General features: G+C 36.2%; 6 protein-coding genes and 1 long non-coding RNA gene across 10 annotated transcripts; 2 read left to right on the top strand and 5 right to left on the bottom strand.

Annotated features, from left to right (window-relative positions):
• Positions 1–25,267: 25,267 nt before the first annotated feature.
• On the bottom strand, positions 25,268–26,644 carry LOC149840949 (uncharacterized). Its single transcript, XR_016431616.1, has 3 exons — positions 26,248–26,644; positions 25,989–26,136; positions 25,268–25,633 (listed from the first exon to the last, which is right to left on the bottom strand). It is a non-coding gene; the product is annotated as an uncharacterized LOC149840949 (long non-coding RNA).
• Positions 26,645–47,349: 20,705 nt separating this feature from the next.
• On the bottom strand, positions 47,350–49,813 carry LOC149840948 (peroxiredoxin-2B-like). The gene is made up of 3 exons (XM_090004595.1): positions 49,572–49,813; positions 48,671–48,750; positions 47,350–47,877 (listed from the first exon to the last, which is right to left on the bottom strand). The coding sequence occupies exons 1-3, from the start codon at positions 49,724–49,726 to the stop codon at positions 47,624–47,626; spliced, it is 489 nt and encodes a 162-aa protein (XP_089860721.1). The 5' UTR covers positions 49,727–49,813; the 3' UTR covers positions 47,350–47,623.
• A 24,546-nt stretch (positions 49,814–74,359) lies between these two features.
• On the bottom strand, positions 74,360–75,197 carry LOC149840947 (protein TIC 20-II, chloroplastic-like). The gene has a single exon (XM_090004594.1). It carries the CDS (start codon positions 75,073–75,075, stop codon positions 74,467–74,469), a length of 609 nt encoding a protein of 202 aa, XP_089860720.1. The 5' UTR covers positions 75,076–75,197; the 3' UTR covers positions 74,360–74,466.
• A 36,402-nt stretch (positions 75,198–111,599) lies between these two features.
• On the top strand, positions 111,600–114,752 carry LOC149840946 (Cytochrome b561/ferric reductase transmembrane with DOMON related domain-containing protein). Its single transcript, XM_090005165.1, has 4 exons — positions 111,600–111,761; positions 112,038–112,431; positions 113,621–113,904; positions 114,522–114,752. The coding sequence occupies exons 1-4, from the start codon at positions 111,600–111,602 to the stop codon at positions 114,750–114,752; spliced, it is 1,071 nt and encodes a 356-aa protein (XP_089861291.1).
• A 44,983-nt stretch (positions 114,753–159,735) lies between these two features.
• On the bottom strand, positions 159,736–229,839 carry LOC149840945 (U1 snRNP-associated protein usp106-like). 4 transcript variants are annotated; one of them, XR_016431414.1, is made up of 15 exons: positions 229,513–229,838; positions 218,989–219,041; positions 216,993–217,161; positions 216,850–216,913; positions 214,845–214,924; positions 214,599–214,752; positions 180,370–180,431; positions 178,000–178,068; positions 171,890–171,948; positions 171,487–171,568; positions 170,423–170,472; positions 170,071–170,340; positions 168,564–168,617; positions 161,734–161,905; positions 159,736–160,632 (listed from the first exon to the last, which is right to left on the bottom strand). XR_016431414.1 is itself a non-coding variant. In XM_090003493.1 (15 exons), the coding sequence occupies exons 3-14, from the start codon at positions 219,036–219,038 to the stop codon at positions 168,599–168,601; spliced, it is 1,128 nt and encodes a 375-aa protein (XP_089859619.1). In that variant the 5' UTR covers positions 219,039–219,041; positions 228,897–229,129; positions 229,513–229,837; the 3' UTR covers positions 161,555–161,905; positions 168,564–168,598. The 4 variants fall into 4 exon arrangements, 3 of the variants coding, with proteins under 3 accessions (XP_089859619.1, XP_089859618.1, XP_089859620.1); XM_090003493.1 differs by lacking the exon at positions 159,736–160,632 and adding an exon at positions 228,897–229,129 and having other exon boundaries at positions 161,555–161,905; positions 229,513–229,837; XM_090003492.1 differs by lacking the exon at positions 159,736–160,632 and having other exon boundaries at positions 161,555–161,905; positions 229,513–229,839.
• A 36,073-nt stretch (positions 229,840–265,912) lies between these two features.
• LOC149840944 (RHOMBOID-like protein 13) lies at positions 265,913–267,410 on the top strand. The gene is made up of 2 exons (XM_090004593.1): positions 265,913–266,046; positions 266,211–267,410. Exon 2 carries the CDS (start codon positions 266,217–266,219, stop codon positions 267,030–267,032), a length of 816 nt encoding a protein of 271 aa, XP_089860719.1. The 5' UTR covers positions 265,913–266,046; positions 266,211–266,216; the 3' UTR covers positions 267,033–267,410.
• Positions 267,411–270,749: 3,339 nt separating this feature from the next.
• LOC149840943 (protein ENHANCED DISEASE RESISTANCE 2-like) lies at positions 270,750–287,613 on the bottom strand. The gene is made up of 3 exons (XM_090004592.1): positions 287,457–287,613; positions 272,462–273,443; positions 270,750–271,141 (listed from the first exon to the last, which is right to left on the bottom strand). Coding segments are annotated over exons 2-3 (978 nt in total). The 5' UTR covers positions 273,439–273,443; positions 287,457–287,613; the 3' UTR covers positions 270,750–271,140.
• Positions 287,614–288,358: the final 745 nt, after the last annotated feature.

The raw sequence follows: 288,358 nt of genomic DNA, 5'->3' as shown, positions 1-288,358 counted from the left end.
TCATACCTTGTGATTCAGATTTTCACATGACCTTGTTGAACACGACACCAAGTATACATCAACATATATATCTATTTCAAGGATAGTTTTGTCTTCCTAGCCCTCCACTTTATAGTCGTGGTATTTATATCTTTCTGCGGACCGTTTACTCATAAAAGTTATTATAAAAGTACTTGTTGTAGTCGAAAGTCTCACTCAATTCGCACTAACAGATTAAAGTATGTTCAAAACCCACATGGGTCACATAATTATTAAAGACATTTGCATTTCATCTTATCGTAAACTGCATTATTAATGCACGTTATTCTTTTTTCATACAGGGATAGGATTGTCATTTAACTCAAAAGTCATGTAGCACTCACATTTCTCTCATTTCATTTATTTAATCTCTAACAAAATCCACAGACAATGTACTTCTTGCTCCACAATATAGAATATCATCAACATTTTCACACTTGTTCTTGTTGACCACAACAACATGCATATATCGACATAGATATCTCTTCCAGGGGTAGTTTTGTCATTTTACCCCTACCATCATGTAGTGCTCGTTAGAGATGAGAGACAGACTAAATTCGTTAATGAAAATTAAAGCTTGGTGAAAATCCACAAACATATTATATAGTTAGAGTTTAAAAGATAATAAATAACTTATCGTATCTTGTCACTCACACTTTCATATTTCATCTTGTTGGTTCAAAGATGGCATTATGAAAGTGTTTTTTCAAACAGAACGATCGGTTAGTCAATTTACCTTGCCATCGTGTAGCTCTCCTATTTTTCTTATTTCATATGATCAACCTCTTACTGAAGTTATCACGAGAGTACTAGTCATTCAACATCATACCTTGTGATTCACACTTAGACATGATCATGTTGAACACGACTCCAATGAATATAGCAACATACATATCTAATTTCAATGGTAGTTTTGTCTTCTTATCCCACCACTCTGTACTCATGGTATTTATATCTTTTTGCAAACCCTTCTCTCATGCAACTTATTATAAAAGTACTTGTTCGAGTCGAAAGTCCCACGCAATTGGCACCACCAAATTAAAGTATGTTAAAAACCCACATGCGTTAGGTAATTTGAGTTTCACATATTATAATTAATAGAACATTGTGTCTTCTCATACACAATTTCAAATTCCGCCAATAGAACATCATGTCTTTTAATAGACAATTTCACATTTTGTCTTGTGGAAGATGATACCATGAATACCCTATCATTGTTTTCTCACATAAGGTTAGGTTTGTCTTTCTACCAAGTATTAGTGTAGCCACCGTATTTCTCTCATTTCGCCCGGTCAATCACTAACATCAACAAAATACTTGTTCTCGGACATCATCTCCTATCATTCACACGTTTATGCTTTATCTTGTTGAACATGGCGTCATGTAAACATCAGCATCGTTTTACAGTTCGGGGGTAGTTTTGTATTTTTACCCCACTGGTGTATAGACTTGTTGTTTATCACTTCTTGTATGTTTTTTCGCATACTAATCATCAATAAGAGTACTCGCTGTAAACGATCGCATCAAAATTAAGGTATGGTGAATACCCACATGCATTATATTGTTAAAGTTTCAAGTTATAACTTAACATGGTACCTTGTCAATGACACTTTCATATTTCATCTTGTGGTACATGGCATTATGAATGCTTTATTGTTTTGTCATACAAGAATGGGTTTATGTTTTTACCCTGCCACCGTTTACCTTTCTAATTTCCTTCAATTCATTTGGTTAATCTCTAACAATATCCATCACAAACGTAAGTGTTGGTTAACATCATATCGTGCAATCTACATTTTCAAACTTGTTCTTGTTGACCACAATGCCTTTTATACCTCGACATAGATATCTACTTCAAGGGTAGTTTTCATTTTTTACCCCCACCATCGTGAAGTCCTTGTTGGAGACAATAGACCCGCTTAGTTCGCTAATGATAATTAAAGTTTGGTGAAAACCCAAAAACATCGTATAGTTAGAGTTACAACGACAATAAGTAACTGAACATCGTATCTTGTCACTCACACTTTCATATTCCAGCTAGTTGAAGATGGCATTATAAATGGATTTATGTTGATTTCTCATATAAGGATAGATTCGTCTTTTTACACTACCAACATAAGGTTGGGTTTGTCGATGTCTTGTTGCTTAAATCATATTGTGTCATCAACATTTTCACAATTGTGCTTGTTGACGACAATTTCGGTGTACGTGAAATTGACATCATGAATACCTTATCAATGTTTTCTCACACAGGGGTACGTTTGTCTTTCTATCCTGCCTCACTGTAGCCAACATATTTTTCTTATTTCACCTAGTCAATCACTAACTAGAGCGATCACCAAAAGATTTGTTCTCGAACATCAACCCCTATCATGTAGGTTTCTGATTTCCCGTACTGAACATTGTCACTCAAAGTTTCATATTTCATCTTGTTGAACACGGCATTATGAATGTCTTGCCGTTTTCTCACATAAGGGTAGGTTTGTCATTCAACCCTGCCATCATTTAGCTCACCTTTTTTTATTTCATAAGGCCAAGCTCTTATTGTAGCCATGACCAGAGTACCAGTCATTGAACATCTTATCTTGTGATTTACACTTCTACACGATCTTGCTGAACACGAAAACATGTATGCATCAACATACATATCTATTCCAAGGGTAGTCTTATCTTCTTATACCTCCACTCTGTAGTCGTGGTATTTATATCTTTTCGCAGACCCTTTTCTCTTCAAATTATTATAAGAGAACTTGTTGGAGTAAAAAGTAACACTCAATTCGCATTACCAAATTAAAGTATGCTCAAAACCCACATGGTTTATGTTGTTAGAGCTTCATTGATTAAAACTAACAGAACATTATATCTTGTCACAAAATTTCAGATTTTGTCAACAGAATAGTGTGCCTTGTCACACAATTTCACATTCCGTCTTGTTGAAAATGACATCATGAATACCCTATTATTGTTTTCTCACACATGGATACCTTTGTTTTTCTATCACGCCTTCGAGTATCCACCTTATTTCTCTCGTTTCGCCTGATCAATCACTAACAGCAGCCATCACCATAATACTTGTTTTCGAACACCATCTCTTATTATTCACACTTTTACGCTTTATCTTGTTGAAAATGATGACACGCAATACATGTTGCGTTGTTATTGTGTTGTCATATCGGGATATGTTTGTCTTCTTACCAAACCAACATGTAGTTGTCCAATTTCTCTAATTTCATCGGGTAAATCTCTAACAATATCAAACAACCACGTAATTGTTGTTTAACATTATATCGTGTCATCAACATTTTCAAACAGGTTCTTACTGACCACAACACCATGTATACGTCAAAATAGAAATCTACTTTTGGGGTAGTTTTGTCTTTTTCCCAAACAATCGTGTAGTCTTTGTTACAGACGACAGACCCTGGAGGTTCGCAAATGATAATTAAAGTTTGGTGAAAACCCACAAACATTATATAGTTAATGTTTTAAGGATAACAACTAATTGAACATCCTATTTTGAGAGTCACAGCTTCATATTCTATCTTGTTGAAGATAGAACTATGAATGTTTTATTGTTGTTTTCTCATGTAAGGGTAGGTTTGTTTTTATACCCCACCATCGTGTAGATCTCTTATTTCTCTTATTTCATATGGTCATCATTTCAGTGTGGTCCTCATGAGAGTACTAGTTATTGAACATCATACCTTGTGATTCAGATTTTCACATGATCTTGTTGAACATGACACCATGTATACATCAACATATATATTTATTTCAAGGGTAGTTTTGTCTTCCGACCCCTCCACTTTATAGTCGTGGTATTTATATCTTTCTGCGGACCGTCTACTCATAAAACTTATTATAAAAGTGCTTGTTGTAGTCGATAGTCTCACTCAATTCGCACTAGAAGATTAAAGTATGTTCAAAACGCACATGGGTTATGTCGTTAGAGTTTTTTTTTATTATAACTAACAGAACATTGTTTTGTGTCACACAATTTCACATTCGTCAATAGAACATCGTGTCTTGTCGCACACAATTTCATATTTTGTCTTGTTGAGGATCATATCATCAATACCCCATCATTGTTTTCTCATATAAGGGTACATTTGTCTTTCTACACCGCATTCGTGTAGCCACCTTATTTCTCTCATTTCGCCTGGTCAATCGCTAACAGCAGCCATCACCAAAATACTTGTTCTCGAACTTCATCTCCAATCATTTACACTTTTATGCTTTATTTTGTTGAACATGGCATCATATAAACATCAACATCCTTTTTGAATTTGGCTGTATTGTATTTTTACCCCACGAGTTTATAGACTTGCTATTTATCACTTTTTGCATACTAGCCATCAATAAAAGTACTCGTTGGAAATTATCGCATCAAAATTAAAGTATCGTGAATACCCACATGCATTATATTGTTAAAGTGTCAAGTTATAGGTAACTGAACATCGTACCTTGTCAATGACACTTCCACATTTCACCTTGTTGTACATGGGATTATGAATGCCTTCCTTAATGTTTTGTCAAACACGGATAGGTTTGTCTTTTTACCCTGCCATCATGTACTTTTCCAATTTCTCTGATTTCATGTGATCAAGCTCTAACAATATTCATCACCAACATGTACTTGAAGGATAGATTGGTCTTTTTACACTCACTATCGTGAAGTCCTTGTTGGAGACGATAGAAACGCCTAGTTCGCTAATGATAATTAAAGTTTAGTGAAAACCCACAAACATTATATAGTTAAAGAATTAAGGACAATAACTAAATGAACATCGTATCTTGTCAAACAGGGACAGGTTTGTGTTTTTATCCTGGCACCATGTACCATTCTAATTTCGCTCAATTGATTTGGTCAAACTCTAACAATATCCATCACCAACGTATGTGTTGGTCAACATCATATCGTGCCATCCATATTTTCAAACTTTTTCTTGTTGACCACAACGCCTTGTACACCCCGACATAGATATCTACTTCAAGGGAAATTTTCGGTTTTTTCCCCCACCATCGTGAAGTCCTTGTTCAAGACAATAGACCTGCTTAGTTCGCTAATGATAATTAATGTTGGTGAAAACCCACAAACATCGTATAGTTAGAGTTAGAACGACAATAAGTAATTGAACATCGTATCTTGTCACTCACACTTTCATATTCCATCTGGTTGAAGATGGCGCTATGAATAGCTTTATGTTGATTTCTAATATAAGAATAGGTTCGTCTTATCACACTACCACCATAAGGTTAGGTTTGTCAATGCCTTGTTGCTTAAAATCATATTGTGTCATCAACATTTTCACAATTGTTCTTGTTGCCGACAATTTTGGTTGTGGTGAAGATGACATCATAAATACCCTATCACAGTTTTCTCACAAAGGGGTACGTTTGTATTTCTATCCCGCCTTCGTGTAGCCAACTTATTTCTCTTATTTCGCCTAGTCAATCACTAACTACAACGATTACCAAAAGATTTGTTCTCGAACATCATCCCCTATCATGTAGGTTTCCAATTTCTCTTACTGAATATTGTCACTCACAGTTTCATATTTCATCCTGTTGAAGATGGCATTATGAATGTCTTATTGCTTTCTCACATAAGGGTAGGTTTGTTATTCTACCCTGCCATTGAGTAGCTCTCCTACTTTTTTTATTTGATATGGTCAAGCGCTTGTTGTAGCCATCACCAGAGTACTAGCCGTTGAACATATTTTCTTGAGATACACACTTCCAATGAACATCTTATCTTGTGATTCACACTTCCACACGATCTTGTTGAACACGACACCAAGTATGCATCAACATACAAATTTATTTCAGGGGCAGTTTTGTCTTCCTATACCTCCACTCTGTAATCGTGGTATTTATATATTTTCGCAGACCCTTTTCTTGTGCAACTTATTATAAAAGTACTTGTAATAATCGAATGTCACACACAATTCACATTACCAAATTAATGTATCCTCAAAACCCACATGGTTTATGTTGTTAGAGTTTCATTGATTATAACTAACAGAACATTGTGTCTTGTCACACAATTTCAGATTTCATCCATAGAACACCATGTCTTGTCAGTTGTCACACACAATTTCACATTCTGTCTTGTTGAAGATGACATCATGAATGCCCTATTATTGTTTTTCCATGTAGGGGTACGTTTGTCTTTCTAGCCTACCTTCATGTAGCTACCTTATTTCTCTCGCTTCGCCAGGTTAATCACTAACAGCAGCCATCACCAAAATACTTGTTTTTGAACATCATATCCTATCATTCACACTTTTACGCTTTATCTTGTTGAACATGACGTCAACCAAAAATTGTTGCCTTGTTATTGTGTTGTCATACCAGGATAGCTTTGTCTTCTTACCCTGCTAACATGTAGCTTTCAAATTTCTCTAATTTCATCGGGTCAATCTATAACAATATCCAACAACCACGTAATTGTTGTTTAACATTATATCGTGTCATCCACATTTTCAAACTGGTTCTTACTGACCACAACACCATGTATACATCAAAATAGAAATCTACTTTTAGGGTAGTTTTGTCTTTTTGCCCAAACCATCATGTAGTCTTTATTAGAGACGAGAGACCCTGGAGGTTCGCTAATGATAATTAAAGTTTGGTGAAAACCCACAAACATTAAGGATAATAACTAATTGAGCATCCTATCTTGAGACTCACATCTTTATTTTCCATCTTCTTGAAGATATAATTATGAATGTTTTTTTGTTCTTTTCTCATGTAAGGGTAGGTTTGTTTTTATACCCCACCATCGTGTAGATCTCTTATTTTTCTTATTTCATATGGCCAGCATCTTATTGTAGTCCTCATGAGAGTACTAGTTGTTAAACATCATACCTTGTGATTTAGATTTTCACATGATCTTGTTGAACACGACACCATGTATACATCAACATATATATCCATTTCAAGCGTAGTTTTGTCTTCCTACCCCTCCACTTTATAGTCATGGTATTTATATCTTTCTACGGACCGTTTACTCATAAAACTTATTATAAAAGTACTTGTTGTAGTCAAAAGTCTCACTCAATTCACACTACCAGATTAAAGTAAGTTCAAAACCCACATAGTTTATGTTGTAAGAGTTTCATTGATTATAACTAACAGAACATTGTTTCGTGTCACATACAATTTCATATTCCGTCAATAGAACATCGTGTCTTGTCACACACAATTTCACACTTTGTCTTATTGAACATGATATCATCAATACACTATCATTGTTTTCTCATATAAGAGTATGTTTGTCTTTCTACATCGCATTCGTGTTGCCACCTTATTTCTCTCATTTCGCCCAATTAATCACTAACAGCAGCCATCACCATAATACTTTTTCTTGAACATCATCTCCTACCATTCATACTTTTACGCTTTATCTTGTTGAACATGGCGTCATATAAACATGAGCATCATTTTTCAGCTCGAGGCAGTTTTGTATTTTTACCCCACCGGTGTGTAGACTTGCTATTTATCACTTTTTGCATACTAGCCATCAATAAAAGTACTCGTTGGAAATCATAGCATCAAAATTAAAGTATCGTGAATACCCACATGCGTTATATTGCTAAAGTTTCAAGTTATAGGTAATTGAACATCGTACCTTGTCAACGACACTTCCAAATTTCATCTTGTTGTACATAAGATTATGAATGCCTACCTTAATGTTTTGTCATACAAGGATAGGTTTGTCTTTTTACCCTGCCATCATGTACTTTTTCAATTTCTCTTATTTCATGTGATCAATCTCTAACAATATTCATCACCAACGTACGCGTTGCATAACATCATATCGTGTAATCCACATTTTCAAACTTGTTCTTGTTGACAACAATGCCTTGTATACATCGAAATAGATATCTACTTGAGGGATAGTTTTGTCTTTTTAAACTCACTATCGTGAAGTCCTTGTTGAAGACGATAGAAACGCCTAGTTCGCTAATGATAATTAAAATTTGGTGAAAACCCAAAAATATCGTTTAGTTAAAGTCACTAGGATAAAAAGTAATTGATCATCGTATCTTGTCACACAGTTTCAAATTTCATCTTGTTGAAGAAGGTATTATGGATGTCTTGTTGTTTTCTCACGTAAGGGTAGGTTCGTCTTTCTACCCCGCCATCGTGTTGCTCTCCTATTTTACTTATTTCATATGCACAAATCATACCTTGTGATTCATATTTTAACATGATCTTGTTGAACACGACACCAAGTATACATCAACATATATATCTATTTCAAGGGTAGTTTTGTCATCCTACCCCTTCGCTTTATAGTCATGGTATTTATATCTTTCTGCGGACCGTTTACTCATAAAACTTATTATAAAAGTACTTGTTGTAGTCGAAAGTCTCACTCAATTCGCACTGCCAAATTAATGTATGTTCAAAACCCACATGGGTTATGTTGTTAGAGTTTTTTTTTATTATAACTCACATAACAATTGCATAATTTGTCTTGTTGAAGATCATATCATCAATACCCGATCATTGTTTTCTCATATAAGGGTATGTTTGTCTTTCTACACCGCATTCGTGTAGCCACCTTATTTCTCTCATTTCACCTGGTCAGTCGCTAACAGCAGCCATCACCAAACTACTTGTTCTCGAACTTGATCTCCAATCATTTACACTTTTACGCTTTATCTTGTTGAACATGGCATCATATAAACATCAACATCGTTTTTGAATTTGGGTGTATTCTATTTTTACCCCACCAGTTTATAGACTTGCTATTTATCACTTTTTGCATACTAGCCATCAATAAAAGTACTCGTTGGAAATGATCGCATCAAAATTAAAGTATCGTGAATACCCACATGCATTATAGGTAACTGAACATCATACCTTGTCAATGACAGTTCCACATTTCATCTTGTTGTACATGGGATTATGAATGCCTTCCTTAATGTTTTGTCATACATAGATAGGTTTGTCTTTTTACCCTTACATCATGTACTTTTCCAATTTCTCTGATTTCATGTGATCAATCTCTAACAATATTCATCACCAACATACGTGTTGCATAACATCATATCGTGTAATCCACATTTTCAAACTTGTTCTTGTTGACAACAATGCCTTGTATACTTCGAAATAGATATCCACTTGAGGGATAGATTGGTCTTTTTACACTCACTATCGTGAAGTTCTTGTTGAAGACGATAGAAACACCTAGTTCGCTAATGATAATTAAAATTTGGTGAAAACCCACAAAGATCGTTTAGTTAAAGTCACTAGGATAATAAGTAATCGATCATCGTATCTTGTCACACATTTTCATATTCCATCTAGTTGTAGAGCACTACGAATGACTCGTTATTTTTTCATGTAACGATAGGTTTGTCTTTTTACACCACCACCATAAGGGTAGGTTTGTCTTCCTACACCACCAATGATCTTGTTGGTTAATATCATATTGTGTCATCCACATTTTCAAACTTGTTCTTGTTGATCACAACACCGTGTATACATCGACACAGAAATCAAATTCAGGTGTAGTTTTATCTTTTTACCCTGACCAGCGTATAGCCCTTGTTGGAGACGAGAGACCCGCTAGGTTCGCTAATGATAATTAAAGTTTAGTGAAAACCCACAAACATTATATAGTTAAAGAATTAAGGACAATAACTAAATGAACATCATATCTTGTCACTCAGAGTTTCATATTCCATCTTATTGAACATGGCATTATGAATGTCTTGTTTTCTCAAGTTAGGGTAGCTTTGTCTTTCTACGCCGTCATCGTGTTGCTCTCCTATTTTTCTTATTTCATATGGACAAGCTCTTATTTTAGCCATCACGAGAGTACTAATTGTTGAACATCTTATCTTTTCATTCACACTTCCACACCATTGTGTTCAACACGACACCATCTATGCATCAAAACAAATATTTATTTCACGGGTAGTTTTGTCTTCCTACCCCCAAAACACTGCATACGTGGTATTTATATCTTTACGCAGACCCTTTTCTCAGGCAACTTATAATAAAAGTACTTGTTGGAGTCTCAAGTCCCACTCAATTCGGATTACCAAATTAAAATATGGTCAAAACCCACAAGTGTTATGTAGTTAGAGTTTCATTAATTACAACTAACAGAACAATGTGTCTTGTCACACACAATCTCACATTTTGACAACAGAACATCGTATCTTGTCATATACAATTTCACATTACGTTTTTTTCAAGATCACATCATGAATACCCTATCATTGTTTTCTCACAAAGGGGTACGTTTGTCTGTCTACCCCGCCTTCGTGCAACCACCATATTTTTCTCATTTCACCTGGTCAATCACCAACATCACCAAAATACTTGTTCACGAACATCATCACCAATCATTCACAATTTTACGCCTTATATTGTTGAACATGGCATCATGTAAACATCAACATCCTTTTTCAGTTCGGGGCTGGTTCTGTGTTTCTACCCCACCGATGCGTAGGCTTGTTATTTATTACTTTTCGCATGTTTTTTCGCAGATTAGTCATAAATAAAAGTACTCGTTGAAAACGATCGCAACAAAATTAAAGTATGGAGAATACCCAAACGCATTATATTATTCGAGTTTCAAGTTATAGTAACTGAACATCGTACCTTGTCAATGACACTTTCACATTTCATCTTGTTGTACATGGGATTATGAATGCCCTTCTTATTGTTTTGTCATAGAGGGATCGATTTGTCTTTTTACCCTCCCACCGTGTACTTTTCTAATTTCTCTCATTTCATCTCTACCAATATTCATCACCAACGTACGTGTTGTTGAACAACATATCGTGTCATGGACATTTTCAAACTTTTTGTTGTTAAAGTTTCAATGATTATAACTATCAGAACACTGTCGTGTCATACACAATTTCATATTCTGTCAACAAAACATTGTCTTATCACACACAATTTCACATTTCGTCTTCTTGAAAATGACATCATGAATGCCCTACCATTGTTTTCTAACACAGGGCTACGGTTGTCTTTCTACCCCGCCTTTCAGATAGATACCTTGTTTCTCTCGTTTCGGTTGGTCAATCACTAACAACACCCATCACCAAAATACTTGTTCTCGAACATCCACTCATATCATTTACACTTTTACGCTTTATCTTGTTGAACATGGCGTCACCCAATAATTGTTAACTAGTTATTGTCTTGTCATACCGGGATAGGTTTGTCTTTTTACCCTACCATAGTATAGCTTTTCAATTTCTCTCATTTCATCTGGTCGATATCTAACAATATCCATCAACCACAAAATTGTTGCTTATCATTATATCGTGTCATCCACATTCTCAAACTTGTTCTTATTGACCACAACAATACGTATACATCGAAATAGAAATCTACTTCAGGGATAGTTTTGTCATTTTACCCCAACTATTGTTTAGTCCATGTTTGAGACGAGACCCTCGAGGTTTCACTAATAATAATTAAAGTTTGGTGAAAACCCACAAACATTATGTAGTTAAAGTGTTAAGGACAATAGCTAATTGAACATCCTATCTTGACACTCAGAGTTTCATATTCCATCTTGTTGAAGATTAGAATTAGGAATGTCTTGTTGTTTTCTCACATAGTCGTAAATTTGTCTTTCTACTCTGCCATCGTGTAGCTCTCTTATTTTTTTTTATTTCATATGGTCAAGATCTTATTGTAGACAAGACCAGAGAAATAATCATTGAACATCCTATCGAGTGATTCACACTTTCTCACAATTTTGTTCAATACGACACCAAGTATACATCAACACACATGTATTTCACGGGTTGTTTTGTCTTCCCACCCCTCCACTATGTAGTCGTGGTATTTATATCTTTTCGCAGACCCTTTTCTCGTGCAACTTATTATAAAAGTACTTTCAAAGTCGAAAGCCGCACTCAATTCGCACTACAAGATTAAAGAATACTCAAAACCCACATGGGTTATGTTGTTAGAGTTTCATTGATTATAACTAACAGGACATCGTGCCTTGTCATACACATTTTCAAATTCCGTCATCAGAACATCCTGAGTTATCACACACAATTTTATATTCCGTCATGTTGAAGATGACATCATGAACACCCTATCATTGTTTTCTCACAAAGGGGTATGTTTGTGTTTCTACTCCCCCTTACTGTAGCCACCTTATTTCTCTCTTTTCGGCCGGTCAACCAACAACAACAACCATCAAACATCATCTCCTAATCCATTCACACTTGTGCGTTTTATCTAGTTGAATATGGCGTCAAATAAACAACAACATCCTTTTTCAGTTCGGGGGTAGTATTGTGTTTCTACCCCACCGATGTGTAGACTTGCTATTTATTATTTTTCGCATACTAGCCATCAATAAAAGTACCGGTTGGAAACTATCACATCAAAATTAAAGTGTGGTGAATACCCACATGGGTTGTGTTGTTAAAGTTTAATTTATTATAACTAACAGAACATTGTGTCTTGCTGAAGATGATATCATGAATAGCCTATCATTGCTTTCTCACATAAGGGCATGTTTGTCTTTTTGCCCCAACTTCGTGTAGCCACCCTATTTGTCTCATTTCGCCGAATCAATCACCAACAACAGCCATCACCAAAATACATGTTCTCGAACATCATCTGCCATCACCACTTTATATTGTAAGAGTTTCAAGTTATAAGTAACTTAATATCGTACCTTGTCAATGATACTTCCACATTTCATCTTGTCATAAATGGCATTATGAATGCCTTTCTTATTGTTTTGTCATGCGAGGATAGGTTTGTCTTTTTACCCTGCCACCATGTACCTTTCCAATTTCTCTCATTTCATCCGGTCAATCTCTAACAATATCCATCACCAAACGTACGTCTTGCTTAACATCATGTCGTGTTATACACATTTTCAAACTTGTTCTTGGTGACCACAATACCTTGTATACATCGACATAGATATCTACTTCAGGGGTGGTATTTTCTTTTAAACCCCACCATCGTGAAGTCCTTAATGGAGAAGATAGACCTGCTTAGTTCGCTAATAATAATTAAAGTTCGGTAAAAACACCCAAACATTATATAGTTAGAGTAATAAGTAACTAAACATCGTATCTTGCACTCACACTTTCATATTTCATCTGATTGAAGATGGCAATATGAATGGCTTCCTGTTTTCTCATGTAAGGATAGGTTTGTCTTTTACAACACCACCATCAGGGTAGTTTGTCAATGTTCTTGTTGCTTCATATCATATTGTGTTATCAATATTCTCACACTTGTTCTTGTTGACCACAACGTGTATACATCGACATAGATATCTACTTCAAAGGTATTTTGTTTTTTAAACCCTAACATCTTGTAGTCTTTATTGGACACGAGAGACCCGCTAAGTTTGCTAATGATGTGAAAACTCACAAACATCATATAGATAGAGTTTCAAGTATAATAAGAAACTTAACATCATATCTTATCATTCACACTTTTATATTTCATATTGTTGAAGATGGCATTATGAGTAGCTTGTTGTTTTCTTACGTAAGGGTAGGTTTGTCATTTTACCCCACCACCCTATAGTTTTCCTATTTTTCTTATTTTATATGGTCACATAGTTATCAAAGACATTTGTATTTCATCTTATCGTAAATTGCATTATTAATGCACATTATTGTTTTTTTATACAGGGATAGGATTGTCATTTTACCCAGATGTCGTGTAGCACTCGCATTTCTCTCATTTCAGTTATTTAATCTCTAACAAAATCCACAACCAATGTACTTCTGGCTCAACAATATATAGTATCATCCACATTTTCACACTTGTTCTTGTTGACCACAACAACATGCATATATCGACATAGATATCTCTTCTAAGGGTAGTTTTACCATTTTACCCCTACCATCATGTAGTGCTCGTTGGAGATGAGAGACAGACTAAATTCATTAATGAAAATTAAAGCTTGGTGAAAATCCCCAAACATATTATATAGTTAGAGTTTAAAAGATAATAAATAACTTATCGTATCTTGTCACTCACACTTTCATATTTCATCTTGTTGGTTCAAAGATGGCATTATGAATGTGTTGTTTTCAAACATAATGATTGGTTAGTCATTTAACCCCGCCATCGCGTAGCTCTCCTATTTTTCTTATTTCATATGATCAACCTCTTATTGTAGTTATCACGAGAGTACTAGTCGTTGAACATCATACCATGTGATTCACACTTCCACATGATCATGTTGAACACGACTCCAATGAATATAGCAACATACATATCTAATTTCAAGGGGAGTTTTGTCTTCCAATCCCACCACTCTATACTCATGGTATTTATATATTTTTGCAAACCCTTCTCTCATGCAACTTATTATAAAAGTACTTGTTCGAGTCGAAAGTCCCACGAAATTGGCACCACCAAATTAAAGTATGTTAAAAACCCACATGCGGAAGGTAATTTGAGTTTCACTGATTATAATTAACAGAACATTGTGTCTTGTCATACACAATTTCAAATTCCGTCAATAGAACATCGTGTCTTTTAACAGACAATTTCACATTCTGTCTTGTTGAAGTTGATATCATGAATACCCTTTCATTGTTTTCTCACATAAGGTTAGGTTTGTCATTCTACCAAGCATTAGTGTAGCCACCTTATTTCTCTCATTTCGCTAGGTCAATCACTAACACCCACCATCAACAAAATACTTGTTCTCGGACATCATCTCCTATCATTCACACTTTTATGCTTTATCTTGTTGAACATGGCATCATGTAAACATCAACATCGTTTTACAGTTCGGGGGTAGTTTTGTATTTTTACCCCACTGGTGTATAGACTTGTTTATCACTTTTTGCATGTTTTTTTGCATACTAGTCATCAATAAGAGTACTCGTTGGAAACAATCGCATCAAAATTAAGGTATGGTGAATACCCACGCGTTATATTGTTAAACTTTCAGGTTATAACTTAACATGGTTTCTTGTCAATGACACTTCCATATTTCATCTTGTGGTACATGGCATTATAAATGCCTTATTGTTTTGTCATACAAGAATGGGTTTGTGTTTTTACCCTGCCACCGTTTACCTTTCTAATTTCCCTCAATTCATTTGGTTAATCTCTAACAATATCCATCACAAACGTAAGTGTTGGTTAACATCATATCGTGCAATCTACATTTTCAAACTTGTTCTTGTTGACCACAATGCCTTTTATACCTCGACATAGATATCTACTTCAAGGGTAGTTTTCGCTTTTTACCCCCACCATCGTGAAGTCCTTGTTATTAGAGACAATAGACCTGCTTAGTTCGCTAATGATAATTAAAGTTTGGTGAAAACCCACAAACATCGTATAGTTAGAGTTACAACGATCATAAGTAACTGAACATTGTATCTTGTCACTCACACTTTCATATTCCACCTGGTTGAAGATGGCATTATAAATGGATTTATGTTGATTTCTTATATAAGGATAGATTCGTCTTTTTACACTACCAACATAAGGTTGGGTTTGTCGATGTCTAGTTGCTTAAATCATATTGTGTCATCAACATTTTCACAATTGTTCTTGTTGACGACAATTTCGGTGTTCGTGAAATTGACATCATGAATACCTTATCAATGTTTTCTCGCACAGGGGTACGTTTGTCTTTCTACCCTGCCTCGGTGTAGCCAACTTATTTTTCTTATTTACCTAGTCAGTCACTCACAGTTTCATATTTCATCTTTTTGAAGATGGCAATATGAATGTCTAGTCGTTTTCTCACATAAGGATAGGTTTGCCATTCTACCCTGCCATCGTTTAGCTCACCTATTTTTTTTATTTCATAAGGCCAAGCTCTTATTGTAGCCATGACCAGAGTACTAGCCGTTGACCATCTTATCTTGTGATTCACACTTCTACACGATCTTGCCGAACACGAAAACATCTATGCATCAACAGACATATCTATTTCAGGGGAAGTTTTATCTTCTTATACCTCCACTCTGTAGTCGTGGTATTTATATCTTTTCGCAGACCCTTTTCGCTTGCAACTTATTATAAGAGTACTTGTTGGAGTCAAAAGTCACACTCAATTCGCATTACCAAATTAAAGTATGCTCAAAACCCACATCGTTTATGTTGTTAGAGTTTCATTAATTAAAACTAACAGAACATTGTGTTTTGTCACAAACTTTTAGATTTTGTCAACAGAATATCGTGTCTTGTCACACAATTTCACATTCTGTCTTGTTGAAGATGACATCATGAATACCCTATTATTGTGTTCTCACACATGGATACCTTTGTTTTTCTATCACGCCTTCGAGTATCCACCTTATTTCTCTAGTTTCGCCTGATCAATCACTAACAGCAGCCATCACCATAATACTTGTTTTCGAACACCATCTCTTATCGCTCACACCTTTACGCTTTATCTTGTTGAAAATGATGACACACAATACATGTTGCCTTGTTATTGTGTTGTCACATCGGGATATGTTTGTCTTCTTACCAAACCAACATGTAGCTTTCCAATTTCTCTAATTTCATCGGGTCAATCTCTAACAATATCCAACAACCACGTAATTGTTGTTTAACATTATATTGTGTCATCAACATTTTCAAACGGGTTCTTACTAACCACAACACCATGTATACGTCAAAATAGAGATCTACTTTTGGGGTAGTTTTGTCTTTTTACGCAGACCATCGTGTAGTCCTTGTTGGAGACGAGAGACCCTAGAGGTTCGCTAACGATAATTAAAATTCTGTGAAAACCCACAAACATTATATAGTTAATGTGTGTGGCAATAATAACTAATTGAACATCCTATCTTGACACTCACAACTTCATATTTCATCATGTTAAGATAGAATTATGAAAGTATTATTGTTGTTTTCTCATGTAAGGGTAGGTTTGTCTTTATACCCCGCCATCGTGTCGATCTTTTATTTTTCTTATTTTATATGGTCATCCTCTTATTGTAGTCATCACGAGAGTACTAAATGTTGAACATCATACCTTGTGATTCATACTTCAATATGATATTGTTGAATACAACACCATGTATACATCAGCATAGATATCTATTTTAAGGGTAGCTTTGTCTTCCTACCCCTCCACTTTGTAGTCGTGGTATTTATATCTTTCTGCAGACCCTTTTGTCTTGAAACGTATTACAAAAGTACTTGTTGAAGTCGAAAGTCCAACTCAATTCGCACTACCAGATTAAAGTATGGTCAAAACCCATATGGGTTATTTTGATAGAGTTGCATTGATTATAACAAACAGAACATTGTTTCTTGTTACACACAATTTCATGTTCCATTAACAGAACATCGTGTCTAGTCACACACAATTTAATATTTTGTCTTGTTAAAGATAACATCATGAATACCCTATCATTGTTTTCTCACCTAAGAGTCGGTTTGTCTTTCAACCTCGCCTTCATGTAGCCACCTTATTTCTCTCATTTCGCCCGATTAATCACTAACAACAGCCATCACCATAATACGTGTTCTTGAACATCATCTCCTACCATTCACACTTTTACGCTTTATCTTGTTAAACATGGCGCCATATAAACATGAGCATCCTTTTTCAGTTCGGGGTAGTTTTATGTTTTTACCCCACCGGTGAGTAGACTTGCTATTTATCACTTTTTGCATACTAGCCATCAATAAAAGTACTCATAAAAAATGATCGCATCAAAATTAAAGTATAGTGAATACCCACATGGGTTATATTGCTAAAGTTTCAAGTAATAGGTAATCATACCTTGTCAATGACACTTCTATATTTCATATTGCTTTACATGGGATTATGAATGTCTTTCTTATTGTTTTGTCATATAGGGATAGGTTTGTCTTTTTACCCTACCACCAGGTACTTTTCCAATTTCTCTCATTTCATCTTATAAATTTATAACAATATTCATCACCAACGTACATGTTGCTTAACATCATATCGTGTCACCCAAATTTTAAAACTTGTTCTTATTGACCACAATGCCTTGTATACATCGAAATAGATATCTACTTGAGGGGTAGTTTTGTCCTTTTTACCCTCACTATTGTGAAGTCCTTGTTGGAGACGATAGACCCGCTTAGTTCGCTAATGATAATTAAAATTTGGTAAAAACCCACAAACAAGGTTTAGTTAGAGTTAGAAGGATAATAAGTAGTTGAACATCGTATCTTATCACACAATTTCATATTCCATCTGGGTAAAGATGGCACTATGAATGACTTGTTATTTTTTCAAGTGGTGATAGGTTTGTATGTTACACCACCACCATAAGGTTAGGATTGTCTTTCTATACCACCAATGTTCTTGTTGGTTAATATTATATTGTGTCATCAACATTTTCAAACTTGTTCTTGTCATCACGAAAATACTTGTTCTCGAACATTATCTCCTATCATTCACACTTTTACGCTTTATCTTGTTAAACATGGCGTCATATAAACATCAACATCCTTTTTGAGTTTGGGTGTAGTTTTGTGTTTTTACCCCACCGGTGTGTACACTTGCTATATATCACTTTTGCACACTAACCATCAATAAAAGTACTCCGTGGAAACGATCACATCAAAATTAAAGTATGGTGAATACCCACATGCGTTATATTGTTAAAGTTTCAAGTTATAGGAAACTGAACGTCGTACCTTGTCAATGACACTTCCACCTTTCATCTTGTTGTTCATGAGATTATTAATGTCTTATTGTTTTGTCATACATGGAGAGGTTTGCCTTTTTACCCTGCCAACGTGTACTTTTCCAATTTCTCTCATTTCATCTGGTCAATCTCTAACAATGTTCATCACCAACGTATGTGTTGCTTAACATCATATCGTGTCATCCACATTTTCAAACATCTTGCTGACTGCAATGCCTGGTATACATCAAAATAAATATCTACTTGAGGGGTAGTTTTGTCTTTTTACCCTCACTATTATGAAGTCCTTTTTGGAGACAATAGACTCGCTTAGTTCCCTAATGATAATTAAAATTTGGAGAAAACCCACAAACATCGTTTAGTTAGATTTATAAGGATAATAAGTAATTGAACATCGTATCTTGTCACACATTTTCATATTTCATCTGGTTGAAGATGGCACTATGAATAACTTGTTATCTTTTCAAGTGATGATAGGTTTGTCTTTTACACCACCACCATAAGGGTACGATTGTCTTTCTACACGACCAATGTTCTTGTTGGTTAATATTATATTGTGTCATCAACATTTTCAAACTTGTTCTTGTTGACCATAATAGCATTGACACATCGTCATAGAAATCATATTCAGGGGTAGTTTTGTCTTTTTACCCAGACCATCGTATAGTCCTTGTCGAAGACGAGACATCAACTAGGTTCGCTAATGATAATTAAAGTTTAGTTAAAACTTACAAACATTATATCGTTAAAGTTTCAAGGACAATACCTAAATGAACATCGTATCTTGTCACTCACAGTTTGATAATCCATCTTGTTGAAGATGGCATTATGAATATCTTGTTGTTTTCTCATGTAAGGGTTACGCTTGTCTTTCTACCCCGGCATCATGTAGCCACCTTATTTCTCTCATTCTGCCTGATCAATCACCATCAGCAGCCATCACCGAAATGCTTATTCTCGAATATCATCTTCTATCATTCACACTTTTAAGCTTTACCTTGTTGAACATGGCGTCATGTAAACCAGCATCATTTTTCTGTTCTGGGTTAGTTTTCTATTTTAATCACACTGATGTGTGGACTTGCCATCTATTACTTTTTGCATGTTTTTCACATACTAGACATCAATAAAAGTACTCGTTGGAAACAATCGCATCAAAATTAAAGTATGGTGAATACCCACATGGGTTATCTTGTTAGCATTTCATTGATTATAACTAAAAAAACATTGTGTCTCGTCACACAATTTCACATTCAATCAACATAACAGTGTGTCTTATCACACACTCTTTCACATTCCGCCTTGCTGAAATGACATCAAGAATACCCTACAATTGTTTTCTCACATAGGGGTATGTTTGTCTTTCTACCCCGTCTTCGTGTAGCCACCTTATTTTTCTCATTACAACTGGTCAATCACCAACAGCAGCAATCACCAAAATACTTGTTCTCAAACATCATCTCCTATCATTCACACTTTTACGCTTTATATTGTTGAACATGGGGTCATGTAAACATCAATATCCTTTTTAGGTTCGAGGGTGGTTTTGGGTTTTTACCTCACCGATATGTAGACTTATTACTTTTCGCATATTTTTTCGCAAACTAACCATCAACAAAAGTACTGGTTAGAAACGATCGCAACAAAATTAAAGTATGGTGAATTCCCACATGTGTTATATTGTTAGAGTTTCAAGTTATTGGTAACTGAACATCGTACCTGGTCAATGACACTTCCACATTTCATCTTGTTGTACATGGAATTATGAATAACTTTCTTATTGTTATGTCATACAGGGATAGGTTTGTCTTTTTACCCTGCCACCGTATGCTTTTTCAAATTCTCTCATTTCATCTAAACAATCTCTAACAATATTCATCACCAACATACGCCTTGCTTAACATCACATCGTGTCATCCACATTTTCAAACTTGTTCTTGTTGATCATAATGCGTTATATACATCGAAATAGATATCTACTTGAGGGGTACTTTTGTCTTTTTACCTTCACTATCGTGAAGTCCTTGTTGGAGACAATAGACCCGCTTAGTTCTCTAATGATAATTAAAATTTGGTGAAAACCCACAAACATCGTTTAGTTGGAGTTTCAAGGATAATAAGTAATTGAACATCGTATCTTGCCACATATTTTCATATTTGATCTCGTTGAAGACGGCACTAAGAAGAACTTGTTATTTTTTCATGTAACGATGGGTTAGTCTTTTTACACCATGACCATAAGGGTAGGTTTGTCTTTCTACACCACCAATGTTCTTGTTGGTTAATATCATATTGTGTCATCCACATTTTCAAACATGTTCTTGTTGACCACAACACCATGTATACATCGACATAGAAATCAAATTCAGGGGTAGTGTTGTCTTTTTACCCCGACCATCGTATAGTCCTTGTTGGAGACGAGAGACCCACTAGGTTCGCTAATAATAATTAAAGTTTAATGAAAATCTACAAATATTATATAGTTAAAGTTTTCAGGACAATAACTAAATGAATATCGTAGCTAATCACTCAATTTCATATTTCATCTTGTTGAAGATGGCAATAAGAATGTCTTGTTGTTTTCTCACGAAAGGGTATGTTTGTCTTTCTACCTAGCCATCGTGTAGCTATCCTATTTTTCTTATTTCATACGTACAAGTTGTTATTGTAGCTATCACGAGAGTACTAGCTGTTAAACATCTTATCTTGTGATTTACACTTCCACACCATCTTTTTGAACCCGGCAGCATCTATGCATCAAAATACATATTTATTTCACGGGTAGTTTTGTCTTCCTACCCCAAAACTTTGTAGTCATTGTATTTATATCTTTTGGCAGACCCTTTTCTCATGCAACTTATAATAAAAGTATTTGTTGGAGTCGAAAATCAAAACTCAATTTGCATTACCAAATTAAAATATCCTCAAAACCCACGTATTATGTTGTTAGAGTTTCATTGATTATAACTACCAAAACATTGTCTTGTCATACACAATTTCACATTCCGTCAACAGAACATTGTGTCTTGTCCAGGGTTACCGGAAGCGCCTGCTAAAAGGGGAAGCGCGCTTCCCCGAAGCGCGCTTCGGAAGCGCGAAACGTCGCGCTTCCGAAGCGTGGGGGGAAGCGTCCCCCTTTTTTGGGAAGCGCACTTCCCTTTAATGGGGGACGTGTTTCCCTTTAATGGGGGACACGCTTCCCTTTAATAGGAAGCATGCTTCCCATCACGCTTCCCCCACACTTCCCCTCGCTTCCTCCATTTTTTTTTCAATTTTTTTGTATTTTTTATTTTTATTTTTTTTTGCTTCCCCCTCGCTTCCGAGACTCTTCCTAGGTCGCTTCCGAGACGCTTCCTAGGTCGCTTCCGAGATGCTTCCTAGGTCGCTTCCGAGACGCTTCCTAGGTCGCTTCCGAGACGCTTTCCGAATCGGTCCTAAGTGGTCCCACGCTTCCCCGCTTCCTAAAATTTTGAAAGTGCCTCGCTTCCCGCTCCCGCTTCCTCAACTGGCAACCATGGTCTTGTCACACAATTTCACATTTTGTCTTGTTGAAGATGACATCATGAATACCCTATCATTGTTTTCTGACACAGGGCTACGTTTGTCTTACTACCCCGCCTTCATGTAGATACCTTATTTCTCTCGTTTCGCGCAGTCAATCACGAACAACAGCCATCAGCAAAATATTTGTTCTCAAACATCAATTCTCATCATTCACACTTTTACGCTTAATCTTGTTGAACATGGCGTCACCCAATAATTGTTGCCTTGTTAAAAGTACTTGTCATACCGGGATAGGTTTGTCTTCTTACCCTGCCGTGTAGCTTTCTAATTTCTCTCATTTCATAATGTCGAACTCTAACAATATCCATCAACCACGGAATTGTAGCATAACATTATATCATGTCATCCACATTTCAAACTTGTTCTTATTGACCACAACACCATGTATACATCAACATATAAATCAAATTCAGTAGTAGTTTTGTCGTATAGTGCTTGTGTACAAGAGACCCGCTAAGTTCGCTAATGATAATTAAAGTTTAGTGAAAACCCACAAACATTATATAGATAAAGTGTTAAAGACAATAACTACTTGAGCATCAAATAAACATCAGCATCATTTTTCAGTTCGGGGGTAGTTTTGTGTTTTTACCACATAGATGTGTAGACTTGCTATTTATTACTTTTCGCATGTTTTTTCGCATACTAGCCATCAATAAGAGTACTCGTTGAAAATGATCGCATCAAAATTAAGGTATGGTTAATACCCACATGGGATATTTTTCTCATTTTGTACGATAAATCTTTAAAAATGGCTATCACCAACATAGTTGTTGTTGAACATCATATTGTGTCATTCACACCTTTGCGCATGTTCTAATTGAACACAACACAGTGTACACACCGACATAGTTTTGTTTCTCATGGCTAGTTTTCTTTTTTTACCCCATAATTGTATAGGTGTACTACTTATAAAAGTACTTGTTGGATGAGGGGCAAAGAAAACACAATTAGTATTCTTAGAAATACTAAACAATGACTAAACATCAGTCAAAATCAAATTGCAGCCCTTTTAGATTCAGTGTAATAAATTGTATTGCTAACATTTCCAATAATCTTCTTTAGAAAACTAAGAATTGCAGTTTAACCATCCGCCTTGCCTCCATCACTTCCGACCCATAACAATCATTAACTGTAATGATATGATATTCTTCTACTCCAAATTGTCTTTATATCGGGCTAGAAAATATTTGATCAATAGATACCTATCGTTAAAAACAACTACATAATATTCTTCTACTCCAAGTAGTCCTCATATGGGGCTTGAAAATATCCAATCTACACAAATCCCTGCCTCTGACTAACAAAAACTTCCTACATCATGCACATGCTTTACTAGAATTGGAATTGGGGTACTGTGCAGATAGTCAAGGGCAACTAAAGATGACCTGCATGACCCTGGAGCATGAGTTGTAGCGGGCGTATGTGCATGGTATGTGGTGTTATGTATGTTTTGCTCTGTGCATAAGATCAACTTTCATTATATTTGAAATTTGATACTTTGGCAGCAACCAATCCTTGATAAAATGCACAACATATAAATCAGGAAAAAGCACCTTCTTTTTAACAAAGAAGTGAACTTAACTGTCATGAGCTGCGTATTTTACACGCTCATACAACTTCAGTTTCTTGGAAATGCCCAAGCATGTGTATTCTCATAGCAGGCAGAAAAATATTCTCTGCACATAATGACTGGCATCTCAGACATAATCAGCCAACTCAGCAACCACTAACCATGCAATCAAAATGATAACGTATAACCTGGTTTAGAGCAGGTCAAGCACAGAGCCAATTCAGACCGATCAAGCCTTAAGGCTACACACTCTTGCACGTAAAGCTACCAGATAAAAGGCACTTTGATTTGCTTTCTCAATCAGGCTTGCCAAATGGACATGCACCAGACACTATTATAACAGATAATACCATGAGAATGGTAACGACCCTTCAGCTGATAGCAGTTTTACTGACCATGATATCACATTCAATCCAATAAATATCATTCTTAGTATAGATAAATAGAACATTTGATAAAGGCACTCATAATAGTGTAATAAAATGAAGTTAGACAATGATGTGTTAAACACTAGGTAGAGAATTTGATCTCCAATGACCAAAATTTTCAGAAAAAAACCTGATAAGCTTTCCTGTTTAAGAAAATCAAGTTTAAGAGGCAAGGGTAAACTATAAACAACCCAATAAAATCATGTTAAACATAGATTGAATCAAAAGATTCCAATAGCATGCATGTGAATAAGCAATTCTGCAGAACCCAGTAAATTCTAATTCAAAAAGGAAACTAATTTTGAGTTTCACTGACATACCAACTGGTGCTAATAAGGAATAGTGTGAAACTTACTACCATTTCGGCCATTTCGGCATGCATTTCACAGCCTAGTTGTCATATTGTATGACTGCATAAAGATCGCTTGTTCCTGGAAATTTTGTATCAGTAAGTGGCATTATTTTCAAAATGGAACATTACTGGAACTGCCAGTGAGTGTAAAAAATGCATTTGTTAGAAACTATTTTCACATGATAGCTTTTTCTTGAGAAAAAACATTATATAGCCCAGAGCCACCCAGAACTTCCATATAAATTGGTCAAAAAGACTGTGACCAAAAAGCCTCACCCAAACAGTGTTAATGGCTTATTCTTTTCTAATGATCAAGAGATGAACCAGAATTTACAAACCCATATTTCAATCTCACATGGCTAAAATGCCTAGGGTTAGCTAACCACACCAAACAAGGATTCAGACAAAAATACAAAAAATATAATAAAGATAATGACACATACATACATACATACGTGGATACATACATGCATACATACACATATATACATATATATACAAACTCCACATGAGGCCATGATAAAAAGAAACGAGCATCTCATCTTCATGACCATGCAAAGGTGTCTGAGTGCCTTACTGAAGTTACCCTAGATGGCAAAGATTCCTTTTCATCTTCTATCACTCCATCCAAAGTGATTTTCTATGTCCAAAGACCGAGTAGGTGTTAATGTGCATTGTGGTAGATAATTCTATTTGTTTGGGATATCAAAATGCAGATGTTGACCCAGGTTAACTAGAAGGGCCCACTGTCTAGTTTGTCAGGATCATCGGGTTTCACAACAGTTTTAACACTTCTCATCCAATATTCACTCAAATTACTAACGCAATCATATTGGTCAACTCAAAATCAGTTTCAACATAAAAGAAAGATGGAAAACGTTTTAGACCAGTCTACATTCTCCAAATCCATTAGGCAGCAAACTCAGATTCAACAAAATGAATCAATAAAGATAAAGGAGAAAAGGAACCGACCTAAGGATCCATGGCAGGCAAATCCACACCCTTCTTCAAATTGATAAATAGCTGCCCATCATAAACCTCACGAAGGAACTGCCTGGTCAGATAAATATTTTGAAGGGTTAGAATCGACAAACAAGAAAGCATCCAAGACTATCTTAACAACTAAATGAATTTACAAAAGCGTGTCAACTTCACAGACAACACATACATCACTTAACCCAGAACTTCTTTGAAGAGAACATGCAAAATCTAAAACACAAAGAACCCTACAATTCACCAATGGAAACAACCTCGCTTGAGTACAAATCATTCCAAAAGAAGATCGAAACAATAGATCATGAATTTCCTACACGAATTCGACTACAATCAAGAAAGGCGTTTGGGGGTGCGTATGCTAAAAACAAATGGATCGGGAAAAAAGAAAATAACAAACGATCAAACCGTCTTACTCGGAGAGATACACCGTCTGGCACTCCGCTGCACCAATCTCACGCGTCCCCGCGTTCTCCTACCTCAACTTGGCACCAATCTCATGCGTCCCCGTGTCCTCCTGCCTCAACGAGCAAGAAACCACGCTGAGATCAAAACCATCGCACACTAGATCCACAAAAACCAAAACCGGAGTAAGAAAAAATGAAAATCGAAATAAAAAGGCAGGCAAACGCAGCTAAACTCATAAGCGGGCTCGTGTACGCTCAGAAGGCGAACCCAGAGAGAACGAAGAAGATGTTGAGATCAAACGGGACGCGATCGACCTCCCTCTCTGCACATTCCCAGGAATCCGCCGTCCGGTCGGGTTCCTTTCGCAAGAAGAAACACACCACGCAGCTCCGCAGCCTAGAATTCGCGTACAACGAAGGAGATCTAGAGACGAATCGCCTCGATTCGACGATCATCGCCGAGCTCTGAGCGTGGAGAGGGGAGCGGAAGGGAAGCAGAAGCCTCGCGGGAACGGAGACGAGAGTCGGCAGACGACGAAGGACGCAGACGGCGAGATTAGGGCTTCGAATGGACCAAGAATCTCAGATCGTCTCTGGTTCTCGAGGGGAAAGGGGGAGGACGACGATGCGCTCAGCGGGAGCTTCGAGAAACGTCGATGTTCTGGTTCTGGTTCTTGTTCTTGGATTAGAGAGTGAAAGAGCCAAGAGGTAACGCAACGAGTTTTAAATCTGGCTTGCGGATGGCGGTTGGCACTTGGCGGGAGTACTTGCTTAATAAAGGCTTTTAATTGGGCGGAATTTATAATTTTGTCATTATCAAGAAAACCCGTAATTGCGTATCGAGTACGCTTTAGGTGTAAACTCTGGTGCGGGTATGGATCGAATGAAATCGGTACTAATGTGGGTTGAAGAAAGCCTTTTTTAGGCCTGTCTCGGACGGATCCAATCAGATTTGGATCAGGACAGAAAATAATGGTGCTGAGCATAGTGACTAAACGCTTTTTTGGGTAAATATCGGCAGCCACTTTCTCGTGATAAAAATCAACTTTTCTTCCTTACATTTTTTGAAAAAAATGGTAATTTTTTTACTTAAAAATTAAAAGCGAGTTTTTTTTATTGCAAAGAATACCATATATGACAATTTTAGTTTATGGAGTTTTGATCATAAAATATTAGTCAGCCTCACAAATTTTTTATTGCAGAATTAGTAATTTAGTTTTTTCATGTCATTTCGTATTGTACAATTCTTTGGTTGTGCGGTCATTTACCTGAGGCGCAGGCGAGAAGAACTAAAAAATATTATGTGGCAATCAGAAATGACACATGTTAAAGCTATTAAAATAATATTAAAAAATAAAATTATGCATTCTTTTTATATTTATTACAAATAGCCAATTCAAGCCTTCAGCATATCGATTTTATGCGGATAAGAATACGCACTAGTACTGAACTCTTAACCCGTCCTGACCAATTGCTATTGAGCAACTATAAAAAAATATTTTAGCTATATAATGTTTGTGGGTTTTAACTAAGCTTTAACTATATAATGTTTGTGGGTTGAAATGCCTTGTATACATCAAAATACATATCCACGTGAGGGGTAGTTTTGCCTTTTTACACTGACTTTAGTGAAGTTTTTGTTGGAGATGATAGACCCGCTTAATTTGCTAATGATAATTCAAATTTGGTGAAAACCCAAAAACATCATTTAGTTAGAATTACAAGGATAATAAGTAATTGGACATCGTATCTTGTCACACATTTTCATATTCCATCTGGTTAAAGATGGCACTCTGAATGACTTGTTATTTTTTTAAGTAATGATAGGTATGTCTTTTACACCACCACCATAAGGGTAGGATTATCTTTCTACACCACCAATGTTCTTGTTGCTTAATATTATATTGTGTCATCCACATTTTCAAACTTGTTTTTGTTAACCACAACACCATTTATACATCAACTTAGAAATCATGTTCAAGGATCGTCTTGTCTTTTTACCCTGACCATCGTATAGTTCTTGTTGGAGATGAGAGACCCGCTAAGTTTACTAATGATAATTAAAGCTTAGTTAAAACCCACAAACATTATATAGTTAAAGTTTTAAGGACAATAATTAAATGAACATCGCATCTTGTCACTCACAGTTTCATATTCCATCTTGTTGAAGATGGCATTATGAATGTCTTGTGGTTTTTTCACGTAAGGGTAGGTTTGTCGTTCTACGCCAACATCGTGCAACTCTAATTTTTCTTCTTTTATATAAACAAGTTGTTATTGTAGCCATCGGGAGAGTACTAGTTGTTGAACACCTTATCTTGTGATTCATAGTTTCACACCATCTTGTTGAACACAACACCATCTATGCATCAACATACATATTTATTTCACCGGTAGTTTTGTCTTCCTACCCTAAAAATATGTAATCGTGCTATTTATATCTTTTTACACAACCATTTATCGTGCAACTTATAATAAAAGTACTTGTTGGAGTCGAACGTCACACTCAATTCGCATTACCAAATTAAATGTGCTCAAATCCCACATGGGTTATGTTGTTAGAGTTTCATTACTTATAACTAACAGAACATTGTGTATTGTCACACACAATTTCACATTCCGTCAACAGAACATCATATCGTGTCACACACAATTTCAAATTTTGTCTGATTCAAGATCACATCATGAATACCCTATCATTGTTTTCTCACATAGGGTTATGTTAGTCTTTCTACCCCGCCTTCGTGTAGCCACCTCATTTCTCTCATTTCGCTCGGTCAATCGCCAACCACAACCATCAGCAAAATACATGTTCTCAAACATCATCTCCTATCATTCACACTTTTACAATTTCTATTGTTGAATATGGCGTCCTGTAAACCAACATTCCTTTTCAGTTTCCGGATAGTTTTGTGTTTTTACCCCTTCGATGTGTAACTTGATATTTATTAATTTTTGCATGTTTTTAGCATATTAGACATTAATAAAACTACGTATTGAAAATGATCCCATCAAAATTAAAGTACGGTGAATACCCATGTGAGTTATGTTGTTAGAGTTTCCTTAATTATAACTAACGGAACATTATGCCTTGTCACGCACAATTTCACATTCAGTCAACAAAACATCATGTCTTGTCACACACAATTTTACTTTCTGTCTTGCTAAAGATGACATCATCAATACCCTATCATTGTTTTCTCACATAGAGGTATGTTTGTCTTTCTACCCCACCTTCGTGTAGCCACCTTATTTTTCTCATTTCACCTAGTCAATCACCAACAGGAGCCATCACCAAAATACGTGTTCTCGAACATCATCTCCTATCATTCACACTTTCACGCTTTATCTTGTTGAACATAGTGTCACATAACATCATCATCCTTTTTCAGTTTGGGGGTGTTTTTGTGTTTTTACCCCACTGATGTGTACACTTGTTATTTATCACTTTTTGCATGTATTTTCACATACTTGCCATCAATAAAAGTACTCATTGTAAACGATCGCATCAAAATTAAAGTATGGTGAATACACACATGCATTATATTGTTAGATTTTAAGTTATATGTAACTGAACATCATACCTTGTCAATGACACTTCCACAATTCATCTTGTTGTACATGGGATTATGAATGTCTTTCCTAATGTTTTGTCATACAAGGATAGGTTTGCCTTTTTACACTGTCATCGTATACTTTTCAAATTTCTCTCATTTAATCTAAGCAATCTCTAACAATATTCATCACCAACGTATGTGTTGCTTAACAGCATATCGTGTCATCCATATTTTCAAACTTGTTTTTGTTGACCACAATGCCTTATATACATTGAAATAGATATCTACTTGAGTGGTAGTTTTGTCTTTTTACCCTCACCATCGTGAAGTCCTTGTTGGAGATGATAGACCCGCTTAGTTCGCTAATGACAATTAAAATTTGGTGAAAACCCACAAACATTGTTTGGTTAAAGTTACACGAATAATAAGTAATTGAACACTACAAGAAAAATTCCAAATAGCGACGGATATTGGCGATAGATTTTTTCGGTCGCCCATTAGCGACGGCTTAGCGAGAGCAAAATATTTGTCGCTACCATTCAAATTATTTATGAAATTAGCGACAAAAATTAGTCTGACGCTAATCCGTCGCTACCTAACGACGGATTAGAGACGTACCAATTTTGTCGCTACTCCATCCCACAGTTGCGACGGAATAGGCGATGCATTTTGCTATCGCTAATCCGTCGCTAAATTTTCCACAAATCCCTAATTCGAGTCACTTTTCCATTTCTTTTCTCTGCTGTCGGCCATCGAGCTCTCATCGGTCGCCCTCCCGTCGACCTACCGTCGGTTGCCCGCCTCCCCAGGACCTCTCGTTGACCGCCTGCCGCCCCACGACCTCCCATCGACCACCCGCCACCCCGCATCCTCCCATCGCCCACCCGTCGGTCGTCGTCCTCTCGTCCGACAACCGGAGGTGACCCCGCACCCCTCTTCTTCACCTTCCTCTTGGTCCCACCCCTCTCACTCTCTTTCGAGTTTTCGGAAGGCCGGCAACCCGAAACAGTGCCCTCCCCTCTCTCAGTTTCGTTGTCGGGAGGTCGGTGGCCCCCTACCGCGTCTCTCGCCCCCTCACTCTCTTTCGGGTTGTCGGAGGGTCGGCAACCCCTGTCATTCCCTCCCCTCTCTCTGTTTCGGTTTGCCGGAGGGTGGGTTATTCAAAACAGTGCCCTCCTCTCTCTCTGTTTCATTGCCGGGAGGCCGACACGAGGCTGGTGGCCCCCTGCCGCGTCTCTCGCCCCCTCACTCTCTTTCGGGTTGCCAGAGGGTTGGCAACCCCTGTCGTGCCCTCCCCCTCTCTCTTTTTCGTTGCGGGGAGGTTGGTGGCCCCCTACCGCGCCTCTCGCCCCCCTTACTCTCTTTCGGCTTGCCGAAGGGCCGACAACTCCTGTTGTGCCCTCCATGCTCTTTGTTTCGTTGTCGGGGTCCGGCAAGAGGCCGGTGGACCCCTACCGCGTCTCTTGCCCCCCTCACTCTGTTTCGAGTTGCTGGAGGGCCAGCAACCCCTATCGTGCCCTCCCCTCTCTTTATTTCGTTGCCGAGAGGCCGGCAGGAGGTCGGTGGCCCCCTACCGTGTCTCTCGCCCCCTCACTCTCTTTCAGGTTGTCGGACCCCTGTCGTGCCCTCCCCTCTCTTTGTTTCGGGTTGCCGGAGGCCCGAAAATCCGAAACAGTTCCCTCCCTTTTCTCTGTTTCGTTGCCAGGAGGCCGACAGGTGGTCGGTGGCCCCATGCCATGTCTCTCTCCCCCCCTCTCTCTTTCGGGTTTTGGGTGGCCGACAGGAGGCCGCTCGACCCCCTCTTTTTTTTTTGCAAGGGAGGGGCCGAGCCCCCTCCCTGTTAATTTTTTTTGCCAGAGAGGGGTCGAATCTCCTCCCTGTATTGTTTTGTATATATATTTTTTGCAAGTACGTTGCTGAGCAAATTGCGCGATGCTTATTGCTAATGTTATTTAATTTTTTGGATGCAACACTTTTCTGTTCATACACTCACTTAGTTGTTGATATCTAGGATTGTTTTGATGGAGTTTGGAGATCATACTGAGCATGATTTTAATGTATGTAAATAGAAGTGTTCTTATTTTTTTAGTACAGATTTCATGCTAGGCATGATAGTAGTTAGCGGGATATTAGAGTGTGTTTGTTGTAGGTACATGTTTGACTTTTTTTTATATAAATGATTTGAATATATTGCAATGTTTGATGTGATTGTATTCATGCTTGCATATAGTTAATTTTAATTTGATTATGACTTTCATGTGAAATTGTATAATGAAAGCATGCTTCAAATGAATGTATCGTGTTATGAATAGTTTGCACATAAAAATATTAAGTTATCAATGCATGCATCATAGTTCTTGTGATTGTATGACATTATATATATTTATATTATATATATATATATATGTGTGTGTGTAATATATATCAAATATATAACATGCATCATATATTGCGTGGTAAATTTGAAATTTTCTTCATCATAGCATTCTGATGCTTCTCTTTTAATTGGTTAGGATATTATTCATAACATCATACGATAAAACCTTTCAGTCGACTGTTGTTAAATTTTTTTCTAAAAACAAACATTCTATCTGGTCGACTGATAAAACCTTCAGTCGACTGCTGCTAAATTTTCTAGAAAATAGACATTATGTCCGATCGACTAAGAGTCGATTAGTCCATTAATTCAGAAAGTTAACGTTTTAGCTTAGAAAAATTTGGCGCGAAAAAGTTGGTCAACTGGTGAGTCTGTTGGTCGACTAATAAATATGAAAAATTAAGTAAAAAGTTTTTTAAAATAATTTTCATGAAGGGTTCTTTTAGAAAAGTTTTTCTAAAGACTTTTTATGTGAAATGCAATCCAAATATGCACTTTAAGTAAGGCTCTTACAAGATTCTAAGACATTTAATGAATTTTATATTTGCACACTAGTCTTCAAAGATTCTTCATTGAATTCTTCAATTCTTGTCATCTTTTGTCATTGCCTTAGCTGAAATACAGTTGATTCACTTGTTCATTATCAAAACCTTGTACTTGAAGTATCATGTACAACTTCATTGTCGTAATAGTTGAAGATGGCATTATGAATGACTTGTTATTTTTTCATGTAATGATAGGTTTGTCTTTTTAGACCACCACCATAACGGTAGGTTTGTCTTTCTACACCACCAATTTTCTTGATGGTTAATATCATATTGTGTCTTCTATATTTTCAAACTTGTTCTTGTTGACTACAACACCATGTATACATCAACATAAAAATCAAATTCAAGGGTAGTTTTGTCTTTTTACCCCAACCCTCGTATAGTCCTTGTTGGAGATGAGAGACCCGCTAGGTTCGCTAATGATTATTAAAGTTTAGTGAAAACCCACAAATATTATATAGTTAAAGTTTTAAAGACAATAACTAAATGAACATCGTATCTTGTCACCCACAGTTTCATATTCCATCTTGTTGAAGATAACATTATAAATGTCTTGTTATTTTTTCAGGTAAGGGTAGGTTTGTCTGTATACCCTGCCTTCGTATAGCTCTCATATTTTTCTTATGTTATGTGGACAAGATCTTATTGTAGCCATCATGAGAGTACTAGCTATTGAACATCTTATCTTATTATTCACACTTTCACACCATCTTGTTGAATATGACACAATCTATGCATCAACATACGTATTTATTTCACAGGTAGTTTTGTCTTTCTACCCCAAAACTCTGTAGTCGTGGTTTTTGTATCTTTTCGCAAACTCTTTTCTCATGCAACATATAACAAAAGTACTTGTTGGAGTAAAAAATCTCACCCAATTTGCATTAGCAAATTAAAATATGCTCAAAACCCATGTGTTTTGTTGTTAGAGTTTTAATGATTATAACTAATAGAACATTGTCTTGTCATACACAATTTCATATTCCGAGAACAAAACATTGTTGTATATGGGTTTTGAGCATATTTTAATTTGTTAGTGAGAATTAAGTGGGACTTTAGACTCCAACAAGTACTTTCATAGTAAGTTGCATTAGAAAAGGATCTACGAAAAGATATAAATACCACAACTATAAAGTGGTGGGGTTGGAAGACAAAACTACCGCTGAAATAGAGATGTATGTTGATGCATACACTGTGTCGTGTTCAACAAGATCGTGCAAAAGTATGAATTATAACGCGTGTGGGTGTTTCCTATACTTTAATTTTGATGTGATCTTCAACAATTGGGTATTCATGATGTCTTCTTCAACAAGAAAAACAAACGTACCCTTATGTCAGAAAATAATGATAGGGTATTCATGATGTAAACTTCAACAAGACGGAATGTTAAATTGTGTGTGAAAAGACACGATGTTCTGTTGACGAAATATGAAATTGTGTGTTACAAAACTATAAGAACATAACTCATGTGGGTTTTGAACATACATTAATCTGGTAGTGCGAATTGAGTAGGGCTTTCAACTTCAACAAGTACTTTTATGATAAGTAACATAAGAAAAAGGTCCACGAAAAGATATAAATACCACGACTACAAAGTGGAGGGGTTGGAAGATAAAACTATCCCTAAACGAGTGTGAAGTACATTTGTTATGGATTTTTTTATAGATTAACCAAATCAAATAAAATTAATGTCAAAGTTACACGGCGAAAGGGTAAAATGATAAACTTATCCTTGTATGAAAAAGCAATTATATAAATTCAAAGTCATATATACATCAACATAAACATCTACTTCAGGGGTAGTTTTCTCTTTTTACCCACACCATCATGAAGTCCTTGTTGGAGATGATAAACCCGCTTAGTTCGCTAATGATAATTAAAGTTTGGTGAAAATACACAAACATCGTATAGTTATAGTTATAAGGATAATAAGTAACTGAGCATCGTATCTTGTCACTCACACTTTCATATTTCATCATGTTGAAGGTGGCACTATGAATGACTTCTTATTGTTTTCTCATCCTATCTTGTCACTCACACTTGCAAAAAAACACAAAAATCATGTTTTAGACCTTTACTGGTGCACTAAAAATGTACTCGTAAAGGGTCTGGCACCTTTACTGGCGCTTTGAATACGGTAAAGACTTTTTTCAGAAATGTGCTCGGCTTTTAGTAGAGAATTAAAAGCGTCAGTAAAGGTCCCAGTCCCTTTATTGGCACTCTTAGTGCTACAATAAAGGTTAAAAATGTGATTTTTTCATTTTTTGCATGCTGACCATCCATCAACATGCACGATGGATGGTCAATGCGCTTTAGCTTGGATTTAACACTAATATGGTTTAACAGAGACCCAATATACTCTCTCTCTATATATATAGAGAGAGAAAGGTGGTAGCTGCTAGCCACTTTTCTAGCTAACCACAAGCTAACCAGGTTTTTTGAAGGATTTTTTTTCATGTTTTTGACATGGTCAATTTATTGTTAAATTTCATGTTGGATCATGTTCTTTAGATAAAAAATATGATTTTTTATGCCTTAAATATTTATGAAAATATTAAACTGACAATTTTAAACCTTTTCAAAACCTACCTGCATATCAAAATTGGATGCTGCAAGAGTTATTCTTATAAAAGCAAGGTTATGGTTGGATTTAAGGAAAACATGAAAAAAACCTTCCAAAAAGCCTGGTTAGCTGGTGGTTAGCTTCTATTACCTTCTCTCTCTTTATATATATATAGTTAATATAGTTAATTGCTGCCTCCTACAGCGCGTGGCTACACTTTGTTTTTGCATTGTTATTGTTTTTATCCTCCTCATCTTTATTCCTTATCTATATGACGTCTGCAGCTATAGGAATCTCAACCTTTCCTGGATGCCTACTTTGACTTTCAGAAGACACATCAGCGGTAATATAGTTAAGGTAGTAATGTAATAAAAAGTTAAATAGGTGATGATGATCTATTCTTATTTGTTTGGTTCAGCACAGTGATGACCATTCAAGAAAATATAGCCATAAAGAGTGACCCATGTTTTTCCCTTGATTGACGATTGACGTCCTGCTTTCAATTCTTATTCTTACCCTTGGAATGGCATTATACATTTTCAATGTTGTTGCTCCAAGGCCTTTGTAGAATTAGCTGCTATATACAGAAGTCCGAGTTTGGTGGCTGGAGGAGCTTTCCTCCAAGATCAAAAGCAAAACTCATTGTTAGAGCAGTACAAGAGAATGGGGGTCGTCTGCGGTTGGTTGATATCATCCGCTTTATCCCCGAGCTCTCTAGGAACTACTTCAGAAGCCGTCCCCGCAGGGCACTCTTTGGTGGCATCTCATTGCTAGGTGGCTTTTATGCTGCACAGACCATTTCTTTGTCTTTTGGTGGTTTAGTAGTTAATGATGTAATTGCTTCAGTAATCTGTGTCAGCCTAACAGAGTACGTGACTAAATTCTATTACAGCAGAACCAAACTCAACTTCCCAGTGGCTCTTCTCAACATCTTCAAAATGGGCTTTTCATCGATGCATTCAAGCTAGCCACCTGAGTATATGTGGTCTTGTTCTGTCTCCAGTGGCTATTATCAGCAATTTCAAAATAGGTTTTTATGATGGCCTTTTCATTGATGGTTTCCAGCTTGCTGGCTGAATATTTGTGTAGAAATGACTCCACTTTGTAAATGGGTTGATTATCCATTCACCATTTTTCCAAGGATAATGATGTCTACTTTGAATTTTAACCTTATCTTTGGTATATGAAGGATCGCAAGACGAGAATGCTAGTGGCTCAGGGAACAAGTAACAATGGACTTTATAAAAATCAAATGTTTGCAGTCGAATCTAGACAATAAAGAGGTGAATGTTGGAGAATGCACCAGCATAGATCATCCAGCCATGCGAGTAGTACTTCATCTCGTCAAGAAGTGCGGTCTTCCTTTTAGTGATGGTTCTAGAAGTAGTGTTTGTGAAGCGTATCAACAAGTCAAAAGTCACACTTTGCCATTTGACTATTTTTCTTATAAAGTGTTTGGACCTCTTGAATGTGTGGGGGACCAGACCCGATTACTTCTTCTAGAGGTTTTAGGTACTATGTGCACTTTGTTGTTACTTATTCCAGATTTACATGAATTTGTATTATAAAAAAAATCTGACGTACTTTATGTTTCTTGAGTCTTCAAAACTCTTATTGAAAATCTCATTGGTTGATCCATCAAGTTACTTCAAAGCGACTGGGGTGGTATTCAATGTTTGTGTACTTACGATCATGCGATATTGACCATCGTATTTCATGTCCTCGCACACATGAGCAGAATGGGTCAGCTAAACGCAAACATAGGCATATTGTAGAAATTGGATTAACCCTTCTTGCTCAATCCGTAGTTCCTCTACAATTTTGGGACTATGCCTTCATTTCAGCTGCATATTTGATAAATCGCCTTACTTCGCCTGTCATAAATATGAAATCACGTTATTTTTTACTTTTTAATTGTGCCCCAGAGTACACATTTCTCAAAGTTTTTGAGTGTGCCGGTTACTCATGCTTGCACCCTTATAACCAACATAAACTTGATTTTCGTAGTACTCGGTGTGTCTTTCTTGGCTATAGCAACCAACATAAAGGTTACGTGTGTCTTGACTAGCGTAGTGGTAAGACCTTGGTTGCTAAAAATGTGACTGTTGATGAATCATTCTTCCCGTTTAAAGAAGCATTTATGCCAGCCTCCTCACTTAACTTGTCGCCTTTGCCTCCAAGCATTCCTATGGTTATCTTTCTTCCCACTCTCTCTCTTCCTAGCATGCCCCAACATTCGGTTGCTCAACCCTCTCCCAATCACCCTACCCGATCCATGTAGGCCTTTGTAGACACACCTACTCCAGCCGAGTCTCCCCATCCCACTTCTCCTATACCGCCAGCCCCTACTTGTTCCCCTACTATGAGTTATGAGTCTCATCCCCTAGAATCCGTGTCTATTCCTCCGTCACCTTAAACTCACCACATGGCTACTCGATCTCAAATCGGCTCCCTTAAACTGAACGCCTTTTGTGTTACCAAGTATCTCATACATTCTACTTTCCTTATTGAGCTTCATCGTAATCGTGAACCCACTTGTTTTTTGCAAGCTCACAAGGACCCACATTGGCATCAGGTTATGCTCCAAAAAATTAAAGCTCTAATAACAAAAATGGGACATGGACACTAGAGCCTCCATCTCCTAGTCACAATGTTGTTGGGTGCAAGTGGATATTCAAAATCAAGCGCCGCGTAGATGGCTCTCTTGAAAGGTACAAGGCTCGCTTAGCTTGCTTGGTTGCCAAAAGATATACGCAAAAAGCTGGGGTTGATTATTTTGAGACATTTAGCCCAGTAGTTAAGCTCAATAGCATCCACACGGTCATTGCCATTGTTGTTCACTTTGGTTGGGACATTCGTCAACTTGATGTCTATAATGCTTTTCTCCATGGGTGCCTGACAGAGGATGTCTATACGGTTCAACCTCTAGGATTTTTAGATCCGCATTATCCAAATCATGTATGCAAGTTACACAAGGCTCTTTATGGTCTCGAGCAAGCTCAGCGAGCCTGGTTCCATCGTTTAAGCATTTTTCTTCAAGAACTTTGTTTTGTTGGCTCCCGTGAAGATGCATCGTTGTTTATTTATAATCATGACTTTGTTCTATCTATGTGGATGATGTAAAACCCAAGATTTTTCTATGATAATAAAATGAATAAATGATGAATTATTGATGCATCTATGACTATAATTGTGAATTATTGATTTCAATTAATTATAAACTTTTGTTTCAAGTTATGAAGAATATTTCAAGAATAATTGAAAAAGCTAAAGTATGAAGTCTAAACGAGTTAGAGTGGTTTCAGATCTTAGAATTTAGTTCTGGATCTAAAATCGATATTTGGATCCAATATGGATCTAAAGTGTTATTTTGGATTTGATCTAATTTTAAACATTAATTGGAGCCAATGGTCATGGATTGGACCCTCATAAGGGACGTCCTATGTGACCTCCCCCCCCCCCCCCTCCCATTTGGATCTAAGAGTCCATATGAATTAAAATATTAATTACTTACACTTCTTCACATGAGAGCAACAATCGTAGTCCATGGTTAATAGTATCTTATCCTTAAGATTTTCTTGACCATCATCTGAAGACTAATGTGTCCTCCACAGAGACCACCATGAAATTCAACCTTTTGAATCTCCTCCTCATCCAAGCATGCAAGGAGTTCACTATTGTAGGCCCTTTCATAGAGGACTCCGCCTAAAAGGTAATATCTTTGGGTCAGTCACTCAAACTATTAAAAGTAAATGATTTATTAATAATGCACGTAAAATGCATATATGAAATAGGACAAGTAGTCCCATATATATACAAGAGCCAAGAAGTAAAGGGGACCAAAGTAATCTTGGGGAGCTCCCAATGGCCAGAATATCTAGCCGTTGGGAGGCCCCAAAGGTTATTTAGGTCAATTAACCAAAATGCCCTTAAGCAAAAACCTAAAATATATTCTAAAATGAAAGAGTAATATATATATATATATATATATATATATATTAACAAGAAATTCTTACAATAGTTTGGAACCGCCACAAATCCATTATTGTCATTTGTTGTCCTGAATGTGAGCTTGCAAGGTGGAAGATATCAGCAGCAAGTCATTGTCGGTTGCAACAGTTAAGCAACACATGTATATCTCTATTGCCATTGATGTAACTCTACTGCAATTTTCCTCTTAGCAAAGATATCAATTGACTTGGTTCATTGATGCCTATCTCCAGAAAACGAGAGTGGGAAATTATAGAATTTTGAAAATCTTTATGAAGGACGCGTAGGGAATTAGTATGTGTGGACAGTAAATGAAAACAGGGCATTTTCCCATTGCCTGCAGTGGCACCATACAAGTGGTGCTCACACTCGTGCGTTCCTCTAGGATCAAATACAAACATTTAATCTGTTTCATTCATTCTATACTAGTCAAGGTTGCTGCTACTGTAGGGCTTCCGTGCCTATGCAATTCTATGCAACTCATCACTTGCAACTTGATGCTACAGAATTTGACTATGCAGTGATAAACTATACATGGTGCAATTCAGATTGGCCCCTAGCCAAATGGTTGCAGTGCATGACAAGTTCCTTTGTATATTCTTCAAATTCTTCGTTATGCTCATTCTTCTTTTTATTATCTTCTACAAGTCCATTTTCCCTGTATACTTCATCTGAATCAACACTCAACACCCTGTTTTGGATTCATCTTCTAATTCATCCTTTCCCTCATTGATGAGAAGGAAGAATGAACAAAGATCAACCTTCAATAGGGTCTGATCGATTTCCTTGCATGGCTGTGCAAACAAGGATGCAAGATCTGCTTGCATTAATGTGTACTCTGCTGCTGCATTTTCATCAGTCTTTTCTTGTCCTTCAAGTGAAGTCTATCTTCATAGAGCAAGGACATGAATTCTTCATATCCCAAATCTAAAATGCCACATAGAGACCAATGTATTTTCTCTAAGGTCTCCTTAAGATGACTTGGGCTGTCAAGAACCTTCATGTATGTTTCTCTAGACCTTCATGTATGTTTCTCTAGCTCGCCGCTTCTCGATCTCAACATAGAATCGTTGAATCTTCTCAATTATTGCATTCACCTCAGTTGAGGCTGCCATCTTCTAATAATACACATCAACTCCATATTCATTTTTCCCTGATCTCATCATTCTTCATGGCTGCCATCTTCTAATAATCTCACTTCACACAACAATTTCTCTGCAACTAGCTGCACTGGAACTTGTAGAGGCCAATTGGGTTCTATATAGGTTAGGTTTAGGCCAAGGCTTGATTTGGTCTTGAATAGTGTCTTGAAAGGCCACAGTCAAAATTTGAGCTCAAATAGTTAGATCTGATTCAGGTTAAGTGGTTCTTAATGGAAACACGTCTAGGTTAGTATAGGTTTAGAAAAAATGCAGGAAAGTAGAAATGGGTTGCACCTAAAAAATCATATCCCACAATTCAGGTGTCTCAAAATTCTAGAATTTTGAAGGTGTCAAAGTAACGTGGAGGTAACACTTGTCAACATTTAAGAGCAATTGGCTAGGTTTAGGTAGGGTTTATGGTTAACAAAGTGAGTACAGGCCTGATTTCCTAACTTCAGGAAGTACACAATCAAGTAAATATTAAAATATGTATTATATATATATATATATATATATATATATATTGAGGTAATAGGCAATGCCCATTAGGGGCATTTTGATCTTTTTACACTTAAAATAGGTTCTGTCTACTAGGGACAGATTTGTCTTTTTTCAATTTTTTATTTTTTTATTTTATTTTTTGTCTTTTTATAGCTGTTGGAATCTCCCAATGACTTTTTGGAAGCTCCTCTAGGCCCTATATCTCATGTATACTTAAGTCCTATTTCAAAGTAATATTTATATACTTAAGTCTGATTTGGATGGAGAATATATGTCAAAATATTTTTAAAATTATTTAAAATAAAATAGAATTTGTCATTAAAGATCTTGCCTCAGAACCCCTCAACATAATGGGTTGGCAGAAAAAAAATATAACATATCATAAAAACCGCTTGAACCCTACTTATCTCTAATGATATTCCTACAAAATTTTGGGCCAAAGTCGTTTTGACTTTAACTTATTTGATAAATAGAATGCCTTCGTCATCTTTACTAAATATTTCATCATTCAAAAAATTATTTAACATGGCACAAGATTTCAAGCGATTACAGATTTTTTATTGCAAATGCTTTGATCTTTCTCGTAAAAATGATAAGTTGTCACCAAACTCTATTGAATGTGTCTTTGTTGGATATGGAGAAAACAAAAAAGGTTACGAGTGTTTTGATTCTAAAAACCTAAAAACTATGTCTCTAAGGATGTTACTCTTGAAAATGAGAATGGTTTGGATAAAAAGAATAACAAAGAGGAAGTAGACTATACATTTTTGTTTGATCTTTTGTCAAAAGAAGAACGTGATTCTTGTGAACTGAATGCAGAGCCGGACCTGTAAAGAGGCCACTGAGGCTTGGGCCTCAGGGCCCCTGGGCCCAAAAAAAAAATAGGGGCTCATTTTTAAGGCCCGAGCTCCCCTATTTTTATTTAATATAATATAAATATTTGTAATATTAAATTTGTTTAATGTGAATGCACATTTTATTGTTATTTTGATTCTTTAAAAAAAAATTCGGAGGCGCTGCCCCCTCCTACTATTAATAGGGGACACATTTTTCCCCTCCGCCTCAGGCCCCATAAAACACAGGTACGGCTCTGACTGAATGATTGTGAAATAAATCATAATGGTAATTCTATTTATGATAACTCTTTAGATAGTGATGTTAATGATGAACATCAGGATGTTAATGATAATTTAGAGTCACCTCATAGTGATGATAATTTGATTGAGAATCCTTCTAATGATATATAAGTCTATACCGGACGTGAGAAAAGAGACCAACCATGTGTTTTTGAAAAGTATTCACAAGGTCTACCCATATAAGAGTCACCACTTGGAGATCCAACCGAACATCTATTCCACCAAATAGCTTTGTGTCCTATGAATCCTTTTCTCTAAACTATAGAGTTTGTTTAATAACATTCAATTCCTATAATGAGTTGTCACATCATTGGATTGAAAGCATGAATATAAAATTAGAAGCCCTTCGTAAGGCCAACACTTAGGAAGTATTTAACTTACCTTTAAGAAAGAAACTTGTAGAATGTAGACGAGTATTTAAGGTCAAAAATAAAAGTGACGAAACTCTAAAAATATATAAAGATAGGTTAGTTGGTAAAAAAGTATTCTCAAGAGTACATAATTGATTATGAAGAAACCTTTGCACCAATAGCGAGGATAACTAGTGTTAGAACCCTAATAGTTGTTTCCATCAAAAAATGACTCATTTACCAATTAGATGTCGAAAATATTTTTCTCAATGAAAAAGTTTACATGAATCCTTCATCGAAGTTTGATATTGAAAAAGGCTCCCCGATCCAACCTATCCAAATTTGGGTCTGGCGCGTAGCTGAGGACTAGACCCGATCCATATTCAATCGGCGAATCATCCCAATATTATACCAACCAGACCCCATACTTGCACCAGAACCAACCCATTAACCCGTCTCCGATCCAAAACCCAATACCATACCCGACCCAACACCACTATCCTAGCCCGACCCACAACCCAAACCCGTATTATCCTATTCCTACCCCCTAGAGCCCGAGACCCGACTAACCCTTCCACTTATAGCAGGGCCACCTGTCATACTGGTGCCACAACGCTGACCGCAGATGGTTCTCACTCACGGGCGAGCCAGACAGAGACAAATTCCTATGCAGCTTCAGCAGGGACCGACGCAACCAGAGCGCCGACCACAGGTCGTTGGAGTTCGTCAGCATCAATTATCAGAAGAGCAGTATCGTGGTGAAGGAGATGAGGTCGTGATGGATGATGATGCCTTCTGGAACGAGTACCCCGCAGGCATGGAGGAGGCTCGTCAGCAGAGAGTACCAGAGCGCCCCTCCACGTACGAGGTGAAGTTGGAGCTTCCAGAGTTCGCAAGACGATTCAATGCGAAGCAGTTCTTCGACTGGTCTTATGTCGTCCAGTTCTTCTTCGACTACCACGATGTTGCTAAGCACCGTCATGTCTCCCTAGCCTCTACTCGGTTGAGAGGCCTAGCGCAGACATGGTGGGTTGAGCTGCAGAGGTCGAGGGAGCGACAGAGACTAGGGCGCGTATAGACTTGGGAGGAAATGCAGCGGTTGATGCAGTCTAAGTTCGTGTCGTCAGATCACGCTGAGAGAGCCTACAAGGAGTACCTTACCTTGCGGCAAGGCACCAGTATTGTAGCGAAGTATACTGTTGAGTTTCATCGCCTATCCCTGCGAGTGCAGATCAAGGAGACCGCCCGTCGGCAGGTCACGAGGTATATTTCTGGTCTTCGTCCTGCTATTTCTGATGACTTCAGTTGTATCACAGTCGAATCATTAGATCAGGCAAACAGTTATGCCATGAATGTGGAGGAAAAATTGAAAAGGAGGCAAGAATATAGGACATCCCGTAGTGATCAGTCCAGTCAACCTAAGTTGAGTTTCCCAACCAGGGGAGCAAGCTCCCCTAGAAAAGAAGACTCAAAGTCCAACCCTAGCAAACCCGATCAGTCCGAACCTGCATACCACACCAGATCCAAAGCTAAGCTCAGTGAGTCTACCGTTCGTTGTTTTAGGTGTCAAGAACTAGGTCATATTGTGTCCAAGTGTCCCACCGTGAGTAAGAACACCCATTTGGCGGAGGGCATTATTGAGTCAGTGTCCGATAGCGAGAGCGAGGGTGAGTCGCTTGTTGAGGGAGATGACGAGATGAAAGTCGTTGAGTTCGACGACAACATCAAAAATTTGTTAACCATCCATCATGTTTTGACCACATCCCGAGAGTCGGCCCCGACAAAATGGTTGCGAAATAATATTTTTAGAACCCGGTGCAACTGTAAGGGGCGTGCATGTGATGTTATCATTGATATCGGAGCGTGCGAGAATATGGTGTCCGAGAGTGTCGTGTCCACCTTGAACCTAAAAACAGAAAAACTATCTCAACCTTATAAGATGGCATGGTTCAAGAAAGGAAACGAGGTACCTATCACCCTGTGTTGTCTAGTTCGGTTTTCCATGGGAGAGCATTACCACGATGAAGTGTGGTGTGATGTGACCCCTATGAGTGCTTGTCACATTGGGCTCGACTTCTTTTGTTCCAAGCTTTCTTTTCTTGCTTCACGTGTTCTGCGTTATTTTGCACTGCATGATCGTGCATTGCCAGGAGCATCAAAATAGCAGTCGGGGCAACACTAAGTCTATCACGACATCAACGGCCATCAGCGTGTGGCTCGACGTGGTTGTGGTATTCTGTATATTGCACGATCAAGAAGTGTTTCGGTTTGTCCTCACGCTGCATCACAACCTCTCCTATCTCGACACAAGCTAACCCCCTATACCTTCTTCCTTGTTTCCCACCGCATTCAACCTATATCTTCAGCATTTTCCTTGTGCTGCCTACACCACCATTACATTTTTAATTCTTAAGTGAATGTACCAAATCTCTCTCTCTCTCTCTCTCTCTCTCTCTCTCTATATATATATATATATATATATATATATATATATATATAGAGAGAGAGAGAGAGAGAGAGTAATCTGTAATGGATGAGCAAATCGTCCAATGTTATCGTTCAAGCGACAATTAGTGACCGTTGCGGATCACGATGAATGCACGTCCGACATTTCACCCATCCATTCTCACGGGTTTTCCTATATATATATATATATATATATATATATATATATATATATATATATATAGAGAGAGAGAGAGAGAGAGAGAGAGAGAAACATGTAACTACGAATGAGCAAATCATCCAATGTTATCGGACAAACGACAATTAGTAACCTTTGCAGATCACGATGAATGCACGTCCAACATTTCACCCATCTATTCTCACGGATTTTTAAAAGGTTTTTTCATGTTTTCTTCAAATTTGATATTACAAATGATGTGCTTGTTATGGTCAATTTACTAAGAAACGAAGATTGGATCATGGTTTTTCAATAAAAAACATGATTTTTAAGCCTTGAATATTTATGAAAATCTTAGACAATCAATTTTTAATTTTTAAACCTTATAAAAACCTACCAGCGTATCATAATTGAATAATTCAAGAATCATTTTTTATAAAATCAAACATGCAGAACTAGGGCTAGTAAACAAGCTGAACAAGCCAAGCTTGAAGTTGCCTTATTCTTGTGGTGAGCCAAGCCGAGTTCGAGCTCATAATGAGCCCGAGTTAAACATGTCAAGTTTGAGTTGGCTTGTTTATAGAAAAAATACATTGGTTTAGAGCTTGAACAATTAATATTAAAAAAAATACATATAAAATATATCTAAATATGTTTTTTAATACCTAACGAGCTTATATGAGCCGAGTCAAGTACCTATTATTCATATTGTCAAGCCTATTTTACAAGTTAGAATGAGCTCTTTATGAGCTGAACATGAGCCAAGACTTATGTAAACATGTACAGACAGATTTAAGGAAAACAAGGAAAAACCACTTCAAAAGCCTGATTAGCTAGAAGCGAGAAGAGCAACATTGAACAGCTGATCGTGTGTGCGATCAGCGGTGTGTTCAACTGCACATTCAATGTTACTCTCTGTAATGAAAACCTACCCAATAAAAACCCAACCAAACCTACCCAAGAAGAAACATTTATCAAATTTTCGGTGTTTTTTCAAAATCCTGCCCTTACAGATGTGATCTATGCGCTTGTTTTTACAAGAATCAGTTCTTGGAACATTTGATTCCGATGCATGGATATGTTTTTATAAGGTTTCATAAATCAACAGCCTACAATTTCATAAATTTTCAAGGCTCCAAGTACCATTTTTTTTATCTAAAATGCATGATCCAAGTGTCAATTTCTAGTAAATCAATCATGCATAACACATATGGAAGGTCAGAATTTCGAAAAAACATTGAAAATCCGATAAATGTTTCTTATTGGGTAGGTTATTATATATATATGGAAGGGGGGTGTCAAACTAAAGGAAAGTCCAAAATTTACAACCAACGATAATCGGACGGCACCTCTTCAATGCTTGAGCATCTCATTGGACTTCATATTTGCTCTTTATAATTTATTTAGTAAGAAATATATGCTTTACGCAGACTTTTTGACATATAAACATATATTTTGAAACATGAAAAATCAACAGCTCACAATGCATTTAAAATTGTACAATACAACCACCAAGGTGATATCATATGTGGTAAGAGGGGTCCTGTGCCAAGATGAAGGCCAGGTTCAAATCCCTCTGCCACATGGGGCTTAAGAGTTATCTGGTAGGAGTCTGACTAACCCCAACATGCCTTTCAAAAAAACAATGTACAATACAAGGTATTGTGGGCCGTTGACTTTTAGCATTTTAAAAAATGCATCTAACCATCAAAAAATTCATAATCCAAAATATGTCACTCACTAAATGAATGATAAAAAACCAATATGTAAAGTCCGATCATGAAAAACTCAATCATTAGAAAATGGATGCCATTGATTATCATTGGTTGTAAATTTTGGACCTTCCCTTCCCGTTTTATATATATATATATATATATATATATATATATATATATATATATATATATATATATATATATATATATATATATATATATATATATATATAGGACAAATGTGTTCCTTAGGCCCCCTTTTTGTTAGGTCTTGTTAGGCCCCTTCAAAAATCATAGTTTCAATTATTTTTTCCAGTCTAACACGGTAGATGTGATGTATGTTTTGTTTAGTGAGAACCAGCTTTTGGATCGCTGAAATCTGTCTGACATCTATAGAGGTTTTTCCGGTGATCCAAAATCAATGGCTAAAAAGGTACCAATTTTTTTGGCTCATAAAAACGTTTTTTCATTGAAAAAACATGATCCAAAAGTCGATTCCCACTAAATCGGGCATGCTAAACACATAAAACACTTAAAACCTATGGGGCAGAACAGGGCAGAACGAGAAATGGGGCCTAATATGTTCATCTCTCTCTCTCTCTCTCTCTCTCTCTCTCTCTATATATATATATATATATATATATATATATATATATATAATGTGTGTGTGTGAGCATGGTGTCATGCCCATACTGAAACTGTCTGAACACAATTGCTTGAATCCCCAGATATCTCAATCTAAGCTCACAAACGCTATACATATTGAGCATCCTGCATCATTTATACAGAGACTCTAACACTAAGCACTATCCCCCATCTAGAAAAGTGGCTGCATCTGCAACTTCAAGAAATAATCGTAAAAGCCTACTTTATTTTAAGGTCTCTCACTTTGTAATTAAAGTTTAAGATTAACAAGCATAACGACCAACACATGTTATATGATAAAACGCAGAATTGGATTCAACATAGTCCTAGTCCTGCATCACCAAAGAGTTGGATCATAGCTCCAAGAGCCAATGTTCACTAGCAATACAACAAGACTTATTCAGCTAAAAGGATATGGAAGCAGTAGAAAGACGGTAAAATGAGAACCAGCATGCAGTTTAAGAGAAAACAAGGGAGAACGCTGCATAGATAACACTCTAGAGAGCCTTGAGGATGTCGTCGGCACTGCTGACAGTGAAGGCACCACCTTCTTCAATGTTGGCAAGCTTCACTTGCAGGTTGTCAATCAAGAGTGCAAACCTGCGGGAGCGGACACCAAGCCCTTTCTCAGAGAGATCAAGCTCAAGACCAAGGGCATGGGTATAAGCTGCAGACCCATCAGCAAGAAATTTGACATGCTTGTTGTGGGGGTACGTCTGAGCCCAAGCCTTCATCACAAATGGGTCATTAACTGCAGTAGAAGCTTACATTCAGAATTTGGGGCAACAACTCCAAATAATATTCAGCAGTTATGTAAAGATATTTAATTGAACCAGAATATCTGAACCACTATTCATGATTCAAAAGGCCAACTCTTAATTGAAATGACCGCACTGGAGTTTGCTGAACTTTAACTGAACCTGCGATGCTTTAGCAACCTTCAGAATCTAACAAACGAGGGAAATGGCCAAAGAAAAGAACTAGCCAACCAGCCATCCATCACGGTGCCGAATTGTTAATGCAGTAAGAGTGATGATACTTGAGAGAAAAGATTATAAAATCTCTTTAGAAAAATGACCCATTTTCTTCCTAGAAGAATTGATTGTGCTGAAAAGATTAAAGCACTTGGGCAAACAGAATGTGCAGTACCCATTACCCAACCATGAATGACAAAGTCATGTGAGTAGCCCAGTGAAATATGCGAACCAAAACAGCTGGTTAATATACAGATCACCGTTTGGCAGAAAGAGCAGAGGTTTATGCAGCATTCTTACAGCATCTTTTGCCAAACGAAATAATGAATCACAAACACATTCACGCAATGTGTTGGTAGTTACTACCAACTTACCATGGATGTGACCATCAAATGCGTGTGTTAAGATAAACACGAAAATGAATTGGTCCATAGAGATTAAATAAGCCTAACAATCTAGAAGCAAGCAGAAGACTGGTTTAAATGCCAGCGAAAGGTATCAGAGGAGCATGAAATTGATTCAAAGTTTTACACAGAAATTAATGAAGAACTGAGAAGCTTGACTGCATACCACTGATGAGGTAAATTTCTTCGATGCCCTTCGATTTCAAATCCTCAGCATGGTCAATGAAGCTGGGGACATGCTGCAAGCTGCAAACAGTAATCTAATCACTGGCTGCCGACAGTTTTTGAAGGAACAAAAGGAAACCATATACCACAAGAATAAGGCCTAATCTTTAGAAACCAAGAGGTATACGATACTATGCCCCACCTGAAAAGCTAAACTACAGTTCTTCATAGTCAAGCCATTTTCATTCCTGCAAAAATTGAGGGATTGGAACCCCAGACCTCCCGGACAACATCGTCTAAACTCCAGTGACCCTACAGACAAATCGACACCCAAAACCCAAAACCGTTTCTTCCCCAAAAGAGGCCCTTTGGATACATACAATACACAAAAAAGCGGGATAAGTTGCGATGTTGCATTAATCTCGATAACACGTCCCCCAGATTATCCCATTCTCTGGATAAATAGGTGCATCCGAATTTCCCACAGTTGGGGATACAGGGAATGCCCGGGAGAATACATACGCATGTTTTGATGCACCCATTTATCTGGAAAAACTGCGATATGTTCGGATATGCCATTAAATTTTTCCGGCTTTTCCAGGAAACCAGTGAAAGCAGAGACCCACTAAAGGACCAAAAGAAGATCCCACTTTCTTGGAGAACCACGATAAGCCATGTCCTCTTCCCATTCCTTGGGGATGATCGTTAGACCCATCACGTACAAAAAGAATGACGACGATTAGAGGAATAAGAGTAGATGGGTAAGGAAGGGGTTTGCTCAGGGTTAGAGAATTCCAAGACGGGAAAGACGGGAGGGAAGCATCAAAGAGGATTAAAAAGCGGGATTCATGGAGAAAGAAAAGGCAAAGATCATAAGGTGCAGAGGGAATAGACAGACGGACCTGCAGGTGGGGGTGAAGGCGCCAGGGACGCCGAAGAGGATGATCTTCTTCCCAGCAGCCAACGAATGAACGGTAGCCTGCTGCAGCTTCTCCTCGGCGTCAAAGTAGGAGACGGTGCCATCAGGAAGGGAGTCGCCCACTGCTATCGGTGCCATCTCTCTCTCTGGTGGCTATGAGAGGGGTCCGGGGGTTGGTGGAGGCAATAAATAGGGATGCTGGAGGCAGTGGCGGAGCGCTAGGTTGATTCGTGAACTGTTGATGACGGCCAAACTCATTGTCCTTATATTTTCTACTGCCAATGATACGCCCTTTACATATATCATATATATTTTTTTTTGAAAGGCAAGGTGGGTTAGGGGGACCCCTACCAGAACAACAACCGCCCCATGTGTGGGAGGGATTCGATCCTAAGCCTTCAGGTTGACACAGGACCCCGATGGATACCACGTCGGTGGTTTTACATATATCATACAAAGCAATCCGGTGAATCAGATGGGGGCAATTTCTCACCCCTGGTTAAAACGAATCCTAGAAAGGTGCACAAACTTCAAAAATTGGTGGTTTCTCGAAGTTATTCTGTTTCTGGGAACTTCATGCTTTCTAAGATAAACTTCCTTGAATTTTAATACAATATATTTATAAATTTAGATGCACTTGTAACTATAGGTGTACAACCTACTGTAACCAAATATTTGCTATTTACTGCAAGCATTTAAAGGAAGTAATATTACCCTATAAAATAAAAAATGCAAACGAATTTAAGACAAGTAGATTAGAATTTACATATAAGTTAAGCTCTTTCTATGGAAACTACTTAACAGACATCTATACCTCACAAATAGTTTTTTTTTTTTTAAGGATGAAAAGGTAGATTTCAGACTTTACTTTCTTTTGTTTTACAGGCCTCTCTCTCTCCAAAGGTTGTGGGTGATTGGGTAACTGTATGACTAAATCAGACAATAACTTGAATCTGAATTTGGATCATATTCTTTTGACATAAAAATATGATTTTTTGAGGGGTCTAAATTCAGTATATTCTGAATTGCCCAAACAAGAGGTAGTATGTTTTCTTCAACATATTATATATTTTTCTATAGTTTACAAAAGTCTTATTTATATAATGGATGTCATATTACATCTTTTCATCATCCTTATATCGGGCAAGTAGATATTGTAGAGCTACATCATTGACAGATAGACATAAGAGTAATGACTTTCTTTTTTGTCAAGGATTTCAATATGGGTGAGTTGAGGAGGTATTGTAACACCCCAAGATTGTTAACTCGTAAAATACGTGAAAACTAAAAGTTTTTTTTTCTTATTAAAATCGTTAGCAGAAACCTTTTTAACTTTTGTTTAAAAACATCAAGCGGGTTACATTTCACACAATAACGATTATAATGAATTTAATGTGGATAACCTTTTGCATTCAAAATGCTACAACTCAATAAATGATAACGTTTTTAATAACATGTATCTACAATTCAGTGCTCTAAAAAGGAAAATAATTGGCTTTCAATGCTGCCTCGGCATCTTGCATCCACTCTGTAATTATACATTGCCTGGAATCCCATAAAAAGGATCAAACTTATAAAAGCCTAATAGGTTTACACTAGAACACATAGTGAGTGCATAAAGCTAATACATACAACACATTAATGATAATATAATCTGCCATATACATCAATCACGATATACATACATGATATTTTTCAATCAAAAAAATATAATACATTCATTTACATAGTAACTAAGTAGGCGTGATGAGCCATTCACTAACATGTTTAACATGTTCAATTATAATCTTATCTCAGGGTCCATAGTTGATAAGGACATGAAACCTCAAGGATACATGCAGTATATTATATTAAATATTTTATCATAACAACATGCATAATCACAAACATACATCTTTAATCTAGTATATCATAATTTACTTTCAGTGTTTATCCTCAATGATTCATCGTATCTTGAAAACAAGTTTTTTTTTTCAGATTACCTGGTCTTGGACATGTACACCCTCACATAGATCGTCCTCATGGGACTACCTGGGCTTGGACTTGTACATACTCACAGGGATCGTCCTAGCCGAATTTACCTAGTCTTGGACTCGTACATCCTCACAAAGATTGTCCTCTTGAGAACAATTTCTCAACGAATTATTTAATTCAGTGCTTTGTCATATATGCATAAACATAGTTAACCTCTAACAAGGTCAATAGTCACAAATTTGGGTACAAGCATGTATACATCCAGCATGCATCATATCATAGATTACAATCATATGACAATTCAACATGTAACATATGTTAGCATATCGATAGGGTTCTAAGACACAATAACTCTATCATTGAGCTAAACCTTTATCGCATGCATTTATAATCTCACCTCATGTAGTATTCCAACGTCATATAAAAGCACATCATAACATAGCCACATGTAATACCGTATTTTATTTAAAATCCATACGTTTGTAAATTAAACCTCAAAGCATGTGTATTCGATTTATCAAATTAGTTATATCTTATGATTTAAAACATGTGCATTCCCTAATATGAAGCATTTAAATCTCGAGCATATGTATTTTCTATGCATTCAATTTATACATACATAATTCATGCATGTATTATCGAAAAGCTCGTAAACACATATAGAAGCTCGTAAAAGCTTATCAAAACTATGCATGCATTAGAATTGTACAAATATCTGAGTTAGTGTAAAATTTCTCTTACCTCAAAATGCATGAGGTTAGTGCAACAATGCCGATGTAGAGCATGTTTGTCCATGATCCAAATGTGGCAAAGACTAGTGTGTATGTCCTGGGTTTCGCACCATGATGATGAAAACACATGCAATTGGCAGAGCTTGTTGTGATAAAAAGTGACAATTTGTATCACCAGCAGTACGATGGTTCTTGGAACGAGAACCAATAAGGTATTTTGGGAAATACAGTAAGAGATGGGTTTATCACAATTAATCATACCCATATCAAATGTTAAACTGCCTTTACCCAGCTCAATTCACCAAAAACCCGCAACAAGGGTCACAAAAGTTAATATTGCAATAAAAGAGATTGACTTACTCATCTCGAGAGTTGACCCACAAACAAAAACATAAGAGAGGAATTGACCCTACATTCCCAAGGACCGGCAAAGTAAAATTCACTCAACTATAATAAGAGAAATTGACCCTCACACAGGTGTCAACCCTCAATATTGAACCATCAATCTGAATCAAGGAGGAGTCAACCCTCTCATATCAGGGGTCAACTCCCAACCCAACTGAATTGCACATTTCTCAAAAGAAAAGTCGACCCATCTATCTCAAGGGTCAACTTAGGCATAAAACCTCCTCGATACTAGCAAGACTGGGTCCCACAAATACACCACATCATGTTGGGTTGGATATATCAAATCTTAAGCTCAACAACATCAACCCAAACTCAAAACTCCAAGGAAAGACCCTTCACACACACTAGAGTCAACCCAGACCACTCGAGAGTCAACTCAAACACTGCAGGGGTCAACCCTCACTCATCAAGAGTCGACTCTCCACTGCAGGGTTCGACCCTAGCCAAGCAGAAGTCGACCCACCCACTCTAGGGGTTGACTATTCAAAATACAGGAGTTGACTCCTTCCTGAGGGGGTCGACCCTGGCAAACACAAGGGTTGACTTTGCCTGTGAGAGAACCAACAAAAAAGGGGTCGACTCCTTAACTACAGGAGTCTACTCCTATCAAAACAAAGTCGGGTTTCCCACCTCAAAAACCCTGAAACACAGTAAGCTACACACCCATCACGTACAAAATTTTTTGTTCTTGCCAATCGAGATAACTTTCGCACGATCTACGTATGAGTTACGTGCAAATATATATATATAAGACGTCACATAGCTCTATGCAATTCGTGTAATAAGACCTTCCTTAAAACTCAAAGCAGTTCTATGAAAGTGAAGTGAATCATGATGTAAGGTGGTGATGAGTGTTGGTTGTGTGGAGAGGCAATGGCGGCAAGACCAACGACACAAAGAACAGTTCAGTGGTCAGGTGGTACAAGGCAGCGAGGTGGGCTGGTGGTGGCGTCAAAAGGAGGGGCATGATGGCACAAGGTGGTGGTCAAGTAGTGAGGAAACACCCTCACCGAGAGAGAGAGAGAGAGAGAGAGAGAGAGAGAGAGAGAGAGAGAGAGAGAGAGAGAGAGAGAGAGAATTGGGTAAACCACATGTGGGAAGGGGTATTTATAAGAATAGTGGGGTGTTACACGTAGTAATGGTGTTGACAAATGGGGAGTGAGAACTAACACATGGCCGGGTTTATTAGGACAAATGGTAACTTTATTAAAACAAATGGAGGTAAGCAAAGCAATACGTGTAATATTTAAAGAAAATGAGTTTTTGGATTTGGTTTGGATCCTGTGTAATTCAATTCAGATCCAAACCAGAGCTAGTTTGGTTAGGGCCCTAGTTTTATTAACTAGATCCCAATCTAGTTAATGTAACTAAGTCCAATTTGCTTTTTATGTTTATTTGAATTTTCAATTAAATCCTACCAAAATAAGAATTTACCAATTGTTATCAATTCAAAAGTTAATAACATGTATGTCCCTAAGTCGGTCAACATAGGTTTAGACGACTATGACCCTCAGGCCATAATTGTTCTCATAACTTTTTCGTAATAACTATTTTTCCCTTGAAACTTGTTGGGTACATTTTAAACTCATTTCAACTTCATTTTTAATAAAATAAAGACTGTTCTTCTCAAAATTTTGATATGAATGCAACCGCATGTTCAAAAATCATAAAATATGCCTAAAATTTTTTATAATGTTTCACTTAAAATTTTTAAATATTACAGGTACTGCTTGAGTCTGCCTAAAGACTTCTCACCTTCATTATCCTAAACAAACTCAACACCCTTCCTCAAGAGCCTATTGAAGAGTTTATGCCTAGAGGCTAGGTTAGTGATGAATATCCTAATAGCTTGATTTTTTTTTTTAGAACCCTCAATTGCTTGATATTGGTAGGTGGAGGCATGTTCACGATGACCTTGATTTAACAGTGTCTATTTTGGTGCCACATTTGCTAACAATGAAGCTAAGAAGCTTACTTGACTGATCATGCATATATTTTGCATTTTATTCATCTTATTTTATGCATGATTCAGTGAAAATTGCATTAAAAACCCATTTTTATTGTTAGTTTTGAGAAATTGCATTGAAATAGAAATTATCAAAAAATCATGTATTTCAAAGTTTGCCCTGCATTTTCCAGTATTTTTATTAGTTTTAGAGTTTTTAATTATAAGTTAGTTAGATTAGGACTTAATTAATTATTTTTAATTAGTTTTAGGGAAAACCCCTTTTAGAAAACACATTTTTGAGGAAGACCCTCTTGGAAAATTATGAAAATATTTTGGACCTTCTTTGAAAATTCATGTTTTGACCTAGAATAGCTTGTAAATAGTTATTTTTACTGCAAAGAAGTTGTTTTTCCAGCCCAGCAGCCTCCGCTTCTCTCTTTCTCTCTCTCTTCTTTGCCTCTCCTTCTTCATTTCTCCCTCCTTTTCGATCGATCGATTGCCTACCTTCTTTCTTTGTTGATTCTTATAATTCTCAATCTGTCTTCTAAACCCCATTGCCGCCGGTTCCTCACATCCCCTCTGTCGGAGAGAGAGTTGAAGTCTGTTTGGGTGCAACAAGGTAAAAACCACTCTTCTTCTCAACCCCTCCATTGGAGACGGACAATACGGTTTGTTTCTTTCTCCCCCATCTCCGTAGATTTTTAGGTCCATGTCATGCATATTTTTTACGTTTTGCATGAGCATTGCATAAAGCATATTTTTTTTTATTCTTCGTTGTTATTGCATCTAATTAGATTATTTGTTTTCAGCCATTGTGAAAAGAAAATATATATATATAACACACTAGTCGTGTTATATATATATATTTTTTGTTTGACACACTTTGATTTTTGTTTGCCTTGCATTTTTTGTAGATTAGAAGTAGCATTTTTTTTAGAGTTGATTCAGTTAGCTAAGTTTTAACCTAGTTGTGTGTCTTTTTAATTCAATACGTTTATTTCCATGTTCTTTTATTTGAATCGTGATTATTCTTGTCCGTCAATTTTAAATTTGGGTGTAAGTGGTTCATACGGGTATAGGTCTGCATAGTCTGCGTTAAAAAATTTTCTTTTGTTTGCTGCGTTTTTAATTCTGTTAGTAACCTAAACTTCAAACGGTGCCAAACACGCTATTCAGCATGATTAACGCTATTTGATGCCCAAGCCATCATTTATTTCATAAGTTGTGCATTGTATTAGTTGTTTTAATTTACACGTTAGTTCATATTAATGAGTCAATTGATTTCATATAGGTTAGTTAATGTTTTTACACAAGTTAGTCGATTAACATTTGGTAAGTTAGATGCAGATGATATGCTGACGTTGAGTTAGTTAGCTAGATGTGTTAAGAATAGGGTAAAGTTGTTTTCTTTATTTGCGTGAATTACTAGTTCTTATTAATGTTTTTTTTCTCTCTCTTTTGATAGCCGATCTTTCCTTTACTTGGGTTACTATACAAGCATCCATCAGCAAAATATTTTATTAAGTGTGCTCTACCGTGTATAGTTGCATTTTAGTTAGTTCTTTCATTAGTCTGGATTTCATTAGTGGTTATTTGCTTTTGTTTGTTTGTTTTGTGTATTTATTTCATGGTTGCATTAGTTTAATTAACGTATTTTTGTTTTAGGTAGTTTATCATGTGCTGCAATTTGAAATAGTGGTGTTACATGTGATTTATTATTTTTTTCTTGTCAATTTTAGCTAATTAACAGTTTACTAATCGGTTTCTCAATTGATGTCTTTCATTTTATTTTCCTAGTTGCCATTCAATTAACATATTATCCCATTGGAATGTTAGTTCATAATTGTACCTTATGAGTTGATTATTCATGGCTGAATGCATATACCAGTAGCTAGACATTTGTTTCAAGTTAACGAATTAGAGTATTAATTAGGTTTAGATTCATATTATTATTTTTTATTTAGTATACTTAGCTTGCTTTAATTTATAGTATGTTTAGTTAGTGTGTCGTTAATTCTAAATTCACATTTTTCTAGAGATTAATTATTTGCCTTCTAGTTTTACTTTCATTAACCTAAGTTCATAGTTTTATTGTTAATTCAGTTAGTCATCTTACGTCTTCACATGTTGGTAGTCAGTTTCATTCTTCTTTGATTTGAATTCATTAGTTGCCTAATTGATTTAAATAGTTAGTTTCGTCAATTGTTACTAGTTTGTTAGTTAGTTTTCCTATTTCATCGTCTAGTGCTTTAGTTCCTGTTTAGCTTTTTTTTGTTTTGTTTTGTTTTGTTTTGTTTTGTCATTTGTGCTTCATCCTGCTGTGTTTTATTTTATGATTTTTGCAGGAAAGCGTTTGGACGTGCGGTGAGCCCTTTTCGTGCCCTCTGAGATTCCTTCAGGCCCTCAAAAAGGCTCTTCAAGCCCCTTAGGGCAGAGCTCTCTCTCTGATTTATCAAACCATACAAAAATATACAAAGAGGGAAGGCAAAGAGGGAAGCAGATCAATTCAAGAAGGGACTAAAAGACTCAAGCACTAAAGACCTTTTTTCTTTATTTTTAGATTAGAATTTTATTTCTTTTATTTATTCATTTAATTGGATTTGTAATAAGGTCGTTAATTATTGTTAAAGTCCTCCGCAGCGGGTTGTACTCTATTCCTTATTTTACTCAATTAATTGTTTTTTTTTTTCATTTTTGGCAATAAAGCGTAGTTAAATTGTGTGATTGAATACAAAGTATTTTTTGTTTCCTGAGATCGACTCAGACTCCACCACTCGTGCAAGCCAGTTTTTATTATTTGGAGTCTGGCTTTCATACTTGTTTTCATTAAAAATATTGTTTTAAAAATCATTTTTATAAAACTCACACCACTAACTCAACAACTAAAACACACTTTTGGGGGTTCATAATGAGCTTGTATTTTTTAAAACATTCAAAAACTCTTCTTAGTGACTCTATGTGATCTTTCATAGTCTTAGATTTGGCCAAGATATCATCCACATAGACCTCTATGCAGTCATAGATTTGGTCATTAAAGATAACAATTGAGAGATGGGAAACCTAGTTTGGGCATCCTTTATATCACTGACCCAACGTTCAGTTAGTCCAACCAGTGTGGGCCCTAGGACAATATCCTGATTTTTTTAATAGGGTGAGCTCTTGTCATGAGTGAGTTTTGATTGTTCCCTAATGACTCGAGCTTCAACCACTTTCACCATGTAATCAACTACGACCGATGGCTGATCAGGTCAAGCAAGAAAAGGCTCAGTTTGAGTGTTAGGTGCACTCGATAGTGTGCTTGTCATGATCAGTAGGGAACCCTAGTCTATTGCTGCACACAAGGGTGTTTTCCTACTGCGCACGGGGGCATCGTCCACAGGTGCAGTGCTGCTGAAATCTTGGTTGTTGTCATCATGACTGCAACCATGTGTTGTGGGCTGGTTGAGCTGCTAGCCTAACTAGACATGCTCTCGGCCCATGGTGCATGGCTAGGACATCAATGTTAGTGACGTTGGGGGAGGAATAACCATTGGTGAAAAATCTAGTGGCAGAATATTCGACTCCATAAAACTGTTGTGCTAGGATTGGGGCCTCTAAAGGCCACTACCGCGGGAGGCACACGAGCTGCACACAGACTGAGTATCGATCATTTGGTTAGCAAGACATCACCCACAAATGATCAATACTCATTCATCATCCTTCTCCATTCAAATTCTCTTTGTTCAACCAGACACAGTAAGGATTCAAAGTGCATCTTGGGCACCTTATTATGGAGTGTACACAATAAGTTTCTCAAAGACTGATCTATGCTTCACACATGTATTCCCTCCATTGGATCAACTATGCTTGCAATACAGTCTTTTGTATAGCATTTAAGCTTCTTGACCATTTTTATCAGTGCATATCTCATCCTTTCATTTGAACTGAATCCCATATCATGCATTTATTTCACGACCGCAACTATATTTTCATGTAATGTTTGGAACAAGTCATGAAATTCATACTTGTCCTTAATTCAGGTCTTGCGACTTAATGAAAACCATGGTCTATGTCACCTAAACTCCATCGTGACATTTTGGGGAACCCTGAGAGTCTATGAACACAACTTTTGAAACATTGTGCTAGGTTTACATGGGTTTAGGAGGTAAAAAATGGAAACTTGTCAGGTCTAACAGATTCAGGCTTACTTGATTTTGGAATCAATAGGTTTTATTAAAACAATTTATATCTCAACATAAGGACCACAAAAAATCAAGTTAACTGACCAAAATTCTGGTTTAGACTCTCAAGGACTTGGGAATAATGATTTTTTAGCCTTTGATCTTTTTTACAGGGTGAGATGCATGCTAGGGTGTGGACAAGACAATCAAACAGGTATGTTCTAGAATTTTTATCTCTCAGTAGATATGTTCAAAAATTCTAAAATTTGAATAGTAGGTAGTGGATGGGTGTAAGAAGGGATGATACATATTTCAGGGCTAAACTCCATAAATTTTATGAGATGTGGATTTTTCCACATGGATGAAAGAAGTAGGCTCAAATTTTGTTTGGTACAGAATGGAATAGCAGGGTCTGGGTAAAAAATAATTATCTTCCAATTGGGAACTCAATAAATTCCAAAAAATTGCCAAGACAAGGAAACATGTGAGGCTAAGTACATACCAAAAATCATTGATTACCTACTCACAAATTAGAAGAACCAGATTTTTGAATCTTGGCTAAAATTCAGGACTAACAATATATAGCTCAATGGATCCAATGAATACACATGGATTCAATCTTTGAGAAGCAATCACTTGATCTTGCTCTGCTTTCATTTGCTCTGATGGGTGAGGAACGTTCACTCTTATACAAATTTATTAAACTCTTTATAATTTGGATTTGAGTTGGTGTTGGATGCACCAAAGTCAGATTCAGAATTGAGCCCAATGGGTAGATCCAGATTTGCAACTAACATAGACTTTAATCGGATAGCGTGGATGTGAGCAGATCGAACCAGCTAGACTATCCATGGGCATGTGGGTTATGGGAATTATGGTATGCATCCTTGTATATACGGTGGTTAGGAGCCCGATGAATTCTTAGGGTTATGGAAGAAGAAGTACTTATAGGTTTAGGACAAATCGACTAGCCAAATAAGGGTGGATTAGGCTCAATGAGTAGCTCAGGTATGAGTTTCAATTCAAAATGGATAAGGTCTAGTCTAGGTGTTTTTAGGCTGCCTAGAAACATGTGTAGAGATCTAGTACATGTTCTAGAGGTTTGGGGTATTAGGGTTGGCTTTAGAGAGGGTTTGTAAAGTCGAATGGTCAAAACTGCATAGGGTTTCCTAATCAGTAAGGCTATTTTTTGGGAGATCGGCTCTAAGGGTCGTTATTGGGGTTCAATAGAACTTCCTGAGGTTAGGTGATACTATCTAGGATGTGAGGGAAGGTTTGGACAATGCTTGGATTGCTGGAGAGGCCGTTGGCAATCCAGGATTGTTAGAACTGTCTAAACGGGTAGGACAGGTTATCGACTGGATGCATTTTCAGACTTTCAGTTTTGAAAAATAAGTAAATGCTTAACTAAGGCTGGGATCAGGGGTTGAAGACTATTTATAAGTATGCAGCAGATTGGGGAGAGCTCTCCCACATTCTGGAATGCTAGTTCTTGATATGCAATAATGAAATATTGTTTGGATCGCTAGAAAAATAGGGTTGCACTCGTCAAGCACTAGAAATGCTTGGGCTCTTCATAAGGGATGACTAACCAACCTATGGATAACTGGTCTTCATGTGAATCAGGGGGTAAAGGGGAAGAGAGGGATCAACATAACCATGACTGAGAATCCTCTCCATGGAGACCTTTGAAGACTAGGTGGCGTTAGGGAAGCACCAGGTACGAATTTGGTTGTGGGGCAACCTAGACCAACTTGGGCTAGGTCCTCTGGCTTGGCTAGGATGGATCCTAGGAGAATGAAAAGAAAATGAGAGGATGTCAAAGAGGTGGGGATATCATAGGGAGAGAAGAGAATAGAAAGAAACTCAACTCATAACTTCATTCCATAAAATGCCATAAACCAAAACAAGGGGACCCTATGCCTTTATTTATAGTGCTTGGCCTGGGTTTGGGTCCAGCTTCAATCCAAAAACTAAACCTATCCCATTTAACCCATACACCCTCTAACTGTCAAAACTGGGTCCTAACAGACAATTAAACTACACTAAGAAAGTGGTCAATTGCACTGACTGAAGTCCCTCCCCAACTAAATCCTAACTAGATATAAGACTTACCAAAAAGAAATAATTAAAAAATAGAATTTTTGACTTTTTTGACCCTATATACTAATTTAGAAAGTAGGAAAAGAGGGAAAAGTGATCATAGGTGTTTGCTGCAAAAGTGCATAATTAGGTTCACTAAAAGATATGTAGAACTGATGTTGCACTAAATGGTGGGAGGTGTCAGTTATGAAAAACCAATTTCACACATGAGATAGCCAACCCAAGTTACTTCAACAACAACGTTGGCCAAAGCATAGTATTTTGCTTCCATGCTAGACTGAGCAACAACTGATTGCTTCTAAGAGATCCAAGAAATTAAATTGCACCTAATGAAGATAGTATAGGCGCCAATTGATTTGTGATCATTAGGGCACCCAGCCCAATCAACATCAGTGCAGACTGTAGGAACAAGAGAAGAAGAAGCCAATAGAACTCCATAATGAATGGTATCTTTCAAATACCATAGAATTTGCTCGACAACAAGCCAATGGTCATAAGTGAGACAATGCATAAATTGACAGATCTTATTTACCACAAAGGCCAAGTCAGGATGAGTGAGTCAAGTATTGAAGAGAACCAACAACACTACAATACAAAGTAGGATCTTTAAAGGTGTAGCTCATAAGTGTAGACAACCATGAATTAATGGCTAGAGGAGTCAACACCACTTTGGTGCCTAGCATATTTGTATAAGATAGCAAGCCCAAGGTATATTTCTTCTTAGTAAGAAGTAACTTAATGGAGTGAAACAATGGCTTAATGACTAAAAAGAAATGAAAGCAACTTAAATCCTTTAAAGCAAAGAATGCAAAGGCTTTATTGAGGCAATCAATTAAGGAATGAAGTCATTGGGATGAAATTTTGGTAACAAAGATATCATGAACATAAACGAGTATAAACATGACAAGAGATCCATTATTAAAGATAGAGAGGAGTCTGACTTGGATCCTTGAAATCCCATACAGAGAAGGCAAGAACTAAGTTGTTGGAATAAGGCACATGGAGTGTTTATAAAGCTATATAGGCCTTGAGCATGTGACAAACATAGTATGAACTTCCCACCCAAAACTGATAGCAAGAGACATGACTAACTAAATGGTAGTGGGTTTGACGATATGACTGAATGTTTTAAAGTAGTCAATGCCCTCTTATTGATGAAAATCCTTTGCAATTAAGCACACTTTGTAGCGTTTAAGAGAGCCATCAACCTTCTTTTTTGCTTTATAAATCCATTTGCAACCAATCACATTTTGGGCAGAATGCGGAGGCGCGGAGGCACAAGAGACCATGTTTTATTCTTGAGCATGCTAGCATATTCGTCAGCCATGGCATTGCACCAGTTGGGATCTTTATTGGCAATTGAGAATGTGGTAGGTTCAGTATCAATGCAGAGTTTGGTCAGAAGGGTCTATGGAAGTGGGTACTTAGTGGAAGGAAAGCATTTAGGTTTTAATGTGTCATCCTGAAAGCAAGTTATCATATGGTGAGTACGACAGGGATAAGGGGAACAAGTGCAGCAGACTGGGTCCACTAGGCTCTCCTGTAGGGAACACGATAGAAGGAGAGGAGTGTTCAAATAGAGTTGTGGGAATCTCATCGGTAGGTAAGTCCAGTGGTTGGTTAGCAGTTAGACTAGAACTAGGAGGGAAGCTTACTGGTCCAGTCACAAAAATGGGAAACATTAGGCGATCAACAATGCTAGGAGGTTTACCTGAGTGTGTGGGTTGTTTGCATGGGAAGTAGGATTGAACAAACACAACATGCTAGGAAATAAAAAATTTCTTAGTTTACGGGTCAAGGCGGTAATATCCCTTATGTCGATTACTATATCCCAGGAACACTAGTGGACTTCAAATCCAATTTATGAATTTTATATAGGCATCGACATGGATCACAACCACATCTATTTTTTTTAGAAATTTGTAATAAGAAGGATTCTTTAATAACACCTCAAGAGGACACTTTTTACCTGTGGTTGGTGATGGGAGTCTATTTGTAAGACCCATAAATTTTATGAAATTTTAATACAATGAAGAAAAATTTTAATGTAGAAAATCAAAGTTATGAAAATATTTATTTAATGTTTAACTTAGCCAATTAATGTTGTTTATATTTTTAGAATATAGAATTTTTGTATTAATTGACCAAACAGATTAAACCAATGATTATTTATTAAATAATCTTAATTGATTAGAAACAATGTCTAATTAACCTTAGAGTAGCTAATTACTTTTGAATTATTCCTTAAGCTATGATTTTAATTAAGGAAAAATATATTAAGGTACGAATGTAGAGTTTGGACCTAATTGGATCGGATCCAACTAGAAGATCCAAAGTAAAAAAGAAAAAGTAGTGAAATAGAATTTTAAGAAAAAAATAAGGACTAAAATAGAATTTTAATAAAAAAAAAGACTAATATGGAATTTCAAGAAAAATAAAGACTAATATGGAATTTTAAGAAAATTAAAGACTAATATAGAATTTCAAGAAGAATAGGAACTAATATGGAATTTTCATAAATTGAGGTTCCTAAAAGGAATATCAATAAATAATAAAAATAATAAATAATAAAATATGATAAAAAGGTAACTAGGTAGTTAAGATAGTTGAATTAGAACTAAACTTGAGGACAAACAAGGGGAGGGGGCGGGGGGCAATCTTTGCTAATCATGACCTTGGGATTTGCAATCTAAGTGAGATCTACTAAATTCCAAGTAGAATCTCTACAAAATACATGAGAATTTTTTTTAGGAGTTGGGTTAGACAAATCCCAACCTTCTAAGTCCTCTAAATAATCTAAGTCACGCATCTTTGTTGTAATCATTATCTCTTGCCTATAAATACTACCCTAAATTGAGAAGGAGAGGCATCCAAGAGTTCTTCAACTCTTATCTCTCTGTTGTTCTCTTCCTCTCTAACGATTTTAGTATTTTTCTCATCTTCTCCACTTTAGTGTAGTATAGGGTGCCATTGAGGAACTCTACTCTACGCCATTAGTGAGTTGAAGGTCCAAAGGTGAAGTAGTTTAAGCTACTTGCAACCACAAGATAAGGTAAGTAGATTTATGTTTTATGCACTTTGATATTTATTCAAACTCTTCTCTTTCTTATTCTTTCTCTCCTCAACCATATAAACATGTGTTTTCATAATACATGTGGATATAGTGAAAGGATTCTCATGATATGAACCATGAATATTTTCTTATGAGTATTGTTTTTAATGGATAATGATTTTCTTGAAGTCCCGACATTAGGTGATGATTTTTAATGTCTCGATAGATGGTGATGAATCCTGATATCAGTCAAGAAACAAGTATAAAACCCAGTAATTAAAATACAAATTATGTGTTAAGCTATGACTGAGAACTGCCTTGAACCTCATAAACTCTATTCGTTTTGAGTATTCGCGGGTTTATAAGAAAGTAAAAATTAAATTTGTGTGCATTTAAATAGGAACATGCATGTAAAAGTAATTCTGATAATTAGCTTAAAAAGTTATTCATAAATGTTGAATTTATTTATGCATCCTTAAATGTTTAGTATTAATTTTATGCATCCTTGAATGTTTGATCTAGCATGAAATTGTTGAATGCTTGCTTGAATTGCTTAGATGGTAGGTTGTTATGATATTATGTTACTTATGATTCCACTTAAGTCTATGTGTGATTTACCTTATGCTATTTTTCCTACTGTTGAAAAGTTAGAGGATTTTGTAGGAGAACTTTGGTTTTTACCTGTTTTCTAAAAATGTTTTTGAGGCACTAAGGCCCATAATGAGAGGGACTGGCTGGCTGGAGGACTCAAGGTTTATGGTTTGGTGGTCCGAGTTCTGATGTGCACAGGATTGGCTAGAGTGGATGTTTGCATTTATGAACTTTATTGACATATTTGATTTAATAAATAAAGTTCAGTTCATGGTTTAAATTTACTCTGTATCTGATATGGTTGATGAGTTGTGAATATTTAATCAGTAATGCGCCCCTAGTCCTTCAGAGATTTTTTCATAATTGTTTTAAAACAAAAAATTCTGTATTTTTTGAGAGTCAGTTTGGGGTCATTACACTATGTACCTTGACTTATCGCATGTCTTGGACCTTTTTCATTGTCAGCCTATCATGTGTTCAAGAAATTAAGTTGAGCTTGTGTTACTCTAAGAAATAAGTTGATGCAAAGGTCGACCTGTTCAGATTTATTTTTTCCTGAAATCTGCCATCTTTAGTATGATTCAAACCTTAATTATATATATATAAAGTGTTGCAAATAATACATGAAAAAAAAACTTTTTGATGTATAATTCTTTTTATCTAATGATTTTGTTATGCATATTTTGTTTTACTTTCTATTTTAGTCCAGGCATGCATAAACTCAATTAAGTGAATTACTATGTTGCAAATCTGTTTTCAATATTTTTGTCTGTCATGCCTTTAGAAATATGACTATAGTAATCGTGGCATTGCATATATGATGATTTGTTTGCTTTCTTAAATATGAGTATTGTTTTGTTAAATAAATTAGAAATCAGAGTTTGAAATGGGTTTTTAAAAAACTGAAATTTACTTATGTTATATCTAAAATCTGAATTCTTTTAGAATCAAGAAATCTAGTTGGTCATGAATATTTTATCGAATCTGAACCTAATGAGTGCCGAAATTGGTCGGTCTCAAAAAGTTTGGATTCTAGACCAACATGATTGATCTAATTGTGCTTTATAAAGTTTGTATTCACTCACTGGCCTTGTATATGTTTTGATATCATGTTCTAAACTATGAACAATAAATTGTTCTCGTCTATGGATGCTTGATGTTATTGTGAGATGTGCAATGCTATTTAATTCACGTAGTGGTTATGTGTGAACCACTGATAGGCCTTTGAAGGCCAGAAGCATGTGTTGCTCATGAGATAGTAAACTGTAAATGCATTGCAAACTAATTTTGTTTGAAATTGTTTTTGAATTAATTACACTATTAAATTGATAGGGCAAATGCCCGAATTTGCTATTGCATGTTGATTTATGTAATTGTTCTTGTATAAATAACTCTTAATTAATTAAGATGGTAAATGTGACCAAACAATGTAATAATTTTCTTCCCTGATGTCTCTCTAAAAGGGTGAGAACCTTGGATGACGGTCATGAGGGACTGTGAGGATACTAAACACCGTGTGCATTTGTTGTTCCAAAGAACCCGATGTGTGGTTCATGTTCTTAGCCACGTTTGTAGGAAACTTTCAGTTACTTTGCAAGGGGTGTTGTTGTTGACTCAACAATAGTTATTGGTATACCAAGAAAGTGGCGTCAATGAATAATAATTTCTTTGATGTCCCGACATTAGGTGATGATTCCTAATATTTTAATTGATGGTGATGATTCCTGATATTGGTCTGAGAATAGTGTAGAACCCAATAATTAAAATAAAATTATGTGTTAAGTTACAATTGAGAACTGCCTTGAACCTCATAAACCTTGCCCGTTTTGAGTATCCGTGGGTTTGTAAAAAAATGAAAATTAAATTTGTGTGCATTAAATAGGGATATGCATGCAAAAGCAATTCTGATAATTTAACTTAAAAAGTTATTCATGCATGTTGTATTAATTCATACATCCCTAAATGTTTAGCATTGATTTTATGCATCCCTAAATGTTTGATTTAGCATGAAATTGTTGAGTGTTTGCTTGAACTGCTTAGATGATAAGTTTGTTATCATGATATATTACCTATGATTCCTCTTAAACTTACATTTGATTTGATCTATGCTAAATTTCTTACTATTGGATTTTAAGAGGTTCTCATACGAGAAGTTCATTTTTACCCATTTTCTAAAAATAGTTTTTAGGTAATGAGGCTCCGTGATGATGGGATTGTCTAGATGGAGGACTCAAGGTTTATGGTCTAGTGGCCTGGGTTCTGACATACACGGGATTTGATTTGAACATTTATTTGGAATCTTATTGACATTATTTAATTAAATAAATAAATTTCAGTTCATGGTTTAAATTTATGCTATGTCTGAAATGGTTGATGGGTTGTGAATATTAAATCTGTAATGTGCCCTTGGTCCTTGGGAGGTTTTCTATAATTGTATAAAAAATTTATATTTTTCGAGGGTCAGTTTGGGGTCATTATAGAGTTGGTATCAGAGCTAGTCAGAACCACCACAAAGATCATAAACTCGCACTCTAGAAGCAGTCTCTACATCATTTATAAGGGGTATCTTGTGAATTTTTATTTCCTTACTGTCTTGAAATTATAAAAAAACTCATTTCTAACTGTATGGAAAGTTATATTTAAACCAATGTGTGATGATTTAAATTGCATGCTTGATATGATTATATTGTTTAAATGAGATCAATCCTAAGGGGTTAGGGTTAGTCTAGGGGTATAAATTTACCGATAATTTTTTGTTGAATTTTTTTTATAGATATATACTCATGGTCATGCTAGTACTCTTACAAATTGGCAAGAGCAGAGACATTTTCTAACGAATGATCTCAATAGTCTGGCTGAGACTATGACAATACATATTCAGACGTAGACTTTTCAACCTATGACTTGTGTACACCCTACATCGGTTGTGATCGCAAACATTAATGCAGTGACCTACAAGAAGTTTCTGAAGTTGAATCCACCAACTTTCTTCAGAAAGACCAACCCTAAAGCTGTTGAGAGTTGGGTTGAGGAGATCGAACACACTTTTCATGTTCTGCCTGTACGAGAGGATAGAGTGACTGATTTTGGCAGGTACCGACTAAAGGGCGATGCTAAGAAATGATGGGACATAATACGGAGGGTGAAGTATGGCACTGAGAAGACCATTCCTTGGGAGATCTTTTAAGAGGAGTTTTTGGAGACCTACTTCCCTTCCTTCACCAGGGAAAGAATGCAACAGTAGTTCCTCGAGCAGATACAAGGGAACATGAGTTTGGTGGACTACACCACCAAATTTAGGAGCCTGGAGAGATATTGTTCCACCTTGTTTGCTGACGATAAGGCGAGGGTAGTTAAGTATGTGAGAGGAGTCAAGGATGGGCTACATGTTCGGGTAATGACTAGTCGTCCTACAACGTTTAGCGATGCCATTAAATCAACTTCCATCCTAAATGATGAGTGACAGTGATTCAAGGGAGGGCAATCGAAGAAGGGTGGTAATGACAATGGTGGAGCTCAAAAGAACCCATCTAGTGGTGGCAAGACGCAGAGGGCAAAGAATACGAAATAGAAAACCCAACATGGGAACCACCAGAACCATCCTTAGCAGAGTCAATAGTAGAGGAAGACACAACCGATATGCAAGAGATGTAGTAAGAATCATCCTTTTGGTTCTTGTCCTCTCTTCAAGGGGCTCTTCTAATAGTGAAAGCAACTCGATTATATCACACAATAGTGCCTCAACAAGTCAGGAGCATAGGATAGCCAGCAGCAGTAGAGACCTCAACAGCAGCTGGCGCAGAGAAAGACAAACGAGCGGGTGTACACTAGCACGACCATGGAGCAAAATGATCAGACTGACCTGATCGAAGGTATTATCATAGTTGCTGACCATCTTGCTTGTGTCATGCATGATTTGAGGGCAACTCATTCTTTTATATCTGCTTCTTTTGTTGTATTACTTGACATTGCACCATCTAGCTTAGAGAATACACTAGATGTTATGTCTCAGATAGGTGCGTCCACTCGATGTGTAAAGTATCTCCCTACAGTTTGAGTAGTCACAGAGGAACACAAGTTATCCACAGACCTTATCATACTCGATATGACATTTTACGATGTCATTCTGTGTAACGCCCCCAAAATTTTAACCTTAATTATTGTTCAAATAATGAAATTTTGAGACCAATTCTTTTTTATAAGTAAATCAAATCTTATAATGTGAAAATGATTTTAAAAAATGGTTAAAACTTTGGGTGGGGTTACACTAAAGATAACAATCATATCAAAATGTGTGGGATATATGCATTTCAAACCATGTACAATATAAGACTAAAATATGAAGATTTTTAATTCTATTTCAAATCAGAGTATAAAAATAATAGTTGAGTCTCTACATGATCAAGTACTTAAAATGAAAAGATTATATCTATAAAGATTGCAAGGTAAGAGTGAACCCTCGAGGATGCAGCTCGACCAGTCCTTCGCTACAAATACTCATCATACTTTATCTGCATTACCTGTCTCTCATAAAATAGGGCCAGACTCACTAAAGTCTAGTAAAGCAACCCAAACTCAAACTTAAAGAAAATATATCAAGCATTTAAAAGTAAAGACATGATATATTATTCATCAATCGTCAAGTGATAGACAAGAGAACAACATCCTATAAATCATTCATTTCAAGCATTCAATCATAAAGCATTTCATCACTTAATATTCTCTCTCTCTCTCTCTCTCTCTCTCTCTATATATATATATATATATATATATATTAATAGCATTCACACAAATTATGGTTCGTTCATAAGAGCATGGGATGTATCAGTTCATGCATAACGGTATTTGCATAATCCTATCATGAATATAATTCTATCGCTCATGTTTTTATGCATGATTTCATAATTATTATTTCACACTAGCATTCAATATGGTTATATCAAACACATCAATTTATGCAACATTCATTCACACAAATTCATGCTCAAACATATACCTGCAACAAACACACTTTATATTCTGCTATCTAAAATCATGACGAGCATGATCTCTAAACTACGACAAGAAAATCACTTCTATTCCTATACATTCAAATCATACTCAGCATGATCTCCGAACTACAATCACAACAATCTTAGATATCCATAACTAAGTGGTGTATGTGAGCATGAAAATATTGCATATAATAAAAATAAATTTATTAGGTGATGCATTTGCACCACGTACTTACCACAGACATTTACCCGATTTGCATTTCGTATTGCATTGCATTGCATTCAATGCACATTGGCTTATAGTTGTTTTAATAATTAGCATAAGTATCACATTTTTAGTATATCCTGCACTCAAATCAGTTAAACATATAGGCAACCATAGCACTCCTAGATATCCACAACTATGTGTGGTGTGTGTGTAAAACTTGTATTTACAATTCAGTGAAGTATTTAGTACAACAACATCATGCTTACGCAATTAGTGCCTAAACATTCTCTCTATAAGTTCAGTTAAGAAAACTTACTTTAATAATATGAAGAACAACAAATCAAAACCCAAAAGAGCGAGGGGTTTCAAAATTTACAAAGTTTGCTCAAGCAACGATGCACCGAACACTTGGTGCACGGTCAAAATTGCCAAAAGCTCTAAAAATATGAAATCCCTAAAAATCCAAAAAGATAGGGTGAACCACCAATAAATATTAACTGCTGAGCAGAAAATACTGTATACACCATCATCTCCATCTCACCAAATTTGGTTACTAAAAAAATAGATTAAATATTTTAAATAGTACTTTTAATTAAAATGACCAAAATGCCCCTTGGTTAAAAATTAAGATTTTGAAATTGCTAAATTCATCTAGTAAATTCCAAAATTCAATGATATCACACAAATGTTTTATAAAACTCTTAAAAACATGTTTTTGACCAGAAGTAATATAATTGATTGCTAAATATCTGAAATAGTTTTAAAAATACCAATTTTACCCTTATTAGCCAGAAATGAGTAATTGAGCATTTAAACACTAATAAATAAGATTTAAATGATATAAACACATTTCTAACTAAAAAATAAAGATGAAATATTTATTTATTAATAATATCTATAATTTACAGGTTTTACATTCTGGGCATGGATTAACTATCATGACATAATGCGACTCTTCAGTGCTGAGGCAAGAAGGTCTGCTTAGAGAGCCCTGATCTGTCAACATTAGTATTTTAGGCAACTAGACTAGTGGGTGATGTGAAGATTATGTCTGTGATAAAGATTTACTAAGTACTACAAGCAGAGTTGTGCGATGTTCTTGGCCAGTGTGTTTGCTACGGATAGCCAAGAGACACCTTTGGAGCAATTGGATGTAGTCTATGAGTTTCCTTATGTCTTTCTAGGAGACTTAATTATTAGGTTTACCACCTCACCGAGAGATTAAGTTTTTGATTGAGCTAGTGTCTGATACGACACCAATGTCCCGAGTATCATATTGTATGGCACCTATTAAGCTTGTTGAGTTGAAGAAGCAGCTACAAGAACTTTTTGATAAGGGTTTTATCTAACCGAGTGTGTCACCTTGAGGTGCACTAGTCTTATTTGTCAAGAAGAATGACATATCTATGAGACTCTACATTTATTACCTCATGTTGAATGAGGTCATTGTGAAGAATAAGTATCTTTTGCCTAAGATTGACGACCCGTTTGACTAGTTGCGCACGACGAAGGTGTTCTCGAAGATTGATCTTCATTCGGGATATCATCAATTGTGGATCAAGGTAGAGGACATCTCAAAGATAACTTTCAGGACTTGATACGAGCATTATGAGTTTTTAGTAATGTCTTTTGGACTTATGAATGCTCCAGCAACATTTATGGACTTGATGAATCGAGTCTTCCGGTTGTAGCTAAATCAGTTTATCATTGTTTTCATTGATAACATCATAATATATTCAGAGAGTGTGGAGGAACACAAAGAGCATCTGAGGATCATTTTACAGACACTCAGAGAACATAAGCTTTATGCTAAGTTCTCAAAGTGTGAGTTTTGGCTCGGCAAGGTGATGTTCCTCAGACATGTTATATCAGAAAGGGGTATTGAGGTAGATTTAGATAAGGTGGAGGTAGTGTTGTCTTGGGAGCAACCGAAGACAGTTACTGAGATAAGAAGCTTCTTGGAGTTGGCAGGGTATTATCATCGATTCATTCAGAACTTCTCTCGGATAGTTGCTCCGATGATGAAGCTACTGTAGAAAGGGGTGAGGTTTATTTGGTCACCTCATTGCGGGGAGAACTTCTAAGAGCTAAATAAAAGGTTAACCTATGCTCGAGTCTTGACTTTACATTCAGGGTTAGGAGGGTTCATGATGTATAGTGATGCCTCAAAAACTGGCCTGGGCTATGTCTTGTTACAACATATGAAGGTCATCGCTTATACTTCTCGACAGTTGAAGGTGCACGAAAAGAACTACCCCATGCACAACTTATAGGTAAAGCGAATATAGTGGCAGATGCATTGAGTAGGAAGACCTCGGTTATGGCAGCCAACTGGATTGGATGGAGTTGGGACTTGCTTGAGGAGTTTGTCAAGTGACAGTCGTTTGAAGACAAAGTCGAACGCAGGTTTCTTCTCTGGCTCAATGCTAATCAGGTGAATGAGGTTCACCAAAGAGGAAATTGGGGACTGGATTAGTGTGTTCGGAACCCTAGTTTATTGATGCTAAAAGCTGCTGTAGTTCATTTTTTTCCTTTTCATGCGGGGGGAGTGGGTTGAATCTAGGTCAGATCCTAACATAGCTCAACCGGGTAATTCAATTCGGGCCACCCAAAGATGTAAATGGTTCAGATTTTTGTCTGGTATTTTGAATAGTTTGATATCTCTCCAATTAGCTATTGAAGCTAATCGGATTTGACTCGGTTTGGCTTTTCTCATCAGATTTTAAATGGGCCAATTCCAATTAGATCAAGTTCAATAATGCCTTCGTGACTCAATCTGAACTGATTCCGACCCATTTACTTCTCTACCCGCTTAGTGGGTCTGGTGTATGGTGAGTGATGTAAGTAGGGGTGTCAACCGGTCGGGTTTGGTTCAGACCCTGGTAGTACCAAAGTTGGACTCGGTTTTTAGTTGTGGTATCAGGTCCAGACCCAGGTCTAATTGGATCTACTGTAAGAAAAATCATACCCGGACCCGATAAAAACTACATGGACCAGACCCAGACCATACCCAAAACCATATTCTTTTATCATTTTTACGTTAAAAAAATTATGGGTCTTAATCGGAACTCAAGTTAGGTCCAGGCTGGTATAAAATTTCACAAACTATACCCAAGTCCATGTATTAATCAGACCTTCAGATCCGGACATGGGTCTTAATCGGGTCTTATTATTCATCACCATACCCTGACCCTATAGGGTTTGGTTCGGGTCCAGGTAAACCCGACCCGTTAACACCCTGGGATGTGAGTAGATGGTGGCTGTTCCATACTCCACCAATCACAGTTTGGGGTTTGTTAAGATGCAAATTGGTCAGGCCAAGATCTAGCTTATGGAAAATGGATATGGATTTGGATTAAAACCTAAGAGGTATAGATGAACCTGATCATTTACTGAGCTCCGCGATAAAGCAGAAACTCACACTGATAAATTGAAAAAAAATAAAAATTTACTATATTTAAGGTAAATCAAGATATATTATTCATTTTAAAACTTTTTAAAATTCTAATAAAATGGCAATAAAAACATAGCAATATCATGGCATATTAAAACATTAAAAAAAAAAGGCATGCTCAATGTAGACCAGTGTTTGCATTACAGGGTGTAATGAGTAGTAGCTAAGGTAACCTTATACTTTTTGCTAGTAGTAGTTGCGCTCAGCAACCTGGTAAAATACCAACTCTTCATAATGTTTGTAGTGAAAATTTGTGGATATTAATAAGAAGTTGGGCCCAATCCATGTCTGGTTTAAAATTTCACAAACCAGACCTAGATCAATAGACTACTTGGACCACATGGTTTGAACCTACTTCATTGGTTTCAAACCCATCTCCCAATTGAGATAAACCCGATTATCGTCTAGAAGCATAAAAGAAAGCCGAGTAATAATCGATAATTATGAGTTAGAAATAACATAAAAATATAGATAAACATATGTTTTTACCAACGGATTCCTTCTGAACTTTTGGCTTAAAGAATGCTCACGAACCATCTGATATACGTTGCCATAGCTTAAAAGACACAATATTTTGTACACAAGAATCCGTCACTAAAGTTCAACTTCATATTAAAAATATTTTATCATCCATAAGTAAGCCTCTAGCAAACTTTCTATTTCAACTTAAAAAAAGAAAAACTTATAATAACAAACCAGTGATCGTAAGTAGGCAGAGCCAGGGCGACTAGGTCTCTGTTACTCAGGCCGGTTTCTCCCTATTTTGTCAGTATCGGTGAGTGTATAGTATTGGCAGAAAATTGATACCCATCATCCCTGAATCGGCTATTTTTTAATAAATGTAAAAATTAATTTTTTAATAAATGTAAAAAATAATTTTTTAATATTTTTTTAATAGTTTTAACACGTCCCATTCTGATTGATACATAATGTTTTTTTTTTTGTTTTTTTGATATACAGAACGATTCACTTGAGTATCTGTATCGGCCGATACAGCTGAATCTGGCCAAACGATTCAGGGCGGATAACGATACTGACAACATTGGTTTCTCCATGTAAATATGAAAAAAAAAAGCATTCCAAAATCCCAGAACCGTTGTGCCGAATGAGAGCATCGTGATGATAAGCAACAAAATTAAGAACAACAATGAAAAAGGAAGAACCGAAATTTCATCCATTTTATCATTTTCTTTAACACACTACACCAAGCCAAAACTGATCATCAAAACCCTAAAGTAAAAAAACTTTAACAATTTCACAGCTGCCGGTCGGCGGCCTCCGCGACGAAGGGCAGATAGGGCGTCCGGCCGAGGACGCAGGAGGCCAGGCAGTACAGGAAGCACCCGACGACGCTCGCGAACATGCAATTGTACCCCAAAACCAAAACCCTAAACCCGATGCCGCCGCCGCCGGGTCCGAAGATGCGCTGGATCAGCAGCGGCAGCACCAGGAGGACGTCGAGAACGACGGCCTGCATCGCGTTGAAGCGGACGAATCGTCCGAACTTGGTGTTGCGGACGACGAGGAGGTAGAGGGCGAAGAAGGCGACGAAGCTCGCGAGTGGCACTGAGCGGTAGGCGGAGACGATCGGGAAGAGGGGCTCGAAGGCGCGCTCCAGCACCGGGTACTGGACGAAGGCGAAACGACCGTACTGCAGGCCGTTGAAGAGGGGCAAGAAGTAGGCCCCCGCCGCTATCAGGCGGTCCGTCGCCGGAGTCGGGCTGTAGGAGGCCATGACGACGGCCGGTTTGCCCCTGGCCGCGGGAAGCCTCGGGAGGGTTTGGGGCAGGAAAATTTGGGGCTTTGTCAGGGTTTTGGGTGGCGGGGAGAGGAGGGAGAGTTTGAGGAGGGGAAGGGACGCCATTTGCTCCTAGCTTTCCTTCTCTGCAAAAGGCGTGTCGAATGAAGAAGGAGCCGGAGGCGTTCGGGGAATGAACCGAATGGTGGTAAATTGGGAACACGATGGATTGGGGCGTCTTCTCAGTATGCCTCACTGGCGCTGCGCCGCTTTCTTGAAAGGCAAAACACGGTAGGGATGTCAACGGATCGGACATATCCGATATCCAACCCGATTCTGAATTCGATTGGTCGAATTGGGTTGAGAAAACTGAAGTAATTGGAGATGGGCCTAAACGGATTTGGAGTGTGATTGGGAGAGGGAAGCGGAGGGAAATCGGTTGGGAGTCAGCCTACAACAAATACCAAAAAAAAAATTAAATTTATTTCAAGGCAGTATTTACAACTCTTTGAATCACAAGGGTTCTTAAATTTCTGATGGTTCAAATTTTTTATTTGATTTGCCTCAATAAATCTTATATTCACTTATTTTACCCTATTATTAACTGCAATAATGGTGCAATTAAGAATCTAACAAGTAAAGGTGAGCAACAGGCCGACTCGGCCCACTAATCGACCGGGCCAGAACGTTGACCCAACTAGCCCAGTCAAAGCCTGGCCTGAAAATTGATGGGTTGGGCCAACCTCGGCCCACAACCCACCTCTTATGTTCGTGGGCCTAATCTGGTCAACCCTAGCTTATTATATTATAATATATATATATATATATTATGTTATATAATTTATATATATAGGTCAAATCGGGCCGCAACCCAATCCATTTCAGCTTGGTTCGGATTGAACTTGAACCTAATTTATAGGCCTAAACTCGGCCCATGATAGGCTGCTAGACTCATTGCCCACTTCTGCTTACAACTACACTCACCTACAAGAGGAATTAGGAGTTGAAAGCTTGAATCCTTGAAAGAGTTATATATATATATATATATATGAGAACTGAACATATTAAGCCCCATTTCTAATTCTGCCGTATAGGTTTTAGATGTTTTATGAGATCTGAGCCGTTATATAAGTTTAGCAAGATTAATTTAGTGAGAATCAAATATATTTTTTTGAGCCAGGAAAAACTAGTACCTTCCATTTTGGATCACCAAAAAAACATGTATACAGGTAGATTCTGTTAGATGTGAGAAAAATACTTAAAACTATGATTTTTTAGGGGACCCAATGAGACCTAAAGAAAAATGGGCCTAAGCAACGGATTACTCTCTCTCTCTATATATATATATATATTTATTTATATATTTATATACGATCTATAACCCAAGTCTGTTTTAGATCGATTTGGGTTGAACTTGGACATAATTTATAGGCTTAAGCCTGGCCCATGACAGGCTGAGCCGGACTGCCCGACTCATTGCTTACCTCTACTTACAACTACACTCACCTAAAGCCAAACATGGTGAGAAACTATGAGGAGTTGAAAGCTTGAATCCTTCAAAGAGTTACTTATACTTTCAAACAATAGAGGAAATCTACAACTCCTTTAAAATCCATTTCCCTTGAAGTTCAGTTTTTTTATTTCTTCCAACTCCTTGCAAATCCCTCCAACACCAGTTTTCAAACAAAGCCTAATTGGGTTTGGATTCAGTTTTGGGTACAACAAATATCTGAACTTGATTGCGTGTATTTTATTATAGATTTGATATTAACTTTTTTCTCATCCCAAACCAAATTCGAGTTCAACCAGCCAATATCTGATTAGTAGGATTTGGTGTTGGTTACGTCCAACCTGAATTTGCAAAGGGTTTACATCCCTAGACATAACTTTACATGTCAAGTTTAAGTTTTGTTTGGGAGTCATAGTTGGGAGCGGTGACGAGGGATTCACCAAATCCCAAGCATCTCCATATATTGGAGTCACCTCTTAAGGAGGGGAAAACAAGATGGGAGCGAGCAGTGTTGGGAGGAAAGATGATGTTATAAATGGGTGAGTTTTAAAAAATGCCCCTCCTATGGCATTATTGCATGGCACTGTAGTGTAGTGTAGTGTAGTACCTAATCCAACACAACATAATCCTGATTCCCGCCAATCCATGAAGAATTTTGCAGCTAGGTTGTTGCATTGGATTCAAAATTAAATTTTCTAGCCAACTACATGAGCCACAACCTTAAATTTGATATGCATTGTGAGCAAAACGCAAAATACTCAAAACTGGACCTCCAAGCATGGACATCAATTCCCTCGAATTCATTGATTACAGAAGGAAGTGTCGCTAACTATTCAAGGAGTTTGTTGAGATGACACAAAGGCACATAGCGCTAGGCATTATTGAATGCAAGCTTGTGAATTCCAAATCCCCACCGAATGTTGTAGGGATTGAGTCAGAATTTAATAGCATATGCAAGAAAGGCATGCCAAGTACACCAGAATGGATTCTAAAGTTTTACAACCTTGAAAATCAAGTGGAGTGTTGTGCACTCCCAAAACCGGGTGAAGATTTTATGTAAAAAGGGCTAAAAAATGTCTCTTGTCCAGAGTTCAATGAAATGCCCAACTGTAAAACCTGTAAATTTTTGGTATCATAAATAAATAAAGAGATTAGCTTTATTCTTGAGTTAGAAATATGTTTTTATTTTTTAAATGTCGATTATGAATATTTTACATGCTTAATTATTCTTTTCTGACCAATAAGGGTAAAATTGATATTTCTAAAATTATTTTAGACAAAATATTATTTAAAATATTTAAATTATTATACTTTTTTTTAGTGAGTCATAAAATAATTTTTTGGTATTTTGGTTATAAAATAATTTATGGGAAATATTTTAATCAAATAAATTATGATTTTTGAAAGTACCAAAACTGTAAACCATTTGGTATTAGTATAGCTGCCTGGCGTTAAGGGGCAAGAATTTATTTTTGAATATATATATATTCAAATGGTTTTAGAATAGACACAAAGTCCAAATGGTTTAGACCCAAATGGATCAATCCACACCTAAAATTTTATGGATTTTGGATTATAAGATAAAACTAAATTTAAACATAAGTTAAACTTTAGAAAGTGGTCATAATAAACAGTATTTTTTTAAATAATTAAAGTAGTTATATATATTTTTTTTGAGGTAATAAATTTTGGATCCAAACCATATCCAAATAAGACCTAGTTTGGACCAATGCGCACATGAGAGGGAATAAGCGGACGAGGCCCACTAGGGCACCCGACCCCCCTCTCTTCTCTTCTCTTTCTTTCTCACTTCCCTCTTCTTTCTCTTCTCACTCAGTTGCCGCCCCTCTCTTCTCTTTCTTTCTCACTCCCAAACCCCCATCTTCATGCCTTTCTCCTTCTTCACCATTTTATTCTTCTTCTAATTTTTGTTGGAGGAGCACCATCGGAAGAAGGCCACCTGAATTGGTCGGCCTCACCCAAACCCAACCTAATTTTTATCAGTCATTTGTGATGCCAGAAGCCTCACGGCCACTAGCCGTTGGTTCGCTGGAGACCACCATCCTGTTGCTGGATCTCTGTGAGGACCACCATCGAATCACCTTCTCCTCACTCCAATTTATCCTTCTCCCTTCCATTGGACATGGCGTGGAGTCGACACCCCACTTATTTCTCTCCCCAGTCGAAATCTCTCTTTGATTTCGTCGGTTACAATGAGTTGTGACCACCAGTTTGAGAAGAAACTCCCTTCTTCCTCCTGTTCACCCAAGTTGAGCACCCTAGGGTTGTGCCCTTCGAGATTTGTGCCATTCAAGGGCAGCAACATAGAGGTAAATTGATTATATCCCTCATCTTTCATGTTTTTGTCTTTTTTCTTTCGAGATAAACCTTAGTCGTTTTTACCAAAATTTTCTTTGTTGTTGCACTAAATCCAATTTTGGGAACCCTGTCTCAGTGAGATTGAGCCTCCATCCAACCCTAATTTCGTTGATTTTTTGTGTAAATTTTTGAAATAAATTTTTAAAACAATATTTTCAATAAAAATTGTGTGAAAGCCAAACACCAAATACTAAAAATTGACTCACACGAGTGGTGGAGTCTGGGTTGATCTCAGGGAATGCGAGAAACACTTTATAATCCACAGAAACTAAGCTACTCTTTATTGCTTTAAAAAATAAAAGAATTAATTAATTAAGAGTGTGACCCTCTGTGGAAGGCTTAAACAAATAAAAATAATTAAGTGGTCTTATTACAAACCCAAAGAATAAAATAAATCCTAAGCTAAAAATAAAAGAAAAAGGGTCTTCAATGCTTGAGCTTGTAGTCCCTTTTGATGCCTTTAGTTGCTTCCCTTGCTTCAAGACTACTAATACTTTATTCTAAGATAAATGTCTTGGCCTTTTTTGTTCTTGAGAACTCCATAAAAGGCTCAAAAGGACCTTTAGGGGACCTCAAAGAACTCTTTAGGGGTACTTTTAGGGGCCTACCACATGTTCAGGCGCTTTCCTGCAAAACGAAATCACAAAACAAGAACAAAACACACAAAATAAACAAAAATCTAATATTAGTTTAGTAAAAAATCATAAAAACAAGAATATAACTACTAAGAACAAACTAACTACATGTAACAAATATGAACTAACCCGCAATAAACTAGAGCACTAAATGACAAAATAACAAAACTAACTAACTAACAATCAAGAAATAATTTATGTAACAAACTAATAACAAATTAACATAAAGCCAAAAACTAATAACAAACTAAACCAAACTAACATGAACTATATGCTGTGCGGAAATCTAAACTAAATAAATCTGAAAGTAAAGAAATTACTTAACTATTAATTAATAATGAATAAAAAAAACAATGAACGAGCTAATGTTTTTAACAATGAACTAAACCTATTTAACTACAAAACTAAATTTAAAACTAACTAAAGCTACTTGCATGGATCAACTTAAAGCCAAATCTAACTAATAAAGAACAACTAAGTTATCTCATCTAGTTAATGAATTGAAACTATGAACTAAATAAAAGGTCAAAATCAACTACTCTTATTTAATTACTCTAAATGATCTTCAAGATTAAAAGAAAAACTAAAACTAACCATAGAATACCATGAATTAATTTAATACTAAGCTACAAAATTAACTAATCAAATCTGAAATTTATCTACAGCTAAATGCAATTAAACGAAGATTTATATTACCTATTCTAAAAAAATCGATAATTGAGATAAGTGGAAAAATCGGCTAGATAATTAATTCTACGTAATCTAATTAAATTAATCTAATTTCAATTAATCTAACTAAATTACCCTGATCTAATTGACATAAAAATAGAAATAAAACATGAATTAAATTAACCAATTAAAAATATCAACAACTAACTATCTAATTCAGCTAGAAAAAACATTCAATTAAAAATGATAATTACACTAAAACAAGTATTTTCTAATCTAATTAATAAAATCAAATTTTTAGAAAAGAAATTAATATTAACTCACTGCTAAATAATAGAAAATTAAAATATCCTATTTGGCTGAATTAAAAATAAACAATTATTCTAAACTATTTTCTATCAATTATCTAATTTAATGAAATAGCTATTTAACGATAAGGAAAACTAACCAAGCTATTCTAGTATGTTGAGAATAACAAGAGTGAGATTGACTCAATAAAGAACTAACCTATTAATATAAAATAACAGGCAATAATATGATCTAACTTACTAAAAATAATAAGGAATTAACGAAAGCCATAAAACCCTAATCAGCTAACCTATATTAATTAAGACTATGCAAAAATGGAATATTAAGACCAATTTTTAAATTAATTTAACCTAAATCTAACATAACTGAATTAAAACTCATGAAAACATAAAACTACTCTATACTAAATCTATCAATTTGAATAAAATATTATTATTCTATGCAAAAATCAAGAAACTCAACTAAACTAAACTATTTTATATTTTTTTTTTATATTTTTAGATGATAGAAATAAAACTAATCTAATCAATATGCAATGAATATGCAATGATATAATGAACTACATGCAAGAACTAAAACTATGAAACTACGAACAAATGAGAGAGAATAAACGTACCTTCTGATTCATTTCTGACAGAGGGGTTGATAAAAAGAAAGTGGTCTTACCTTGAGCTGCATGTACCTCCGACAATGGGGACAAGGAGAATCCGCTGATAATAGAGATTAGAAGCAAGACGAAACAAGAGAAAAAGGAAGAACCGAGGGAGGAATCAACCAAGAGTAAAACTGGGGAAGAAGAGAAGAGTGGGAGAGAGACAGTGGCTTGCATTTCCTCTGAAGGCAAAAACATCCCATATGGCTGAAACAATCCTATTTATACTAAAAATTAGGTTAGAAAACATATTTTCTAAAAGGCCCAATTAATTTTTGAAAATTTTAAAATAGTACCTCTAAAAAATGTGTTTTCAAGAAAAATACAATTCTAAACAAATTAAAACTAATCAATACACTCCTAATCTATTAGACTACACATTAGAAAATTCTAAACTAACTAAAACTCTGAAAAACACAGGGAAGAGCGTGAAATGTGTGATTTTGCCTTTATTTTCGAATTTAAAATAGTTTCTCAAAAACACTAATAAGAATGAGTTTTTAATGCGACTTTTCACTGGATCTTGCATAAAATAGTATGATTAAAATGCAAAATATATGCATGATCAATTTTGTTTAGAGGTATGTAATCTACCTCTCCACCCTCTTCTTTTTCTAAATTCGTGTCGATTTAGTATTTTTAGCCCTAGCCGATGGGCCTAACTAGAGTTCTCTTCGGTTTTCCTTCTTTGTTGCCCTATTTTGGGATGTGTGTCAATAGGTTGGACGTGGTTCTACATTCAGTAACGTGCAGGGGTATGTCATGATCCTTACATCCATTTTATCTAGTGAGTTTCCATTGTTTTATTATTTTTCTTATCATATTTTCATTCATTTTGGTTTCCTCATTTTGCATGCTCGATTCTCAAGATTGGGAATCATGTTGCTGACAATACTCTTGTCAGCCATGATAGCATGGGTCTCGTTTAGCCACCTTTTCCTTTAAATTTTTTTGTTCTAGATTGGGTTTCTAAGAGAATTTGGTATTTTCCTTTGAATTAGATGCCTTGATTTTTGTGCAAACACTGTGGATGTGCTTTGGACAATGTGCAAACCTATGGAGATTCTCAATATAACTGACCAACCTTGTTTCAGATTTTTAGTATAGTGTTTTGTGGTTTATTCGACATTCGCGTTATCAATTTATGTTGTGTTTTTCTCGCTCGTGCAAAAACATATTTTGATGAATTTATCGTTATGTGTGTAGCATTAGAGCACTCTCCCACTATGAGTTGATGCCCAACTGACCCAGTTCTTATGGTTTTCTTGGTGTTGCATGTCGCACACCAAGAATTTGATGTTTTGCCTACGCAGCAAATTCGTTGTAATTTCGTAGGAACTTTGATTTTTTTATTTTGTTACTTATTTTCGTCAATTTGCAAATATAAGATTCCTAAACTAAATTTGTAGAATATATATTCTTATTGTTTGGTATTAATCTAGTGTGTTTTAATGACATATTGCTTATGTATCATAGTGTAGTGTTACATGTAGCGAATTAGGTTTAGAAATGCCTAATTTGATGGTTTTGCATGAAATAAAATATTAAATGCATTGATTTTGTTATCATCATGATTAGCTTAGCGTATTAACATTGTTAAGTATGTTGCATAATTCTGAAATTTTGATTATGTCTTGGGAATTTTGTCGCACGTTAAGTGTTCGGTGAAATGCCTATGTGAAACCAAATTCCAGTTTTGAATGTGGTTTTTGAACAAGGTTTCAAAAGGGTTTTCAAAGGTCAGATATGTATGTTTGAAACTTCATTTCAAAATAAGTTTTATACATATAGATATGCTTTTGATTTTGTAGTTTGAGTTATAAGCATGCACTTGAGAGTGCGCAAATGTTTGTAGTTAACCATGTTAACACGTAAATTGCTAGTGCGGTATTCGCATGTGCACGTGCATGTACATAGTTTGCGTTTGCGGATTTTATTTATTTTAACTTTTAAATTTGAGCAAAATTCAAGTTAAATTCAGGTAAAATTCAAGAGTTTAAATTGAACTAGGACTCTAGTTAGATCTGTTATGAGTCATATATATCGTAGGAAATCAGATTTGATGATTTCGGTTATGGGTTGGTTCAAAAAATATTCGAAAGCAGTACAACATGCTATCACATAAGTCATAGATTCACTCATAGTTTATGCAGAGCTTGTGAAAATAGTTATGACAAGTTCATTGTATTCAAAAGCAATTCAACATGTTGTCACTTATCAATCATATCAATTATGATATTGCATACAGCTTGCATGAAACTCGTAAATGCTAAGCAACATTATTCAAAAACATGGTTAGATTAACAGGGCATGTTTTCAATACAAGATTGTGTGATTAAAAAGGTATTTGTCTCTCTTAACTAGAAGCTCTTTCGGGTACTCAAGGATGCATAAATATCATAATAGAATAGATTACTTTGAGCGATTAGTATGCTATTATAATTTAAATAGCCCAAAGGTCTAACCGCCCAGGAGTCTAAACGGGTGGCCCGTGGCCTAGAGATATCTCTTGTTTGACACTAAAGAAGAATTTGGATGTATCCTGAACTAGTTACAGTAGTTGAGAAAACTATCACCTATGACATATTGATAGCCCCAACCTCCTAATCTTCGAGTGACTGGACATCAACTGGGATGTCTTGATCCCATGAATATCTAGAAGATAGATGAAACTATCATTTGTCACTCCATACTTGTACTGCCTACCCTCTTCAAGATAGTGCATGAACCATGTCATGGGATATTAGGTCACTTCATTAAAAGGCTTAATATATTCAATAATCCATATTTTTGCTCTGGTCCCTTGAACTATTCTATTCATTAGGTGTGCATGTTTTTAATATGTGCATCAATTGTACTCATAGGGGTTCACAAACTCCCTAGCTCATTACAAAGCAAATGCATGGCTTGCACATTATTCCCCTCAGGGTATCAATCTGGATCCTTAAACCATAGCTTCCAGCATGGGCCGTAAACATTTCATGCATGTATATCATATAGTCACATATAGTCAATAGGATTCCATGAACTCCAGCTCTACCATGAGCTTTGACATTTATTACATATATACATGTATCATTTCATATGACAATTTAAACATAGAATACGTGTAACATCACAAGCATCATGACATGGCCACATGCATCATTATAATTCATTGTGCATTAAAACACAAGTATTCAAGGTTTTTCAGAAGTCATTACTTTGTATTTGAAAACCAACTGGGAATACAGTGGTCGGGATAATCCAAACTTCTCAGATGCATATCAAAGAACTTAATATTCATGTGACTGCATTCCACATAATTGAAGTCTCGTAATTACCATAATTGTACAGTCTAAATATTTCAACTGCATATTCCTGAAATTTTATATGCTTCACAAATATATATTTGAGCCTCATAAGGTTCGAGGCATGCGTTGATAAGGTTTCATAACATCTATCATTCACATAAACATCATTCCAATTTTGAAACATGCATAATTCATATGTCAGGATATTCAAAATTCATGCATATATGAATTAAGTTTGAAACATGCATATTTGATACTTGAAGAAATTACAGTTCATGCATATTTATGAAATATTTTCACATCACACATACATATTTCATACATGAAACATACTTATTTAAGCAAGGTACATACTTTAAAATATGCATTTGTATTTCATAAGTAGAACATGCATATTCTAACAGTTTTCTATACTTTGAAACATGCTTGCAAACTCTATACATAAATTTCAAATTTTTAATCAAGCAATCACATCAATATATATATATATATTATTTTATATTCTTTTACATATCTTTTATGAGAAATATAAATATTAATATTATATAATTCTTACATAATTTGATGAAAGACCCTACCTTGTAAAATCATAAAGCAAAATGTGAAAAATCTTAAAAATACCAAAGGATTTTTTTCTTTCGAGATGTGTGATATGGATTGCACTTATTGTTGGTTTGAATGTAGGTGAGGCCCAACAAGTGTCTTGTGTTTCATGACAAAAATATGAAAGTGCACACGGTCTCTCACTTATAAGTGGGTTTGCGGATCGAGGTGGAGGTGATGGCCAAGAAACTCTGGTTGAAACGCTGGCGAAGCAAGCAGCGATGATGGTGTGTTGGTTGGCTAGGACAAGCATTGCTCAGTTAGTCTAGGAGGAAGGTGGCATTGACTAAGCAGTCGGGTGTGGCACTCGACTGAGCAAGGTGGAGCTGGGCAACCTCCGACGGGATGCTAGTGCAAGGGTGGTGGTTCTGCTGGTAGGGGCGACAGTGAGGAGATAAAGGTGGTTTGGGTGGCAAGGCGGTGAGTGGTGGCTAGTGAAGGTGGTGAAGGTGTTAGCCTTCACCTCACCATTACACAAGAGAGATGAGAGGGAGTCTTAGGGAAGAGAGAAAGAGACATGGAATGAGAGTGAGTGTTAGTGGGGTATTTATAGGGAAGAAGTGAAGTGGGGTAGGTGACAAGTGGTGAGAGTAGAGTGACACTTGGTTGGGTTGAAAGCAACAAGTGGAGGTGTAAGGCAATAAGTGGAAGGTCCCACCCTATACCTCCTATTAGACGCCCCCCATGTGGGCCCCGTTAGGTGTCTCTCCTTTGTTCTAGACTCTTCTTCCATATGGTATGAACACATGTCCATAGACTTTTTCACATGTGAGAAGGATACATAGATTGCCACATCACTCTCTTGGGCCTCACCTTAACCTGGGAAGCCATCTTTTCCTGTTGAGTTGGGGTCTCAATCTTAGAGCTCGGATCCTGGTGAGTTCAGTAGATCTAGGACTATTACAAGTCCACCACGCTCTGAATCACCTTGCCCTAAGGTCCAAAATCTAGGAACATCTTTTTCAAGTCAAATTCTCATTCCCAAGTGGTTGAATCCATTTCGCATGGTCCCACTTGACAAGATGTTTTCACATCAAATCGTACTTCTATAGTCTCTTTGTCTTTATGATGGCAGTGGGTTGGGCCACACTATCTTCATCATGGGTTACCTCCATAACTGTTGGAGGCTCGCCATTGAATGCTCACCTCTTTAGTGAGTGTCAAATGGTAGACAAGTTTTTCTATCCATTTCTCAACTTAGTATGGTCCGTAGTACTTGGGCATGAGCTTGTGGTAGTCTTTGCTTAATAGTGTCTTTTGTCCTCTAGGCTTTTTTCTCCTACTTAAACATATGATCAGATCAACCCTTTTTATAGATTTGTTTCACGCATTTGTTGAGCCTTCAGAATGTTCTGCCTCAATGTGGTGAGAATCTCATCTCACCCCTTTAGAGCATGATCTACTTCGGGAGATGAAGCACTCTTGTGCTCATATATGACAATCGACGAGGGAGGGAACCTATAATGCCCATGATTATTCAAGAAATTTTCATAAATTTTCGTAAATGCCTTTATATGAGATAAATTGATATTGCTAATATGTAATAAGTAATATACAATAGATTATGTAAGACTTAGAAAAAATATATAGGAAATACACTCAAACACCAATGGGTCCTATCGACTCTAGTGAAAATTTCTTTTAAACATATATTTTTAAGAAATTGAAATTTGATTAGATAAATATATAATTAAGCTAGCCAAATTTTGGTTTAGAGAAGCCCACATTTATTTGAAAATAATTTAGGTTGCATTTAAATTTAAATTCTAGATTTAAAAGAATTGAAATCCAAAATATTAACTTTAATTAATTAAGAAAATAATTAATTATAATGAAAAATATAATTTAATTAAATTGAATAAAATAGTATGAGTCCATAGGTGGGCCGTCACATCCTATGTGGCACCTCCTTGTCAATTTTAAGAAGTAAAAATAAATTTAAAACTTTAAATTCACAAGGTTTTAAAAGTTACCAAAAATCAAAATGTGAAAGCAATAGTCAAAACTTACCTAATTGGGTAGGAAGCCTCCCAAGAGGGGGGGGTCCCATCATAGAATCTTCTAGGATGGGAAGGTTGGAAAAAAATTAAGAGGGAAGAAAGAGAGATTGGGAAAAGGAAAGAAAGAAAGAAAGGAATATATATATATATATATATATAAAGTTTGATAATGTGGAATATGGAAAGGTTGAGACCCCATAGGGGTGTCAACCAGCCCATACATTTTAATTAAACATAGTATATCCTATACACTATAGAATATATATATATATATATATATATATATATATATATATATATATGTGTGTGTGTGTGTGTGTGTGTGTGAAACAAAGCTTAGATAGAAAAAAACGAGAAGAGAAATAAAACAAGAGAAAGGAAAACTATAGGAGGTAGGAGAAAGGTAAGTAGACTTAGATTAGATCAAGGGCTGAGATTAGCTCCAACCCTTGACCTAACCCCTAAGCACTATAAAAATAGAGGAAGGGCTCATGCCTCCCGTAAAACCCACAAATTTTTGATATTTTATGAGAAATAATATTGAATTAAGGCTAAAAATATTATTTAAGATTAAGATGAGAATTAATTTATAATTCAAACATTTATTAGGAATCGGAATAAATTTCTAATGGAGAATTTATTCTAAATCAGGGTTTTGATTTTTAATCAGGTTTGGATTTGAATACGGATTTAATAAATATGTCTTAAATATTATAATTAGATTTGAGTTTGATTCAAATCTAAATTAAGACTTAATAGAATGTTAATTCAAGTTTGAAAAATATAATCAATTATATTTTTGTTGAAATTGAATATAAGATTTTAAATTTAGTTCAGAAGTAATACATGTGATTCTTTAGGGTATTTTTAATAAATAAATAATAATTTTATGAGAAAGAAGTATAAAAATATAAATTAGCCTAAGAGAAATTATTAAAAATATTATATGAAAACTTAAAGTTGATTCGAGTTGATTTTTATGAAATTCGCATTCATAATCAAATTTATAAAAAACATTAGAATTTAATAAAATAATTGGTGTTTTTTACGAAAATAAAGTTGAATATGATTTCAGACAAATTTAGAATAACTTAATATGTATGTAATATGAATTCAATAAATTTGAATTTAGTTTCATGAGTTTGAAATCTAATCTACGAAAATAAAATAAAACACTCAAAATGACATTGGGTCCTGCCGACCCTGATAGAGATCACTTTCAAAGTTTGTTTATGAGAAAATATTATTTTTAGAAAATAAATTAAATAGTCTAAATAATGATAATTTACGTTGAGTATAGAGTATGTAGGACTTAGACAAAATTTTCTAAGTATGAGAAATACCCTTACATGCCCAAGGGTCTCATCGATCCTATTGAGTTTCAATTTTTTATAAATTATTTCTGAAAAAATGTGAATTAACCTCTTAAGGAATATTTGAAATAAATAATTTAAATACATAAAAATTCTAAATTTTATAAATGAAATCTATTTATATTTAATCCTAAAATTTTATAGATAAAACACCCCTACACGCCCAAGGGTCTCATCGAGCGCAAGCGCGAGCGTGTCTTAGCCTCCAGTACCAAATCCAGTACAAAACCATCATCAATGAATCTGATTGAACCATTACATAATAGAAATTATTAAACCAAGTTTTTCATCATTAGCATCACCTTAATCGAATTAAGCTCTAGGGAGTCAGCCTGCGCATGCACTGGCGTTTAATAACTCTGTAGGACATAGTTCAAAACTAAAGCATCTGAATGACAAAACTCTTAAGTCATTCTTATGTGAGTAAACACAATGGAAAAATATTATTTTTTTTAAATCAATTTCATAAACTAGTTTATTGGTTAACTCTCTCGGACACATTATATTACAAGAATTGCTACTATCACATACCCCGAATAGGAATTGACTAAGCATAAAATAATTGTATTTCAGAATTAAACCAATAACTCAATTATCCAATTAAATAGTCATTCAAATAATTGAAAAGTATTAAAATTTTAATGAAACAAGAAGCCCTTGGTATCAAAAAATCACCAGTTTACAATCCTTCAGCAATCTGGCATCTTATTGTAAGTATGTTTTAATAATAACCATGTGTTGCATTAAGAAATTTTTGCATTTATGAATATTATGAGAATTATATAAAATAAATAATGTTTGAGATTATTGAATTGCACAGTAGCTAAATCGTATTTAATATATTGTAGATGGCTCATCGTGGAAACACTTTAGCCCCTTTAGTTCTTTTGTATAGTGGTTATACTCATTCTTTTATTCAGTAAATTCTATGAGTCGGTTGGGATTACCTGTGGAACCACTTATTTTTTCTCTTTATGTTTATACCCCACTCGAAAGTACTTCCTTGTGTATTTCTTATATCTTGAATGTTAGTATAGAGTTGCAGGGGCAGGTTTTACCTGCCAACTTAGTCTTACTTAATATGAAAGAATATGATGTTATATTGGGTATGGACTGACTATTTAAGCATTATGCTAGTATCCTGTGTCGAAAATGGAAGGTCATGATTTCGAGACCAGATGTCCCGGAGGTTGTGTTCAGGATATCCGGACCTACCTTGTGTAGCAGTATCATCTCGGGTGTGAAGGCTCTGAGATGTTTGGATAGGGGACACACCTCCTTTTTGGTTAGTGTGGTTGGGGCAGAGTTTAAAGTTCCATAGATAGAGGACGTCGACATAGTCAGAGAGTTTCCAAACATTTTTCTGGAAGACCTACCGAGACTTCTGTCAGTCAAAGAGGTAGAATTCGGTATCGACTTATTGCCTGGGACAGTACCAGTATCCAAAGCACCTTATCATATGGCACCAACAGAACTCAAAGAACTTAAGAAGCAATTGTAGAAGTTGGTGGATCGCAGATTTGTTATGGCAAGTGATTCACCTTGAGGAGCACCAGTCTTATTCGTCAAGAAGAAAGATGGATCAATGAGGTTGCACATAAACTACAATTTGCTCAACCAAGCAGCCATTAAGAATAAGTACACATTGCCCAGAATCGAAGACATGTTTGACTAGTTGCGCAGAGCGAGGATCTTTTCAAAAATCGATCTCTGTTATGGCTACCATCACCTACAAGTGAAGGAGAATGAAATCCAGAAGACTACCTTTCGGATGAGATATGGACGCTACGAGTTTGTGGTGATGTCATTTGAGCTTACGAATGCTCTGATCATGTTCATGGACTTAATGAATTGAGTGTTTCGTCCCTACCTTGATTTTTTTGTTATTGTCTTAACAAACGATATTTTGGTGTATTTGGAGAGCAAGGAACAACATCAAGATCACTTGTGGGTCGTACTCAGTACACTCATGGAACACCAATTGTATGCTAAGTTCTCTAAGTGTAAGTTTTGACTTGAGAAAGTTATGTTCTTGGGTCTTATAATCTCGAAGGATAGAGTTATCGTAGATCTTGCTAAGGTAACTGAGTCTTTCTAACTATTATTTCGATGTAACGTACTCATAAATTCATTTTTTGCTAAAAAGTTTTAAATGATTTAAAAGGTGACCACCGTCCTAGATTGGGAGCAGCCGAAGAATCATCTGGCAGTGAAGGTTTTATGATTTATACTTGTAAAACCTGTAAATTTTGGATATTATTAATAAATAAATAATTGATCTTTATCTTCAAGTTAAAATTGTGTTTCTATTGTTTAAATCTCGTTTGTTGGTGTTTAAATGCTCAATTACTCATTTCTGGCTAACAAGGGTAAAATTGGTATTTTTAAAACTATTTCAAATATTTAACAATCAATTATATTACTTCTGATCAAAAATATATTTTTAAGAGTTTTGTAAAATATTGGTGTGATATTATTGAATGTTTAGAGTTTACTAGATGAATTTAGCAAGTTAAAAATCTTAATTTTTAACCAAAAGGCATTTTGGTTATTTTAATTAAAAGTACTATTTAAAATATTTAATCTATGTTTTACTGTAACCAAATTTGGTGAGATGGAGATGTTGGTGTCTGCAACATTCTCTGCTCAACAATTAATATTTATTGGTGGTTCACCCTATCTTTTTAATTTTTTTGGGATTTCATATTTTTAGAGATTTTGGTATTTTTTATCATGCACCAAGTGTTCGGTACATCGTTGCTTGAGCGGTCTTTGCAAATTTTGAAACAACTCGATCTTTTGGGTTTCAATTTGTTATTCTTAATATTATTAAAGTAAGACACCTTAACTGAACTTGTAGAGAGCATTTTTAGGCACTAATTGTGTAAGCATGATGTTGCTGCGCTAAGTATTTAAATGAATTGCGAATATAAGTTATGCGCACATCGTACTTAGCTGTAGATATCTAGGGTTGTTATGTATGCATAAGTTGTCTTATATGTTTAACTGATTTGAGTGCAGGATATACCAAAAATGTAATACTTATGTTAATTATTAAAATGACTATAACCCAATGGGCATTGAACACAATGCAATGTTAAATGAAAATTAAGTAAATGCCCATGGTAAGTATGTGGTGCAAATGCATCACCCAATAAATTTATTTTATAGTATGCAACACCTTCATGCGCACACAGTTCACTTAGTTGTGAATATCTAGGAGTCTTGTAATTGTAGTTCAAAGATCATGCTTGTCATGATTGTAGTTAGCAAAATATAATGTGTGTTTGTTGCAGGTATACCTGTCTATGAGTTTGAATGCCCATGCACTTATGAGTGTATAATATGTACGTAATGTATGTCATTATACTTTGGTTTGTGCATACTATGTTACTTTGTGTGTTTATATGAATTTGATACATGGTGCACATATAACTACTATGGATATGTGTAAGTCGTGTTTGATGCATACTATGAATATTATATATATTGTCTTATCATATGATGGACTCATTTATTCCTGTATGGAAGAATGCATGCAAATGTTATAAATCGTTTTGAACTTGTATGTCTTGTTTGCTTGAGAAACATATGTGTATGATGTACGATGGGATGGTCAATAACATTTTGACCTACCTTTCTTATGTAATTATATCTAAGGTGATATATTGATTCATGTGGTGAAAAATATATATATGACTTTAATCTTGTGTGTATAACTTGAACTACGTAGGAGCTACGTATGTTGAGGTTTAGTTGCTTCATATTATAAAATGTGTATGCTCATGTATGCATGCATAGAACTCATGTTTGTTTATGCATGCTTCAAAGTTTAATTTACGAAATGGAGTGTTCCTTATGACAATGATATGATGCGTAGGATAATATTATTTTTCATGATATGATTTAAATGACACATGATTTGAAATTATGATTGCATGTGATAAATGTTTAAGTTCAATAGTCAACTATGGTCCGTGGAACCTTATTGGTTAAATATGTAATTTTATAATTTAAGTGTCATATGAAGTGATGTATGATGTGATGCATATTCATTGTATATATGCTTGTGCTCATGTTGGTGGCTATCGGCCCTGAGAGTAGTCAATTGTATTGATGCATGTATCACAATAGTTTTCACTGGATATGATACCCATTGAGGAATTATATCCAAAGGATTCTCTGTGAGGGTGTGCATGACTAGATCAGGTAATTCAGCTAGAGCAGTAAGTCTCTGGGAGGAAGTGCATTGTCCAAGAGCGGGTAGCCCGCGAAGACAGTATATTCCTATGCGAAAGTGCATTGTCCAAGACTAGGCAGACCATTCGTCTAGGGTGGTAACTCCTTGTGAGGTTGTATATTTCCTAAACCCAGAAATCCGGCGTGGATCTTGTGAATATTTATATGATTAAATAAAATATTATGATGAATTGTGATGATCTTCTGAGTTGATTAAGATAGCCAGTTATGAATCTATAGATTTGGTTTTTTTGTTGTAGCATGATTATATATTGAAATCAGATGTGAGAATAAGATCATTATTGATTTTAGATCTTGATACGAGGTTATGATTGTTACTCTTATATTAGAGTATAAGTGAATAACACATCATGCCTATAAATGATTAGTTTTGACTTATTAGGTGAATGATATATCACCCCTATATAGTTTTATTGTAAATGATTGTATTATAATTGTCTGAGTGAATATATTACACCTATGTATCATGAATATCTAACTAAATTATTTAGAAGGTATGTGCATGTGTTTCATGCTGAAATGGCCAAATTTGATTTGACTTATTGTTTATAAGAATTATGAATGCATATGTAAATGATATAATGATCTGAATGTCTTAGATGCGTATATATATTTATGTGATAACTTGTACGACTTGAATGCATATAGATTATGCTTTATTACGTGAGTTAAGGTTGAATAGAATATTAAGTGATGAAATATTTTTAAATACTTTATGTTCGAATGTTTGAAATGAATGACTCATATGACATTATTTCCTTGTCTATCACTTGACCATTAATGAATAATATATCATATCTTTACCTTTAAATATTTGATATGTTTTCTTTAAGTTTGAGTTTGGATTGCTTTACCAGACTTTAGCGAGTCTAACCCCGTTTTAGGGGGACAGGTAAAGTATAATGAGTAGTTGGAGCAAAGGAGCAAGGGTCCACTCTTACCTTGCGATCTTAGTAGACATGATCTTTTCATTTTAAGTACTTGATCATGTAGAGACTGAACTATTATTTTTATACTCTGATTTGAAATAAAATTAAAACTCTTTATATTTCAGTCTTATATTATACGTCATTTGAAATGTATATATCATGTATATTTTGATTTGATTGTTATCTTTAGTGTAACCCCAACCAAAGACTTAACCATTTTTTAAAATTGTTTCCTCATTATAAGACCTGATTTACTTATACTTATAAAAAAAATTGGTCTCAAAATTTTAATATTTGAATAATAATTAAGGTCAAAATTTTGGGGGCATTACAATACCGATGCCTCAGGCACTGGATTAACACTACAAGAAAAATGCTAATTAGCGACGAAAATTTACGACGGATTTTTTCCGTCGCAAAGTTGCGACGGATCAGCGAGCGAAAACTATTTGTCGCTAACATTTGAAATTTTTGTAAAATTAACGACGGAAATTTATCCGTCGCTAAATTTGTCGCTAATTAGCGACAACATTTTTTTGTCGCCAAAACACTACAAAAAAATGAAAATTAGCGACGGAATTAGCAAGGGAATTTTTCCGTCCCTAATTAGCGACGGAAAAATTCCCTCGCTAATTCCGTCGCTAATTTTCGATTTGAACCCGTCTCGCCTGAGGCGCGAAATTTTCCCTCCCCCCCCCCCCCCGTTCGAAATTTTTTCCCTCTGTTTTTCCCTCCTCCCGTTCGATTTAAACCATCCCCACCTTCCTCTGACGATGCGCAACAACCTCTCACACCACAGAGGTTGACCTTCTCAGGCACCTCTCACACCACGCGCAGCTTCTGCAGCCGCTCTGCAGCGATCCCTCCATCCCCGTCTCATCGTCCAGCCCGACGGCACCTCTCGCACCACGCACAACTTCTACAGCCGCTCTGCAGCGATCCCTTTGTCTCTGTCTCGTTGTCCAGCCCGACGGCACCTCCATTCTCAGGCACCTCTCGGTGGAGACTACTCGGGCACCAATGGCACCTCCATCCTCCGCGTCCTCATCCAGCCCGACGCCTCTTGCAAGTTCTCCCCCGTGAACCCTAGCTACGCCGCCTGCCTTGACCGCTCCTCCCGGCGGTGCTCCTCCCGGCGGTGCCCCTCGGCAGTCTCCACCGCATGTTCCGCCTCTCCCTCGCCGGATTCCGTCTCCACTACAACCCTCGCCGGATCCCGTCTCCCTCGCCGGATCCCGTCTCCCTCGCCGGATCCCGTCTCCCTCGCCGGATCCAGTCTCCCTCGCCGGATCCCGTCTCCCTCGCTGGATCCCGTCTCCAGTCGTGACTGGCTCGCTGCGGAAGAGCGTCCCGACGCCGGTTCTGTACAAAAAAATTTGCTTCCTGCCGAAAAGCGCGTCGGCAGCGAACAAATTTTTTTTTATTTTTTTTTTAAATTTAACGACGGATTAGCGACGGATATTATCCATCGCTAATTTAAAATAGCGAAGAACTAGCGATGGATCATATCCGTCGCTAATCCGTCGCAAATTAGCGACGGAATTAGCGGCGGATAAGTTGTGGCACTACTTAGCGTCGAAAAATTCGCGATGAAAGTTATCCATCGCTAATCCGTCGCTAAACAATTTAGCTACGGATTAGCGGCGGATTTAGGTTGTCGCTAATCCACAAGTTTCTTGTAGTGTAGGGTGTGTTTGTATGCAGCATGGGAAGGTTATTCTTTACTTGTCTCGTCAACTTAAGATTCACTAGAGAAATTACCCTGTTCACGATTTAGAGTTGGCAGCAGTTGTCTTCGCACTGAAGACATGGTGTCACTATTTATATAGAGAGAAGTTTGAAGAATTCTCAGATCATGAGTCTGAAATACTTGTTCTCGTAGAAGGAGCTCAACATGAGGCAGTAAAGATGGTTGAAGTTCATTCAAGGACTATGACTTCAATATCTCTTATAATCCATGGAAGACTAATGTGGTGGCAGATCCCCTTAGTAGGAAGTCATAAGGCATTTCAACCAGTTTATTCTAAGCAGGATGGGAGTTGTTGAAAGACTTTATGGCTTGGAAGCCCTTCGCAGCGAATGCAGGAGTGATCCAGTTGTCCAGTCTGACCGTCCAATTTTATTTTATTGTTCGGATCATCGAAGCTCAGAAAGAAGATCCTCAGTATGAGAGATTGCAAACTCTTCCTCAGTTGGAGCATTCATCCTTTAAGCAGAAATAAGATGGAAGTATATGAATTGGTGAGCGTATTTGGGTTCCCAGTGATCCCAAATTAAAGAGTTGCTAGAGGAGGCTCATAGAGCTAAGTACACCATACATCTAGAGAGTACTAAGATGTTTAAGGATGCAAAAAAAGTATTGGTGAAATGGAATGAATCAGGAGATTGCGAGGTAGGTAATTTTAAATAGTTTTCTAATAATATGATAGTATATATTATGGATTTGTAACCCTATGATTGTTTCTTTTTGCAAGATTTGTCTTGAGATGTTTGAGTTGCCAGCAAGTCAAGATTGAGCATCAAAGATCAGGTAATATGATGCAGTTATTGAAGATCCTGTAGTGGAAATAAAAGAAAATCATGATGGATTTCGTTGTAGGTCTACACAGAACTCGACGCCAGCATGATGCAAATTGGATGATTGTCGACATACTCACCAAATTGGCACACTTCTTACTAATCTGAATCAACCAATCATTAGACAGTCTAGCCAAGTTATACATTCTGGAGATAGTTCATTTGCACGGTATTCCCTTATCAATTATATCTGACCAAAACTCTCATTTCACTTCTCACTTTTGGAGACAATTGCAAACATCTTTGGGTACGAAGCTGAAGTTCAGTATAGCTTTCCATCCCTAGACAGACGGACAGTCAAAGCACATGATTCAGACCCTTGAAGACATGTTGTGGGCTTGTATTCTCGATTGAAAAGGCGATTGGGACACACATTTAGTGCTAGCTGAGTTCATGTATAATAATAGTTATTATGCTAGCATTGGGATGGCTCTATACGAGGCTTTTTATGGGAGACCTTGTTGATCCCCAGTTTACTGGGATGAGGTTGGTGAGCATGTAGTGGAGTCACCTATCATTTTGCAGCATTGCACTGAGTAGGTTCAGAGAATTCATGACAGACTACTTGTGATTTAGAGCCGGCATAAGAGTTACGCAGATAGAAAGCACAGTGAACTCACATTTGCAATGAGAGATTTTGTGTTTGTTAGGGTGTCTCCTACCAAAAGTGTGTTTCGGTTTGAAAAAAAGAAGAAGTTGAGTCTTAAATGCGTTGGACCATTTGAGACTTTAGAGCGAATAAGTGAGGCAGCATATCGTGTAGCTTTACCTCCTCAGTACTCGCAAATATATAATATTTTTCATGTGTCTATGTTGAGAAAATATGTTCTAGATCTGTTACACATGATCCAATATGAAGATGTGAGCATTAGAGAAGATTTGACTATTGAAGAGAGTCTTGTAATGATCTTTGACTAGAAGGAGCAGGTATTGAGGACAAAGACTATTCTTCTAGTAAAAGTACGATGGTAGCACCATGGCATTGTAGAGTGTACGTGAGAGCTTGATGCTAGTATGCGAGAAAAAATATCCTCATTTGTTTTGAATCTTTTATATATCGAATTTTGAGGATAATTTTTTTTTAAGAGGGTAGAATGTAAAACCTGAGATTTTCTTGATAAATTAAAATGAATATGCGATGAAATATTGATGTTAGAGATATGCATTATTGACCGTGGCCTTTTCAGTTTTCATGGTGAAAAAAATCTTTGTACTTCTATTTGCTCTCTAAATAGTTTTTTATTGACTTCAATCATTCAACAAGGATGTGCCAAACTGTTGATGTCCTTCAACTTTAATGCTTCAATGGATCCACCTAACCATTGCATGTGTGCAAGAGCTTTTGTGGGATACCCTACTGTAATATGTAATATAGAAAATATAACTTGGTGAAAGTTACCTTTTAGCTAGTGAAAGAAAAGCCGACCATACATCTTAATATTTTTTAGTATACCCGTGTTAGCATTATATTATAAGAGTTACGTAGAAAAAGGGAGCTAGTGGTGAGCACTCAATGGCTAACATAAAGAAACCTAACAGCGCGTGGTTAGCACACAGGTTCAAAAACCTCTCTCATTCGTATAGAGAAAAGACATGAATAATTTTTTTTAAAGGCAAGATGGGGTTAAGGGGACCCCTATCAGAACCACAGCCACCCCATGTGGCAGTCAGAGGATTCGATCCTAGGCCTTCAGCTTGACACAGGACCCTGCTTACCACATAGGATACCACCTCGGTGGTGTATTGGAGTGGTTTTTGTGAAGCCAACAAACAACCAACCAGTTTTCCATCCACAGTTTTGCTCCCTTTCAGTTATTTTATTTTATTTTTGTAATACTTTTCCTAATTTATGTTTTTTAATTTTGCTTTTATAGTCAAGTACTTCAACTCATTATTTTAGTTCCCTACCCTTTCAGTTTCTAGGGAAGGTGATGCCTACAAGGCTCATTCGTGACTTCTGTTCTGCGCCGGTGCTTCTCAAATCAACCATCTAATACAAAGTCAGACCTCATTCATTTAGTTAATTTGATTAAATTATAGTTAGAAGTAATTATCCACGATTAAGAAGTAGTGACATTGTCCAGAGCTTGAATTACAAAAAATTCCATCATCATCAAATACAGTGAACAAGTAATATAACAGCATCGTAACGTCACGACGAAGAAAAAAAACGCAGAGATTTTGCTTTTCTTCATTTGACTTGCATGCAAATAAATAGGATATTTGAGGCAATGTTTATCAAGTATCTTTATGTACGATGTCATGATTAATTATATTTTTAACAACTTAACATTGTTTCTATTGCGACTCATTTTCATAAAATGTGGCAAAGGTTTTTTAATAGGGTTGGGAATTGGATCGGGCAGCCAGCTGGCCAGCCCTGCCCAGTAATGGGACTGGGCTTGGGATAGGCCCAAGCTTGGACCGAACTGGGCCGACAGCGGCCGGCCCATGTTTCAGCTCAGCCCGTGGTCCAATTCGGTCCGATATTGGACCTAATTTATAGGCCCAACTCCAGCCCATTGCTGGGTCAGGCAGCCCAGCCCGTCCCGTGTATATATATTATGTACATTATATATATAACTCATTATATATAACACAATATATGAAAATAAAAACCTACCCACTAAAAAACATGCCAAACCTACTTGATGGAAAAACTTTGATGTTTTTTCAAAATTCTAACCTTATATATATATATATATATATATATATATATATATATATATATATATATATATATATATATATATATATATATATATGTGTGTGTGTGTTATTGATTTACTTAGGAATCGACACTTGGATCATGAATTTTGGATAAAAACGTGGTAAATGGAGCCTCAAAATTTATGAAAATTGTATGCCATTGATTTTTGAAACTTATAAAAACCTATCCATGCATCACAATAAAATGCGCCAAGAATTGATTCCTATAAAAACAACCATATAGATCACATCTGAACCGTCAAAATTTTAAAAAAACACCAAAAATCCAATGAAATGTGTGGTGGGTAGGTTTGACATATTTTTTTAGTGGATATGTTTTCATTTCTCACATAGTATATATTACATATAACATAATATATTATATGAATAATATACATTATATTTTATATATTATATATTATATAATAGGCCCGGCTTGGCCCAACCCAGCCTGCACAGGCCTAACCAGAGCTGGCCATGGGCTAGAGTTTTTCCAACGGGTCGGTCCATTAGCAAGCCAAGCCGGACCGATGCCCACCCTATTCCATAAGCAGTTGCGGTAGGCTCAAATCCTCTTCTTTTATCTAAGCCTGGTGGTGACTAGGGATGGCAGTGGGGCGGGGCGGGGTGGGGGTGGAAACGGTGGGGGACAAGGTTTCCACCCCCACCCCGCCTCAAAATTTTATCCTCCACCCCCGCCCCGCCTCCGCGGCGGAGATGGATTTTATCCTCCACCCCCGCCTTCATCCCCGTTTCATGTCCTCCACCCCCGCCCCGCCCCGGGGATGGGGCGGGGCCGGGACGGGGATGGGTCAGGGCGGGGCGGGGCGGGGGAACGTGCCAGTCCATCCCCGCCTCCACCCCCGGACGAGGATGGATTTTAACCTTCGTCCCCGCCTCCATCCCCGTTTCATACCCTTCATCCCCGGTCCAAACGGGGCGAGGCGGGGCCCCGCTTTCCCCCGGTCGACTGCCATCCCTAGTGGTGACATTAATTAGTAGCCCACAATATCATTATTAGTAGTCTTTGAATGAGATTAAAGATGACCTCATCTTGCCTCAATGAGGCTTGATGATGACTACATTTATAAGCATATTTATGGTGCACGGCTTTAAAAACCAAGAGAATTTTTTTTAGATAGGCAAGCTGGGGTTAGTCCGACCCCGCCAGTTATACAACGTGCCATTGGGATTTGAACTTGCAAAAGTCCCAACACATGCTGACGTGCAATGACAGCTCCTACCAAACAAGTGGAGCCCTTGTTGGCAAGAGATAAATGCTGTAATAAGGAGTTATAATTTCTAACGTGCAGTTGGAAATACCACGTTAATATCACGTTATTTACAAATTACAAGCTAACACGTTTTTGGTGGAAATAAGTCATCAAGCAGCCCTAAGTTTTCAGCCATTCCAAGTCTCCTAGCCCACTGTGCACATTTTTGTAGCTATCCGAGACTAAAGCAAAACAACCAATCTTTCTTTTGCCAATGAGAAAGGTGATTCCCTAATTAATGACTTATGTAAAGGATATTTCTAATTAAAACATGCCATCATCATCATCATCATCATGGACAAAGGTCCTGGTCTTAATTGAGACAGCTCTCAATCATCTAAAGACTCGGAAGAAGCAAATATGGGGTTTTCCCTTTTTTAGGGTTGTGAAAAGTGATGACCTAGATGAGACTTTTTACTTAAAAAAAAAAAAGATAACCTAAATGAGACTAAGTCATCCTGGACCTAACCAGGTCACAATCAGCTAGACCCAGATCACCTAGTTAACGCAAACCTAGATGCAGACAAGGGTCAAGCTAGCTCTGGAATTAACCAAATCTTACCCACTGCGCTTTAATTGATTTCAATGAATTCGATGTGCGACAGTTACTTGTAAGCTTGGGTTACCAAATCAGATCATATTGCATATGACGAACCTTCGGTTATATATATTCAATGCCCACCACACATCTCACTTGAGAGCTGTAAATCTCACTTGCAGAATGGGGCCCACACATATAAGATTATTAAATTTATTAATCTTGTGATAAATTTATTGATCTTCTGGGCAAGGGAAAATCTTGTGATAAATTTATTAAAAAAAGTTTTTTCAAAAAATCTTGAAAGTAATCCTTGTATATAAGATTAAAATTTCAAAAAACTATAAAAAAACATAAAAATCCCATTATGATGTTATCAAGATTGTTTTATCATTTTGTGAACATAATGTGATAAAATAGTGATATTATAAAATACAGCTGACACTTGTGACTACGACTTCAAGCCAAAGAATTCAAATGGCTGAGGAAGCAAATATTTTATAAATATTGGGTATCCATTTATTTAAAAAAGTAGGATAACTTGGAAAAAATGCAACTTGCTCTAGAATAGTACAGTTTTCCAAGCTAATCCTAATCTTCAGGAGAAAGAAATTGTTGTACACTCCAAGCAACTATTTGGCAGACCTCAAAAGGTTTTTTTTTTTTTTTTTTTGTGTGTGTGTGTGGGGGGGGGGGGGGTCTTGGGCTTGTGGATATGGTCTTCCTCTGCTCCAAGTCCGAATCCCCGATATGAGCACCTTAAATCGGAGGCTCCCTAAAGTTCGAAGGGGTGCCCTTCCCATGGAGTTTTGCACTACTGAGAAACCCAAAAAAAAAGAAAAAGAAAAAGTGAATATTTGGCATGGTGGGATTCAAATGGATTGTCTTGATGCAACAGTTTCATAAAAAATTTTGTGTTTTCCAAAATGAAATAATAAGATATGTATCACAATGATTTGACTGCCACATTACTATTTTATGAGGGGAGATACCAAACTATGATCCTAATAAATGTAATTCACAGCGATAAGCATATGAAATAAGTTTGAACTGGCAACTACTTGGCTGTGAATTTACTGTGAGACCTCCCTAATTTTCATTTTTCTTGGACTTTTTACATTAAAGTTCAGAAAATATAGACAATTTTAAAAATTTTAAAATAAGAAAAGTAATATATTTTAAAAAAATGTAAATTATAAAATAAATATCACAATACAACAAACATTTAAAGGACGTAGCAAAACATTACACATACATCATAATATTTATAAAAAAAAATCATATTATATCTCACTTAAGCAATAAATGTCACAGATGAGCAGAGCCCTCTCAGCAACTTGGGTCTCTGAAATTTTATACTTCGAAAATGAAATTCTCGTATTTTTCTATCGTTCATTTATTTGAATCTGTTTTTCTGACCAACCTCAATACTTTATTGTCAGGTTTTGGTGTAAATCACCCTGCTCTGTTCTATCCGATTAGACAAGACACTTGACCCGGTAATAATTTTTAAACTGGATCGTTTATCAAGTTCTTAGAAGCTTCAACTTACTAAAACCATATTCAAATTTAGGGTTTTAATTATAAGGGCAGAAAACTAATCAGACCTGGATGTGCCTGTCTTGCAACCGGAAGTCCAACATGCATGGTTACCACATGGACATGAAGACAATGGAACTTGCACTTTGAGGGGCCAATAATTGTCCTGCTGTTCCATTTATATATGCCAATAAACTGGGTTTAGGTTGAACGTCCAGCTAAGACAAACCTTGTTTAACGTGTTTTTTTTATCACCTGATCAGATCTTGGATCCGAAAAAAGGAAAATCCAATATTATTCTAGGTTCCAAAAACCGTGTATCTCAAATCCCCCATTCCCTTGATTGGAAGATCTGGCGTGGGTTCGATGCTAGAAAATCTAACCTCCAGCATTGGTGATCCAAGGCATTCAAACGCACCCTTAGAGTTATAAATCTTTATAGCCCACTACCATGTGATTGGATAAATGTTAAATCCAATGCAGATTTTAGAGTCCAATTAATCACCTAAATATCTAGAAGCATCCAGAGTCTGAAAATATCCAAATCCAATTGGACATGTTTATGTGTAAAGGTTGAATCACTAGCGGTGATCAGTAGCTATCGGAACCCGCAGATCCAACAAAGAGGCTTGCAATCAAATCTAGATCCAAATCCAGATTGGTGATTCTACACCAATTATATTGAATTTAATTATTTTGTGTGTGTGTGAACCGAATCTGGTCAATTTAGGTCTGTACTTGCCATCGCTGCTGGTTGTTAGGCGGAACAATTTAGCTGCCAGTCACTTGGAGGTCAGAGCTCGGACGGTATTCCATCAGAACTCTTCTGGAAGATGAACGGCATCCAAAACCTGTATGAATGAGATGCCAGTCACTTGGATGGGCCCCACTTTTTTTTTTTTTTATCAATGTAGCTTGTGCTACAGATGGACGGCATTGGAATGGATTAAAACGAATGACTAAATGAGCTTATTCATTGTTTTGAACTGTGTCATTCATTTTTAAGATGAACGACATCCAAGGCGCCTCTCACAGTGTTACGTCAGGGTGCCTCTAATGTACCCGAACCAAACCATATAGGGTTCGGATATGGTGATAAATAAGAAGATCCGATTAAGACCTGGGTTCAGACCCGAAGGTCTTATTAATACATGGACCTGAGTATAGTTTGTGAAATTTTATACCAGAGCCAGACCCGACCCGAGTTCCGATTAAGACCTGCAATTTTTCAATGTAAAAATGATAACAAATATGATTTTACCGGGTTTGGTTCATGTAGTTCTTATCGTGTTTGGGTATAGTTTTTCTTATAGTGAACCCGATTAGACCTGGGTTTGAACCTTATATCATACCCGAAAATCTGGTCCAAGGGCCCCACAACTGACAGGCCTGTCCCCAAGATGGAGGGTGATCAGGTGCTTAATACACAAATTTTGTGCAATCAAATAGCATCGCACCTGTTCTTTTCACTTGACACCCCTGGTGACTTCGAATACTTGCCCAATGTATATAATCACCTTTCTATTCTTTATTGATAAAAATGTATTCTTTTGTGTTAAAAGAAATGACTATAGAGAGCGTTTTATTATTCATTTTGTTTGGCTAAACAATGGTCGAATTAGTGATTTGAGAATAAAAAAAAGTGGATGTAAATTGTAAAGAAAGGAACCTATCTAATTGGAAAATCAAGGGTGCAAGTTGGGTCCACCCACTCAATCTAATTTTGTATATATCTTCAGCATTATTTGTTTGTCAAGGATCCTCTTTTTTGGATGTAAGAATATGTTTCTTTTTTTTTTTTGTAGAAAAGAAATTTTTTTTAATCAAAATAGCAAAAAAGGTAAACACCAAATTAATCAAGCAAGTTACAATCACTAGATTTTGGTATATTGTGGATCATTGATCTTTGAAGTTCTTAACCAGCCTACATTCTGCAAAAACATGATTCAAAACGCGTTTTTTACTAAAGAAATTATGAATAAATCATATTTATATGGTTAAAAAAATTAAAAATAAAGATTTTTCCGTTTTTGTTGTTACGGTATACAAACGACTGTAGCTAATAATATAATGAGATGGCAGCCCACCGCACAGCAAGGTATGTTTTTGTCATGTTGCACTGCACAAGAAGCGTGTACAGACTGCAGGACTGTCATTTAGTCAAAGGCGCGTGCCTAGCACATGCAGATTCGCTTTTCCCACACTTCACGTCATATGCAGACCGTGTCCCATTTCCAACCCCTTCACTTCAGGGCATAATAACCGTGTGGCCTACAAACTTAAAGAAAACATGGTAGGTCCTACCAGTGGAAGTGTTGTTTGTTTGTATGTACCGTTGGATGTCAAGATGAACCACTCGGATCATTGTATCTTAAAAAAGGAAGTTATGGATGCTATTCCAAAACATATGGTCCATGGGATTATCAATTCCCACAGGCAAACAAGTTTCTCAGATGATACTTGTCATTACTCCTACACGTTATTTCTTGAGAACTGAGAACAAGATGATCATGTCCTCTCTCTCTCTCTCTCTCTCTCACACACACACACTCTCTCTCTCTCTCTCTCTCTCAGAGGCGTACGCCTCATTACCTGAGGCGTACGCCTCAGAGGCGAGGCGCACGCTCAAGGTACTGAGGCGTTGCTGTGATGCGCCCCTCATCAACCTCCGACCAGTTGTGATCACCGACCACCGGAGTTGCTGTGCTGCAGCTGCTGCTCAGTCTTCTCCGACCACCGGACGACCGGCATATCCCTCGCTTCCGTACCAGCTGGGCGGGTAGTCCTTCTCTTACTGCCTCCCCTCCCACCGCTTCACTTCCATTCCAGTTGTGAGAGGCGTACGCCTCAATACCTGAGGTGTACGCCTCAGAGGCGAAGCGCAGGCTCAACGCCTCGCTTCGCCTCATCGCATTTAACAACCTTGCTCTCTCTATTAATCGTTGCTGGACTCATTTCACTTATCGTGGACGGTTATCATTATCCCATATTTGTGCCCTAGCAATCAATCCCAGTTATCATGCAAGTTGTTATGTTTGTGCTGTAGCAACTTGCATGATCCTCTAATTATCGGGTGGCCTTATCACTATTGCAGTTGCATCCTTTTTACTGTTATAACTTATTTGTAACTTTTTTCCCCTTTTATAGGAGTCAGTTTAGCTTTGTATTATATATATACAAGGAACACGCCTGCTTGAAATGAATAAGAAAAATGAATTTCTCTCTTGTCATCGTGTCATTTGTCATCACGTTTTTCTTAATATGGTATCAAAGCCCATGAGATAACAACATTTTCAAGTGACCTTTCCATCATGGCGGATAAATGTGCTCGATCAATTCAGAGTAGTGGATCTGGCAGGCATAAACCAGAATCAATTATCGGTGAGTCAAATGATAATTCATTTTTTTTACATCATTCGGATAACCCGAGACAAATATTGGTCACCAGGCCTCTCACAGGTGATAACTATGCGTCATGGAGTCGAGCAATCACCGTAGCTCTGTCAGCCAAAAATAAAATAAGCTTCATTGATGGCTCAATTGTAAAACCGGTCATGTCTTCACCCACATTTGCCTAATGGACCAGATGCAACAACATGGTTCTCTCATGGTTATTGAATTCATTATCAAAGGATTTGATGAAGAGTGTGATTTATGGAGAAACGACAGTTGAGGTATGAAAAGAACTTCATGAACATTTAAATCAAACCAATGGATCACAAATTTTTCAAATCTGTCACTCCATTGTGATCCTTCATAAAAAAAAATGATTTATATCTAATTACTATACAAAGATGAAAATTTTATGGCACGAGTTATCAACACAAACTGGCTATCCCTACATGTGTTTGCAAAGCTTCCAAATCTCTCTCGAATTTACTTCAACAAGAAAGACTTATATATTTTTTAATGGGTCTCAATAAATCTTATGCTCCTATAAGGAGTCAAATTTTAATCATGGATCCATTGCCAAATGTTAATAAAGCTAACAATTTATCTTTGCAAGAAGAAAGACAAAAAGAACTTAGAATAATGCCAATAGTAAAAAATAATGTGGTTGCTGCTGTGGATCATGGTAGGTGGAAAAATTGATTCCCACCAAACAATCTTTGCTTCAAAGGTAAAGGGCAAAGAGAACGACCGAAATATGATTATTGTGGAAAGTTTGGGCACACTAAGGATCATTGTTATCATATTCATGGGTTTTCAACAAAACCCACCATCTTTAATAATCAACGTGTTGGGACCTCAAATAGGGAAAGTCATCACTCTCAAACCTTTGCAACACAAGTTTAATCTGAACCATCACTTTCAACCAATGGCCTTGACCCTCAACTCACCATGAACCAATACAACAAATTCTTATCTCTTATATCAGAAGGTAAAGAACCAATGGTGAACATGCCAGGTAATCACTTTGCCAACTTAACTCATTCTCTTTCTAGTGTGTGGATTCTTGACTCTAGAGCTAGCTATCATATGTGTTGCTCACTAAATACACACTCTTTAGTCCAATCCCATTGTTCACAACCTATTAGACTTTCAAATGGTACACTTTCTTATGTGACTCATATTGAAAAGGCCATCATTTCTCCATACATTGCATTAGATCATGTTCTCTACGTACCATCATTTAAATTCAATTTAATATTTGTTAGTAAACTTATTGAATCTTTAAATTATGAGGTTCAATTCTTTCTTAATCATTGTGAAATCCAGGACCATCGATCGAAGAGGATGATTGGTATGGGTAAAGTGCGCATAGGACTATACTGCCTAGAGATGGAGTCGGGTCATACTATTATAACCTCCACCGACCAAATGGAATACTTCGACCTATGGCATTGGCGATTAGGACATCCATCATCTTAGCGTCAGAGGCATTTATCTCAACACAATGAGATGATTTCCTTTAACAATTACCAATGCAATATATGCCCGTTAGCAAAACAAACTTGTTTACCTTTCTCTGATAGTTACTCACGTTCTTCTTATATTTTTTATTTAATTCATGTTAATATTTGGGGAGGATATCTCATTCCTTCTATTACTGGTGCACATTTTTTTCTCACTATTGTGGATAACTTTTCTCGTGTCACTTGGCTATTTTTTTTGTGTTTCAAATCTCAAACTAAAGAATTACTTTAGACCTTCATCAATATGATTAAAGTGCAGTTTAACTCACAAGTAAAATGTATTAGGTCAGATAATGGTTTTGAGTTTTTTTTCTCATGATATGCAAATTTTTTTCTTTCACTAATGGCATTTTGCAACAACATTTTTGTATTTCACACCTCAACAAAATAGAGTAGTTGAGCGCAAACATAGACACCTACTAAAAGTTGCAAGAGCCTTAAGATTTCAAGCAAATTTACCTATCAAATTTTGGGATGAATGTATACTCACGATAGCTTATTTAATAAATAGATTACTCACTTTAGGATTGGATAAAGAATTTTGTAAAATTCTGTATGAAATGTTATACAAATCTAAACCAAAATATCAACATTTAAAAGTTTTTGGTTGTTTGTGTTTTGCACACAATATCAATTATAAACACAAATTTGATGCCCATACGCGCAAGTGTATTTTTGTTGGATATCCTCATGGACAAAAGTGATACAAAGTTTTCGATCTTGATAAACAAGAAGTCTTTGTGAGTCATGATGTCATATTTCATGAGAAGGTATTTTCTTTTCATTCACATATTGAGAAAACCCTTAGTGATCATCTCTTACCCCTTTCTATTTTAGATGACCAATACCAAGACCCAAAAACCATCTTGTCCAATCCAATTAATCTTACACACCTTGAAAATTTACCTAAAACTGCACCCCTCCCAGTTCCTATGGACCCACCAGATCGATGCAGGAGATCTACCAGAACCAAATCTAGACCTGTGTACCTAAATGACTACCAATGTTCACATATCGTACTTTACGCATATACATCTGACTCTAAGGTAAAGAAGTCCTCTTTTTCACTTTCACACTACCTATCTTTTTCTCAATTTTCTAAAGAACATGTAGCTTTCTTGGTTTCTATATCTTCTCATGATGAACCAACAGATTACCACACTACCATGAAAGATAAGCAATTGTGTGAGGTCAAGGTGTTGAAAGAAAACAATACTTTGACCCTTACCACCTTGCCCTCAAGAAAGAAGGCAATTGGAAATAAGTGGGTTTTCAAGATCAAATATATATCTTATGGCTCCATTGAAAGATACAAGGCACGTTTGGTGGCAAAGGGGTACACACAACAAGAAGGTCTGGACTACCATGATACATTTGTCCTAGTTGCCAAACTTGTCACAATGAGGTACTTATTATCAGTCGCAGTCATTTATAATTGGCCATTATACCAATTAGATGTCAACAATGCCTTCTTACATGGGGATCTGGAGAAAGAAATATACATGAAGCTACCACCCGGTTATACCACAAAGGGCGAGAAACTGGTTTGTCGCCTCAACAAGTCTCTTTATGAACTTAAACATGTATCTTGCCAATGGTTCACCAAGTTCTCTCAAGCCCTCAAGCATGCGGGTTTCAAGCTTGTTCTTGTCTATGTAGATGATGTCATCATTACTGGGAATGATGATTTTCTCATATCCAAAGTAAAGGCCCTACTTCATGAGCAATTTCACATTAAAGACCTAGGAAAATTAAAATATTTCCTTGGCATTGAGGTTGCTCACTCCCGACACAGGATATTCTTGAACCAAATAAAATATCTAAACCCAGTGACATTCCGATGGAGCGACACTTAAAGTTGGCTTGTACTGGTGAAACACTTAAAGATCCAACTCCATACCAACGGCTTGTGGGAATGCTCATATATATATATATATATATATATATATATATATATATATATTTAACTATTACACGACCTGACATCACATATTCTTAGCCAATTTTTGCAAGAACCTCGCCAACCTCATTGGGATACAACCATGAAACTACTCAAATATTTGAAGTGAAACTCCAAAAACAAATTATATTACGTTCTAACAGCCCAATGCACCTTTTCTACTATACAGATTCAGATTAGGTCGGTTTTCCTATTAAAGGTGTTCAACCACCGGATATTGCACTTTCTTGGGAGACAATCTTATCTCTTGGAAAACCTAGAAACAGAACATTGTGTCTTGTTCATCTGTTGAAGCCGAATACAGATCCATGGTCATGGCCACCAGTGAAATCATTTGGTTAAGATATTTACTATGTGATCTTGGTTTTTCTCTTGATGCACCTGGCACTCTATATTGCGATAATCAAATTGATGTACACATTGTGGCAAATTCAGTCTTTCATGAGTGTACCAAACTAGGGGTGGCAATCGGGTCGGGTTGGCGGGTTGGAGTGTCAGCATACCTCAACCCGAACCCGACCCGTTTATTAAACGGGTCGGCTGTGTCAAACACGAACCCGACCCGTTTAATAAACGGGTAACCCGACACGACCCGCCAACCCATTTAATAAATGGGTTGGGTCGGGTAAACGGGTTTTCAGGTTCGCGGGTCAGGTTGGCAGGTCGGGTTGGCGGGTTGACGGATCGGGTTGGCATGTAGGCAGGTCGGGTTGACGGGTTGGGTTGGCGGGTTGGCAGACGGGTTGGCGGGTCGGGTTGGCGGGTTGGCAGACGGGTTGGCGGGTCGGGTTGGCGGGTTGACCCACCAGCCTAACCCGTTTATTAAACGGGTCAGCCGGGTTGGCGGGTTGGCATACCCCCAACCGAACCCGACCTGTTTAATAAACGGGTTACGCGGGTCGACCCGTTTATTAAACGGGTTGGCTTAAGCCCAACCCGAACCCGGCTAAGAGGCGGGTTGGCGGGTCGTGTCAGAAATTGCCACCCCTATACCAAACACATCGAGCTCGATTATCATTTTATCAGAGAAAAACTTCAGCAACGCATCAGTACTACTCAGTTCATACCCAGCAAAAATCAATGTGGTGACATCTTCACCAAGGTACTTGACCGAGATCAACTTCGCTATTTACTTGGCAAGTTGGGCTTGATTGACCCTCAAGCGCCAACTTGAGGGGGAATGTTAATCTTTGTGGACTCATTTCACTTACCGTGGACGATTATCATTATCTCAATTATCATGCAAATAGATAGTTACTACATTTGTGCCCTCGGAGTCATAGTTATCGTGCAAATGAGCAGTTGCTACATTTGTGCCCTCACAGTCAATCCCAATTATCGTCCAAGTGGGCCGTTGCTATATTTGTGCTGCAGCAACTCTAATTATCCGGTAGCCTTATCACTATTGCAAATAAAGTGGCTTCCTTTTTACTGTTGTAACTTATTTTGTAACTTTTCCCCCTTTTATAGGAGTCGGATTAGCTTTGTATTAGATATACAAGGAACACGCTTACTTGAAATGAATGAGGAAAAAAAGAATTTCTCTCTTGTCGTCATCTCATTTGTCATCACGTCTCTCTTAATACTCTCTCTCTCTCTCTCTCAATACTTGTGAGTCAATTATAATCAAGTTCATTGGTAGTCCCAATGTCTCTCTGATGCTTTCTAATTACTTTTTGTATCTAGAGATCTCCCATCGCCTTCTTCCTATCTTGTATTCTTATGTCCCTCAATCAATATGCTATTGGTGCTCTCTTTCTCTCTCACATGCTAAGTGTATATATATACATATATATTGGCTGTCTTCTCCACCTGTTTTGTGTTTTAAATTTAAATTTTATTGATAACCACACCCTCTTGACCCTACATGCCGCAACGGAGCCTGCTTTGTCTTCCCTTCTAAACTTTGCTCATTTTTATACAGTTAAAACGAAAATGTGGTAGGCTCATGCCTGTGGGTCAATTAAAAAGATAAGAACAAGAAAATTGATCATGAATGACCAAATGTGTCACCGTGTTTAGCTTCTTCTGTTTTTTCTTTGAAATTTCACACCCCAAAGTTCAAACCTATCTTTATTTTGAGAAGACGAGAGATCAAAAGTCACAACGATCAGAAAAACATTCTGTGGAAAGAAGCTTCTGATTAGTCGGAGGGAATATTTAAGATAAAGATAAGGTGGTTTTTCATAGAAAGAAGTTGAATCCGGTGGAAGGTTGAAAAGCAAGGCAGCAGATTAAAAATAAAAGAATACAAAAAATACTTAAAAAAAAAATAAGGAGGGGGGAGTCAACCACCCCCCAACTAATGCAAGCAAATAAGGCAGTAAGGCACATGGAGCATTACCTCTCCTCAAAACTCATTGCCGTTTACCCCTCTATATCTTGCCCTCCTCCCCCAACATCCCCTTTCAAGAGAGAGAGAGAGAGAGAGAGAGAGAGAGAGAGAGAGAGAGAGAGAGAGATCTTAAATTTCCTAACTTAGGGGAGGAAACTAGTAGCATTTCTGATTTCAGAGAGAGGGAGAGATGGGCAACCTTCTTTTCCTACTGCCATTGATCTTTTCCATCCTCCCTGTGCACTCACAAGACAGTTGCAGCTCCAACCTGGCTCTCCCCGAATTGGTCACCTTCAACATCACCTCTCTCAGTTGCATCTCTGCATGGGACAGTCAAAACTTCATCCTCAGGGTAAGCCATCCATCTCCACTCCAACCATTGTCCTTGGTGCTTGTTTCGATACCTTAGTAAGCAGATTGGGCATAAAAAATCTGGCTAGATCCGGATTTTCGAATACCATACATCTAACCAGCGGATATTCCTTGCACTTCCCTCATTTGAAAAGAAGGGAACTGGAATTCCATTTCCAAGTCCTACTTCCAAACACCATCCAATATTAATGTTGCATTGCATGACAGCTATTCTTGGCTTGACTGGCTTAGATCTAACTCAATTGTGTCTCTGCAGTACAAAAACACCACACCGGGCCTATGGACCTTTGTGCTATCAACCCCAAACTCGAACTCGTGGGTCGGGATTGGGTTCTCGAAGAACCACAGAATGGTCGGAGCTAGTGCGATCATCGGTTGGCCGGCCGCAAGCGGCGGGGGAGTGATCAAGCAGTACTTATTGAGCGGGTACAGCACTGGCACGGTCCTACCGGATCAAGGAAGCCTGAGCCTGGGCAACACAGCCATAGTGTCCAAGTCATCTAGGCTCTATCTGGCGTTCCAGTTGAAGGTGGACACGCCCGTGTCAGGAGTCATATACGCAGTAGGCCCACCCGATGCAATTCCATCATCCAATGGCCTTCTACAAGAGCACGTAGCCGACACCTCCACCAGTCTTGACTACACTACAGGTTGGTTTCATTTTGTCATACCCTCATCAATTCATGCGTGCAAGGACCAAAAGGCTAGGACTGATGAAGGGCGAGTCTAAGCGGAGCACGGATCCCGTCATTTGAAATAGGATGGGTTCCATCATACATTCAATCGTAGCCATCCATCGCGGATGGCAATGGCTAGGATTGAATGAATGATATTGGAACCCATCCTATTTCAAATGATGGGATCCGTGTTCGTCTAAGCGACGGCATATTGGTCAACTAAGTTTATAAGTAGGGATCTAAACAGGTCGCATTCCATTTGGATTTGGAATCAAGTATCATTTAATCTGATCAAATCTGAAGTCGAAGGGAAAAAGCTCTTAATATCATGATCTTGTTACCAATTTAAGCTGTGATTTACTGTGTCAAATTTGACTGAACAAAGGATTGGGATCATCATCATCAAGCCTTATCCCAACTACATGGGATCTGCAGCTTTTTTAGTCCTATTTTTCCATCTTTGTCTATCTAGAGCTACAACTTGGATCGCTTTGCAAAGGATTCAAATATCAGACCAAAACCCAAATAGTTGATGTTCATGCTGCTGAGGACACAAAGGGCTCATATACAGGCTCGGCATAAACGAGCCGACTCCACCCTGATCTGCATCCAATGGTGATTGGGCCGATCCAATTGTAGTTTGAGTTTCTTCATGGCTCAAAGGGAAATTAGCTACAACACAAGGGGTCCCATGAGCCAACTTTGGCACACATTTGAGACTGTACGCCCAAGAACTGGGTCAGGTTGCATATACAGGTCACGTTAAATCAAAAGCCTATATGACCTTTGAACCGCAATTGGATATGGTCTAGTACAAAGGCGTTGCCCAACAACATGCATGTGCACCCTCCCTAAAGTATGTGTCCTTTTGGCTTTACTTAAAGGATAATTAAATTGCCAGTTGCAAAACAAGTGGTTTATTCCTTCCCCTTTGGCCTAACAACTCCTTGGTCCAGGGTTGACCAAATTAATATGACCTCATAAATTTTCTCAAGACTAAGATATCCCCAAGTCATACCATTAATTCCAAACCTAAGTGCATGTTATGGCTCTCTCTCTCTCTCTCTCTCTCTCATTGGCACCATTAGATTAAGCTTAGCATGAATTATTTCCAATAATTGCCTAAACATTAAACTTGGCAATATTGTTTATGGTTTTGTAGGGCAAAGTTCTGGAGGTGGATCATCTTCACCACTGAAGACAAGCCATGGAATAATCAATTTGCTTGCATGGTGCATAATTTTGCCATTGGGGATCATAGCAGCAAGATACTGCAAGAACTGGGACCCAGTCTGGTTCTACACCCACCTTGCTCTCCAAATAACCGGTTTTAGTCTTGCAATTGCCGGAGTTGTAACCGGGATTAGTCTTGAAGATCAGGTCGGTCAAGATGTTGATGCACACAAAGCCCTTGGATTCACAGTGCTTGCTATGGCATGCCTGCAGGTATGCATGATTATACATATCACACCACTTAAACCTGTACTTCAGACTTTGCTGTTAATTTCCCACAACAGGCCTACTCACACGGTTATGAGAATACGTGATTGTTTTTGTTTTTTTTTTGTTCCGGGCATCCCACGATAAAGTTCATATGTGCACACCTATGTTTTTCTTTTTCTTTTTTTTTATGACCAAGAACCCTTGCCGAGAATTAGGTCATTTATAATGGGCCTGCATGCCCCCTGCAAGATAAACCCTGGGAGGGGTCACCCACACCCAAGCTTTTATGGATCCCACCAGTTGAAGGCACCCGTTTACTGGATCGGAGTCAAAACATTGAAAAAGAAATTGTAATGAGTGAGCCATCTTAGCGTTTTACTACCCAAGCAGTGGGTCAGTACATTTGGTTTCTAAACCATCTGGAAATTGGAATAGTCTGATACCCTGAATAGGTTTTCTCATTATTGAAAAAAGAAAACAAAAAAGGAAGAAGATATTCAATCATACTTTCTAAGTGTTAGAAGGCTCCTCTATTTAACAACTTGAGCAGATCGCTACTTGTTTTGAAAGTTGGTCATGAAGCTAGGATTATTTCTAAATTTTCATATGTTATTTTGTAGGTGAGTGCACTACTGGCTCGACCAGATAAATCTTCAAAAGTCAGGAAATACTGGAACTGGTATCACCACTGGATTGGGAGGCTTGCAATTGTGATTGGCATTGGAAACACCTTCTATGGGATCTCATTGGGAGATGCAGGACTCTCATGGAATGTAGGCCTTGGGGTTACCCTTGCCATTTTAGGACTAACTTCCGTGATCTTGGAAGTCAGGATGTGCATGAGAAACTGATGGTGATGCATTCCATTTCAGCTCTTGCTTCATCATTTTGTTCACTTTCATCACATTTGCCTGTCTTTTTCTTTTTCTTTTTTGTTAGTTATCACCATCAGTCCCATTATTGTTTTACTTTAGAGAGCTACTTGTGCTTCAGTCATTGTTATATATATAATATGGGTTTACTCTTTTTTTGTTTGGAAGAGGACATCACAAGGCCCCAAGTGTTGGATTATCGAGAAATGCTTTGCTTGCAAGAGTGCATAGACAATGTCATCCATTCACGTGCATGCTTAGGTAGTAAGACAAATAGCACATGAAATTAAGGATCTAGCTTGGCGTGTGGCTCTATTACTTCCAATTTGCTTGACTCAACCCTAGCACAAAAACAACATATAGGCACTTTCCCGTGAACCATGACCAATTTCCAACTTCATGAACTCCAAGATGGAGAGAGAGAGATCCCAAAGGAAAAACTCGATATTGAATGAAGGGCTTTCAATGTATCGGGTTTGGCTTGGATGCTCCACCCAACCCGGTTTTGGATTAGCCGGTTTGGCAAAAAATATAAAACCCGTATTAAATTTTACCGGGTTTCGGTATTCCTTTTAAGAACCGATCAGATCCCGGTCCAGAGATGGCTTCTGCTGTTAAAGTGTCAGATCGAGTACCCTATCAGATGAAAGAAACATCCAATTGGGTAAAAGGCCACCACGAGAGAACTCAAAATCGTAGTTATCTGGTCGGGTATGGGTTCTTTCATGTCTGACTGATGTCGCCAGCCCTACTTGAATCCAATGGTTTGTGCCATATGTGCATTTTCCAACTTTTGAAACCAAAGGTTTTGGGCCATTTTAGATCCTATGCAAGAAGGCTAAGGGAGAGAGTGAGAGAGAGATGTTGACTCCAACAGTTTGCATTAAAAAAGGATCCTACCCTCCTAACATATGATGTCAAAGAATCTATAGCGATCCTAATTGTCCAACTGATGCATGTGGACAGCTAAGATTGGTCTACATTTAGGTGAAACCGTGTACTAATCCTAGCCATTGGTTGGACTGTTAGGATTGAATGCAGAATAAATTCCATCTTGTCAAATGATGGGACCCGTTCTCCTTTGTATTTCTATCTTTGAAACCAAGGATTTTGAGCAATTTTTTTTTTTTTTGAGAGAGAGAGAACAGAAAAGGATTTTGAGCAATTTTAAACCCTGCCTTGTAAGAAGGACAAGTTTGTGTGTCGATCCTCATTCGTTTCATATCCCTTATGGACAATGGTGTAAAAGCTCACTAACCATAAAAGGCAGAAAGCATGCTTCATCAATTTTGAGAAGGATCAAAACGGCAGAAAGGAGAAGACACGGAAAAGATGAAAAGTGTTAAATACTATGCATGCTTCATCAATTTTGAGAAGTATCAAATAAGATGAGTCATTTTGTTGGACTTGGTTATTCTCTTATTGGATAGGACTGGATAGCATGCTTTTCACTAAGGCAGATTCACAAGTAGATGAAGCGAATAAAGAATCCCTTCTCGGAAAACTCAAAGGAGAATAGGATATATAAAAATGAATGAAGGGGAAAAAGCGAACTTATTTTTGAAGAAAGCAAAAACCACTAACAAATCCATCACATTCCCTTTCGAACAGAAGTTCGTGTGTGTGTGTGTGTGTGTGTGCGTGCGTGCGTGTGTGTGTGTGTGTGAGAGAGAGAGAGAGAGAGAGAAATTCCTACAGGAAAAAAAAAAGGAAAAAGAAAGAAACAAAGCCCACCGTTTCTTGAATTTTGAAAACCACCCTACCAACGCAAGAATTTAGCAGCTGCATGGGGTAGTGCACTTAGAATTATGCAAGAAAATATGCAGAAAAATTAACCTATGAAAGCTGAAAGCCGACAACCTATATAGAGCAAAAAAGATATACTAACCAAGGGGTGCTCCGCTTGCTTGGTAGGAGCAGTTAGTGCACGTCACCTTGTGTGGGGAGGTATGATTGTAAAACTGATGGTCGGTCTATCCCTGGCTTACCTATCAAAAATACATATATCATAAATGGTTATCTTAAAGGACATCCAGAAGTAACTTCCATGAAAGATAATAATAAAATATGGGTCAATATTGGCAAATAATAAAGGTGCAAAACTAATGAGCTAGAAATCATAGGTGTAAGTTGTATCAACTGAATCTAACCACGTAGATATGTTCAACATGGTCTGTTTGCTAAAGATCGAGCCTTGGATCATGCTTTTCTCATATAAAAATGTGATCTTTTGGGTTATGAAAATTTGGCACATTGTAGGCCATTGATTTTTGGATCCCTTTAAAAACATAATTACTTGTCATAATCACATGATTTAAAGCAAGTTTTTTACTAAAAAACAAACCATGTAGATCACATCCCTAACATTAGATCTACAAAAACTAAAAAAAAAGTGATTTCTACTCTTTAGTTTTGTACTTTCATTAGTAGCCAATAACCCAATAATTGAGTTAATATTGGCCACTAATGAAGGTATGAAACTAATGATCTAGAAATCATAGGTGTAAGTTGTATTGATTCAATCTAACCATATAGATTATTCAACATGGTTTGCTTGCTAAAGATCAAGCCTTGGATCATGCTTTCCTGATGTCAGAATTTGATCTTTTGAGTTATGAAATTTTGGCACATTGTATGCCTTTGATTTTTGGATCCCTTTAAAAACCTAATTACTTATCATAATCATATGATTCAAAACAAGTTTTTTACGAAAACAAACTATGTAGATCACATCTGTAACATTTGATTTACAAAAAATTTAAAAAAAAATTGAAGAAAAAAGTGATTTCTTCCTTACCTTCATTAGTAGCCAATATTTACCCAATGGGTTAATATTAGCTACTAATAAAGGTGCAGAACCAATTAATGAGCTAGAAATCATAGGTGAAAGTTGTATTGATTCAATCTAACCACATAGCTTCGATCAAGCATTGGGTCATGCCTTTTTATGTAATCTTTTGAGTTGTGAAATTTGGCACATTGTATGCCCTTGATTTTTGGATCCCTTTAAAAACCTAATTACTTGTCATAATTCCATGATTCAAAACAAGTTTCTTACTAAAAAAACCAAAACCAAAAACAAACCATGTAGATCACATTTGTAACATTTGAACTACAAAAAAAACAAAAAGTTTTGAAAAAAAAAGTGATTTCTACTCATTACTTTCATACCTTCGTTAGTAGCCAATATTGACCCCCTAATTGGGTTAATATTGACTATTAATGAAGGTACAAAACTAATGAGGTAGAAATCATAGGTGCAAGTTGTATTGATTCAATCTAACCACATAAACAACATGGTTTGTTTGCTAAAGATCAAGCATTGGGTCATGTTTTTCTGATGTAAAAATGTGATCTTTTGAGTTACAAAATCTTAGCACATTATAAGCCCTTGATTTTTGGATTCCTTTGAAAACCTAATTACTTATCATAATCACATGATTCAAAACAAGTTTTTTACTAAACAGACCATGTAGATCACATTCGTACCATTTGATCTACAAAAAAACTAGAAATTTTGGAAGAAAACAGTGATTTCTACTCATAAGTTTCATACCATCAGTAACCTAATTACTTGTCATATAACCTTTATCATCTGAAATAGCTTAAACAAGTTGCACATACGTCACCCATAATTAATCAAAATTTATATGAAGAAAATAAAAAGACTAGCAAAAGCTGCTAGAGGAAACAGGAAATCTTATGGGCGACCGAGGTTAAACGACTCATAAGGCTATCCTCAGACAGTTAACCTAAGGTTCCTGCCGATGAAATTGAAAACCATATTATAGTAAACCATATGGTTATTTTTTTAGAACTCAATATTCCACAGCATGAATCATGTATCTCCGTCGAATTTTGCAAACAAATGTCATATGTAAGAATATGTGGAGTCTCTCTCCTAAGAGCTGTAAATGTAGTTATAGTTGAGGATTGCAAGATCATTATCTTTAGAGCATTTCCTTCCATCTGGATAGGTGCCATTTTCATTTGGCTCATATGAATTCAAATCTTTTATTGGGTTTGGATTAGAATGCTTGCATCCAATCTTCATCTATCCCTCAAACTAGACGTGGGTGGAGCGCAAAGGCAAAGTTTTGTTCATGTCTTTCCAAACTCTTATAGGCAAGGCTTTTGTAAGAATATCAACAACTTGATCACATGATGAAAATGCAAGGTCAATAGCGGCAATATATCTTGCCGCCATTGCCTTATTTTTTGCCAGGCCTTTAACGGCAAGAATTCTTGCTGACAAGTCACCAAAAAAATGACCTTTGTTGAATAATAAAAGCAACATTTATAGCTCGCTTTTAAAAGGTGAACCAATAGCAATGACGAGTCTCACCGAAACTGGAAACACCAATAGCAGTGTGTCAAATAATAACAATGAGGTTGTTTTAACGACGAGATATGATATAATGGCGAGGTTCCTACCTTGCCGCTATAATGGGGAGAACTGACTCGCGGTTATAGGCTATAAACCTGCAAAAAAACAAAAAATTAACAGTTGTCGTCCTGTTTGTTCTAGGCGCATTTGCGTATTTCCTGTCTCGAGGGCAATAAAAATACCAATCGAGATTTCTGGTCTGAAGACAAGATTTTACTGCACCAATTGTAAAAATATATCAATTAACGGATGCAGGATTATGACCAACACCAATGGACAAGCACCATAAACTTACCAAATCAACAACTTTTGAAAACAAAATTCAGAAAGCCACAAAAAAACATCTTTATCTTTGTATCATGAAATGGAATTGCAATAAAACAAGGAGGCATGCAATTGTAAATAGGATAAAGGCCGATACCTGGAAGATTCCAAGGGGCAAAGTTGTAGATGTAAAGCTCCATAGAATGAAGATTTTGATGATTGACATGACTATTGATACACCAGAATAGCAAAGAAAAAAGAACAAAACCTAGTCTAATTTCAGCATATAACTCCATAGGATGAAGATTTGGATGATTGACATCACTATTGATACACCAGAAGAACAAAGAAACAACAACAAAACCTTCTGTCTAATTTCAGCATCATTCACATCCCTAAGATTCCGACAATGAGCTTTAAGTGCTGCCTGTTCCTTTTTCAGGGTTTGAACAGTATGTCTTAGTTCGTCTACTTCAGCTTGTAATTCCATAACAATGGGCAAATCCTGCTGCTCCGCAGCTTCCAATTCCAAAAGTTCATTCTCCAGTTGCATTATGATAACCAAGCATCAGAGCAAACTTAAAAATTTCAGGTATTAACTGTGTAAATCAATGACACAGCACTACATTGTGACAATACAAATATGACATTTCATATAAAATAAGGACTCAAAGATAAAAGAATAATGCATCTTCATCTAGCTCACCCAAAACAAAGTGTGCACCAACTGCCTAGGCAATTACAAACAATTCCTTGGACTACTGAGGGGGTTTGCATGAATAGCATGAATATTTAACATATGTTCTAACAAATAAGAGGTAATGACAAAGAAAACTACAGGTGGTTTTACTATTCTCCATGTGTGATCTGCTATCCCAGCTGAAGCTCCATGAGGGTGAGTATATGGCATTCCTATGTGAATATGCATGACGAACAGAGGATCCAGTATTTTCTCCATGAGGTACAGTTTTCTCTCGCAGCAACGCAACAAACTGAACCCATGATTATTTATCAAAGAACAATCTACCCTGATCATAGGAAAACCACGTGTTTCCGCCAAGGCTGGTCGATTCTTAGAACAGATAGCACTGGAAAGCCATCTCTTCTAAAATTGACATGTCCTCCTATTAATACTGAAAGAACTCTCGATATTTGGGAATCGGCTGCTTCTTTTCTCTCTTAGCAGCTGCAGTAATGCTACATTATCCTTAATAGGGTTATAATAACCTTACAAGGACAAAAATGCCCCTCATTAGTAACACATGTTACATTAAAATACAAATGAGACAAAACACGTGATTGGATATGGATCATTTATCGGATCCATATCCAATCCATACTTCACATTCTAATACCCTCCCTCAAGTTGTGCATGGGCTTGAACCATGTGCAACTTGTTCTTCAGATACCAGAAGCGGTGACTTGTAAGACCTTTTGTAAATATATCGGCAACTTGGCCTTCTGAAGGCACATAAACTGGTTCAATCTCTTTGTCGGCTATCTTTTGTCTGATGAAGTGTTGATCAATCTCAATATGCTTAGTCCGACTGTGATGAATAGGATTGAATGCAATTTGTATAGCACTTCTATTATCACACATAAGTGTTGATTTTGAGATATGCTCTCCCATTTCTGTAAGTAGATGCCTAATCCAAGTCACTTCTGCTGTGGCAGCTGCCATAGATCTATGCTCTGCCTCTGTGCTAGACCTTGCCACAGCCTTCTGTTTTCTGCTACTCCATGAGACAAGATTTCTCCCAATGAAGACACAGTATCCTGAAACAGACCTCCTCTCATCTGGATCCCCTGCCCAGTCTGCATCTGTATAGGCCAGTATGTCATGTTTTGGTGTCTTCCATGAAGATTGAATATATGTGAGTTCATCACCCATCGTTCCTTTTAGATAGCGAAGGATGCGTTTGACAGCATCCATGTGACCAGTCTTTGGTTCATGCATAAATTGAGATACTTGATTAATAGAATATACAATGTCTGGTCTAGTAAAGGTAAGGTATTGTAGCATACCCACTAAACTGCGATACTTGACTGCATCAGGATATAACTCACCATCACAAATACTGAGCCTTTGGTTGACAACACTGGGTGTGGATAGAGGTTTACAATATGTCATTCCTGCTTTAGCCAGAAGATCAAGAGTATATTTATGTTGAGTTAATGACATTCTTTCATCTTGTCTGTTTAGCTCTTCACCAAGAAAATATCTCAGCTCCCCAAGGTCTTTCATTTTGAATCGCATACTCAACAAAACTTTAATTCGCTGAATGTGGTCTGGAGCATTACCACTGATAATAATATCATCAACATATATGAGTAAGAAAACCATAGTGGTACTGTCCCTATATATAAACAGAGAATTATCAAGTTGAGAACGAAAGAAACCATGTTTCTGGATTTCTAAGGAAAAGCTTTCAAACCATGACCTAGAATCTCTCTTCAGTCCATACAAAACTCTGGTTAATTTGCATACATATTCTTTTGGGTCTCCCTCTGCATAACCTTGAGGCTGCTCCATGTAGACCTCTTCCTTTAAGTCCCCATGAAGGAATGCATTCTTAACATCAAGCTGACTAAGGATCCATCCATGTTCAATCGCCAAGCCAAGTATAATGCGAATAGTTCCCATTTTTACCACTGGACTGAATGTCTCATCATAATCCTGACCATACTCTTGAGTGAAACCTTTGGCTACAAGACGCGCCTTGTACCGTTCAATGCTACCATCCGGTTTATATTTAATTTTATAAACCCATTTGGAACCAACAACATTTTTATCTGGAGGGCAGCCAACTATCTCCCATGTTTGACACTCATGAAGTGCCTCGATCTCCTCATTCATCGCTTCAATCCATTTGTTGGATTGGATAGCTTGATGAAAACCAAGAGGTTCATCGTGTTTTTCAATCTGGGATAGAAAAATCTGAAAGTCCATAGAAAAGTTGTCATAACTGACCCACTTTTCAATAGGATGCCTTATCCTGCCTGATCTTCTTGGTGCTTCTCTGTTATTAGATAATGCAATGTGTTCTTCAGCAGGTACATTTGTTTGCTCTCTAGATCTCCTGGTATACACATTACCTTTGTATCTCAGACACTCTGCTTGTGATGTATCATCTGAAACTGTCTCACCATGTATGTTTTCAGGAGTCAAAATAGTATGCCCAGCAGCATGTGAAATAAGTTCAGCACTAAGCCATGGGTCATACCAATTAGCAACTGCACCAATATGTTCACGATTGACGTCTGCTTCTTTTCCCAGAAAACTATTTTCATCAAAGACAATATTTATGGAAATTCTAATCTTCTTATTGGCAGGATCATAACACCTGTACTCCTTATGTTCATCTGCATAACCTACAAATTGGCACATAGAGGCTTTGTCCTGAAATTTAGTCCTCATGGATTTGTCAATATGTACATAACATGTGCATCTAAAAACTCGTAGGTCATTATAATCGGGATGTGCACCAAAGAGAACATAATAGGGAGATTGATTTTCAAGAATAAGCATAGGCAGACGATTTATCACATGAGTGGCAGTGTGAAAAGCTTCAGTCCAAAGTGCAATGGGTAAATTACTCCCATGCATCATACTCATTGCACTTTCCACAATATGTCTGTGTTTACGTTCAGCAATTCCATTTTGTTGTGGAGTGTACGGGTAAGAAACTCTACGATGCATCCCATTATCTTGGAGAAAATCTACAAATTCTTTGGAGGAATACTCACCACCTCCATCACATTGAAGAATTTGGATATTTTGAGCGAATTGATTTTTAACATAGGCATGAAAATGACGAAAAATGAAAAAAACTTCTGATTTGTGTTTTATAAAGAATATCCAGGTAAAATGAGAGAAACTGTCAATAAAAGATACATAATATTTACTCCCAGAAGAGGAGGGATTAGGTGTTGGGCCCCAAACATCTGAACATATTATCTCAAAAGGCATGGAAGCTCTTTTATTTATTTGATGAAAAGGGAGTACATGACTTTTGCAGACTTGACAACTGGGACACATTTTATCCTTCAATGAGGGTGAAACAGACTCTGAAAGAAAACCATTGGACGTTAACTTTTCAATAAAGACTTGACTACAATGACCAAGACGATAATGCCAGAGATCTGACTTATTACATTTGGATGTACTTAGGACGCTTTTAGAAATGAGATCGGACTTGGGCTTCAGAACACTGGAGGCTGGATCTTCATTAAAGACATACATGTCTCCACGTTGCTCTCCTTTAGCGAACATCTCCTTCATTTGAAGATCCTTGACAAAGACAGAATTTGGAGTAAATTCCACAGAAGAATTGGTAGAATCAACAAGTTTAGAAACAGATACAATATTTTTCTTTATATTTGGTGCATGGACGACATCAGATAAAGGGATAGATGACTCATACAAAGGAATGAGGACATTGCCTATGTTTGAAATAGGGTGGTGAGTCCCATCTCCGGTTACAATATTAGATTTACAAAAATAGGGAGTCAAAGTAGAGAACTTACCTGCATTGCCAGTGACATGGGTTGCTGCTCCAGAGTCAACATACCATATTCCATCATCATTCTGTTTCAGATTCAAGTTGGACATAGCAGATAGTAAAAGATCCTTAGCATCATCACTGACCCGAAATGTACCTGTAGTTCCTGTACCAACATTTCTATTGTTTTGCATTCTATTCCGATTTTATGGGTTGAACCAGCAGTTGGCCTTGATATGACCTCGCTTGTTACACTGATAGCATGTGGGAACATTCTTTGAAAAACTGACATTGGAAGTTGGTGTAGGTAGTAACCCGCGTCCACCTTGGATTGGATTTCCCTTGCCTCTGCCACGTCCTCCTCGTGCACGATCAGCTATCACCCCTGTGGCAAGGACCTCATGCGTAGATGATTGTCCTGTTGAAGCTTCAGACATGCTTTTCAGTGTCATCTCATACTGAAAAAGTTTGGCGCGTAATTCCTCAAAAGAGAGCAACGTAGGCAAGCATAATAAGGATGTAACAAGAACATGATATTCCGATCCCAAGGCATTCAGTGTTTGTTGCACCTTTTCTTTATCTGAGACTGGACATCCAACCATGGCTAATTGATCTGTGATGCTTTTGACTTGATTTAAGAATTCAACAATGCTCATTCCACCCTTTCTTAACATCTGAAATTCGCGTTTAAGAAACAACACTTTAGCCTCTGATATTTGAGAATAGGTCTGAGCTAAAGCACCCCACGAAACTTTAGATGTGCAATCATCAGGAATGGAAATCAAGACTTCTTGTGACATCGTGGAAGTGATGTATGCGACGAGTGCCTGATCATGCTTCATCCAGGTAACAAATGCAGGGTTGCGAATAGTATTCGGCAATCCTCCATCCTCTTTGGCTTCGATGGTGATAAATTCTGGAGGCATTGGAGTCGATCCATCTAAGTGGCCTGAAAGATCTTGACTCCGAATAAAAGGGGCAATCTGCCTTTTCCAAGTCAAATAGTTGTTGGTAGTTAACTTTTTTGAAACTAACTGCCACAGGAAACTGGAAGAGAGACCTGAATTACCCGAAGGATCCATTGATAGACTGTTTGACAACGGAAAGAAAATGGTGGCTGGGACAGAAAATAAGGACTGACAAATAATTAAAACAAAGCCAAAATAAGAAGGTGTGTCAAACAGATTTGAGGACTAAAGGGGTGCAAATACCAATGGGTACTGATAGTAGATCTGAAAATATTTCCAGATCTGCGAATGACAGATAGATAACTAAAGGTTGTGACAAAGACAGAATAGCAGATCTGAAAGGATTTCAGATCTGCGAGGATTCCAGGAGAGACACGATAATAATTTCATATCTGTCGCAACTTTCAGATTTGCGACAGAGAAAGGGACACAATTATAAATCTGAAGTTATTTCAGATTTACGATAATACCAGACCTGCAAAATAATAGAAAAAAAGAGATAGGTGCAGAAAAGAAAAGGGAAAGAAATAGGTGCAGAAAAGAGGGATACCAACTTTCACGCTGAAAAGAAAAGAAAGTAGGGAATCTGTTGTTCACGCAATGGATGAATGGCAACTTTTACAGTAGAAAGAGAGGTCTGTTGTTCACGCAGATTCACGCAGAAGAGTTGGAGCAGCATTCACGCAGAGAAGACTGGGGTTGAGCAGCCTTTTTCAAACTGGGTTTGGGCAGCTTTTTTAGCAGAAAAGAAGGTTAGCTGTTCACGCAGATTCACGCAGAAGAGTTGGAGCATTCACGCAAAGGATACTGGGGTTGGGCACCTTCACGCAGAGACTGGAGTACCTTCACGCAGAGGAGACTGGGGTTGGGCAGCCTTTTTCAGCAGAAAACACGCAGAGGAGACACGCAGAAGACTGGGGTTTGGCAGCCTTTTCAGCAGCCTTTTTCAGCAAGAAACAACAAATCACCTTCACGCAGAGGAGACTGTGTTGGAGCAGCCTTTTTCAGAAGGAAACACGCAGAGGTGACACGCAAAACCTTCTTGCTCTGATACCATGAAAGAACTCTCGATATTTGGGAATCGGCTGCTTCTTTTCTCTCTTAGCAGCTGCAGTAATGCTACATTACCCTTAATAGGGTTACAATAACCTTACAAGGACAAAAATGCCCCTCATTAGTAACACATGTTACATTAAAATACAAATGAGACAAAACACGTGATTGGATATGGATCATTTATCGGATCCATATCCAATCCATACTTCACATTCTAATAAATACCTCATCCAATAGTATCTAACTACCTGCAAATAGGCCAAAACCTTTTAAAGCAGAATCCCAAACAGAGGCTCAAGAATGGAACTCTTCTACAATTATTATTACACTAAACAGCAGAACCAAATAACAACTAAAATACTGTTTGGGAAACAACCATCTTACAGAAACAGAAAGCAAAAGCACATAAACATTCCCACCGCTCAAAAAAGGGAAAATTCTTCTTTGCAGAATTTTGTATGATGACCAACATAGAACCAAGAACCAATTACCGTTCAAGTTATTGGATCGACATGCAGTCACATCAAATACATGATAGGAAGTACCGCGTAAAGAACTAAATTTGATACTAATTCAATAAAGCAAATATATTCTAATACAGAAATGAAAAAAGAAACACTTCCTTTTCATCCGAAGAGCCCAATCAACATCTGATCATCAGAAATGAAAAAAGAAAAGTACGAAGAAAGCCAAAAAAAATCTCAAATATATAATGTTCATTAAAAAATAAGTGAAAGAAAATCGATCACACTAAAAATCAGGTTCAGAAGAAACCCCCGATGGACGAAATCTAACGAGAAAAAGAAAAAACAACATACTCCCTAAATTTGTTCCTTACCCAAAATTCACATCAAAACCCTAAATAATTCTCACACCTAAAATTTCCCATCTTATGCACCCAGAAACGCGATTTTTATGAAGGAAAAGACACCCAACCTAGAAGAAGAAGAATAGAAACATAAGCCCATGCACCCTCAATTTCTTCCTTCCTCCAATATCCGACTATATTTTTCCATCAAAACCTGATTTTCACACCAACAATCCAAAAATTCAAGAAAATAAGAGTTCTAGATATCCAACCGAAACTCATCCAATCACCCTCAAAATCCTTTTGCACTCCAATATTGGACTACGTATTTTTATATCAAAATCATAACCTTGACACTAGTAATCCAAAAACCAAAGAAAAAAACGCAGCTCTGGAAATCCATTCGAAACTCATCCCCTGATGAATTCAAGACAACCTTTCGACACGGCGCCACAGCATCCCATGCAGACCATCAAAGTCTCACCTCAGAAATTGCCCTTCAACGTTCAGAAGGCGATCGAAACCCCACAAAAAGCAAGGATTCCGCCGAAGAAGAAAGCCTTAGCTAAGCGATACCGACGTCGAATCCAAACCCCAAACAACCAAAACTAGGGTTCTTATGTCAGTCGTAAAATTCACCGATTCTCACGCGAAACCAATAAAAAAGAAATCGACCAAAGACGATCTCATAGCAATCGTATCTTCATCGAAAGACGAAGCATGAGAAATCAACAGAACAAAGAAAAAGTACAAAGAGACGAAGAAAAGAGAGATCGAGGAGGAATTCGACACCTCTCTCTCTCTCTCTCTCTCTCTCTCTCTCTCTCTCTCTCTCTCAGAGTTTCGAAAAGTGGGGGAAGAAGGAAGCAACGAGCAAGAGAACACTAGAACAAAAACTCTCTCTCATGTGGGATGGGCGAGGGTCTCCTGAGCGATCCCTCAGGCTCAGAATTGGGAAAAAGAACGCAAGAGGCCTCCTCCTCCTCGAAGCGAACGGGTATTCGTATCTGCGCCCGAAAAAAAGGAAAGAAATAGGCGGGAAAATCGAGTAGCGGGAATCAAAGAATTGGTTCTCTAATCGAATATGTTTTTAATCCTCCCTTTTTCCCACCCTTTTATACGTGAAAACATAGAGAGATGGCATAGACGTAGCTCTATAACCGACACAACTTTCACAGTTATAGAGTAAAATTATATAACAACCATAGCCCGATATTGATAGATGACAACCGATATTGATAGATGACAACATTGACGTTACTTTATAACAACAAAATGATTGTCGCCGTTATAAAGTAAAACCCGAGCCAAATTTTGCCTCTTATTGATTTATAATAACGAGATATTTTAGTTAAAGAATAGTAGATTTGAAACTGATTCAAACTTTTGGGCGTGTTACAATAACACAACTACACATACCACAGGTTTAAAGAACTTAATTAAAGAAATTAATACAAATCAGTACTCAAATAAATTCAAACTTTACATGTCTCAACAAAAATCTAACTTAATATAAAATTATTCAAAATGAAGTTCGATCCCTTAAAAAAGAGAACGATGATGATCTGTCTGAACCCATCGAGCAACCCACCATCACACCAACTCATGTATTATCTAAAAAATGTTAAAGTAAGGGACATTAATCCACAAACATAAATATATTTCGAACACAAGAGATAAGCATTAGTACATTTTCAAACAAGCAACTAAAATATGCAACACAGCATATCGATATAAGCTTAATTCACATATTAACAACCAATCATACTTACAGCCAATATTCATGATAATTATCCTACTAATACATAATTTCATAAGTAAACAGACAATTCATAATAAACCCTACAATCATGCAGAGACTAGTAATATCAGTAATTCAATACTTAATATTTTGTTTCTCTTTTCTCGCCCTTAAGGGTACATACACAGAGTTCTTAACTTTGATTCAACCAATCCAATGGAATGTTTGTTATGCCATGTAATTTATTAGCCCAATTAATTAGAAGAATTTGTCAACTCCCATGTAGTTTCTCACTAGAGTGGTCAGTAACTCAGAGAATCTCCTAGTGATTCATACATAATCGAATCATACTCTCCATAGATTCAAGACATACCACCTAAGCTACATAATAGTTCGTCCCCCCTACAATCGATAACTGGGAATCAACCAAGACGCCTAACTCTCAAAAACAGCAAACGGTCGACCGGTCGAATGTACCACCACCCTCTCCAAGGTGGTCTTGGGTTTGAATGAGTCTTTAGTTGTTATTTATCATTAAGATCATATCTTAATTTCGAGTGCTCTCGGCATACAGGCTCCCTAGCTCAAGCTCCACTCGGGGATACTATCATAACACATGGTCATTTCATAACTCATTCAAACTGCTCGCAGTACAAACCCCATCTCTGGGTAATTGTGGGCACGATATCCTTGAGGCAATTATGTGATTATGTGCATGTCCCTCTAAGTCTTTTCATTTATTGGTGCTTAACATGCACTCGTGGGTCCCATTGAACCTAGGATCACTCACAAACCGTGTTTATGCTTATAACACATATATTCATTATTATCATGCATACATCAATACATGTTCACATACATACATCAATACATGTTCATATACTTACAGAAAGGTTGCATGCATAATTACATTCATGACTATGCTCATTTATCAAAATCACACGTGTATTCAATTCTTTCTGCTCATTTATCAAAATCACATGTGTATTCAATTCTTTCTTAAGATCATGCATCATGATACATAATTCATATTCTCATATATGACATATGACTTCTTAACATATATGATTTAATATGAACAACATTCAGTTAACATGTATAAAATATCACAAGTCATGTCTTAATCATCATTTATCATGCTTAGCAATGTAGAAAAATAATTAGGTATTAACACATGTTATTTGAAAATTTTGGATCCCTGTTTACCTAATTTTAAAAAAATTACAGAAAATAGTTTTGGCCACTAAAATTTAACTGGAGTTGCCCTAACATGTCATGAACAAAATACCAAAATTCCAGCCCCAAACTCGTTCTCATAAATCCATGGAAATTATGTAACAGACTCTATCCAGAAAAATTACATGACAGATTTTGTAACCTCTAGAAATGTTTTTCAACTTAGGAAATTTCTTGAGATTTACTGTGAAATCTTTTGACAAAACTCTTTTTACATAGTCTTCTACTATGTCTTGGCTTTCACACCGAATTTTATAATTTATTTTGAGTCATTTTAGATAGAGTTTTAGGTTTTTTTAAAACAACTAGTCAAAACAGTCCTGCAGACAAGACAGAAAAATTGTGCTTTGTTAAAACAAGCATTTCACCCTCACAACTGACTCAAACTGGACATAACAAGATTCTAAAATCAAGCCCCAAATGTATAGAACATACCAGTATTTTTATTTGAATTTGTTTTATTCATATCTTAGAAGATACAGATTTGTTTCTAAAACTAGTCGGGTTAAAAAATGGGAACAACATAACAGTCATCTCAAAAACTTATAGTGTCTCCACTAAGCAAGATCAAGGATGGAATCAAAACATGATCAACCATAAATACAGATGTTCTAAACATATTTAGAGTCAAATACAATAACTATTTAGGCTTTGTTATGCTATACAACATTAAAATAGCATTCATCATTCCTAAACCATATTTCATTCACGTATTTACATAAAAACATACACTTATCCATAATCACATGGAATCAGTCAAAGCAAATACATTGTGGATCTACAGATTCATTATCATACTAATTATCATTATTAATATGAAACAAATTAACTAATATGCTCATATAAATTAAATTCAAACATAAAATCCCAAACCAATTTTGCCTAATTTCCTCTACGAAATGGTTTTATAAGATTGAACATAGATCTAGGCATATATAAATTTTAGAATTCAGAACTCGTGCTTGCATCATTCTAATCAAATAATCAAACAATAAATATGCTTGAATTAATCAAGATCTACGAAAAGAAATAGAACCTAAGCCTCCACAAACTGATTTTTGTTTAGAGACTTAAAAATCTAGTTTTGCAAATCATTTTTTCTCAAAAACCCTATGGTGACATGGATTCACCAAAAACAGTTTTTCAAAAGTGAAAATCATCTTTTTAAAAATGTTCCAAGGTCTGATCTATATTGGCTCAGATCTGAAAATCAATCATATCATAACTCATGTGTTTGAATCAACCCATGTCTATGTGATTGATACACCTACCTCATAAGCATTTTCGAATTGGCAAAACCCTCTGCCTGCTATCTTCAAATTCAAAAGTAACACCTCTAACCATGGTTGCAACTCTAATGACTTCTCTCAACCAAAGAAGAAGGTAAAAAGCAGAAAGAGGAAAAAAGGAAGAGATATAAATATGGAATTAAGAAAGAGAAAGGTGAATGAAATAAAAAGAGAGATAAAACTGAAAATAAGAAAAAAAAAAGAGAAGCAAGAGGGTGGGACCCCCCCTCCCCTCTTATTTTCTCTTTCTTGAGTTTTCAAAAACCCTCTTTCAAATTCTCTATTCCAAAATATTGTTTCATTTTTTCATTTCTTTCCTCTTTCTCCTTTTTCACTTTTTCTTCTTTGACTTCCTTGCTTTCCTTCTTTCTATTTTCTTTATGGAATTTCAAAGAATTAAAGTTTTAAAATGAAATATCCAGCCAAGGGGGTGTGGGCCCACCTACGGGGCATCCCACCCTCTTGGTAATTTGGTTTACTTAATTAAGTATTTAATTAAGTTTGATCTATTTAGCTAAAATCTCAAATTTCCAAATTAGATTTTTGAACCATGGATTTCATATCAAATCCAAATCCCATAAATTTTTAAACCCAATATGGATCCAACTCCACTTACTAAATCCAAATCTAAATTCTAATTCTATTCAAATTCTAATTTACATGAAATTAACCCTGAGTTAAATTTGAATTTTATTTTAACTTTTAGCTAAAATTTCAACTCACATGAGATTAATTTTTGAGTTGATAAACACAATCAATTTTAATCCCAATGCATATTTGAATACCTTAAAATCCATAAATAAGACATAAAAATCATCTTTATTTATTTAAATAATCATAAAAAATTTATGGGTACTTTCACTAGAGGAATGGTCTTCGTCCTCAACATATATTCATTTCTATCCATGATCTCAACTAGGTGTTCCTCCATGGTCAAGTCTTCCTATACCTCAATATCCTTATACTGGATCACGTGAGACGGGTCAGATATATACTTTCTCAGCATTGACATATGGAACACATCATGAATCTTTACGTACTGAGGTGGTAACTCTACTAGATAAGCCGCTACACCTATCCTCTCTAGAACCTTGAACGATCCAACGTATTTGGGACTGAGTTTTTCTTTCTTGCCAAATATAAACACACTCTTAATAGGAGAAACTCGCACAAAAACAAAATCATCTACCTTGAATATGATCTCTCGATGATATTGATCCGCATAGCTCTTCTGCATACCCTCAACTGCCAATAGTTTGAAATGAATCTTGCCCATATGCTCAGTATAGTGCTCTATCACCATTGGGGTGTCTAAAGTTCGTGCATTAACCTCGTCCTAATAGACCGATGATCTGCATGATTGTCCATAGAAGGCCTCATAAGGTATCATGCCAAGACTCGCATGGTAACTATTGTTGTAGGCAAACTCTGCCAACACAACATGTTTGTCCCAATCATTCTTCTAGTGCAAGATACACGCTCTAAGCATATCTTCCAGAGTCTGAATCTCCCTTTCAGACTCACCATCTGTTTGAGGATGAACGATCATACTAAACTTTAATTGAGTTCCCAAAGCTTTCTATAATTGCCCCCAAAACTTTGATGTAAATCATGGATCTCGATCAGAGATGGTCGATAGAGGTATTCCATATAGTCGCACGATCTCCTTGACGTACAAATTCGCTAGGCTTTCCAACAATTGAGTAAATTTGATTGGCAAAAAGTGTGCCAATTTAGTGAGTCTATCGACAATCACCCAAATGGCATTGTTACCTCTACGAGTCCTGGGTAAGCCAACTACAAAATATATCATGATTTCTTCTAATTTTTACTGTGAAATCTCAATCTACTGCAATAACCCACCAGTACTTTGATGTTTTATCTTAACTTTCTGTCAAGTTAAGCATGTAAAGATATAATCTGCTGCATCTTGCTCCAATTTGCTCCACCAGTAACTCCTCAACAAGTCTTTAAACATTTTAGTACTAACAAGGTGGATGATAAACTTGCTCCTATGTGCTTCGCTAAGCAACTCTTCCTTAATCTGAGGGTTGCTAGGCACCCAAAAACTTTGCTCATACCAGATACTTTTATCTTTTTGCAGGTGTAATGTTGACTCGTACTTCTGACATGCAACTACCATCTGAGTGAACTTGAGATCATCCTTCTGCTTTCTATAATCTGCTTCATGATCTCACTCATCACCGCCATAATGGCTAATCTAATTTTACCATCTTTAGATCCAAACGGTCTCTACTCGATGAGATCCTCTATCAAATTCTATAGGCTCGCCAAAACTCCTCCTGCCTTGCGACTAAGAGTGTCTGCTATGACGTTCGCCTTTCCTGGGTAGTAAGCGATCACGAACTCATAATCCTTTATGAATTCGAGTCATCTTCTCTACTTCATGTTCAACTCTTTCTGTACAAATAGGTACTTAAGGCTTTTATGGTCTGTATAAGCCTCAAATTGCTCATCATACAGGTAATGCCTCCATATCTTTAAGGCAAAGACCACTATCGCTAATTCTATGTCATGAGTAGGGTAGTTTCTCTCACGAACCTTCAGCTGACGAGATGCATAAGCAATGACTTTTTTGTGTTGTATCAAAATACACCTCAAACCAGTACCTAAGGCATCCGTGTACACAACAAAACCACCTTGTCTAGACGGCAAGGTAAACACTGGAGTAGTCGTAAGCTTCTCTTTCAATGTTTTAAAGCTCTCCTCGCACTTGGCATCCCATACGAACTTCACTCCCTTATGAAGAAGCTTCATCATCGACAGGGTGATCCGTGAGAAATCCTAGATAAAATGTTTGTAATATCCTACAAATCTGAGAAAACTCCTAATGTTACCAATATTCTTGGGTTATTCCAGCTTTAGAATTGCGTCCACCTATTAGAATACCCACAATCTATTTATTAGTATCCAAAAAATATTAGTAATTCATCCTAAGATTCATAGGAAAAATACTAAGCTTAGAAGGATCCACTGAAACTCCATCCTTAGAAATGACATGGCACAAAAATATTACTTGATTGAGCCAGAACTCACACTTAGAGAGCTTCACATATAACTGATGTTCTCTAAGGATTCCCAAAATGATCCTCAAGTGCTCTTCATGCTCCTCCTCACTCTCTGAATAGATCAGGATATCATCAATAAAAACAATAATGAACATGTCCAAATACAGTTTGAATATCTTATTCATGAAATCTATGAATGTTGCTGGGATATTTGTGAGTCCGAAGGGCGTAACTGCGAACTCGTAATGCCAGTATCGGGTCTTTAATATCGTCTTAGGGATGTCCTCATCCTTAATCCTAAGCTGGTGATAGCCTGATCTCAAATCAATCTTGAAAAACACCTATGAACAACCAATAATTTATGTTAAAAATATTTATCTTAGTGATTATTCCTTTCCTTCAAGGTATAAATTTGAAAGATCAAGTCCTAAAATTATAAGTCAGTGTTTACCTTAGCCTTTAGTAGTTGACCAAGTAAATCCTCGATCTGTGGCAAAGGGTATTTGTTCTTGATTGTGACTTGGTACAGCATCTTGTAATTGATGCATAACTGCATGCAACCATAATTCTTTTTCACAAGCAACATCAGCGCTCCCCATGATGACACAGTTGGTCGAATGAAACCTTTGTCTGTCAATTTCTGTAACTGCTTTTTGAACTCCTCAAGCGCAGTTGGCATCATCCTATATGAAACTTTTGAGATTGGGTTTGTTCGAGGCACCAACTCTATAGCAAAGTCCATTTCCCGCAAAAGGGGTAATCAAAGTAGCTCTTGAAGAAAAATATCTCCAAACTCCTTCACAACCTCTAGATTCTCTAACGGGGTCATTTTGGGCTCGACCAATGAAACACTAGCCAAGAAAGTCTCACAACCACATTCAACTAGACATTGAGCCTTTATTGCTAAAAGCAACTTCACCTTTTCTATCGGTTTACCCGTTTCATATTTAAAGATGGGTTGATCCGGATGAACAAAATGTATATGCCTCGCTCGATGCTTCATACAAGCGTAATGCGCGTGTAACCAATCCATCCTCAAAATCACATTATAACCGATCATGTCCAAAATGATCAGGTTGGCAGATAGGTTATGCCACGTAATTAATATCTCTACTTCAAACAAGTAATTACAAACGATGGTCCTATCGCTTGCAGGTGTAACTATTTCTAAAGTATAACCTAAAGTAACAGAAGGTAGATTTAATATAGAAGCAAAACATGTGGCAACAAAAGAATATGTTGCTCATGTGTCAAACAACACTCTAGCACTATACCTGGTGATAGGGATGACACCTTCAATGACGACTGCATCCTGCTCCAACTCAGTTGATGTAGTGGCATAGACACGACCAGTAACCTTTTTTTGCCTCTATTGTTGGTGTTGCTGTTGTTGCCACTGTTGAGGCTAACCTCCTGCTGTCTGATTCTCTCCATTGGGCTTCTTCTAGGGGCACTCCCTAGCGAAGTGGTCCATCTGTATGCACTGAAGGCATGCACCCATGTCAAGAGAATATGGTTTCCCTTGATGGAAACAGTGACACTTGGGGCACAATGCTCCCTGATTCTGATGTTGCTGCTTGTTTTTCTTGGCGGATAGTGTAAACCTCTTACCATCGAATCATTTTTTCTGGCCACCTGAGGACTACCCAGACGACTTTCCTTGGAACTTTTGTCCCTCTGCTCAATCGCTATCCAAGAGAGTGGCCACCCTAATGGCCTCGTCTAGTGATCTCAGTCTACGTGTATAGACCTTAGTTCTCAAGCCCGACTTTAATCCATGAGCAGACTTCACAGCTCGATCTTGGTCCTCCATGTACAAATTGAGACAAAATTGCTTCAAACTATGGAACCTCATGATATACTCTACCAAAGTACTAGTTTCCTTCAGGTCAAGGAACTCCTGCATCTTATTATCCCTCGTGTGCTTTGAAAAGTATGCAATATTGAACACCTCTAAGAATTGCGCCCATGTCACTGGTCTGTCCTAAAAATGGATTGTATGAGTGGTCTCCCACTATTTTCTCACATGCTCCGTAACCCGATATGTCCAAAAAACCTTTTGGTCTTTCAGAACCTCGAGAACATTAAAGATCGGCTTGATCACCCTAATCCAGTTCTTGGTCACCTCGGGATCTGTCTTTTCTGAGAAAGTAGGTTAGGCAATGTCTATAAACTTTTTATAAGACGTGTCGCCACTCTCAGTGACATGTCTGTCCTGAGCCACCTGTTGTAGGTTGGATCTCATGACCCATGGCTTCAGCCTGTTGTCCCACAACCCCGATGAGGTTGTTCAAGGTGTTCATGATGTCATTACATTGTCCAGGCCATCTAAACAAAACAAGAAGGAACTAGGGTGAGTCTAACCAAAACCCATCATGAAATGTCCATAGTCATATTTTTAGGTTCTCGATTATACACAAAGTTTTTCTTAACCCTTACTCAAAATAATTCAGAAATTACTACTACAAGGCTGAAACATACTTACAGTGATGTTGGATAGCTAGAGATGTCAAGAATCATCAAGTTCTTTCCTAGGCTTTGATACCAAAGTTGTAACGCCCCAAAATTGTATCAAAAAATTTGAAGGATTTTTTTTTAATTCAATTTAACTAATTTCAATCACAACAAAATAGTCGATTTGAAACCGATTCAAACTTTGAGAGGGTTACAAAAACATAACTACACACTGATTCAAATAGACAATTCTGCACAAACTATAGTAATGTCAATGATTTAGTACTTAATATTGTGTTTCTCTTTTCTTGCCTTAAAAGGTACACACTCAGAGTTTCTAACTCTGATTCAATCAATCCAATAGAGTATATGTTATGCCATGTAATTCATTAGCCCCGTTGATTAGAAGAATTTGTCAACTCTCATGTATTTTCTAATTGGAATGGTCTGTGATCGAGAGAATCTCTCAGTTACAGAATCAATATCTACTATGCAGATATTCAAAACATACTACCTAGGCCACACAGTAGTTCAGCTCCTACAATCGATGACTGGAGACCAACGAAGATACCTAGCTCTCCAAAGCAACAAACGATCGACTGATCGAGTATACCACCAACCTCTCCAAGGTGGTCTTGGGTTTGAATGGAACTTTAGATATTATTTATCATTAAGCTCATATCTTAGTTTTGAGTGCTCACGGCGTACAGGCTCTCTAGCTTAAACTCCAATCGAGAATGCTTTCATAACACAAGGTCATTTATTAACCCATTCAAAATGCTCGCAGTATAAACCCCATTTCTGGGTAATTGTGAGCACGATCTCCTTGAGACAATTATGTGATTATGTACATGTCCTTCTAAGTCTTTATTTCTTGGTGTTCAACAAGCACTCGTGGGTCCCATCGAACCCAGGCTCACTCATGAGCCATGTTTATGATCATACCACATATATTCATTATCATCATGCATACATCAATTTGCATACTCACATGCTTACATAAATGCTGCATGCATAATTTCATTCATGACTATGCTCATTTATCAAAATCACATGTGCATTCCATTCTTTCTTAAGATCATGCATCATGATGCATAATCCATATTCTCATATATGCTATATAACTTCTTAACATACATGGTTTAGCATAAAGAACATTCAGTTAACATGTATAAAATATCATAAATCATGTCTTAACCATCACTCGTCATGCTTAGCAATGTAGAAAAATAATTACGCATTAATGCATGTTATTTGAGAAATTTAGATCCCTATTTACCTGATATTGAAAAAATCAATAAAAATTACAGAAAACGGTTTTGGCCTCCAAAATTGAATTGGAGTTGCCCTACCATGTCAAGAACAAACTACCAAAATTTCAGCCTTAAAGTTGTTCCCCATAAATCCATGAAAATTTTGTAACAGACTCTCTCCAGAAAAATTACGGTACAAATTTTGTAACCTGCAAAAGTTGTTTTCAACTTGAGGAATTTTCTGGAATTTACTATGAAGTCTTTTGACAAAACCCTTTTTATAGAGTCTTCTACTATGTCTTGGCTTTCTCACAGAATTCTCAAATTATTTTGAGTTGTTTTGGATAGGGTTCTAGTTTTTTTTAAAACAACTACCAAAAACAGTCTTGCAGATAGGACAAAAAAACTATGTTATGTTAAAATGTACTTTTCGCTCTCACAACTGACTCAAACTGGACATAACAAGATTTTAAAATCAAGTCCCAAATGTTTAGAACAACCTAGTATTTTTATTTGAATTTGTTGTATTCATATCTTAGGAGATACAGATTTTTTTTCAAAACTGATTGGTTAAAAACGGGAACAGCATAACAGTCATCTCAAAAACTCATAGTGTCTCCACTAAACAAGATCAAGGATGAATTCAAAACATGATCAACCATAAATATAAATATTCTAAACATATTTATAGTCACATACAACAACTATTTAGGTTTTGTTATGCTATACAATATTAAAATAACAAAATCCATCATTCCTAAACCATATTTCATTCATATTTTTACACAAACGCATACACTTATACATTAATCACATGGAATCAATCAAAGCAAATACATCATGAATTTACTAATTTATTATCATACTAATTATCATTATTAACATGAAACAAATTAATTAACATGCTCATGTAAATTAAATTCAATCATAAAACATAAAACCTCAAAATGATTTTGCCTAATTCCCTCTACAAAGTGGTCTTACAAGATTGAGCATAGATCTAGTCATATATAAATTCCATAATTTAGAAGTCATGCTTGCATCAATGTAATCGAATAATCAAACATTAAATATGCTGGAATTAATCAAGATCTACTTAAAGAAACAGAACCTAAGCCTCCCCCAAACCGTTTTTTGTCTAGAGACTTAAAAATCTAGTTTTGCAAACCGGTTTTTCTCAAAAAACCCATGGTGACATGGATTCACCAAAAACAGTTTTTCAAATGTGAAAATCCTCTTTTTAAAGATGTTCCAAGGTCTGATCCATATTGGCTCAAATCTCAAAATCAATCATGTATCAATCCACGCCTACACGATTGATGCACTTACCTTGTAAGTAGTTCCAAACTGACGAAACCCTTCTTCTCCCATCTTCGAATTCAAAAATAACATATCTACCCTTAGTTGCAACTCTAATGGCTTCTCTCAACCAAAGAAAAAGGAAAAGAGAAGAAAGACATAAAGGGAAGAGAGAGATATGAATATGGAATTAAGGAGAGAGAGAGGTGAATAAAATAAAAAGAGAGAGATGGGATTGAAAACAAGAAGAGAGAAAGTGAGGTTGTAAAACCCATAAATTTTTGATATTTTATGAAAAATAACATTGAATTAAGGTTAAAATATTAATTGAGATTATGATGAGAATTAATTTATAATTCAAACATTTATTAGAATTCAAAATAAATTTTCAGTGGAGAACTTATTCTGAATCAGGGTTTTGATTTTCAATCGGATTTGAATTTGAATTCAGATTTAATAAATGTCACAAATATTATAATTAGAATTAAGTTGATTCGAATCTAAATCAATACATAATCAAATGTTAATTCAAGTTTGAATTATATAATAATTCAAATTTTTGTTATAATTAAATTTAAAATTTTAAATAGAATATAGAGGTAATACCTATGATTCTTCAAGGTATTTTTAATAAATAAAATAATATTAATGATGAATTTTATGAGAAATAAGTGTAAAAATATAAATTAGCCTAAGATAAATTATAAGAAATATCTTATGAAAAATTAAAGTTGATTTGAGTTGATTTTAGTGCAATTTGCATTCAGAATCGAATTTATGAAAAAGATAGAATTTAATAAAATAACTAATAAATTTCATCAAAATAAAGTTGAATAGGATTTCAGATGAGTTTATGATAATTCGATATGTATGTAATATAAAAATTGAATTTAGTTCATGAGTTTAAAATCTAATCTACAAAAAAAAAATATTCAAAATGACAATGGGCTCAGTCGACCCTAGTAGAAATCATTTTCGAGATGCATTTTTTAGAAAATAAGGGGCTTGCTGGTGAACTCGGCAATGTTTTAAGAGAAGCTAGGCAAATAATATCTAATGCACTTTCGAGATTTGGCACACACATGAAAAATAAGGGGTCAAAGTTATATGGTGCTCACTCCAGAGAGATTGCGATTGATACGCCCAAAGCTACCAAAATCACATCCAACGATTATGATAAAGAGTGAGGACGCTTCTCTATATCTAACACTTTAGATGATGGACTAGAAGCCAATAGACCACAGTTTAGGCCTTCCCTGTTTCGTGACCTTGGGGTGCTGTTATCATCACAAAATTTTTACTTTTGCGAGTCAAACTGACCTTTGAAAAAGATTTTGAAAATAACTCGCCTTCGTTTTAAAATACGGGATAATTCCGAAGAATGGGACTCGCCTGTCGGTACGAGGTTCAATCGTTCCTGGCGCCTTTACCAGGGGTAATTAAACCAAGGATCAATTGTATGCTTAACTTTATTCAACTTGTCTAAATCATGTTCTATTTCCTAAATGCACAAAGAATCAGGCATGTGCTATGAATTTTCTGAAAATGCAGATTTGAAAACATGATGTTTGCTTTGAGATTTGAAATACTTCGAAATTTTTGGAAAAGATAACACTTGGAAAATTGTGAACCATGGTGAGAGAATATTTCTGATGAAAATGAAAATCGATTTCTGAAGAATCTAGAAGTTTTATGAAAATCGATTTCTGAGGAATTTTAAATAACTTGGAAAAACTTGATTTCTTCGAATTAGAACTTGGAAATTGAAGCTATAACTTGGAAAATCGAATTTTGAACTTTGAAAAATACTTGAAATATCCTTTGAAAACTCAATGTTTTTTAGAAAATCGATTTTAGAATAAGACTTAGAAATTTTGAGAAAATTGATTTTCTGATTTGGAATTTGAACTTGCAAATGAATGAATTGAATGAATATGGACTTGAAAGACTTGATTTTGAGGAATTAAGAAAATATTTTTTTTATTTTTGAGAAATGTAGTGCATTTTGAAGTTAGCCTAAGAGTGTAGGCTGAATGTGGCTAATACGAAGATTACAAATCTGGGTATCATTTGTATTCTGACTATGGCCATAAATACAAATTCTACCAAGTTTGTCAACTCCATAAGAGCTAGTGCACGTGCCATTCGTGTAGACCATAGTGAATTGGTAAAAATATGCATGAATTGGCATACATAGCAGTTATATATCAAAGCTTAAAACTATATGCAATGCATCCTATTCTATGCAGGAATTGAAATTCTTATTCCAAAATTAATTACAATTTACATCACTAATCAAATTTAAATACAGGAAATAAAGAAAAATAAAGTCTTCAATGTTCCTGCAAAACTAGAAAAACTGGTTAGTGAAATTATGTTGGCTTTTCTAGATTTATCCAGTAATATCTAGAAATTACTGGATTTTGCTAGACATAAGCCATTTTCCATAATTTCCTGATATAAACTTAATAAAATATGAAATAAAATAAAAGAAATATGAAAATGAAGTTTCAAATTTCGAAATTAGGGTTAAAATGACCAAAATACCCCTGATAGCAAGACTATGGCCTTAAAATTAGGGTTTTCAGAAAGATATTTTATAAAATTTAACTTTTGAAATGCAAATAATGACAAATTGAACTAAGTAAGATATGACATGATTAAAAATATGAAAATTAGGGTTTAGAATTTCGAAATTGAGGTCAAATGACCAAATTGCCCCCGATAGCAAGACTATGGCCTTGAAATCAGGCTTTTCTGAAATAGATTTTGGTAAAAACTTAGGATTTATGATTGAAATAAGCATAAAATAAAACATGAAACATCCTAACATGAGTCTAAACATAAACAAACCCTAAAATTATGAGCTTATACACGAAAATCAAGAAATATCACAAATATCACAATTTTGGCACTGTTTCTGGATCTTTCAGATACCCTGTTTTGCAATTTGATCCATTCAAGCATCAAATGGATTTCAAATTTGATAAAAATCTACACCTGCACTTATTATCACCCTAAAACCAGATTGGAATCATATAAATATATTTTTGACATTATTTTAACTCAAAAATTGCATTAAAACTCTAAAATAAGCTATTTTTACCCTTGGTCACAGACCAGTTTCAGAGTTAGACACAAATCAGAGGTCAATTCACCATGAAAATTCCTGAAATTTTAGAGAGGTAAACAAGACAAAAAAATAAAAATTTTCCTTTTTACAGATCGGAAACATCATCTCCGGTTAGGGAGAAACCTATTCGGCAGTCTGAACTAAAATATAACGAATCTAACATTGGTTAAAACAGGTACTTTTGGTTGAAAATACAGAAATAAATAACAAACTTAATCAAAAAAATTTAAAATTTAAGTGAATAGTAGACATAAAAATAAATAAACTCCTTTTTTACAAATCATGAATCAGATCTACGGTCTGAGATCTATGATCAACACAAGTCAGATTAGGGTTTTGGTAAACCCTAACGAGTTTTAAATTTTAAATCTGATTCTCTGACAGAGGCAAAATACTCAACAGAGGCTAAAAATTATCAAAATTTCACAGTAATTCACTTCAACATGAATCCATTGCACTTTACGGATCTCGAATCGAATATCAGATGAGAGAAATAACACAATTGCAAGTTACCTATGAATTTCAACAACGATTCTAAACGATTTAAAATCATGGTTTAATCTTTTATTTTTCTGACAAGGTTCCCGAATCCCAAAACACCTGATTTTTTTACAGTAGTTCACTGACATATCCTTGTATCACATATAAAAACATCAAAAATTTACAGTGAGTATTTCAATACGAACTAACATGCTCTTTATTGATCTAAACTTAAAACACAGAAATTTAATAAAACTCAATAAAACATGCTTTAATCAATGAGAACAATAAAAAAAATACTTAAACAGTAAAACAAAATTAATTTTTATGCTGAAATACATGTAATAAACATGAATAAGTAAATAAATAAATAAAACACAGGTAATCCATGGCTGGAATTGCTTTTACTCTTGAAACCATAGATTTAATCCATTTAATTGGATAAATCTCATGTTTTCTTGGTTAAGAATATAAAAAATAATACAATAAATGATTCTAATTGATCAGAATCATGAAAAACAGCATGGAATAGGGTTAGATCATCTTCTTGAATTGAACTTGAGGTTCTTGAGGTTGAATCCATGGCTTAATCCATGAAAGAGGAGGTACCAATGGTGAAATCTAATATAAAATCATAAAAAACTAATAAAAATAATAAAATAATATTAAATAACTCACCTTGGGGTTGCAGCTGCAATGGAGGAAGGTGGAGGTGCTAGAGAGGAGAGAGAAGCCATGAAAATTTGAGAGAGAAAAGCGCTCCTTTTGACCCTCTTTAGGTCCCCTATTTATAGATTTTTTTTTTTGGATTTGTTTAGGAAGAGTTTTGATTTTTTGGACTTTTTTTAATTAATTTTGATAAACCACATGGGGAGGACGATTTTTTTAAAAAATTCTAACCTAAATGGACTCTAATTAATCCCTAATTAACACCTAATTAAACCCTAGAAAGTCCAAATGTGGCACCACCTAGTATGGACCCACATTTGGTTTTTAAAACTTGAATTTAAAACCTTTAAAAACCAATGGTTTAAAACTTAAATAAAATGGATTTTCAAAATTGCTTTTGACTCCTATAAACCCCTAGCCTAACTAGGACAATGACTAACCCTAGTCTAACCTTGACTTCTTCAAATGTGGCGCCATCCCGAGTGGGCTCCACTTGAATTTTCAAAAACGATTTTAAAACTTGAAAATGAGAGGTTTTTCAAAAGATATTCAAAAGTAGACTTTGAGATTGAAATGTTTGAAATGGTACAGAGTCTTGACTGAGTCAGAACTCCTCTGGATATGGCGCCAACTGAGGGGGCCTCACATCGAAGTTTTGAAAAACTTGAAATAAATACTAAAAATGACTTTAAAAAAGGGTTAAAATCAACAGTTGAAATTCAAATTTTTGAAAATAGAGTTCTAAGCGAACTAGAACTCTGAGCTAGAGTTCTGAATTTTTAGGACTCTGAGATTTTGAATTTTAAAAGCAAAATGAAGAAGTTTTTGAAAGATTTTATCAAAAAAAAATGGTAGGTTAGAGTCCTAATTCAACCAAAACTCTGAAATATAGTTCTAAATCAACTGGGATTCTATAAAATGACCTAATTTTCGAAAACAAATGGAAATGAATGAAAATAGAAGTAAAAGCAAACTTTAGGGTAGACTCCTAACTGGATTAGGACTCTGGGACAGAGTCCTGATCAAATTAAAACTCTAGATTTTTTTGGTATTTTCTGAAAAACAGATAAAAGAACTTGTAAAAACAGTGAAAATAATGACAAACATTGAAATAAAACAGAGTCTTGATTCAACTGGGACTCTGGGAACAGAGTTCTAATTAAACTAGGACTCTCAGATTTTTGGATTTTCTTAGAAAACAAATGAGAGAATTTTGAAAAACAGTTAAAAACAGGATAAAATTGAAGTTTTGGTCCAAAGTCCTGACCTGATTAGGACTCTGAGAAAGAGTCCTGATTCGATCAGAACTCTAAGATTTTTGGTTTTCTGATAAGCAAATGATGAAATTTAAACAGAAATTTTGAAGATCAGTAAAAATGGAGTGAGAAAACAAACTTGAGATAGAGACCTGATCCGATCAGGACTCTGGGGTAGAGTCCTGATTTGATTAGGACTTTGGGATAAAACCTCAGAATTTTGAAATTCTTTGATAAACGTGTAACAGTTTTGATAGATGGAAAGATTTTTGAAAGATTCTCTCAAAATTGAAATCAGGATCAGAGTCCTGATCCAACTAGGACTCTCTGAACAGAGTCCTGTTTTGACTAAAACTCTGAGTTTTTGACTCATTTTGAAAGATTTGGAAAGATTTGATTAAAAATAGGTAAAAATAGTGACAAAAGATAGAGTCCTAATCTGACTGAAACTCTGAAAAAGAGTCCTAATCCGACTGGGATTCTTGAAACAGAGTCCTAATCCAACTAGGACTCTGAGATTTTGGCCAAAACAGAAGATTTTGAAAGGTTTTTTTTCCAAAACAGGTAGAAAAGGTAGTAAAAAGTAGAGTTCTGATCCGACTGGGACTCTGAAAAAAGAGTCCTAATCCAACTAGGACTCTAAGATTTTGGCCAAAATGGAGGAAATGAACAAGGGACATGACCATAACTGGTTTAAAATCAAAATGGAGTTTTGAAAATATTTTAAAATGATAAAAACAGATGAAAATACAGAGTCCTGATCCAACTAGGACTCTAAAATTTTTGACAAATTTGATAAATGAAGGAATCCGGAAGCGACACCACCTGAATGAGTCTCATCTGAGAATTGAAATTGAGTTTAAAACGAATCCAGGTTATTTTCTGAGAAAAACATTTCAAAATATAAGGTCCTGGAGGTTGGCAAATGACAGAATGTTGATTAAAAACCCAGGTTTTAAAATTGATTTTGAAAAAAAAGTTTTAAAACTCGAATTTGGATTAAATATTTTGAGAACAGGAGTTCTGGATCTCGATAATGAGATGCAATGACATGCAATACTATGCAATGCAATGAAATGACATGTTAGATGCATGCAATGACCTGTAATGACACATGAAATGTAAGTACTGGATGAGGGTGAAAATTTGGGGTGTTTACAGGTGCACAGTTTAATTGGTGCCCAAGAATGAAAGGGAGCCTTCTTATTGTATGCAAAATATAGGTCTTTCGTTCTTTCATTCAAGTTTAATTATTTATATGCAAATCTTAACAGAATGCCATCTTGGCAATTTTGTTTGAACATGTTTTCTATAATTACCATAGTCTGAATGTGGTCCATAGGTCAAGGGAGTTGGGTTGTACGTATCTTGATATGGTTACGTGTGATGAATAAAAATACCAAATAAACAAAGCAACATTGAGAAAAATTCATAAGAAAAAAGAAAACTTACCTATCGTATAGCCTCATATAAGTGATATCGAATAGAGGCTTTTCTCCTACTGTAGGTGTATTAAGGGTGCAGAAAATTAGACCCTAATTAAATGTAATCTTGTATCCAATTAGGAAAGAAATTAACAAAGGCACTACTAAACCAAACTTCTAAGTTATAAAGGTGGAGCACAAGAGGGGACGTCCCATGTTTGTGGGCCCTCATGTGCCTTGTTGGAACCTCTCTATGAGGTAAGACCAATATATTATTATGTAGGCTATACAAATATAATAAGTAGTTTACTAAGAATTATTAATGTAGCTAAGTAAAATAAGAAAATTACAAGAGAATTAAATTTTAGGAACTTCCAAACTTGAGTTTTGAGAAAGAAAGGGCTGGAAAATGAGAGATTTTGGAAAGAGTATGAAATCTATAAAGGGGTCAAGGAGGGGCTCACCCCCCCCCCTATTGACCCCTTGTTTGTTCCTTTTAGTTCTTTTCTCTCTCTCTTCTCTTTCTCTTCTTCTTTCTTCTCCTCTCCCCCTCTTGCTTTCTTCTTCTATTTTCTTCTTCTTTGCTTGTGGTTTTCCTCTTGTGCAATCAAGAGGTGAATCTACGTACGTGGGTGAAGCGAGTAAATCGTCTCGATGCGGCCACCATATGAAGCGCACGGCCGGTTCACTTGTGGAATTCAGATTTGCAAGCGTAGGAGCCGATTTCGCTAAAAAGGTAAGGGGTTCTATGCTCTACACGTAAATCAAAATTCAAGGGCACAATTTTTTTTATTTTTCATAAGAATAGACCCTAAACCATGCCTCCAACACGTGGGTTTGGCTTAGGGCTGTCAAAATACAAGGTATAAACGGGTTTTTGAAAGAAAACTCCTCTAAAAATTGATTTCTCTAAAAACTGATTTCTCAGAAATAAAATCCATAAAAATTTTAAAATATATATGTTAATCAATTGTTTTTCTAAAAAATTTGGTTATAATTAGTAAATCATGTTCATATAGATGCACTATAAAAATTAGAATGATTTCCATGGTTGTTTTCATAAGAAAATATGTGTTTTATGTTATCAGGTTTCTCAAAAAAAAATCTATAATATTTGCAAAAACCATGTTATATCAAATTGTTTTCATGCGAATTTTAGTTAGAGATTGTAGTGTATATGCATGTGAATACTTTAAAATTATTGCATAATTTTTTTATTTTATTTCATACAAAAATTATGTGTTTTACGTGCTTAATGGAAAATTTTACCAAGTCTATTTTTGAAAAAATAGGCTTTAGGAAAACGGGTCTATTTTCCAACCTAAAAGCCGCAAAAACATGAGTTGTCCATGTTAGAGTAGTTAGAACTAATGTTGATATATTTTTATGAATTTTTGAGATATATTAGAGTGAAAAAAAATTAAAAGTATAAATTTGGGTTGCCTGTTTTGGCTCCACCCGAATACATATACCTGTTAATATGTATCTCCCTCATCCAAAGAATTTTTAATGAGCGGTTTGTTGCATTAGAAATATAGCAAAATTTCACTTATATTATAAAATTTTAAGCTCTGTTCATAAATTGGTCGTTGTTCTATGACAATCGGAACAGAAAAATATAGGTTTGCACCAAAATGTTCGTAACTCCCTCATACAGATGAATTTTTATGAATGGTTTATGGCATCGAAAAGCTGACAAATTTCTTACAAACTGTGAAAAATTCAACCCTAAGCACTAACTGAAAATTTTGTTGTAACCTCTGTAACAGTTGGACAGAGTTAAGTTTTTTGCAAGTTTAGAACCAGTTTATGAACCAGCCCCCAAATGCCTGCGTAAATTATATATTGATATGTGTTCTATTACAAATGGTTGTCAACCTGTATGTGCACTGTCATAAGTTAATTTTCTGCAGAGAAATGTATGCCCGCCTATGGGGCATGAATTGAATGTTAAAAGAATGCCTAAGTTGGCATGCATGGCCAAGGGACTGTAAGGTCCATTTTGCGAATTCATTTGCAATGATAAAGAGGACATTACCTGTTATAATTTTTTTGTAGGTCTGTTATGATGACGATGATGGCAATGATGATAATGATAATGATGTAAATGAATGGATGCATGCAATATTTAAGAAACTCATCATTTTGTTTATGCATACATGCATATATTTGAAATGAATAAAGCATGAGCATGTTATCAAATGTAAATGTTTAAAATGTACATTCATTGGCCCTGATGTGGCCGAATCTTTTTTATGGATTTCCATATGGTGTTGCATGTAAAATGACTTAATTAAAGAAGCTAAACATGTAACACTAAAGCAAGGGCTTGCAAGGAGAGGGCAAGCGGTACTTATGACTTTATGGAAATATGTTTTTGGGCACGAAAGGTTGCTCCTCCTCAACCACGATGATAGAGGAAACCCTTTGTAATATACTGCAGTGTAGGGAGAAGAAACTCAAAAGTGAAAGTCTGATACATCAAGATGGTGGTGTTAGGAGTCTCTCTCTCTCTCTCTCTCTCTCTCTCTCTCTCTCTCTCTCTCTCTCTCTCTCTCTCTCTCTCTCTCTCTCTCTCTCTCTCTCAGTACTGGTGAAACATGTCTGACCAGGCCAAAGCCACCATTGTTTGAAAATACAACTTGTGTCACGGCCCTGATCAATTGTTCATGCATTTTTAATTGTCTAAGTCTAGATGATTGACTGATAAATGATAAATTTTGCAATTGTATGCTTGAAGTATTTGCAATGCATGTTAGATTTTTCTGTATTTAATTGTGTTAAATGTATGAAAAATTGATGAAATTTCTGCTTACGTATTCTAATTTACATGTTTAGTATAGCTCTACCCTACTAAGACAATTTTTGTCTGACCCTATGGTTTTAATGTTTTTTTTCATGAAGTGAGAGCCCACGTGAAATGGTGGGAGGTTGCGACGAGGACCGAGCCATACCTTTCCTAAACCTCTGATGTTTTGTATTGAGAGCAATTTTATTTCCTCAAGGACTCTGATTATTTAATTTGATAAAAGGGACTTTTGTAATTAATTTTGGATATGTATGGACTTTAATTCATTTTATGAATGTTTAATTTTTTATCTAAATGCTTGTATGGTTATAAATGTAAATGAAAAGTAACGCTCCAAGTTTTAATCACATTTGATTTTTTTGCTGCAATTTTATAAAAGTATTTTAAAGTATTTTAAAAAAAAATCATGATTTTCAGGACTTAAAAATTGGGGTGTTACAGAGGCAAGAGGGTGGGACTTCCCCTCCCATGTTTCCTCTTTTTTGAGTTTCTAATACCCTCTTCCAAATTCCCCTTTCCAAAATATTGTTTCTTTTTTTTTCCTTTCTTTACTCTTTCTCCTTTTCTCTCTTTTTCTTCTGACTTTCTTGCTTTCTTTCTTTCTATTTTTTTTTTCCTTATGGAATTTCAAAGAATTAAAGTTTTGAAAAGAAATATCCAGCCAAGGGGTGTGAGCCCACCTAGGGGGTGTCCCACCCTCTTGGTTTGGTTTACTTCATTAAATATTTAATTATGTTTTGTTTATTTAACTAAAATCTCAAATTTCTAAATTAGATTTTTGAACCAAATTGAACCTTGGATTTCATACCAAATCCAAATCCCATAAATTTTCAAACCCAATATGGATCCAACTCCACTTACTAAATCTAAATTCAAATTCAAATTCAAATTCAAATTCAAATTCTATTTAAATTCTAATTTACATGAAATTAACCCTAAGTTAAATTCAAATTTCATTTTAACTTTTAGTTAAAATTCAAACTTGCTTGAGATTAATTGTTGAATTGATAAACACAATCAATTTTAATCCCAATGCATATTTGAATACTTAAAAATTCATAAATAAGACATAAAAATCATCTTTATTTATTTAAATAATCACCAAAAAATTATAGGTATCACAATTGACCCTCATCCTTGTAGTGGAACATATTTTATCATTAATGCTCCAAAAGCAACTTTTTTGGAACAAAATAGTAATTTATTTCAACATGCTTTGTTTTGGAATGAAATAACGGTTTTATAGTGACATTCAGAGCTGAAATATTGCCATAAAAGAGTACTAAAGGCTAAGATAAATATAGATCAAGATCACAAAGATGACAAGACAACCACATTAATTTAGTTGTAGATGATGCCATGGCTTTATACTTAGCTTCTAAATTAGACCAAGCCATTGATTATTGCTTTTTTGCACTCCAAGATATATAGTTAACTTTTAAAATATAGAATTCCACACCTTTCTCAATTAGCATCAGAAAAGGTATAGAATTCAAGTGGACACTCAGCAAGAGGTTTGGTTCCAAACTTAATTGTCCCATGAACATATGGAAGGATCCTTTTAACCATTTGATAGTGAAAGTTTGTTGAACTTTGCATAAACTGGCTAGCAAAATTTACATTGTGATATATACCTGTCCTTGGGAAGGTCAAATATTAAAGTCCTCCAAATAAGCTTTTATATAGTGTAGGATAGTGAAATATTTCATCATTATCATTTGTGGGTCACATGTTGGAAAATATAGGAGTAGACACAAGTCGAACACTAAGCTTTTGGGCCCTATTAAGCAGCTGGTATGCACACCTCTTTTGATTTGTGATTGTAACGTCTGAGACTTTTTCATAATTATTTGATAAATAAAGATAAAATTTATGTCTCAAATTTGGTTTGAATTATAATTTAATTTTAATTTTAATTTTAATTTTAATTTTAATTTTAATTTTAGTTTGAATCTCAAGTTAAGTTGAATCTCAATTTGATTTGAATTTCAAATTTGGAATTTAATTTTAATTTGGATTTGAATTTTCACTTGAATTTAATTTGGAATTGAATTGAGATTTAGAAACTCAACCCATAGGGTGGGACAACCCTTAGGTCAGCCCCTCCTAGATCATAGAGTCCATTATGGGGTGAACTCAATCTAGGCAAGCCTATCCAAGGGGGTGGGATGTTCCCACCTATTTTCTAAAAAAAAAAATCTAATTATCTAAAGTCAAACTAGCTAATTAGTTTTCATATTTCTTAAGAGACCTAATTAGCTATGGGGTCAAATAGATTTCATAATTGTATAGGAATCCTAATAAGGTAGGATTTTTAAGTTAACCTTAAATTTAAAGGAAAATAAAATAGATAGAAATCGGTGGAGTTTTCTTATGGGATTAGGAAACCCCACGAGAAGACTTTAAAAAAAAGAGCTTCCTCTCTCCTCCTACACGCCCTCCCTCTAGAATTTCTTATTCTCTCTCAATTTCCAATTCTATCTCTCTCCCTCCATCTTCCTTCTTCCTCCCTCATGCCCCTCTCTCTCTGAAAAGAAAGAGCTAGTGTGGTTGCTTCTTGGTGGTGCTTACGTAGAAGGATCTGGTTGGTAGATACATTTCTGGAGAGTTTTTGATAGATTTTTTGAATTCAAAGTAGGTACATTGTAACCTTGCATGTGCGTATGAGGCTAGATACACGAGCATGATGTGGGATAATCTCTAGATGTATATCAACATGCATATCAGTCAAGATTCACCTAGACATTGATATAGTTTTGGGTATGAAGGTTTTAATAATCCAAAAATTCTCTTTCTAAAAATTGTTTTTGAGAAAAACATAATCTCTATGGAATAGTGTTTGATTTCGGATGTAGATTTATGAGTATGTATTGTGTTTATGTGATTATAACATGATTAAATGTGTGCAAACCTGAATATGATGTATTCTTGATGGATCAAAACTATTAGATGTGTTTTCTTTATGTTTTGATGAAAAGTATAAAGTTCTTATTGCATGTTCTATTTATTTTGATCCGACCAGTTGTAAAAATAATTGTTGTTCTCTCAAATTGTGCATCCATAAATCCTATAAAATTATAGGAATGTTTCATACATATCGAAGCAACCATAGTCCAAATCTGAGGCTCAGATGAGTCATGGTTTGGGAGATATGTCATCTGTAAATCGACACAGAAATCATGTTTTGACAGTTATCATGTGAAGACAGAAAACAACAACAACAATAACGCCTTCATCCCAAATAATTGGGGTCATGTGAAGACAAAAAAACTTTGTAAAAATTATATCTCTTAGAATACTCAGGATCTATGGATAAGATCTTAATGTATGATAGTTTGGATGTGTAAGAACACATGATTAAAATCTTTGAGGTTGATTTTTCATAGTTTGAGAATGAAAAATCAGGGAATTTTCTCTAGAAACTATGATTTTTTGAAACTTGTTCTGTCAATTAACAAAAATAGTAGATATTACATGATTTTTTACTGCTCCACTGGATTTGAATTTAAGTTTGAATTTTTGGAGACTTGAATTAGTCATATCAAGCCACCCACTGTAAATATCTCAGCATTTAATTTGTTATGTATGATTTATGATTGATTTTTCATTGGATAGACTGAATTGAGCAAAACGGTTCTATGAATAAAAAATAGTCCATGCTTACAGAATTTTTAATTCGCAATTTGTGATGAGTTAAGGTCTAAATTTTAAATTTTTGCTAGTATGAATGTAACATACATATGAAGCTATTGTACAAATTTTAGATCTAAATTCACTCTGAATGATTTTATGGCAGGATTTCCAATTACTGAGAAATTTTGTGATAACAATCTTGAATTGGGGAATGATGCTTGAATATATATCATGGTTCCAAGAGTGAACCAGATGAACATGGCTTGGGTTCTATAGGTGAACCAGGACCCATGACCTACTGATGGTAGGCCTACTAAGGCTAGGTAATTTTGCTAATACTTATAAACAATCTTTTGAATGCTAAGTTGTAAATGTTTGTCATAATGTTATAATGTGAAGCATGATGTATTAATGTATAACATGATATTATGATATGCATCATGATGATATATGATGTTATAATGTTCTATATGACATAAAAAATATACATACACATGCGGATGCCCATGAATGAGCTTGTGGTTTAAAATAACCAATATGGTGTCATAAGTTCACAAATATGTTGTGTGTCATGTGATGATATTGTGCTCCAAGTCATGTAAAGTATGCATGCATACGAAAATGCTCATGATTGAGCAAGTGGTTGAAAAGAACCAAAAATTAAATTTACAAAAATATTAGTCATTAAATAATGACTAAAAAATAGATATATAAATATCAATTAAAAATATTTATTTTAACTTCAAAAAGTATACATTTATATATACTTAACGAAAAATGAACATATTGTACGGCCAAAATAACATGTTTCCTAAAATTCCTCACAATTTACCAAATTCACTTAATGGACAATATCACAGGTTCCCAATTTTTTCTCCTCACAGGTGCGAATTTTTTATTTTTGCAAGTCATAACACTAAAATAATACACCGACAGAACTCCTCAACAAAATCGCATCCGAGGTTGCAAAAATTCCAAAAAAGTTTGTGAAATTTCAAACAATTTGTGAAACTCTAAACAATTTGCGAAACTCATCACGCGTTTCATAATGCATGTTGCAAAAATCCTTTCTAGTGTTGTGGAAGTTTGTATCTTGCAAAATTTATAACAATTATTGCACTGGTATTGCAAAATTCCCTATAAATAGTATAAAAGCAAAGGTAGGTTTCACAGAAACTAGGTTTTTTGTGGCATCTAACAAGTGAGAAATCATAGTTATTTTTTCCATGGCCAAGCAGTGGCGATGAAAAGATTGATGGCACTTCATTGGCGAAAAATCATCGACGGTGATTAGATCGGCGAAAAATCACCGATGCCGAGAAGATCAATAGAAAATCATCGACGTTAAGAAGATCAATGGTGCTTTTGGTAAGGGCATCTTATGCTATGGGTGAAATAGGAAATGAAATATGTAATCAATGTTGGATCACGTGGTATAGGTGGGATATGCAGCATTCTTCAGGTCATCCCACTCTAACAAATTATGATAGTTGGATAGATGTATTTTCTCACTATCAACACAAAGTCAACGTATCTCACAGTCAGCGTTCGATCACATGGTATGGGTGGATACTATGTTTTCTCCCAATCAAAGACATAGTGAGAACCAAACATTCTTGTGAAAGAATAAAATGAATGCAATGTATGAGCATCTTCATTTTGTGAAAGAATAGAATGAATGCAATATATGAGCGGCTTCATTTTGTATAAAATGGAATGAATGCAATGTATGAGTGACTTTTATTTTGTTAAAGTGCATGCTTCATTTCTCAGCCCCTTTTTGGTATCTGGATGCCCTATTTTTGGAAATCTTGAATTTTGGCCCCCTCCAACGATTTTTTCAATGAATCTCTTACAAAAGGAATTTTGAGGTTTCGCAAGAAAAAAGAATTTCACAATACCAGTGCAATGTGATTAAGAAATTCACAATACCAGAGCTAAATTCCTTTCTAATTAAAAAAAAAACTAAAATTTGCATGTACCTTACAAAAATCCTTTTTTATTTTAAAAAAATAAACTGCAATTTGCATCTATCTTGTAAAATTCCTTCTTGATGAGAAAATCACTAGTCACATTGACATGTTTATTCCCTGTTATATACACATTATACACAATTGATTCTAATAAACAAATCAATCACCTATCACACAAACAACACATATCAAACAAAAAACAAGATCAAACAACTTCATTTCCTGTTACATACACAATTTATTCTCTTTTTATATAATTAATTCATTCTACTCAAAAAACAAGAATCAAACAACTTTACTCCCTATTATATATACACAATTCATTATCCTCAAAAAACAAAAATCAAACTTTAACTTTCATTACTGCAAGTGCAATAGTCGCATTTCATCAACTTTCATCCACAAGCGCAAGTGCATCCTCCGGCTTAGACTCTTTATTGCCACAAACTAACCTGCAAAACAACATTAAATTGAATGAATACTTGAACAAAATAAGAACAATATTGAAAAAATATTATATAAACTACAAAGAAGCATGTCATAGACTACTTTTAAATGCATCGAATACTCAAACATTACTTTCTTATCGTGTATCCACCTATTATGGCCAAGCTCGTGACATACAGTGCACTTGTATGGCACCACCTCCTTGTATTTTGTTCTTCGTCTCATCACTTTAGGTCGCACTACTTTTTTAATTACCGTTGAATATTTGTTTTGTTTTTTAAATGCCTCAAAAACCATTTACATGACTTCTTCGACTCCTTATCCATCACTCTAAATGCTACAAGAAACATATCACTAGAAGCATCAATAGTGTGGGCAGACAACAAAATACTTTGCATTTTTCTTTTAAGAAGGTATCATCTACCATAAAAAGTGAAGGGCATCATTTGACAAACTCATCGATGCATGGTCAAAATGATAAGAATATGTACATAAATCTACTGCCTATATCAGTCTTAATGAATGCTACAGATCCAAGGTTATCTATCATCGAATGATGACAATAAGTGGGAAGCATCCTGATGGACTTCAAATGAACTATATAGCATCAACCTAGTCAATTTACATCTACACGATGCTTATTTATAAGAGACCTCCATACCTACATGAGACTGAGGTCGTTCATAATTTCTCTTAGAGTCATCTTCAGATTATCGTGCAAGCATCCATGAATACCATGTGAAATCCACTTTGAAGGCACTTTTCTTGCAAAAAGGTTGCCTATTGATCCACCACATGTATGTTCATTTTGGTGCCTCTTCACTTTAAATAATATTACTCTACACATCTTTGTAAAGTGGATCTTCTAGCAATCTACCATAGTTTTTGGGTCCTTTCTCGCACATATGAGAGTGACTATGTTACTACAACTCTTCACAAATTTTGTTTTAAGGTTACTCCTAACTACATGATCTCTTAAAAACTCGCAGCACTGCTCAAGATCAGTAAACCTTTTGTCGTAAGCAATTTTGCGATCATTTGATTATGTTGATAGGTATTAAAATTGTTTGAATTCGTTAAGTTTTTTGTTGTGCAACTCATCATACAACTGAGAAGCCTTTGTATCAATTATTTTCAATTGCTCTTCATTGAATGAGAATCTCTGCATTGAGAACCATGGGTTTGACTTCTTAAATGTCATTAGTGTGTCGTTCTCACCAACCAGTACTTGTTTCAAATCATCACTAATTTAGTCATCTCTTATCATTTTTTTGTGCGATTCAACCGACATGGTATACTCAAAATCATTGATATCATATGAATATGCATTGTTCTCACCATCACTGCTAGCATAAAATGATTGATCAGATGCATAAAGTAAATTGAAACTCATTGTATCTATGACTCTCTCTGCTTCAAAAAATACAACATTCCTATAATTTCAACTTTTAAGATTAACCAAAAAAATAACACCTCCAGTTCAAGCATAAATTAGAAAGAGCTTCAACCTTTACCTAGATTTGTCATCTACATTGGAATGGTGGGTGTCATACAATATCCTGCAATAAAGATCACCAACACTGGTTTGTCCAAGTGGTTCTACATCGTTTGCAGTGATCCTCTCATCATTAACTGTTGGAAATGGTGGGATGTTTGCCAGAAGAGTGAGCTTAATAGCTGGTGGTTGAGATAGATGCACATTATCTATAAGATGTTCATCATTTCATTCTTGTACATCACTTCCGACAATGTCCTATAGCTTTACCAACAACCAAGTAAGTGTTGCTCCTATATAATATTGATTGTACATCATCGTCGTTCAAGAGATGTATCCATATATATTTACCATCTAATTTTAGAGTGCACTTATACTAGAAGACCATTAACTCTTCTATATATCCGATTTTTTGAGACCTTCTATATATCCAATTTTTGAGACATTAATGTTATAAATTTCTTATAGTTGTTGTTTTTAGAGACCATTATAGATCTCTAAAGGGGTTGCTCAGTGCTACAATAATTTACAAATATCATTTTAATAGTCACCATAATTGTCTACATTAATCATGCAATGTATCACTCAGTTAACAACTCTAAAAACTAACACACAATAAATCACAGTACCCCACACCCTATTCAATGTTTGTGCACAGTCAACCCTAGCCTCAATCAAACAAAGATAAATATTGACAAAGCCATTGAATATTGACAAGCAACATGCAAAAAATAAATAACTATGTGCACATTTATACGAAACGAAAACAAAAAAAAAATCGAAAAAATTTGAGAAAACTAACATGCAAATCGATGAGGGATTTTCACGTCGCCCCTCGCCGAAATATTCATAGAAATATTAGCCTGAAGTTTTTTTGTCATCAAAAGATTGCCGAAATGATTGGGGACTACAAGAACACTAGGTGTAGCGAAAATAGGGCATCTGGATAAAAAAAAGGAATGTGAAACGAAGCATCATTTATATGAGATAGAATTTCGCAAGCAAAAGTAATTTCGCAATACAGGTGCGATTAGAATAATAGATTTTGCAATATCTGACTTTAGCAAATATTTCAAATTTATTCAGTACTTCATGCAATACTCGTCAACAATTTCACAAATTTTATGATTTTCACAGGTTCTTGTGCAAAATTCATGACGAGTTTCGCAAATTGTTTAAAATTTTGCAACCTCATATGTGATTTTGTTGAGGAGTTCTATAGGTGAATTATTTTAGTGTCATGACGTGCGAAAATCGAAAATTCGCACCTGTGAAAGATAAAAGCAATAAGAAAAAATTGAGAACATGTGATATTGTCCATTTGTTGAATTTGGTAAATTGTGAGGCGTTTTAGAAAATGCATCATTTTGGTCGTACAATATGGTCATTTTTTATATAATTAATCTAAATACTAAATACCTAATAGGTATACCAAAGGTATACTTAGAAACAAAAAGGGATAGAAAGACTAATAAATACAAAGAAAGCGTCTAAGTATACCTTGGTATGTAAACCATAATATTATATTTATCTGAACACAAGACTACCATCCTTCACCAAACAGGCGATGTGCTTCTTCATTATGTTGTGGTTCACTAGCGCTTGAAAATACGCTGTGTTGTGGTCTCCCTCTGCAATCCATCGGCACCAGGATTTTTGTCTCCATAAACTTTCCTCCATCTAGAGTAGAGTCTGATGCTCATGATGCATGTTGATGTCCTGCTCAATGGCATGGAAGCCCCCCTCTTCCACCTGTGGGTGTAGAGAAGACAAGGCGTCTTTGAGGGTCATGATCTGTTGGAGATGTCCCCAATTGATGTGCACTACAACTGCTTGAGAATGCACTTGGCTTCCTCCCATTTGCTAACTAGCCTGAACATGGGGCAACCACTGACCTTTGTGATCCATCCTTCTTGAACGAAGGATGGACAATCCTCCATTGATGATCAAAAGGAGTAAAACTTGAACCAAGTATTAACTAGTCTTTTTGGATAAATGGAAACAATAAGGGAATTATTATCAAAGATGGTTTTAGTGAGCACCTAGTGATGTGTCCTGAGCTTGTAGCACCCATGCACACCCGGCTAGGCCTTGGATGCTCATGGCTTTGAGCCATTTACTTTTGGTCTTTTAAGTCATTTAGCTAATTGATTTTAGTTATTTTATCATTTGCTTTATTGGGTTGGATTGATTGGTGTAGGATATGAGGCCCAACGTGTGGTGACCCAGATCCAAATAAGGGGTCTCTGTATCTAATGAGCAAATGAGAGCCCAACGAACAAAGCATGAATGAACTGAAGTTTATTTTAGTTACTTAGCTATCTCCTTCTCTTTTTCCTCATTCTCTCTCCCTCTAGACGTCTCCCCTCCCTCTTTCTTTCCCTTTCCATCTTTCTTTCTTTCCTTTTTCTCTTGCCTCCTCTTTCCTTTGTCTCCTTCCTCTTGTCCTTTTTTTTCCTTTCTCCTTATCTCTCTGTTTCCAATTCCCCTTCTCTTTCCTTCTTCCCTTCTCTCTCTTCTTTCCTTCTCTATCTAATTCATGCCTCTCTCTCCTCCCCCTCCAAAGATTCTATCATCTCTCTCTTCTCCCTCTCTAACGTCTTCTTCCATCTCTTTCTTCTCTCTCACGTCTACCTGAGCTCTCTTTCTCTCAATTCTGGTAGCAACCCCCTCCTCTTTGGGCATTTTAAGGAATGTTGTAAGGGTCGCGCACATCCCCAAGGCTACCTTAAGCCTACCATATCTCCGCCTTGAGTGTCAAGTATGCCTGTAGCTGGCCCTTGGCCACTGCAGCCCCTGTTTGTGTTTCGGAGGTCCAATCTCCACCATCAACGCACGAGACCTCTCCACTGAGGATCAGACCACCCAAGGGTTAATCCAAAGGGGCAGCAACCTCTTGCCACCGTGCCTTTGCCCCTACACATTCCACTCGGCGTCACTGCATAAGTCACGCTTTCGACGAATCACCAAGAACATAACATGATCGATCTGACCAATCCACAGGGGCCCTACGGTAGGGTCGCATCACCTAGAGTGTAGTGGCTGGGAATTGGTTAAGCCAATGGCAGTTGAAGGTTCTATCTAGCTTGCTTGCATTGAATCCCAGTCTTGATTGATAGTTGGTGTATTGCACTGCTGGATCGAAGACCTCCAACAGTCCGCTCCCTCCGGGATCATGGCATTGAATTCTTCTATATGCCTAAATGGGAGTGGTCTGATCACCATCATTTGGCAATGGACATCATGACATTCCAGTCATCGAGGACTAGCAGTGGGATTTCCACCTGGTGTTGTATCACGATTTCCCACAAGCGTCACCGCTCTTGGGCTGAGTTATAAACATAGACTCCTGAGACGAGCACCAACTCTTCCTTATTTTCTACCATTACTGTGATGAGAGTGGTCTGTTACAAGCATGACTTCGAGGGAAAGCAAATGCAAATAAGCATGTTCAAACAGGCCTCGAAATTGCTGACCATCTTTATCTCATTTAGCTCCTGCAGTAGTTTCAGCATGTGCTCTACTGCAATTTTGGTCTCTAACAAAAAAGACACCTCAGGCCTGTTGGTGCGAAGGACTCGCCCATCCTCCTTCCAGGTCCATGCCCGGCCCAACCCCCTAACATTCCCACTGAAAAATCTCATTGGAACCAAACCACAAACTTAATTGGGGTGCCTTCCAGAGTCGGCCTCCATGCCACTCACCTTCCTCTTGCCTGATCCCTCACTGCTGGCCTGCCTGAGCAGTTCCCAAGCCCTGCTTTGCCGGAAGCGTTTAGCCCTTTCTGGCATAGCCAGGTTAGAGGCATCTTGAGCGGAGCTTTGTATGCTATAGAGGATTGGTCCTTGTTACTGAGTCGGCTCCTCTATGTCCCCTTAGATCTGATGGATCTAGAAGAACCCCCTGCTGAGGCCCGTCATAGCCTGGAGAGGCAAACTCAAATCCTGGGGGAACTGCTGGCATTGAGTGACTCCAATTTCTTTCACTTGCACCGTTTGAGTCACTCTGATCATGGACCAGCATATCCCTGAAAGGATGGGGAGTACTCAATCCATGGCCTCCACTTGCAGAGTCGATATCTGTCTCTAGAGAACCATCGCTGCCAGGTTGGGTGGCATTCTTCTTCCCCGTGGAAGCCTGGATGATCGGCTTCTCCATTCTTCGAAAACCCCCATCAATGGCCTGCTGCTCCTGCCGATTTGAGTGTTTGAGCCCTGCTCCCTGGGATCTAATGAACCCTCCCTCCTGTCAACACTGGTGTCTTTGGTTATTGTTGGGTTCGTCAGCCTCGGTCAATAGCGATGGATGAACAATGTCACAAGCATCAAGAATTATTGAATTTATTTTGATCAACTCACGAAAACATGAAGACCATAATAGAGTTCAAAATATGTTCAGTTAATTGCCATCTCTATATATTGCACTTTTTAATTTTCTGACTCGTGTTTTTGCTCAAGATGTCCACAGCATGGGTTCGAGTAAAATTACCGACTAAGCATGATCCAACCAGTTTAGTCGTAAAAGAATTTGAATCCTTTAGTCAAATTTGGTCATGCCAATAGCACATTTGAGCGGACTGAACAGACTAGGCTAGCCTGCCCATCCACTTTCATGCTTGTTGCAAATGCACGGGAAGCGTTTTTCTTTTTTAATCAACACTAAAAAATATGATCCATACAGCACATTTGAGCGGACTGACTCAGGTTCAGTTACTATTGAATGATACAAACTAATTGTCTGAAATGTGTTTTGAGTGTGATTATCTGTACTACAATGTACCATCGCAGACGGGCCACCCAATAGGCTCAGACCTAACATCTCAACTCTGGAACCTAAAGCCACAACTTTATAAAAGCAAACCAAGCCCAAACCATCATGTCCAGTATCTATATCAAAAGTTAAACAGGAACTACATCTAATCCTGGAAAGAGGATAAAACACTTCTGTAAGGCAACAGAGAAAATAGCAAGAGGAACAAGAATCACAAGACAATGGAGAACCATAATCAAAGATAATTGACCCCGGACGAGCAATTTCCCCCACTTTCCCAACTGTGTGCATGTGCATGCATTTTTGCCCTGTTTGTGTGAATGTGAGACGGAAGCTGGCAAATAAATTTTTTTCTTTAATCAACCAATTCTAATTATGAGAATAGATTGATGATAGTCATACATGAGTCATGGAACTCTGCGTCCTCCATTTGCATATAAACCCAAAGGAAAATGCCTTCTACAAAGTCAAGTAATCCCACTTTCACAGTATAACCAGCTAGAGTTCAAACTTGCTTAATCTTCTAGTAAGAAAACAAGTGCATGTATGGAAGAGTATTTAAAGTGCGAGCAAAATTATCCTTACAAGTTGTTCAGGACAGTGTATGCTGCATAGTTCCCTGTATCTTTGACGATGGACGCTAGAGTTGATAGTGGAAAATGTAACAACCAGACCTTTCCATAACAAACAGCAGCTCCTTCAGCTTGGGATCAAAACCTCAAAGTTCACAGATCCATGGCAAGATATAACTTGGTAACTGAAATAAAAAAGAAACAGAATTTAGCCAGCACCAAGCCCACAACTTGAGAAACAAAACTTGCAACTTTAGTGTGGTTTACCCATAGGCATTAGTATCAGTCTCATGAACATCGGCAAGGGCTTTACTCAGGTACGACTTACTAACAATTAGTTCTAAAATAAAAACTTCATGATTTTTAAATTCTTAAACAAAAAATCTAAATACAATTTTCATGAAAATATTGTAATGATATCACAATTATGCAATTTCTGTCCTAGGGTTATCTTTTTTCAATTTGGTGATATACATTAAAAGTCTTTTATTGTTTTTCAGAAATTCTTTAAAACACTATAAATTGAAAATATCAATATTAGCTGAACATTATATTACTTCAATTTTACTGAGACTCATCAACCAACTGAATACATCGTTCAACATTAAGAAAAGGAAAATGATTGCCTGATTATGAAGTCAGATTGACAAAAAGTTGCAAATTACCCGTGACATTGCACACATAACTGTGTGCTCAACTCCCACGCATTTCATGGACTTGGCTTATCACTACACTAGAGCAAGTTCTTTATTGAAGATAAAGACTTCACCTAACAGAGAAATATAAGCCACTAAAAGCTGTTAAAAATGTAAATATATATACAAGGTATTTGTATATATATATATAGTAACTAGGTTATTTTTTAGTTTTACTTTTTCCTTTTTCTTTTAAGTAAGAAGTCAACAAATGTTGACTAAAGTCAAGAGATGTTGGAGAGTACCCAACAGCTCTATTTGGAGCCGTTGGGATCTCTCCCTCCCAACGTCTCTTTTGGAGACTCCATTTTGTACATAAATAGGGGTGAATCCCCTTTTCATTTGTATGCTTCTTGCATGAGTTATGATCAATAAATTTATTATTTTATCCCTTGTTCTTGCCCCTTTAGTGGGTGTTTGTGAGTGAACCCGTTTGTGGTTCTTTGTGTGTTCATTTGGTATTTTGGTGGAACTCTTTTGAGTGTCCACTTTTTATGATTTAGTGAACATCTTCGGAAGAAGACATTTCCTTACATGGTATCAGAGTGTGGTGATCAAGCTGCATTTTTTTGGTGCATCAGGAAGTGTGCCACTCAAAGCTTGGAGGTGTTGAAACCCATTTGTGAGAATACTCCTTTGAGGGTTTTTTGTGTGTGAACCCCATTGTAAGTGTTTCTCTTGTTGTTTGTGCACTTGTGTATTTTGTGGACTTTGGTGGTGAAATTGTTTTCAGTACATTGGGAAAAGTCTGTCACTTCAAATTTAAAAAGTATTGAAGCTCTCTTACTATTTAAGTGCTCTTGATTGGTGGTGTTTGCTTTGTAGTGGAGTGATCGTGACTGTAATCTTTGCTCTTGTTCTTTTTTCTCTTTTTTCTCTCCTCTCTATTCTTTTTTCTTTGTTTTTTGCCCTTGTAAAAATGGATGACAATGAAAATGTCACCATAAAACCCGTTAAGTTCTATGATTCAAACTATGTAACATGGGCTTCAATTATAAAGCACCTTGTATAGGAGAAACGGTTGTGGGGACTAGTGGATGAGACCGATTTGGAACCCAAGTTAATCCTTACCAAAGTAGAAGGTGAAAAAGAGGTGTCTCTTACGGAGGGTGAGAAAAACAAGGCAATGGACACTTATGAGAAGAAATTGAAGGAATGGAGAATGAGGCATGACAAGATCATGCTTTGGCTAATTACTAGTGTTAACATTAAGAAGTGTTCTAGTCTTGCTAAATTCGAACACACAAACAATGCATAGGATTATCTTAAGAGAATGTATCCTCTTATAGATATTGCACATGTGTGCAACTTGCAAGACAAGATACGAAATATGACTCAAGGAAATAAGAGTATTAGAAAATAGTACAATGGATTGTCCGAACTATAGAAAGTGTTGGCTCTTCTTGAACCAAAGTGGCATTATCCCGAAGACATAGAACTCTATCAAAATCAAATAAATGCGGAGCGTTTTTACCAATTTATCAATGGTTTGAGATCGAATTTTGAATCTATCAAATCCGCTCTTCTTCATCGAGGGAAAGTTCCCTCAATAAAAGACACTATAGAAAAATTAAGTATAGAAGAAAATAAACTTAAAAAGTGAATCTCTAAGGTTGCTCACCAGGACTAAAAGAGTCTTAACAATAATGAGCGTAAAACCATCTTTCAACACTCAAAGAATAGTGAATGATCGCAGCCTTCTAGTCCTTATTGTCGTTTTAGGGTGGTGTCTTTAGATCACTCGATTCTATTCGTATCCAGAGGAGAAACTATGTTCGTTCCTACAAACCACAACACTATGTGAGGCCAAATGATTAACATTATGAAAAGCAAAACAATGAGTATGAGAGAAAGAAGGTTATTTGCTACTATTGTAGTGAACCGGTATATGTAAAACATATTATCCTAAATTAAAGAAATCGTATGAGAAGAAGGTGGTCTCTATTGGATCTCCACAAGAGTCAAATGACATAAAAATCACGCAAGATTCATCCATTGGAAACATGTCATTGACACAATTAGTAGAGGCTCTTCAACCTCTACTCAAAAGAGCATTCTCATCAACTAGAGTCGTGGTCTTATCCTTTGGCTTCTCTTATCTAGATAAATATCTTTGGCTTCTTGACTCAAGTGCCTTTTTTCATATAATATTGAATGGTGATATGTTATCTGAATGCCAGAACAAGTGGATCAAATGTGTTTATTATTGATGGAACATCTCTTGAGATAAAAGAAATAGAAAATTTTGAAAACATTTCTCAAAACGTAAAAAGATTTTTTATTACAAAAATTAGATATATTCCTAAATCAAATTTAAACATTTCATTTGTTTCTCAATTATCTGACCATGAGTGTAATGTTTCCTTCTCTCATGGTTGTCGAGTGCAGGATCGTCAGTCAGAGAAAGAGGCTTGTACTACATGGATTTGTTATAAATACCCAAGAATACATTTTGTTGCAATGTTAAGAAATTAGATTTTGATTTATGACATAAGAGACTTGCCACCCTAGCATACCCAAGATTCAGTTTTTCCAAAAAAAAAATGTAATTTTGAAAAGTTTACATGTGAAAATTGTATTCTTGGCAAAATGAAGAGATTGTCATTTCAAGAAAGAACATTTGTTTCTTCTCAACCACTTGAGTTAATACATTCGGACGTTTGGGGCTAACACCTATTATATCTAAGGGTGATTTTGAGTATTATATAATTTTTGTAAATGATTTTATGAGACACACTTGAATTTATTTCCTTAAACACAAGTATGAAGTTTTCTCATATTTTCAAATATTTCATAATTTAGTCAAAAATCAATTCAAGAATGATATTTTCATCTTTTTGCATTGATTCAGGAGGAGAGTTTTTATCAAAAGAATTTAAGGACTACCTAGATTTAAGTGGTTTAGCTTAAAAAAAGCATATGCATATTATAGAAATAACAACTTTGTTTATTACAAACCAAATACAACAACAACAACAACTACGCCTTCATCCCAAAACAATTGGGGTCAGCGATATGAACCAAAAAAGAAACTCTTATTACAAACCAAATACCTAAAAAAAATTGGGTAGACGCCACATTAACTATGGTTTATCTTATTAACAGAATGTCATTCTCTTCTCTGAAAAATGTATCTCCTATTGAAAATCTTTTCAAACAAGTCCTAGATTACTCTACATTAAGAGTTTTTTTGTGTAAATGTTTTGTTTTTACCAATAAAAATGATAAACTCTCTCGGTGTTCTTCCTTATGTCTTCTTAGGGTATGCAAATAATCAAAAAGGTTATAGATGTTTTGACGTTAAAAATAAAAAGCTATATGTTTCAAGAAATGTATCTTTTTTAGAGAAAGAAAGTTTTTTGAAATTAAGAAAACTAGGGAAATAACTGAGTATTCCTTTTTATTGGATCTAATTCCAAAGATTGTGACTCTAATGAAGTTCAGGAGGTTAGTGAAGAAGAATCTCATGATATGAGTGAAGCAGAATCTCATAAGGATCAAGGTTGTATCCAATATTCCAGGCATTGTAATTTTGAACATCCATGTGCTCTTGAAAAATATACCAATGATGAAAATCATATAGAAATACAAATTAGAAGGTTGTATAGAGTATCAAAACCCTTAGTAAATTTGTGTCTTATAAGTTCTTTTCACCTAAATATCAAGCCTACATTGTGTTAATACATTCCTATATAGAACCCTTCAACTATGCTGAAGCAAAGGAAAATCTTGAACTGGTAGAAGCCATGGAAGTAGAATTATATGCCTTAGAAAAGGCAAATACTTGGACAGTCCAAGATATTCTCACAAGAAAGAAACCTATAAGTTGGTGAAGGGTATATAAGGTTAAAACCAAGAGTGATGAAACTCTTGAAAGGTACAAAGTCAAATTAGTTGCCAAAGAATATTCTCAAGAGTACGAAATAAATTATGAGGAAACCTTCACACCAGTTGCTATAATGACCACAGTTAGGACCTTAGTAGCCCCCTTGCCTTTTTGAAGATATGTCATATATATCAACTTGATGTTAGAAATGCATTTTTTAATGAAAACTTAGTTGAAAAAACTTATATGGAAACTCCACGTGGTATAATTATTCCTAAAGGAAAGGCTTTTTGTTTAGATAAGGTCATGTATGGCTTTAAGCAAGAACCAAAGGCTTGGTATAACAGGTTTAGTAAGCTATGCTTGATGTTGGATTTCAATCTTGTCTAACTGACACAACTTTGTTTGTTAAGATTTTTGATGCGGGTATTATTATCCTTTTCCTCTGCGTGGACAATATGATCATCACAGGAAGTGATAAAGAGGGAGTTGAACACATTAAAAGACTTCTCAAAACACATTTTGAAATGACTGATTTAGGGTTTTTTTAATATTTTCTTAGCATAAAAGTTGCTTATTTTTCTAGAGGTTATCTAATGACTCAATCTAAATTTATTTTAGATATTGTTGTTAGGTTTGGTATCTCAAATAATAAGAAAGGTAGACACTCCCAAAGTTGTCAATGTCAAAATGAATATTGATGATTGGGAACCACTTGAAAATCCAATATGAGACCTAATATTGCGCATGCAGTTCACACAGCGAGCCAGTTTCAGCATGCTCCCACCACTGTCCATATGAGAGCAGTGTTACGTATTATTAGATATATCAAAATATCTATTTTTTGAGAACTTTTTTTGTCTGCTTCATCCTTAGATTTAATTGCTTATACTAATGTTGAATGAGGAGGGTGATCCAAACAACCGACACTCAACCACTAGTTTTGTATGTTTTTAGGTGACTCGTTGATTTCATGGCGGTGTAAGAAGCAGCAGAAAGTTGTTTTGTCTTCAACTGAAGCAGAATATCGAGTCATTGCTACAACCACTATAGAGGTGGTCTGGCTAATGAGATTGCAAGCTGACATGTGAGTTCAAAGTAAAAGAGCATCACGATTGTGCTGTGACAATAAAAGTTTCATCTACATTGACAGCAACCGGACCTTCCACGAACGAACCAAATACATTGAGATAGACTGACACTATGTATGAGAAGAATACCTACATGGCACTAGAGATCTTTCCTATGTTACTTCAGAATATCAATTTGCAGACTTCACCAAAAATCTCTTTGCTCCTAGATTTCGCTTTCTCTTGGACAAGGGGAGTGTTAAAAGTGTATATATATATATATATATATATATATATATGTGTGTGTGTGTGTGTGTGTGTGTGTAAATAGTAAGTTAGTATCTAACTAGGTTAGTTTTTAGTTTTACTTTTTTCTTTTTCTTTTAGTTAGAAGTCAACAATATAGACTAAAGTCAAGAGACGTTCGAGAGTACCTTGGAGCGGTTGGGATCTCTCTCAACGTCTCTTTTGGAGACTCTATTTTGTATATAAATAGGGGTGAATCCCCTTCTCATTTGTATGCTTTTTTCATGAGTTGTGATCAATAAATTTATTATTTCATCCCTTGTTCTTGCCCCTTTAATGAGTGTTTGTGAGTAAACCCATTTGTGGTTCTTTGTGTGTTCATTTGGTATTTTGGTGAAAGTTGAACTCTTTTGAGTGTCCATTTTTGGTGATTTAGTGAACATCTTCGGAGGAACACATTTCCTTACTAGCAAGAAATGAATTGAAGATACAGCCATAGTGACAAAAAAGTTCTCAACGTCGTTTTATTATGCAAGTCCTTGCAAGAGGCTTCCAAAATCTCTCTTTTAGGAAATCTTGGCAAGAATAAACAAATTAAGATACACAAAAGTAATGATAACTGGAAAGTTCTAAAAAAAAATCAAGCTGCAACACGTTTGTTATGAAATTGAATATACTCAATATGTCATAATTGTCATAGTTTTTATTGTTGAGACAATAGATTGCTTTTTTCACTATCTTTCGTATTTTAAAATTACCACAATGGATACAGCAAAAGCTTCCAGAATTTCAAGATTCTGCTTAAGAGTAGCAGCTGACAGTTTGACATAGCAACTGTCAGATGTTTGGTTAGCTTAGTATTTGTGCTCAATGAGGGATAAAAGTCACATATGCCAACTCAAACGCCCAAGATACAACTACAGTTAACAAAGCAATATTCCAAAAGCAGCTATAAAATGAAGCCATGGAAACAAGATCAGGATATTCTTGCCAAGAGGGTACCCACATTCAAACAAACAACTCCCAACTGATGAAGCAATCTTAGTACCGTTCATGACGCCTGCAATCAAAAGCACAGAGATTAGTCTAAACCTCCAAGATAAAATATAAAACAAACTGTGCTAAAAAAGAAATTGACTTTTCAGGTACTCTGTGCACTCTTGAAGACCCTAAAAACTCAGGAATTTCACTTGAGAGATATCCACATCTCTAACCGAATTCCCAACGGGAACAAAGAGACATGAGACATCGATAACAGCAAAATAAAACAATCAAAGTAATGGAATGTTCAGACTAAGCTCAAGCACTTATTTGTTGATGAAGCATGATGCAGGAAAGCCATGGGCTGGGCTTGAGCTTCTGGCAAACTTTTTAGCCTTTTCTTTAAGCTCTGGACAGAACCTGACCATACAAAGAACTGTTTTCCCTTTGCTTAGATTAACCTTTTCTTTAAGCTCTGGACGGAGATTGACCATATACAGAACTTTTTACCCTTTTCTTAATCTAGTGTCAAGCAAACATGACAGAATTGAATTCTGAAGTTTTTGAGAAAGAGAAAGTAAAATAATTCATTTTTTTAGAGAGAATTTTAGTGTAAATAGAGGGCAGTATATTGAAGTTCCCACACTATTTCGAGACCAAATAGTGGCTTGCAAAGAAGCCCAGCCCCGACAGAGACATCAAAATAAGAACAGTTCACAGCATTGAATGCTCATTGACATTGTTAGATTACCCTCAGATCTCACAGAATCAGACCGCCAACAAGCGACCCAAGACAAGCTTATAAAAGGTAAACAGGGAAACATGCAGCTCGTGACCATCAAGTTGATGGCCTTCGTGTTCCTCCCCATTCAAATGAAAATACAGTGACCAATTGATTATAGTAGTGTCACACACACACATATCAGCCTCAGCTATCTCGGTGAAAGTTTTTCTCAATAAATTTTAAAAAAGTGGTCTTCCTTTTTTTTGGAAGAAAAAGTTGGAAGCTCAAAAAAGAACTGGTTTCCTTGGTAAAATCAAGGGAAAATTCAGCATTAAAAATAAAAAACATAAAATATAAGAAAATAATAGGTTTTAATAGTATTATTCTTATGAAAAAAAGAAAAGTTTTAACAGGTTTTAAAATACAAAAAGAATGAAGAATAACTACAGGTGGAACAACTATGACATTATCTGCACCATTGGATTCGATTCAATCCAATGGTTCAATGCAAACCATCCTAAATGAGGGTTCATTCATTAGATTTCATTTATCAGCTATCTCTCGCATGACAACTCGTTCATAATCATCATTTTTGGGTTATCATTTATGAGGATTTGAATTTCAAAATTAAATCCAGACCGTAAGATTGAATTTAATAGATGCTACAAGTGTAGCTCTCTCTCTCTCTCTCTCTCTCTCTCTCTCTCTCTCTCTCTCTCTCTCTCTCTCTCTCTCTCTCTCTCTCTCTTTATATATATATATATATATATATATATATATATATAAGCATGAACTTTTACCCACTTACCTGTGGCGATCACTTCTGTCACGATCATAGTCCCTGGAATACTCCCTTGAACGTGACCTTCTTCGACTCCTAGAATCATAACTGCGAGAGTGCTCGGACTCCCTTCCACGGTCCCTGTCATAACTGTGCTCATAGTCATAGTGTCGATCACGATCTCTGCTTCTGCGATCATGATCCCTGTTTCTTTCCCTACTATCACTCCGGTCATCCCTCTCACGATCAAGGTCCTTGCTTGTGGCTCTGTCATGATCCCCACTTCGATCCTTTGACCTAATAATTACAATTGGGAGAATGAAACTGTTTGTAACACATACTGGCAACTGCTAAAGGAAGAATAGTTGCTGTTATTTACCTTCTATCGTCATCAGCTCGATCAAGCTTTCGAGCTTTTGTTCTCTCTTCCTGCAAAAAGTAGACAAATTATACTGTGCCCAGTTACATCCATGACACAAAACAAACATGTTCAAGCAACCCAAACCCCACATAAAGAAGCCAATATAAGCATATCACCCAAACATAGTAGGCCTGTTAGCATAAAGAAATATGATAAAAGCAATATAACACCACAATTTAGACTAAACAAGCACCGCCTGGCAAAGTGAAACTATGACAGAACAAGAGTCCACCTCATGCAACCAATATTGCAATGTACCTACAGTTCTCAACTTCTTTATCAAGAGCTAGCCAATCATTCACATCTGTCATCCTCTATCAAGACCCAATGCAAACACCAAGCAATAACTCTTCAGTAGCAACATATAGAATCATCACAGAAGCCTTTGTAACCAGTATACTGAAAACTCTGAATATAGCTACCAGGTGCTCTACTTAAGGCCATGACCCACAACCACTGTGGTTTTAAATGAATCAGCTAAAAACCACAAGGATATTAGTCATGTTTCAGCCATCCAAAGCATAAAAATAGCACTACTAGAGACATGAAGTAATAACATAAATGATAAGCCATGTCAAGCCATGAAATGCATCAACTTCTCCCGGACTAGTGAAGATCACAGACCAAAAGATTGGTGGAATTCACACCGATGGATTTTTGAACAGACCGACTCTTGCTTGGATAAATCAAGAATGGCCTCCTTGCCAAGACCTTAAACAGACAGAGATAAACTGCCCGTAATCCAATTTCAATTAGCAAATAATGATAACACAAAAGTGCATGATATCTCCACCAATTGTGTTTTTTGGAAGGCATTATACTGATTTTTGACACCTAAATCAAATTCAAGAGCTACAACTTTAAAGAATTTTACAGACTAAAAAAATCTAAAAATCCTATCCAGTTTAGCGTGAAAAAATAGATTAATGTGCAATAGGAAATTACAATTCCTTACAACAATGCAATAAATGAAGAAAATGTAAAGAAAGCAGCAACAAATAGAATATCACAGTGCATCTTACCTTAAGTTCTGCCAACTTCTCTCGAATTTGGATATAGCCAAGATGAAGCTTTCCCCCAAAATGATCAGCCAAACGACGATCACTAAAAACAAGACAGAATCAAAGAAAATATGTTAACGATAAATTTTCACTCTTACAAAGCTTCTTATGCATGTAGTAGCGTTCATGACCCCAGAATTTCAATAATCATAATCTACAAGCATAAAACAGAAAACACGCACATTCTGAAGCTGCAAAAGTTTTCCCCGTAAAACTGGGCCCAAAAGCCTGCTGGTAACAAGGAGGTATAATGGCCTGGTCAAAAGCTGAAGCACTTGAAGCATCCAAAGACTACTCTTTTCTGATGCCCTCAAAATTTCAAAACAAAAGAATGGCTTATAAAAGGGCAAGAACAGAGCTTCACCTGTCATAAACACTCAAGAATGCTCCACATATGTCACAGACACGTAGCTTCTGATCAGTCTACACATCAAAACCAAAACTAAATTTGGTCAACTGCAGATGAAAGTATGAGACACACACAACCAAAACAAGAAATCAGATACTATTCGAGCAATTTACAGAAAAGCAGCCTCACTTATCAGCTATTTATAAAAAGAAGCGCAACTTTCTGGTAATTACATTCAACTGCCTGCTTTTATCATTCACGCTTGGTCTTTAAATCATCAAGTTGGCCTTTGTTTAGTCAAACAAAGTGATTAAAATGCCCTCGTTATTTTAATAAAAAAGCATAAGTTGAACTATACTAATTATTTCATCAAAAAAGGATAAACATGACATTTACATCTCAGGCTGGCATTTGAAATGAACTCAAATAAAGAAGACAGTTAAATAATAATAACCGGAATACATGTGCATGTCATATGACACACCCTAATATAAGGTCTAGGGTACAACCCTGACTATGGTAGAATCATGAGTTCTGGCCTGTTCAAATTTTATCAAATCTGGCCATTTTTTTTGGTTTATTAGGGTTGTTTTGGGGACATTAACACACCCAATTCATTTTTCTCAAACTAAGTGTGTGTTTTAGGGTTTTACTGGACTTGGATAGGGGTGCACAATGAGACGACCTAGCTCGAACTCGGATCGATTAAGCCCAGGTCGGACTTGTCTGGGTAAGTAAACAAGCCGAGCTCGAACAAAAGCTCAGGCTCGTTAAACATAAACGAGCCGAGCTTGATCAATCTTTGAAACTCGATTATGTTCGGTTAATGCAATCGTATAATGACAAGTTTTAGCATCTGTATAATATTTGTTTCTCAAAAAGGGCAAAAGGTGGTTTCACCCCCATCCTTTACACACCCGTTTGAAAACCTTTCCAAAAAAAGTCCATGCGGCTCGAGTCAAGCCAAGCTCGGCTGGAGCTTGAGCCGAGCTTAAACACACATTTTTTGTACGAGCCGAGCTTTTTTAACCTAAGCTCGGCTCGAGCCCGACTCGTGTGCACTCCTAGACTTGGGGTTTCAAGTGTTTTCTTTTTTGGGTTCTTCCTTTCTATTCTCTTTAGAATCCTAAATCGACATTGAAAAGATGGTGATTTGAGCTAATTGCGACCAAGGAAGTCATCTCTATCCTTCTCCTTTATTATTCTACAATTTGAGGTAAGGAATCCTTGTTTATTGGTTAGAACTCTGAGTAATACTAGTGAATATCTATGTCACATAGGTGCGGGTGCGGGTGCGGCGATACGGCACTTTCGAAAAACATGGGTGCGTGAGGTGCATGTATGTATGTATGTATATATATGTGTGTGTGTGTGTGTGTGTGTGTGTGTGTGTGTGTTTCAGACCTGGGTCTGGTTTTACCCAAGTTTTACTCAGATTTTGATCAAAACATCCCAGGTCTAATTTGAATCAGACCTGAGCCGCTTTGACCAAAGTTTGAATCTGACCTAGCTGGTCAAACCAGACCCAGGTCTGAATCAGACCTTTCAAACCTGGGTCGAATAGGCTCAAGTCTGCTTCAGACCTAAGTCAAAACAGACTCAGGTCTGATTCAGACTTCGGTCAGTATTGACCCAGGTCTGAATCAGATCTGGTTCTTCGTTCTCCAGGCCAGGTCTGATTCGGACTGTCATACCTGGATGGTCAAACCAGACCCAGGTCTGCATTAGACCTGGGTAGAATAGGCCCAGGTCTGTGTCAGACCTGACTAGAAACAGGCCCAGGTCTGATTTAGATCTGGGTCAAGCTCGGACCCAGGTCTGGATCCAGACCTGGGCTACTTTGATACCTGGCCCTGAAAGGCCAGGTGTTATGAAATCTCTTTTAAAGAGAGAGAGAGAGAGAGAGACCAAAGGAGGAATCAGGGATTGTGGTGGCTTGCAATGGCAGCTGCGAGAGGAGAGGGCAATGAAGAAGGGGGGAAGTTCATGCCCTAAACCCCCCTCTTACGGGTTTTTTATTTTAATGTGGACTAAAATGGACTCGGCCATAGTTGACCGAGTCCATTTTGGATGAAAACGAGTCTGGGTGAGCTTGACCACACTCGGACTCATGTTGACCGCACCAGATGCAGAGAGACTCGCATCTTGCTGCGCCCATGTTAGCTGAGTCCCTGTTACATAGGTGAATATAGTCCCTAAAACTTTCAAAAGTAGAGGAGAGAACTCGAGAATTCGTTGATAGTGACTTTGTCAAGTTTGCAAGGGGCTAATGACCTCTAAAATAGGGGTGGGCATCGGGCCGGCCTAACCCGCTAATGGACCGGGCCAGCCCGGTCAACGGGCCAGGTTTTGGCCCAGTTCTTAACAGGCTCGGGTTTGAAGAGAAGCCCATGGCTCGGCCCATGGCTCGGCCCATTGGCCCAACGAGCCAATGTGAAGCGGGCCGGGTCCGGCTCGGCCTAGCCCAATCCTAAAATCCATAAGTGCTTGACTGAAATTATGAGTTAATGAGAGAATAACAAGTTCCCATGCAACTAATTCCTAATTAGTGCAACTAATTCCTAATTAGTGCAACTAATTCCTAATTAGTGCAACTAATTAGAAAAAATAGTAATAATTAACAAACAGCAAGATCACATGCAACTAATTAGGTAAATAATAATAGTTATCCAAGTTACTATGTAATAGTTAATTTTAAAAAAAAAAATAAATAACTCAGGCCCATCGGGCCGGGCCGGTAGCCAGCGGGCTGGCCCGAGCTCGACCCACGTATATAACAGGCCGGTTTTCAGCCCGGTACCTAACGGGCCCGGGCCTAAAATCATGGCCCAAACCCAGCCCATGGCGAGCCGGATCAGCTTGGCCCATCGGGCTGCCCAACCCGTTGCCCACCCCTACTCTAAAAGAAGACCACCACCATCAGAAGTCATGCTGGATTCTGAAAATGAAATATTTGATGATGATGAGCCATTATCACCAACAAATGTAAACCCTCCACCAACTTCAGAAATCACGGAAGATCCCACAGCATATGAAAAAGCAAAAAAAAAAAAGAACTAAAAATGAAATGCAAAGATACACCTAAAAAATTGTAGAAGCAATCTAGTTGTAAGGTGTTTTAGACTTTAAAGTTAGAGCTTAGAAATTTATAATATATTATTAAAGTGGCCTCATTGTTAATGGAATATTTGTGCCTTTTGTTTATCACTAAATGTGTTTTAAGTATCATGAACTATGACCTTTCAAATCAGCTTGAATGTTATTATTGTGTTTAAATTATTTAAATTGTACTTGTTGACACTACTGTATCATATATTCACTGCATTATTTAGCTTCATTTACAATCTCTATCATGTGATTACTTCCATTTTTTTAGATTGTTCAATTTTATTCTGTGCAAATCTACAAATTTTACAATGTGTTACAATATAATACCATTTTTTAGCAACTCGTGCTTCTTTTCATGCTTTTCCATATGCTTCGAACTCACTTTTCATGTGCTTTCACTAAACTGATACCCATCACTTTTAGATTCTCAGAAAAATTAATATACTAAAAAATTATGATATTGAAGAATAGTTATTTTTATTCTAGCTTTTATTCACTTCCCATTTGATTCCCATTTTGCTTTCCATTTGATTCTCATATTGCTTTCTTTCCGATTCCCGTTTTGCTTCATTTTTTATTCCTCATTTCGCACTTCCTATAAATTTTTAAGTTACTTGTTTCTTGATTTTTTTCCTGCTGAGGCTTCTTAGTCTAGTTGCCTTGGTTCAGGCTATTTCAAGTACCCAACCACAACCATGATCACACTCCATGTCATAGTTCTCTGCCTTTAAAGTCCACGTCAAGATTACTTCCTCAAGAGTATTAAAGTAGCCAAGGGTCCTAAAATAAGCCTCATATACACACGTCATTGAAAAGTTCAGAGTACAACTCCCTCCTGCATTCACTATCTTCGCTTGTACCATATGCACTCCCCACCAAAGTCATCAGAATAACAGTTCCATGTGACATGGATTACCATGCCGCTGGTAATCCCTGTATGCTAAGGTAGTTTCATATATATGTATGAAATAAATTGACCATTTAAATAAAACATTCGCAGGTTTATTTCAGTGAAGCAGCGGGTGCCTAAAGACCCATGCTGTTCAAGCACAACTGCTTGTGATTCACTGGCATGTCCAACAAATCCCACGATTCTTCTCCCTAGACCAGAAGAGCTTCTATGGCTATGAGACATTGTTCACTTAGTCCTAGGTGCCACTGCCACATGATCCCACTAGACTAGGGTAGCTTTAGTTTTTCACACAGATGCATTCACACGCACTTACATACACAAATATAGTAATATACTAACTTCAGGAGTAAACTGGGTTGCTAACAACCCATCCAGCTCACACAAACTAGTTTGTATTTTGCTGGAACTTCCAACAGATTCTGTTACCCTGCTACAAACCACAATGATCTTTCAACCAAAAAGGTATAATGTGAAGCAATTACTAAACACTATACACCATACGACATGTATTGGTTGAAGCATGTCAGGCACTAATCCAACGAGATGTGGAAAGAAAAGGAACCATATCAAAATGTGAAAGTAAACATCTAATCCAAGAGCCAAAGAACCAAACAAGTGCTTTGGTTCATAAGATCCTCTAAATCACATTCAACTTTTACTGTCATCATAAGAAACAAGGATATCAGGACTCTTAAAGCATTAGTTCTGCTCAAGCTATGGACAATACTTCAAATAAACTAACAGCAATACTCGATTGCATATTTAACATTTGCAGCACACAGTATGAAATTCACACCAAACTCAAGCATGCTAGAAAAAAAGATGGGCAAATTTTCTTCACATTGAATTCTATTTCATATATTATATTATTGTGAATTATCTTAGGTCTCCCTTTTAATGTGTCAAGGCTTATGAATTTGTATAATCCTCACCTTTAAAACATAGAGAGCAATAGTAAGCAAGAAAAAGGAACTTGCATCACAACCACCACAATTCCAAAGCATAAAAAGCACAGTTTTGTCAGCAAGGGCCATCCCAAGACATATGAGTCACCCAAATTTTGCCAATTTTACCGCAATCACAATGGACTATACAAGTTTGGGGAAGAAAATATTTCCGCTCCATTTCTTCAGTGTATTAATAGACTAAATAACCCTAATGGGCCATGGCAGATAATTTGATTAGTTGTGTTACTTATAAACAATGCACACATTCCCATTTTGATAGTAATTCCAGCACATGCATGTGCACACACACACACACAACGACAGATGCTACAAAGATCATAGTTTACACGGAATAAAATGAAAGAAAATAAAAAGGGCTTGCATGTGCACACAAGCACACACACACAACAACAGATGCTACACTTTCATTTTGAATCAGCATAAATACCATCCCTCAATCCACCACTTTCACGAAAACAAAATAAGTTTATACCAATAGCCACAAGAAAGCAATCCACGTTAATAGAGCTATATTGGTTGTGAACATGCACAACCAGAAAATATATGGAGGGATCACAGAAATCCGAATAACTAACCACTTGAAAGGGAGATCACACTTTGACTATCTCAGTTCACAGTAACACTGCCTCAAGTTCAATTAAAGAATTAAACCTGCAGCCAGCTTGGAAATTTAGACAGCTATACAGGAGTCATCAAAGACACTACAGGATAAACTCATGACTCCCTTCAAATAGAGAACTTCAGGTTCAGAAAGCTAGAAAGTTGCCTGCTCTGGGTTCTTAATTACACTAGAAATTTTTATAAGCAAGCCCATGGAGGTCACAAGCGGATTTAGAAACTAAGCCCCCAAACTAAGATAGCATGACACTATTTCCAGTTTTAAATTTTGCAATTATGTTGAAACTTAAAGACTGTTGAAAACTGAACCCCTTACAACACACAGAGGGATATAATCAATCAAACAAGAAAAGCATCAGGAAGGCAAAAAACAAAATAAACTCTCAAAAACAAATATGAGTTCATGTTACTTGATCACTTTGCCCCCTTTTGATCTCCAACCATCAGCAACACCTCAAAGTACATGAACACATTGAAGCAAGATATTATCTGAAAGGGGGAAGGGATGGAGTGCTTACAATGCGGACATCAGCAGCAGTGTACTTTGTGTTTGATGTGTCAAGTGCTGGCTCCTGCCTTGAACCCAACTGAGGAGGGAAAGAAGAGAAGGGGAAAAGAAATACTCTTAGAACACAACAGTAAAATAACATGCACATATATTTACAGACTAACAATAAGAACACATGCATGAACACATAATCAATCAATCAGAAATACATAATTTAGAAACATAACCTATCAGTTTATTCAGCCTGTCTTCCAAGTTAGGCATATGAAATCATGCATGCAAGCACATACATTTTTTTGTGTCGCTGAAGCATGAAATACTTGACCGTTTCCATCCATTTCTTAGACGTTATTCTATCTTAATGCTGGGATGGACTATATTCTGGATAATTGGATTTTGACATAAAACATGTTCATAGTGATGGGATGGACTAGATTCTGGATGGTCAGATTTGGATATAACGTGCTTATGTGTCAGGTCAGCTTGTCAGTCAAAACTCAGATGCTGGCAAAGAATGAGGAATTAGATCCCAAACATGCCAGAATAGTGAAATAGCTAAATTGCATAAATCAGAAAAGAAAACAAGGTATTGTTTAAAGTGGCTACAACTTCAAGACAACGAATGCTTAACATTGTTTTGAATAACTGTCCTAAAAGCAGATTGTGAGCCAAAATTACTAAACAACTCCTGTTTTCAAGCCTGAAGACCCAAGTCCACACACAAATAAATGGAAAATGTGTTTTTGTGTGTGTGCATGTGTGTGTCTGTGAGAGAGAGAGGGAGAGCTTCTCCAACTTTTTAGGGAGAATATAATCCAGAAAACTGGAGAGGTGGTAGAAACATGTCAGAGAAATTGATATTCTGGGTTAATGAAGCCAAGACAAAGCATGCCATTGCCAACTATAGATAAAGCTGACATTACATCCTAAAAAAACAAAATAAAGCAAATTTTTAAAAAATGCACCTAAAGGTTGACAATAATCAAAAGCACATTTAAGCTTTGGGTATTGTTGCAGAAAAACCGGCAAACCTTAAGTTTTGGATGGTTAATTAAGAGGTAATTTTACATATGGGTAGCTAACTTATGAAAAAATTACGTTTAATTGCATACTTATTGAAACTTCACACAGGCGCCTGTGTTTTCAACAAATTGCTCAAATGAGCCTATGTCACTTTTCTTGCTAAAATTACTTATTTGGCCTTAACTGTGTGATAACTACACAAAGTGACACTCAGTCATTTAAGGAAAAGAAATGGTTAAAGTGTCATTTTAAAGAATCAAAGTCTTGCTAAAGTTACTTATTTGACCTTAACTGCATGACAGCTACAAAAAGTAACATTCAGTCATTTAAAGAAAAGAAATGGATACAGTATCATTTTACAGAGTCAACAAAGTGAAGTGATAGGAGAAGTAGCATCAGGCAGTTATATGAGCAATTTCTTGAAAAGGCAGCTGCTCATACGAAAAGTTTTACAAAATAGGTGATTAAAGTCAATTTTGCCATAAGTTAGGCACCTATACGCAAATTCTCCTAATTAAAAGGTCCCAAAGTTTCTTCCTGTTGCTGTTAAATGTGTACTGAAATTACCAATTCATCCTCCAAAAGTTATTTCAAAAAGTGCCTAACTTCTCAATAATATTGAACAAGGCACCTATCTTTTCACTTTGTATATCACCTATATCAATATGTATGATGGTACAGAACTGGAGGACCTGCTGAAGGACTTATATAATCGAGATTGGGTAAGTGGGAAACAATGGCAGTTGGGAAAGAATGAACATGGGAAACCCTAACAAAGAGAAAAACAAAAACAAAACAAAACAAAAAATGTTTTGATGGTAAATCAGCAACTTTAACCTGTTACCTCAACTTGGGTTATTTCTTGGAGTTTATCTCAAAAACTGATTTTTCTCAAGAAAATCTCGGAATTTTTTTAAATTAAAATTATATGTAAAGAACAATAAAAGGCATACAAATAAAGGTTTTGTCTTAATTTTCTTGCTAAAACATGAAGCAAGTAGAAAACTTCATAAAATTTTAAAAAAAACAGGCTTAAAATATATAAAAAATAAGAAAGTTTTTAAAAAATCATGAAAATATCATGATAATATTGTAATAATAACATGATACATGTTTTTTGGCAATATCCAGAACTTAGATGTGTTTTTTATCATCACCAAAATTTTAGGTGTGTTTTTTAACATTTCCTTAAAATTAAATGAAGACACAGCAATAGACACTTGGCTTTGGGATATCATATTTCATTTGCATAAATTCCCAACACAACAGAGGCAATCTTATGGTGGAAAACAACCAATGAGAGCAGCAGATTAAAAATGATATGGTAAGCCAGAGACAACTAGAAGTTGCAAGAAACCTTCTTCAGAGCCTCGGCCTCTTCCAATGCTTTCTGTGCTTCATCTACCATTCCCTGCTCACCTGTATAAACAAGACCTCATTATAAATCCAGCAATCATGTCAACAAGATAGAGAACTCATTATACACCGACTACAAAAATATTCTTTGTAAAATTGAAAGCAAATGCAAAAAAAAAATGAATGATGGATTATACAGATTCTTAAATGCAATAACTTATTGCAAATGGTCCACACTCAAAGAAAAGATTAAGGACCCCAAAGTATCCAGTTTATCCAATAGTTACAACAATAAATAGCAGCTGTGTTGTAACAGTAGCAGCAGCAGACAAAACTATTTTTAAAAACTGACCTAATAGTTCAAAGTAATAAATTGCAAATATGCAAAAGAAGAAATTAGATATGTAAGAGAGGAAATGCATGTATTTCAAACAATCAAGAAACAACACTACTGTCACAAAAGATATTGTGATAAAAAAGTTAACCAATAATATTAGAAAAGAAGGATATTTGCAATGTTACATGCCAGGGCCAACAAAGCCATCACCTCAAGTAAAGCACTAGAAGAAAAAAACAGACAAAATAAAGATACAAACAAACAACCGAATGCATCTCAAAATACTGAGATTCATGGTTGGTCATCAATACTAGTGGGAACTATTTAGGTATGTCAACGGGTTGGATTCAGGTCAGATCTACGCATTACTGAATCTGACTTAATCGGATCTGACCTAATAGGATTCCAATTCGGAGTCAGATGGAAAAAGATAGAACTGAATCTGGATCCCACTAGTCCAAAACCTGATATTTACACTCAGACTTGGATCTTAGTCGGATTCAGGTTTTAATCAGATTTGGATTCGGATTTCAATGAAAAATTAATACTGAATCCGAATCTGATTTTTAATCAGATCCGGATTTGGCTACCGAATCAGACTAAATGGATTCGGGCCAAATATCAGGTTACATCGGACCCGTTGACATCCTTAGAACTATTACACCTGTGTCCATAGACCATTTAAGTCACCCCAAGATACCGCTTTATAGTGTCTGTAAGAACTTACAAGCTACAATAAATTATCAGAATTGAAGATAAGTTTTGATAGATTTCCCACATTTTTTATGAAATCAATGTATAGTTGAAAAACAAAAAATCTAAACAAGCAGGAAGGCACAACGCCTCTAATCTCGGTCTTGTGGCATCTTGTCCTTGTCCGTGGAGGCTGCATAATGCTGACGCAGCCAACTCATCTCCACCTTCTCGCCTGGAGGTGGACGGGCAAACAACTGCTCGAAAATCTTCGCCCGATCCTCCTCCAAAGGTACCACGGCCTCTGATTCCATAAGGCCCAAATATGGCGGACATCTACCAAAGTGATCGTCAGCTCGCCCCAAGGAAAATGGAACAAACTGGTCTCTCTCTCTGCCATATATCTGCCACCTAATCACTATGACAAATCCAATGAGTTTAAATTCATTGGATGATGAATAAAACAATCCATAATCAAGTATTCCCTTCAAGTATTGAAAATTTCTTTTAGCAGCCTTCAAATGAGTTTGATTTGGGTTATCCGTAGATCTATTTATCAAGCCAACGCCATACAAAATATCCAGCCTTGTGCAAGTGAGATAACGCAAGCTTCCTACTATGCTTTTGAAGTAAGTACGATTAATATGAGAATCATCATATTTATTACTCATCTTACACTCAACTAGTGTGCAAACCAATTTGCAATTCTCCTTTTGAACATTTTTGAGAATTTTTTAGGCACATCTACTTCGAGATAAAAAAATTCATCATCAAGTTGCTTCACTTTAATGCTAAGCCAATAGTTTATGAGCCCAACATCCATCATTTCAAACTCATTAGTCATGAACCTTTTAGATACATCTATCATGGTGAGATCACTACCGGTAAATATCAAGTCATCAACATAGAGGCATGCTATCAAGATATCACCATCATTATTCATTTTCGAGTATAATGCATGATTATATGGGCATTTTAAGAACCCATAAAAATACTTGTTGCACCTTTAAAAAGATAACCAAAGAAGGGATCGATCTTATCCAAAGAAAGCATGGAAAAAGATTACTTCAAGATCGCCATTGATAATAGGCAATGTTGTACGTATCGTACGATACGTAGTATTACTATGAGGAATATCGATATGATATGCATAGTACGATACATGTCCATATTGTATCATATGATACAGGTGTATCATATGATAAGGAGTCGGCGCACTTAAAAAATGGTCGAATCATAATTTTTCAGTTTTGAGTTTTAAAGACATCTTGAGGGTCGACTCTCTCATTTGTGTAGAAGTCATTAGAGAGGTATCCACGTACCCTAGGACTCGTGAGAGTGATGTGAGGCTCGATTTGTGCACAAGGGAGAGAGATTTTGTTGTTTGCTAAAGTAAAAGTGCATTTCCACCATTTTTTCACTCAAGAAAGTGGGTTAAAGTAAAAAATCTTTATTATGGATAAAATTATGAAGCTACCCTCCAAAAAAATTCTACCTCGGGGGTTGTTGCCCCCTACAACCCCTGGCCAACTTATCGCGAAGTTGGGTTCAAGAAAATTAGAGATTTATATCAAGGTAGAAATCATGTTCACATTTCTTCAACAAAGATCACATCGGGTGATCTAGCGTGACAATGGGCACTCAAGTAATGAGTGAAAGCCATTTGAAAATCGAGTGCAACTATTGCCATAATATTTTTGTTTATATAATATGAAAATATGAGTCTTATGGCATGTTCTTAATTGCAAGATATTTAATATTTTGCATTGTTCTTGTGAGATAGTTGATGTTTAATGATGTCTTATGCAGCTCATAGAGACATAAATGATTAATATGTGATTTATGGCTGTATTTTGTGTAACTCATCATTGTTTCATGTTTATGATTTTGCTAGTTTTTTTCTGATTTTCATGATTTTTTTGGAATTTTTTAAAAAATTATGATCTTTATGATACTGTCTTATTTTGGGCCCGACCGATACGGGTAACGATACGATACTTACAACCTTGATAGTAGGGTCCACTTGATTACCAAACTTGCAGTACTAAAATAATGTCACCTTAATACTGCACACCAAACAACTCCCAAAGAGTGGTTATTATCAAGGCAAATCCACCATTATTAGACAGCTATCCTTAATACTAGTGATTTCCCATCTAGACGGTTGATCAACCAAATAGAGACTTTCAAATTTAAGTCTTTCCACCAACCCAAACTGTAGTTATTTGACATTCTGTAGTCAAATATTAATCCCAGAAAGGTCTTTTACACAAAGACTACATATAAGAAATCAAACATCTCATAGGGAAGAAAAACTGAAAGACAAAGAACCCAAACTTCTACAAGGCCAAGATAGGTCCAAGCAACCACGCATTTCAATAGTACAACAACGTTAGGAAAAAGACAAAATGGATTACCCTAGTCTACTACTGTTCAACTCTATGGCCATTATAGCTACCAACTCTGACCATAGACACCTATATCGTTCAAGGTAATTTTGCGGTGAGGGTTTTTTCAGAGATATTTTCAAAAAGTGATTTTTCTCGAGAAAATCTTGAAAGCTTTAGAAATTGAAGAAAATACAAATAATAAGAAAAATAATAGGTTATTATTTTTCTAGCAAAATATATAGAGAAACAAGTTTTTAAAGTTTTTAAAATACAAAAAAAATAGAAAAACTGAACTTAAAATAATATATAAAAATAATATTTTTTAAATATTACAAATATCTTATGATAATAGTGATATTTTGAAAATATCATGATACTTTGCCAATATTATCGGCCTAGCTGAAAATGTTGATAATATTACAACATTTTCAAAATATCAGTGACTATGACTCTGACCAGCGAGACATAGGGGTGAAATAAGACAAAGCTATTATCAGAGTGAAAACCAAAATATTATTTACATCATTTTTTGACAAAATGTACAAATTGTTCAAAACTTGAGAATACAAAATATTATGAACAAAAGTCCCAAGCTGGTCTCGGGATCTTTCGAAGAGTACTAGTTCCTCGATGATGCTTATGCCCCGCTGCATTCATTGACTTGTACCTGAACAAAAACTCATTAAAGGGTCAGACTTCTGACAGGTAGGTCTATACCAATTCCGGTATTTCAGAATATTAAACATATTCAGTCAATTCAAATAAAGTATTTTTACTGAAAAGACATAATAGATAACAGAACTGTTTGCATAATTAGGGCATATTTTCATTTTAAACTGTGATTAAAAAAGGGTCTTCGTTTCGATAATTAACCATCCACCCTGATACATGGGGAAAGACCATCGCAGACAGTCGAGGCATTCTGGGGGTGTATTATTCTCAGATGTTTTAATCCCGAGTACCTGACTGTAGCGGACCCAAAACGGACGGTCCATGATCGGGAAAATCACCGCTAAGGCAAAACAGAAAGTAGGATGCATCCTGGACTACTGCAGTAGTTGGGATCTATTACGTAGGACACGTTGGTAGCCCCAACCTCCGTAGGCCTACGAGTGAGTGGAGGCCCCTGGACGCCTCGCTCCCAAAAATCAGAACAGAATCACTCGAGGTTGTACCATCTACCTTATTCAAGGTAGATATCAGAATATAATGGGTCAAAAGGTTTCTCTTTATTACAGGAATTATTTTAAGTACCTTATACTGTGTAGGCCAGAATAGGGGTTCAGTAATCCAAGTACATGTTTTCCAGGTGATAATTAGAGTCTTGTATGTGTACCCAACCCAATTGGTACTTGCTCTGAATATACGAGCATTTTGCCAATGTGGCAGATCGATATCTTAAGCTTTGTGTAGGCATGTTTTGTTTATCAGATAGTGTTTTGTTTCGTACTTTGGCAGTTAATTTATTTCAAGCTAGTACACGAGTCATTCCCAGAACGAAAGTATGCCTTACACACTACAGTGTACTGGAAAGGTTTCTAGGACCTTGTTCTTTTTCTTTTTTTTACTTGAGCGGAATATTCTATTGTCAGTAGGGTTCTCTGAACCAGAGTTACCGGAAATGCCTAGGTAACGGGGAAAGCACGCTTCCCCGAAGCACGTTTCGAAAGCGCGAAACGTTGCGCTTCTGAAACGCGTTGGGAAGCGCGCTTTTTTTTGGGGAAGCGCACTACCCTTTTATGGGAAGCGTGTTTCCCATTTATGGGAACCGCGCTTCCCATTTATGGGAACCGCGCTTCTCATTTATGGGAAGTGCGCTTCCCCTTCGCTTCCTCTATTTTTTGTTTTTTGTTTTTTTATTTTTGTTTTTTTTTTTTCTCTTTTTCGCTTTCCCCCTCGCTTCCTAGGTCGCTTCCGGTTCGCTTCCGAGATGCTTCCTGATCCGCTCCTAAGTCGTCCCACGCTTCCTAAAATTTTGAAAGTGCCTTGTTTGCCGTATTGCTTCCCTCTCCCGCTTCCTCGATTGGCAACCATGCTCTGAACCCAAAGCTCTATTTTTGAGCTAAGCATAGATGCACGTTGTTCTATACATGGTTTCAATATTTTATCTTCGCAAAGCAGAATATAAGCAAAAATTATTATTTTATTCAAAATATATGCATGCATCTTTATAATATTTTATTCAGAGTATGATGTGTATCAAAAACTACTATTTTATTATTTCATTTGAGATATAATCATTTTCCTCAAAGTATGGTCTGTACAAAAACTATTAATTTATTTAAAATATGATTATTTTATTTAAAATATGATTATTTTATTTAAAATATGATTATTTTATTTCAAGTAGGATACGTACAAAAACTTATTATTTTATTTGAAATATATTTGTTTTATTCGAAGTATGACACATATCAAAACTACTTTGTTCGAAATCCAATGTGTATATATATATATATATGAGACAACACGAATACATCATGTGTAATATAAGCGAACATGCATGCTTCCAAAATATATTTAAACATTCGAAATCCACACGCATTTGAATAGAGATTACTTTATAGGGCGCAGCAATAGGAAACAAAAAATTCCCAAAAATCTCGGGCAAATTTTCTTCCAAGATGATCTTTGATGTGCGAAGGTGAAGCAGACCATGTTGGCGAAATTAATCGAGTCAAGGTGGCGATGGTCGCAATCCGACCGAATCAAGTCGCCAAAATGGGGGGAGGTCAATCACGAAGTGGGGGGGGGGGGGGGGGAGGCGGCTATACAAGGGAGGTGAGTTCGGTATGCAGGCCGGGAGAGCTCAAAACAGTGAGGTGAGTGGCTGGAGCGTGGACTGGGCTCAGGCGAGGACAAGACCTAGCTAGGTTTGGAGCGAACTGAGAGGTCGAGAGGGTACCGGACTGAGCTGGGTTCAGAGATGCCGAGCTTAGTGGGGGGAAATAGGTGTGGGGTGCAGTCAGGGGCAAACTGGCATATCTGGGCCATTGGTGGTGTTAGGTGTGGTGTTAGGTGTAGTGCTAGCTCAGTTAGGCTGGGCTAGTGGGTCTGAATGGGTGCATTGTGGTGGTTGCTGGGGGCACAGCCACACACAACAACAGTAAGAGAAAAGGAGAAGATGGTGTGGAGGAGAGGGAGCGAGGTAGGGAGAAGAGCGTGAGAGTGAAGTGGGTTGAAAGGAGGGGAACTGGTCCTATTTATAGGACAAAAGTGAGCCTTGGTGTTGCCAAATGGCAACACCAAGAGGGTCACGTTTTGGGCTTTCCTTATAAGTGTTGAACAAGTTCAACACTTGTATATTTTAGCAATTACCATGGGAGCCAAAACAATGGGGGACCCATGGCCATGGGTCTTTGGGTTGGATCTTGATGATCCAACCCTAGGTCCAGCTGGCCCAGCCAATTCAGTTGACAGAACTGGTTGATCAGCTACTTAGCTACACTAACTAAGTGAGAACTTAGTTAGTGTAACTAAGCCTAGTTAAGCTTAAGTTATATATATATATATATTGATAGTGTAGATATATATTATATGTACATTAATGCCCCCCTTAATTCACAAAATCTGGTTGATTGTCTCAATCAACTAGGGAATGGATGAAAATGACCTTACTGGTCATAAATATCCTGCGATACTTACAAAAATGACCATTTTACCCTTGGAACTTGTCGAGCATATACCAAAAGCGTTTTAACCATGGTTGCCAGTCGAGGAAGCGGGAGCAGGAAGCGATACGGGAAGCGGAAGTGAGAAGCGGGCACTTTCAAAATTTTAGGAAGAGGGAAGCGTAGGACGATTTAGGAGCGAATCAGGAAGCGTCTCGGAAGCGACCTAGGAAGCGAGGGGGAAGCGAAAAAAGAGAAAAAAAAAACAAAAATAAAAATACAAAAAAAATGAAAAAAATGGGGGAAGCGAGGGAGAAACATGCTTCCCAAAAAAAAGCATGCTTCCCAACGCATTTCGGAAGCACGACGTTTCGCGCTTCGGGGAAGCGTGCTTCCCCAGTTACCTATGTGTTTCCGGTAACTCTAGTTTTAACTCCGATTTCGATGAAATCAAAACCGTTCTTGGATTTTTGATACAAATGCAACTAAGTGTTCAAAACTCATAAAATTAACCTTCAAAATTATGATTTTGGCCTTGAGGTTGTCATGCATGTTTTGTGAGCTTACGAGCTCCGATTTCGACGAAATCAGTTGCTTTCTTTTCAGAATTTTGATGTGGTCACAACCGTGTATTCAAAAAACATAAACTAGGTTGCCAAAAATATTCATTACCTTAGATATTTATATTCAAACAAAAATCTCTGAAAAATTGTCGGGTATTACAAGTAGAGGTGAGACGGTGGATCAAAAACAATCACATAAGTGAGGATACCAGTACATCCATAAGAGGCCAAGCTATAAAAGAGGGACCATTTCATGCAAGCGGCTACAAGAAAGGACTGTTTATTACACAAGTCTAACTAAATATTCTGCAAATCAACATAGTCAAAGCAAACTTACTAACAATACTACAAATTAATGACATGTAGCTCCTCTGGCTCATTCACTTTGTTTTCTTATTATGTAAGATAAATGCTTAAAACTTATGCTTCCTTTTATGCCTTCAAAATCAAATCTTACTGTCACATCATATTCTTTTTTTCTTTTTTGGACGAGTGAATTGAACAGTAGACTAGCACTCAAACCCTAGAGCCCTCTTTTTGTGATACTCCATTACTACTAATTCAGCAATCAACATTTGCACCTCTTGGTCAATATTTCCAGCTTCTCCTGATTTTATAAACCGATATTTTGTCCATGCACTACATAGACAGTAAGCACTAGCTATAAATGCTCCACAATATTTGAGAAAAAATAGGAGGAATATTGACAAAAGGAAATGCAGGTGGAATATTCAACAAATATTAGCAGCTCAACAAACAGAACCAGCACATCTGCAAATGTTATTAACAAAAAATGCTTTCTTGAAAACAAAAGAACAAAATCAAGCAGAAAAGAAAAGCAACACAATCTGTGAGGTCTCTCTCCTCTACTTCTTCCTCTTCTTTTCTCTATAAAGGGGTGTGGGTGTGTACTTTGTACATTGAGAGAGTGATGGGTAGTGTTACGTATTTTGTGTTTTGAGAGTTATGTAGTGAGGACTTTATGTAATGCTTTTTGTATTTTATTAGTGTTCTTTATTAATGAAGATATTGTTGAGAAACTCGGTTTTGATGTCACATAATATGATACACTGTCTCATTTGATTTTATATGATATGATAATATGTTCTCTTGAAATAATGTTATATTATGACTGAATATGTTTTGTCATAAATCTAACGAGTATTTGATGCAAAGATATCTCACCCAATAAGGATGGAGACTTCCTGTTCAAGTACAACTATGGTGCAATCATACTCGTTGAAGAAAAAGCTTGATGGGCCATGCTTTCCTAAAGTTCAAATGAAGAAATCGGCTACCTCAAGATGAAGATTTTTTTCTTCTTTAGAGTCATATGTAACAGAACCTTCAGGAACTTGCATATTGCATATTACATACTCATTCATAAACACTATATCATAAAAGTATACGATAGTTTCAAAAAACTCCTTTTTGAAAACCAATAAGTGTACCTTCTTACAACCTTTTATGAAAAAGATATTTTGTCATATAATAATTGTACCTTCTTACAACCTTTTATGAAAAAGACATTTTGTCATTGTACCTTACACTATATACAAGACAACATGAAAAAAGGAATGTAGGAAAAAGACAAAAACATAACATCGACTACATGGAGAAAACAAATAAAATATGTTTTTGAAAAGACTCTAGTTTCCCTCTTTAAAGAAATATTTTTTATAAGAAGAAGACAAAAACATAAAATCGACTACATAAGAAAAACAAATAAAATATGTTTTTGAAAAGACTTTAGTTATCTTCTTTAATGAAATGTTTCTTAATACAAGAAGAAGACAAAAACATAAAACGGCTACACATAAGAAAAACAAATAAAATATGTTTTAAAAAAGGACTCTAGTTACCTTTTTTCATAACCATAGAATGTCGACTTACTTGAAGTCATCATTCTCTCTACAAAGCATTAAATGCCTTCTGTAACAAATCCTTGTTAATATCCTTCTCAAAGAATGTCGACCTTCTTTTGGTCCTTATTCTCTCTGGAGACTTTGAAAAACACAACATAAATAAAACACTTGACATGACTATGTACAAATAAATATCGCAAAACACTCATAGTACTTACACTCATTTAAAGCAAAGAAGTACTAATGTACCACAAATCATTAATTAGAATAAAGACAAAACTACAACCCAACGTTCAATGTACTATTGTAAGAAATAGACTTTTTACATAAAATATGTATTACCTAAAACAATACAACGACTAGTGTACCCTCTATTTTACTCTTATGGAAAAAGGCATTCTCGATCTTCTCTAAAAGATATTTTTGAAATGACATAACATTTCACATTTCAAAAAGTTACAATTCCAAAATGTAACGACTACTTTTTATAAGCTATATAAACACACAAACAAACTATTCAGACAGGGGAATGAAATAGACGTGTGAGCTTACAAAGAGAAATATTTCTATTCGTGATTTGAAAAGAGAGCCTTGAAAAAGAAAGAGAAAAAGAAAAAGGAAGAAAAGAGAAAAAGTCAAGTCCAGCTCTTTGACAAAGAGTATCCTCTGAGTGACAAACAGAACATTCTTAGAATCCTTCATTCGTGCATTCATATCATTCTGAAGGTTCTATAGGAAGTATTGTAACTTTGTTATTCACTGTATTCCTTCTTTGTTTAAAGAAGAAGACCTCTTGGGAAGAGGGTATGCCCCTTCTCTGTTGAGAGAAGAAGACCTCTTGGGAAGAGGGTGTTGTACTATTTATCCGGTAACTCGGATGTTATAGTGGAATCTCAAGTGGTTTGCTTGGGGACTGGATGTAGGTCTGGATATTGACCGAACCAGTATAACTTTTGTGTTTTATGTGTTGTGCCTTATTGCTTAATTATTTTATTTTATCGATCATTATCATATTTCACTATTCACCCCCCCTCTAGTGGAATTTCATTTGGTATCAGAGCAGGTTTGCTGGTTTCGACGTAACAAGTCTTCCAGCACAAATGGCATCTACCTCTTATGCTCGTGATATTGAAGGTCAACACGCATCTCGTCCTCCTTTCTTCAATGGCTCCAACTATGGATATTGGAAGTGCAGAATGGCTATCTTTCTCAAATCCATAGACTTTGCTGTATGGAAAATTGTTGAGCATCCATACACATCTCCATCTGCAGACTATAACTTATGGTCTGATGAAGAAAAGAAAATGGCAAACCTAAATGCAAAGGTTGTGAATGCCTTATATTGTGCCATTGATCAGAATAAATTCAACAGAATATCTATATGTGAATCTGCATATGACATTTGGCATTCTTTGGAGGTTATTCATGAAGGAACCAACAAAGTAAAAGAAGCCAAAATATCATCTCTTGTTAGAAAATATGAGTTGTTCAAAATGAACAAAGATGAACCCATCACAGAGATGTTTACCAGATTCACCAATGATCTGAAATCTCTGGGTGTAACATATTCCCAGACTGAAAAGGTAAAGAAAATCTTAAGATCTCTCACAACTGATTGGGAGAAAAAGACTATTGCTATTGAAGAAGCTCAAGATTTATCTAAACTTACATTGGACGACTTAATAGGCAATCTTATGGCCTATGAAGTCCACATGAAAGAAAGAAGGGAAGAAGAGCAACCAGTAAAGAAAACTCTAGCTTTCCCAGTCCTATCTGAGAATGAAGACTCATAAAGAATCATAAATTGCGCTACTTACCAGAAAATTTCAGCGCTTCATGAGAAGGAACCGACTTCCAAACAGGCACAAGGAAAGAAAAGATCTTAAAGAAGATCCCATGTGCTTTCAGTGTAATAAGCCAGGCCACTTAAAACGTGACTGTCCCCTTCTCAAAAGAAAGTCCAGAACTGAGGAACCAAAGAAGAGGTTCTTCAAGAAAAAGGCTCTGCATGCTCAATGGGATGATTCAGAACCATCCACTAGTGAAGAGTCAAGTGATGATGAAGCCGAAACTGCAAATATGTGCTTCATGGCAAACGAATGTTCGGTAAGTGAAATCTCTGATTTTTCCTTTGAAGAACTTCTAGATGTTTTTCAAGAACTATTTGAAGAATCTAGAAAATTGAGTTTCAAAAATAAAGTTTTAAAATCTGAAAATTTAAAGCTTTCTCAAGAGAATGAAAAAATCAGCAGTGAAAATTCTGAGTTGAAAAAGAAAAATCTTTTGCTTATGTCTGAAATTTCTTCTACTAGCTCCAAAACTAAAGATATACAATTAGAAATTTCAGAGCTAAAAAGTAAAACTGAGAACCTCATGAAAACGGTTTTCGAGTTTACTAAAGGTAAAGAGAACTTGGATAAACTCTTATCCTCTCAGAAGGTCTCCTTTTACAAGAATGGTATTGGCTATTCTCATTTCAAAAAACCTTCTTGTATAAATCAAAAGACCACGTTTGTGAAAAGTTCATCTGAACCAAATAAGGAGTATTATAATGATAATCTTTTTAACTCCTCTAAAGAGATAGACAAACCCAAATCCAAATGGATATGGGTTCCAAAGTCTAACAAAAAAGGACCTGATTGGGTACCAAAAAGGAGATTTACTTAATGTTTTGCAGGCTCCAAAGAAGAAGAACAGATGGATACTAGATAGTGGATGTTCAAAGCACATGACAGGACATCCAGACCTTTTTGCTGTTCTTCATCATAAAGAAGGAGGAACCGTCACCTTTGGAGACAACAACAAAGGTTTGATAATTGGTATTGGAAATATTGGTAACATAGACAAACCTCTTATCAAAGACGTTCTCCTTGTTAAAGGCTTAAAACATAACCTACTAAGTATCAGTCAAATGTGTGACACAGGTTATAATGTTAGCTTTAATCATGATGCATGCCTCATAGCTGACACCAATGAAAACATCATCTTAAAAGGTATAAGAAAGAATAATATATATGAACTGTACCTAGAAAACATCACAGAACATTACCTCATAGCTAATAATGACACTCAACATCTATGGCACATGAGAATGGGCCATGTCAATTCTAAATACATTTCTAAACTAGCTAAAGATAAGTTAGTACGTGGGTTACCCAACATATCCTTTAAAAAGGATTATTTTTGTGATGCATGTCAATTAGGAAAATTGTCAAAATCTTCTTTCAAATCAAAAAATGTCATTTCAAGTAAAAGACCTTTAGAGCTTCTCCATCTGGACCTTTTTGGTCCTTCTAGGGTAGCTAGCCTTAATCATAATAAATATGCTTTTGTCATTGTAGATGATTACTCAAGGTTTACTTGGGTAATATTTTTGAAAAACAAAAGTGACACGTTTTGTCAGTTTGAAATCTTATGTACAAAATTACAAAACGAAAAATCGTGTTCTATTGTTAAAATCCGTAGTGACCATGGAGGAGAATTTGAAAATGAACTCTTTGAAAAATTTTGTAACTTGCATGGTATTTCTCATAACTTTGCCTTTCCTAGAGTTGCACCTCAAAATGGTGTAGTAGAAAGAAAGAATAGAACCCTTCAAGAATCTGCCAGGACTATGCTCCAACACAATAATCTTGCAAAATCCTTTTGGGCAGAAGCTGTTAATACTGCATGCTACATAACAAATAGAGTTCTCATTAGACCCTTATTAAATAAAACTCCCTATGAACTATTCTATGACAGAACTCCAAGAATAGACTATTTCAAAGTCTTTGGATGTAAATGCTTTATCCTAAACACAAAAGATAGCCTGGATAAGTTTGATGCTAAATCTATTGAAGGCATATTCTTAGGATATTCAAGTCATAGTAAAGCATACAGAGTTTTCAATAAGAGTCATAATACTATTGAAGAATCTATGCATGTTAGTTTTTGTGAATCTATTGATCAATCTGTTCATATACAAACTAATGATGATGATGTTGAAAGTACAGATTTATTTTTAGATAACACAGCTAAGTCTAATGAAGATGATCACCAAAGAACCTTTGTCGATATCAAAGAGCATCCTCAAAAGCAGATTTTGGGAGAACTAACAAAGGGGGTTCAAACTAGAGCTCAGCTAGAACGGATTGCAAACATGGCATTCATTTCTCAACTTAAACCAAAGAAGATTGATGAAGCCATCATTGATGAGTTCTGGATGCTAGCCATGACTGAAGAACTGAATCAATTCCAAAGAAACAAGGATCATCCAATCATTGGGACAAGATGGATCTTCAGAAACAAGCTAGACGAAACAGGTAATGTTATAAGAAACAAGGACAGACTAGTAGCTCAAGGATACAACCAGGAGGAAGGTATTGACTTTGATGAAACATTTGCTCCTGTTGCTAGACTTGAATCTATTAGAATGCTCTTAGCATATGCAAGCTATATGGATTTCAAATTATTTCAAATGGATGTTAAAAGTGCTTTCTTAAATGGTTTTATAAATGAAGAAGTCTATGTAAAACAACCTCCAGGATTTGAAAATGAACAATACCCAGATCATGTTTTTAAACTCAAATGTGCTTTGTATGGTTTAAAACAAGCACCTCGTGCTTGGTACGAAAGACTTAAAACCTTTTTATTAAAAACTGGCTTTTCTGTTGGCAAAGCAAATTCTACACTATTTGTTAAAGTAGTGAATAATCATACCCTAATTGTTCAAATTTATGTCGACGACATCATCTTTGGATCTTCTAACAGCACTCTCTGTGAAGATTTTTCTAAGTCCATGCAAAAGGAATTCGAAATGAGTATGATGGGAGAACTCACCTACTTTCTTGGACTGCATATTAAGCAAACCAAGGATGGAGTTTTCATCAACCAATCTAAGTATGCTCGTGAACTTCTGAAGAGGTTCAACATGAACTCAACTGCTTCAAAATCTACTCCTATGAGCACTACTACTGTGTTGGACAAAGATGAAGATGGTAAGTCTGTTGATACAAAGGTATACCGAGGTATGATAGGATCACTTCTTTATTTAACTGCTAGCCGTCCAGATATAATGTTTAGTGTTTGCTTGTGTGCTAGATTTCAGTCAAATCCAAAAGAATCACATCTTAAAGCTGTAAAAAGAATAATGAGATATTTAAAAGACACAGTTGATTTTGGATTATTCTATTCAAAATCCTCTACATTTGATCTAATCTCATACAGCGATGCTGACTTTGCTGGAAGTAAATCTGACAGAAAAAGCACAAGTGGAACATGTCACATGCTAGGGCACTCTCTAGTATCATGGTTCAGTAAGAAACAAAACTGTGTATCATTATCAACTACTGAAGCCGAATACATTGCTGCTAGTCTAGCTTGTACTCAAGTCATCTGGATGAAACAAACTTTAAAAGATTTTGGTTTAAATTTTGAAAATACAATTATTTTCTGTGATAATACGAGTGCTATAAACCTATCTAAGAATCCTATTTTACACTCACGAACTAAGCACATTCAAATAAGACACCACTTCTTAAAAAAACAAATCTTAAACAACATAATTAAACTAGAATTCATACCCACTAATCAACAGTTAGCAGACATATTCACTAAACCATTAAAACATGAAGACTTCACACGAATTAGAAGAGAACTAGGAATATGCAAACTAAGTGACTTATAAATTAATCACACTTATTATAATACTTCTTATAAGTCTTGTTTAAATCTTATTTTAAATTGCTTTCCTTCTTATCGATTTTTTTTAGTTAGTCAAACTAAGTTTTCATATTCACGTGTTCTTATAAAACACATTTTTTATGTCTTTCAACTTGTCATCTTTCAAGTACACATCCATTATAACTCCTTGTCCTATCTCCTTTCTCTCATATCCATAAAAACTAATTATATTTAAAGCTATCATAACAATGTTCACATCACTCAACTCCTTTATTATTTTTGTCCTTTATGATAACTTGTCTTACGATAAATTGTTTCACCTCTCTACTTAGTTTATGAGAACTTTTACTTTTTAGAATCGACTGACTTTTTTTTTTGTCCTTTTATTTTTTTTAAGATCTAGTTGATATATTCTCACGTAAATTGCCTTTACTATATCATTTGATATATCATAGATTACGTACACTCTATTATCATCTCTCTCATATACAAATTAAGCCTCCATTCTTGTCAATTCTTGTTTAAAACTTAACATTATTCTCTAATAACTATGAACTTCCTCAAATCGAGCTTCTTTAATAATATAAACAATAATTCATATCAATCATAACATTATGTCTTTCATCAATCATGTTTTTTTTTTACTTCTTTATCCTACACAAAAATCTATATATGTCATCTCATTCTCTCTATGACAACTCACAATTATTACTCTTCACTCATAAATATTTCCTTGTCTCCTCATTTCATCTCTCGAACACATTTTTTATTATATATTTTTTTTGAATCCGACTCCTCCATGTCTATTCTTATTGTTAATCTATCATTTATTAATTCTTATATACTTTTGACTCTTTCTCCTCTTTGTCTCATCATCTCTTTTACCACTAGTCAAAGTCCAAATGTGTCCTTCTCATATCTACGTATACTCATAAAAATTACAAATATGAAAACACATTAATCATGAAACATTTTTTTAAGGCACTCTTTTCTTTAAAATGTCATATCTTTCAAAGTACACATCACATGATCACCCTATGACCTTTCTTTCCATCCGTGACCTTGCCTCTTTCTTATTGTATATCTCTCTTAAATCGAGAACCTTTAAAGTCTTGTCTCCAAGCAAACCTTTATTTATTCTAACTCTACTTTATGTCATATCTAAATCAAGTAAATATTGTCCTTTATTATCTTTCTCTCCTCTCTAGATATCCACATCATCTTTTTATGTCTTTAACTCTCCATTCACGAATTTAAAATCCCTCCACATAGAGTAAAAAGTTGTTTGTTTTATTAGGCCATTATTTTCAAAATCAATCATTTTTTTTATTCAACATGACACCCCATACTCTATTAATGGTTTCTCTCACTAGTCGATAAACTCACCCATAGTAAAATCTATATATTTCAATACTATGTCCTCCTCAATCTAATATAATACACTATCCTCAAAACATTGATTTGATTTATCATTTACAAGTCGCTCACCTTACTACTCACGGATTTCCATATTTGACTAAAATCTAAAAATTACTCACTTTCAATGTCATTCATTTCATATCAACAATTATTTTCTTCTTTCTATTTAATCAATTGGTTCATCTCTTATCATTCCATTCGAACTTTTCTATCCTTCTACAAACTTTCTCTCGGTTCAAGCTCCTTTCTCTCCTAGTGCTTTATTTTCAAGACATTCGATAATGGCTTCCTCCTCTACCAATGTAATCACCTCCGCCGATCTAAGGTATCCTGAGTTGTTTCACAACTACAACTCACTCTGCTCTCGCCCCATTCATGAAGGAAAATTGATCAACTTTGACGACTTCATGTTCTTCGACTTAGACACCTATCTCCCTGAACTCAAACCTCTCATAGGATCTTCATCTCCAGCTGCCTATTATCCCGAACTAGTCCGACTGTTTTATATGAACTTCTCTTCTGATCATGAACAAACCTCAATCACCAGCAAAGTCCGAGGACAGCTGATGATTTTCGATGCTTCCGACCTAGGAAGAATTCTAAACCTACCTTCCACCGGTACCGACCTTAACACCATAGTACCAATCGACCGATCGGTACTTCGAAAAATTCTTCTCTGCACCAACTGCTACCAACTTCCGTGGCACATGAGGAATCTCCAACCTCATGCTCAGCTACTTGCCCAGATTCTTCTCCACAACATCTATCCCAAGCGTCCCCGCCAGGGATTAGTTCCTCGAAAAATCTCTCTTCTTATCTACGCAATCCTTTCTTCTCTTCCGATAAATTGGTCATCCATTATTTTCGACCTCTTTATTCGTTATCAGAAATTTGAGCCTCTTCTTTTTGGGTGTTTTATAACTCCCATTCTCAAATACTTCCAAGTACCACTTCACAACGAAGTCATCCTCCGTCCCTCTCACGTCCTCGATGGTACCACCTTCAATCTAAGGTCCCTGCACATGCCCGGCTCTGATGAAGCCGATCCAATGTCCTCCTTCAATTACTTTTCTGCTATGATGGATATCGAGCAAACTCAGGATCGAATCCTTCGTAATCAAGCCCTGTTGCAGCAGACTCGCAAGCGGAATCGCGCCAACCGACCACCTTCACCTTCTCCACCTTCGAAATAGACTCATTTTTTATATATTTGGTCTGTAATAACTTTTAAATTACTTTTATATTTGGTCTGTAATATTTTTTTTACTCTGATCCCTCCTTTTTGTCCATGACAAAGGGGGAGAAAACCTGACTCCATTATTGGAGAAATATTCTCTCTTTAAACATTATTTCACTTTTTTATCATATTATTATTTCTATGCATAATGTCTTTTTGACAGGGGGAGCATATTTTGTCATCATCAAAAATGGGGAGAATGTTGAGAAACTCGGTTTTGATGTCACATAATATGATACACTGTCTCATTTGATTTTATATGATATGATAATATGTTCTCTTGAAATAATGTTATATTATGATGGAATATGTTTTGCCATAAATCTAACGAGTATTTGATGCAAAGATATCTCACCCAATAAGGATGGAGACTTCCTGTTCAAGTACAACTATGGTGCAATCATACTCGTTGAAGAAAAAGCTTGATGGGCCATGCTTTCCTAAAGTTCAAATGAAGAAATCGGCTACCTCAAGATGAAGATTTTTTTCTTCTTTAGAGTCATATGTAACAGAACCTTCAGGAACTTGCATATTGCATATTACATACTCATTCATAAACACTATATCATAAAAGTATACGATAGTTTCAAAAAACTCCTTTTTGAAAACCAATAAGTGTACCTTCTTACAACCTTTTATGAAAAAGATATTTTGTCATATAATAATTGTACCTTCTTACAATCTTTTATGAAAAAGACATTTTGTCATTGTACCTTACACTATATACAAGACAACATGAAAAAAGGAATGTAGGAAAAAGACAAAAACATAACATCGACTACATGGAGAAAACAAATAAAATATGTTTTTGAAAAGACTCTAGTTTCCCTCTTTAAAGAAATATTTTTTATAAGAAGAAGACAAAAACATAAAATCGACTACATAAGAAAAACAAATAAAATATGTTTTTGAAAAGACTTTAGTTATCTTCTTTAATGAAATGTTTCTTAATACAAGAAGAAGACAAAAACATAAAACGGCTACACATAAGAAAAACAAATAAAATATGTTTTAAAAAAGGACTCTAGTTACCTTTTTTCATAACCATAGAATGTCGACTTACTTGAAGTCATCATTCTCTCTACAAAGCATTAAATGCCTTCTGTAACAAATCCTTGTTAATATCCTTCTCAAAGAATGTCGACCTTCTTTTGGTCCTTATTCTCTCTGGAGACTTTGAAAAACACAACATAAATAAAACACTTGACATGACTATGTACAAATAAATATCGCAAAACACTCATAGTACTTACACTCATTTAAAGCAAAGAAGTACTAATGTACCACAAATCATTAATTAGAATAAAGACAAAACTACAACCCAACGTTCAATGTACTATTGTAAGAAATAGACTTTTTACATAAAATATGTATTACCTAAAACAATACAACGACTAGTGTACCCTCTATTTTACTCTTATGGAAAAAGGCATTCTCGATCTTCTCTAAAAGATATTTTTGAAATGACATAACATTTCACATTTCAAAAAGTTACAATTCCAAAATGTAACGACTACTTTTTATAAGCTATATAAACACACAAACAAACTATTCAGACAGGGGAATGAAATAGACGTGTGAGCTTACAAAGAGAAATATTTCTATTCGTGATTTGAAAAGAGAGCCTTGAAAAAGAAAGAGAAAAAGAAAAAGGAAGAAAAGAGAAAAAGTCAAGTCCAGCTCTTTGACAAAGAGTATCCTCTGAGTGACAAACAGAACATTCTTAGAATCCTTCATTCGTGCATTCATATCATTCTGAAGGTTCTATAGGAAGTATTGTAACTCTGTTATTCACTGTATTCCTTCTTTGTTTAAAGAAGAAGACCTCTTGGGAAGAGGGTATGCCCCTTCTCTGTTGAGAGAAGAAGACCTCTTGAGAAGAGGGTGTTGTACTATTTATCCGGTAACTCGGATGTTATAGTGGAATCTCAAGTGGTTTGCTTGGGGACTGGATGTAGGTCTGGATATTGACCGAACCAGTATAACTTTTGTGTTTTATGTGTTGTGCCTTATTGCTTAATTATTTTATTTTATCGATCATTATCATATTTCACTATTCACCCCCCCCCTAGTGGAATTTCAGATATTCATTCACATTCAAAATGCTTCACCTTTGTTCTTATGGTCTTGTCCAAATGCATTATGTTTCAACTCTTGGAGCTAATTTTGGAGTGCATCGGGATCCATGCAATTTCGTGACATAGTATCAGAGCTTAGAATCTTGGTCTTGGTATCTTGTTCGTGTTTGTTCTTCTAAAGAACATTTTTATTTTATGTATGGCTTGGACTCCATGATCTCACATTCCAGTATGTGTTTCTTATTTGGTGAAGTGTCTATGGTAAAATTCCAAAAATTGGTTTTTGGTATTTTATGTTGAAAAATTGGATGTGTTTTTCAAATTAATTGAAATTAAAGCTTCTTTTCAAATCTCTTTTTAAATATGTTATTGTTTTGTTGGCTCTTGTGTGAGCATGTTAATTTGAAGTATATTTTGGGTATACTAGTACCTTTTTTAATTATCAAAGCATGTTAAAAAATATGTACTAAGTAAATATGTGATTTCTTAGGGATTCTAAAAACTATGATTGCATGTTTTTTATGTTCTTTCACTTTGATGAATGAATAAGATATTTTTGTAATTGAGCTTACTTGTGTATGCCCTTTTGTGGGCTTTGTTGGTGTGTTCCTCAACACTTATGTTTGTTCATTTAAATCTTTCCTGGACACTTTTGTTCTTGATTAAAGGCTCTTGATTCATTGCATACTTGTTAATTATAAATTATTAATTTATTGTGCCCTCTTTGGTATATACTCTTAGTGGTTTTCATGTATCCTTAGTGGACTTTGTGATCATCTCTAGGTAAATACTTATATCACGTATCATATGTTTCTTCTTATGCATAACTTGAATCAATCCTATATGAGTGAATGTGTTACTTCATGTATGTTTGAATGATATCGCTCTATATAACTTAGGATTATTTCCAAATTAATGACTTGAGTTGAATTAAGGGATTCTTGGTATATGCCTCAAGTAGTCTTTATGATTATTATTGAAATAAGCATGGCTTGTCATCATGAAATCAAATGCATATTTTAATAATATTAAATGTGTTTCTCTATTATGTATTGTATCTTTCTCTTAGAGGATTCTTGTGTTTAGGATTCTTCTTGAGCATTGTTAAAACTTGTTTTTGAAAAATTCTGGCCGTTGAGTCTTTAGTGGCTTTATGTGGGTTTTTTTTTGCCCATTGGTGATTTATTGATTTGGTACTTGTGCCCTCTTGCAACTCTTAGTGGTTTCTTTTTTATGCATTGATATTTTATATATCATGATTCTTAGAGATTTTATACTTGTTGCATTATGATGAAATTTCTTGCATGACATATGTGAGTTCATGATTAGAGATCTTTATGAATCTCTAAATGTGTGCCTTCATTTGTCTCATAGTAGACTTATGATTAAGATTTAGCTTCTTAAAACTATTATTCTTGTCTCTTTATTATTTTTTTATTGGATCTTTGTGCTTTGGAACATGTGTTCTTTGATCGGTGGATTTATGAAAGGTACTCCAAAAATTTCATCTTCTCTACATTGATTGCTTAATTTAGGCATAATCCTTGTTGATTGATTGCTTATTCAAATTTGTAAAAAATGGTCATGAGACATCATGTCTTGCATATAATTGCATCAATTGATATATTGTTGTACATATGATTGCACCCAGTGTTGTGAAAAGCGTTAAGGCATAGCGAGGCGCTCCACCAAAAACCGAGGCGAGGCGTAAAGCGTAAGCCTCAAATATTTTTTTTGAAAACTTTAAATCTAAAAATACAAAAGAAATAGAAAATCTCAAATAAGTACTAAAAATATGAGATTAACATATAAAGGTAACTAAAAACTGATTATATAACTGAAAAATATATGAGATTAACCAAAAAAAGTTAAAATATACTAAGAAATTGTTTACATAACTGAAACAACTGGAAAATATATGAGATTAACCTACAAAAGTTAAAATATATGAGATTATTCTAAAAAATATGAGATTAACATATAAAAGTAACTAAAAATGATTACATAACTGGAAAATATATGAGATTAACCAACAAAAGATAAAATATACTAAGAAACCGATTACATAACTGGAAAATATATGAGATTAGCCAACAAAAGTTAAAATATATGAGATTATTCTAAAAAATATGAGATTAACATATAAAAGTAACTAAAAAACCTGATTACATAACCGGAAAATATATGAGATTAACCAACAAAAGTTAAAATATACTAAGAAACAGATTACATAACTGAAATAAATGAAAAATATATGAGATTAACCTACAAAAGTTAAAATATATGAGATTATTCTAAAAAATATGATATTAACATATAAAAGTAACTAAAAACTGATTACATAACTGGAAAATATATGAGATTAACCAACAAAAGTTAAAATATAGTAATATACAAAGAAATTGATTACATAACTGAAACAACTGGAAAATATATGAGATTAACCTACAAAAATCTTGTTGATCATGTCTCAGAAGTCTTGCAAAAAAAAATTTTGCGCCTCAGGCTTGCGCCTAGAGGCACAGAGGGCCGCGCCTTTTGCGGCTCAAGGCGCGTTTTTTATAACACTAATTGCACCATATTCATGCTAAGGGTTTCATCTGTTAAAATATATATATATACATATACTTATATATATATATACATTCGTATATATATAAGTATATATATACATATATGTATATATATACATATTCTTTTTAGTGAAATACCCGATAGGGGTATTCTTGTAAAACTGCAAAATGTACTTTTTATTTTTTTACTTTTTCTTTTTTCTTTTTCCTTTTTCCCTTTTTCTTTTTCCTTTTTTGTTTTTTGTTTGAACCACAAGGGGCCCCACTCTTGTAGACGTTGGGGCCCCAACGGTCAGATTTCTGGTCGTTGGGGCCCCAACGGTCAGATTTCTGACCGTTGGGGGCTCCCAACGACTACAAGGGAGCCCCCTTGTGGTCCCTTCTTAGTGTCCTCCTCCTCTATAAATAGAGGAGGTGTTCCCCTCTTGTAAGCATGGGTTTTTACACCCTTCTCTTCCTTTCTTCAATAAATCCAACTTATGACTTTAAGTCATTTTCTATATTTGAGAGTTTTGTGTGTGCACATTTGGTGTTTGTGTTCTTGGCTCTAGTAGTCACTCTTAAAGAGTGACTTTTTGCTCTGTTGGTGCTTCCGCCTCTTTTCATTACATGGTATCAGAGCTCGGTTGGTGATTGAGCTTTTCCTTTGTCATCTTGGAACGTGTGTCTCTCAAAGTTTTGAAGAAAGGAAGAATATTTGGTGCCGATGGAACGTGACTCTAAAGTGGAGCTTTCTTTCAAGCTAAATGGGTCCAACTATCTCATGTGGGCCTCCGCTATGGAAAATCATCTAAGAGGTAAGAAACTTTGGGGCTTTGTTATGAGAACCACTCCTGAACCCTCTCTTGTTCTTACCAAAATTGAAAATGAAGTTGAAAAGGCTTTAGATGGCGATGAGCGCATAAAAGCCATTAATGAACATCAATCCAAAATTGAGGATTGGGAAAGTAACCATGCCAAAATTTTGGCATGGTTTATGAACAATGTAGACCTTAAAAATTGTGCCAATATTGCCAAATTTAGAAGGGCCAATGAGGCTTGGTTTTTCCTTAAGGGTATATATACCCAAAAGGATCTTGCTCGGCAATTTTTTTGTCAAGAAAAAATTCGTTTCACCAAACAAATGGATATGAGTGTCCGGGACTATTTTAGCTCTCTAACCCCTCTTTGGGATGAGCTTGCCCTTCTTGAACCCAAATGGGTTGCTCCACAAGATATTGAACTAAGAAGGGAACAAATTGAAAAGGAGCACTTTTTTCAATTCCTTCATGGACTTCGCCCGGAATTTGAACAAGTAAGGGCATCTCTTCTCCATAGAAGCAAAGTCCTACCTATTGAAGATGCCCTTGCCGAGATATGTCAAGAAGAAACTCGACTTGGCTTGAGCATTAGGAGTGATGAAGTTTTGGCCGTTAATAGGCCCGGATCGAATGTTAAAGCATATAGACCTCCCCACTTTAACAAAAATAGTAATGGGCCTAGAAAGGGAATTATATGCCACTATTGTAATGAATCGGGGCACATTAGACCGGTTTGTCCAAAGCTTAAAGGAAAGGTTGCCGCGGTTGGAGAAAGTTCTCCAAAGAAGGAAGAAAGTACCAAAGAAGGAGATATCAAAGAAACTCTTAATCATATCTCCGAAGTTCTCCAACACCTTCTCAAGTCTTCTCCTTCAACATCCGGAGCCGCCATCGCCTACTCTTCATCACCTCCAGGTATGTGGATACTAGACTCTGGTGCTTCTTTTCATATGGCATCTCATAAAACCTCTCTTTCAAATGTTTTTTCCGAACCCATGTCCTCCTATGTTTCAACGGCCGATGGAACGTCATTGAAAATTGAAAGTATTGGAACACTTGACTTCAAAAAATCTCAAAACTTTTTTGTTCCTAGAGTAAGAGTCGTCCCAAAAATTATTTTAAATCTCTTTTCCGTTTCTCAAATCACCGACCATGGATGTCAAGTCTCTTTCTCACCTAAAGATTGCACCGTGCAGGATCTCCAGTCAGGGAAGCTGATTGGGCAAGGCCATAAAAGGGGTGATCTCTATTTTATGGATTTTTTGACGCTTCCATCTAAGTCATCTTGCAATCTTGTTAAAGACAAAAGTATTGGAATTTGGCATGAGAGACTTGGTCATCCAAATTTTGTAAAAATGTCTCTTTTCCCTTTTTTGAACAATACTTGTAAAAACAATCACATGACTTGTAAAGATTGCATTTTTGGGAAATCTAAAGCTATTCTGTTTCCTCAAAGGAGTTACTTTACCACTCGGCCATTTGAACTTGTTCATTCCGATGTGTGGGGACCCTCCTCAATTTTGTCTAAAGGAGGTTTTTCGTATTATGTGGTCTTTATTGATGACTTCACTAGATTTACGTGGATATACTTCCTAAGTCGCAAATCTGAAGTCTTCTCCTTCTTTAAAGAATTTCATGCAATGGTTAAAAATCAATTTTTGGGAAATCTATCTATTCTTAGGTTCGATTCGGGAGGTGAATATATGTCTAATGATTTTCAAAGTTACTTAAAAGAAAATGGAATTTGTCATCAACGTTCTTGTCCCAACACTCCGCAACAAAATGGTCTTGCGGAAAGAAAGCATAGGCACATAATAGAAACTACAAGAACATTATTGATTTCAAAAAATATCCCAAAATCCTTTTGGGCCGAAGCGGTTCTAACCTCAACATATCTCATCAATAGAATCCCTTCATCCTCTTTGAAAAATCTTTCTCCATTTGAAAAACTTTACAATATGTCTCCCGACTATAAAAGATTAAGAATTTTTTGATGTAAATGCTTTGTTTTAACTCGCAAAAATGATAAACTTTCTCCTAGGGCTATTGAATGTATTTTCTTGGGATATGGAGAAAAACAAAAAGGATATCGATGTTTTGACATTCTTAAGAATAAACTTTATATCTCAAAAGATGTCACATTCCTCGAAGAAGAAAATGGTTTTTCACATCAACCAAATGAAAATATTGACTATTCCTTTTTATTTGACTTGTTACCTCAAGAAAACATCATAGATGATCATGTTGATCCTAGTGAATCTCTTAATGAAGATCTTGTTGAACATCCAAATAATGATCAAAACTTAGAAGAAAATGCTTCTAGACAAATACAAGTCTACTCTAGAAGGAATGAAAGAAATCCTCTGTGTGCTCTTGAAAGATTTTCTCAAAGTGAGTCGATAGAAGAAACCTCTCAAAGAAGATCAAATCGCATTCCCAAGATACCAAATAGATTTGTTTCTTATGACTCTTTCTCTCCTAATTATCGAGCATGTCTTCTTGCTCTTCACTCCTTTCACGAACCATCTCATTACAATGATGCTAAACAATATGCTCATTGGAATGAAGCTATGGAACTTGAACTTAATGCCCTTAAAAGGGCGCAAACTTGGGAAATCATTGATCCTCCCAATGGCAAGAAACCCATTGGATGTAGATGGGTGTTTAAAGTAAAAACTAAGAGTGATGGTTCATTAGAAAGATATAAGGCTAGGTTGGTAGCCAAAGGATATGCCCAAGAGTATGGGGTAGACTATGATGAAACTTTTGCCCCAGTTGCTCGAATGACTAGTGTTCGAGCCCTTATTGCTATAGCTTCTGTTAAAAAATGGCCTATCTTTCAACTTGATGTTAAAAATGCCTTCTTGAATGGCAATTTAAATGAAAAAGTTTATATGGAACCACCTCCAGGTATGAATTTAAATGGAAAAATTTTAAAATTAAAAAAGGCTTTATATGGACTTAAGCAAGCTCCTAAAGCTTGGTATGACAGGTTTAGTAATGTATTAATCAATTTAGGTTTTTCTTCTTGCTATACTGACACTTCTCTTTTTGTTAAAAGGGCAGGTGACTCCATTATTATGCTTCTGCTGTATGTTGATGATATGATCATCACTGGGAATGACAAAAATGGAGTAAATGATGTTAAGTCTATGCTAAAAGATACTTTTGATATGTCTGACCTTGGTTATTTGAGATATTTTTTAGGAATTGAAGTGGCTTATTCCGAACGAGGATACATCTTATCTCAAATGAAGTTAGCTGCTGAAATTTGTACCAAATCAGGAATATCTGATGAAAAGAAAGTTGAGACTCCCGAAGTTATCAATGCGAAACTAAGACTTGAAGATAGTGTTCTTCTTGAAGATCCAACTCCCTACCGTCAATTAATTGGATCCCTCACCTATCTATCCATCACCCGTCCTGACATAGCTCATGCGGTTCATGCAGCGAGCCAGTTTAAGCACGCACCTACCGTTCATATGGCGGCCGTAATGAGAATTGTGTGATATATCAAAAATACCATCTCCAAGGGACTCTTCTTATCCTCTTCCTCATCTCTTGAATTGATTGTTTTTACTGATGCTGACTGGGGAGGAAATCCCAATGATCGTATCTCAATTACGGGTCTTTGTATTTTTCTAGGTGAATCTCTCATCTCGTGGAGATGCAAGAAGCAACAGAAGGTCTCCTTATCATCTACTGAAGCTGAATATCGGGCTATGGCGATGACAACTATGGAAATCGTATGGCTCAGAAGTCTCATTGCTGACATGGGCGTCCTCATTTCCACTCCTACCAAGCTCTGCTGTGATAACAAAAGTGCGATATACATTGCCAGCAATCACACCTTTCATGAGCGGACAAAGCATATCGAAATGGATTGCCATTATGTTCAAGACGAATACCTCAGAGGGACTATCTCATTACCATATGTTACTTCAGAGTATCAACTAGCTGACTTCTTCACCAAAGCGCTCCCAACTCCACGATTTATGTTCCTCCTTAGCAAACTTTCAGTCTTCTCCCCGTAAAGTCTGAGGGGGCGTGTTAAAATATATATATATATATATATATATATATATATATATATAAGTATATATAAGTATATATAAGTATATATATATACATATATGTATATATATACATATTCTTTTTAGTGAAATACCCGATAGGGGTATTCTTATAAAACTGTAAAATGTACTTTTTATTTTTTTACTTTTTCTTTTTTCTTTTTCCTTTTTCCCTTTTTCTTTTTTCTTTTTTGTTTTTTGTTTGAACCACAAGGGGCCCCACTCTTGTAGTCGTTGGGGCCCCAACGGTCAGATTTCTGACCGTTGGGGGCTCCCAACGACTACAAGGGAGGCCCCTTGTGGTCCCTTCTTAGTGTCCTCCTCCTCTATAAATAGAGGAGGTGTTCCCCTCTTGTAAGCATGGGTTTTTACACCCTTCTCTTCCTTTCTTCAATAAATCCAACTTATGACTTTAAGTCATTTTCTATATTTGAGAGTTTTGTGTGTGCACATTTGGTGTTTGTGTTCTTGGCTCTAGTAGTCACTCTTAAAGAGTGACTTTTTGCTCTATTGGTGCTTCCGCCTCTTTTCATTACATCATCTACCTTTATTGGATTGGATTTGAAACTTTGTTTTTTCAAATCGGTTATTTGATATAAACTCACCTATTTGGAAATTGATTTCTGTGAGTATTTATTGTCTTCTTATGGCATTGATTTTGTCAATCACAAAATTTTATATGATACATCATTTCTCTTGGCCTTGATATTCTTGAATCAAAGATATTTGTTGGGGTGAGTTGTGTGCACCTCTTTTTATGTCAGTTTAGATTGTCAACTTATGGTTTGGCTCTGACTGACGGTTGTTTGATATCTAGATCAGTGAGTGTATTGTATAACTCATTTGTTTTTTGCTACTGTTATTATTATAAATGTTTATAATTATGTTTATCTATGATGCCTACCTATTTTTGAAACCATGGTGTTTTGAAGGATTATTAAAATTGATATTCTTATTAGTGACATTAGTGTGTTTTCATTACAAGCTTTCTTACCTCAAGTATCTTCTCATTTTTATGTCTCTTATCTAAGTGTCATTATATATCGACAAGAGATGTTTATTCACACCTGCGTGTGTGTTTTGAACCCATTAGTGGCATTCTGGTTATACTCTTGATATAATCGCTGATATACTTATTTTGAGTGTCATTATATGTAGACAAGAGATGTTTTATTTACACATTTGTGTGTGTCTTGAGCCCATTAGTGGCATCGTGATTATGCTCTTGTTATGATCGTTGATACACTTGGTTTTTAAATATTGGAAGACTAGTGAGGTGATTGCATGTGGTGGTCAAACTAATGTTAAGATTTGCAAATATCACGAAAAATTTTCGTAATTTTTTTTAAACTCATTTGCTGTTATACCAGAAATGGTTATTGAAATATTTTCATGCATTTTTGCATTATATATGCTTTAGATGCATGATTTGTTCTGTGATTGATTGTCTTGCATGTTTTGCAATGCTTTCTAAACATTTGTTAATGAAGAATATATTTTTTTTACCTTATGAGTTGTTTGTGGGTATTCCCTTGGTCCATAAGTGACTACTATTCTATGTCACAGGGACTCGGCAAAACAGATGCCGCACCCGCGTCGACGCGACGCGACGCGGGATCACGTGCGGATGCGGCACCGGGTGCGGTCAACACGACCCTGGGTGCGGTCAACGCACCCAGGGTCATTTTTGTCCACATTTTTGGGCAAAAAAAAAAATTTTCCCCGATGAAAAGGAGGATGATTAGGGCAAAAAAAAAAATTGCCCTAATCTCTCCTCTCTCTCCCCCTGAGCTCGAGCTCTCCCATCGCCGCCCCCAGCTCCGCCGCCCCAGCGTCGCCGCCCCCAGCTCCGCCTCCCAGACTCCTCCTCTCGGCTCGCAGGTATGTCTCTCACTTTCTTGGGTCGGCTGGGGAGGGGCCGAGCACCCCCCCCCCCTCTCTCGGTCTCTTGTTGGGTCGGCAGGGGAGGGGCTGAGCCTCCCCTGCTCCCTCGTTTTTCGGCACAGGAGGGGCCGAGCCCCTCCCCCATCTACCTCTTTTTTTTGGGTCGATTGGGTCGACAGGGGAGGGGCCGAGCCCCTCCCTTTTATGTTTTTCTTTTTTGGGTCGACAGGGGAGGGGCTCGGCCCCTCCCCCATCTTTTTTTTTCTTTGGGTCGACAGGGGAGGGGCCGAGCCCCTCCCCCATCTGTTTTTTTTTGGGGGGGGGGGGGGGTCGACAGGGGAGGGGCCGATTCCCTCCGCCATCTGTTTTTTTTTTGGGTCGACAGGGGAGGGGCCGAGCCCCTCCCCATATGTTTTTTTCTTTGGGTCGACAGGGGAGGGGCCGAGCCCCTCCCCCATCTGTTTTTTTTTTGGGTCGACAGGGGAGGGGCCGAGCCCCTCCCCCATATGTTTTTTTCTTTGGGTCGACAGGGGAGGGGCCGAGCCCCTCCCCCATCTGTTTTTTTTTTTTTGGGTCGACAGGGGAGGGTCGAGCCCCTCCCCCATATGTTTTTTTCTTTGGGTCGACAGAGGAGGGGCCGAGCCCCTCCCCCATCTGTTTTTTTCTTTGGGTCGACAAGGGAGGGGCTGAGCCCCTCCCCCATCTGTTTGTTTTTTTATTTGGGTCGACAGGGGAGGGGCCGAGCCCCTCCCCCATCTGTTTTTTTTTTTTTTGAGTCGACAGGGGAGGGGACGAGCCCCATCTGTTTTTTTTTCTTTGGGTCGACAGGGGGCCCCTCCCCCATCTGTTTTGTTTTTTTGGGTCGACAGGGGAGGGGCCGAGCCCCCCTCGCTCTCGCTCTCTTGTTGGGTTGGCAGGGGACGGACTGAGCCCCCCCTTCTCCCTGTATTTTCGAATTGATTTGAAAATTGTAATGTATTTTTTTTGTGTTTTCAAGATAAAAATGACGGATAAAGGGAAAGGACTTGCGTCATCCTCATCCCAACATGTGAGTTTTGCTGCTAGTTTTGCTGATAGTTGCAGTGGGATTGATGATGTGGGGTCACTATGGATACATGTAGATAAACTTGCAAAAACTGGAGAAGGAGGTGGTGGAAACAAAAGATTTTGATGCAAGCTCTGCGAAAAAGATTTTGTTGGGTCTTACACAAGAGTGAAGGCTCATTTGTTGAAGATACCAGGACATGGCATTTCAGCTTGCAGAAAAGTTGACGAGGCAATGCAAAGGCAATACAAGAAAATACAAGAAGAATATGAGAAGAGAAAGGCAATGGTCGATTCTTCTGCACTCAGTGTGCCATTTGCAAGCCACCAAGAAGATGCTGAAAAAAAAATAAAAGTCAATCTAGGAGGTAGAGGAACGATACAAGCAGCATTCAATACATATGGAAGAAAAGAATTGGATAGAAAAGTTGGGAGGTATTTTTATTCTGGTTCACTCCCATTTAATGCGGCTAGAAATCCTTATTGGAAGGATTTAGTAACATCCTTGGCAAATTGTAATTTGAGTGGTTATGTGCCTCCAAGTTCAGAAAAAATACGAACCACACTTCTTGCAGAAGAGAGGGCAAACGTGGAGAGGTTGCTAGAAATTAAAAAATATTCATGGGAGCAAAATGGAGTTTCCATTGTGTCTGATGGATGGACAGATATTCAAAGGCGTCCATTAATCAATTCCATTGCTTGTTCGCTTAGTGGCCCAATATTCTTGAAAGCAGTTGATGCATCTGGGAATATAAAAATGCAGAGTATTTGAATGGATTGTTTATAGAAGTGATAAAAGAAGTGGGTGATCAGAAAGTGGTACAAATCATTACAGACAACGCTCCGGTTTGTAAAAGTGCAGCGTTGAGTTTGGAGAGTGAGTACCCTCATATTTTTTGGACTCCCTGTGTAGCACACAGCTTAAAGTTAGCCCTAAAGAGCATATGCAACCCAAAGAAGAAGAAAATTCACAAGCATATATTTTATGTTCATGGATTGAAGATTTAGAAAGAAATGTCAAAAGCATTAGGAATTTTGTTGTTAACCACCATCGTGCTAATGCTATATTTAATAGGCATTCTGATTTGAAATTGTTGAAGGTCGCTGAAACACGTTTTGCGTCCATCATTGTGATGATGAAGAGGATTAAAAGAGTGAAGAATGCTTTGATTAACATGGTGACTGATGAAAATTGGACATTCTATCGTGTTGATGATGATATGAAGGCTCAAGAAATTAAGAAATGCATTCTTGATGATGAGTTTTGGGACAGAGTGGTATACTTCATTCAATTTACGCAACCTATTTGGGAAATGTTAAGAGAAGTTGATAAGGATGAGCCCATGCTTCACAGAGTTTATGAAATGTGGGATAATATGATTGAAAAAATAAAAGCTATAGTTTTCATGCATGAAGAAAAAAATCCTGCATTGGATGATTCAGATTTTTTTAATCATATTCATTCAATTTTAGTCAGAAGATGGGATAAAAGCAACACTCCTTTACATTGCATGGCACATTCTCTTAATCCAAAATATTATGCAAATAAGTGGCGGGCTGGTGGTATTGGTCGTGTCCCTCCAAATTTAGACCCAGAACTATCAAGACATAGAAATATGTGTATGACAAGACTTTTTCCAGAAGCATATCTTCTACATCAAGTCACACAAGAGTTTGGAAAATTTTCATCTTCGAGATTATATGCACCGGCATTATTCGCGAGAGAAGAAGATAATATAGATTCTATCACATGGTGGTCAACATTTGGATCAGAAACACCTCTTTTGCAACGTCTTGCATTAAGATTGCTATCGCAGCCTGCTAGTTCATCTTGTTGTGAAAGACATTGGAGCACATATTCTCAAATCCACAACATGAAGAGAAATAAACTCACCAGCAAGCGTGCAGAGGATTTAGTATATGTTCATTCAAATCTTCGATTACTTTCGCGAAGCAATGATGAATACAGGTACTAATTTGCTCTCTTAGTTATTTGATTATTTCTTAGTTTTCATTTAAATATACTTGTATTGTATTTATCATTTTCAAATTGGGTGTATAATGCAGACAAGGAACATCCAAATTTTGGGATGTAAACCCAGAAGAGTGTGACTTCGAAGGAGAACATGAATTCAATGTAACAAACATGGATTTAGCTGAGCCCAGTATTCCTTCTAATGATGCATTTGATGATGAAGAAGAAAATTATTAGCATCCATTACTTCATCAGGATATACTTTGGTATGTAATTTAGTTCTTTTATGCAATAATTATTTGATTGATATTTAGGTCGATTTATGTAATGGCTTTACTTATTTGATTGATAATTTGATATTTAGGTTGATATACTGCATGCATGATGAATCATATTATGAGTTTATGACAATGTTTATTGTTAAATGTTAAATTGTTAAAACTTCAAAATTATATATATATATATATATATATAAATTTTTTTTTTACATTTTTGCCCCTGCCGCACCCCCGAACCCGGGTTTTTTGGAAGTGCTGAATCCCCGCACCCGCACCCGCACCCATGTGACATAGCTACTATTGTATTGATTCTCATAATAGCCTTTGTGACATTTCTTTGAGATATTGTTGGTTTCATTAGTTGGTTTCCTAAGTATGTGATCTTGAAAGATTTTCATTTTTATCCCTTAAAATTGGTCGATACGTGACTTAATATTGCTTCTAAAATGTAATTGAACTATGTGCATTTTTTAAAGCTTTATTGAATGATTGAAATCATTCCTTATCTTCCGCCGTGTAAAAATGATTTGTAATTTATGCTCATTTGTGAGCTATTTCTTCACGGTATTGTTTGAAAATCCATGTCTTATATCCTTTATGCATTAATGAATTCTTCATGATAGATGCATGTTTTCTTGAATGTTTTAAGTAATTAATGATTTATGAACTTATCCTTGAGATATTTTATGCATGCATCTCTCTTTTGATAATATGCAATTATGAATTAGAACTATGATTTTTTTAAATTACCTATTGAAAAGAAACTCTCAATAATTATCGTATTTGAAATTTAATCATTTTTTCAAGATTAATTCTTACTTTAAATGATCTTGGCTTTGAAAAATATTAAAGTGTCTTATCAAATAGTTTATATATATATATAAGTATAAGTATAGTTGTTTCTAGTTGGATTGCTATTTTGCTCTATTTACAGGTTCTCAAAGTATTGGAGTTGTTGATGATTCTAGAGACCTAAAGAGCATATCAAAGAAGATCTAGAAGCCCCTTCAAGAATTTGTATTATGGAAGAATGTAATAATGTTTTATGTCCTAGGTTTTTTATTGTATTTGCAAACTTACAGTGAGTCACTGTAAGTTTCAGGGAGGGTGTTAAGATTAATGTATCCTTTTTGTATATATACACACACATGCATACATACGTATATATATGTATATTGTTATTTGTACATATACATATTTATGTATATAGTATAGTATATACGTATATGTTCACATATATACATACTATATGTATATATTTATATTATATATATATATATGTATTTATTTATATATATTGTAATATATATTGACTTGGTCCCAATGGCTAGAATTCTAGCCGTTGAGAGGTTCCTCCCTTTGGTTATTGCTCCTCTCCTCCTCTACTTCTTCCTGTTCTTTTCTCTATAAAAGGGTGTGGATGTGTGCTTCTTACATTGAAAGAGATGGGTAGCGTTAGCTATTTTTTGTGTTTTGAGAGTTATGTACGGAGGACTTTATGTAATTTCTTTTTGTATTTTATTAGTGTTCTTTATTAATGAACATATTCATTCACATTCAAAACGCATCACTTTGTTCTTATGGTCTTGTCCAAATGCATTATGTTTCAACTCTTGCAGCTCATTTTGGAGTGTATCGGGATCCATGCTATTTCGTGACAGCCATTACCAAGCCCAAACTGACCCTAAACACCTTTGCCAGCACCAAAACCAAATTGAGTATTCAGTATGCAACGTATCATGCACTCACCAAGATCCTCTGCTTTCTTCAGTTTCTCATTTATCATTTCTTGAGTGCGAGCATCTGGGGGTGCTACTGGTAAGGGGGCCAGAGCTGGAGGATTTGCGAGAGGCTGTGGTAGGGAGGCTCTGTCTTTATTAAAGGCATCCAATAGAAGCATGGCCTGCAGTACCAAAAAGCAAATTTCATATTTAAAAATATGCACCCATGATCCATTTAAATGTCCAAGATTATAACAAAACAGCAGATATGCACCTGTTTGTCAGCTCTTTTGGATCTCAGCTCTTCCACTACTTCCAAAGCTCTAATCTTACTGTCAGACTTCCCTTCCAGATCTACAAGGAGAGCAAAAAGTTTACAATACTAATAACACATAAAACCTTCGATATTTGCCAGACGATGGAAGTCACAGATTCAATAACAAAGAGTACATAAAGCCATCTATGAACTTCAGCTTCAAGTTTAATGAGCACAAGAATAACTGCATCACCAAACAAAGCTTTACTGGGTACAGACCAAGCTTCTCTGAAGAAGCTTGTGCACCTAAAAATTTGACACACATCAACATAACCATCAAATCAATAGATCTACAATCAACAGAGCCAATATATACATAGACACCTGCATACTTGCACAGATGCATAGATACACAAGGTTGTAAAAAGTGTATCAATGCCCCTACCAGCCAGGCCCAAAATATGATGCACATCATGTTGTATCATATCGTAAAAATGCAAATTATGAAACAGCATTGCATAAAAAACAATGAAATTAAGCTAGCAAGTCACAAGATTCATAATAGTGCATGTTTACACAAACAAAAACAAAATCACAAAGTATTTTTCAATATTTAAAGTTCCACATAACCAATTGTTTTTAAAATATAAATAAAAACAAAGTAGATGATGTCAATCATCATCATCTTCTTCTTTGTCGGGTATGAACCATAGTCACCACCAGTATCATTCTCAGCAAGGTTTTTCTTGGGAGTTTTTTTTTGAAAAAGTTGTTTTTCTCAAAAAAAAACAGTAAAATATCAGAAATTTTTAATTTTTTAAATACATATATAATGAATAATAAAAAAGAGAAGAAAGAATAAGTTTTATAGCATTTTTCTTGCAAAAACATAGAGAAACAATTAGAAAAGTTTTTAAAATATAAAAAAAACAAAAAAAAGATACTTAAACATATAAAGAAGTTTTTGAACATCTCAAGAAAATATCATGATATTTTCAATTCTGGTGATATTTTGAAAATCTTTCAAGAAAATATCAGCTGACCTTCAAATACTAATAATATCGCAATATTTTCAAAATATCAGTGACATCAGTGACTATGGTATGAACCAGCTCTAAGGGGCCTTATATGCTTCAGAAAATAAAAATCAAAATTGGTGCAACTTATGTTGCACCAATTGCATATCATAAGATATGCCCAGTATCAAGGTGTATGTATGATACACAGGCACCTAATACACCAAAACGGGTTTGAGGTTTGTACTGTATTGATATTCCTCAGATAAGTACACACACACACACACAACGCGTTCACGCAAACACAGTCAAGCATGTGTCCGACATGGTCAACACCTTGTCTCCAACTTATCTATTTCTTTTTATTAGTTTCATCGTCTATTTGTATTTACTTGTGTACTTTTCCTTCCAAAATTTGTCATTGGTTACATTACATTTTAACATACAACGCAGAATGTTTTTAATAACAATGAGCTAGAATTGTTGTTCAAGAATTTTCTCTTAAGAGGATATTCAAGCTATATTGCCTGAAATTAATAATTTTGCATGACCATAATCATAAACACATTTTATATAATAATTATATATAATGTGCAGCCATATCTTTGTGTCCTAGTTTTACAAAAACTTATGTGCCGTACCAAGTGTGCTCATGTTTTGTCCCTTAATGCATCCATGTCATGTGTTGTAGCTAGCAAGCAGTAATCTGTAGGTATATATTGTATTTTCAAAAACAGTGGAGGCTACCTGTGACTACAGTTATATTTTTATAAGAGCATCCAACGAAGTGAGCCAAACAAACCAGAAAACTAAAAAAGAAACGCATATATGCATGCATGCAGATTGAGTTGGCTGTAGAAATAAGGAAAAAAAAACCCAGAAGTCCATCTTCAGCTCAACCAAGCAAGGATAAGAAAAAGAGCTTCTGAGTGCCACTAACACCAGAACATTTTTCTCAAAACCATAGACAAGTAAAAGATAATCATATTCATGAAGTAAATAATTACCAAAAGCATCAGTCTCTTTCAGCTTTTCCTTAATTTGCTTTGAAAGCTCGAGCAGCTCAGGTGTCTACAATTTTGGAGAGGAAGTTTAGTTTTTCAGCAGCAAGAAACAATCAATCATATGCTAAAAGCACACTAGCCTTTACCTGGGTGACCTCAGACACAGATATTGCTATTGCAGCCTTTGCATCATCATCCTCAAGACGCTTAAGTGCCCTCGAAATTTTTCTATCACACTCAATGATAAGCCTCTCAATGACATCTTCTAGATCTCTTTCATAATTATGAATACCCTTTTTCCTAGCCTCTTCGTACCTGGAAAGAGAGTTAAGGATTTTTCTTTTCTTGCAAAAGCCTGAAATGGTCTCATATGCAAAACCAATGAAGTGAATATTACTCCCTGTATGCAGTGCAATGCATCATACATAATTGACCAAAACTCTGGTTGAAAACGAGCATACAGCTTGAAAGAGTCCAGATGAAGCATCTTTTAACCAATGGTTCTAACTTCCAATGCAATCTAGAGTGAAAGCTAGTAGAAACAACATAACTGAAAAAAAGAAGTGGATTTCATGGTGTAACGATTTTAAGGACATTTATATAACTGGAAGGATTTTTTTTCTTTTTTTGCATTGGAAAGGGTAATTAGGGAAAAAGATTCTGATAAGGGCACCATCATGTGCATTAAATAAACATGGCATGGTGACAGTCTTATCAATAACTGTACATAATATTTTATAACTTTAGGTTTTTAACTGCTAAGCAAACTACACCGACAATGGCAATGGTATGCAACAAATTCAACATCACAGAAGGAAAACCTTAGGACAAGAACACATCATCAATTATTCTTTGTGCACCATTATATCCTTCAAAAAAAAATTTGCACCATCATAAAATGGAAAGAATAAAATTAAAGATGTGGCTGACACGTTATGTGACGCCCACTACATCATTGTGTTATTTCAATAATGACTTCAAATCAGAAAAGCATTATGGTGGCATCTGCATTTTGCAAATAATGCTAATGAAGTGATTACAAATGTTGCTTTGCATGACTGAGAGTAGTAACTTACATTTTTCACTTTAAGGTTCGGAAACCATAAAAGGTAATATTTGTCCAAAAATATAAATATTTCCAAGCATGTCCATGTGGTTTATAATCCAATCGTACCTAATTACCTATAGTTAAACCAATGCACAAAGAAAACAATGGTTGTCAACTTTGGTGAATCATATTTTTTTGGCAGCAAAATAAAAGGCAAATCAACAACATATTAGCACCCAAATGATATATCTAACAAAAAACGTAACATAAATCATGCTGAAAACAGGTCAGGATTTATCGGGAAAGGCAAGATTCAATCAGTTTCACTTGCAACTAAGGTGGACAGCCACAAGGAAGAATACTACATGTTAACAAATGATAACTATGGAAAGCAGTCAACAAATCCAGTTGTACCGAGTACACCAAAAAAATACCAAGTCTAGACACAACACAATCCAAATAAATCTGTCACCTGGGTATGGATGCGGGTATGGAGGGTACGACACCGCAATTCCAAAAAAATGTGGGTACAGGGACACAGCTATATATATTAAATATCACATAAATACAAAATAAATTAAAAAAAATGAATATAATCTAAATATATATGCCATATCTAAAATATATATTATATACTGAAAATGTAAAGTTATAAACTGAAAATATAATTATAAATTATAAATTGAATACAAACTTGTATGTACGGAGGGTAAAATGGCGTGTCGACACGGGTACGGAGAGCAAAATGGAGTGTTCCGGTACCATAGAAATAAATACACCACATTGTCAGCCTATATACGTGATGATTTTCTTTCTACTTTAAAAGCAATTATGAGTCATTCTAGCAAAGAAAAAAAATTCTAATCAGTTGACCAGGAGACACAAACAAGAGAAAAACAGGAGGGGAAGGGAAAGGATCTGAAAGGCAAACAGGAGCTCACTTCTAATTTATTATCAACTGACTTTAGCAATGTTCAACAACAATATTTGTCAATATACAGTAATCATGCACAAAAGCACAGCCAGCTAGAAAACTTCTGATGCAGTAAGAAACCATAAACACACAACCTATAGAAAGACAATATTAAGGATACTCTTTTCTCAGCTGCAATGAGTGCACTTTGGGGCAAGGGCCTAAATCCATTTTCTGCAACCAAGTAACAGAATACAGATGTTACTGGTGGATGAAACACTTCACAAAGTCAGAAATGACAATAACAACCGAGGGATGGAAGTAGAACACTTTACTATCAAAATGACAAGAACAGCTGGTGGATCTAACACTTCACAAATGCAAAAATAACAATCACAGCAAAAAAAATAGCAATTAAATATTACACAAGACACTACAGAGTGAGAAAGATTTTACAAGGTGAAAGATGCTAAAGAAACAAAAGGACAGAACAAGCATTTTGAAATCACAAGCATCACAAAAGAAAATTACCATCACGAGAGGTTTCCAGCTCCAAGATCAACAAGTATCTTGAAATCACAAGCATACAAAAGAAAATTACCATAACGAGAGGTTCAGTGGAGTTCCAGCTCAAAGATCATAAACGCTATTAAATCCAACAAAGGGCAGTTATTAATGTGCAAAAATTATCATCATGAGAAGTGCAGTGGGGTTCCAGCTCAAAGATCATAAAAGCTATTAGATCCAACAAAGGGCAGTTATTAATGTGCCTGCTAGAATCTATAGTGACAAATATGTTAAATACATTTTGATCCCCTAGAATGGACCGTACATGCACTCCTGCAATATCATGGGACCTTTTCCATAATGCAGACGAATAGGTAACATAAAACAAAGGACAAGGGGTTGAACCATATAGTACGTATGCACATCATAATCACTAAACGTCATGACTTTCTCAATAAAATACATTATTAAAGGCATTTTACAGATTAAAATAAATATTTAAATACACTGAAAGTATCTCTACAGCATATAATCAACATAATATTGCAATAATATCAAAATATTCTCCTTGAAAAACTCTTCCTCAAAAAGAATATAGTTTCTAATTTTTAAATGTGTTCATTTTCTATTTTTAGAAGGTAATGAAGTTTCCTTCAAAAACACACTTATTTTTAATTCTCTGGAAAAAAAAAACCTTACTGTTGTTATCATAATAATGATGTTCTAAGCATAGTCATCAATATCATTCAAGGTACTTTCTCAGAGAGATTTTCAAAAGTTGTTTTTTCTCGGGAAATTCTCGTTAGCTTAAAAATATTGAACATATATATATAATAAAGATAAAAAATAATAGACTTGCATTTTTTCCTTGCAAAAATATAAAAAAAGTTTTAAAATGTTTTTAAATATAAAAGAAACACAAATTTTGAAAATGTATGATTAAAATATAAAAAAATGAATTTTCCCCAAAAATATCGTGATATTATCAAGATAATATCGCAATATTTTGAAAATATTGCAATATAGTGTCAATAATATTGGCTGACTTGATATCGTCGATACTATCGCAATATTTTCAAAATATTGGTGATATTGGTGACAGTGGTTCTAAGTAATCCCATATCTTAAAAGTTTGTTGCAAAAGAAAGAAACAAGCTTGGCTCTGTGTGGGGGCTAGCAACTAGAGTGAGTTGGAGAGTTCGAAAGGTGTAATGCCTCCAATTCTTAGACATCACCTCCTAAAGGGAATATTTGCCAACAACATTTTTTGATGCAACACAAATGAGCAAATGTCAACTGAACGCCTTCTTTCTAGACTAACATCGCCAGAGGAGCTTGACCAAACACACACCACACAACGGGTCGGTTTGGTTCGAACAAAGGTTGTCAGACTAGGAAGCAAAAGCAAGAAACGATACGAAAAGTGGAAGCGAGAAGCGATGCATTTTAAAATGTACAAGAAGCGGGAAGCGAGACATAAAAAACAATACAAGAATTGAATGGGAATAAAAAAAAATGTAAATAAAAACTAAAATAAAAGTGACAATTCTTAAATTTCATGATTTTTTAGTGTAAGAATTAAATTTTTAACAAAATCTAAAAAAGATTACTGCCAATTTAGAGAAAGCTCATGGAAGTGAGTGTGAAGTGTGGGAGGCATTACATAAAAACATGAAAAGTAGAATGAGAAAACATATAAGAGGAACAAATGAAGCATGTAGAAAGCATAGGAGAAGCGTGGGAGAATCAAGATTCTCTTCAAGTTTCGGAAGAGAGGAATATCGCACTTCCAAAGTGGGCTACCCACCTATCTAAGAAGCTTCTGGTAACTCTGGTTCAGACCAGAGTTACCAGTCGAGGAAGCGGGAGCGGGAAGCGAGGCACTTTCAAAAATTTAGGAAGCGGGGGACCACTTAGAAGAAAATTCTGAATCGTCTCGGAAGCGACCTAGGAAGCGAACCGGAAGCGACCTAGGAAGCGAACCGGAAGCGAAAAAATGAAAAAAATAGGGAAGCGTGCTTCTCATAAAAGGGAAGCGCGCTTCCCAAAAAAGAGGGATGCTTCCCCTCATGCTTCGGAAGCGCGACGTTTCGCGCTTCCCCTTTTACCTAGGCGCTTCCAGTAACTCTGGTTCAGACCCAGGTATAACTAGAGTTGGACCAAATTTTCGAGTATGGTATTGGGACCGAACACGGGTCTAATCGGGTCCACTATAAGAAAAACAATACTCGAACCCGATAAGAACTACATGAACCAAACCCAGTAAAAACATATTTTTTTATCATTTTTACATTGAAATTTGTGGGTATTAATCGAAACTCGGGTCAGGTCCGAATCTAGTATAAAATTTCACAAACTATACTCGGGTCCATGTATTAATCGAACCTTCGGGCCTGTTGACACCCCTAACTCAACGCATACTCCAACTATGACAGCTAGACAAAGCCTAAAAGGAAATGAAATATGTTGAGTTAAAAAAAAAAAAAAGAGAGAGAGAAAACAGAAGACGAAATAGTGTGAAAACTAGCCAAGAGATAAACAAGAAGACAAGCACAATAAAAAAAATTACACTTAGCAGATAATTTTAAAACGTAAGCTTTATAACTCTTTTTTGGGAAAACAATTTAAAAGGTAATATTTTCAAAATAATTCTAATAGCAATATCATGAAAATATCACAATATTTTTCAGTTACTTTTACTTTTTTTATTTCTTTTCCATAGCTTAAATTTGTTTTTTCTTCTTTGTCTTATGTTTTTGATATATTTCTTCTATTATACTTTGTACATGTTTATCTTGTCTTTTTTTTTTAAAGAACACTGGGGGGTTACCCCGAATTTATATTAAAGAATGAAAAGAATTACAAAAAATCACCCGCATAGGGTAACCAATCCGGTGGCTTATCACATGTGTATCTTATGAACTAAACATATTATTGTCTTCCTTATTTCTGCTATTTTTTTTCGACATTTTTTAATGTTGCAGCTTTTCCCAAGATTTACCAAGCAAACCTATATTATCACGAGATTTGCCTTGCCGAGATATAGATGAGACCGACATTTGTAACCATAAAAAAATATATTTTCAAATAACACAAAAAGAAAACTGATATAAAAATAGAATTAAAAATATTGTAAATATAACAAGCAAAATAATGTGGCATGTGTGTCATCAATGCGTACAACCATACATACATATTTAACCAAGAAATCAACAGAAACTAATGGAAGACATAATCTCTTATAGTTTTCCCTTCATCTAATTGTTCTTGCATCATCCCATTCCATTAATCCATGAATTTATGGGTTACCAATAATGAGATGACTTTCCATGACAAAAGGCTCAACCTTGTTTATTAGGCCTAGAGTTGCCAGTCGGGAAAGCGGGAGCGAGAAGCGATTCGAGAAGCGGAAGCGAGAAGCGATTCGAGAAGCTTTTTAGGAAGCGGGAAGCGCAGGACAACTTAGAAGTGAACCAGGAATCATCTCGGAAGCGAGAAGAGAAGAGAACCAGAAGCGACCTAGGAAGCGAACAAGAATTCGAAGGAGAAACGAAGAATCGAAAGGAAAGCGAAAAATCACATAAATAAGACTAAAAGTTCCTCAAGATATTTATTGATATTCCCTTTTCATACATGAGCTTTTGAGTTTTGACCAACATAACCCAAAGTCCAAACAAAATGAGGAACTTGCCATATATAAACCATTGCGGACCCCACACTTAATTCTTTCGTCCCAGCCATTATATTTAGTTTATATGGTGAGCAATTATATTATATTAAATAACTAAACATTGTCCGACAAATTATTAGCTCCCTCAATCTTTAGAATGAGCACAATGGATATAGAAAACTTCATAACTTCATATAAAAAAGATCGCCCACAAACTTTTTTAGTTATTTATTAAATTCCCAAACTATAGAAAACTGAAAAAGAAAACCAGATAACAGAACCTACAAGAAAAAAAATGATCCAAATTGCTAATTGAAGGGGAAGCGAGATTCCCAATTACAGGAAGCGAGCTTCCCAATTAGGGGAAGCTTGATTCCTATTGAAGGGGAATCATGTTTCTTCTTAAAAGGGAAGTGTGTTTCTTCTTAAAAGGGAAGCACGCTTCCCATTTCAAAAGGGTGCTTCCCCTAGTGTTTCGGAAGTGCGGCGTTTTTCACTTCTGAAGCGCACTTCCTAGCCTATACAGGTGCTTCCGGTAGCCCTCATTAGGCCTCCAGTGAATGTTAAAAAATTTAAACGGTCAAAGTTGTGGCATTAGCAGTGGTAGATTTAACAAGTTAACCTAAAGAACAGAAATACCTAATATTAACTAGTTAAACAAAAGGTAATTATGTAACCTATTGATCCTATGAGGGAAAAAGGAAAAAAGAATAACAGACAAACGCAGAAACCCTATTGTTTCATAAACAGTAAAATCAGTTTGATGCATACACTACATATATAAGACTACGGTAAGAACTTAATTATTTCGTAACACAACATCCAATCTCTAACGATTTTAAACTCCAGTAAATAAGATTGTGTCATTGAAATAATCTACAAAAAACAGCCTCTCAATATCTAATCCTTATTTATTGTATAGCATGTACAACTCGTTGAATATGACGATGATTAATTCAGGATATGTCCTGTAAATCATGTCAATCCTGAATCCCTTGCCATCAAATTTTTAAAGAAACTAGGTCTCAAATACATGTGATGCCTTTCCTCGACTTTTCTGTGGATGCAATGAGTTGCCTTTCATTTCCAAAAAACATTATTTAATGTTGAAGCCCCAGGAAGTGCTCAATTCACCATGACATGGAGAAAGAGGGAACCAAACTGTTAAGTTGTACATGTACATATATATATTTGGTTCATATTGTATATATATATATATATGTATATATTTTATTTATAATGATATAATAGGTAAATACCCATTAAGGGTATTTTGGTCATTTCAGTCCTTATAATAGGTTATGCCCATTAGGGGTACATTATTACTTTTACTTTATTCTTTTTTTGTCCTTTTCTGTTTTTATAGGGACTATTTGGTTAAATACTAAATAGAGTTGTTGGGCTTTTTTTACTAGTCAAGATAGAGTTGACTAGTCAATAGAATTGTTGAAACAGTCCAACTATATTTATAGCTGTTGGAACAGTTCATCAGCTCTATTGAGGTCTCCCTCTCTCTTGTACGTGTATAAATAGGGGCTTTTATCTCCTTTCATTTCTTAATGCTTCTCTTAAGCATTCATGTTCAATAAGATAAATATTTTTTATATTTTTATGTTTCTCTCTTTAGTTCTTTGATGTCTTGAATGCACTTAGTGCTTGTGTAATGTTTTTGTGCTCTTGTATTGTCCCTTAGTTGGACTTGTGTATGTGCATGTGCATTTTGTGTTTATGGTCTTATAAGCCCATAGAGGCCTTCTAAAAGATTTGTGATCATTGTGTGGCTTGGATTCAAGGAAAATCTTGACCCGGTATGTATCTTATATTTTTAGTGTTACTTGGGTTATCTATCTCATGCATTATGCATGAGAAAGCACTCATTTTTTTTATCTTTGCAAATGATTTGTTATTTTTGTTAAACATTAAAATCTTTAAATGCTTTTTTTAATTATTATTGAACTTATTTTGATTAAATGTTTTATAAGTTTTCTAATATTTGTTTGATCTTGTGAAATTATATATATGCATGCTTTTATGAGATCTAGTTTGAATCTTGGTTTTTCGAATTCACTTTATTTAATATGTACATATATGATTTAGTATTCTTGAGCATGTACTGTTGGCATTTAGATGTTTTATTTGAACACTTCATGGTTATAAATGTCAAATCATGTTCGTATTTATTATTACACTTTGTTTTGTTTCTTTTTGAAAATTTGTCAAATTTTTTAAAATAATTTGAAATGGTATTGTGTGTCATTCACAAGTATGGTCTTATGAGATTTTGCTTAACTTGTGTTTGAATTTTTTTTTCTTTACTCTTGATGTAATTTTATGTGAAACCAAAAATAAATTATGACGTATTAAAAATTATATGCAGTTAGGATCTTAGTAATCATGGATACCTTGTTATTTTTGAATTTTGAATAAATAATTTTTATATTGATAATGATCTTTGTGCACTTGTGATTGTCTTACATGATGAATGAGATTATTTATTCGTGCATAAGGTATTGAGCATGATTTCTTATAGAAACCATTCACTCTTATAAATGTCTTTTAAATATGTTCCTTTTTAAAATTATTAAAAATAGTTGTGTTATTGCCTTATTGGGTGTTTCGCTTATTGGACCTTTTGTGGCACTTGTGATTGTGTTATTTTCTTAGTCTCGTGGTTCTTTAATGAACATTATCTTACATGTTTTGCATGAGATTTAGATATTATCCTTTTTTGCATATTTAGTTGTAATAAAATATTAATTTGAGAATTATGAGAACCTTCTTTGTGTTTGCCCTTCGTGTGTGTTATAAGTGTTTCCCTTGTAGTTCACTTTAGTAATTGTTCATTATTGATGGACATGAGTGTTCGTAATCTTGTCGTATGATTGCATGTTTTTACTAAAACTTATTGGAATCATGATACCTCACATGAGTTTTACGTGTTATGTTTCTATTGCATACTTATGATATTCAATAAAATAACATCTTTTTATATTGTGAGACTTCTTGTGTAGCCCTTTGTGGGTGTGAGAGTGTTCGTTAGAGAACATTTTTTTTGTTTATCCACTTAATATTGGTGGACATTTTGGTTCGTGATTGAAGGCTCTATAATTGCACTACTTGAGGATTTCCTTAACTTAAAAATTTTTGTCATATCAGTTCTTGTTCCTTGGAATGTGTCTTTCAAGGATTTTATTATTTGGCTTTGTAAGTCTATCACCCTTCTTTCAATACATTCATTATTATTTGTTTGGACTTATCGAGGTGAGTTGTATGCATTTATATGTTGTGGGACTAGAGTTAGTTGTTGAGATGAGTTATGTGTGCACTTTTGTCTTCTTGTCAGTATTGATTGTCAAATGATTTGGTTTTAACTGACGGTTGATTAACCTCTGGTTCTATGAGTATATTGTATCACTTATTTGTTTCTTCTGCACCTCAATGTTGTGGAGTCAGGGTTAGCAATTGAGGTGAGTTATGTGTGCAGTGTGCACCTCATGTCATCTTATCAGTTTATATTCTCAAGGGTTATGAGTAACGTGTTGTCATTTGCCTTGAGTCCGATTGATGGTTAATTGGCCTCTGAACTCATTGTTGTTGAAAATCCGAGTTAGTCATTGGGGTGAGTTATGTGTGCACCTCATGTCATCTTGTCAATATAGGTATGTATCTAATTGACATGTGATTGACCTCGGTTTATATGAGTGTGTTTTACCATTCATTTGTTTGTGTGGAAATACAATAAAAGATAAGATTCGGAACGAAGAGATACGTAAGAAGGTAGGTGTTGCACCCATTGAAAATAAGATGCGAGAGAATCGTTTACGGTGGTTTGGACATATTCGGCGAAGGCCTAATGATGCTCCAGTTAGAAGGTTGGAGAAATGGGAAAATATATTAGTTAAAAGAGGTCGGGGTAGGCCTAGGAAGACTTGGATGGAGATGATAGGAAAGGATATGAATGCTTTGAACCTCACCGAGGACATGGCGTTGGATAGAAATGATTGGAGGAAAAGGATTCATGTGGAAGACCCAAAATGAATTTCTTTTTTGGTTCATATCGCTGACCCCAATTGTTTTGGGATGAAGGCGTAGTTGTTGTTGTTGTTGTTGTTGTTGTTTGTGTGGCCATTGTTACAGTATTGGATGCTTGATATCTTGATTTTCCTGTGATAGTAGTTATGTTTTTTGAACAATGGAGTTTCGAAAGATTGTTAAAATCGTTATTCTTATTCTTCTTGATGGCATTTGTTTGTTTTCATTATAAGCACTCTTACCTCTTGTATTTCCTCATATTATGCCTCTTATTTAAGTGTCATTGTATATAGAAAAAATATGTTTTTCAAATGTGGTGAGTTATGTGCACCCATTGGTTATTCACATTTTTTATATGTTTGTTTTGCCCATATGTGCACCCATTGGTTATTCACACTTTTTATGTGTTTGTTTTGCCCATATGTGGCATTGTGATTATACTCTGGTTCTAGTAGCTACTACACTTGTTTAAAAGTTATTTTATGTAGAAAACAAATGTTGGTTATTCACCCATTAGTGGCATTGTGATTATGCTCTTGTTCTAGTAGCTGATACACTTGTTTAAATGTCATTTTACGTAGACAAAAGATGTTGGTTATTCACACTTTTTGTGTATTTTTTTAGCCCAAGTGGCATTGTGATTATGCTCTTGTTCTAGTAGCTGGTAGACTTGATTCTTTAGGTTTATAGGTCTAATGAGGTGATTGTTTACGGTGGTGAAACTATTGCTGAAATTTGCAAATATCATTCCTTTTAGTGATCAAATGCGCTTATAATCAATATTTATGTTTTTCTTGAAAAAAAAATATGTTGATTTTGGGTTTATGTTTGATTTCGTAAAAATTTATCCTTGAGGTATGCTCCTCTTATCTTTCTTAATGATTATCTAATGTTTCTCTTGTTCAAAAATATATTGTTTTTAAAATTTTATAACTATTGGGTTAGGATATTTTTTTGTGTAAATGGAATCTTTGTTTTGTTCTCTCTATAGGTTCTTAAAGATGCGATGGATTGATAAATGAATATATTTGATGCATTATATCATGAAGATAAAGATAGACGATGAAGGCGTTTGGGGATGATCACCAATGAAAACATTCAGAGACTTGTATTTGCAAAATTCTCTAATGCAACATAAATATGGAAACTTCAAATGAAGAGATTTAAAGACTTTGATCCTTCCCATTGTTTTGTTTTTTTTTTGTATTTTCAAACTTTTAATATATCACATTGTAAGTTTGAGGAAGAGTGTTAAGTTGTAGATGTATGTATGTATGTATATATATATATATATTATTTATAATGACGTAATAGGTAAATACTAATTATGGGGTATTTTGGTTATTTCAGCCATTATAATAGGTTGTGCCCATTACGGGCACATTAGTACTTTTACTTTATTCTTTGTTTGTCTTTTTCTGTTTTTATAGAGACTATTTGGTCAAACATCAAATAGAGTTGTTGGGTTTTTTACTAGACAACATAAAGTTGACTAGTCAATAGAAACAGCTCTATTGAGGTCTCCCTCTCGCCTGTATGTGTATAAATAGGAACTTTTATCCTTTTTCATTTCTTAGTGCTTCTCTTAAGCATTCATGTTCAATAAGATGAATATTTTTTATATTTTTGTGTTCCTCTCTTTGGTTCTTTGATATCTTAAATGCACTTAGTGCTTGTGTAGTGCCAGTGCCTCTCTTGTATTGTCCCTTAGTTGGACTTGTATATGTGCATGCACACTTTGTGTTTATGATCTTATAAGCCCTTAGAGGCCCTCAATTTGTATTTCTGCATATTTCATTACAAAAACAACCGCAAATGCAAAACCTAGTCAGGCCTCCTGTAGAGATAAGTTCCATAATCTATTAGGTAGCAGCAATAACCTCATCTATTCAACAATCTTCAGATCCATACAACTGGTTCTGCACATTCTTCTTCCTTGAACCCAATAACTTCATTCAATCATCCATCTCCAGACCCGTACAAGTGGATCCTGCATTTCTTCTTCCTTGGAACCTTATAACCTCATCTATTCATGGATCTCCTGATCCATACAACTGGTCCAGCACGTTCTTCTTCCTTAAACACAGGGTTCCCAAGGTTCTGTTACCTGCAACTTCAATCCAAACCCGGAGAGATCTTAGCCCCTACATTCAAGAAAACCTGACACCACTCAATCGAATTGGTAGAATCCAACCCAGACAGAATTTAGGTCTCCAAATAAGGTACCCAACCTTCGTCTGTGCCAAAACTACCATTTTCCACCCAATTCAACAGTATACACTAACCAAGATCGCGCTTTGTCTTTGTTAATTCTAATTACCCTAGGGCTTGGGATTCAAATGCGTCTACATCATCAGTATACATCCAAAACGATCACAAAAACCTAACCAAAACGACGATCCGTCCAACCAAAAACGGGAAATCAACAGAAAACCGAAAAAGAAAACAAACAAATATTTCAACCCCAAAAACTTGAAGAAGAAAAGAGGAGCATACGGTCAATTGGAAGAGCTCGTGAGGGCAGAGGCCGACCAGGAAGAGGCGGCAGACGTCGCGGTCGTAGTACTTGCGGTTGACCTCCGTCACGTCGCCGTTTCTATTGGCCCCCATCAGCACGTCCAGTTGCTTCCGCAGCGCGTCCATCCTTCTTCTCCCTCCCTCCTTCCACTACCTTCCTTCCCTCGCCTATACTACTTCGACCTGCACTTCAAAGAATTTCCACTCCTCCTTTGCTTCCTTCCTAGGGTTTAGGATCCCTCCACCACCGTTCCTCTTTCTTCTGCACCTCCTGAGAAGTTTGGGTGAAAATTATTATCGAGACCGAGTTGAGGCGGTGCGAGGGTAGGGTTTTTTAGCCAGGATCGTGCCATCAGATGGCACATTTGGAGTGTGCCTGCCTCACAAAGCATCAGGTGCATGGCACACTTCAAAGTGTGCCATGTGATCGCACCTGATTCTACCTCAGGTGAAAAAGATGTGGGAGGGTGGTGTGTGTTCTCCCCCGAAGACGGCCGTTAGCCAGAGTGCGTGTTCCGGAGTCCCAATGAGTGCCACGTATATAAGCACATGAGGCTGGTATTCTCGTGTGTGTCGGCATCACTTAGCATCGGAGGTCGATGCGGTTGCAAAGACATAAGTACATTTTTCTGCTATTCTCGTCATGAAACGACTGTTTAAAAAAATGACAAAAATGTCTTTTATTCAAAAAAAAGAAAATGATGATTCAAAAAAAGGATAAAAATGACATCCATCCAGAAAATCGAGAATGATGTTAACTCTTCAAAGTCTAAACATTTCGTTTTTGTCCTAAGCAGTAAACTTTTACACCATCTGCTGTAACAGGAGCTCCCTTTGACAACGCAAACTTTATCACCGGAGTAGCAGTCTTTGTCGTTGTCTCGAGTCGAGGTTCCTGCCTTGGTTTTTAGCTTGTGTTACAACACATTGTCGCCTTCTCGTTCCTGTCTTGTGTTACAAAACATTCTCAGGTTCGCGATCGACCGGTTTGATCATTGGTGGGCATCATAGGGCATTTGTTGGCCATCTCTTTTTACAGTCTTCTCTTCTTTTTTGTTGTCATTAGGCATTATGGAAGAAAGCAATGACGCACAAACATTCCAACAAGTGACATTAAGATGTCGTGAGTACATTTCCATGTCATCATGCTATCGTTGAATAACGTATGTCGTCGTGAGTGCCATTAAAGCATTGTTTTGTTATTGCAGGTGAATCTTGTCCTTTCGATGGTTGAAAACTTAACAATATTTATAGAACGTTGAGACCTGTTGACAAAAATGTTTGTTTACAAATGCGAGGAAGGGCCTCTACCCCATCCGGTATACTCCATTCACTCAGTATATGCAATGTATCGCAAATCACGATTGTAGTAACATACTACCGATTTGTGAGATATTGTTTTGTTTGTTAAAATCGATTTGTAATCTATTATGCTGAATTTACGTGTCGATTTGTAATATATTTTGTGGTATGTATATCAATTTGTATGATATTATGTGTTTTTCAGTGTCGATTTGTAAGCTATTGTGCTTAATTATCGTATCGATTTGTAATATATTATGCGATATGTATATCGATTTGTAAGATATTATGTGTTTTCTAGTATCGATTTGTAAGATATTTGTAGAACGACTTTTAAAGCATGTGCGTGCAAAAATACATTGTTACACGCTTGTAGTGTCGATTTTCGTAATCAAATCGTTGCTCATTTAGCGATTTCTATTAAAATCGCTTCACTGCATCGTAGACATAATTAAATCACTATCGTCACCACACATATACGACAAATCGTTTCTTTTATTGGCATGGTAAGTAACAACTCGATGCATAGTATAAGCAAATAACAAATCGTCGTTGCTTTTATATTATGATTCATCCAATCATTTCTTCGACTTGTTTAATCTTATCGGTATCCATTGTTATATGTATCTTGAATAAATCATAGTAAACGTAGGCACTTGCTAACGCAAATTGATATCTTGCTTATAATAATGGTGAGTTTATCGTTTGGTTGTAATGAAGATGATATATCTCAATCATTTGAAAGATATGGAAAAGTGAACATATGTATTAATTACGCACCTGAAGAAGTAAACATGTGCACTAATGATGCACATGATAACAAGGGTGCAGGCATTGGATTCACTCTTGACTTGAATGTTCCAGCAGAAGAAATGCAATTCGATAATGAGGTAGGCGATCGTGACAGTACACTTGATAAAGGTGCAGACACTGGGAATGTACACGATAATACACCTAACTTTGTTCCCATAGAAGGAATGCAGATTAATAATGAGGATGTTGCATATAAAATTTAAAATGATTCACAACAACAACAACAACAACTACGCCTTCATCCCAAAACAATTGGGGTCGGCGATATGAACCCAAAAAGAAAATCATTCTGTGTCTTCCACATGAATCTTTCTCCTCCAGTCATTTCTATCCAATGTCATGTCCTCTGTGAGGTTCAAAGCATTCATATCCTTTCCTATCACCTCCATCCATGTCTTCCTAGGCCTACCCCGACCTCTTTTAACTAATATATTTTCCCATTTCTCCATCCTTCTAACTGGAGCATCATTAGGCCTTCGTCGAATATGTCCAAACCACCGTAAATGATTCTCTCTCATCTTATTTTCAATGGGTGCAACGCCTACTTTCTTACGTATCTCTTCGTTCTGAATCTTATCTTTTATTGTATTTCCACACATTCATCTCAGCATACGCATCTCAGCTACACTCATTTTCTGAATATGATGTCTCTTGGCAACCCAACATTCCGTACCATATAGTAAAGCGGGCCTAATAGTCATCCTATAAAACTTTTCCTTCAACCGCAATGGCATTCTACGATCGCACAACACTCCAGTTGCACTTTTCCATTTCATTCACCCAACATTTATCCTATGATTTACATCTCCATCAATTTCTCCATACTTTTGAATGATAGATCCCAAATATTTGAAACAATCATCCACCGGTATTTCTTGCTCACCAAGCTTCACTACACTCCCATCACTACTTCGTTGCTTACTAAACCGACATTCCATGTATTCTGTCTTACTCTTACTCAACTTAAAACCTCTTGCTTCCAATGTCTGTCTCCATAATTCCAACTTAGCATTAACCCCAGCTCTAGACTCATCAATCAAAACAATATCAGCAAACAACATACACCACGACACATTTTCTTAAATTGATCTCGTAAGCTCATCCATCACTATAGAAAATAGGAGAGGGCTTCAAGCATATCCTTGATGTAACCCAACCGTTATAGGAAAATTGGTTGTCACCCCTCCACAAGTGTGGACATTGGTTACTACTCCTTCGTACATATCCTTAATTATACTAATGTACTTGAGAGACACACCTTTCTTCGTCATTGTCCACCAGAGAACGTCCCTAGGTACTCTATTGTATGCCTTCTCCAAAATTTACAATGATTATGCCTTAAAATTTGGTTTCAGTGTTAGAAAGTATTCTTGGTCAAAAAATGCAAAGGGTGTCGTGGTGAGAAAGACATATGTATGTTCTAAGGAAGGTTGGAAGAAGTCAAGTGGAAATCCAACAAAGAGCATGCCAGAATCAAAATATGGATGTCCAGCGAGAATGGTATTAAGAAGACTTCCGAATAAGAAATATGTAGTTCGTACTTTAATAAATAATCATAACCATGAATTAGCAGCTTCACATATGAGTCATATGTTAAGGTCACATCATAAAGTAACTGAAGCGCATGTTGCAATTGCTGAAATAGCTGATAGCGCTGGCATTGCACCAAGAAAGACACACAATTTATTTGCACACATAGATGGTGGTCGCGAGAATGTGTCATTCACACATATGGATCTAAGAAACCACTTGAGAAGGAAGATGATAGATAACATGAAGAATAAAGAAATATGTTCTTTGGTTGATTACTTACAGAAGAAACCAAGCATTGACTCTGGTTTCTTTAGTGCAATGCAACTGGATGAATATGAATATGTTGTGAATATATTTTGGGCATATTCAAAGTCAATAGTAGATTATGAATGCTTCAATGATGAGATTATTTTTTATACGACAGTGAAGATTAATACTGAACAGTGGCCATTTACGCAGTTTGTCAGAGTGAACCAACACTCACAAAGTTGTATATTAGGCAACATTTTTTTGTACGACCAGACTAAAAAAAGCTTTGAGTGGTTGTTTAGAGTATTTACACAGGAAATGAATGGGAAGCAACCTGCAGTTGTACTTACAGATGATGATCACGCAACTATGGTTGCAGTGTCTCACGTGTGGCCAGATGCACATCATCGCCTATGTTTGTGGCATATCTTTCAAAATACAACAAAGAACATAGGACACATATTTAATCAAAAGACAGTGTTTGACAAAAAAAATTTTAGGTGTATACTTGAGAGCGTAGACGATATCACCTTTATGTCTGATTGGGAGGAAATGATTCAAATATACGACATTGAAGAATGTTTGTGGTTACAAAATTTATATGCAGAAAAAGAAAAGTGGGCATTGACATATGGAAGACAATACTTTTGTGCAGGTATGATAAGTACACAAAGAGCGAAATCTATGCATGTCACACTGAAGAAAACCTTGTATTCATGTTTAACAATGTTCCACTTCATGGAACAATATGAATTATTTGTAGACGATCTTAGACAGAATGAGCTTAAACAAGATGTGAAATGCTTTAATACACGCCTTGTAACTTTTGGCATGAAAATATTGATGCGACTTGCAGATCTGTATACATTAACTGTATTTGAATGGATTAAGAATGAGGTTATACAGGTCGTGAATTGCGACATAGAAGGACGCGTGAAAAACGAGAATAATGCACAAATACCATATTGTATGGGAGGGCAAGAAGCACATGTCACGTACAATGTTGACAACGAAATAGTTGAATGTATGTGCAAAAAGTATGAATTCAAAGGTATTTTATGTCATCATGCATTAAAAGCACTTAATGAAGAGAAGATACGAGAAATACTTGAGTCATATTTAATGCAAAGATGGAGGAGACAAGCAAAGATTGAACTATTAGATACAGATAATGTCAGTCAATCTGGTGTTGATGGGGAGTGCCACACATCCTCCTGTTACCAATAACTGTGTAGGTCATTTATGCATGTTGCAGATTTGGCATCGAAAAGTGAAGAAGCCTATGTATGCATGAGAAAAGCGTCAAGGGAGTTACTTTAAAATGTGCAATTAATTTACTATCAGTCTGTTGTAGCTCATGAAGACCAGTCAAAGAAAATGGCAGCGAGTAGCAACAGTAAAACTCATGCTTCCCATGACACTCTTAAGAAGTTGCACCAAAGCGTAAACATCATCTTCAACAAGTCAGAAGTGAACGTTGTAGATTATGATAGAAAAATTCATCTAGCGAAGGGTGTCAAAAGAAAACTTACCTCTCATCGCAGTTGTCGGAGGACAAAGGGTGGACTAGAATTGGTTAACAAGAAAAGGTCTAAGAAACAATCAACCTCTAAGCAAAAGCAACCAAACCCTTCGCATGAACAAATATGTAAGACATTATATTGTTTCTCATATAAATTGCATTACATGAAGCAATATCCAACTTGTGTAATTTTCAACATGCAACAATACTCTATGGACGTAATTTCCAACATTGTAACCTTCAATCCTCCCGACCAGTTTTTTCGGAATGATGACTTCAGTTTTACAAGTCTTTTGGTATGTAATCAATGTTGGGAGGATGTTTGCATTTCTTGTGAAACTTAATGTAGTGTCTTATATTCTTATGTTTCATGGCAAACTTAGATCAATTCGAAAGTGAGCTATGGAACACACGAATCACATGTGAATTCTGTTTAAGGCTTACCATAAAGTTAGTTGTCATGCCTCTTTACATGACCCAATTTTCACAATGTCGGATTTGTTAATAGTTTAACAGAACATGAGGTGAATATCCTTATACACTGGATGTTCTTATTAAGAAAGAGTTTTTTGATGAAGCCATTTTCATTAATCGTGAGCCACAAAAAATAGAATTGTATCCTTCACTTGTATTAAAAATAGAACTCTGTTTAATAATGTATCTTTAACATCTATCAATCCTTGTAATATGTATCATTAACATATATAAATCATAGTTAGTGAAAATCGTGAAAATTAAGAATTATATGTGAACTCAGTGTTTATACAATTAGTGAAAATCATCTTCTCATCTAGCCTTCACATATACAAATCGTTATATATGAACTGTATCGTCCATATTGTATGGGAGGGCCTCTATAACATCCGGTATTGTCCAAGAATAATTCGTTCACAAACAAAGCCACGCGATATACAGACTTAGTAAAGAACAAATCGCGAATAATTCAACGATACAAATCGATGTAACTTTATAAATACAAATTGATTTCGTTCATAAAGACTAACAATGACATATCATTGTTGCGGTAATTTCATAAATACAAATCGAATTCCCAGACCTGGGTAATTAATGGGAATGGTTTACAACTGATGTCATTTACAATCGATAACTTTAAAACTACAAATAAATGTCATTTACAACCATAATCATTTACCAAAAAACCTAGCATTTTTTACCTGACCGTAATGGTTTGGCTTAGATAAAACACATGACCATCATCATCAATAAAACATATATCATCACCAGCAGGTAATTAATGGGATGTCTAATTATATAAAAAAATAGATATGTCTTTGTTTGTCTATGTGAACGACATCGATATGTAATATAGCGATTTACTCATAATGTTTTGCAATTGTTAATTGGATTTGTACGTTACCAAGACAACACATCGTGTCGATGCCTGTACATGTGCGTAAAACCCTGCAAAATGTAAATCCCTAATATAGATCTACATATAAAACGCTACCCGGGCCGACCTGACCCGTTGTCCAGGTCTTAAACCCTAATCTATTTAACAACTCTTCCTCTTTTTGCAGCAGCGCAACTTCTTCTTCTTCATCTTCTTTCTCCTCTGCCTTCTTCTTCTTCCTTGTATTTTTCTTTTTGTCTTTGTTCTTCTGTGTTCCTTTTACCTGTGCTTGATAGATAGAAGGGGTGATACAGATGTCTATCTATTTGATCTATTTCTACTGTCAGACCCTACATTGTTCGCAAACCATACTTCACAGTTAGAAAAATATTTGCCTAATCTTCGATATACTTCATGACAAATACGTAGGGTGAGCAATCTATCATGTAACCCCTCGGTTACTGACCTTTAAAGCTTATTTTCAAGAGCGCACCAATGTTGGAGTCTCTAAGAATCGGCCTCAGTTCGAGGAAAATAGTGCAGTGGGCTGCCATTTTTAACGAGCTCGTTTGCTTGCAGAGGATGTATCCTCAACATAGAAGGATGTGACGATGAACGATACAAATGTTTTGGTGATCTCTTCTGTAAAAATTTGAGTCTCTAAAAGATAGATATGCGTTCAACAGAATTGTTATCTCATAGATATTGTAACTAAATACTAATATTTTTTAAATATAAATTTGGTTGTAAATCATTTAAATCATGTGGATTTGTAGTTATGAAGTTACGACAAGAACGATATGTCTTTGTTTGTATTTGTGAATGACATCGATTTATATTTAAGAATTTAACTCATTTTGTATCATTAAAGTAAAACCCAAAATCCTTAAACCCTCAACCCCAATCGCCCGTAAAAGCGATTAGAATTTTTTTTTGACAAAGACATTGCCCATAAAAGTAAATCGCGATAGCACGTAGCCTTCATACGTCATTATTTAAATCACGATGGTACTTATGGTTCACTTAGAAAAATCTCATTGTCTTAAAGACAAACTTCATTGTGTAAAATACAATGGTTTAACGATTTACACAATGACATCTATGTCGGTCACAACTGGATAAAAATTGCTCTATGTATGAGTAGAAATCATGGTACAATTGCACTATCAATGCTTGTGCAACTCGTGATCGTTGTTTATGAATGTTTATGCAAATCGTTTAAGCCTTATATAAACAATTGTTCGGTTTTGATTTACGAAGGTCAATCATTACAACTATTTGTTTAGTGACATTTGTGTGCAACACTGATTAAAATAGATTTATACACTTATAGAAAGTCACGTTAAAGAAAACTGTCAATGCTTGTGCAAATCGTGATCGTCGTTTATGAATGTTTGTGCAAATCGTTTAAGCCTTAGATAAACGCTTGTTCGATTTTAATTTACGAAGGCCGATCATTACAACTATTTGTTCAGTGACATTTGTTTGTTACACTGATTAAAATAAATTTATACACTTATAGAAAGTCATGTTAAAGAAAATTGTCAATGCTTGTGCAAATTGTCGTTTATGAATGTTTGTGCAAATCGTTTAAGCCTTATATAAACGCTTGTTCGATTTTAATTTATGAAGGTCGATCATTACAACTATTTGTTCAGTGATATTTGTGTTCTACACTGATTAAAATAGATTTATACACTTATAGAAAGTCACATTAAAGAAGTTTCTACCTTATACAACGCTAATCGCTTTTATGATTTTCAATTACAAAGACCAAACATAACAACAATTTGCTTTTACTATATAACAGTCCAACTTATTTGTCGTGTTTAGTGAAATTGAAATTTTATTTATTTCAAGCTAGAGATATTTACATAATTTGTATATAGTCTTACAATTTTTTTTATACAAAATTCGGTTGTATAGTACATAAAATCTGTTATAAGTCGATGTACATCATATTACTCCTGGGGGGGTCACGTCGTTTGTTGCCTTCTAGGTACTCTTGTCGATTGAGTTTTTTTTTCTTTCGCAATTAGATATTCTATCAATTTTATGCATAGTTTTGTGTGAAATCCAAGCAGATCAACCTGCAACAAAAATGTAATATGACACCAATATATACATTAAGTCCCCAATAATAGAGGGTAATAAACAACATACAACGTCGAAACCAGGTTCTTGTTCATTGTATATTGCTTCAATATACTTCATTATAAATACGCCATAATCGACACCATTATTTTGTAAATGAGCATCTCCTGCTGAGCGAAAGATCCACTCGTCAATGTCGACACCCAAAACATCTTTGATGAATCCCACCTCTGGTTCATACAGAAGAAAGTAAATTCTTGACCTCCGTATAGGATACGATATCCTTATAAATGGAAACTTACGAAATGCAAAACGTCACGACGTACACCACTGTGTAACTCCAATGAATTGTAGTACCATAGTTGTTTTTCTTTTAAATACATCACGTATAAGACCCAATGCGCTTTAGTTTGCCAAAGTGTTGGAATCAATATCTATAAATCGATAAGACAAATCATGTGAGGATTGTTATGCCGAAACCTTGCACAAGAGGTTTGTTCACTTACCTTTTCACTTGACCAAAAGTCTCCACAATGATCATCGTTACCCCAATATGGTAGTCCATCTTGAAATCCTATGGAGTATGGCAATCAACGGACAATATTCTGTTGAACAAAATAATGGTAATAGTAATGTTAAAATACGAAGCAACAAGAGTAAATAAAAAAATAAAATAAACATAAAATAGAATCGATATTCCATGAAATAAGGGTTGACGATGCGTCTAGTAATGGTTGTTGTGTTGCTTTGAATATACTTGACTAAATCGAATATAGTCTGGTTGCAACAAATATGAACTTGTTAACATACATACCATGGCATACGCAAATATATTACTGATAGTGGTTTCATATGTATAAAATTATTGATAGTGTTCCCTTCTGCATATTCGTTTTGCATCCGTTTGATGTTATCTTGGAGATCTTCGCTGAGTTTTCGAGCACCGCCTTTTGTGGATGTTCCACTGACATTAACATAATATTCAAGAAACGATATTAAATTTCCGTTATACAGTACACAACAAAAATCACATAAACACCATAAAAGAGATACATTTTGAAGAAAATCGACTCAAAGTTTAGACAATATACGTCTGAATCGCCATCTCTGGTCGTGTAGCTATCGTCTTCTCCTTCCTCATCTCCTTCATCGATAACGATACCCCATTTACGATGAAGCTGGTTATATGTTCGATTCACGAACACGTCGTTTATAAAGGAACTGTTTGTTTGTCGGTTCCTTGTTCACGAAGCAAAGCGAAGCCACACCATCCAGAACTTGTGCAACATGTCATTCATATATAAAGGAAAGTTGTTTCACAGACTGCCAGTTTTTAAAAAATAATGTCAGTTTGTAGAAACCAAGAGCAAATAAATTGCATTGCGCATTAATTAAATTAAAAAATGTCATTTCATCTACCTTTTATAAAACTAATCAACACGATAGGACATACCAGTCAAATCATGACAGCACATCTCTTGTGGATTTTTTTTCAACCTCTTTTTGGTCTTTTATATGTCATTGTGTAAATCATGATAGAAAATTTGTTAACTTAAACAAAACTCATCAAAGCAAATCACGATAGGACAAATTGTTGCAGCGATATCGATTTGCAACTCTAACTTAAATCGTCATAAAGTTGTAAATTATGATAGGATATATCGTTCACATAGACAAAGCTCGTCACCCTAAACACTAAACCCAAATACCTAAACCAAAAACACAAAAACCTAAAACACAAAGCTCGTCTACCTTTTAGGTGTTTTTTCTCCACTGTCGGATTAGCAAAACTTATGTTCTTCAATGAGTTTTATGTAAATAAATCATTTTGTAAATTTGAATGTTAAATCTTACAATTGGTTGTATTATTCATGCTAAATAACACCTATTTTCATACTAAAACAAATCGATTTGTACATATCCACCTTTTGGGCATAAAAAAATAGTTAGCATGATTTGTTCTTATGAAGGCCAAACATTACAACACTATGTACTTATGAAGGCTAAATTTCTACAACGATTTGTAAGTTTGAATTTAACAATGGTTTATACATTTTATGCAGTAGCGATTTATTCTATGCAGCAACGATTTATACGTTTGAAGCAATAGCGATTTACGATTCATAATTAATTATTTCTACATTTAAAGCAACAACAATTTATACATTTAATGCAGTCGCGATTTATGATTTACAACGATATATACTTATGAAGGGTTCAATTTATACAACAAATTGTACGTTTGAAGCAACGGTTTGTACATTCGATGCAACAATGATTTATAAGTTTGAAGCAATAGTCATGTGTATTTATGATTTATGAAGTTACCATAATTTGTACTTAAGTTTGCTAGATCGTACTACGATGTTTAGCTATGAAGCCAAAATGTTACAACGATATGTACTTATGAAGGGTGTGATTTGTACAACGATTTGTATGTTTGAAACCGCAATGATTTATACGTTTATTGCAGTAGCGATGTGTAATTATGAAGTTACCTCGATTTGTACTTAATTTTGCTGAATCGTACAACGATGTTTACTTATGAAGCCAAATATTGCGATGACTTGTAATATGGTGATTGTGTAACGAATGCGATAATTTGTAATAATATATACTTGGGGAGGTTGTTGTAACATATAATGATGCAGTTAAATTTATGTGTTGTCCGTTGAGAACAGGATATCGATTTAAAATCTTGAACTGACAAGGGAAAAAAGCCACAATATTTTATTTTTTGTCTGTAACAGCTATATCACACTGGCTTTTTTAGACACATTTGTTGCAGATAAAACCCTACAACATAAAACCCTAAAACCCTAAACCTAAACCCTAAACCCTAAACCTAAACCCTAAACCCATAAACCCTAAACCCTAAACCTAAATCCCAAACCCTAAACCCATAAACCCTAAACCTAAATCCCAAACCCTAAACCCATAAACCCTAAACCCTAAACCTAAATCCCAAACCCTAAACCCTAACCCTAAACTCTAAACCCTAACCCTAAACCCCTAATATCTTACTAAACCCTAATGCTAAACCCTAAACCCTTAATATCTTAATAAACCCTAACGCTAAACCCTAAACCTTTAATATATTACTAAACCCTAATCCTTAAACCCTAAACCTAAACCTGAAACCCTTTAACCCTTTAACCCCTTAACCCTAAACCCTAACCTAAACCCTAAACCCTAAACTCTAATCCCTAAACCATAAACTTAAACCCTAACTCTAACCCTAACCCTAAACCCCAAACCCTAATCCTAAGCCCTAAAACCCTAAACCTCAACTGTAAACCAAAATTACGCACCTGGCATATGTGTTTTGAATACGCAAATCGCCACCTCAAGAGCACAAATCATAACAATGTAAATTCCATAGGCACACGTTTCAAAATCATAATACAAATATCTTTCAAATCAACACATCTTAAAAATTGATATAATATGGCACACGTGTTTTGAGATATTGTTTTGGTTGTTAATATCGATTTGTAATATATTATGTTGAATTATCGTATATCGATTTGTAAGATATTATTGTTTCCTAGTGTCGATTTGTGAGATATTATTTTATTTGTTAATATTGATCTCTAATATATTATGTTGAATTGTCATATATCGATTTATAAGATATTATGTGTTTTCTAGTGTGATTTATGAGATATTATTTTGGTTGTTAATATCGATTTGTAATACATTATGCTGAATTGCTGTATATAGATTTGTAAGACATTATGCAGAATTGTCGTATACTGATTTGTAATATATTATGCTGAATTGTCGTATATCGATTTGTAAGATTATATTGTTTTATAGTGTCGATTTGTGAGATATGATTTTTTTTGTTAATAGTGTTTTATGTATAAGTGTAGCACACAAATGCCACTAAACAAATCATTGTAATGATAGGCATTTATAAATAAAAATCAAACAAGCGTTTAGCATTGTGTACAGTGAAAATGTCACTGATTTGCTTTTACGAGCTATGTTCCTATCGCGATTTACATAATGATTGATAAATATATGAAACGATTTGCACAAACATTGACCGTACACTTTTACCATAATTTGTACTCATGCACAGTGCAATTTTTATCCAGAGGTGACCAACATAGACGTTATTATGTAAATCGTTATACCATCACAATTTACACAATGACGTTTGTCTTTTAGATAATGAGCTTTATTTAGGTGAATGACATGTACCATCACGACTTACACAATGACGTATAATGGCTACGTGCTATCGCAATTTGCTTTTACGGGCTATGTCTATGTCAACGATATTTTCTAATCGCTTTTACGGACGATTGGGGTTTAGGGTTTAGGTTTAAGGATTTTGGGTTTTACTTCAACAATACAAATTGAGTTAACTTCTTAAATACAAATCGATTTCGTTCACAAAGACATATCGTTCTCGTTGTAACTTCATAACTATAAATCCATATGATTTACAACCACATTTATATACAAAAAATATTAGAATTTAGTTACAATACATCATGACCAATGGTTTGGCTAAGATACAATACATGACCATCATAAAGAAATAAAACATATATCATCACCAGTATGAAACCCACGTCCAAAATAGTGATGTGCTTTTAATGCAATCGAGGTGCAGAAACGTGGAAAGCTATTTATGAGAGGACATTTCCGTCTAACGCATATCTATCTTTTAGAGACTCTCATTCTTACAGAAGAGATCACCAAAACATCCATATTGTTCATCGTCGAGTTCATTTTCTGCTGCAAAGCGATTCTATGTGCAACTGCAGATACATCCTCTCCAAGAAAATGAGCTCATTAGTAATGATAGCCCTCTGCACTAATTTCTTCGGACTGAGACTGATAGAGACTCTAGCAATGGTGCACCTTGAGAATATGCTTCACGAACTTCAGCTCAGGCACGGTCCCCTTGAAGAGCTGATGAGCTACATCATAAATCGTTTTTACGTATTCGTCATAAAGTATATCGAAGACAAATACCTAAAAGCGATTTATGATGTAGCTCATCGACTCCTTCAAGGGGACAATGCCTGAGCTAAAGTTGGTGAAGCATATTGTCAAGAGTGCACCAATGCTAGAGTCTCTAAGAATCAACCTCAGTCCGAGAAAAATAGTACATTGGACTGTGATTACTAATGAGCTCATTTTCTTGGAGAGGATGTATCTGCAGCTACACCTAGAATCGCTTTGGAGTAGAAAATGAACTTGACGATGAACGATATGAATGTTTTGGTGATTTCTTCTGTAAAAATGAAAGTCTCTAAAAGATAGATATGCATTTGACGGAAATGTCAAAAAAAGAGAAAAAGAAGACAAAGGCGAAGGAAAAAAAAGAAGAATAAAAAGAAGTTGCGCTGCCGCAGAGAAGAGGAAGACAGGTTAAATAGACTAGGGTTTTACACTTGGACAACGGGTCGGGTCGGATAGGGTTTTATATATATTTATATTAAGGTTTTATATTTTGCAGGGTTTTACCCATATGTACCCAAATCAACATGATGTTTACACTTAGTAAAGTACAAATCGATTTAAGCAGCTACCGCGACAACGATATATCTTTGTTTGTCTTTGTGAATGAAATCGATACTAAAAAACACATAATATCTTACAAATCGATATACATATCACATAATATATTACAAATCGATACATGAATTCAGCATAACAGCTTACAAATCGACTCTATAAAACACATAAAATTTTACAAATTAATGTACATATGGCAAAATATATTACAAATCGATACAAAAATTTAGAATAATAGCTTACAAATCGATATTAACAAACAAAACAAACATACGCCTTTCTCACCACGACACCCTATGCATTTTTTGCCGAAGAATACCTTCTAACACTGAATCCAAATTTTAAGGCATAATCATTGTAAAATGAGTATGCAAATTTCTCATTATTAAATTGCATTCTCTCTACAGGAACAGAGTTGAGTGTACTATCATGTAGACTTGAGGTGCTTGCACCTTTGTCAAGTGCACTATCCTAATCGTTTACTACCTAAACCCTAAATTCATACTATATAAACCCTAAACCCAAAACCCAAAAAGATAAATCCTAAACCCTACTATCTAAACCCTAAACCCTACTACCTAAACCCTAAATCCATACTATCTAAACCCTAAACCCATAACCCAAAACCCGAAATCCTAAACCCTAAAGACTAAAGCCTTTGTACACCGCATACATCGCTAATCTCTTTTACGATTTTCATTCACGTAGGGTGAGCATCACAACGATTTCTGAACAATACACATCTCTAATCGCTTATTGGATTTTCATTTACGAAGGGCGAACATTACAAGCCTTTGTTCACCGTATACATCGCTAATCCCTTTTGTGGTTTTCATTGATGGAGGGTGTGGCGCCCCAAACCTTGACCTTGAAAAAAAATCAAATCCTTTGATTTTTGAGTTTTTTTTTTAAATGATTTTTATGACAAACAACGAAAATCATCTAAAGAGAGGGGTAAACAAGGGAAAAAAGGCCGCAAGTCTCAGTGGGCCACAGGTAAGTGATACATATCCATCAAGTCCAAAATGTACAACCCAAAGTCTTTAAATACAAAATGAGACAAAAGTACATCAATCCTCACAGTCTCTCAAAAATAAGAAAAACATCCCCTCAAAACCCTAAACCAACAGGAGTCGGGATCTGCAACTAAGTGTGGGTCCCCAAGCCTTTACCGTGTGTTGTCGCATCGCCACTGTACCTATTTATCACTTGCATCCCCATGAAACGGGGTCAACACTCTTGCGAGGTGGTGAAGAATCAACAACATTATATATCCATTTCTCAAAGGAAAATCATGTATATAGCATGGAACATGTGGCAACATGTATATGTGCAAGTGTCAGGTAAGTGTACGTGCTACGAGTCTACGTAACAATAGAAGTATAAGTACAACATGTGGCAACAATAAAACAGGTAACTAAGCAACTACAAGTAGCTAAGAAGAGTAAGTAGAACAAAACAAGCGCAATAAATGAAGTAGCAAGTAAGGAACCACTACGGTACGTTAGTTGTGATTGATTAGTATTTAAGTTCTTCTGATTACTCTTTTGGGTACGTGAAGGAACCTCACATCCTGTGAGCCATGCACCCGACATCTGTTATTCAAATTTTAATGTGGTAATCAGGGATGCTACAGACTGAGTAAACCTCATGCGAGCAACACGCAGCTGAGAAAAACCCTCACATAGGTAATGATTGCAATCCATACAACTGCAGTAGTGAGGTATCTTAAAAGATCACCTCGACCCCCTAACTCTGAGTGACTGAAGGTCAAAGGATGCTACAGCTTATGTCAAAACACGTGTCGTAGTAACGACTAGTCACTCAGGGTTGTATCATCTACCCTCTCTAAGGTGAATCATTTTGTGAATGGGGTGCGACAGACTTATCTTTCTTAGGCTCATTTACCAAGTCATACCTCCTTTCGAGGTGTTTATGTCTTGTGGTCTCCGCGGGGTACGTAAACGAGGACTTAGCCTGCCCATTCACGCGCTCAGCCTCACACGGACAACAAAGAGCACATCGTCTATAAAAGCAATCATAGCACCATTTTATTATTTTCATATCTAGGGTATAGACATACATGAGCTCACTCACAAACAAGGGGCCATCGCCCGAAGACTCCAACTGAGTCTAAAAACTACAACAGTGTATTGCTCATACCCAATGGTGTTTAAGTCTACATCATTCTTTATATCACATGTATAATGTGCACTTTATGCACTCATCAATGACTCAAGCACGAGACCAAGGTGTACCTCTCATGGTACGTACTAAGCAGTACTAGTGTTAAGCTGTGCTACGTGCAGGTGCGAGACTAAAGTCACACTTCCTCAAGTCATTCACACAAGTAATAAAACAGAGGCAAGCTACATATGCATAATTATTCCAGCAAGTGACAATGTGCGAGTGAGTGTACCAGTTCGCATTCCGAAGAAATAAGCAACTCTAATGGCAAAACAATATCAGGAATATGTGAACATCAAGTTATAACAAATATCGCAAACCAAATTACAAATCTCCAAGCTCAGAATTTCTAAGTGTCATACCTTGACAATTTCCACTTAGTAGGACCAATTCTATGATTCTCGACACACTCACGTGTTAAGGTTGAAATCTAGAATATTCTCATTCATATGGGAATTACATTATCATATCCATGGTGCATAGCCGCACTTGCGGGATCCACAAAGCAAATATAACATAAGTACAATGGAGAATTTATCAATAGGCTGCATACTGCTCACCGAATATCCCACCCTAATACGAATGAGACGGAAAACATTTCCACGGGAAACTCATGATTTGACCTACTTACGAGTCAAGATTGAAACTAAGATATTATCATACTTATGGGAATTACATTAGCATTACCACGGTTCGTTCCCGCACTTGCGGAACCCAAAGATGCTAATACAATATTTTTAGAAATAACTATCAGAAGCTTAAGACAGAGAAAATCTTTATGTATGTGTGGGCAGCGTAAAGCTCACCCGACAACTCATATTAATGCTGCCAAGACGATACAACGGAGAGAAACACTGGGTTTAATTCTGAATTCAACACTCCTTCGACTATCCGACTGTAAAAAATGGGGTATGAAGTACTGATGCGTCCAAACACTAGATGGGACCCGTAGGGCCACGGGGCATATATTTGTCAAGGCACAAAGTGTGCCAAGTGTCTAATTGGGTCTGTTGGATGGCAGACCCACATATTCCAACTTCTATATGTTCGCGGTTTGACTCACATTCTTTTTTTTATCACCATATATATATATATATATATATATTGTTAATGGATTGCTCTACGAGATTGCAGCAACGAGGGGATAGCTATGCTTATATAGCGAGCAACAAGAGTTCAACCTAGTTGGTCTAGATGGGATCAGACTCTGCTAGCTCACTCTTGCTTAGATCCCACCAAGGGGGTGGTGCTGCAAGAGTGGGCAGATTGGAACTTCCCGAACTGGTGCAGTCCGGGTGTTCCAACCAAAACAAGACCCGACCCGAGGGGTCACAAGAGGCACTGGACTGAACCTAAGGGTTCAGTCTAGGCACTACACTTGATGTGCAGTCTGCACTAAAGCCCATCAAGCCCAGTTAGCTCACCCGGGTGTATTAGCACCCGGCACCCAAGCTCGCACCCATACAAGGGCAAAAGTGGGTTTGGTCTTCTGGACCAGACCGTAGTCTAGGACCTCCTCTGGTCTGAACCACAGGGAAAAAGTGGGTTTGGTCTTCTGGACCAGACCGTAGTCTAGGACCTCCTCTGGTCTGAACCCAGGGGTTCAGGCCGGGGCTGCCATGTAGCAGCAGGCCCGAAGCAAAGAGCCCAGGCTCGCAGGCTACCCGGGTGCAACTAGCACCCGACGGCTAACAAGGCGCCAAGGCATAACTGCCGAAAAAAAAGAAAAGAAAAGAAAAGAAAAGAAAAGAGGCCACTAGTCTGTTCCTCTGGACCAAACCTTTAGGTCTGAAAAAGTTCTGGTCTGAACCCACGGTTTAGACCAGACACACAGGTCAAGGTTTAGTAGCCCAGAGTCGGGGCTACCCGGGTGCAACTAGCACCCGGTGGCCACTATGGCGCCAAGGTCAAAACGAGAAGGGTTGGGCCGCGGGTCTGGTCCTCTGAACCAGACCGTTTAGTCTAACCAACTCACTGGTCTAGGCCCATGGGCTCAGACCAGACTTCGTCAAAGGATGGGGGCCCGGTCCAGGCTCCCAGGCCGACTAGACTACCCGGGTGCCTCCGGTACCCGGTGGCCTGCCGCGCAATAAGAGGGAAGACCCAGGGGCTGGGTGCACCTGGCCGAGCCCTGCTCGAACCAAGGTGCACCTAGTTGGGTCTGTCCCAGCAGGGGATAGTCCAACCAAACCCTGCAACAACAATCAAAAAAAAAAAAACTGAAGGAAGAAGAAGAAAGGAAAAACCAGAAAAAGAGAGGGGGATTTGGACGATTTCATGCAAGCACAAGGGCACACTATAACGAAATGTGAAGCTATGCAAAATCTAACAATTTTCAAGAAATACAAGTGCATAAACTGAGTGCAAACGAAGAGCAAGAAAAAGATTTTTGAACCACAAGCAGAACAAAATGGAATGAAAAAAAAATGATAATCTGAGATTAATAAGCAAAACGAGAAGCAATGGGCAAAAATGACCATCTGTTTGTTTGGTGCATCCTCTTCCTTCTCATGGATTGAAAATAGAGGAAATGTTGAATACAAAGAAATAAAATGAATGTACTACTAAATCCATTGAGAAACCATGCATACACGGATGCAAAAAGGCTTCACGGTTTCATGATCACACTATGTACCGATCTTTCAAGAGAAAACGAAAGTAGGGTGTTGAAGCTTCACCTTGATTCGGTTGAAGGTGAGGCTCGGTTGCAAGGGCTTCATGCAAGTGGTGGCTGACCCACACCACACGGCTAGAGAGAGAGAGAGAGAGAGAGAGAGAGAGAGAGAGAGAGAGAGAGAGAGAGAGAGAGAGAGAGATGCTCCAAACTCGGCAACTCCAAGAGTATTCTCTCTCTCCTTTCATTAAAATTTTTATACTCTATTGCTTAATAAACCAAGGCTTGGAATTAAATCTTCTTACGATGAGTGGCTTGAGGTGATTCATGCCCCCCATAGCCGCTCACTCCACCATACACGTTCTTCTTTTCAAAATTCCTTAAAGAGTTTTCAAAAATGCCATTCAAGAGGCTAGCAATTTGCCCTTAAAATTGTGAAATTATTACATGGGGAGCCCCAAGGCTGCCGTCTATTATGGCTAGTGAAAACACGCCATTTAAGCTTCACTTGAAGCTTTACAAAAATGCCTTGGGCTGCCGCCCACTTGGCCAACCCATGGCCGACATTCAAAAAGAAGTTGGAGTTTTACCTCCATGCCACTACCTAGACTGGTCAACCCCTTGACCAGCTAGTCCTCATGGCCACAACCGTCTCACTATAGGGTCGTCCATGGGCTTGGGTCGCCCTTTAGTCAAACCTAGCTTAAAAACAAAAACCATTAAAATATATATATATATATATAAAATTCTTTATTAATTTTTAAATAAAATAAAATATCATCACATATTTTCATTCTTAAATTCTAAAGTATAATTAGATTTTTTGAAGCATATCTCAAGAAAATTTCATCTCTTGCGAAATTTGCTCTCGTTATGACTCACGTTCTATCGATACATGTTTTCAGTAATTCACATAAAATAACAAGGTTTTTTCTTCATTGTGGTCCCAAAATCAGGGATAAACTAAATATACATATTATGAATTTTAGAATTCTCAAAAGTTAATTCGTCACGGATCACCTTCGATTGTTGTGTTCATCTCACTTACCCGATTTCAGACCTCGTTTATCCATGTAGATATAATTATGAAAAGTTCTCGAAATCATAAAAAAAAATTCATTCACTGAACCACATCATATTATATTATCTCAAAAATATCATGGATTTTACAAAGGGTGAGCGTTACAATGATTTTTGAACAGTACACATCTCTAATCTCTTATTTGATTTTCATTTATGAAGGGCGAACATTACAAGCTTTTGTTCACCACATACATCGTTAATCTCTTTTGCGATTTTTATTTAAGGAGGGTGAGCGTTACAACGATTTTTGAACAATACACATCTCTAATCCCTTATTGGATTTTCATTTACGAAGGGCGAACATTACAAGCCTTTGTTCACCGCATACATCGCTAATCCCTTTAGCAATTTTCATTTACGGAGGGTGAGCGTTACAATGATTTCTGAACAGTTCACATATCTAATCGCTTATATGATTTTCATTTACGAAGGGCGAACATTACAAGCCTTTGTACACCGCATACATCGCTAATCCCTTTTGCGATTTTCATTCACGTAGGGTCAGGATCACAACGATTTCTAAACAGTACACATCTCTAATCGCTTATAGGATTTTCATTTACGAATGGCGAACATTACAAGCCTTTGTATATCACATACATCGCTAATCCTTTTCGTGATTTTCATTCACGTAGGGTGAGCATCACAATGATTTATGAAAAGTACACATCTCTAATCGCTTATTGGATTTTCATTTACGAAGGGCGAACATTACATGCCTTTGTTCACCGCTTATATTGCTAATCCCTTTTGTGATTTTCATTTACGAAGGGTGAGCATTACAATGATTTTTAAATAGTACACATCTCTAATCACTTATAGGATTTTGATTTACGAAGGGCGAACATTACAAGCCTTTGTACATCGCATACATCGCTAATCCCTTTTGTGATTTTCATTCACGTAGGGTAAGCATCACAATGAGTTCTGAACAATACACATCTTTAATCGCTTATTAGATTTTCTTTTATGAAGGGTGAACATTACAAGCCTTTGTTCATCGCATACATCGCTAATCCCTTTTGCGATTTTCATTTACGGAGGGTGAGTGTTACAATGATTTTTAAATAGTACACATCTCTAATCACTTATAGGATTTTCATTTACGAATGATGAACATTACAAGCCTTTGTACACCGCATACATCTTTAATCCCTTTTGCGATTTTCATTCACGTAGGGTGAGCATCACAATGATTTTTGAATAGTACACATCTCTAATTGCTTATTGGATTTTCATTTACGAAGGGCGAACATTACAAGCCTTTGTTCACCGCATAGTTTGGTGTGAAATCCTCGTATATCATCCTACAACAAAAATATAATGTGACACCAATATATAAATTGAGTCCCCAATAACAGAGGATAATAAAGAGCGTACATCATCGAAATCAGGTTCTCATCCATTGTATATTGCTTTAATATACTTTATTATAAATACACCATAATCGATGCCATTACTTTGTAAAGGAGCATGGTCTGCACAGAGCAAGCTCCACTCGCCAATTTTGACACCCAAAACGTCTTTTAGGAATCCCTTTTATGGTTAATGCATAATATAGTAAAATTTGAGCCACCGTAAAAGATACGATACACTTATAGATAGAAACTTACCAAATGCATAACGTCACGTTGTACACCAGTGTGAAAGTCCAATGAGTTGTAGCACCATAGTTATTTTTCCCGTAAATCCATCACGTATAAGACTCAATGCTCAACAGTTTGCCAGAGTGTAGAAATCAATATCTGCAAATCGATACAATATATTAGAAATCGATAGACAAATCATGTTAGAAATGTTAGGCCTAAACCTTGGACAAGAGGTTTGTTCACTTACTTTTTCACTTGACCAAAAGTCTCTGTAGTGATCATCGTTACCCCAACATGGTAGTGCATCTTGAAATCCAATGGTGTATGACTTTCAGCGAACGTAAGTCTGTTAAATGAAAGAGTGATAATAGAAAGATTAAAATACGAAGCAACAAGAGTAAATCATAAAAGAAAATAAATAAATAAGAGTACTGATGTACCATAAAATAAGGGGTGACGATGCATCTAGTATTGCTTGTTACGTTGCTTGTAATATACATGACGAAATCGGATATAGTCTGTTTGCAACAAATATGAACTTGTTAACATGCGTACCCATGACATACGTAAATATATATCTGATAGTGGTTTCATACGTATAAAATTACTGATAGTGTTCCCTTCTATAAATTCATCTTGTATCCGATTGATGTTTTGTTGAAGATCTTTGCATTATTTTTTCCACCTTTTTTTGTGGATGTTCCACTGACATGAGCAGAATATTCAGTAAACGACATTGAAATTGCTTTCATTGCTTTCTACAGTACACAACACAAATCAAATATATGCCATAAAAGAGGCAAATGTTGCAAAAATTAGTCACGAGGTTTAGAAAATATATGCTTGAATCACCATCGCTAGTCGTATAGCTGTGGTCGTCTCCTTCGTCGCCATTGTTGGTCATCTAGTTGTCATCATCTTCTTCGTTGATATCGTTGGCCGTGTAGCTGTCATCATCTCCTTCCTCTATATGGATACCCCCTTTGCGATGAAGCAGGTTATATATTCATTTCACGAACACGTCGTTCTAAAGGAATCACTGGTTCGTCTGTTCTTTAATCACGTAGCAAAGCGAAGCGACACCTTCCTGAACTTGTGCGATATGTCATTTATATATAAAGGAAATGTCATTTTACCTACCGCCCGTTTTAAAAAAACGTGCATAAATTAATTACATTGCGCATTAATTAAATGAAAAAACATTATTTCATATGACTTTTACAAAACTAGTCAACGCGATATGACGTATCAGTCTAAACATCATGTCGATTTTTTTATTGTTTTCTTTTCTGCAATTTATGAATCAGTCATTCTGTAAATCATGATAGGACATATCGTTCACATTGACAAAGCTCGTAACAACAAATCACAATAGGACAAATATTGTTAAATTATGAAACTTAAAGTATTGTGGTTGTAAGTTGATTTGTATTTATTAAGTTACCCAGTTTTGTATTTATTAAATTACCTAGATTTGTAGTCTGAACAACGTCTCGATTTGTGTGATGGGTTTTTAGGTGGGAGAGTGACCAGACCCCACCCATTGTCTAAGTTTAAAACCCTAATCTATTTAACCTGTCTTCCGCTTTCTTTTCTGTTGGAGAGCAACTTCTTCTTCTTCTTTTTTCTCTTACACTTTCGTCTTCTTCTTCTTATTTTCCTTCTTCTTCCTTGTATTTTTCTTTCTTCTTTGTTCTTCTATGTTCCTTTTACCTTTGCTTCATGGATGATGTTTGGTGTTGATACCGTAGTTGTTTCATGCCGTGTAGAAAGATCTGTATAATCTTTGATGATGATTATTGTGGTTATCTTCTATAGATACATCGATATATTCATGGCACATACTACTATGGCGTATTTGTCATGAAGTTTATCAAAGCTTATGCAGAATATAACGACCATAATCATCCTAAATCTTTGTCGTCATATCAAAGCAAGCACAAATATTCTGCATGATAGATAGGTGCGTGCTGATGACAATCTATTTGATCTATTCCTACTACCGGACTTTCAATCGTTCGCAAACCATACTTTTCAGTTGGAAAAATATCTGCCTAATCTTCGATATACTTTATGACAAATGTGCTAGTCGTGCGGGTTGCATCTTCTCTGCCTTTTGGGATCTATAACTTTATCTTCTTCTAATATACATCATGACAAAAAACTTGCAAACAGATAAGGACCTCCATTGATAGACAAATTTGCCTTTAATCGTTCTCAGTGACTACCGAAGGCCACCGAGTAAACTGAAAGTGCTGATGTTGATGATGTCTGTTTTGAAGCACATCACTATTTGGACGTGGGTTGATGTTGTTGATGATGATGTCTGTTTTCTTTGATGCTGATGATGGTCATGTATTATATCTAAGTCAAACCATTGGTCATAATGTATTGTAACTAAATACTCGTGTAAATGAATGTGGTTGTAATGTATCATTAAAATTATTTATAATAACGAGTGCTAATTATCTTACGACTGTTACTAAGAATGTTAACAATTACAATGATGTACACTAATGAAAGTTAAATGCTAAAGTGATAACGATTTATACTAATGAATACAAATTCCTACAATGATCATTACTTATGAATGCAAACGATTACAACGATTTACAACACTGAAAAGTTGAATGCTAAAGCCATAACGATATGTACTAAGGAATACAAAATTCTGCAAAAATCATTACTTAAGAAGTCAAATGATTACTATGATTTACAGTACTGAAAGTTACATGCGTAAGCGATAACGATTTGTACTAAGGAATACAAAATCCTGCAATGATCATTACTTAAGAATGAAAACGATTACAATAATTTACAGTACTGAAAGATAAATGCTAAAGAGATCACGATTTCTACTAACGAAGACAAAATCCTGCAACGATGATTACTTAAGAATGTTAAACATTTCAACGATTTATACTACTGAATGATAAATGCTGAAACGATTCTAAACCATTTACCTCATTTAATTGTAGACTGTCTAAGATGATCTTAGCATTATCTTGCTTTACATTAATTCTAGACCACCAGTCAATCTTTAGGAAAACCACAAATCGCAGGGCAACACTAAGGCCGTAACACCACAATATGCTCCCACACTCAGGTCTACAACACAAATATATTAGTAAGACTATAACCTTCAACATTTTTTTCTTTATACTTTTCGATTTGTATCAGTCATTGTGCAATTCACGATAAGACAAATCGTTCTACATGTATTGTATCTGAATCATTATACATGATATTGTCTCAGAGCGATATACACAATGACGTCTGTATCGGTCAAGTTAACTTGATTTGTTCTTTACTAAGTTTAAATATCGTGTCGATTTGTTTATTATTTCTTGTCCGCCATTTTCGAATGTCATTGTGTAAATCGTGATGGAACACATTATTTCCTAGGACAAAGCTCATGAAGAAAAATCACAATAGGATATTCAAACAGATTTGGCTCGATTATTTGATGGGTTTAGGTGGGATGGCTTTATAGATCATGATAAACACCTTCTATAAAAAAATAAATCGCGATCTCTTATATACAACTTATTGCAAGTCAACCATGATCTCTTATAAAAAATAAATGTGATCACTTTCATTTATAAAAGACAAACATTACAACGATCTGTTCAGTAGCACTTGTGTGTTACAATTATTAAAAAAAAACAATTAAAGATTGTCATATTACAAAAAATAATTATAGAATTACAACAAAGAATCATAAAATTATAACAAATAATTATCTAGATAAAAAGAATCGCTATCGTTTATTCAGTGGCACTTGACGACTCATATGGACTATGACATACACATCATCTCTTTCTTTTTCTTGGTGGACTATCTATCATCGGTGGCTCTTGGTTCCCTCAAACTTATTATAAACACTGATCATCATCTCTACCAGTGACCACATTTATCTCCCCAAATTGCTCACCTCCTTTTGTAAGTCCTTATTCTCCCTCTCTAACATCTCAAACCTTGTACAAGAGACTATATTCTTTTTTGTGAGCTGTGTCTGCTCCTCATCGTGTACTATTACTGAGGTAATCGTTGTTGTAATCGGAGGGATACAATGGACGTGTTTTCTATGCTGAGATGCGATATGATGAGAGATAGGAGGGAGGCATGGATTCCCAATATTCTCAATATCTAGATTTTGACGAATGGGTTCCCAATATTTTTGGAAATAGTTTGGATCATACTGTCGTTCTTTATAATCATACATTATGGCACAAACACCTCCTTTGTTCCAGCTATCTAATTGTTCCCTGTAACATTTGTACCAATTCAAGTTCCTGGCCCCACCACTATTCATCTTTCTTCTGACTTCCACAGTCTTCTTTGGGATAGACTGTCCCAAGCCAGATTGTAGGAGAACTCGACTACCATGCTGCAACTTGGCTTCATAATTTCTAAACAGCCAAATATCGCGGTTAGACAATCTCGCACCTTCAGCAACAAGCTTTTGATCCTCGTCCTCTCCATCTTCATACGGTCTCCACACAACCTGTACATTTGAGATTATGGTTTAGGTATAGACAATTATTCATGCTAGTGAATGCTAAATATTAAAATTATTTATAATAACGAGTGCTAAATATATTACAATGACTGTTACTAAGAATGCAAATGATTACTATGATTTACAATACTAAAAGATAAATGTTAAAACAATAACGATCTGTACTAACGAAGACAGATTCCTGCAACGATGATTACTTAAGAATGCTAAACATTTCAACGATTTATACTATTGAATGATAAATATTGAACCCATTGTAAATGATTTTAAACCATTTACCTCATTTAGTTGCAGACCATCTAAAATGAACTTAGCATTATCCTCCTTGACATTTATTCTAGCCCACCGACCGATCTTTGGAAAACCATAAATCGCAGGGCCACACTGAGGATGCGACGTGACAATATGTTCCCACACCTAGGCCTACAAAAATAATATATTAGTAAGACTACAACCTTCAACGAGCTTAGTCTACAAGTACTAAATATGTAATAAACAAATACCTGAACAAATGGCCAAACCCCCCCCGACGGTTTTTGTAACCTTACTCGCACAGTAAAGTTGACTGTACAAGTGTGCGAGCATAGCAACACCCCATGCATAGTTGTCGTCTTCATCTAAGTCTTTCAGGAACTGCAGTCACAAGTAACTTATTCTTGAAACAGAACAATCAGAAAATAAAGTAAGACCAAAAAAATAAAGAAGGAAGCCGCGCAACTCTTGGTCAGCTCTTTCTGATGCACATGTAGCAGACCGACATTCCCATTTATTACGAAAATAATAAACTTTCATTAATGTGAAATTGCTTCCACCAGAAATACATTGACTCTAGTCATCCATCGACATTCCTAGAAGGGCCATGCACTTTTTCCTTGCGTTATAGTTTGAATTCCGTAATAGGACTGCATTGCCATGACACTTAAGGCCAGTAATCTGCTTCACATCTTCTAGAGTCATGGTGATCTCAAAAGAATAAAACTGGAATGTATTCGTCCGATGATTCCACTTATTTACCAGGTGAGTCATGGTGTTCCAGCACGTTTCAAATAATGTTGGTCCAGAAGGTCGTCGAAGTGCATATTTCGTAATCGATCCTTCTAATATTCACTCAGTTGTCCATACCACGATAGAACTACATGCCACAGACACCGCCCTCCAAGCTTTTCACCTGGTGCTCTACTTCTCTTCTGACCTCCCTGTAATACAAAATAACATATTATTCGTATCAATTGTAAATTAGACCCATTTGTACTTCTACACATCGCTGTAGACAGTAATCACTATAAATAATAATTGTTGCACACATACTATCACAGTAATTGCTAACACAGTAATCACTATACATAGTAATCGATATCACAGTAATCGCTATCTCCGTAATCGCTATACATAATAATACCTATCACAGTAAATCATTCACAGTAATCGCTATACATAGTAATCGCTATCACAGTAAATCATGACAGACAAGATCAATTTATATACCTTTGTCATAATTTTCTCTTCTTTATCCCCTCCCTCCTTCCTCTGCCTTTATTGTTGCTCTGCCACCTCCCACTGCTTTTCTACTTCTTCAGCCGTTCGCTCCATCGCCTCCCTCCTTTGCTTTTAAATTTCTTCTTTCCTTTCTCTTTCCTTCTGCTTTTTCTTTTCCCTTTCCTTCTCTTCCTCCTCATGCTCCTTCCTTTCTCTTTCCTTATCTTCCTCGTCCTCCTCCTTCCTTTTTATTTTCTTCTCTTCCTTATACTCCTTCTCTTTCCTTTGCCTTTTCTTTTCTTCCCCATCCCGATGCTTCTTCCTTTCCCTTTCCTCTTCCATCTTCATCATTTGTTTTTTCTTCTTTTCCTCCTCCTCCTTCTCCTTCATTTGTCTTTCTCTCTCCTCCTTATTCTTTTTTTGCCTTTCCCTCTCCTCCTTCGCCTCTTTCTTTATTTGCCTTATTCGCCTTTGCTTTTTAAAATATTTTTGCTTCATCAGTTGCATTTTTTTTTCTTCCTCCTCCTTCTTCTTCAATTGTCGTTCCCTCTCCTCCTCCTTATTCTTTTTTTGCCTTTCCCTCTCCTCCTCCTCCTCCTCATTCTTTTTTTGCCTTTCATTCTCCTACTCCTTATTCTTTCTTTTCCTTTCCATCTCCTCCGCCTTCTTCCTTTGCCTTTGCTTTTCGTTCTCCTCCTTATTCTTCCTTTGCTTTTCTTTCTCTTCGTCATCCATCTTATTCTTCTTTATCTTTAGTTCTTCCTCATTCTTCCTTTGGTCTTCAGCCTCAATATCTGATGGATAATCCTCCGCTTAATACAATTTCAATGCTTTGTCTTTGTCTTTATCATTCTCAATCTTCATTATATTTTAGTACCTTTCATAACGCTCATATAAATAGGACTAACAGATAACTTCTCTAATATTCATCCCATAGAACACCAGGGGATTTCTTGTCTGACGAGTTTTAGACATTGCTAACATGCACAACACATAAATTTAATTGCATCATTATATGTTACAACCGCCTCCCCAAGTATATAATAATATGAATTATCTCATTCGTTACATAATCACCAACATTATAAATCATCGTAATATTTGGCTTCATAAGTAAACGTCGTTGTAAGATTTAGCAAACTTAAGTACAAATCGAGGTAACTTCATAAATACACATCTTTAGTGCTTTAAATATATAAATCATTGTTGCTTTAAACTTACAAATTGTTGTATAAATCGCAACCTTCATAAGTACATATCGTTGTAATGTTTGGCTTCATATGTATACATTGTTGTACGATTTATCAAACTTAAGTACAAATCGTGGTAGTTCCATTAAATCGTTACTGTCTCAAACGTATAAATCGTTGATGCATTGAACGTACAAATCATTGTAGAAATATAACCTTCATAAGTACACATCGTTGAAATGTTTGGCCTTCATAAGAACAAATCGTGTTAACTAACTATTTTTCGACGCCCAGAAGGTAGATAGGTATAAATCAATTTGTTTCAGTATGAAAATAGGTGTTATTTAGCATGAATAGTAAAACCAGTTGTAAGATTTAGCATTCATATTTACAAATCGATTTGTTTGGATAACGAAACCTTGGTAATCCGACAGTGAAGGATTACCAAGGTTGTAGACACAGTCGATGGTGGCAACGATGCTACCACTGCGCAGACGACAACAAAGGATATTCCGACAGCAGCAGATGACGGAAAAGGGTGCTCCGACGACAGTAGACGACAGAAAATGGTGCTCTGGTGGCAGCAGATGACGACGAAGGGTGCTCCGACGACAACAGAAGATGGTACAACTGCTACTCCGGTGGTAGGAGACGACGACAAAGTTTGCATTGTCAAAAGAAGCTCCTGTTACAGCATATGGTGCAAAAGTTTACTGCTTAAGGCAAAAACGAAATGTTTGGACTATAAAGAGTTAACATCATTGTCGAACCGACATTTCACTTTTCTAGATGGAGGATCTCGAATCGTCGTTTTTTTTTTTTTTGAATGAAGAACATTTTTGTCATCTTTCAGAACCGTCGTTTTATGGCAAGAATGGCAGAAAAGGTTACTTATGTCTTTGCAATTGCACCAGATTATGATGCTAAGTGATACTGACAAACATGGAGATATGAGTCACACATGCTAAAATACGTGGTGCTCATTGAGACCCCCAAACACGCGATAACGGCCATCTTCGGGGGGGGGCACATAACCTGCTTCTAAAAAATGAAGTGCACAATATTTGTGCATCAAGTAATTGATCGCCCTTCATAAGTCTTGGGCTACCTGAAGGCTCTGTCCTCAAGATGGAGGGTGATCTGTCCCAAAATATTGGTGCATCAAGTACCTGATCACCCTTCATCTTAAAGACATAGCCTGTCAGTTGTGTGGGGCCACGTTTTTAATGTAAAAAATTTGTGCAATCATATTGCACCCTATCCAGACTCATTTTAGAACAGTCGTGAATGTTAAACTGAATGACCCGTGTTGTCCCTCACCCAATACTGATTGTTTGTTCGTGTTCTTTTTTTTCATGTTTTACACGAGTACGTGATGGGTTTGATCTTACGTTCAATTCTAACCATCCAGCACAACCATCTAGTTGTTGATTGGACGGCTAAGATTAAATGTAAGATAAAACCCATCCTATTTCAAATGATTGATTATGTGTTGGTTTTACACCAGGAAACCGTAACCCATTGTACAGATACTTAGTTGCGGTCCTCGGGGGCTTAAAACGCCGTGGTTAGGACCAAGGTTGTTAGTATCCTTATCGGCCCGTATTGTTTGGCCTTGGTGAATTGGCTAATACCGATACTCAAGTTCATCGTTTTGAATCAGTCAAAAAATAATTAAAAATATCACGTGTCAATTAGAATGTGACACGTGTTAAAGCTATTAAAATACTAAAAAATAATTTTAAGTATTTTTTTTTTAAATAACTGATTGAGGGGTGAAGTTATCAAATTTCAAGGCCTGTGCTGGGCTTTGGTTTATGCAAGGGGTTAGCGCCCGCGATAATTGAACCCTGACTGGTGGTGTGCCATCCAAGGCCCGCTCCAACTACGCTAACCATTCGGAGGCTTGTTTATGCTCGAGCTTGTTGAGCCCATTTCATGAGCTCTTAGGTAACCAGCCACGCGAACCGACTTGCAAGTGGCTCGTCTTGTCTCCCGGCCTTAATTCTCGCAAGCCTTATTATGTTCTCATTTTATTACAAATGTAAATTAAAAAACGTGGTTGTGACATAATGAATTAGGATATATATATATATATATATATATATATATATATATATATATATATATATATATATATATATATATATATGTTTGGTAGCCAAAGATGAGAAGGGAGATGGTACTTAATGAAGATTTAATAAATACCAGCAAGTGCTTCGAACCCAGTTTCTGAAGAAGAGAACCAAGTTGGGAGTTGAGGTGAGGTGGGTCATTTTGAACAATCCTCTCTCATTTCCTCTTCAACACCAGCCTCCCAAACAACGCCTTAAACATGATTCATTCTCTCACGAGAACGTGAGAAGAATCATAAAGTAGGGTTTTTTTTTACTATAGTTAAGAAACAAAAAAAGTTGATCGATCATGGCTCGGCTAGTAAACTGTTCAATTCAGTCTCTTGAAATAGACTCGGCAAGTCAAACATAAAGAATAGGTGTTTGACCAAACTTTGCTCGTATATGCTCATTGAGTAGTAATAAATGCTTTTCACATCATCTAATATAGTGCATAACAAATTATTAAATAGTTCGGTTTCTTATATTTTATCCTAATCTTAATCTTATACCTTATTTTAAGTCCTAAATATTATAAAAACAAAAGTAAGGGCAATAAGTACAAAAAAACAGATAGTTGATATGTGCTCTAACATTGTCATTAAAATTTTGCTTAGCCACTCTCTACATAGTTTTTTTTATATGATATATTATAATTTTTTTTCAAAAACTCTTGAATTACCATACTAGATAATTAATGGCATGTTCATATGGTGGGACCTAGATAGATGATATTTATTAATATTTTATAATAAATAAATAATTAATTAAGACATACAAATATGTATATATTTAGAATATATTATAACTTGTTTTTAAAATATACAACTAAATAACTAAAAAATAAATACCTTTTATATGACTTAGTTTATATTTAAATTAAAACACAATATTTCACGAAGGAAGAGGGGTGCTCCTCCTTCCTAAAACACTATATATATAGTTTTTTTTTTACTTGGAATTTATTTGTTCATTATGCTGTAATAAAAGCATTTCATATTAGTATTACACAATCAATATAAAATAGTTTATATTGCCCAGAAGGCTCTATTTGCAGAAAGAAAGAGGATCTGACCGGCTGAAGAAAAGAAGGGGAAAAAGAGTCCCGTCGGCGACCGGCTGCATAATCGCCCCACGGCGACCTGCATGGCCGGTATGACCAGAGCACACCCCGCGCAGCGGATGCGGGGTGTGTGCCCATAACCCATTGTTGGGAGATCGTATGTCCGGTGTCGCCGACTCTTGAAAAGCGGTGGCCCTGCGTAGAAATAGAAAACACAGAGCACTGAGGACAGCGTACCTGAGGCAACCATTGGCGGACTGCAGTGGTTACCGGAGATGGAGGTCGCCGAAGGTTCTCTGCTCAGCCGTGCTGCAGCTACCACAAGCGCAAGCTTCCTCAGGCAGCCGGTGAGTAGACTTGTATTCCCCGTATCAGGGTCGCTCATGATACCTTGTATTTATAAATCATAAGGTGGGAACGGTTTGCGTAACCGTTCCCCCTTATCCTATACCTTGTTTATCGGATGGATCATCCCTGATGTGGGGATGTATCCACATCGTGGATAACCACCACGTCAATCGTGGTGGTTAATCCAACAAGATAGTCAATTCTATGAGTAGGTCCTATTTTTTTTGTTCATGCAGGTTAGGATTTGTTACTTTTTTTGTATATAATGTGCAAAAAGTTAAAGGTGGTATACAACTTTGTAATTTTTATCACAGTGAAATACAATGATATACATACATTTAATTTTGGATGGGCAAAATAATCCCCTTGTGTTGGTTGATGGTTATGGTGATTAATTTTTTGGTATATGAATGTGTTCACAATTTACCTTTGTTGGTTGATGGTTATGGTGAATCGATGATTGATGGGTTTTTGGTTACAGAAGAAAACAAGGTTACAATGAACATAGGTAAGGCTGAAGTTGGTCTTTGGCATGTGGTTTGTTGCAATGCGACAATGATGGCCTGAGCTTTAGGGGCTTACTTTTGCATCTTTTGTCAGGGTTAAGGACGTTTTCATGGTGACAACGAGAATATACGTACATTTGAAATTGTCATTTGTATATTTTCCTTTTGGCACAGTCTGGAAAAATGTCTCCAATATATGAGTTCATTCTTTCTTCATGTATATTAAGCCTTTCAAGCTTGTTCAGATGATTCCAGTGAAGCACTGCTTAGGGGTAAACAGTTCTATGAAATGATTGTGTAAATCATCTTTGCTTATGGGGCACCAATTTTCACCCCTGCTTGACGGCATGCTGTATGTTCCACCTTTTCACTTTTTAACTTCCGTGTTGTTTCTTATAAAGTTTTACTTTGCATCAGAGTAAAAGGAAACATTCATGGAAGCCGATGATGCTTTTTCTCTATCTTTTTTGTTGTGTGCTACCATTTTGCATTGTTTTCATGTGAACAAGCGTGTTTCGTGGTGCTTCCCAGCCAGAAAATGAGCATATTTCTTGTTTTCCGGCGAGAGTATACTCCCTTTTGCACTACTTTTTAGTGTTCTCTCTTGACAGATGAGAGAATGGTGCTTCTGTTTCTTTTATGGATGTAATCCAGATGCTGTTATTTCTTTCTGCATCTTTGAAACTTGGTTCTGCTTCAATAGTTTTGGCAACTGTTCTATTTTCTTTCTTTTGTTTTTTTCTGTAAGCCATTCTTAAGAAGGGAACTTGAGACGGTGATTTCTTACTCATCTTTCTGACTGTAGAATACTCATTTTTTTATGGTAGTGGTTATGTTTTATTAGCAACTTCTTTCTGTATGGATTTCATTGTTTCTAATAAGCCAGTTTTCCCGAGTGTTTCTTATGAGTGTTTCTCTAGAGAACAAAGTTTGCTTGCTTTTTTTAGGTAAAGAAAAAAGGCAGCCTAGTTGATCCTTTTTTTTTTTTATCGACTTTCTGAGTGTTTCTCCTAATGTTTCTTAACTAGCTCAAGTCTCTAGGTACACGTAATTACTCTTTAGATTGAGAAGAGTCCATAGTAGATGCATATGCATGTGGATTTAGTCCCTATGCTTGATACCATTTTTCATCCTTAGCTTGTGCAGGGTCCTTAACTTACAGTTCAAACAAAGCTCTTCAATCCTAATGCATATTAAAAACTTATCCAAAAACAATTGTTTTGTAAACATTCGCAAACCTACTGTGCCTATAAAAGAAATAGAACTCTTTCTAATTGATGGTTTTAAACATCCTTAAACCGCCTTACCTGTTCTATAAATTGAACACACACGCTGGTGTTTCTGTTATCAAGTTGGTGCAGTTTCAAGCAGAGAAAGAAAAGAGAAAGGGCGCAGATGAAGGCATACAAGAGGGGTTGAATTCAAAACTAGACCCATAATGGGGAGAAGAGAAGATAAAATGTTGTATGTGGATTGACCAAATGTAAAATGGAAAACTGATTCACATAATACTTGATCCAGGTTCGTTAAAGTCCAACAGTGGAGCCTGGCTCAGTGCTCAGCTAAGACTGGGTTTGTACAGTGCGTGGCCAGCTCGGCTTCGAGCTGGAACCGGGTTTGATCAATGAAACTTCATCTCAGAGTTCAGTTTTTGAAACTCAAAGTCAGCTCGAACCCGGCTCGTGTGCACCCCTACTTCCAATCTTGATAAATGTATATATGATTTAAACCTTTTTTTACAATGTGAGTTATCTACTCTGTAATAATAACATCAGCGAGTTTTGGTGGGCCCCGCTGTTTGCACGATTAATGATGGCGATGAAGGTCATCGATGGTGGTGATTTTGAAACCAAACAACTTTGTGTTTTGATGCATCACCTGATCAGACCTTGTCATGGGGGACCTGTTGTTAGAGGAAAAGCAGGTGGAAGAGGGGAAGATGCAGCTGTGGTGGGGGGTTATTTGATGGTGGTGAGCCAAGACCGGACCCACCTCGCCCATGTTTGATCTGATGTCAAACCCAGCTGGAATCACAATAAGGCATCCAAGGAGCTATGGAAATGCTAAATCCATCAAGATCCAAACTGTAGACTTCTCAAATCCTTAATTTGGTATTTTCATTGACAAATACGGGCCCCAAAACATGGCCTTATGTGCCAACATGCTATATTTTAAGGGACTTTGAATCAGATTTGGAGCTGAATGTAAAACAAAACTAAACCCAAATTCGAGTTCAATTAGTAGTTGGACTTCAGTTGCTCTGCCAAATCCAACTAAATAGACTTGGATTTGGTCAGATATTCGACCCAAATGCAAACCATTGTTTTTTTTTTCTTGAGAGTACTAATGAGACTTGCTTTAGTGGGTCCAAGCCCTAATACTTTGGTGCTGACAACCACAGTTTGACAACCGCTTCCCGCTTCATACTACTTTTTAACACTCGCTTTTCTGATTCCTTTTCCATTTCTTTTCTTGGTAACTATGCTGACAACTCGTCTCACTGACATGCTAATAAAACATGAAAAAGTGTAATTTACATATGAGCAGCTACTATATACATTGGATTTATCTTTAGCACATCAGTTTTCAGTTATTTAAGATAACATCTTAAAGAATTAGCTAGAGGTAAGTGATATTTAAATTTTAAAGGTATCTCGGCCTAGGCCGTCAATTTCTTGAGAAGGTAGAGCTAATTTAAAATATTTAAAAAATGAGACGGCGAAACTGAAATTCGACTTACCTTAGGCACCTATATGCAAATTACCCAAATGAAAATGGGAACGTAGTGGGCGTCCGATGGATCGAAGTCCTTCAGGTAAAAATCCCCCCAACCGCCAAAACTCTTCTTTTCTTTTCTCCTCTTCTTGATCCCTGAAATCTTCAATCCGAAACCCTAATTTTTCCCCCTTATTCTTTATGTGCAGAGTGGTTCCTTTTCAGTTTTACTATCTCGAAAGTCCTAGTGTGGCGTTCCTTGGTGGTTTTATTTGCCCCCTTTTTGTTCGATCTCTCTGCCGAAATCGGTGGTTTTCATATGAAGTCTTTTGTCATTCTGCTCGGATCGGCAATTCTCTGATGTGGGTTTTGCTCCGATGCGAAGAAAAACTCGAGTTTCGATGGGAATTGCTTCTGGGTGTTGATTGGATTCAGTTGGTGATAAGTTAAAGTGGGTAGAGTTTTTCGTGATTGGCGAAGCGATAATGCATAGTTCGGTTGTTTGTTGTCGGAATGGTTTTTGATCTCTTCCTTCTGGAATGGCGATGATAGAGCAGCAGTTTTGTTGATCTTTGGCCGCTCTGGCTTTGTCACTTTCAGGTGTTGGGGTTCTGGCTGAATTCCCTGAAACTCAGATTATTGTGGGTTTGATACTTGAATTGAGCAAGGTTTGTGTCATAAGAACACATTCTTGATTGAGCAAGGTTTGTGTCATAAGCATTCTTGATCTTGTTTATTAGATAAAGTTTTGATATCTATAAAAAGTTGAAGTTTGATTTGGTATTTCGGTGATCAGTTTGGTTCATTTCAATTCAGGGATTTCAAAGAGTTTGATATTTATGACCTGAATCGGTATGATATCTTGTAGGTTATAATGGGGAGGCCTCTTGTATTTGAAGTCTTAGAAAAGCCCGCAACCAGTTGTATTATAGGGGTTTGCAGTGCGATATGGTTCTATATACAGAAGAAGAATATTGGGTACTCTAATGTCGGTTTGAGCTACGAAGCGGCGGTGGATGGGCAGCACTGGAGACTCATCACTTCGGCTTTCTCACACATTAGCGTGATTCATTTGGTTTTCAACATGAGCGCTCTTTGGAGCCTTGGAGTGATTGAAAAAATGGGTCACATTGGTCTTGGGGTGGAGTTCTATCTCCATTATACCTTGGTTTTGGTTGTGTTGTCAGGGGTGCTGGTTCTGTTGTTGTATCATGTTCTGATTCAAAAGTTTAAGCTGGAATATTTCAGAAGAGTGACTGCGGTTGGGTATTCGTGTGTGGTCTTTGGTTGGATGACAATACTAGCAGCGAAGCAGCCATCTTCGAAGTTGAATCTTTTTGGTTTTCTTTCTCTCCCAATCAACTTTGCGCCTTTTGAGTCTCTCATCTTCACGTCGATAATTGTTCCACAAGCGAGTTTTATTGGCCATTTATCTGGAATCGTTGTTGGTTATTCAATTGCTTGGGGTTTGATACATGGGATGAATAATTATTGGGCAATTTCCATGCTTGGGTGGATTGTTCTAGTGTTTGTCTTCAGTTTGAAGCATACGGGAACGGTTGACATTTCTTTTATTGAGATTGAACATGTATCCGATTCCACGCTGCCTACTGTTGGCTTTCTTGCAGCAGGAAACAGCAGAATATTGCAGATGAATGCACTACCTTTTGGAGCTTCTGAACTCGTGTAGCTTTTAACCTGACATTGAATGAAACATTGGATTTTCTGTTAACGAATGCTCAATGTTTAAACCACTTTGCATGTGAAGAATCAATTGGCCGCATGGATGTTGAGGCTTCTTCAGGATCTAATGTCACAAAGATGGCTTCAGCCTTTAGAAGTTGCAAGGAGATTCCTTAACTTTTGTAGTAAGTGAAAAGTCAGTTTGATGACCTGTTATGGGTAACTGTTAAATAAATTCATACTATTCATGCTGGTGTAAAGAACATATTTGTTTGTTTTCCCTTTCTCTTCTTTTTCCTAAATGTGGTTATGCCTATTTTTAGCTCATAGGCGTATTTCACAATAACTCCAGATTGCGAAATACATGTTTTCTCTTTAAAAGAAAGAGTCGCTCACACATTTTTCAGATTTCACATGGAGATAACTCTATGTTTGCACCAAAAGCAATGACAAATGAATGCTCATGAAGGTATTGAATGTGTCGTCATTCTGTTAGTCGAGTGTATATAATAGTAGGAAAATGTGTATCATTACAATATTGATTAATTTTATGATTTTCGTGGCACCTCTTTGAAAACCTTGGACATCTTGGACATTCTATGATCGATAGCTTGAGAAAGAGATAATTTATGCAGCTTAAAGCTACAACTGTTCCTAGGTTTACTGTATCTTTTCTTGTTTCTTGTATGTTTCTTTGCCGTTTATGGTTTTCCTTCTTCCCTTTCTATGAGTTGTAAATCTGTAAATTTTACTACAAGCAGCAGAAAGTGTCTGCAAAAAGGTGAGTAGCTGTGTGCCATATGAGAAGTGCTATCCGCGTCTTTTCCACTAATTTGTCTTGTGTTTGTTGCTCTTCTCCTTTGTAGACAAACATGCCCTTCCGCATCATGTTGTCCTCCTTCACTTTGTTTGCAACTCGTTTCCTTTCCCACCTTCATTTGTTTTCAAACTCATTTCCTTACACCTTATCAGAATGACTATCCCATCGTTTTTTTTTTCATGATTCTTTGATCATTTGAGGCTTTTTTCTGCTTGTATTACTTCTTACCATCGATTATTTTTCCTTTTCCGCTTGTTTCTTGGTCGGTCTTTTCTTTTCATTCCAACACATTAAGAACAGTCTTTCAAGGCATTTTCTCTTCTCCTTGTACTATGATTTCTGCCCATCGAGGAGCCTTTCTTGAAAATGCATGTGATTATGGTTTTGAGAGGATTGTGCCCTGACTTTGCCCTGATATCTCTTTAACCCATTGGCATTTTCTAGGACCATCTTAACAACATGCTCCCTCCCCTTTCCTGGTCATTTTTTGTAAAATTATGGTCTTCGGACTTCTTTCTCTCATTGCCAGCTTATTCTCTTGGCGTTTTTGGCTTATCCCATCTACTGCAAAGCTGATAGGTCGTAACGCATAATGCAATTCTCCTAACGATTATCAACTGTATGTCAACTCAATCTTATCGTTGTAGTATGTGAATAATTTTGCTATGGTTGCTGATCTCCTTAATCGAGGAGCCAACGAGTGGAGAGGATGTGCTATGGTCGATTCTTCAATATGTAATATATGAGTCTTTGATAGTCAGACTGGGGGATGACACCCTGGGATTCAAACCTGACCATCCAGCTGCCCCATTCAACCACTGGTGCATCACTTTTTATGTTAAATTTTCGTAGAATATTGTTCTATAATAAATGAAATTAATAGATACTACTTTCTACAAAAGAAGGGAAAAAAAAGTCATGATGATGCCTAAGGATCAAGTGATTGATACGACCCAATCAGCTTGCTCCAGTATGATCAAAGTCCAGGTGTTGGTCAGAGTGAGCGGTGCTTGTATGGTCTCAAGTCCAGGCTAGGTGTCATGCAAGCCTAAATTTGTGAACATGCAGTTGACTAATTGCTGATGATGATGGCAGTACAACACTGCCTTTTCTCATTTAATATGCAATATAGTTTGAGTAAACTACTCTGGTATATATATATATATATATATATATATATATATATATATATATAGAGAGAGAGAGAGAGAGAGAGAGAGAGAGAGAGAGCATAGCAATGTGAACCATGTAAATTGTCATTACATGGTTATAGTTTGACGCATAAGTACGCAATATATTCGAAGTTATATTTATTACACTAACAGCAACTATGACTAACAGAGCAGGATCTTTTTGGATAATCAAGCTGGATTAGGCAAGTGTTACCCAGCGACTTTTATCTCCGGTTTTTTAGGTTAAACACTTCCCAAAACAGCACAGAAAGCTGGGAATGCAAACGTGTGAGATTTCAGATCCCAAAATACATTGGAGAGTCGAGTAACTTCGGATATGGGTCAGTCAAATTTTGTAAATTTCTCTTTCAGGATTCGACACATTTGCAAACCTACAAAAAGCAGAGGAATTTTATCAAGAGTTTGCTAGGTGTGGGCAGAGAGGGAGGAGAACCAGAAAAAGAAGAGGGAAGGTTTTCTCATAAACGACCTGCATCAAGGAGGATCGTGTTTACACGACTCACTGTCTGAGCATGTGCAGCTGAAATTTAACCTCTCTTGGTGTAGCCGTTTACATCTCAAATTTAATATTTTTTAATACATTTTCAATGCATACGTTTGTGTTCCCCATGAGTTACGAGCCCATCAATTGTGGCTCCTTGGATTCCATTTGTGAGCCCATATGACCACATTGGATCCCTTACCCAGAACCAACACATTCTAAGCATGGACATCTAGTCCGGATGAGTTCAGACAGGAAACTATAGACAACAAGGGCATGTTTGATACGCAGATAAAAAAGGCCGTGCTTTTTATCGATTGACATATTCAATCCTCAAAAGACAAAACAGAGGGGAAACTCTTTTCAGCGTGTTTGATAGGTTTGTGGAGTCTATGCCGTTTTGGAGGTAAAAAGTAGTTGAGACACCTTTTTTTACCGTGTCATCAAACGCTCCCTAAAGATACATCCAATACCCAACCAAGATAACAATGTTATGATACGAACAAAACTTATGCATTAATCATGATATTAAACACCGATATCCCATACAGAAGTAAACCTGCCAAAAAAAAATTAACATCCAGTTTTCGCATACGCTTTCGTTTTAGTTAATGCATTAATCATGATTGCATTCGAAAGTAAACCTGCCAAAATTTTCATCTACTTTTCACATTCGCTTTCATTTTATATATATATATATATATATATATATATATATATATATATATATATATATATATATATATATATATATATATATATATATATATATATATATATGTTTTAACCCTCATCAGGAGTGCTGGATTGAGATTGAGGTGCATACATCAGCAAGTTTAGCCATTTATCAACAAGTTGTAATCACGTCTAAGGTGTGGTCCAATTTTCTGTTTTTCGCCGCTCAAACTAGTAGATCTTATTTCATTTTTTGCCTTGAAAACCAAACTGGTAGCTCATAGTTATGAATCCTTCGGATTCCAGACTGCAAGGTAAGCAAAACAATAAGACAGCCAGGAGACATTTATTTTTGCTGTTACAGCTCAAGTATCCATTACATCATAGGTGTAAGAAATAATATCAATTTTAAGTTTTTAACTAAGAAAAAAGGGTTTCAAGCTACAAATGCTACAGATATAGAAATATTCATATACAAAGGCAAATATGTTATTTACAGGCTAGCTAGTTATACCAAGTTTCAGTATTTGGGAGAACAAATCATTCTTCAAATACACTATCAACAATCTCAATTTTACTAATGAGTATCCTAGAAAATGGTATAATGAAAGAGATAATCAGAGTTCACCTGGTTGGATTCAGAATCTGCAGAAGAGCAACACATAAGTTACAAATTGCATAGAGCTCACAAAAAGAGGCCAATAATACCTTTGGTCGCATATTACATGAGGTCTAATCAATTCAATAAATGCAATGAAGCAAAATATAAGAGCAATCTAAGAATGTCGATCACCAACCAATTTGTGAGGTATCTTCCAACTGCGAGCCCCCCCCCCCCTTCTTTCTTTAGCTGCAGGAGGCCCATTCCATGTTCAGTAGGGGATATACGCTGTTACAAGTCTTTCATGGAAGCAGTTGAAACCACGCCAGCCAGGTAATTATTTGTTCTGCATATAAGTTGCAGGAAGTTAATACAAAACTAAAACCAAGGTTTCTGCGGGAAACCTAGAGAACATTTCTTTGGTATTCTCATGATGAGCAACGACAAGCATATTAATGCCCATTTATACCAGTGCCCCCTACAGCTAACATAAACCAAATCGAGCAACATGCTATATATATATGTGTGTGTGTGCGTGTGCACGCCGAGAAAAAATGCAAATATTGAGGATATACAAACTTTACTTCTTTAATTATGATAACTAATAAGAATTAATAATTTATTTTTTAATAAAATACATGATTACATTGACTACAGCTATAAAACTACTATAAAATTCATTATATTTTAATATAAACACGTGCATAGTCAGCTTACTTTTAATAAAAAATTAAATATTATTAATAAAGTATTTAAATGCAACATATGTTTGATAGAATCAAGAAATAAGAAAAAATAATGCAGTTACATTAACTTCTGAAATTTCTCAATTTTATCCAATATATTATGTTCTTAATATTAAAAGTCTAAACAAAATTTAGTTTCTAAAACAAATAATTAAAATTTTGAATAACGTGTGTATTCCAACTTTTTATTGGAAGAAGAAAATTCTTATTTAAGGGAAACAATCAAGAAACATTTGGAAACATGTTTCCTAAATACGGGAAATGAGTTCCTCATTTGATGGGAAATGGGTTTCCCATGCATTTTTAAAAGTTTTCCACAAGTTTTGGAGATGCTAGGTTTCCGGTTTCAGAAACAGTTTCCCCATAAACGAGTTCCCCACATGAAAGTAGAGTTTCTGGTAACCCTGGTTTCTCAAAAGAATTACTACATTCAGGTTGGAATCGGCAAACACAAGCAAAAATGTTCTTCTATGCCAAATAGCAAAACAGCAAAAACCACTACCCTATACTTTACCTTCACACTGTGAAGGTTTTTTTTAGAAGGGAACAAACTAATGCAAAGTTGCCTCAAACAAAAGCATCCTTTCCTTCACAAACTAATGTAAAGTTCCCTTTTTCATGGGATAATGTAAAGTTGACTCAAACAAAATCATCCCTGCTTAAAGGAAGTTGATACTTGATACCAAAAGTTGGGGTGGAGAATTTTAAAACTATCTTCTACCACAATTTGAAAAAGTTATAGCTCAGATGCTTTTGCATTCATGCAGACATGCACAAGAGTGTGCACACACATGCAATTATGCAGATACATTCAGAGAATACACCTAACCCAATCACAAACATATGCAGTTACATACTGAATATTTTTTAGAAAATTATTGGACAAACTACCACAGAAAGAGATCAATTTCAATGCTTACCATTTAAGACTACCTTCATCTTCATCTTCATCTTCATCTTCATCTTCATCTTTATCTTCATTTTCATAGGCATGGCTGTTAGCATTTATCTTGGTCAAGGCATCACCATCTTGACCACCTGTATGTAGGATATTAGAGAAGCCTTGGCCAATTGATTTCCACAATCTAGAACCAAGAGATGCCTGTGAAATCTCAGCACCTTCATCACATGGTGGTTCATACACCCCTGCAGAAGCAGGATCCAATTCTGAGAACCTCACAGCTCCTAAGATCCTCTCTGGGAGCTCTTCTTCTGTCTGACTCTCTATTAGAAATGCTAAATCAACAGTCAAAGTCGTGATATAACCAAAAGCTAGATGCACTATGGCATTTGCAATAATTGAGGATCCAATATCTACATCAATTTCAATAAAATTCTCTCCAATATAATACTTGCAAGCAACTGCTCGCCCAAGTATGCATATGGCCTGCTCACCAACTGCTGTTCTCACTATCCATGGCCCCTTGACAATGTTGGCTATTAATTTAAACCTTGCATTTCTAAATGAATCATCTCCCTTGAGAAATCGATCCATGAGACACCCTTCTTCAATAGGGTCTAGGCTCACAAAATATGCAACTGCACTATAATTATCTTTACTTGGAACCTGAAGATTGAATGCCCAAACAAACGGATTTTGGCCAGAAGCTGCAGCATCAGCAACCGCTTTTGCCACACGACAGTTTGGATTGTTTAGAACCTCACTAATTTTAGTCTGCCCTCTGATCCAATCAAATCCCAATGGTTTCAATAGGCAGTCTCCTGCAGGAATTTTAACCTTGGTAGAAAAATATTCAGGACCCCTGACCATAAACGCATCTCCTGGTGGAGTGGCCCAACCATTGGGGCAATTATCTGGTTCAAGCACTGGAACATCTCCTTCCGATTTCACCCTTTCAATCCACTCGAGCTCATTCTCATTTTCAAAATCCTCCATTCAACCTACAAAAACAAAAGGACATCAAAAACAATGGAAAGGAGAAGAACATCAGCACATCATGTCTGTCCTCTTTCTCAGCAGAATCTTATGTTAAAAACATCATGCTGATAAGAGAAACATAAGCAGCTTTGGTACTCTAGAAAGCAAAAAAGTACTAAGAGCACCTAGAACAAAAAAAAAAGAATAAAAGGACAGCATGTGAAATGGACAACCCACCACATACACAATGTGTATTACACTCCCCTTTTTTCCTTTTCTTGGGTGAAGCAGTGAAGCTGGAGAATAGGAATAGCCCTTCAGGATTCGACCTGAGGTCCCCTTGGTTAAAGATAGTATGTATGTACCATCCAGCTCATTTGATAGCATAGAAGCAAATTAGCAAAGTGTAACATATCACCATGTTGGTAATAAGGAGACAGACCCAGATGTATTTGAAGATGTTTGTGACCAAGAATAGAATCTAAAAGATCAAACCAACATCATGGTGTTGTCATGTCTACAATATCAAGGCCTTTCAGGGAATTAACAAAAATGAGGCAGCTTTCTGGAAGAAAACTGCCATACCTTTACCCATGGCAGCGGGAAATTGTGGGCTTTTTTCCCCAACATGACAGCAGAAAATTGTGTGTGTGTGTGTGCACATGCATGCATGGGTGCATTTGTGCAGGTATGTGTTATGCAATGAAATTTTAATATGGTTTATACATCATGTTATAATAATGATATAGCTAGATGTTTAGGAATTAAAAGATTGAAGAATAGTTCTAGCCCTTGAGTGTACACTATAAAACCTAGCAACTATCTCGTAGTAAACTAACATGCACTTCCTCATAGTGCATGTCTAAAAACTAGTAAATGGTATCAAATAGAAATGATACTGGGCCAACAGAAAGGAAGGACTCTTTATCCACGAATAATAATATTCTTTGTAAAGGTTAGGTAACTTCCAAAAAGCCACGAGAATTGCACAGGTGGACTAGATCAATGCTATATGAAGCTGAATCATGCAGAAACTCAGCAAATCTTGACTCTAAAATTTCCCACAAAGAAGCTGCAAATGTTTATCAGGAACAAAGACACATATTCCCCCAGGTACCAAAGAATGGCATGCATTTATTCCAGTTAAATTTTTATGCCTGTTGATTGGTGTTCGGTAAAACCTGTAAATTTTTGGAGATTTTAAATGAATAAAGAATTAGCTTTACCTTCGAGTTAAAAATGTGTTTCTATCATTTAAATGTCAATTTTGGGTATTTTATACGCCTAATTATATCTTTCTGACCAGTAAAGGTAAAATAGTCATTTAAAGAATTTCTTCAGACAAAATATTCAAATGATCATGAAAATTAATTGTTTTAAAGAGCCACAAACTCATTTAGGGGTTTTTGAGGTGTTTCGAACTTAACAAGACACATTTTAATGGTTTTCAGGATCATTTCTAAAAAGGGGTATTTTGGTCATAAAATTAATCACGGAAAATGTTTTAATTGAATAAATTATTATTTTTAAAAAATACTAAAAACCCTTGAACTATAAAATGTAAGAAACAAATTTGGAAAAAAATTAAGAATTTCAAAAAAGATCCGAACTCTATACGGGTTTGACCCAACTAGATCGACCCAAACATAAAATTTTAAAGATTCTTCACAATAACACAAATATGTTATATTTTAATTTTTTTTATCATGGCTTTGTTGTAAAATAGAATTTTTGTCTAAAAATAGATTATTATTCGTTAAATAGGTTTAGGTTTTTTCTTTTAATTTTTATTCCTTATTATTATGTTTTCTTTATGTCTTTTGGTTTGGGTCCGAATCCAACCCGGTTTGGGTCCGGTTTCTGATCCAACTACATTCACGCAAAAAGGGGAAGGGCAAGGGTGCCCGACCCTCCCCCTTCTCTCATCTTCTCTTCTCCTTGTTTTCCCCCAAACCCAGCTGCCTCACCTTCTTCTCTTCCCCATTTGTACACCGGCCGGAGACCGACCCTGTGTCGCGGTCGTGACCTCCATCACCGTCGACCGTCTTCTTCTCCTTTCTTCTCCTTCTTCTTTTCCTCTGTTCGAGCGTCGACCAGAAGCACCTGCGCCATCGCCGCGAACTGCCATCGTCGTCGCCGGGACTCACCCTCTTTTTCTTCGGTTCAAGCGCCCACCCGCCGGGAGTCACATGATCACTACCACCGAAACCCCATCTGTCCACGCGCTTTGTGAGTCCTCTCTCTCTCTTTGGGGTTCGGTGATGCTATGAAGGGTTTTACTACTTTTGTTGTGCCATTCACCGTAGTCATGTATTGCTTCTCTCTAATGAGCATTTTGTGCTTTACGCATCATTTTGTAATGTCCGCAACCCACCATTTGTCGGAATGGTCGCAATGCATTTGAACCATCCTTCCGTTGTGATAAACCGGAAATTTTTGCACTCCAGAACATTGCATATGGTTCTATTCCCTCTGTTTTCTCTTTTTTGTTTTCGTTTTGGGATTTCTAGGGTTTTATAATTTAGGTTCTACTGCATCGAATCTGAATCTGTATTTCTTTATTCTCCTTTTAATATACTCAATTTTGTTCTAAAGGAGTTAGGTATTTAGGGTTCGACATTTTGTTTCGCATTACGTGGGATTTCTTTTATCCGTATGGTTGAAGCCAGGGTTTGGTATTTGGCCTTTGTTTTAGTTGTTGTAGTCTCTATTATTTTTCGGGTTGATTAAGGCTTTGTGGGTCTTATGGATGAGCTCTGTGTGTTAAAGTTATGCTCAAGCCTTGGTTTGCATGCTCGATTCCTAACATTGGGAATCGTGTAGAGCTGTTGTCGCATGGCAGCAGGGGTACCCTTCGCTTTGCCAATATTTCCCAACGTGGTTTCCTTGTTTTGGATTTGATTCCCAAAGGAATATAAATATTTTTTTGGAATTGGGTACCTCATTTTTAGTGCCATCACTGCGGTGATGCATTGGACAACGTGCATCCCGTGGTGTTGCTCCACACAACTGTCCAATCTTGTTTTGGAATTGTTAGTGTGTTGCTTCGCGGTTTTTGCCAATCGGGTTACCGATTTACATTTTGATTTTTGTCGCGCGTATGCGAAAGCATATTTAGATAAAAGTTATCATTGTTTGTGTAGTACTGTAGCGCTCTCTCATTGTAAGAGGAGAGCTAGCGAATTTGTTTTGGAGTTCTTCGCTGGGTGTTGCGCACCAAGTGTTCGGTGTTTTGCCTACGCGGCAAATCAGTTGCAGTTCTTCAAGGGACTTTTTAGTTTTCGAGTTCCGCTACTTCTTACATCGCATTGCAAAGGTAGGATTCCTAAGCTAGACTTATAGAATGTAAATTCTTGTTGTTCAATAGCAATCTAATATATTTCAGTACTATGTCGAGTATGAATTATTGCCTAGCTAAGTTCATGTTAGAAATTTGAAATGTACTTAGATTATATTAGTAGTTTAGTTGTAATGGTAAAAAATGTTTATAGGTAAATATATTGCACTATGATTAATTGATTTGCAGGTACAAAAAAATGGGATATATGATACTTAATGCTAAGTATCGCTTGCGGCTAGAAATGCCATGCACCATGAATGTAATACAAAAAAATGCAAATCGGGTAAATACATGTGGTAAGTAGGTGATGCAAATGCATCACACCTTATATTTACTTCATTGTATGTAACACCTTCCTACTCACACACTCACTTAGTTGTTGATATCTAGGACTGTTATGACTATAGTTCGAAGATCATGTTGAGCATGATTTGAATGCATGAGAATAGAAGTGATTTTATTTTTGTAGTTGGAGATCATGTTTGTCATGATTTTAGTTAGCTGGATATGGAGTGTGTTTGTTGTAGGTACATGTTTGAGCATGCATTGTGTAAAATGTATGAGTGCATAACTTAATGTGTTTGACATGATTGTATTGAATGCCTATCTGAATTAATAACTAAATGAAGCATATCTTGTACATGAAGCACGTAACATGATTGCATATCATAAAATAAATGTATCATGGACGTGAATGTGAATGTGTGTTAGTGTATGTCATGTTTGTGTGCGAATTATGTTGTGATATACATTATGCATGAAAAATGAAATCTTTTATGACATGTACATGCATAGTAACTCATGTAAGAGAATCATGCATAAAGCGTGTTAAATTCGATTCATATATGAAAGCATGTTAGAAATGAATCATGCATAAGAACATGTGTAGTTTAAATTATAACAGGATAGGATCATGCATGAAAATGAAAATGATTATGTCATGTACATGCATGGGCACATGTAAGATTAAGTCATGCATATGGTGATCATGCATAATTTATGCATAATTTTATACATTTTATATACATGATTTTATGCGAAACTAGCATTAAAAACACATGTTTAACTGATATTTGTGCATTGTCCTACAAGGTAGTTTTTGTTCTCAATTACAGAAAAAAATAAACAAGTTTGGACCCACTTGAGTTTTTTAGAAAAGTTTAGTTTTCATTAACAAGCTTTTAGAAAATAATTTTTGAAAGAAAAGGTTTTGTGAAATTATTGAAAATCAGGAAACTTTTTTAGAATAATTGCTAAAACATCCCTCTAACCCTAACTTAACATTATAAATATCATGTTTAGAAAGGAGGGGCTGTCTTTCCCTCATTGGAGTTCCCGCCCCTCTCCCTTCTAGTTTCTGTTAAATTATGTACATTAATCATATAATGTAAGATATATATTTTATATATATATGGTAATACATATACATATATTAATATATATGTATATGTATCTACTCAAATATATATATAAAATATATATTTCTATTTATTTTGTCATAAGGGTAGTTTAGTCTTTCCCTTATTTTTGCGCACATTCACTTTTTGGATGTGACTGTAATTATTTTTCTTTTATTTTTATTTTTATTTTTCTTTTTGTTCCTTTTATTTCTTTTTGGATGTGTACCTAAAAGGTACCTTGGGGGGCCCACCAACATAGTCGTTGGGCCCTCTCCAACGGTCATAGAATGCCATTGCGGTTGAAGGGAAAGTTTTATAGGACGACTATTAGACCCGCTTTACTATATGGTACGGAATGTTGGGCTGCCAAGAGACATCATATTCAAAAAATGAGTGTAGCTGAGATGTGGATGCTTAGATGGATGTGTGGAAATACAATAAAAGATAAGATTCGGAACGAAGAGATACGTAAGAAGGTAGGTGTTGCACCCATTGAAAATAAGATGCGAGAGAATCGTTTACGGTGGTTTGGACATATTCGGCGAAGGCCTAATGATGCTCCAGTTAGAAGGTTGGAGAAATGGGAAAATATATTAGTTAAAAGAGGTCGGGGTAGGCCTAGGAAGACTTGGATGGAGATGATAGGAAAGGATATGAATGCTTTGAACCTCACCGAGGACATGGCGTTGGATAGAAATGATTGGAGGAAAAGGATTCATGTGGAAGACCCAAAATGAATTTCTTTTTTGGTTCATATCGCTGACCCCAATTGTTTTGGGATGAAGGCGTAGTTGTTGTATTCTGAAAATCGCCTTCCATCTTTTGTCTCAACCGCGGATGGAACCCCTCTTGAAATTAAAGGAATGGGTAATTTTGAAAAACAAGATTTTTTTATCCCAAAAATTCATCTTATTCCAAAACTAAACTTAAATTTACTTTTCGTTTCTCAACTCTCGGACTATGGTTGCGATATAAAGTTCTCTTCTAATAAATGTTGGATACAGGATCGCCAGTCCGGGAAATTGATTGGGGAAGGCTCTAGGAGAGGAGACCTCTACTATGTTGATTTTCTTAAAATTCCCAAGAATCAATTTTGTAATGTTGCTCAAAACAAAGATATTCATGTATGGCATAAGAGATTGGGTCATCCCAACATTGTTAAAATCTCTTATTTGCCTTTTGTTAAGCATCTTTGTAATGAAAATTTTGTTTGTAATGAATGTATTCTTGGAAAAATGAGAAGTCTTCATTTTCCTCAAAGATCCATGTTTACAACAAAACCTTTTGAAATCGTTCACTCCGATGTATGGGGTCCAGCTCCGGTGATATCCAAGGGAGGTTTTTCGTACTATGTTATCTTTGTGGATGATTTCACTAGGTTTAGTTGGATATATTTTCTTAAACATAAATATGAAGTTTTTTCAACTTTCAAAACATTTCATATGATGGTTTTAAATCAATTCAATGGAAATTTGAAAATTTTTAGAACCGATTCGGGTGGCGAATACCTTTCCAATGAATTTAAAAGCTATCTTGAAAACTATGGAATTCTTCATCAAAAATCTTGTCCCAAAACCCCCCAACAAAATGGGTTGGCTGAACGGAAACATAGGCATATTATTGAAACCACACGAACTTTGCTCATTTCTCAAAATATACCGAAAAAACTCTGGGCGGAGGCCGCTCTTACCTCTGTCTATCTCATAAATAGACTTCCATCTAAAAACTTGAATAAGATTTCTCCGTTTGAAAAATTATACGAAAAAGAACCTGATTATAGCAGGTTAAGGGTTTTTGGATGTAAATGTTTTGTCCTTACTGATAAAAATGACAAACTCTCCCCTAAGGCCATTCCTTGTGCCTTTCTTGGTTACTCTGAAACTCATAAAGGTTTTCGCTGTTATGATGTTAAGAGTGATAAACTTTATGTTTCCAGAAATGTAAGCTTCTTGGAAAATGTTAGTGGTTTCGAAAAACTTGAAACTAATGATGAGAATATAGATTATTCTTTTCTGTTTGATTTATTAACTGAAGATGATGATACTAGCGATGATGAAACAAATCTAAATGTTGAAACTCATACTGATCAACTCATTAATGAAGAACCACATAGAGATCCTATAACCTACTCTCATAGAGATAGGAGTACTTTTAGAAGTGCCCTCGAAAGATATGATAGTGGGTCTACCCCTTCAAGTGAAGGAAATCTTCGTAGGACCGAAAGATCAAGAAAACCCCCTTCTAGGTTCATCTCATATGAGTCTTTTTCACCAAAATATAGAGCATGTCTAAGCGTCATTCACTCGTACATAGAACCTAGGGATTTTGAGGAAGCACGTAAATACCCAGAATGGATAGTTGCTATGAACAATGAACTTGAAGCCCTAAAGAAAGCAAAAACCTGGGAGTTTCAAGACCTTCCTAAAGATAAGAAAGCAATAGGGTGTAGATGGGTGTTTAAAGTCAAAACTAAGTGTGATGGGTCTCTTGAGAGATATAAGGCCCGCTTAGTTGCAAAAGGGTATGGTCAAAAATATGGGATTGACTATGAGGAGACTTTTGCCCCCCCGTTGCTCGGATGGTCACCGTCCGATGTCTTATAACTGTTGCTTCAATAAACAAATGGAACATCTATCAGATGGATGTTAAGAATGCGTTTTTAAACGGAGATCTAAACGAAGAAGTATATATGGATGCTCCTCCTGGAATGGAGTATCCTAAAGGGAAAGTGCTTCGTCTTCGGAAAGCACTGTATGGTTTAAAACAAGCTCCCAAAGCTTGGTATGATAGGTTTAACTCTGTGATGTTAGATAATGGTTTTTCATCATGCTTTACTGATACTGCTTTGTTTGTTAGAAAGTCTAATACAGGGATTGTTATTCTGTTGCTATATGTGGATGACATGCTTATTACTGGGAGTGATTCTAAAGGGATTAAAAGCATAAAGTCCATATTAAAGAATAAGTTTGAAATGACTGATTTGGGTTTCTTAACTTATTTTCTGGGTATTGAGGTTGCATACTCTCATAGAGGGTATTTTTTGTCTCAAACTAAGCTTGCATCTGAGATTATTGACAGGTCAGGTATTACAGATGATAAAGTTTGTGAAACTCCTGCTATAGTAGGAGCAAAAATGAAGATTGATGATGGTGTTCCTCTCTCCGATCCTACTCCCTACAAGCAACTAGTAGGCTCGTTGATGTATCTAAGTATCACCAGACCAGATATCTCACATGCGGTGCATACGGCAAGTCAATTTCAGCATGCACCAACTTCTGTTCACATGGGTGCTATCTTGTGTGTCGTGAGATACCTAAAGCACACTATTAATAAGGGAGTTTTTTTGTCTTCCTGTTCTGAGTTAAAATTAATTGCTTATACTGACTCTGATTGGGGAGGTGACCCAAATAACCGTCACTCCACCACTGGTTTTTGTGTTTTCTTAGGAGACTCATTGATCTCATGGAGATGCAAGAAGCAGCAAAAGGTATCTCTATCATCAACTGAAGCTGAATATCGTGCCATGGCAACTACTACCATGGAAATTGTTTGGATTCATCAGTTGCTGGAAGATATGGGAATCAAAATTGAAGGGCCTACCAAGCTTTGCTGTGACAACAAAAGTGCGATTTATATTGCTAAAAATCACACTTTTCATGAGCGGACTAAACATATCGAGATGGACTGTCACTATGTTCGGGAGGCGTATCTTCAAGGAATCATTGACCTTCCATATGTCACGTCCGAGTATCAGTTGGCAGACTTCTTCACTAAAGCCTTGTGTGCTCCGTGCTTCAACTTCCTTCTTAGCAAACTCTCGGTCATCCTGCCCTAAGTTTGAGGGGGGGTGTTAAATTATGTACATTAATCATACAATGTAAGATATATATTTTATATATATATGGTAATACATATACATATATTAATATATATGTATATGTATCTACTCAAATATATATATATAAAATATATATTTCTATTTATTTTGTCATAAGGGTAGTTTAGTCTTTTCCCTATTTTTGCGCACATTCACTTTTCGGATGTGACTGTAATTATTTTCTTTTATTTTTCTTTTTGTTCCTTTTATTTCTTTTTGGATGTGTACCTAAAAGGTACCTTGGGGGGCCCACCAACATAGTCGTTGGGCCCTCTCCAACGGTCACATTTGTGACCGTTGGAGGAGCTCCAACGACTATGGGTGGAGCCCCTCCAAGGCCCCCTTTAGTGATGTTATAAATAGGGGTTCTCCCCTTTGTATTTCTCCATGGCTTTGAGTCAAAGCCCTAGTTCTCAATAAATTGATTCCATTATTTTATGCCTTTGTGCATTTGTGAGTTATTTGTGGGTTGTGCTTTTTGTGCACAAGTGTTCTAAAGTGTTCTTATTGTGCTTTCGTGGTGGGTTCAATATCAAGAATATTAAGGTCTTGATATTAGTATCTTGTTGGAGATACTTTCACAGTTTCTCTATCTTATTTTTCCTCTCCTTTTCTTCTTCCTTGCTCTTCCTTTTCCTCAACGGTTGGGAGCTTTCTTCTTTTCTATTGGAGGTGTTGCGTGACGTGTGCTAGCGGAGGGAAGGCCGCTCTGTTCTCCCCAATCCATCGGAGGCGAACCCCAAGTGCGCTTCTTCTCCCCCTTCTCTTTAACTTTTTATTTAGCTTAGTTCATGGCATAGATTTGTTCGTTTTGATTGTATTATTTTCAGCGTCATAGTTAGTGTTTTTTAGTATTATTATTGTTGAAAAGGAATACGTAGATTAGATCAGATTTGCTGATCAGATCCGTGACAGATCTGATGCAGCACATCTGTCAGGTCTGATCGGACACTGTTGATAAGATCCTGATATGGCCTAATCAGTCCTTGACCAGGCCAAGGCCTGCCAGTACAGATCCGAACTGCCTATTCGGCACACCTGATCTGACTAGATCAAATCTGGTCAGATCCGGCTATTAGACAATAAGCTGATCTGCGATCTGGTTAGCCCAGCGCAGATCAGCCTATTCGGCCAGCGATCACGCAGATCAAGTCTGCATTCTTTTTAAAAACCAGGCCGAATCTGGTAGCCAAGCTGCAGTAGTGCAGATTCAATCTGCTGATTTTTGGGCCAGACTAGCGTGATATTCTTGTGCTGATCTATTCGGCCAGCAGCAGCAATGCAGATTTGGTCTGCAAAATATTTTTTTTAAAACCGGCTCGCTGCCAGCCGAGTTAACTTGAACAGACTGCCGAATTTGCATCTTCTTTTATATACATTTTCGGTCTGCCAGTCCGATCCAATCAGATCTGTTAACAGATCTGCTAATCAATCGGCCAGCGTATGCAGTCCCAATCTGGGATCAAACTAGTGTATGAGCAGCTCTATTCTAGCATGCTGCCATACCAGCTTAATTGCCAGACCAGTTTGGTCAACAGATTTGCCGTGCCAATCTGATCATTGAATAGCATATTAGTCTTTAAAGGGGCACGATTGAGCTGAGTCGTGTGTGTCAGTTGGTTAGGATTCCTTTTCAGCAATCTAGTTATAGATATAACTTAGTTAAATTTATTTTTGTTAGTTTAGATTTTCCTTTTCTTTAGAATTAGATATATCTAGAATTTTTATTTAATCGTTATTTCAGGTAACTAACATTGACTAGAGTAGGTAGTCTAGTTGTGTCGTTTGTTTTGTGGTTTTGTGTTTTGCAGGTGGGTACAAGCTTGTTGACTAGAACGCGATAGCAAGGGCCGTGCACGTGCGGACAAAGGAAGCTAGATCGCGAGGGAAAGAGCCCTGTAAATTTTTACTTTACTTTTCTTTATTTTATTTTTTTAGGGCCTCAAGCCACTTAATTTATTGGGTTGTAATAATTTTATTTATGCCCGAACCTCTGTAATAGGGTAGTCCATTTTATTTAAGGCAATAAAAATTGTTCTGTGTAGAGTATAAAGTTATAAACCAGTTCTCTGAGTTTGACCCCAACTTTACCACTAGTGTGAACCGGTTAATTTAAGATTTGATGCACGATTTGCACTGACAATTTTGATGAAAAATCTCTTTTAAAAATACCTTTAAGAAAAGTTGCATCATATGGCATAGACTGATTTAGTCATGCAAGAGAGCATGAACTGTTTATATCACGAGGGTATGAGAGGGTTATCCTGTGAGATAATAATACTTGGCTTTGACCTATAACTTAATAATAAAGATAACCCTGGACCATGGGTCCATTTGATTCGTCGGTGAAGTCGGGCTCTCTGAGATGGCTGGGTCCATCCCGATCTCTTGTCCTCCCAAGAGAGGGAAGGGTGGTACAAGCCTCGTGGGACATGTTGAGTTTTTGAATGTTGAAGGCGCCTCTTGTCCCCATCCTACAGATGTTAGGGGACATGTCTACCAATGAATCATAAGTGATAGTATCATAGCTCTGCAGAGTTAGGGATGCATGACCGATTTGTTCGCCGGTGATTTTAGTTTGGCGTAGGCCAAGACCTAAGACCATGGGTCCGTTCTCCCAACCGCTGCATTACAGAGTTTAATCGCTCGGGAAAGAACCAGTAAAGTCATAGGAAGGCAATTAAAATACATAGAATAATAAATACTTTTGTGGTTGTTTGTTGATGTCTATACCCTCTTTTGTATCAGATGGGTCTGAATAAACAAAATAAATAATTAATTAGATTTTTAAAATCATTGTTATTATATGTATAAATATATAAATGTGAACATGTAAAGACTACTAAGGTTTGCATGATTATTGCATATGATTTATTACATGTGAATGAAAAAGACATGTTTATGTTGGTCATGTGATTTGACCTGTTGATGCAAACCACACGCTTGGTTGTTGCACGTGAGGTGCTTGTGTGTGTGAGACACATGAAAAAGGCCAAACCAGAGCATGTTCCATTTATATATTTGAATGTAAAGTGCATAAATGTTTTGAGAAATGACATGTGAATTTATAATTTAGATAATACATGTCTTAGTCATAAGTTGGACATGAGCATATTTTTTTTTTAAGATAAAGAAAGTGAATGTTTACGTTTTCATGAACTGTTGTATCTTACTTCACTTCGAAACATGCTATGAATTGTGAATTCTCATTCATTTATGCGAACACTTGTCATGGATATGAATGATTGTAATGTTGAATGCCATGAATGAAAATGAATATGAGTTTGAGTTTCATGCAGACAACTTACGTAATTACGAATGCTTTGAAATAAATGATGATAAATGTGATTAAATATCATGTACATGTTTTGATGTGTATTCTCTCGACTCTCATTTTTAAAATGATGGGAATTACACTTTAATTGTACCATTACAACTTGGTTTGTATTCTCTAAGTTTAGCTTTGGTTTTCTACGGGCAAGTGGTTGATGCCCTATAATATTACAGAGAACCTCATGGAGGATTGAAGCAAAACTCGGATTGTTGCGCGGTTAAAGGCTCCACTCTTACCTACTACGATCCTTGGACAACCCAAACAATTTTGGATGGTTATAAACTTGTCAATATTTAACTTTTTATGTTTGGATCTTTAACTTTTAATAATTGTAATATTTTGGAATAAGAATAATTCTTAACTCGGTCATTTCATTTTCGCATTGGTTATGCTTGTGGTTTGAAAACTTTAAATCTTTATGTAACTCTTCAATTGTCTCAAACCTTAAATAAATTTCGCCTTCCGCATTTTTTCACTTGTAAGAATCCTTAAAGTAATGACCTCAACTGAGTTGTGTTTATGGATGATTCCGTACTGGATATGATACTGAGAGGCTAATATACACTCGCGTTTGCGCTCAGGTGGGTCGTCTAGTATTTAGAACGGTTAGAATGTGGTCATAGACGAACATGTTGGTATATTACTTTGGGGAAACATGTAATTTTTTATAATAAATAGAAAGTTTTAATTTTTTATCAAAATTTTGGGTTTGGGAAAGTTTTAAAAAGGTTAGATTTTTTAGAGACGTTACATGTTCCGAGGTCCTATGCAAATGAAGCAAAAGTTACTTGCTCAGCAACATGAAACATGGAAAAAAATAAAAGAAAGAAATAAAACAATATTGGCTTCCTGAAAATTGCTACATGATAACAAATTAAGATGAAAAGAAAAATAGCACAAGTTTTAAAAGAAGGGAAGTTCCTAAAAATAAACGGCCATATCCGCAAAACTCAACGAGCAACTCAAGTTGGTGGAGATTAGTGCTCTACTTCCATTTGTACCCGTAAAAGAACTGCATATTTGCAATGCAAACTGCTGATAACATGAAATTGCACATGATACCACAGAAACATACATCCTAAACCTAACCAACCAAAAAAAGGCAAGCAACCCGAATCAGCCAAACAGACCAACAGCCATATCAGAACCATGTCCAATCAAATACCACCCTTCCCCACCATCACCACCATCAAAACCAACATAGCCCCGCCTAAATTAGGAAAAAGGACATAAAACCCGAGACTGACAATTTGATTCAAATACAATGAATGATTTCAACGTTGAAAAACAAGAAATACGTTCCTTGACACGAAATGGAAGCAAAACAGTGCAATATCAGATCCTCCTCCGATAAAAACGAAGAATCACAACTAGAAAATTTGAATGGAAGGGACAATAAACACAAAAAAATATTAGGATGGAACTATCCATGTAAATCTCATAATTAGAAAAAGGAAATAACTACCTTCTGACTAACCAAACGGCCAAAGAAAAAGAAATAGAAAATCTACAGTTCATGGATTTCATAAGAGCATTATTTCTGATAAATTCCATCAAATATAAGGAAAAAGAAGAGCCTAAAATCCAAGCAATTCATCAAAGATCCCTCGTACTTTATCCAAAGCAAAGAGAATTCTCAAATCTAATCCATAACTATCACCCAAATCCACAGTTTATATATAAAAAGACCTATCCATTACATACTAAAACATCCTACAGACCGCAACTAACCAAAAAAGATACCAATTTCACACCACCCGTCAATTCATTAGTAAAAGAAACAACACCCAAGGTGAAAATTCAACCACCAAAACAAAACCCCATGGAATAAGTTAAGCTCTCCAATCACGGGGGAAAAAAGAAAAGAAAAAGGAAAAATGATGGTGAAAATACCAACTAAAATTTCCTGACAACTTTCACCCCATTATCAAATCTAAGCTTTTGAGGATCATAAGAAACTCATCTAACCTCAGTTCCATTACGAATCCAGGCGAGCAAAACAAAAGCAAAAGGGAAAACACAACAAATTCCACCTGTAAAAGTAGAAGATATGGCATTTAAGAAACAAAAGAAAGCAATATTTACCTCCCCTTACTGTGTTATGAGGTATCCACAAGCTCTTTTCATGCAAAAACTTCAGAATTAAGAGGGAAAAAAGGGATCTAAGTTCATAAACAATGAAGAGAGAGAGAGTAGTGGGCTTCACATGGGCCCCCTTAAGGAAGGCAGGCAGCCCCTTTTCTTTTCCTGTGTGCAACTCCTTTCTCTCTCTAAGAAGGCGGTTTGCCTGTGAAGAATATGCCATTTTTATCGAGTAATTTACGAAAAGCAGACCAACGCTCCCGCTATTTACAGAAAGCGGTACATGTCTAAATGACATCTTTGTCCTCTCTTAGTTAGATAGCTCATATTACGCGTCTCGTGGTCTTTCGTTAAACAAATCAACATTGAAGGTATTGTAGGCATTTTCTTTTTGTTTTTTTTTCACTAAGCAAAGGCCAAAAGTTGACTAAAGTTTAGGACCAAGCGTGCTTTGACTAAATGTAATAACCAAAATGTTAAGACGAAAGGACACCTAATTAGTTCGGACCTAGCTTTGGTCCATTGAATCTATTCTGGATCCAGTATGGTCCATACTCTGATCCATACACTAGGTAGAATATGGACATGCCTAAACCCTACCCACATCCAATCGTTTGGTGACCTACTTTGTGAAAATTGTCGCCCATAGTTAAGACATGGATTTTTTGGGTAGGGATGCAAATGGGTCAGATCGAGGATGGAGGTTTTGCAATTTTGAGCTGTTCTGGATTCGACCGGATCTGACTCTCCCATGTATTTAGCTGTACTGGATCCAATCTATTTGCATTTTTATTTTTGGCTCACGCGGGCCTAAAACAAACAGATTGCATGTAGCACATGTGTCAAAACCTGGTCCAAACCAGACCTAGTGGCAGAGAGAGGCCTAGCATGTGTCAAAACCTGGT

Source organism: Nuphar pumila, chromosome 4, assembly GCF_984573655.1.
Source record: "Nuphar pumila chromosome 4, dmNupPumi1.hap1.1, whole genome shotgun sequence".
Taxonomy (NCBI): Eukaryota; Viridiplantae; Streptophyta; class Magnoliopsida; order Nymphaeales; family Nymphaeaceae; genus Nuphar; species Nuphar pumila.
Note: the sequence above shows the minus strand (reverse complement) of the source record. Positions and strands in the feature narration are given on the sequence as shown.

Coding starts and splice junctions, on each gene's coding strand:
- LOC149840946 (XM_090005165.1), top strand. CDS start 111,600: ATGGGCAACCTTCTTTTCCTACTGCCATTGATCTTTTCCATCCTCCCT. Junction 112,432..113,620: donor CAGTCTTGACTACACTACAG/GTTGGTTTCATT, acceptor ATGGTTTTGTAG/GGCAAAGTTCTGGAGGTGGA. Junction 113,905..114,521: donor TTGCTATGGCATGCCTGCAG/GTATGCATGATT, acceptor GTTATTTTGTAG/GTGAGTGCACTACTGGCTCG.
- LOC149840943 (XM_090004592.1), bottom strand. CDS start 273,438: ATGGAGGATTTTGAAAATGAGAATGAGCTCGAGTGGATTGAAAGGGTG.
- LOC149840948 (XM_090004595.1), bottom strand. CDS start 49,726: ATGGCACCGATAGCAGTGGGCGACTCCCTTCCTGATGGCACCGTCTCC. Junction 48,751..49,571: donor GCCTTCACCCCCACCTGCAG/GTCCGTCTGTCT, acceptor TACTGTTTGCAG/CTTGCAGCATGTCCCCAGCT. Junction 47,878..48,670: donor AGAAATTTACCTCATCAGTG/GTATGCAGTCAA, acceptor CTTCTACTGCAG/TTAATGACCCATTTGTGATG.
- LOC149840947 (XM_090004594.1), bottom strand. CDS start 75,075: ATGGCGTCCCTTCCCCTCCTCAAACTCTCCCTCCTCTCCCCGCCACCC.
- LOC149840944 (XM_090004593.1), top strand. CDS start 266,217: ATGGGGAGGCCTCTTGTATTTGAAGTCTTAGAAAAGCCCGCAACCAGT.
- LOC149840945 (XM_090003492.1), bottom strand. CDS start 229,659: ATGGACGCGCTGCGGAAGCAACTGGACGTGCTGATGGGGGCCAATAGA. Junction 217,162..218,988: donor TCATTGCAGCTGAGAAAAGA/GTATCCTTAATA, acceptor CTCTCTTTCCAG/GTACGAAGAGGCTAGGAAAA. Junction 171,949..177,999: donor CTGCTGCTGATGTCCGCATT/GTAAGCACTCCA, acceptor TTTGATGTGTAG/ACTGATCAGAAGCTACGTGT.